Source organism: Protopterus annectens, chromosome 9.part0 (genome assembly GCF_019279795.1).
Source record: "Protopterus annectens isolate FY-2018-M chromosome 9.part0, PAN1.0, whole genome shotgun sequence".
Lineage (NCBI taxonomy): Eukaryota > Metazoa > Chordata > Ceratodontiformes > Protopteridae > Protopterus > Protopterus annectens.
Window position 1 is genome coordinate 644778667 of NC_056743.1, and position 288358 is coordinate 645067024.

The following is a 288358-nucleotide window of genomic DNA, read 5'->3' on the forward strand; positions in this document are numbered from 1 at the left end:
TAACCCAGAGGCTCCCTTCACTCTGGAATAAAATCCCAGTCCAGGTTAGGCAGAGTCCCTCATTGACTCTCTTCAAGAGGAATCTTGATGATTGGATGGGAGATCGTAAGTTTACCCCGGGTATCACTTCTGTGTCACTGTTAGACAAAGGCACAGTATACTAACCTCGAAAAAGGGCATAGCAAAATTAATTTAAAATGGGTGGCGAAAGCCAAACACACTCCGGCTAGGCTTACAAATGCCCTAGGGCAGATAACCTAGTATGAACCTATGAACCTATGAACTAAAAATCTGAATTTTCTGTAAAACTGGCCAGTTGAGAGGTATGTGGACCCCGAGTTACTTGAGATTTGTCCCTGATTGGTTGAGAGCTATAAGACTGAAAACTGTTTGGATGTGGATCAGCTCTGCCTTATACCCTAGCTCTCAACATCTTTTCCCAAGAACCTGGGACAAAGGCCTAAAATCAGGACAGTTTTTAAATATTAGCATAATTCACTTAAAAAATAATGAAAGAAGAGGCTTTGCATCAACAATCATTATTTGAATAAAAAATATGAAGTTCTAATGTCTGGGGTTATTGACTGACTGTAGTCATCAGTGATTCACCAGAAAATCATACATACTTTGAAGGACGGGAAAAATAATAGGCAAAATCAGGGACAGTTGAGAACTATGCTTATACATCATACTTTTATACACTTCTACATTAATTGATGTAGTGGACGCAGTATTGTTATACTTATTCAGTACACTATATATTAATTTAGTGCACTATATGTTTAATTATTTCTGTTACTTACTTCATACACACTTTATAGCAGAAGTGGCTATTCTAGCTAACTGGCTATTAATTTAATGTTGCCAGTCACTAGAGACATTATATAAAGTTATGCATTTTATGCATTAACTGGTGAGGATCAATGTATGTGAGGAGTGCTGCTGCCTCCTCATTCCCTGTTACAGTGTTAACTACATATACATTTTATTTTGTTTATTTATCCTTTGTTGATCAAGTTAGGCCCACTAGGCTAGTGGTCTGTTTTTAGAGGAGTCCTGAGATGATATTTCTACAATTAGGGAAAATATGATCAGGGCACCAGTGAGGTTTTCCTATTCCTTTCAGTATGTGCAGTGGGATCTTTTACATCCACCTAAGCTACCATCATCTCAAGCAGATAGGACCTCAGTGTGATGCCTCATCCAAACGATGACATGCTCAGGAGTCCAGCATCCCCAAATGCTGTACTGTAGTGTCACCACTCCAGTCATCTGGAGTGGGGATAGAATCCACAACCTTCTGGTCTTCTAGCACCAAAGATGAATATATTATCTGTTGTGGCAGTGACACTGCATACTAACTCTAATGTATATGCTAGAATTCCAAGTGCTGAAAAGCTGGAAAAAAATAAACAAACAAACAAAAAAAAAACAAACAAAAGAGCAAATCTCGAAAACTGATCTTCTCCTTAAAACTTCTTTTTGCAGATGTGCAAGCCCTCCCACTGTACCCTCCATGTGGGGGGCAACCCTCCATCCCCATGAACTTATATATACCAACTGTTTGTCATCGCCATACCTCAGAAAAAAGCAATATGCAGAAAAATGGCACCTCAGACAATGTATGTAAGTCCATACTTTCTGCTATTCAGTCTCTGCGTTTCGGGGCTCGTCCTGACATTTCAAATGCCTACCAAAGAGAACATTGCTTAGTTATGCTTTACTGTAATTAGCAATATAAGGAATACTGAAATGTAAAGGTAGTATTAAAAGAGGCAAGTTGGCAATTCAATATGTACTTATTTTGCCTGAATTTTTATGTCATTATAATTCATATTCAGAGAACACACCTATATTACAGCAGGTGACTAGACTCTAATAAATAAATCCAAACAATAAGTAAAATCACAAGCTAATCTTGAAAGGAAAATAAACATTTTGTAACTGACAATTGAGTCAATCGAGATTTTTTTTCTTTGGGGAAAGACTGTCTTCTTAGTGTTCACTTTTCTAATTCCCAATCTCTGCATTCCCCATCTTTGACCTTAAACTCTTTACTAAAAAAATAAAAGAGCTTAACAGCTGACTTTCCCATTAGCTCTGCATTACTCAACTTTTTACAGCTGAACATAACTGACTCCAAAAGGCTACTAGTGTCCATCTGTTGTTATATATATATATATATATATATATATATATATATATATATATATATATATACCGAATGTTTAAAATAGCGAAAGTTATTCGAATTCACAGTTATGGCCTTTCGCTATGTGATTCCCGGGATTGTGTTTATGGTGCAGGGTGCTGTGTGTGGATCTAGGTGTTTTGTCAGGTAAGTGAATGTTTTGTGTTTGAGTGTGCTGATATGTTTGATGTGCGTGTGTGGGGGACTGGAGAATGTGAGTGTGTGAGTTTGCTTTTGTTTCCTGTTTGTGTGATCTCGGAGTTAATATATATAAGTAGGGGGGTGTGGGAGGTTATGTGTGTATGGGTTGTGCATGTGTGAAATTTTAGTTTGCTTATGTTGTGATATGGGTGTTGTGGTGTATGTATGGTGTAGTGTATGTGGTTTGTTCGGTGTTTTGAATTTCGTGGTTTTGTAGTTTTGGTGTTTTGTGGATTCGGTTTCATAGTTTCGAGATACTGAAATTCGATGTTTCAGTATTTTGAGATTATGAAGTGAATCCATATAGTTATATATATATATATATATATATATATATGTGTGTGTGTGTGTGTGTGTGTGTATGTATATATTATTTTATTTTGCTGCCTGTGGAGAAAAACTCCATATTTAATGCCAGTTTTGACATATAGATAAAATACACTCACATGATATCAGAAGGAATAGAAAACATAGGTTCATTTACAAACGTGAGAAAAAGCACTTAACAATAGTAAACATAAACTTAGAAACAGAGCATATACATAGCTTGCATGGGCATATACAGTACTGAACATTCATTAGAAATAGACACAGGCTTGTGTATAGTGCAATGAGTGAGGTAACATTGCAAAAGATACTGTAATATTACCTGTGATTTCACCTGTCTACTTGCTGCATGATAACTTGCCATGTCCTAGTTGTAAGCCTTTCAGCTACCCTTCTTATCAAGAGTACATCGATACCTAGTTGTTATAATTTTTTGATCAGTGTGTTTTGTATAACCCTATCTGATGCTAAAATTAAATCTATATAAATGACATCACAGCACAATTTTCATTCATTATACATTAGCATAGCTTTCAGTTTGGAATAATTATGTAGCAAGAAATTAACCTCGCTGGTAGGCTTTTTTACAGTCTGAAGCAATTGTTGTTCCTGAACATATGTTGCCAATAATTTCCTTACTAATGTTATTGAATCAATATTATTCTAATCAGTTTCTGGTACATTTAAGTTCCCAGCCACTATTATTCGTGTTTCCTGTGTTTCATGCAAGAAATATATCTAGGTCATTAGCACTTGAGTTTGGTGGTTTATACACTCCAACAATTGTTATATGTTCCAGGATTGTCTTTATTGGTACAGTTACACAATTTATAGTATTGGTGTTATCACTGAACATGTAATAATCACAGGTCTTATAGTTGTCTTTAATACCTATCATAACACCTGCACCTGATTTATTGTTCAAACATCTGTTATAGTAAAACATTTATACCCTGACAGAACCGGTTTCCAGTAAGTGCTTATGTCTGCTCCTATGTGTTGTTGGGACTCTCCTTGGTGCAAATGAGTTCCACAATGAATAGTGAATCTGTGATGTAAAAAATAATGTTCTTAATGTATTTGTAAATGTATCAAGTAAGGTTTTATTATTATCTTATAAATGTAGGAAGAGTTATGCTAGGATCTGTTAACTTTATAGTTTAGTAATGTATTTAGGTAGTTTAAACTTATTTAGTTTAGCTATGCAGGATGCTGCTTGCTGTTCTGTATTTATTTTACTTTTTCTCAATGTAGATTTTTTTTTTTTACAAAGTACTGGTACTGTTACTACGATGAACTGCAACTCCCCCCCAGGATTATATTATCTAGGATGGCTGGGTCTGTCCAATTCAATAGCTCACAACACCAATGTACTGAACTAAATAGAGTGTTGTGACACCCAGACAAAGTTATGACATTCCCTATCACTCTGTGGTAATGAATCTCTTACCTATTCTGAGCATACTAACCAAGCTGCCTGAGGATTCAGCAGGGCCATCAAGTACAGCCAAAGTTCACGAGCACAGCAAATGCATCTGTATGTTGGACTTGTTATTGTAGGCATGGAGCCTGTCTGCAGTAGGTCAGACAAACAGGTGGAGTTGCAATGCCACAAGGCCAACAGCTCCATCTGCAGGGCAGACAGGTGAATTTAGGCATGATGGCCATATGTTCACCATGTCCAAGAAGATGGGTGGAAATGTGGGGCCACTAGAAATTTCAGTCTATTTAAGAAAAAAAAACTAAAATGTGCCATCCAACAAAGTTTGGGGGATGGTGTACATAGCTCCTAACTTTCTGTCTACAAAATGTGGAACACTACCTCTCTTAGTGTTTGACAAATGGTCAAAATGTAGAACGCTTACAGACTGCTAAAAATGTTGACTAAAATGTCTACTCGTTGGTTGAAATGTGTTACTTTATGCTTATAAAAAGTTATATTAATGTGATTATTATTTACCATGGATACCAGTTAAAAAAATCTTAACACTGAATGTGTAGCTTGGATAAGGTGATCCTTTCAATAGAACAAAGTGCGTTAGGATTACCTGATTTTAAGGAATAGTTTAGAGTGACACATTTAAGGCTCATATAGACAATGCAAGCAGAAAGCTGTAATTCAAAGTGGAAAGGGATGATGATGAAGTAGGGTGAAAATTCAAGAAGAGACTGGGATTTTGGATACAGATGGTGCTGCGGTAGCGTTGTCGCTTCACAGTAAGATGCTGTCCGGTTTGATTCTCAGCTAGAGCGTCTTCTGTGTGGAGACATGCATGAATGGGCATACCTTCATTGAAAGTTGTGTGCCAAGGCTGGTAACTTGGCACGTAAAAATCAACTACCAATCATTAGCGGACCGGAGTTCTGCTGTGGCGACCCCTAACCGGGCAAAGCCGAAAGACTCAACATCCTTAAGAAGAATAACAGCAGCCATACAGAATACACATAAAGCAGCAGAAGGTATTCTTTTTTTTCAACAAGAAACATCTTTATTAAATTATCATGTATGACATAGATAATCTTACATTTATATAAATGAAAATAAATCATAAAGACTCAATCTCAGTTGCAAACATTTTACATTACAAACCATGCCGATACAACTGTAGCTGCAAACATTATACATCACTTATAATATATCCAGTCACTGGCAGTCAGCCATTACATATCTGATTCGAGTCCTGCCTTCTTTTAAACCTCATTCCTCCTATGCATGTATTGATGCCACACTTACCATTTTTTTATGTAATTTGCTCCCACTCTTTTCTAAAGATCCTAAGTCCAGTTGTTTTATCTGTGTTACTATCTTTACTTCTAGTAAATTTGGTCTAGACTTTGATTTTCATTTTCTGTTAATTGCTTTTTTGGCAGCCATCATAATTAGACTCAGCGAGGCCTTACTTTGTCTAGACAATTCCTATTCTGTATCATAGCTCAAAAAAATAATTCCCTTAGTTACACCAATTTTCTCACCCAGCATCTCTGACAGAACAGTCTGCAGGGAATCTTTAAAGTATGCCAACTCATTACACTTCCAAACAAACATGTTCCCAGTTACCTCTTTCTTCCCCCTCACACCTCCAGCATTTGCTACCTACCTGAGGAAAAATTCTTTGGAGTCTACTTGAGATATAAAAATAGCTATGTAAACACTTCAAAGCAAAGATCCTAGATCTTCTACACTTTGTTGCATATTTGGGAGACATACATATATCCCACATTGTTTCTTTGTGAATTGCTTATCCAATCTCTCTTCCCAACTCTTTTTCAACATCCTCTGATTGATTATTTGAGTTATCATTCAATATTTTATATATACTCTACTAATTATTTTTTTCTTAACAGTAACATGTTCTAGATTCTACTAAAAACTCTACCAGTGCTGGTCTTTCTTTTAGGACCCCCTTATTTCTTTCCCTTTGCTATACTCTGATATCAATCCTTGATAGGGAGTGCAGTCTTTAACATGTAGTCCAAATACCTTCTTGGAGTCTTCCCAGTATATTACCTTTCCCTTTCTAGTTATTTGGCCCCAGTACCTTGGTACCCTTTGCCAGTTATCTCCAATAAATTCCAGCCCCCTCTTGCCTATTGTCTGTAGCCTTAATTGCAGTCATCCCTATCAGCAGAATCTCCTTCTCCATTCCTGTGTTGGTATAGTTCTTAGAATACTTTCTGCTACTTTATGAATATAATATTCTGTATGATTATTGTTATTCTCCTTAAAGGTCTGCATCCAAAATCCCAGTCTCTCCTTGTTTCTTGACCCCCCCCCCGGTTTCATCATAATATCTTTCCACTTTGAGTTATAGTTTTATGCTTTTGCTATGTGTAGGAGCCTTAACTGTGTTGCTCTGAAATACCCCTTCAAATTGGGTAATCCCAATCCACCTTGTTCTATTGGAAGAATAAGCTTATTTCACTTGACTCTTGTCATCTTCCTCTCTCAGATAAAATCCTACAGCTCTTTATTAATTGCTATCCACAATTTCACCTCTGGTTAATAAAAATATTCCACAGCAGAAGGTATTCTAAGAAGTAAACCAACATGGGAATGGAAAAAGGAGATTCAGTCAAAAAGGGTGATTGCAATTAAGAGTCCAGAGAATAGATAAGAGGAGGATGGAATTTACTGGCAAAAACTGGCAAAGGAACCATGGTCTTGGAAGCAAATAATTAGAGAGGGAAAAGTAATAGAGTGGGAAGAGGCCAAAAAGACATGTAGGCTGGAGATTGCCTTCCCCTATTAGGGATTGATATCATAGTATAGACAAAGAGAAAGGGATAGAGGAATCCTAAATAAAAGACCTGCTCTGGTAGGGTATTTAGCTGACTCTAGAACAGAAGCTGCTGTTATAAAAAGGATAATTAGTAGGGCACATAAAAGATCACGTAATACCTATAGGAATCAATCAGAGGAGGTTAGAAAAGTTTGGGAAGAGAGATTTGATAAGCAATAAACAAGGAAACAATGGAAGCACATATGAATGGCTCCCAAATATGCCCAGCGACTAGAAGATTTAGGATTTGGGCTTGGAAGTGTTTACACAGGTATTTCATACTCCAAGTAGACTCCAAAGAAATTTTCCTCAGGTAGATGCCAAATGTTGGATGCATAATAGGGAAGAAAGAGACAACTGGTAAGATATGTTTTGGGAGTGTGATGAGTCATCAGACTTACCAAAGAAGAAGAAAAGGGTAGGAGCAAATGACATCAAAAATGAAAATTGTGAGAACAACACATGCAGAATAATATTTTGGAGGAGGAGTGAGGTATTTTGGGAAGGTAGGAACTGAGCAATTCATGTAATGTTGGATTGATGATAATTGTATAAAAGAATGTTTGTGATGTATAATGTTGGTAACTGTGAACATGTTATCATGGTTTGTTTCCTTTTAGATAAATGTATGTTTGCCTATGTCTTAAATGATAATTCAATGAAGGTGAATATATGTTATCATAAAATTGCCAAGTTTGCAAACAACTCCACCTTTAGAACCCACCATTGCCAGGGTCTAAGAGAACTGCAATGGCTGGAACTTCCCCAACTACTAACCTATCGCCAATTAGTCATTGCATACACTGTGGTAACACATCCAGAAAAAAACCCTGCACTGGGCCAACTTCTCACCCACTATAATACAAATCGTCCTCTCCGATCTTCCGACAAACCCTTCCTCTGTATCTCTAGGGCTAACAATAATGCAGGAAATTCACTGTTCTCCCACTCCATAGCTAGAACCTGGAATAATCTCCCTCCTGCTCTGATTTCTGCCCCTATCTCTTCTCACTTTAAAAACTCACTTAGAACACACTTAAAGAATAAGTGGCTATGCCCATGCATTACATAAGTCCTCAAATTATTCTACTTATATACCTCTCTTCCTAATATACCTACTGTAATATATATTACAGTCTAGGTCTTCTCCTAATGCTGACTGAATTTGTATACTTATTCTGTTATTAACCATGTGTAACTATTTTTTCCTGTATATATAGGTCTTGTTATGTCTTCTGCTGTATACTGTATTTTAACATATTGTTCGAAAAATTTCTGTATACTGTATTTTAACATATTGTGTAAAATTTTACTTACTGTGGAGCTTTTCTCCCCAGGCTTCCACTAAAAATGGACCTGTGTCCAGTCGGACCATCCTGGTTAACAAATGCAAAATAAAATAAAATAAATAAATAAAAATAAATACTGAATGTGTGACAGTCCCTTTGTGGAACTGAAAGGATAGTGGACATTTTAAGACTCAAAATGGGGAACATTCCTTGCAATGTGGTATACTTGACAGGCATGGATATGAACTGCATCATAACCGTGCATGGTCCCAGGCAGACCCTCACAGCTCCCAAAGCTTTCAACACAGTTCCAAATTATTTTAGCAAAGGAAGCCCAATTCCCCTTATGGAATAAAGATGTAGAGCACTAGTGATCCCCATTAGCATATGCCAAATGGGGACTGGCAGATTCCTATATTTTGGACAAATGTGTAAAGTAACATGATCAGTTTGATACTGCTGAGTCCTTTTAGAATCCATCCTTTTGTATATGTGGTGTGTATAGGACTTTTTCTTTGCTAGATTAACTGGGGTAGGAAGGGCTTCTAAAGTACAACTCTGACTGGTCAGAGAGCTTATGACCTCTGCAGTGTCTTGATTAGTCAAAGACTTGTATAGGGCTGGATTCTAAAAGACTCAGGGTAGTGTAGTGGAGAACCTCTCTCAGCCAGTTATGTTACACTGATTTCTAATTTCAACTCTGTCCTGAGGAATGACATCATAGCAGGGGTGGGATACACGCTAATCTTTCCTTGCAATGTCAGAGCTGCAGCTTAGTGTAGCTTTTCAGTAATAAAGAATCTGTAGTGATATCCACCCTTTCACCTTAACTAATGGCTGTGTATAATTCCTTTACATCAGTGCTGACTAAAATAAGTCTCATACTTGACATCTTTAAATTTGGCCAAAATGCCATGAAAAGATAGGCAAGATTAACAGAGAAAACTGCACTTCCCTTGTGAATTTTGTCCACAGTGTAGGCTCCTTAATGATAGACTATATGTTTTTTGACATCCTATAACAGAACCATTGGCTGTAAACAGCACTATACCTTTAATTATATTAATGTTGTTTATCTGGTCATTTGTGGTAGATGCAAGGTATTTTATGTAGATAAGATGTCCCTCAGACTGTCACATAGGTTCATAGGTTCATACTAGGCTATCTGCCCTAGGGCATTTATAAGCCTAGCCAGAGTGTGTTTGGCTTTCGCCACCCATTTTTAATTTTGCTATGCCCTTTTTCGAGGTTAGTATACTGTGCCTCTGTCTAACAGTGACACAGAAGTGATACCCGGGGTAAACCTATGATCTCCCATCCACTCATCAAGATTCCTCTTGAAGAGAGTCAATGGGGGACTCTGCTTAACCTGGACTGGGAGTTTATTCCAGAGTGAAGGGAGCCTCTGGGTTATGAATCTGTCCCTCCAGCATGTCCTATTTATTTCAGTGCTGAGGTTCAAATCTCTCGAGCGCGTAGCTTGATGGGATTTGGATTTTCTGAGGTGCAGCATGTCCATTAATTCCGGGTTGGACATGGCTTTATACGTCAGGCACAGATCGCCTCTGAGCAGGCGGTATGCCACTGAGTAGAGCTGGAGTTTCTTTAACCGGGCAGCATATGGTATCTGTTTGAGCCCTTTGATCCTCTTGGTGAGGTACTTTTGGGGTCTTTCCAGTTGCTGCAGGTGTCTGGTAAGGTACATCCCAAAAGGGGCATTGTACTCAATTATGGGCCTGATGAGGGATGAGTAAAGAGGCACGATGACCTCCCCTGATCTAGATGTGAATCCCTTCATGATTAGGTGGGCTATATAAAATGTTTTTCTAACCACTTTGGCCATGTGGTTGTCAAATGAGAGATTGCTATCAACTTGGGTCCACAGGTCCCTAATTACTTCTTCTGTACTTAATGGATTACCACCTATGTGGTAATTTGTGGGCACTTTGTTTTTGCCAAAGGGGATGACTATACACTTTTTGGCATTTAGCTTGAGGCCATGGCTCTGGCACCAGTTGTCTGTTTCTATGAGGCCCTTTTGGAGGATGCTTGTGTTGGCTGGAGAGTCGATTATGGCACCCAGTTTGCAGTCATCTGCGAACTTGGTCAGCCACAGTCCTTCCGTGTTGGCCTGTACCTCCGAGAAATATATACCGAAGAAGAGAGGTCCCAGGACTGAGCCTTGTGGGATGCCACTTGTAACTGGTTTGGAGTCTGACATGGCTCCAGCAATTCTAACCATGTGGGTTCTGCCATGAGCCAGTTTGTAACCCATCTAGTGACATAGGGGTTTATATTTAAGCTGGTGAGCTTTTATATAATGCCCGAGTGGGGTATTGCATCGAAGGCTTTTGCGAGGTCCAGGTAGGCTGTGTGCACCACCTTCCCCTCGTCAATGGCCTTGGTGACTGTTTCAAAGAAATCAACCACGTTTAAGAGGCAGGATCTGCCCTTAACAAAGCCAAACTGGGTAGGATACAGTGTCTGTAGGTCCCCAATATCTTTATTTATGAGGTCCATGATGATCCTTTCCATAGTTTTACAGACCAAGCTAGTCAGGCTTATGGGGTGATAGTTTCCAGGATCCGTTGAGGCACCACCTTTGTGGAGAGGGACCACTGTTGCTGTATGCCACTCTTTGGGTACATATCCTGTAGTAAGGCTGAGATTGAACAGTAGTTTTATGTTTGGGTTTAGCTCTTCTTGGAGTTTATGTAGGACGCAGCCCAGGACACCGTCTGGTCCCATTGATGCTGTGTTTTTTGCTTTGGAGAGGGCGGCTCTTACCTGAGCATCTGAGATGTCAGGGGGACAGCACTCTGCTGGGATAGATATTTGCCCTTTTGGTGGGGGAGTTTGCTGAACCTGTCAGCTAGGATGTTGGCAATGTCTGTGGGTTCGGTGTATTTTTTGTCATTTTGGACTAATTCTGAGCATATCTGGGAATTCCCACCCAGGTTCCTAACATAACTAAAGAAAGCCTTGTGATTATCTTTAGTGTCCTCTGCAATTTATCTCTCCAAGCTGGCCTTAGATGATTTTATGAGTGCCCGTAGTTTTTTGCTAATACTGATCAGAGATGCCTTCCCTTTTTGGGATTTTGCTCTTATCATGTAGTAGCTTCCTCCTTCTATTGTATAGTTTGTTTATGGCTGGGGTCCACCAGACAGGACGTCTGCCTTTGGAGGATTGGGTCTTGGTTTTATTTGGGATTGCATGATCCATGCATTCCTGAAGGTGTTCATAGAATGTGTTTATAAAGGATTCTGTGGTCTGGGCCGTATTTTCCACAGGCTCGGGGGCTTTGAAGGATTCCACCTTGGTTTTCAGAAGTGTAAAATTTGCTTTAGAGAAGTTTTTCACTGTGGTTTTCTGGGCAGGGGGGTGGGGTCGGGATGTGAATATCCAGTGAGATTAGTTTATGGTCTGATCTTACCAGTGAGGGATACACTTCTGGTCTGGAGCATAGAGTCCCCATGTTGGTGATGATCAGGTCCAGTATGTTTTCCCCTCTTGTGGGAGTGGTAACAAGTTGTTCCATAGCATTTGAGTTTATAAATTCTAGGAACCTTTGGGCTAGGGTGTTGGAGCTAGAGTAATGCTCCCAGTCTATGTTTGGGTAGTTGAAGTCGTCCAATATAATGGTGTTTGGAAAGACCTTCATATTTTCCAGTGTTCTCAGGAAGGCCGAGTGGGGTTCCTGGGTTTGGGAGGGTGGTCTGTAGCAGGCTATAAACTGGAAGACAGTTTTACCCACTGTTAGTTGCACATGGATAGTCTCTGATGCTTCATGCTGTGCTACCAACCTGGAGATGTGGGTATCTTTGACGAATATTGATACCCCCCTCCTTTTGTGGTTCGGTCCAAGTTTTGGGGCCGAAAAGCATGGTATGAGGTATAACCTGGTAGCGCTGGGGTGCTCTCGGGAGCCTTAAACCAGGTTTCTGTTACTGCACAGATATCAATGTTCCCCATGCTAAGGAGGGTTTCGAGTGCATGCATCTTGAGGTTTAGACTTCTGGCGTTGAATAGCATTACTCTTAGTTTCTTATCCCTTGTGATACCTATGGAGGTGGGTTTGTCTTTTGAGCCTTGCCTAAAAAAGGCACTATGGGGGTAGCAAGAGCCTTTGCCAATATCCAAAAGCCCAGGGGTGACAGGTGCAAGCCGTCCCTAGCGAAGCATCATGGCTTGTCGAGCATGTCATCCCAGGCTGACAGGCATTGGATCCCCTTTGAATGACACCAATACTTAAACCAATTGTTGAAATTGATCATCTTATCTTTATATTGTGGCATAATTCTTGGTAAGGGTAAGATGCTACTCAAGGTCAGGGTCATACCGGCCTGGGCTACATGCTCAGAGAGCTCTTCTATGTCTCTTTTCATGTAGTCCAGGGAGGTATGTCTCAGGTCATTCACACCAGCATGGACAATGACTGAGTCATATTTGTACTTGCCTTGGAGTGACCTGAGTGCTTGTGTTATGTGGCGGATCCTAGCGCCCGACAGGCAGCTCACCATGACCTTCTCCTTGTTCATCCTGGTGAGCGGGACGTCAGTGTGCCTGATGATAGAGTCACCTATTACAAGTGTATCAGGTGTGTTCTTTAGCCTTAAGGGCTGTGACTGTTTGGCACACTGGCTTTGTGAGCTATGTGTTGCATGTGTTTTGTTTTGGGGTAGCGGTTGCTTGGGTGTCTGCTTTGGAGGTCTCTGCTGCTTAGGCAGATTTTTATTTAGAGCCTCCGAGTATGTTTTTGTGTGATTATGTGTTTGGTTTGCTGCCGTGGTAGGTCTATGTGAGACTGGAATTGTAGTGAGTGTGGTTTCCTTCTCCTCCTGATTGGTTGCGCCAGTACTGAGTTGAGAGAGCTTAGCCTCCAGTTTGGCTATATGGTTGCATCTCTCACATGTGTTGGAATTTGTTGGGAGGAGGAGAGGGTTGTCTGTGTACATGAGGCAGTTGTAACATTGCCTCAAGATTCCCATATTCACCAGCTGGACCGGAGAGGAGATTGACAACTGACCTTTGGACATACTAGAATAATATTGGGAATTCCTTTATAATTGAAAACAAGGGCCAATGGGGAGCGAGCGAGGGTGTAGTGCTTTTAATTTTAGTGCCGACTTATAATTGCTTTAGTGAGCAAGTGCCAGGTAACAAATGCAATGTGTTACAGGTAACTTAAATGCAAAAATGACAAACAGTAACTTTCTTTCAAGTGAAGCAAGGAAATAAGTACAGTAAGCAATGCAGATATCACTAGGGATCCACAGAAGCGCTGAGAAGCCGCATTTTAGGTGGAATTAGCATTCCAGGGAAATAACAAGCATACAAAACAAAGCTAGATTCAGCAGGCCTGGATCTAGTCTATGCTACAGCAAACAAGGTGTACCAATTTCAGTAAGATACAGTTCAAATATTCAGGCACTATAAACCTCTAACCAGAAATTCCCAGCTCAGAAGGGCAGAGTCCAGCCTCTCCTCCCACAAGAGTGCAGACCATGAACCTTCTTAATGTAAAATAACTGGCCTGAAGCCCAAGTGCTTAAACCAGAGCTAATACACTTTAAGAATAACAGACACTGAGCTCTCAATCAGCAGTTCCCAACTTAGAAGGATGAAAGCTACCTGTCCTGCCACCACAGTGCATGCCACAAACCTTCCTAATGTAGAACAACTGGTCTGAAGCCCAAGTGCTTAATTCAAAAGACTTAGAATGATAGCTATACTTTAACCAAGTTACTACCAAGCAGTAATAAATACAACTGAATACTTTAAATAATGCCTGGATTAGTGCTCAAGTTATACAAACAAAGCTAGATTCAGCAGGCCTGGATCTAGTCTATGCTACAGCAAACAAGGTGTACCAATTTCAGTAAGAAGAAATTCAGATATGCATGCACTATAAGCCTTCAACCAGAAATTCCCAGCTCAGAAGGGCAGAGTCCAGCCTCTCCTCCCACAAGAGTGCAGACCACGAAACCCTCTTAATGTAAAATAACTGGCCTGAAAGCCCAAGTGCTTAAACCAGAATTAATATACTTTTAGAATAACAGACACTGAGCCCTCAATCAGCAGTTCCCAACTTAGAGGGATGTAAGCTACCTGTTCTGCCACTACAGTGCAGACCACAAACCCTCTCAATGTAAAACAACATGAATTCTGTGAAGACATGATATTCTGTGAAGTGAACCACAAGATAAACACAAGTTTCAATCGCAAAGAGTCATCATATGAATAAACATAGTAATATTATAAATTGCTAGTAAAAGAACATCAGAATTCCAAAACAGGAGAGAGAGACTGTGACACAACAGACCTAGGGCAAAATAAATGCCATATATGAATGTAATTTAGAATTAACCTACATTCTGCAAAAATGGTATGCATTACTGAAGTAAGTATATTGTAACACTGTTATAACACAATGATTTTTGTTCAACAGCAGGAGACCGTTATCCTGCCTAATCTGCCCTTTATACATATTTAACATTATGGATGAAATTCTAAAAACGTTACAGTAGCGGAGAAGAGAATCTCCATCATTCTGCTGTCACCACTGGAAGATGACTTATCTATCTCTCCCCTAGGATGACTTCATACCAAGAGTACGTTTTTTCCCCATTCAGTACTTTTTACTATTGAGGTATTCAATGGAGGGGAGTCTTGCTACACTTAGATCAAATATTGAGATTCCATAATGTGCTATGCTTTTGAATCTTATTACCTATATCTAGCATAGTGCATATTTACCCAAAGACTCAGCAGGTACCGAGTCCTGCCAAAGATGTTTTGCTCTGCATTGCTGCCTGTACAGTAGGTGTGGTACTGATGGCAAGAAACATGCCTGCTCTACGAGGTCTGCCATACCAGTGAAGTTGCATTGCCATGAGCCTGGCTTGCACAACAGCTCCAGCTGTTGGATGGGTGTCTGAAAGTAGGCATAACAGCTGGCATTGCTGCCATGCTGACATTCTCCCCATCCATGCTCCTAAAGCATTTTTTATACAGGTAAAGCACTCTTAAACAAAAGAAAGTACTTCTTTCACCTAAATTCTCTTGAGTACCCATTTCCCTATAGATCCTTTCTGACTCAGTTACACAGCAATCTTTTTCACTATTCCAGCATGTCGAAGGGTCAGTTGCTGGCATCCTCTCTTGTTCAGCTGGTGAATCTGGGAATCTTGAGGCAATGTTACAATTGCCTCATGTACACAGACAACCCTCTCCTCCTCCCAACAAATACAAATATATGCGAGAGATGCAACTTTATAGCCAAACTGGAGGCTGAGCTCTCTCAATTCAGTACTGGCAAGACCAGGCAGAAGGAGAAGGTAACCACGCACACCACAAACCCAGTCTCACATAGAACTATCACAACTGCAAACCAAACACATAAACACACAAAAACATACTCGGAGGCGCTGATTAAAAATCTACCAAAACAACAGAGGCCTCCAAAGCAGACACCCAAGCAACTGCCACCTCAAGACATAGCACATGCAACACATAGTTCACAAAGTCAGTGTGCTAAACAGTCACAGCCCTTAAGGCCAAACAACATGCCAGACACACTTGTAATAGGTGACTCCATAGTCAGACACACTGACGTCCGCTCACCAGACTGAACAAGGATAAGGTCACAGTAAGCTGCCTGTCAGGAGCTAGAATCCGCCACATAACACAAGCACTCAGGTCACTCCACAGCAAGTACAAATATGACTCAGTCATTGTACATGCCTGTGTGAACGACCTGAGACGCACCTCCTGGACTACATGAAAAGAGACATAGAGGAGCTCTCTGATTATGTAGCCCAGGCCAGTATGACCCTGACCCTGAGCAGCATCTTACCCTCACCAAGAATGATGCCACAGTACAAAGACAAAATGATCAGTTTTAACAATTGGCTTAATTACTGGTGTCATTCAAAGGGGATCCAATGCCTGTCTGCTTGGGATGACATGCTCGACAAGCCACACTGCTTCGCAAGGGATGGTTTGCACCTGTCACCCCTGGGCTTCCGGATATTGGCCAAGGCTCTTGCCACCCCCATAGTGCCTTTTTAGGCAAGGCTCAAATGACAAACCTACCTCCCTAGAAAACACAAGTGGAAAAAAATAAGGGTAATGCTGCTCAATGCCAGAAGTCTAAACCTCAAGATGCACGCCCTCAAAGCCCTCCTCAGTATGGAGAACATCGATGTCTGTGCAGTGACTGAAACCTGGTTCAAGGCTCCTGAGAGCACCCCAGCACTATCAGGTTTTACCTCATATCATGCTTTCCAGCCCCAAAACTTGGACCGAACCACAAAAGGAGGGGGAGTATCCATATTCATCAAAGATACCCACACCTCCAGGTTAGTGGCAATGCATGAAGCATTGGAGACCATCCAGGTGCAACTAACCATAGGCAAAACTGCCTTACAATTTGTAGCATGCTAGAGACCACCCTCTCAAACTTAGGAAACTCACACAGCCTTCCTGAAGACACTGGAGAGTATGAATGTCTCTCCAAATACCATCATATTGGGAGACTTCAACTACCCAAACATAGACTGGGAACATTACTCAAGCCCAAACACCCTAGCCCAAAGGTTCCTAGAATTCATAAACTCAAATGCGATGGAACAACTAGTCACCATTCCCACAAGAGGAGACAATATACTAGACCTGATCATCACAAACATGGGGACAAAATGCTCCACACCGGAAGTATATCCTTCATTGGTAAGATCAGACCATAAATTAATCTCACTGGAAATCCACATCCCGCCCCCACCGCCTGCACAAAAGACCACAGTGAAGAACTTCTCAAAAGCCAACTTCACACTTCTTAAGACTGAAGTGGTATCCTTCAAGGTCCCTGGGCCAGTGGAAACCACAACCCACACTGCTGAATCCTTTGCAAATGCCTTCTATGGGCACCTTCAAGAATGCATGGATCATGCAATCCCAAATAAAACCAAGACCCATTCCCTCAAAGGCAGGCGCCCGGTCTGGTGGACCCCAGCCATAAACAAACTTTACAACTGAAGGAGGAAGCTACTACATGACAGAGCAAAATCCCTAAATGGGAAGGCATCTCTGATCAGTACTAGCAAAAAACTACAATCACTCATAAAATCATCCAAGGCCAACTTTGAGAGAAAAATCGCAAAAGACACAAAAGACAATCATAAGGCCTTCTTTAGCTATGTTAGAAACCTGGGTGGAAACTCCCAGATATGCTCAGAGTTATTCCAAAATGACAATAAATACACTGAACCCACTGACATTGCCAACATTCTGGCAGATAGGTTCAGTGCAAATTTCTCCTCCCCCCCAAAAGGAGAAATAACTATCCCAGCAGAGTGTAGCCTCCCTAACATCTCAGATGCCCAGGTGAGAGCCGCCCTCTCTAAAGCTAAAAACACAGCATCAATGGGACCGGATGGTGCCCCGGGCTGTGTGCTACATGAACTCCAAGAGGAACTAAACCCAAACATAAGGCTGCTGTTTAATCTTAGCCTTACTACAGGGTATGTACCCAAAGAGTGGCGTACGGCAACAGTGGTCCCACTTCACAAAGGCGGTGCTTCTACGGACCCTGGAAATTACCGCCCCATAAGCTTGACGAGCCTGGTCTGCAAAGCTATGGAGAGGATCATTATGGAACTCATAAACAAAGACATTGGGGACCTGCAGACATTGGATCCTACCCAGTTTGGCTTTGTCAAGGGCAGATCCTGCCTTTTGAACTTGGTCAACTTTTTTGAAACCATCACTAAGGCCATTGATGAAGGTAAGGCAGTTCACACAGCCTACCTTGACCTTGCAAAAGCCTTTGACACAATACCACACTCGGGCATCATAGACAAACTCACCAGCTTAAATGTAAACCCATATGTCACGAGATGGGTTGCAAACTGGCTCAATGACAGAACCCACAGGGTCAGAGTTGCTGGAGCTATGTCAGACTCTAAGCCAGTAACAAGCGGTGTCCCACAGGGCTCAGTCCTGGGACCCCTCTTGTTTGGCATTTATTTTTCCGAGGTACAGGCAAACATAGGAGGATTGTGGCTGACAAAGTTCGCAGATGACTGCAAACTGGGTGCCATAATTGATACTCCAGCGGACACAAACATCCTTCAGAGAGGACTCATAGAAACGGATAATTGGTGCCAGAGCCATGGCCTTAAGCTTAACACCAAAAAATGTATAGTCATACCCTTTGGGAAAAACAAGGTACCCACAAATTACCACATAGGTGGTAATCCATTAAGTACGGAAGAGGTAATCAGGGACCTAGGGACCCAGGTTGACAGTAACCTCTCATTTGACACTCACATTGCCAAAGTGGTTAGGAAGACCTTCTATATTGCCCACCTTATCATGAAGGGTTTCACATCTAGATCAAGAGAGGTCATTGTGCCACTGTACTCATCTCTTATTAGGCCAATGATTTAGTACAATGCCCCATTTGGGATGTATCTTACCCGACACCTGCAGCAGTTGGAAAGACCCCAAAAGTCCCTCTATTCAGTCGCATACCACCTACTCAGAGGTGACCTGTGCCTAACGTACAAGGCCATGTCCAATCCTGAATTAATGGACATGCTCCACCTCAAAAAATCCAAATCCATCAGAGCCACGAGAGCAAGAGACTTAAACCTCAACACAGAAATAAATAGGATGTGCTGGAGAGACAGATTCATAACCCAGAGGCTCCCTACACTCTGGAACAGAATCCCAATCCATGTTAGGCAGAGCCCCTCACTAACTCTATTCAAGAGAAGGGCTGACGAGTGGATGGGAGATCGTAGGTTTACCCCGGGGGTCATCTCTGTGTCACTACTAGACAGAGGCACAGTAAACTAAACCCTAAATGGGCGTAGTATTCTCATCCTAAAGGGGTGGTGAAAGCCACACCCACTCTGGCTAGGCTTATAAATGCCCTAGGGCAGATAGCCTAGTACGAACCTATGAACCTATATAGGAAGTATAGCCTACAGGGAAAATACTTCTGGTTTTAATGATTAGACACTGTGAGTTCTCAAAGGATTCCACGGGATGGGTTGTGTAACATATATTTGCACATGCACACAGTCTCAGACTACCAATTCTCTGACTCTCAACACCTTCAGTACAGCTCCACCTGTATGTGGAACTAGGTAAGGTAGGCAGTCTGGCTTCCCCACCAGGAAGTAACAGTCAGCATTAATGGATACTTCACACAATTTACAAGGTGCCATAGATATACTTAGTTCTTTTCATGCCACTCTGTCTATTGCATCATTTCTATGAGGCTTCAATAGATCATGCCTTTTATTCACCCAGCAGCCTCTTATCACTAACATGCTGTTCTAATCCCAAACCTTCCCGTATCTTTCTCTACCCTCCCCCACATTATATCCCAGCCTCCTACCTACAGCCCCCATATGCATACTACTTGTTCTTTCTCATTCTCTTTTCCTTTAGTTTACCTGCTGCTTTTCATTCTCTGCAAATGTTTTGACACACCTCTACTTCCCCTTTCTCTCTAACCTCAAGTCCTCTCTTTGTTGCTCTCCATCCTTTTAAATAATTCTTCTGATCTCCATTTTCCTCCTTCTATTCATCCCTCCTGCTATTTCTCAGCACTTTTCCCTACTAATCCACAAAAATCCATATCCTATTTATGACACTATAAATTCACTTTACACACTCCATTTGTCATCATATATGCATGGCATATTATTGTAGCACATGGAGCATACTTATCAAGATCAAAAATCAGCAAAAACATAAGCTTGTTAGGTAGTTTTCTGACATCAGAAGAAAAGATGCTCTGCATCTTGCAGAAACCTTATGCTTTTGTTACAGTACAGCTTAAATGGCAGTCATCATACAACAGTGTTGAAAAACGTTGATAGCTTTAAAAAACTTTGATAGCTTTAAAAAGATGTAATTCACTTCTTGTTGCCGCACACACACACACACACACACACACACACACACACACACACACACACACACACACACACACACACACACACACACACGTGCATGCTCGCACATCTATACAAGCACATAGGCAAGCACTTGCAGACTTATACATGCACACTTGCACACCAGAGTGTGGAGACACACACACACATGTACACATATGCTCACATGTTCACACACCTATACTAGCACATGTGCACACCTGAGCATGCAGGTGTGTGCATATGCTGGTATGTGCAGAGCTGAGCGTGCAGACACACACACACACACACACACACACACACACACACACACACACACACACACACACACACACACACACACACACACACACACAAATGTGTGCACAGTGAATGTTTATAGCAGCTTTCTGTCAGGAGTGGCCTTAGGTCAACTGGTGCCCTAGGCAAAATGGCTCCATGATGCCCCCCTCACACCACCTGGTGTCCCCATCCTGGTCTACCTACACCAAATAAATACTGGAAAAGTGCCCCTGCTAGAGCAGTGTCCTAGGCGGCCACCTAGTTGTCCTATGCCTAAGGCCGGCTATGCTTTCTGTGTTGTAGTAGAAAGTTTTTAAAGCTTTTAAAGCTGTAAACACTTAGGCTCCTATACTGCATTTCTTAGTTCTCTCTCTCTCTCTCTCTCTTTGTAATTGGTAGTATAGCAGGATAGTTAAAGCTCCATGTGCTACAAAGAATTATAATTGTGAGAAGTCATTGGTCCAGTTGTTAAAATTTGTAATATTTATCCTAATCTCAAAATGTATTGTAAATAGTTAACTCGAGTGTTTAAGTGTTTTTGAGCGAAGAGCAATATTAAATGAAACTTGAGATTAAGACTTAGTAAAATAGTTGTTTGTGATATATGGATTTACATGCTTTAAAATCACAAGTTATTGGAAGTTAAAAGTACGCACTGATTTACATGAGACTAGTTTATTAGTATTATATAAACATATAACTATAAAATAGTTGTACCAGCAATCTATGCCAACACTACAGTTACATCATGCAGAGAGATTGCACAGTATGCTAAAATGAAAATGTGGTAACAAAGTGATGCTGTAAAAATGATTGTGTTTATCCAGTTTCTCCAATTATAATCAACTAAGTTATATGTTCTCAGAACAGATGTCAGGATTCACCTTTTAAACTCAGTTTTGCTCTGCTCTCAAGTTGAATTTCATGATATTCATTTCTCAAGCATATAGTAAGCTGGCTTTGATTGGAAGCCTGATTATAACCCTCTGTTATAAATTAATTCTGATTGTTGTACTCACACATTATGAACCTACTGTTTTAGTTTATCTTGTGTGTGTTATATAATTGAATTTTAAGGCTGTATTTTTACACTGCATTATATCTGACACTCTGTTGTTGAGTAGTATATCATTATATAATCGTTACATTTGTTTACAACCTGAAGATTTTTTCCCCAAGACCTTTATTGAGAATGTGCCCTGTCCAGTTGGACCACCTGATAAGCAACAATAAACAAACAAGCAACTAAATAACAACATCTCTTAAGAGTACAGTGCACAAAGGTCAGCAGCAACCATGGTCCATTGAAACTGTGCATGGCTATCGGTTAAACTGGTCAGGAAGTTCACCCGATGCAAGGCTAGTTGGCAGGTCCAAATGTTGGGAGCACATAATATTCCTATCTGCATACTTATCCCAGAAGGAATATCTAAACATCCCACATCTGGTGAGTTGTTGCTCCACTGGACAGACAGAATGGTGCTGCATCACTGTACAGCCACAATGGACCAGCAACACATTAATATGACATGCCGCTGCTGAAACCCTGTCAGTTGTTATACTTGATGAATGCTGTACAGGATAAGAACTCACATGTCACCCCATCCCCACAATGTAGACATGCAGCATTGAAAGTTACATTTAGAGCAGTCTGCGCCCAGTAGTACAGCTAGTATCTTGCCATGTGAATTGTGTAAAGGAAGCACAATGATGGCTGGTCTATGTCACTATCAAAATATACCCAAGTTGAAACCCTACTTCTTTTGTATATGTAGGCAGCACTTGTCATACTAATGGTGCAGCATACAAAATATTCATCTTCACATAGTACTTGTTAAACAAAGATGCGTTATACAACATTGTAATATGTTCATGAAGTGTGGGATATATTCCTACAGCATGTACAGTAATAAGCTGTGCAACGTGTGCATCGCCACTGTCCTGAATAGGTGCAAAGTACTATGATGTACATTACGCAACATGTAACCCAACAAAAGATACAAAAAAATAAATAAAACAAAAAGCACATAACCGAATGCACACCACCGACACACAGAATATGCAAACATATTATCCAGCAACACATAGGACTAACACTACACACATGAACTGAAACACAGACTTCAGTGCTCCAGATCACACTATGTTTTATATAAATGCACAAGTTCATATAGCATGTTATACCATGTATAAAAAATGTGCACACACATGGAAGGTACCATATACATCCAAAACAATGTCAGTGTATTCATATCTGGTTACAACAGTGTGATCAAATTTAAAGCTAAGTTCACCAATAGTGGCATAAGAATACAGAAACAATGCTAGGCAAACAAACACATGGACCAAAAGATACATTTTTAAGTAGACATACTTAAAAGTTCTTGCCACCCTTTTCAAACATTTAATAGCTGTCACCTCCCGAATCAAGCAGTGCTGTACATGATAAGACTGGTGTAAATTTATCTCTGTTTACCCACTCATCAAGGCTAGCCTTATAGATAGCCAAAACGTACAGTTTTGTACCTACCATAAATGTAGATGTTTGAGTGCTAATACAGCTGCAGTCATAACAGATGGGTTCTCCTGCAGTCAGGCGGGTCCTCGGTCGGCCGAATTCCAATGTCTAGGTCCGACGTCGGTTGTAGTCGCTTCTTCCCTGACGTCAGTGCGACAGGGGTATAAAAGAACCAGCTGATGCCATTTTCTTCAGTTTTTCTTGCCCCAGATGTCAGGTGCCCCCAGAAGGAAGGCAATACATAAATTTGTGTAATAAAGCAATGCAATATAATCAAAATACAGTAGTTGCAAGCAAATACACCATAAATGAATACCCCAATCAGGTTGTATGAGGAGGTGTTAGCCAATAGGCCTGTCCCAAGAGGGGAAGGAGGGAGGGAAACCTGGACTGCAGCTGTATTAGCACTCGAACATCTACATTTATGGTAGGTACAAAACTGTACTATGTTCATCGTGCATACAGCTGCAGTCATAACAGATGGGTAGAATCCCAAAGCTAAGAAAGGGGTGGTAGGCACTAGGTGGAACTAGGAGGAGCCAGGATGCCCTGCAAGACTGCAGTGGCAAAGCCTGCTCTAGTTTTGGAGTATAATGGTAGGTGGTAGTGCTTGGAGAAGGTATGCACAGAACTCCAAGTGGCTGCTTCCAAAATATCTTTGGTAGGAACTCCTCTGAGGAAAGCTACAGAGGTAGCTGTGGCCCTTGTGGAGTGAGATCTGATGCCTGTAGGTACAGTTTTGCCATGAAAAGAATAGCAAAAGCGTATGCAGTGGGATATCCATTTTGAGATTGTCTGTTTGGAAACTGGCTTTCCTTGAGCTCCTATAGCATAGGACACAAAGAGCTGTTCTGATTTTCTGAAAGGCTTTGTTCTGTCCAAATAATAACGCAGTTGTCTGTGGATGTCCAAGGAATGTAGTAATCTCTCCCCTTTGTTTTGAGGATTAGGATAAAAGGTAGGTAAGTGTATGGCCTGATTCAAAGCTACCCTGGATACCACTTTTGGCATAAAGGACGGGTTGGTTTGTAAGGAAACTCTGTCCTGATGGAAGATGATAAAAGGCTGCACAGCCATGAGAGCTTGTAGTTCTGAAACTCTACGAGCTGAGGCAATAGCCAGAAGGAAAGCTGTCTTCCAGGACAAATATTGCAAATCTGATGAGGCCGCTGGCTCAAAAGGAGGCAAGGTCAGTTTTTCCAGAATGAAATTGAGATCCCAAGCAGGTATTGGTTGTTTCCTTGGGGGTTTTAGATTCTGAGCCCCTCTGAGGAACTGTCTTAAGAGGGGGTGAGAGAATAAGGGTGGATCAGTGTTGTATTCTGCAGAAATGGCTGAGGTATGGATTTTGATGGAGGAGAATGAAAGTCCACTGCTTAGCAGCTCAGCTAGATACTGTAGTATTTGAGGTAAATTCAGTTTTCCAGGATCCTGGCCCTTTTTCTCATTCCAGACACAAAACTGTTTCCATTTTGTGGAGTAAACTTTTCTAGTTGACTGCCTTCTGGCCTCCAAAATGACATCCTGCACCTCCTTGGAGAGTAGGGTCTGTTGTGATGCTAAGGAATCTTCCATGCGGCTAGATTGAGTGTTTTTAGCTGGCTGTGAAGAGTTTTGAAGCTGTGCTGAGTCAGGAGAAGAGGCATTAGAGGCAGGGTCCATGGTGGGGAATGCGTCAGACTCCTCAGGAGTGGGTACCAGTGTTGTCTTGGCCAGTCTGGAGCAATGAGAATCATCTTTGGTCTGTCTGCTCTGGTTTTCAATAGAACTTTGGGCAGCAGAGGAAGAGGTGGGAAGGCACAAACTGTCATTGATGTCCAACTGAAAGAGAGAGTGTCCACTCTCCAGGCCTTTGGATGGAAAATCCTTGAGCAGAATTTTGTCAATTGGTGATTTTTGTGGGAGGCAAAGAGATCTATGTCTGGCCTTCCCCATGCTTGGGTTATCTCTGTAAAAACTTTTGGATGCAACTTCCATTCGTGTGGATCTGTCATATTTCTGCTTAGGTTGTCTACCAGCGTGTTTTCCTTGCCTGGCAAGTACTGTGCTTGTAGTTCGATTTGTAAGTCCATGGCCATGTTCCAAAGTGACATGGCCAGTCTGCATAGGGGGTATGAATGTGTTCCTCCATGTTTCTTTATGTACCACATAACTGTGGTGTTGTCCGTTCTTATCAATAGTTGACCTAGTTGCAGAAGGTCTTTGAAAGCTATAATAGCATTTATTACTGTTAGCATTTCCTTTTGATTGATGTGAAGGTGCTTTTCTTTTTGGGACCATTTGCCCTGAATGCACCGACTTGTCATGTGCGCCCCCCAGGCATAGTCCGAGGCGTCTGTTGTGATGACTTGATTTGCTTGAGGCTTGCTGAATGGAAGACCTGTGTTTGTTTGGCATGCTTGAGCCCACCACAGAAATTCCTTTTGAAGACATGGAATTAGTGGTATTATTGTTTCCAAACTGTGGCTGTGTTGAGACGATAGGTTTTTCAGGTACCATTGAAGTTTCCTCATATGCAGCTTTGCACATGGGATTAGTAAGATGCAAGATGCCATGAATCCCAGAGCCTGCAGGATTTTCCTTGCAGTCAGCCTGGTGCAGTTTGCTAGTGCTCTGAAGTATTGAGTTAGTTGCCCCTGCTTCTCTGGCGTGAGGTAGGCCATCTGGGTGTTTGTGTCCAAGTTGGCACCCAGGAAAATTATTTTCCGAGAGGGTATTAGCCTTGATTTCTTTTTGTTGACTGTGTATCCCAGAGAGTTCAACAACATTATTACATAAGCCAGATGTTTCAGAAGAATGTGCTTGCTGTCCGCTTGGATCAGGCAGTCCTCCAAATAGGGGTATATTTGTATCCCTTGAAGTCTGCAGTAGGCAATTACTGATGCCAGGCATTTTGTGAATACTCTGGGCGCAGTAGATAAGCCAAAGGGCAATGCAGAGAATTGATAATGGGTTGAACCTGCAAGAAATCTGAGGTATCTTCTGCAATTTTGTCTGATTGGGACATGCAGGTATGCCTTCATGAGGTCCAGTGTTACCAGCCAAGACTCCTTGCCCAGCATGGGAAGAAGCTGCTGTAGAGTGAGCATCTTGAATTTTGGTACGAGTAGAAATGTGTTTAGGATGGATAGGTCCAAAATAGGTCTCCAATCTTTTCCCTTCCTTGGTACCAGGAATATTCTGGAATAAAAACCTTGACCTTGTTCGTGCGTAGGTACCTCTTGAATAGCTTTCATGTCTATGAGATCTGTAATTTGCCTTTGTGCCTCTGCCCTTTGATTGTGTGGCAGGTTTGGCATGCCTCTCATTTTTGGAAGGGTGTGAAAATGGAATTTGTAGCCTCTGTTTATAATGTCCAGGATCCATTTGTCTTTTGTGACAATATGCCAATTTTTTGAAAATAATGCCAGTTTTCCTCCTAAGGGTGCTGCCATTTGAGTCTTGCTTGCATGCAAAGGGGAAAGTCATTGGGCTTGCTTTCTGAATGGTTGCGAGTTATCCTCACCACCTCTTTGTGTAGGAGCTTGCCATTGTCTGCCTCTAAACGATCCTTGGGATTGTCCTCTGCCCCTCGGGTGCCTGTATCTACCTCCTTTGGGGTCTGTCCGTGCCTGGAAAGGACCAATTTTTTGAAGGCCAATTTATACTGAAACATGGGGGTTGTACCTGTAGAAAATCTTTCACAGTTTGCATTGATTTAGCCTTTTCCTCCATTTTCCTTAATACCTCCTCAGCATTAGCACCAAATAATACATCCTTTTGTAGAGGAGCATCTAGTAATTTAGCTTTGACATGATCTGACAAGGTTTGTTCCTTGAGCCAGGCATGTCTACGTATGACTGATCCTGTAACAGCAGCTCTACATGAGGCCTCTAGAGCATCAAAACCACATTGTAAGGTATGCTTACCCACTTGTTCTGCACTATGCATCAAATCCTGCAACTCCTTCAAATCTGGTTGTTCAGGTTGTGACATTTTACTTTTCAATTGTGATAACAAAAACTGTTGGTATTTTAGCATATGGAACTGACAGTTTAAGGCCCTCATGGTTAAGGTAGCCGAGGTATATACCTTTTTTCCCCACCTTTCTAAGGATCTGGAATCTCTCTCGGAAGGTAATGGGTTTTTAGCAGTGGAGGCCTTAATTCCCTTGGGGCCCTGTGAGATGGTTTCTGGGTCAGCAGCATGGCTTTTGTATAGAAATTGGTGTGAGTCAGGAACCCTGTAGTACCTGTCAGGCTTGACTGGGGCTGGAGGTAGAGAATCCAGGTTAAGGCAGGCCTCCGAGTAAACATCATCTAGTATGTCCAAGACAGGAGATATAGCCAGAGGCCTGTGCTGAGGTAGCAAGAGAAATTCCCTGAGCCTTTTCTTGGAATCTGAATAATCTTGGCCTTCCCAGTGGAAGTGTTCCCTTAAGGTATGCAAAGTTTCCCCAAATGAGTAATCCTTTGGGGGGGATACAGAGGGGATGGACTCCTCTGCATCAGAGTCTTCAAAAGGGGAGTAAGAATGTTCCTGATCATCCGAGTGCTCTGAAATAATGGAGCCCTGATCAGAGGAGGGGGATTCTTCCTCCACTCTGGGCCTTTTGTCTGGGGGGAGTTGAGAACCCCTGATAAGAGTAATTAAATCCTCAGCCATTTTAAGCATCTGTTTTTTAGGCATGGGGCCTGGAGATGGGCCCTGTGTAGCTTGTCTCTTAGAATGCATGGCTGCTTTAGACTTAGTGAAAGCCTTGATGGAAAAAGAAGAGGAAGGTCTGAAGACACCTTGAGAGGAGGTAGACCTGTCCACATTTTGAGATTCAACACCAAAAGTGGCTTTGGTATCTGTACTCGGGGTGTGGGCCGAGGAGCCTGCGACCTCGGGCAGAGGAGACACTGCCAATGAAGTGTCGTCGGTAGTAAGGGGCTGCGTAGGCACCTCGCTGAGAACCGGACCACATGTAGTCGGCTTTGGTGTGGTGTCGGTAGAGGCTGCAGACCTCGTGTGTCGGTCCTTATCTTTGTGCTTTTTAGACAAAACTGGAGTCAGAGTATCCGACGACATAATATAGTTAAATGTTTTGCCAAAATAATGCTGGGTGAACTCTGCCTGTCCCTTAATGGTGCGTTTGTTGAATGTAGCACAAAAGCAACAGACCGAGACGTCGTGATCTGGGCCTAAACAAGGAATACAGAGGGAATGGAAATCCTTATGCGGTATTTGCTTCCCACAAGAAATACAATTATTAACTTTGTCTGACATTGGTCTGAGGCAAGAAAAGTTTCCTCAATGGGGTACTTAGCTTTCAAGAAGACTTCGGTTTCAAAATTTTCATAATTTCAGGAGCTGGCCGACCGGCACTTGCGAACTGCTTCTGCTTCGGGCACCGTGCGGCAAGAAAGACTAAAGAAAATGGCTTCGGCTGGTTCCTTTATACCCCTGTCGCACTGACGTCAGGGAAGAAGCAATGACAACCGACGCCGGACCTAGACTTTGGAATTCGGCCACCCGAGGACCCGCCTGACGGCAGGAGAACCCATCTGTTATGACTGCAGCTGTATGCACGATGAACATCAGTACTTTACTTGAACTGTAGAGGTAACGTCCACAGGATGGGAATACTTTAAGTTAGGAATCTATCACTCCAGCGAGTCAATTTTAATAGTGCATATTTAGGCCCCTAATTCTGCTGTGGCCACTGGCTTTGCAAAGAAGTAGGAGGTCAACTAGGATTGGCTCTTTCATGGCTCAAAAAGTGGACACAGGTCACCTCAGAGCAGCTGGAATGGTATTGAGTATAAGGAGAGCCAAGCTAATCTGTTGAGCTAGTTAAAGGCTTTAAGACCTTTCATTTTATTATTAGAACTCTTTGTGGCCTTTCCAGTTGAACAATATGCTTGGATTTGTACATACCAAAGGTCTGATAAGGGAAGAATACAGTGATAGGATTATGTCTTTAGATCTTGAAGCTATTTCCTTGGAAATTAACTGGGCCAGATAGAAGGATTTCCTAACTGTGGTGAAAACACAATGGCAGAATGAGGGAGAGTTATCTACTTAAGTATCTACTTAAGTATCCAGATCTCTTATGAACATGTCCGGCAGGAAGCGAGAGCCATTTATAACATATATGGTAGAAGCTGCTTTTTTGCCACATGTTGTTACTCTGTACTATTTTACAGTTAGCTTAAGACTGATTTTGATAAACTAGGCATGTGCATATGGATGTGCTGATGTAGATGCAAAGAATAATGGAATTTAGTGCATCTTAACAATTTGCACATGTACAGGCAACAGTTGTGTGACCTTGCAACACACACACTTCAACACACAGTTCTTCAAATACCAGTGCAGCTACAGTATAGAATTGATCGATGCAATTTGTCAAGCCACCTACAGTAAATTTAAGCATACTCTTAACATTGATCATCAAATGCCTGTCACAATAACATGTCCCTAATGATGCTGAAAATAACTATGGGACATGTTTCTCAAACATTCACTGGATGATGTTGTGTCTTTAATGACTTACTCAGAGATACATGACCAATGTAAGTGACATGTCCCAAAACTACCTAAGGAAGAGTGGTTAGACCTAAGGAAGAGTGGTTAGACAGACACAGACATGCAGACACACAGATACACACACAGACTCACACTCACACTGAGACACACAGAGAGACATGGTACCTAACAGTTGAACAGAGTACAATATTTCAGACATTATAGATGTTTCACTGACTGTGACACAACAGCCCCACAAGAATGCATGGATATGCAAACACTATTTAATGTGTCAATATGCACCACATATATCATCCTGCTATAAAACAGTATATGTTCTTCTATGACAGAGAGTGCATATGTGTGTGCATTTGTGGGCCTACACAAGCCTAGCCATAACAATTCCCTGGATATTTCTTCCCACAATATTTCTCTGGACCCCTGTCTAGCAGGGCGACTGACGTGATTCCCGGGGGGAATTTCCTATCTCACATCCAATCGTCAAGGTTCCTTTTGAACAGGGCCAAGGAGGTGCTCTGCTTGACATGTATGGGCAGTCTAGTCCAGAGTATTGGTAGTCTCTGGGTCAGGAACCTATCCCTCCAGCATGTTTTGTTCATTGTGGTGAAAATGTTTAGATCCCTGGAGCGTGTGGCTCTGAAGGATTGGGATTTCTTTAAGTGGAGTATGTCCAACAGCTCAGGGTTTGACATGGCCTTGTATGTTAAGTAGAGATCACCTTGGAGTAGACGATATGCCACACAGTATATTTTTTAGATGGTCAGCATGGGGCATCTGCTTTAGGCCTGTGATTCTTTTAGTGAGGTATTTCTGTGGCCTTTCCAGCTGTTGCAGATGTCTTGTGAGGTACATACCAAATGGGGCATTGTACTCTATAATGGATCTAATGTGGGATGAGTACAGTGGGACAATGACCTCCTTTTTTCTGGATGAAAAGCCCTTAGTGATGAGGTGTGCCACACAGAAGGATTTCCTGACTGTTGTGGTGATGTGGTTATCAAAGGTGAGACCACTGTCCACCTGTGTCCTTAGGTCTTGCATTACACTTTTGGTGTTTAGTGTACTGCCACCTATGTGGTAATTCATGTGTATATGGTTTTGCCCAAAGGGGGTAACTATACATTTCTTGGAATTAAGCTGGAACCCATGGCTCTGACACCAAGCATCTGTTTCTGTAAGGCTCTTTTGTAGACTATCCACATCAGTTGGGGATTCAATAATGGCTCCCAGTTTGCAGTCATCTGTGAACTTTGTTAGCCAGAGTCCATTAGTGTTGGCCTGTACTTCAGAGAAGTAGATGCCTAACAAGTGCAGTCCCAGGACTGAACATTGAGGTACTCCACTTGTCACTTGTCTGGAGCTGGATTTGGAGTCGGCTACTTTTACAGTCTGCATTATGTCAGTAAGCCAGTTGGCAACCCATCAAGTGATGTAGGGATTTATGCCCAGCTTAGTAAGTTTATCTATGATTCCAGAGTGGGGGATGGTGTAGAAGGCCTTGGCGAGGTCCAGATAGGCTTTGTGAACCACCTTACCCTCGTCCACAGCTCTGGAGACTGATTCAAAGAAATCAATCAGGTTCAGGAGACAAGATCGGCCCTTCATGAACCCAAGCTGGGTGGGGTCCAGTGTTTGAAGGTTGCCAATGTCTTTGTTTATAAGTTCCATGATAATGTGTTCCATGCCCTTGCAGATCAGGCTTGTCAGACTGATGGGACAGTAGTTCCCAGGATCCAAGGTGGATTTCCCCCCTTGTGGAGTGGGATAACTGTAGCTGTGCACCACTCAGTGGGCATGATACCTGAGGTGAGGCTATGATTAAACATGACACTTAGGTGAGGTGCCAGTTCATTTTGTAGTTCATGTAATACACAGCCCGGGATGTCATCTGGTCCCATGGATCCTGTATTCCTAGCTTTGGAGAGTGCAGTTAATACCTGTGTGGTCATGATTACCATAATTTGGCAATCTTTAGGTATTGAGATGGGCCCTTTAGGGGATGAGAGGGGGGTGAAGTTGGCACTAAGTCGATCTGCCAGGATATTGGCAATATCCTTGTGATCAGTATATTTAATGCCATTCTGTTGTAGCTCAGAACATATATGAGCATTGCCATTTAGATTCTTGGCATAACTATAGAATGCCTTGTGGTTGTCTTTGGAATATTTGGCAATTTTATTTTTGTAACTAGCTTTGGATGATTTTATGAGAGATCTCAGCTTCTTACTGATGCTGGTAAGGGAGTTTTTTGCACCCTGGGATTTTCCTCTTTTCTGCAAAAGTTTCTTTCTTCTGTTGTATAGTTTGTTTATGACAGGGGACCACCAGATTGGCTTCCTTTTTTTGGAGGAGAGTGTCTTGGTTCTATTCGGGATGGCACGATTCATGCACGAGTGGATGTGCTCATACTGTGCCTTAGTGTAGGATTCAGCAGTCAAACTTTCAGCTCCCATTTGCATGTATGTCATGAAGTTTGCCACTTCTGACTTGAGTAGCATGAAGTTGGCTTGGAGAAGTTTTTTACAGAGGTTTCCTTACTGGGGGTGGGGGGTGGGATGTGGATGTCAAGGGTGATTTGCTTATGGTCAGACCTGACCAATGAGGAGGTGACCACTGGTGTGGAGCATCTATCTCCCATGCTTAAAAACCTCAGCTTTGGCCGGCTAAGAACTTGGTTATATTCAACTGGACGTATAAGAGAATTTAAGTACCTTTATCTGCACTTTTTTAAAAAAAAAATACAGTATTTAATTTGATTTAAACTGTGTTGAAGGAATATTTAACTGAAGTGGCAGTTATTTTGCTCTTCAGTAACTTGAACTGAAGCTAGTGTTGCTGAATTTTGTTATTTGCTAGTAATTACAGGTGTGGGGGTAGCCACATTCTTTGATTTCCTGTCCTTGCCTATTTAAATGGTGCATTGTAAAATATTTTCTGCTTAAAAACCTCAGCTTTGGCCGGCTAAGAACTTGGTTATTTTCAACTGGACGTATAAGAGAATTTAAGTACCTTTATCTGCACTTTTTAAAAAAAAAATACAGTATTTAATTTGATTTAAACTGTGTTGAAGGAATATTTAACTGAAGTGGCAGTTATTCTGCTCTTCAGTAACTTGAACTGAAGCTAGTGTTGCTGAATTTTGTTATTTGCTAGTAATTACAGGTGTGGGGGTAGCCACATTCTTTGATTTCCTGTCCTTGCCTATTTAAATGGTGCATTGTGAAATATTTTCTGCTTAAAAACCTCAGCTTTGGCCGGCTAAGAACTTGGTTATATTCAACTGGACGTATAAGAGAATTTAAGTACCTTTATCTGCACTTTTTTTAAAAAAAAAATACAGTATTTAATTTGATTTAAACTGTGTTGAAGGAATATTTAACTGAAGTGGCAGTTAGTGGCCTTGAAACTGCCCGCCCCCCAGCCTGCCTCTGGGCCCATCTCATTTGCTCACTCAACTGAGTGCAGTGAGATCATATTCTGATTTCAGGCACTCCTACTGTGTACAAAGAGAGCATCTGGGAAACAGACAAAAAAAAATTAAGCTTATTTCCTGCCTTTCCTGTTAAGTGGTATAGACTATTTGTAGGCTTCTGAGCCCCCAAGCCCTTCTGTGTTTGAGGGAAGCCTTCTAGCTTGTTTTTTTTTCTTATAACTAGCCAGTTTTCTAGTTTCAGCACTCAAATCTGTTTCTTTGATCTCAGCACTTGTTCAGATAAAAAAAAAAAAAAAAAAAAAATTCATCTGCTTTTACTGTACTTGTGTTTCTACCTACTTCATTTTACTTTTGCATCATCTTAAAAATACTCAATTGTATTTATTACTGCTTGGTGTAACTCATTCTAAGCCTTTTGGTTTAAACACTTGGGCTTCGGACCAGTTGTTTTGCACTGAGAGGGTTTGTGGTCTGCACTGTTGTGGCAGAACAGGTAGCTTACATCCTTCTAGGTTGGGAACTGCTGATTGAGGGCTCAGTGTCTGTTATTCTAAAAGTGTATTAATTCTGGTTTAAGCACTTGGGCTTTCAGGCCAGTTATTTTACATTAAGAGGGTTCGTGGTCTGCACTCTTGTGGGAGGAGAGGCTGGACTCTGCCCTTCTGAGCTGGGAATTTCTGGTTAAAGGCTTATAGTGCATGCATATCTGAACTGCTTCTTATTGAAGTTGGTGTGCCTTGTTTGCTGTGGCATAGACTGGATTCGGGCCTGCTGGATCTAGCTTTGTTTGTGTAACTTGAGCACTAATCCAGACATTCTCTAAAGTATTCAATTGTATTTATTACTGCTTGGTAGTAACTTGATTAAAGTGTAGCTATCATTCTAAGTCTTTTGGATTAAGCACTTGGGCTTCAGACCAGTTGTTTTACATTAGGAAGGTTTGTGGCAAGCACTGTGGTGGCAGGACAGGTAGCTTTCATCCTTCTAAGTTGGGAACTGCTGATTGAGAGCCCAGTGTCCAAGTGTATTAGTTCTGGTTTAGGCACTTGGGCTTCAGGCCAGTTATTTTACATTAAGAAGGTTCATGGTCTGCACTCTTGTGGGAGAAGAGGCTGGACTCTGCCCTTCTGAGCTTGGAATTTCTGGTTAAAGGTTTATAGTGCCTGAATATTTGAACTGTATCTTACTGAAATTGGTACACCTTGTTTGCTCTAGCATAGACTAGATCCAGGCCTGCTGAATCTAGCTTTGTTTATATGCTTGTTGTTTGTCTGCTTGTTATTTCCCTGGAAGCTAATTCCACCTAATACGCAGCTTCTCAGTGCTTCTGTGGATCACTAGTGATATCTGCATTGCTTACTGTACTTATTTCCTTGTTTCACTTGAAAGAAAGTTACTGTTTGTCATTTTAGCATTTAGTTACTTGTAACACATTGCACTCAAGTTACCTGGCACTTGCTCACTAAAGCAATTATATAAGTCAGCACTAAAAATTAAAAGCACTACACCCTCACTCCCTACTGGCCCTTGTTTTCAATTATTAAGGAATTCCCAATATTATTCTAGCATGTCCAAAGGTCAGTTGTCAATCTCCTCTCTGGTCCAGCTGGTGAATCTGGGAATCTTGAGGCAATGTTATAACTGCCTCATGTACACAGACAACCCTCTCCTCCTCCCACATAACACAAATACTTGCAAGAGATGCAGCTATTTAGCCAAACTGGAGGCTGAGCTCTCTCAACTCAGGACTAGCAAGACCAGACAGGAGGAGAAGGCAACTACACACACCACAAAACCAGCCTCACACAATGCTACCACACCACTGAATCAAACACATAAACACACAAAGACATACTCGGAGGCTCTGAGTAAAATTTACCTAAACAGCAGAGGCCTCCAAAGCAGACACCCAAACAACTGCTACCTCAAGACACCCCACAAGCAACACATAAACCACAAAAGCAGTGTGCAAAGCAGTCACAGCCCTTAAGGCCAAATACAACACCAAACATACTTGTCATAGGTGACTCCATAGTCAGACACACTGACTTCCCACTCACCAGGCTGAACAAGGAGAGGGTCACAGTAAGCTGCCTATCGGGCGCTAGAATCCACCACATAACACAAGCACTCAGGTCACTCCACGGCAAGTACAAATATGACACAGTCATTGTCCATGCTGGTGTGAACAACCTGAGATGTACCTCCCTGGACTACATGAAAAGAGACATAGAGGAGCTCTCTGATTATGTAGCCCAGGCAGGTATGACCCTGACCAGTATCCTTCCTTCACCAAGAATGATGCCACAATATAGAGACAAGATGATCAGCTTTAACAATTGGCTTAATGTCTGGTGTCATTCAAAGGGGATCCAGTGTCTGTCTGCCTGGGATGACATGCTTGACAAGCCACGCTGCTTCGCGAGGGACGGCTTGCACCTGTCACCCCTGGGATTCCGGATATTGGCTAAGGCTCTTGCCACCCCTATAGTGCCTTTTTTAGGCAAGGCTCAAATTCTAAACCTACCACCCTAGAAAACAAAAATGGGAAGAAACTGAGGGTAATGCTGCTCAATGCCAGAAGTCTAAATCTCAAAATGCACGCACTCGAGGCCCTTCTCAGTATGGAGAACATCTATGTCTGTGCTGTAACTTAAACCTGGTTCAAGGCTCCTGAGAGCACCCTGGCACTATTAGGTTTTACCTCATATCATGTGTTCCAGCCCCAAAACCCGGACCACACCACAAAAGGAGGGGGTGTATCCATATTCATAAACGATACCCACACCTCCAGGTTGGTGGCAACGCATGAAGCTTTGGAAACCATCCAGGTGTAACTAACCATAGGCAAAACTGCTCTACAAATTGTAGCATGCTACAGGCCACCCTCTCAAACTCAGGAACCCCACACAGCCTTCCTGAAGACACTGGAGGTTATAAATGTATCTCCAAACACCATCATATTGGGTGACTTCAACTACCCAAATATAGACTGGGAACATTACTCAAGCCCTAACTTTCTAGCCCAACGGTTCCTGGAGTTCATAAATTCAAATGCCATGGAACAGCTAGTCACTGTTCCCATGAGAGGAGAAAATATACTAGATCTCATTATCACAAACATGGGGACAAAATGCTCCACACGGAAGTATATCCCTCATTGGTGAGATCTGATCATAAACTAATCTCACTGGAAATCCACATCCCGCCCCCACCCCAAACAAAAAAACCACAGTGAAGAACTTCTCTAAAGCAAACTTCACACTACTCAAGACTGGTGTGGTATCCTTCAAGGCCCCTGAGCCAGTGGAAACCACAACCCAAGCTGCGGAAGCCCTTACAAATGCCTTCTATGAACACCTCCAGGACTGCATGGATCAGGCAATCCCAAATAAAACCAAGACTCTTTCCACAAAGGGCAAACGTCCAGTCTGGTGGACCCCAGCCATTAACAAACTTTAGAATAAGAGGAGAAAGCTATTACATGATAGAACAAAATCCATAAAAGGGAAGTCACCCTGATCATTATTAGTAAAAAAATATGAGCACTCACAAAATCAACTAAGGCCAATTTTGAGAGAAAAATTGCCATGGATTCAAAGGACAATCATAAGGCCTTTTTCAGCTATGTTAGGAACCTGGGTGGAAACTCCCAGATATGCTCAGAATTAGTCCAAAATGATACAAAAATCACTGAACCCACAGACATTGCCAACATACTGGCAGACAGGTTCAGTGCAAACTTCACCCCTCTCCCCTAAAGGAGAGATAACTATCCCAGTGGAGTGTAGCCTCCCAGACATCTCAAATGCAGGTGAAAGCTGCTCTCTCTAAAGCTAAAAACACAGCATCAATGGGACTGGATGGTGTCCCCGGCTGTGTGCTACATGAGCTAAATGAGGAATTAAACCCGCACATAAGGCAGCTGTTTAATCTCAGCCTTACCACAGGATACGTGCCCAAGGAGTGGCGTACGGCAACTGTGGTCCCACTCCACAAAGGCGGTGCCTCTACGGACCCTGGTAATTACCGCCCCATAAGCTTAACAAGTCTAGTCTGCAAAGCTATGGAGAGGATCATAATGGAGCTCATAAACAAAGATATAGGGGACTTGCAGACATTGGACCCGACCCAGTTTGGCTTCGTCAAGGGAAGATCATGCCTATTGAACTTGGTTGACTTCTTCGAAACAGTCACCAAGGCCATTGATGAGGGAAAGGCAGTCCATACAGCCTACCTTGACCTTGCAAAGGCTTTCAACACAATACCCCACTCGGGTATTGTAGAAAAACTTACCAGCTTAAATGTAAACCCATATGTCACAAGATGGGTTGCAAACTGGCTTAAGGACAGAACCCACAGGGTTAGAGTTGCTGGCGCTATGTCAGACTCCAAGCTGGTCACAAGTGGTGTCTCACAGGGCTCGGTCCTTGGCACCCTATTGTTCGGCATCTACTTCTCAGAAGTACAGGCTAACATGGGAGGACTTTGGCTGACAAAGTTTGCAGGCGACTGCAAACTGGGCCATAGTGGAAAGTGCATCGGACACGGATATCCTTCAGAAGGGACTCACGGAAACAGATAGCTGGTGCCAGAGCCATGGCCTGAAGTTAAACGCCAAAAATGTATAGTCATACCCTTCGGGAAAAACAAGGTAACCCCAAGCTACCATATAGGTGGCAATCCACTAAGCACAGAAGAGGTTATCAGGGACCTGGGGACCCAGGTTGACAGTGGCCTTTCTTTTGACACTCACGTTGCTAAAGTGGTTAGAAAGACCTTCTACATTGCCCACCTGATCATGAAGGGATTCACATACAGATCTAGTGAGGTCATTGTTCCCCTGTACTCTTCACTTATCAGACCAATGATCGAGTACAATGCCCCATTCGGGATGTATCTCACCCGACATCTGCAGCAATTGGAGAGACCCCAAAAGTTCCTCACCAAAAGGATAAAGGGACTCCAAAATCTGTCATATGCTGCCAGATTGAAGAAACTCCAGCTCTATTCAGTCGCATACCGTCTGCTCAGAGGTGACATTTGCCTGACATACAAGGCCATGTCCAACCCAGAATTAATGGACATGCTCCACCTCAAAAATCCAAATCCACCAAAACCACTAGAGCAAACGACTTAAACCTTAGCATGGACATAAATAGGATGTGCTGGAGGGATAGATTTATCACTCAGAGACTCCTATGCTGTGGAATAAAATCCCGGTCCATGTGAGGAAGAGCACCTCGCTGGCTCTGTTCAAGAGAAATCTTGACCTGTGGATGGGAGATCGTAGATTTACCCCGGGAATCATCTCTGTGTCACTGCTGGACAGAGGCACAACAAACTAATGGGCACAGTATTTTTTCATATAAGGGGTGGCGTAAGCCACAAAAATTTGGGCTAGGCTTATAAATGCCTTAGGGCAGATAGCCTAGTATAAACCTATGAACCTATGAACCTATGTTGGTAATGACCAGGTCTAGGATACTGGAGCCCCTGGTGGGACAATGGATTAGTTGATGCAGGGTGTTGGAATTTATGAATTCCAAGAACCATTGGGAAAAGGTGTTAGTACCCGAGTAATTTTCCCAGTTAATGGTAAGGTAGTTGAAATCACCCAGTATAAGGGTGTTTGATTGTATCTTAATATTTTCCAGTATGTTTAGAAAGGTGTAGTGAGAATCTTGGGGCATGGTGGGGGATCTGTAGCAAGCTACAGTTTGGATTGCAGTCTTACCTAGTGTTAGTTGCACCTGGAGAATTTCAGATGCATTGTGTTGGGCAACTAGCCTGGAGATGTGAATATCCTTGGTGAATATGGACACTCCTCCACCTTTAGTGTTTTGGTCTTGGTTTGGTGGCCGAAAAGTGTGGTAAGAGTTCTAGCCTGGTATCGTAGGGGTGTTCTCTGGAGCCTTGAACCAGGTCTCAGTTACTGCACAGATATCGATGTTCTCTATTTTTAGGGGTACCTCGAGAGAGTGCATTTTGAGGTTTAAACTTCTAGCACTGAGTAGCATTACCTTCAGATTTTGCATGCTTGTATCTGTTATGGTGGTGGTTTTGTCCTTTGAACCTTGCCTAAAAAAGGCACTATAGGGGTGGCAAGAGCTTTAGCCAGTAACCTGAATCCCAGGGGTGACAGGTGCAGACCATCTCTGGCAAAGCATCGTGGTTTGTCGATCATGTCATCCCAGGCAGACAGATACTGGATCCCCTTTGAATGACACCAGAAGCTTAGCCAATTATTGAATTCAATCCTTTTGTCCTTATACTGTGGTATCATTCTGGGCATAGGCAGGATGCTATTCAGGGCTAGGGTCATACCTTCCTGGGCCACATGATCTGAGAGCACTTCCATGTCTCTTTTCATGTAGTCCAGGGAGGTACATCTCAAGTCATTCACTCCAACATGGACAATGACAGAGTCATATTTGTACTTGCTGTGGAGTGACCTGAGTGCATGCATTATGTGACCGATCCTGGCACCCGACAGGCAGCTGATTGTAATTTTCTCCTTGTTCAGCCTGGTGAGTGAGACATCAGTGTGCCTGACTATAAAGTCACCTATGACTAAAGTGTTGGGTACGTTGTTTTGCCTTAGGGGCTGTTGTTAGGTTGCACACTCGTGTTGTGAGCTATGTGTCACTTTGGTTGTGAGTGGCGTTTGTTTGCGTTTCAGCTTCAGAGGTCCTTGTTGCTTGGGCAGGTTAATGTTAAGGGCCTCCACATATGTGGGTTTAGTGTTGCTATGTGTGGGTGTTGATGGTGTGGGTTTTGACGGGTTATGTGTTGCTTGAGGTGTAGTGCAAGTGTTAACCTTCTCCTCTTGACTGTCTAGCACAATCTTGGCTGGAGAAAGCTTTGCTTCCAGTTTGGCTATGTAAGTGCATCTCTCGCAGGTTGTAGTGTTGGGTGGTAGGAGGAGAGGGTTGTCTGTGTACATGAGGCAGTTGCTGCATTGCCCCAGTATGCCCAGATTCACCAGGTGGACAGGAGAAATCACCGGAAGCTGACCCTTGGACATGCCTATTTAGGTGCTTTTTGTAAAGTACAAGAGCTGTTTTCCCTTACCTTTGCAAGGTACTTTGCAATTATAGACTGTTTAGTGCCTATGATTAATTTCTCCTTATTAACAAGGAGAGTTGAGTGCTTGTATCAGTTTAAGGCTTCCTAGTGCTTTCCAGCAGGTTCTAGAGCAAGTGCTAGTCACAGGGGTTCCGATTTTAGTGTTACTACTGAGAAACCAGCTAGTTCTAAGGGAAAATTTGAAGAACAGACATTCTGGCACCTGGAATAGTTTAACTGTGTGTGTGTGCAGGTGCATGTGAGTGTACATTTTACCATTTGGCAAACAGTAAGTCATGGAATGCATTCTTCTGATCCCAACTCCTCAAAATGAGCAGTCGTTGAATGTTTTTACATTTATCCTATGACACTGAAGTAATGTCAATGCTTTTTTCACTTTTGCACAATGTTTCTCTTTTCCCCATGGATGTTCAACCATGGAGTTAGTGCATTTAACCAAGGAGGCGTGCGTGCGTGCGTGTGTGTGCGTGCGTGCGTGCGTGTGTGTGCGTGCATGTGTGTGTGTGTGTGTGTGTGTGTGTGTGTGTGTGTGTGTGTGTGTGTGTGTGTGTGTGCACTTGCATGTGCGTGTATGAGCATATGTTTGTTCAAATGCAAACTCTTAGCAGTGGTTACCCAATTTATTTAGCAAGCTTTCTGTTGATGTTTTGATTGAGAGGCTTTTAATGAGGGTCAAAAGAAACAATAATAATTTTAGGAGCATATGTTTCCCCTCCAGCTAGACTGATGCCACAAGTTCTATTAAATTTTATTTGGGTTAAGATGCTCTGAGAAAAGAAAGAAGCCTACATGCCTCACAAAGATGTGCGTTTTTTAATGTATATTCTAACTACTGTTTTGGAGTGATGACATTCTGATATGATTTTGTCTAAAAGGATTAAAATAAACTACACTGATTGGGTGACTGTAATTTTTGCACTGACCAAACATACAGAGAAAAATAATGGTGCATGGAAACTGTGTATTGCATGAGCGTTTTATGAAAAAAAGCCTTTAAACTGTAGTGACTTTGTTGGGTTCCACAAAGCACCATGCTATGGTAAACATCTTTGATTTTTGTGGGTGTTGGCTGCTGATACACACAGATTAGAGCTAACAAGACTTTGCAACAGAATAATTACATTCTCTTTAAAGGCTTGACAGTTGAGTAGAAGATGTAGAAGTGTGAGAGCTTCATAATATTTTGAGAAAGTGGTGCACATTTCAAAGATAATTACTAATACATATATAAGATGCCAAGAAAGTGATTAGCAATAGGGTTTGACTGGTGAACAGATTGATTATAACAGCTACAATGAATATGCTGGCCCCAGCAGCCCTGCAGCAGGTGTTGTCACTGCCATAGTACACCGGAAGCATCAAGGTCAATACAGAACATGCTGTGCATTTGTTTAAGCAAGCAAGAGCAAACTGGACTGGTATAGAATAACTGGCACTACTCTGAGATGGTTATGAGAGGAATACAGGGAAAGAAACATTCCAGAGGGCTGATGGGGACACTACAGGAATCCACAAAGCCCCTGCAATGAAGATTCTTCATCACTTTCTTAACATCATGATGCAACATTCCCAGGAGCAGACTTATATCTGGATCATCCATGCTGAATGGACATCAGGGATGATGTAACAGAGGCCACTGGTTACACCGACATTAACATTCATGTATATAGCAGAGATAATGTACCTGAGTCCCACCTGTAGAAATCACTATGGATTCCACTACATAATTAAGTAGATTGCCTGTGGCCAATACAGACAGGATACAGGATTGTTGTGCACAGAAACTATCTAGGCAGATGTTATAACACTCATCTGTGACATGCATTATATCCATAGCATGTCATAGATACTGATTATATCCCACATGTACACCTTTTAGGTAATACAGGATGCCCATTGAAGCCATAGGTACTAACACCTATTCAAGACTGTACAACATATGAGGAGGATGCATAGAATAGATCCCCGTGTGACACATGGATAATTAATATGCATGTTCTTGTAAACCCTACAATGCATTTTCATTCTCTCAGTAATTTCTGTGGTGCACTTCAGTACAGTTCTGAGAAAATCTGCTATACTGCATACTCTAGAACAAAGCTATACTGTCCTTTGTAAACATGCCAGCAAATCAAGAAGGCAAACTTTGGTAATACCAGTTTCAATTACCACCACAATAACAACCAGACCTGCTGTAGTGGAAGCTACACAACTACAGGCCAAGACAATGTGTGAATAAACATCTTTGGCTGACAATATTGTGGAAAATAGCAGACTCACATGTAAAATTGCCACACATCAGATAAGGTGTGATCATAATTTCCACAACATACTACCAGGACAGCCTTCATAATATTGCACAACTATCATTAACACTTTACATAGAACATGTCAGCTCTGTGCATTATGAGCATGATGCTCCAAATGTCCTGTGGCTGAGATGCAGTGACAGCCATACATTCAGTAATGTAATGTCACACTCGAGTCACTGGCTGAGGAAACAATACTGTCATGTGATGTGCACACAAAACTGGTTGGAGTGCACAATGCTCCACCCTTACTGCATGGAGAAAATCTCATTACACTGTGTGATTCCTTCTATGGTCATGCAAGTTGTGTGACCTGCAAAAGGTGATGTATGCACTGAGGCAAAGAACTGCACTGTGGGTGCTGCATCATCTTCCATGGCATGCATAAGTATGAGGCCAATGGGGCTCACTGCAACAGCCTTATGGTCAAAATCATGTGTCAAACTGACAAAGCAATACATATCATGGCACAAATTCATTGTAGCAGTCATCTTCCTCCACATCTTGTTGATCACAACCATCTGTGTTGATACATATGGCCATCCATTGCAACATGTGGTCATACAAAGTCCAGTATATAACTACCACTGTATCCCTATAGAGCAGCCACAGTCCAAGACTGTGCTGCCACAGTGTTCTTTATAATGTTGGCATGTTGTACCAGGATCTCAACAACAACCATGGTTGCATCATCCACAATAATATGCTTTTCCTACTCTAATGATACTACAGCAACAGGCACATATGAACTGGAGCATCATTAACTACATTCACTGGGAGGGGATACCACCAAGACAGGAGGCCTGCTACCCATGTGTGACAACAGCATTCACCAACATCTCTGCAGGTTGCTGGACAATGTCTCTGGCACTGACACTTTTGCTTGTCAATTATGCAGTGTCACAGCACTTGTTATGATACGCAAAAGTGATACTGTCAGAACCATGCATGCCAGTTGTACTGGCCCGATGAATGAAGAGATGGCACCAGCAAAACATGCCACAAACCCAGCCTGTTTCACCTCATCTGTAAAGCTTATCTCCCTGAAGCATCTGGATGCAGCTAGCTGTAAGAGCTGTTCATTTCCTAGACAGATGATATAAATACAAACAACTTCCAGTTTTACTACTCCAGCGATATTCGTGCTTTGTTATATGTGCTATGAAGTCTGTAAAAGATAAGCAAATACTAGAATTAAAGGGATCTAACTAGGTTTTGGTATGCATGTATATGTAATGTACAATTCGCCATAGCTGTTGCCTTTGAATTGTGGACCCCATCTTTGTATATAGATGAGACATAGACATATCACTGGAAATGCTGGGCACCAAGCAGTCCCTACTGACTGCTGTAGTCCACTATGACATTTGTCTTACGATGCTGGGTGCCTTGCAGCTAACACATATTTGTGAACCTGTGTCCACTGTTCTGTAGTTCCAACAGATGCATTGCCGGTAATGGTGGTTAGCATGCAGGCAGAAAATACCCAGGCACTCACTAAGCTGTGGTCTGCATATACGGACATCAAGCAGGCACTACCATATGTGAATTAGATGTCTGTTTCCATCATGCTGAAGTCCATATGGGCACCCTGATAAAGGTGTTGGCATGTTTGAGCCACTACATATGTATATGCCCATGCCCACTATATTAATATCTCTATAAACACATCACTGACAATGTTGAATGCCATGCAGGCAGTAGACATCTGGATAGTGATGTTCAGCATACTATAGTCCCCACAGGCACTCGACTGGCAATAATGGATGCCCTGTTGGTATCAAATGTGTAGATACATGCACCTTCCACACTTTAGTCCACATGGGCATGATACTAATGACAGTGGGCACCATGAAGACTTAGATGAACCACCAGTGACACTGAATACCATGTAGACAGTATATGCATGTAATGCATAAATACCATACGTGAGGTATCTGACTATGGATGTGCTTATTCCATTCCAGTCACAGTGTCACTTTAATGTGTGCCTTCTGTGCCATTAACATTTTTTGTCACAACATTCATTTGGTATGACACGTACTGTTCTCTGTCAGCTAGGCTTATATAGTATGATAATGCTGGCATATTACAGCATATCAATCCACTGTGGCATCACCTCTGTTCTCTAGGGGTGTTAATATTCATATTGCTGTCTGACAGCATTCACATTCTGTGTACACAACTGCAGTATGGCCTCACTGCATATGTTAGCTCTTCAAATGCTTTCTGCTACTTTAGGAATATAATATTCTCTATGACTGTTGTTATTCTCCTTAAGGATTTGCATTCAAAATCCCATTCTTTCCTTATTTCTTAAATTCCCCCTTGATTTATCATCATCCTTTTCTACTTTGAATTATAGCTTTCTGCCTGTGTTATGTATATGAGCCTTAACTGTGTAGCTCTAAAGTATCCCGTCAAATCAGGTAATCCTAAACAACCTTGTTCTATTGGAAGGATCAGCTTATCCCACTTGCCCCTTGCCTTCTTCCCTCCTGATAAATTCCTTTTTCGTTTTATTAATTATTGTCCAAAACTCTCTCTCTCTCTGGTTGATAAAAATATTCTTGACCTGTATATAAAAGTAAAGGGACTAAAAACATTTTCACTGACTGTATCTCGCTATCCACATCCATAAACAAGAGCTTCTAGTTTCTTAGTTTTTGTATTATTTTTTGTTTAGTCTCTTCCTACATATCCTTAACTGTCATAACAGAATCCTTTTAATCCATACTCCTAAATACTTCATTTTATCGTGTCCCCATAAATATGGGTATTGCTAGACTAATTCATGTGTGGGTACTTAGTTTACAGCTGCAGCCTTTGTTTAATCTTCATTACTTATATAGGTTCATAGGTTCATAGGTAAGTACTAGGCTATCTGCCCGAGGGCATCTATAAGCCTAGCCAGAATGTGTTGGCTTTTGCCACCTCCTTAGATTAGTTCCCTGTGCCTTGGTCCAGTAGAGCCATTAGTTCCCTGTGCCTCTGTCCAGCAGAGCCACTGTAGTGATTCCTGGGGTAATTTTCTGCTTCCCATCCACTTGTCAAGGTTTCTCTTGAAGAGTGTTAGTGTGGGGCTCTGCCTAAGGTAGATTGGAATCCTGTTCCAAAGCATGGGGAGTCTCTAGGACAGGAATCTATCCCTCCAGCATGTCCTATTTATTGTTGTGGTGAGGTTTAGATCCCTAGAGCGTGTGGCTCTTGGGGATTTGCTTTTTTTTTTAGGTGGAGCATGTCCATCAATTCTGGGTTGGACATGGCCTTGTATGTCAGGCAGAGATCACCTCAGAGTAAGCGGTATGCAACCGAGTACAGCTGTAGTTTCTTCAGTCGGGCTGCATAGGACATATGTTTGAGGCCAGTAATCCTCTTGGTGAGGTACTTCTGTGGTCTTTCCAGCTGTTGCAGGTGTCTTGTAAGGTACATCCCAAATGGGGCGTTGTACTCTATGATGGGTCTGATGAGTAATGAGTAGAGGGGCACAATAACCTCTTTTGTTCTAGATGCGAACCCTTTTGTGATTAGGTGGGCCACATAGAAGGATTTTCTAACCACCTTGGCAATATGATTATCAAAGGAGAGATTACTATCTACTTGGGCCCGCAGATCCCTTATTACATTTTCTGTATTTAGGGGACTACCATGTATGTGGTAGTTCGCGGGTACTTTGTTTTTTCCATAGGGGATGACTATGCACTTTTTGGCATTTAGCTTGAGGCCATGATTTTGACACCAGGTATCCGTCTCGGTGAGACTCTTCTGGAGGATGTCTGTATCAGCTGGAGAGTCAATTATGGCCCCCAGTTTGCAGTCGTCTGTGAACTTGGTCAGCCATAGTCCTCCTGTGTTTGCTTGTACCTCTGAGAAGTATATACCGAACAGGAGGGGTCCCAGGACTGACCCCTGGGGGACACCACTTGTAACTGGTTTAGAGTCTGACCTAGAGACTGCAACTCTCACCATGTGGGTTCTATCCGTGAGCCAACTGGCAACCCATCTCGTGACATAGGGGTTTATGATCAGGCTGGTGAGCTTGTCTATAATACCAGAATGGGGAATGGTGTCAAAAGCCTTTGCGAGGTCTAGGTAGGTTGTGTGGACCTCCTTTCCCTCGTCTAAATCCTTAGTAACTGTCTCAAAGAAGTCCACCAGGTTTAGGAGGCATGATCTACCCTTAACAAAGCCAAACTGGGTAGGGTCCAATGTTTGAAGGTTCCCAATGTCTCTGTTAATGAATTCCATGATGATGTGCTCCATAGCCTTGCAGACCAGGCTAGTCAGGCTTATAGGGTGATAGTTCCTGGGGTCTGTTGTGGCTACACCTTTGTGGAGCAGGATAACTGTTGCTGTGCGCCATTCTATGGGTACATAGCCTGAAGAGAAGTTGAGTTTGAACAGTGTGTTTAGGTGAGGGGTTAGTTCATTTTGGAGCTCATGTAAGACACAGCCTGGGACACTGTCTGGTCCCATTGAAGCTGTATTTCTGGCTTTGGATAGGGCTGTTTTAACCTGTGTGTCAGTGATTGCCGGGGCACTACATTCTTCTGGTATGGTTATGGGCCCTTTAGGGGGGTGAAGTTTGCACTAAATCTGTCTGCCAGAATGTTGGCAATATCAGTCGGTTCAGTGTATTTTGTGCCATTCTGCACTAACACAGAGCAGATCTGAGAGTTTCCACTTAGGTTCTTGACATAGCTAAAGAACACTTTGTGGTTATCTTTGGAGTCCTTGACAATATTTCTTTCGAAGGTAGCCTTGGATGATTTTATGAGGGATCGTAGTTTCTTAGTAATACTGATCAGGGATGTCTTTCCTTCTTGGGATTTTACTATTTTCTGTACTAGTTTCCTCCTTCTATTGTATAGCTTGTTTATGGCAGGGGTCCACCAGACTGGTTTCCTTTTCTTGGAGCAGTGAGTCTTGGTCTTGCTTGGGATAGCACAATCCATGCATTCTTGCAGGTGCTCATAGAGTGACTTCATAAGGGATTCAGCAGCTTGGACAGTGTTGTCATTTAGCATGGGGGCTGTGAACCTTTCCACCTCGGTCTCAAGTACCAAGAAGTTTGCTTTTGAAACGTTTTTTTCATGGTGGTTTCCTTGATTGGGGGTGGGGGCAGAATGTGGATATCCAGAGTGATTAGTCTATGGTCTGATCTAACCAGTGAGGGTTTGACCTCCGGTGGAGAACACTGGTCGCCCATGTTGGTGATGACCAGGTCCAATATGTTGTCACCTCTGGTGGGGGTGTTGACCAGTTGATCCAGGGAGTTTGAGTTTATAAATTCTAGGAAGCATTGGGTAAGGGAGTTAGTACTTCAGGAGTTCTCCCAGTTAATGTTTGGGTAATTGAAATCACCCAATATTAGGGCATTTTGGTAAGACCTTCATATTTTCCAGTGTCTCCAGAAATGCGGAATGAGGGTCCTGGGTCATAGTGGGTGATCTGTAGCAGGCTACAATTTGAATTGCAGTTTTGCCCGTTGTTAGTTGCACATGGATGATCTCTGATGCATATATCCCGAAAAGACTTGAAACTTCCAAAACATATTCTACAACACTAAGATGTCCTTTTCTGTTTTTTATCAAGCACAAAATAATATTGTCTGCAAGTAAAGCTAACTTTTCTTGATTACCATACCAATTATATCCTTGAATTTTTGAGTCCCTTATTATGCGTTGACAGTAGCTCTAAATATAAAACAAATAACAAAGGGGAAAGAAGATACCCCTGCCTGATTACTTTGTTTAGGCACAACTTATCAGAGAGGAACCCTACCACTTTAATTTTCCCTGTGATCCTTCATATATACTCCTAATTCACATTATTACTGTTATCAGGGAATGTAAATACTTCTATTGCCTTACTCATAAAATTCCAGCTTACTCTGTCGAATGTTTTCTCTGCGTTATGACCCACCAGCAACAGTGGTATTTTCTCATGTGTTGCTTTCTTCTGGATCTTATTAATGTTGTCAAATGTTTGCCTCCCCTACACAAAACTACATTGATCCATATGCATCACCTTAGTGCAGATGTTGAGCATGTATACATTGCCATGTATTATGCATTTGTGCAGAAATTGACATATGATCATCTGTTTGGCTATAGAACAGTGGTCTGATTTTGAATATGTGCTGCCTGTTTTGGATGTTGTGTGAGTCTCAACTACCTATCCTAATTGGATGTTGTGTGAGTCTCCATTACCTGTCCTAATCATAAAGTTGTGTCTCCCACTATTTTTGCCCATCACATCACTAGAAGGCAGAGGTGGTTGTCCTTTGGCTGGAGTTTAGTGCAGATGTTCAGCAGCTCATCTGGCCCTTCAGGAAGAGTCCCCTTTTACTTAATATAACATTCTCCAAAGTTGCAAAAACTTGGGGGAAATTTTCAAGCTTCATCAAAACAGCCTGTTGATGCAGCAGAATTCCACAGGCAATGCATTTTTCTTTGCACTTAAGCTAGTCACTATGGTTGACTGCCGAACTATTTTGGAAATCAGGAGCAAGTCTAAATCCTTGCTAAGCTGAGTTTTGTTGAAGTAGTTTGTATGAGCCATATGTTTGCCCCACCAAGGTATTCACCTAGCTTTGGGATATTATGCTATTCTATTTTATTTCATTTTTAACCTTCTCTGGTGCCTGCCCTTGAAGATCTGGAACGTAAATGCAATTTTATCAGTTTAATCTGATTCCAGTCATTTACCTAGTTTATTCCGTTATCACCAAAAAACTCGAAGATGAATGCAGAAAACCATGGAATTGAACTATGGATGAACCAAGAAAAAGCTTTTGTCTCACCATACACTTGAAGAAGTCTCATGTTAGAAAGTGCAATGGTCAGGCAAAAGCAATAACTGATTACATTTTTTTTAATTTCTTTTCAGCAGTGGTTCATCCATTGTTGTTTTCTGTTTTTCTGCAGTCATTGGCAAGTTTTTGCACTGCATTTTCATTTTCTGAAGATCTGCAGACATTTGTTGCAGCTAGTTTTATTTTATTATCTTCAGTTCATTATGTTTTGTTCTTGTTCAGGTTATTCGTTTGGCCCTTTTCCATGGCATAAAGTGTGCAAAGAACATTTTCCATGGCCTACTTTGACTTTCTCACACTATCTTTGGGGATTCATTTCAACTCTTTTAATTAATTATTAAACTTCTGGTCTCCTGCTGCCAGGTGAATGTTCAATCTCCCACTGGTCAGTTCTGCCTCTGTTGTATCAGGAATTCGGTCAATTTACAATTGGTAAAACTCACTGATCAATTCTAATGTAATGGTTAGGTGCCTTTTGTTATGGTAATTGTGCTTTTAGTTTAAATTTAGCCTTTTTCTGCTTTGTATTTTTATCTGAATAATTCTGAGAATATGGATGAAGACACTAACCTTCTGTTGTGGAATTAAAGGCTGCACATTTGCTCATCCACCTTTCTTGGACATGTGTTTTGTTTTTAAAATATTGACGAATGCTCACAAGCATATGTATTCTACAATTGCTTATTTCATTCTTTCAGAGCTGTGTTATAGTCTAGTCAAATCACTGGTGTATATACTGATTGTGCCTGTGAATACCACTGATGGCTGGGTTTTCATTAGCAAATGTGTCTGCAGAAAGGGTATCTATCATGCCATGAATGTTGACCAGCGGAAAGCTAATTCCCTGATCACAGTTTTCAAAATACAAAAGTCCTGGAATGTTTTTGTGTTAAATGCGTGCACTACAAAATTTTATTTTATTTGACATTTGTTTACTAGGAAAGTCCAACTGGGCATAAACCCATTTTCAGCAAAGACCCAGGAAGAAAAGCTCCACAAATAAAAGCAGAATTGCAAACACATAAATTAAAATAGAGCGACATTACATGAATATAAAGTAAAGAAAAACACAGAAGCATAGCAATATACTTAGATACAAAAATACTAAAATATTTTCAGTGCAAACAAGATACCTCATTGATGTTCATAGTTAAACAATGAATCGACATTTGGAATTGCAGTTGTTAGTGTATCTCACTTTAAAATGTACCTGAGGAATAGAGTGAACAAGGATGATCTAGGAGAGATACTAACACAGGAGAGAAAGAAAGAGAGAGAAAGAGGTGTATGGTAGATAGGAATTACAGGGGAACTAGGTGAGTGTAGAGAAAAGGAAGAGTAGAGATGAGGTAGAATAATAGGTGTTAGGAGTTAAGAGTAAGAAGTTTAGAAGGTTGGGGTGAGCAGATATTACTATGGTAGCAGTATTAGGATAGAAAAATGGAAACAAGTAATGTGAGCTAGCCAGGGGTAGAGCATGGGAACAGCCACTTGTTCAATAAATGGCTTTTGAGTATTTTCTTAAAGTGGGCAAGGTTAATTGTGGTTCTAATAGTTAGAGGGAGTACAGTCCAGATTTTGGCTATTTGATATGAGTAAAGATAGTTGCCAGCACTGTTATTAGATATGGATATTTGAAGGCGAGATTTATTAGAGATCATAACACACGGTTATTGGAATAAAGTGGTAGAATGTTTTGGAGAGCAGGCATTTTTCAGGATGGTATATTAGTCTATGAGCCATTGTGAGCTGGGTATAAGATAAGAAATTATGTAGTTCTAACCAGGTGAGTTGTTTTAGAGCTAAACAGTGATAGGCTATGTATGGAGAGTTCGTTGCAAATTTGGCTATTTTGTTGTAGCAAGCTTCGAGTTTTCCTAGATTTGTTTTCTTTAAATTGATAAATATCGGTGAGGCATAAAAAAGTGTTGAGAGCAGGTGGGTTGTAGCAATTGCCACTTTTGTAGAGCTTGTTAGGAATGCTTTGCTTCTACATAGGGGACCTAATTTTATATGTACTTTCTTTATAGCGTGGGAAATATGAATGTCAAATTTCATGTTGTTGTCAATTATGACACCTAGGAGTTTTGTTTGGGATACTGTAGTTATAATGGTGTTATTTATGGAATTGATATAAAAATCAGGAGGAGGATCTATGGTTTTGGTGGGTTGAAAGAGCACAAGTTTGGTTTTGGATGGATTAAGAGTTAATAATGAATCAGAGAGCCAAGATTCCACTGCAGACAAAGAGTGTTGTGTTATATTTTTAAGTTATTGTAGGTTGGGAGCAGCACAGATAAGAGTAGAATAATCTGCATACTGGACAAGGGAGGCAAGGTGAGTAGCAGTGTGAAGGTTATTAGTAAAGACACTGAAGAGAAGGGGACCTAGGACAGATCCCTGTGGGACCCCCAAGTTAACATGCAGTAGAAGAGAGAGGTTTTCCTGCTATTTAACAGCTTGCTGTCAACCAGTTAGATAGCTATGGAACCAAGCAAAGAAAGGGTGGATAAGTTTTAGGTGAAAGAGCACTATTAGTAATTTCTGGTGAGAGACAGTGGCAAAAGCTTTAGACAGATTGATGTAGACAGAAGATACTAGTTTACCTTCATTTCTACATTGATTGATGGTATTGGTAAGTCTTAGGAGTGCAGCAGTGGTGCTATGGTTGGGTCAAAGTCCATGCTGGGAGTCAGCTAGTAGGTTATTGGATAACAGATAGTGTAAAAGCTGTGAGTGAATGCATTTTTCTAATATTTTGGATAGTGGAGATAAAGTAGCTATAGGCCTATAATTAGAGAGCTCAGCTGAGTTATCCTTTGTATATTGGGATTATGTATGAGATTTTCCAAATAAGTGGAACTTGGTGTTCTGAAATTGAGTGATTAATGAGAATGGAAATAGGGTAGGAGATGGCATCAGCTGCAATTTTATGATATTCTGTTGGTAAGCTGCCGGCTGCTATGGTTGTAGGTTTAAGGTTTCTAAACAATTTTTTATGGTATTGGAGCAGGATTAAAGCATGCGGTGTTGTTATAGTCATTGGATGTTAAATGAATGGTTAGAGGAGTGGACCAGTTGTTTTTGGAGAGTGATAGTATGGTTTCTGTCAATTATTTGTTAAATTGTGTTGCAGTATTATCTAGATTATTAGGGGAAGATGAGGTCGGTGACAATTCTTGCTCAGAGTGGAGGAGTTTTTTAATTGCTGACCAGAATTTTTGTGGGTTGTTCTGATGTTTTAGATGAATGTCAGTGTAGTAGTTATTTTGTCTTGTTTAATTTGCTCTTTGGCTAAGTTTCTAAGTAGTTGGAATGATTCACAGTTTATTTGGTATCTGTTTGTATGCCATTGATCCCAGGCTTTATCCCTGAGTTTAAGAGGCACTCTTGTTTCATTAGTTAGCCATGGGGCATAATTTGACTTTATTCTTATTGTTCTAGGTGGTGCTAGCTTGTTTGGTATGTTGGGAAATGTGGAGTTTAAATGGTCTGTGGCTACATCTAGGGGTAAGGTCTTTAGATGGGTCCAGTTACAGAGTTGGAGGGTAGGCATGAAGGTTTGGATATTAAAGTTTTTTTGTTTTGGACTTGTCTATAGATAGTATGTTTGAGTGGGTCAATACGTCATTGAGGATGTCAGAGAGGCAGTCAGACGTTTGAGAGTTTGTTAGTTAGGGTCTAGTTTAGGATAGTCTGCCTTTTGGAGGTTTTGTCTACTCTGGTTGCTGTTTGAATAAGTTGGGTGAAGCCATGAAGGTTGATGAAGTTAGTAGGGTTTTTCAAATTACAGGTAAACCAGTCAGTGTTGAAGTCCCCCATTATAATAGTTTCGTAAGGAAGAGTTAAGAATGTCCAGTGAAGGATGTCTTTAATTGTGGCAAGGATATTTCCTGGAGGAATATAGGTATCTATAATTATTAAATATTTATTGGAGTTGATTTTGAGTTTACTAAATAGTATCTCAGATTTATTGAAATCTAGGTTCTTTTGTTTTAGACTTTCTAGTATGTGGTTGTTTTTAAATATAATGGCTATTCCGCTGTCACGTTTGTTTTTCTAACTTATGTATGTTGCAGCCTGGGAGAATTATGTCATTATATTTTTTTATTTCTGGCCTCAGCCAGGTTTCTGTTAACATAACAACATCAGGTGAGTAGAGTGAGAGAGTGGCATGGAGATCATGAACTTTGCTGACTACACTTCTGAGATTCATGTTTAAGAGAACTAGATTAGATCCTTTCTGGGCTACATTTAATATACTCTGGGGCTGTACTGTTGATGGGTTAGGGGTTCTATAAGGTTGATTTTAGGGCCAGGGTTTGGATGAATATCACTACTAAGTTTAAGTTGAGATGTTATGTGTATAAATGAGTTAAAGAGCTTAGTTATGAATTTATCATACTTGAGAGAGATGTGAGGTGTAGTGTCTCTAGGGAGGAGAGTGTATGTTACCTGATCTCGGTATGCAGTATTGTAAAGTTCGGGTGATATCACGAGGTTAATGGGTTTTGTTTGTAGTAGATAGGGGAATGGGATACTAAAGGAAAAAAAAGAAATTGTTATTTGAGTATGATAGGAAGTTAAAAGGGCAGCTAGTTAAAGAATTATGAGAGAAGTTGTGTATAACAGCAGCATTTTGTGTTTGAGGTTTGGGGAAGATGCAATAGCAATTATTATTAGGAAGTGAGAAGCTATATGTAGAGGAAATAGCTTACTTTACTTATCTTCTGTGTAATTCAGAAACACTATGTGGTGTAGTGGTGGATAACGGATGTTATATAATGGGAGAGGAGGGTGCAGTGGAAGGATCTGAGAATAGTGAGTGGGCAGGTAGCGGTTGGATATATTTGACAGTGAATAGTGAAGTACTGGCTTTTGACTGGTTGTAGTTAAGTAGTGGGAGACGCTAGCTAGAAATAAGTTTAGTTATATTGGGGGTAGAGTACGTGAGCAGAGTGAGCCCAAGTGGAGCAAGAGTGAACAGAGCAGGTAGACCCTGGCCACACCAAATAGCAAAAAACTATCTGAAAACAGGTAAGTGCCAGAAATTCACCAAAATCAAATGCACTCTGCTGCACTATTTAAAGGACTGTTATACAGTATTGTTTTAAACATGGCATGTATAAACAGAAATATAGGTATTAAGTATGTTGTGGAGAGCAGAATGGAATATAACTGATTTATTCAGCTTACTTTGCACACTTTAAAAGGGAATCTAGCAACTAATGTCTCTGTGAGTATGCACGCCACTTCCAAATTTAAAATTAATGCAGAGAATAAATGTACATTAAGAGCAGGGTTTCCATAACAAATATGACCTACATTTCACTGCTAGGGTGCTCTATCCCTTAATATGTGTCTTGTGGGTCCTGTAGATGCACGCAGAGGGAGATTTCAGCAAGTTTTAACTCCAGCTTGAGGGAGGGGAACACTCACAAAGTGCATCTAGCTGTTAAGGGAAATTTCACTGCTTGGATGCTCTGTCATTTAATATTTGTCTTATGATTTGATTCCACTTGTGTGAGCCAACTGCATACGTTTATAGGTTCATAGGTACTTACAAGGCTATTGATTTGTGAGTATGTTTAGAAGCATAGCCATATATTTCTATAAAGTTTTTAGCCCTTATATTTTCAGAATGAATAACCCAGAGATGAGTAGAACATTTATATTGCAGGGTGTTTCTCTTTCTTTCCAGTTGTGCAAATGTGGAATTAATATATATAAGTAACAATGAGATTAAAAGGGTTTGGCCCCTGCAAACAATACGCTGTTGATGATGTCAGTCAGAGGTTCAGTATATATGCTTGTCGTGTGATGAGTTTGACTTATCCAGTTTGCTGCTGAAGAGTTTTGTAATGACCTCCCAGAGTGGACCTATGTGGACCAAGAAAGCCAACAAGTCTGGTTGTGGGGTTGGCCTATACTGACATACTCAGTTGTTCAGCCCAGGCAAAGATTACATTTTTTTATTTTTTTACCCCACCTCAATAATATTGTAGGAAAACATAGGACTGCACTTATGAATGAGACACTGGTCTTCTTGACTTTTTATGAATAATAATCTTTCTTAGCTGTGTAGCGAACATCAGCATTCTTCTGCAAATTAGTGTAAATCAGATTTAAATTGCTTGAAATGTTCATTAAAATACTGGTAATAGATATTAAACATACACACACACACACACACACACACACACACACACACACACACACACACACACACACACACACACACACACACACACACACACACACACACACACACACACACACACACACATTTATTTTTATATTTACCAAATTGTGTCAAATAAATAGATGTCGAATTTATCCTAAATTGACTGTCAGTGGGTTTTATATATATATATATATATATATATATATATCGAGTTTATAAATAGACGTATATTGTATTTCTGTATGACAGAGCATATCATCATTTTCTGCATTTATATATAGTTATACTACATGTCTCCTCTTGTAAATTACCACCTGTATATAATGAACGTTTGCCTTTGTATATTGTGTATATTGTGTTTATATGTAATATCTTGCCTGTTTGTCTCGGGTTGTAACTGAAAAGGGTTATTGCACCAGCCCACCTACCCAGTTAACAAATTAAAATAAGTAAATAAAATATGCTGGGATATTTTGATATGAATCTTTATTATTGTTAAGTGCCATGGTATTTTTTCATGATGGGGAGAGAATAGTTTGTAACAGATGGGCTAAGGAGGGACCTTTTTCAAGTTTTGTCCTGGGATGTAAATTTCTTAGACATGGCCCTGTTCAGTATAGTTGTGTAAGGCTATTAACCGCACAGTTTAAAGTTGTCTGTTACATTTTCATTGTTTTATCTCTTGCATCATGTTAATTTCCCTTCTTGTTTTTGTTACACTCTGACAGCCTCCTTCCTTCCTTCATGTTGTTGGCACACACCGTAACTTCCCTTTTTTAAATGGAGTTCATGTACATTACAGCTTGTTACATACTAATGAAAATGGTTTGTTTTTTTATACTTAGGACTAATCACGATAGTGCTGTCCCATGATAGTGCACAGAAAGGTAAGACTTTATGGACGTATTACTCACCTTTTTAACTAGATAAAAAAATTAACTGTAAATGTCTCTGCTTGCTAAAATCCATTTCCTTTTTTCCTTAACTGAAAATGTCTTCACATATTTGATTATATAGCAGATCTTGAGAAAGCTGAGGACTGCTGAATAGATTTGTTGATAGTATGTTTCACTTTTGTACATTGGCCTTAATTTTCTAAAGCAGTGCCTAATTTGTGTGCATAGTTTACTGCTTCTAGAATAAATTATGGATTTACTTTGCCGTTCACATGACACAGAAAAAGTCTTGAAATAACGCCTCACTTTTCATCTGACTTGCTTTTCTTCTCTGAGTGTTTAGTTCTGAGTGCCACAAATCCAAGCCATATTGTTATCTGATATGATTGTTTAGGATGTAACATGTTAAAACAGATGACAATTAAGCATGATATCTGCACAATGCTGCTTTCCCCACAGGTTATTTTTAACTCAGTACCTGCATACTGATTTCATACCTGCCCAGTCCATGTCAAAATTAAATATTTCCTCCTGCTGCCAGTACATAAATTAGAAAGTGCTGTTGAAAAATGGTCTAAGTACAGACTTTCACAAGAAAGTGAAGATGTAGAAAGCTTGAAGTCTGTAAGGCAATAAACAAGAGGCAGTGTAACTTCACAGTACAAATATGTCAGATAATTCTAACAGAATGCCACACGTCGTAGAGGGGGAATGGGCTGTGAATGTTGTTTATTATGGTGACATATCGCTGTTTGATGTGAACAATTCATATATTATACATGCTTGGGGGGATATTCTTTGTTCGAGGTTCCGCATCTCTGTGGAAAACATAAATTACTCACACCCACCTATGGTATATAGCTATTATGCAATTACCATTACTTTTTATTTTTGTTCTTGCTATTTTTTTATAATTTTGTTTTATGTAGTAGTATTAGTTAAATGCATTTGTCTGCTGGTTTATGACCTAACAACATTTATAAACTTAAATATGATTTTAGCTTCTGAACTACACTGGCAGGAATTTCTATAGTCAAGGAACTTATGAGCCACTCCCCGCCGCAATGGAAACTTCTAGGTGCTTGTGAGGAACTAATTCCAAGATGACTACCAAGTAGGAGTTGCCTTGAGTTGCTGTTCAGTGGATTATCAGGGAAATGTAAAAATAACTGAAAAAGCAAGCAGTCCACTTCCACATTACTCTTTGAAGGATTATTAACAAGATTTAACAAAAGAAAAAAAATAGTACCAGTGGAAAGTTTGTTACTGATTTTCCATGTATAATCGATAATTGTGACTGCATTTTCCTGTAATTACAGCACTTTTAATCTTTGCTGTATTTGATGCACTATAAATAAAACCTGTACTGCTCTACTGCTGCCCTAAGTACTTATTACACTGCATCAGACACTTGTTGTTATTTCTAAATTATGTGGTCTTACACTCGGGCTCCAAATCAGCCATTTTACATTGAGAAGGCTTTTTTCTGCACTCTTGTGGCAGAAGTGTGCTGATGTAAACCTTTCTGAGTTGAGGATTGTTGAGTTATTGTGTGCTTTCCTGACTGGTAGTTAGCTTAAAACCTGTTCCTTTTTGCCTGTATATAAGCCTAGCCTTTGCATGGGTTTCAGCTTAATTGCTCAGAACTGCTTGTTGTTTGGTGACTATTCCAGAGAGCTTCAGTGAATCTCCTTACAGCTAAGGTAATCTTCTGCTAAAAAGATGAAAATATGTATTATTTTGCACTTCTATTGATAATTGTGATTGCATTTCATTAGTTTCCTGTGATATTTGCTGTACTTACTGCACTTTAAAAAAATGTACTGTTCTAATGCTGCTTTCAGTACTTACTGCACTGCATCAGATAGTCAGGGCTGTTGCATGTAGATTGTGTGGTCTTCTTACATTTGGGGTCCAAACAAGCCACTTTATATTAAGAAAGTTTTTTTCTGCACTCTTGTGGCAGAAGTGTGCTGATCTAAACTTAACTGAGTTGGCAATTGCTGGTGGAAGGCTTATCGTGTGCTTTCCTGACTGGTAGTTAGCTTAAAACCTATTCCTTTATGCCTGTATGTAAGCCTCACATTTGCACAAAACAGAGGTATTCACTAGCAAGTTAACAGAAACTCACAGGCCTCCCAGTTGGTGCCGTCAGAAACCACATATACACACAACAAAGCAAATAACGACCACAACACATAATAATACACACAGGGGAGGGACTGGCATAATGGTTAAGGTCTTTACCTTTCATATAGAAATTACAGGGTTTGATTCTGACTGGGGTAGGAATTATTTGCTAGGCTTGTAATAGTCTGCAGATTGATAGCCTACAGTAGAATTTACCTTTGAACTAGTGTCTCAACAAACAAGCCAATAAGATAAAACACCACAAAACCTAACATACTGGTCATAGAAGACTCCATAGTGAGATACATGGATGTCTTCCCCACCAGGCTGGATAAGGGGAAAGTTATGGTTAGCTGCCTGTCAGGTGCCAGGATCCTTCGGATCACACAAGCACTCAAGTCACTCAGCCACAAGTACCCGTATGACTCTGTCGTAGTTCAAGTGGGTGTGAATGATCTGATACATACCTCCCTAGACTATGTGAAGAGATACATGACTGAGCTGTCAGATTATGTGTCACAGGCAGGTATGAGCCTAGCCTTAAGCAGCATTCTGCGTTCACCAAGGATGATGCCACAATCCAAACAAAAAATGATGGAATTTAACAACTAGCTTAACTTTTGGTATCAGTCCAAGGGGATTCAATATTTTTCAGCCTGAGAGGACATGATCGACAGGCCACACTGTTTTGCCAGAGATGTTCTGCACCTGTCTCCTCTAGTCTTTCGGATATAGGCAAAGGCTTTAGTCAACCCTATAGTGTCTTTTTTAGGCATTGTCAAAGTAACCAACCTCCCAGTGTAACAAAATCTTCTCTTGATAAGCTCAAGGTATTGCTGCTCAATGCTAAACAAGAAAATGCACTCCCTAGAAGCACTCCTTACCTTGGAAAATGTTTATGTCTGTGCAGTCACTGAAACATGGTTCAAAGCCATGGAAACCACTCCGGCCATGCAAGGCTACAACACCTTCCATATATTCAGACCACCAACTGAACAAGAAAGAACCAAAGGAGGAAGTGTATCCATCTTCATAAAGGATAAGTACACCTTAAGACTGGTCAAACAGTACAACTCTCTTGAGCTGCTCCATGTCCAACTAACCACAGGTAAAATCCCCTACCACATCATCGCTAGATGTATGGAACCCCACCGTGAACCTGGAAAAACATATCGCATACATAGACTTACTGCAGTCACGCACTATTCAGCCCAATACCTTACTCATGGGCTATTTTTAACTATCCTACCATTAAATAGGAAACACAACCTACTATCATGCAGGCTCAGAGGTTCTTGGACTTTAATGCAAATGATCTGGAACAGCTGGTCAGCACACCCACAAGGGAATCAAATCTCCTGGACATAGTACTTTACCAATAACATGTCGGAGCATTGCCCCCCCCCCCATGTATTGTCCTGTTTGGTAAGGTCAGACCTCAAAGGGATCTCCCCTGAAATAAATATAATTGATTTATCCCATCAAGCTCAAAATCACTAAATAATTTCTCCAAGACAATTTATCTCCTACTAAGCAATGGCACAAATTTCAAAGCACCCCTCATGCAGTTGTATAGAATCAGCGGTACCAGATCGGATTAAACCCAGGTCTTGCCAGAAAATCAAGCCTCCCTGATGGACCCCTGGTGCAAACAGGTTATACAACAAAAGAAAGAAAGTAATGTCCAAAAAGTGGGAATGGTCTCAGCAGAAGAAGAAATCCCTCACTAGTCTAAACAAACAAATTAGAGATCTGGTCAAGACCTTAAAAGCAAATTTTGAAGCAAAAATAGCCTCCCTAACCAAGGAAAATCACAAAGCACTTTTTAACTACATCCGAAGCCTTAATGGGAATACCCAGATGTGTCCTGAGCTGGTTGTGGATGGCACCGCTCATACTCAACTGGAGGAAATAGTCAAGCTGCTATCTGACAGATTTCGATTAAACTTCACTCCCCTTCTCCCCACCTGTCAATCCTCAAAGTATTCCTGCACCATCCCACAGCCGATTATCTCAAAACAGCAGAACATCTATGTGCTCTCTAAGGCTAAAAACATGGCATCAATGGGCCCTGACAACATCCCAGGTTGCCTTTTAAATAACTTAAAACATGAGCTAGCAGACTCACTTGGATCCCTATTTAATCACAGCCTACAGACTGACTATGTTCCAACAGAATGGAGGTCAGCAATAGTTATCCCTTCTGCACAAGAGGGGACCATCAACCAATCCATGATAGACCCAAAAGCCTGACTAGCCCATTCTGTAAGGCCATGGAAGGAATCATCATGGACGTTATCAACAAGGGCATAGATAACCTGCAGACTGTGGACCTAATCCAGTTTGCATTTGTTAAGGGTAGATCATGTCTGTTAAATCTGGTTGAGAAGGTCACCAAGGTCATGGATGAGGGAAAGAATGTGCATAACACCTACCTTGACCTGGCCAAGGCATTTGGCACAAGTCCTCACTCAGATAGTCTAGAGAAGCTCTCTCAACTGAACATAGACTCCTGCATCACTAGGTGGGTAGCCAAATGGTTCACCAAATGGGCACATACTGCCAAAGGGGGTGAATTCACCTCTAGCAAGAGACCATTCAATAGCGGCGTGCCACAGGGTTCTGTACTAGGCCCTGTCCTGTTCAGCATTTATCACCCAGAAGTCAAGACAAATGTAGATGGCCTTTGGCTGACCAAGATTGCAGTTGACTGCCACCTGGGGCCAATTACCGAATCCACAAATGATACTGACATACTGCAGAAAGGATTAACACAGACAAATACGTAAGTGGTGCCATTTCTATGGATTGAAACTAAATCCAAAAAAATACAGTTATTCCTTTTGGAAAGCAAATACCGCAGCTAATTACAATATAGACAGCAGCCCCCTAAGGTGCAGTGGTAAATGATCTGGATACTCAGGTTGATAGTAATCTGAACTTTGACCACCATGTGTCGACAGTGGTGAGAAAGTCCTTCTATTTGGCAAATCTCATAAGTAAGAGAATGGCATCCAGATCAAAGAACATTATAATTCCATTATATTTGACCCTCATTAGAATAATAATCAAGTACAATGCACCCTTTTGCATATACCTCACCAGACATCTGCAACAGCTAGAGCAACTCCAAATGTTTCTCACTAGGAAGATACAGAGTATAAAAAACAAGTCCTACACAGAAAGACTGAAAGTCCTATCACTGTATTCTGTCTCCTGCAGACTACTAAGGGGAGATCTGTGTCTGGCCTACAGGGCAGTCTCTGATCTAGGCCTGATGGAAATGTTACACATTCATAAATCAAACTGCATGAGGGTGACTCATTCCAGGGATCTTAACCTAGTCTCTGACATAAATAAATCATGTTGGAGAGATAGATACGTCTCTCAGAGACTACTCCTTCTCTGGAACAAACTTCCCATTCTTGTGAAGCAAAGCCCTTCCCTGACCCTCTTTAAGAGCTATCTAGATCAATGGATGAGTAATCGTAAATTGGCGCTCATGTCCATCCATCATGGACAGAGGTAACTGTTACTAGATACCATAGCATAGGCTCATACCTATGTGAATTTTGTTCACCTAGGGATTTGAAAAATGAGAATTTTGGGTTAAATATGGCTAAGCTTGTAAGGGCTCTTGGGTCATTAGCCTAGTAATCTCCTACGAACCTATGAACCTATATGCCAGCAGCACTGTCTAATAAAAATTAATATTTCCAAGTTTACAAGCTATCTAGATGAAAAAATTTCAACAAATTAATTCCACTTTACAGGAATTAACAGTGAAGATGGAAGGTTTTAGTAATAAACTGGACTTTACTTAAGAGGACATGAAATACTAAATATATGGAGGGCAATTATATAATCAACTTTTCTAAAGCACTAGACTTGCAAGATGGACTTTCATTAGGTATAGTAGGTATAGAAAGGGTTCTTCAGTCATTGGGCAAACCCCCTACAAATTCAAATTATTCTTCCAGATCCATCATTGTAAAACTTATATCTTTTGTTTACAGAGAGTCGGTGTTAAATTTTTATGTTGCAAACCACCTATGAAGACTGGAAATAATGCCGTCAAACTTAACAATGACTATTCGATCAAAACTGATGAAAAAAAGAAAACCATGTTTACTACTGGCCTCCTTTAAAAAAGAATTACTCCAAAAGTCGCCTTCTGTTTCCTGCAAGACTGAAAATATTTTATACCAGAAGAAACTCTGATAATTGACACTTGAAGGAGGTCTTTCTTACATATAGAAAAATATAATTGCTAATACAAAACAATGTAAATAGAACCCTACAGCTCTCAGATGACATGGAGACAAATGTTTGGAAAAATGTGATTGTTCTTAAAAAGACAAAGGAAGGATGATCTGTATATTGTATGTTATAATTACAGACTAGGAAGGTAATGCTCTTATGTGAAGGACCTTTGTTCTCAAACTTAGCTGAGGGAAAAAGAGAACATATATATAAATTAGAAAAAATATCTTAATTTTAAGTGTTTAAAGTTTCTTAAGATGGCAATGTAATATGCTTTCTTAAAGAAAAATAAGATATTCTTTTATTATTCATTTTAATAATGTACATACAAGGATAAGTGTTTATCGTACCTGTGTTTATTTGCAATTGTTCAAATAGGATTGTTGTAGTGTAGTCTTAAGTAAATTCCATGCATACATTAGTATGCCAGTTTAGGACAGAACAGTGTTTTGCCTACAAGTGTAAACATGTCTTAGTTGACCTGTGCTGCATGGAAGCAAGTTAGTAAATGAAGTTGTAATTGGTGTGATGGAAGGGATTCACTTCCTGAAATGCCCAAATGCAAGAGAAAACAGAAAAGTAAATTAATATAATCAAACAAATGCAAGATAATAAACATCATACAAAACAGCAATAACGGTGTCTAGCATCAACGCAGCAATGTTTGCAGTGTGCCCTTGTGGTGCTTTCAGTACTGCTCATAGCTCTGTAGCAGAAATATTATGTGGTAAAGTTAAAAGCACAAAGGCATGTCTAAATTTAACTGAACACTTGCAGTTGCAAGGCTTCTATGTGCTTAAGATAACATTACTGGTCTGAGATAGCTAATGGATGAACTGTTTTGTAAGTAGTTGGTTGGCTGTGACTTCCTCTTTTAGTACCGCATAAAGCATGGATGTGTTTATATGTATATAAATATACGGATGTATTAGAAAATATTGTTATATGAATGTGTATGTATATCTGGCTATGTGACTGTATGACTAATTTTGTGTGTGTGTGTGTGTGTGTGTGTGTGTGTATACATATAGACACACTCACACACATACATATATATATATATATATATATATATATATATATATATATATATATAATATGTATGAGTTCCCTTCAGATGATCGAAGTTGCAAAACTTTGAAAATCATATGCCCGAGGACCAGGTGATTGAAGTTTTAAAACTTCTAACATTCTGAATGGTGATCACTGTACAACGCAGAATGGAACATTCACCATTCCCCTCGTTGTAGTGCAAACTCGGAGTTTGTATATTTAATTAGCAGGGGGTGTGAGGGGAGCAGGGGGGCTTCCCCCTGCAAAAACGTAAAAGAAAGCTTTTTTTGTTTTTATTTATTTATTTTTTTATTTGATGTGCAAAGTTTCAAAATAGCAGTGCATGTATTAACAGAAAGCAAGTATGTGTTAGTAGTAAATGTGAGCGGGAAATAATAACAAGAGCAGAATTATAATGAGGCTTGCAATATCTGAAATACCTCTTGTAGTCAAGGAATAAAGTGCACCTACTAATGAACGTCACATGATGCACAAGTATAAATACAATACCTTGCACTACCAAAATAAGGTGTTGGCAGCATGAACCTTAGTCAAGGAATAAAGTGCCCCTACTAATGAAAGTCACATGATGCAGAAGTATAAATACAATACCTTGCACTACCAAAATAAGGTGTGGGCAGCATGAACCTTAGTCAAGGAATAAAGTGCACCTACTAATGAAAGTCACATGATGCAGAAGTATAAATACAATACCTTGCACTACCAAAGTAAGGTGTGGGTAGCATGAACCTTAGTCAAGGAATAAAGTGCACCTACTAATGAAAGTCACATGATGCAGAAGTATAAATACAATACCTTGCACTACCAAAATAAGGTGTGGGCAGCATGAACCTTAGTCAAGGAATAAAGTGCACCTACTAATGAAAGTCACATGATGCAGAAGTATAAATACAATACCTTGCACTACCAAAGTAAGGTGTGGGCAGCATGAACCTTAGTCAAGGAATAAAGTGCACCTACTAATGAAAGTCACATGATGCAGAAGTATAAATACAATACCTTGCACTACCAAAGTAAGGTGTGGGTAGCATGAACCTTAGTCAAGGAATAAAGTGCACCTAACTAATGAAAGTCACATGATGCAGAAGTATAAATACAATACCTTGCACTACCAAAGTAAGGTGTGGGCAGCATGAACCTTAGTCAAGGAATAAAGTGCACCTACTAATGAAAGTCACATGATGCAGAAGTATAAATACCCATACCTTGCACTACCAAAGTCAGGTGTGAGCAGCATGAACCTTAGTCAAGGAATAAAGTGCACCTACTAATGAAAGTCACATGATGCAGAAGTATAAATACAATACCTTGCACTACCAAAATAAGGTGTGGGCAGCATGAACCTTAGTCAAGGAATAAAGTGCACTTACTAATGAAAGTCACATGATGCAGAAGTATAAATACAATACCTTGCACTACCAAAATAAGGTGTGGGCAGCATGAACCTTAGTCAAGGAATAAAGTGCACCTACTAATGAAAGTCACATGATGCAGAAGTATAAATACAATACCTTGCACTACCAAAATAAGGTGTGGGCAGCATGAACCTCATTGCCTGTAAAGTTCTGTATTTTCTTAACCTCAAATAAATATGTATTTGTAAAACATGAACGTTTCTTGCCTGTTTTAATATGATGGCAAGCAATTCCAGAGATTTGCTACCCTTTCAGAGAACATTTTTCTGTACTTTCTAATAGTTCTTAATAGTGTAGCCAAAATTCTGATATCTCTCTTTCTTAAACCCAGACATTCTCTACTTGCCTTGAAGGCCAGGATAAAATACTCCCAGCATGTCTGTAAGATACAGAAAAGAGATCACTATCCTTAAATCTATTTTCATAAGATTTTTCTAAGGTTAGAAATAGTATAGTAACCTTTTTTGAACACTTTCAAGTCTAGAAATCTAAGATTTCTTTTAATGGGAACTAGTGGCATTGTCAAAATTCTACTTTGGGTCTAACAAAAAACAAACAGAAACAGTTTTCCTGACCCCCAAACTCCTTGACTTAATATATTTTTGACACAACCTACTAACTAATTGCAGTCTTTTCCACTTTGCTGTATATGGTATTCAAAGGTCAGTTTTGTGCCTACCTATGCCCCCAATTCCTTAAACATCTTCCTCTCCTGAATCACCTGACCCTTGATTAAATAGTCATACTTCTGTTTACACTGCCCCTAAACTCGTAACTTTGGTTTTCCAACATTAAAGTTCATATTATTTTCTAACATTAGTGCTCATAGTATTGCTATTGTTGGCTCATATGCCTAAGTTTTATTTTTATTATTTTATTGTTCTCAAATAAAGAGAGTAAATGACATTCTAATGATACAGCCTTTTAGCATATAACATTACAGTTCTTTGCATCAATACATTTTAACATACTATAGTAATGCACTGCATCAGGTCTTTTCTTCTTCCATCCTAAGAACTATCAGTGCTCCCCAAATGTATTCACACCCCCTTTCCCCAGTATACCCCCTCACACATTTCATGTTAAATTAGAATCGGTTGTTCTTCTCAGGGCCTCAGTAGTCCTTTTCCTCATTTTGATTCATACTTTTGCTTGTACCTGACTAGCCCTTGTCAGTTCAGTCCTCCATTCCCCCAAGCTTACAATAACATATATTCCTTTTCATTCTACGATCACTACAGTATCCTCTTTTCCCCTCATCACCCTTATCCTCAAATCTCATCTTATCCTCGGCCTCCTCCCCTGTGTTTCCTTCATAAATAGCCTTTGTGCCTTTGCCATAATCTTTGCATCGATGTCATCGTGCCCCACTCCAGGTATTCTTCCATCCCCTCTTCTTTCCAGGCTTTTGCAGGAATTCTCCTTACCTCTCCAGTTAGCAGTTGTACCTCTAATCTCTTTTCTTCTCCATTCACTCCCATTCAGTAAACCTAGTAAGCAAAGCTCATGCCCTTCCAGTATCTCCTTTTCCAGCAATTTCTCACATATTGTTCTGGTTTTATTCCAAAGGGGTATCACCTCCCTATACGTCCACCACATATATATCTGGTCTTCCTTTTCCTCCCCACATCTCCAACAGGCAGTAAATGGGTGCCAGCCTTTTCAAAATACTTAACCAGAGTTCTATAACACCTATGCATCATTCTCTTATAGATATTTCCTATGTGCCCCAGTGTACCTAGTAGTTTATTCATTTTTAACACTCCTTTCCACAGCCATTCCTACTTCCAGTTCTTATCCTCTCTCCTCCAGAGTTCCATTAACTTACTAAATGCTTGTTCTTGCAGGAGTTTTCCTAAGAGCCTGTATGTTCATTATATTCATCTCTTCTTCTCTCGCTTTCATTCTAAACTGCACTGCTCTCTTCCTCTTGTCCTCTGTCCTTTCTCTGCCACCTAGCCTGGCCACCTGCTTTTTTGCATTGCTACATCAACCAGTCACCTTTTTCTCTACTTTGGCAATATGATTGTTAAAGGAGAGATTACTATCTACCTGGGTCCTCAGATCTCTTATTACCTCTTCTGTATTAAGGGGGCTGCCACCTATGTGGTAATTTCTGGGTGTTTTGTTTTTCCCAAACGGGATGACTATGCATTTTTTGGCATGTAGCTTGAGGCCATGACTTTGACATCAGGTGTCCGTCTCAGTAAGGCCCTTTTGGAGGATGTCCATGTCAGCCGGACAGTCAATTATGGCTCCCAGTTTGCAGTCATTGGTGAACTTGGTTAGCCATAGTCCTCCTGTGTTTACCCTTACTTCTGAGAAGTATATGCTGAATAGTAGGGATCCTAGAACCGAGCCTTATGGGACACCACTTGTGACTGGTCTAGAGTCGGACCTGGAGCCTGCTATTCTTACCGTGTGAGTTCTGTCTGTAAGCCAGTTGGCAACCCATCTCGTGACGTAGGGTTTATTTTCAGGCTGGCGAGGTTTTCTGTAATACCCGAGTGGGGAATGGTGTCTAAAGCCTTGGCGAGGTCAAGGTATGCTGTGTGAACCACCTTTCCCTCATCTATGGCCTTGGTGACTGTCTTGAAGAAGTCAACCAGGTTTAGTAGGCATGATCTGCCCTTAACTAAGCCAAACTGGGTCGGGTCAAGTGTTTGGAGGTTCCCAATGTCTTTGTTAATGAGTTCCATGATGATGCTCTCCATAGCCTTGCAGACCAGGCTAGTCAGGCTTATAGGGTAATAGTTACCAGGGTCAGTTGTGGTCCCTCCTTTGTGGAGAGGAATAACCATTGCTGTGTGCCATTCTATGGGCACATAGCCTGTGGAGAGGCTGAGGTTGAACAGCGTGTTTAGGTGGGGGTTAGTTCGTTCTGTAGTTCGTGCAAGATGCAGCCTAGGACACCATCTGGTCCCACTGATGCTATGTTTTTGGCTTTTGAAAGGGCTGTTTTCACCTGTGCATCTGTGATTTTTGGGACACTACACTTTTCCAGTATTATTGTGGGCCCTTTTGGAGGTGAGGGGGGGGGGTGAAATTTTCACTGAATCTATCTGCCAGGATGTTGGCAATATCAGTAGGTTCAGTATATTTTGTACTATTTTGCACTAGTTCAGTGCATATCTGCGATTCACCACTTAGATTCTTAACATAGCTAAAGGCGGCTTTGTGGTTATCTTTTGAATCCTTGGCTATTTTTCTTTCGAAGTTAGCCTTGGATGATTTCATAAGGGACCTCAGTTTCTTACTGATAGTGATCAGGGATGTCTTTCCTTCTTGGGATTTGCTTTTTTCTGAACTACTTTCCTCCCTCTATTGTATAGCCTGTTTATTGCAGGGGTCCACTAAACTGGTTTCCTTCTCTTAGAGGAGTGAGTCTTGGTTTTGCTAGGGATGGCATGATCCATGCATTCTTGTAGGTGCTCATAGAGTGCATTTGTAAAGGTTTCTGCATCTTGGGCAGTGTTATCCTTTAGCATTGGGGCTGTGAAACTTACCACCTAAGTACGGTGAAGTTTGCTTTAAAAAAGTTTTTTACTGTGGTTTCCTTAGTTGGGGGTGGTGGTGGGGTGTGGACATCCAGAGTTATTAGTTTATGGTCTGATCTAACCAGTGACGGGTTGACCTCTGGTGTGGAACACCTGTCGTCCATGTTGGTGATGACCAGGTTCAATATGCTTTCACCTCTGGTAGGGGAGTTTATCAGCTGATCCAGGGCATTTGAGTTGATGAATTCCAGGAAGTGCTGGGCCTGGGAATTTGTACTCGAGTAGTTTTCCCAGTGAATGGTAGGGTCATTGAAATCCCCCAATATCAGAGTGTTTGGTAGGACCTTCATGTTTTCCAGTGTCTCCAGAAAGGTGGAGTGGTGGTCCAGGGTCATGGAGGGTGATCTGTAGCAGGCCACAATTTGCATTGCAGATTTGCCTGATGTTAGTTGCACATGGATGATCGCAGAGGTATCATGCTGCACCACTAACCTGGAGGTGTAGGTATCCTTGATGAATATGGATACACCCCCTCCTTTTGTGTTTCAGTCCATGTTCTGTGGCCGAAACATGCTGTATGTGTTGTAGCCCGGTAATGCTGGGGTGATCTTTGGAGCCTTGAACCAGGTTTCAGTTATTGCACAGATGTCAATGTTCTCCATACTGAGGAGTGCTTCGAGTGCATGCATTTTAACTCCTGGCGTTGAGTAGCATAACCCTCAGTTTTTTGCTAATTGTGCTGTTTATGGAGGTGGGTTTGACTTTTGTGCCTTGCCTAAAAAAGGCACTATGGGGGCAGCCTTGGCCAGTATTCAAAAGCCTAGGGGTGACAGGTGCATGCCATCTCTTGCGAAGCAACGTGGCTTGCCAAGCATGTCGTCCTAGGCTGACAGACACTGGATCCCCTTTGAATGACACCAGAAGCTTAGCCAATTGTTGAAATTGATATTTTTTTCTTTATACTGAGGTATCATTCTTGGTGAGGCCAGAATGCTACTCAGGGTTGGGGTCATAACAGCCTGGGCTACATGATCAGAGAGCTCTTCCATGTGTCTTTTCATGTAGTCCAGGAATGTACGTCTCAGGTCATTCACAACAACATGAACAATGACAGAGTCATATTTGTACTTGTTCTGGAGTGACCTAAGTGCTTGTGTTATGTGGCGGATTCTGGCTCCTGACAGGCAGCTAACAGTAACCTTCTGCTTGTCCAGCCTAGTGAGTGGGACGTCAGCGTGCCTGACTATACAGTCACTTATTACTAGTGTGTTAGGTATGTTATTTCGCCTTAAGGGCTGTGACTGTGCGGCACACTGATTTTGTGTTTTATGTGATGGGCAATCAGTGTCAGGGTATTAGTGCTTGCTATTAGGTCTGAGCAAGTGCTGGGCTGTAAGATGCTTTTTGAGTTCTTAGGTTGAGAGTCAGACTAGTTTCAAGGGAAAAATTGAAGAGGAGACTTAGTGGAGCCAGGAATAATTTAACCGTAGCTAACCAGCACTGCCCGGTGTGCAAAACTGTGCAAATGTGTTTTTTATAGTAGGGAAACGAAAGAGATAGAAATTAGCCCAAAATGGCCAATAAACTACTAACGTCTGGGCTGGAACCACTCCTCCAGGGACAGATAGGTTGCTCAAAGCTCCCCTCTCTCACAGGTGAACATTGAAACTTCCTTCTATCCAAGTAAGGTATGGGCAACTTAGAAACTAGTATCACAGCCCTGAATTCAACACTAGCCTGAAAACTGGACTATATTATCTTAGAAAGGAGGCAAACAAGGATTTTTTGTTTTTGAAAAGATAAGGCAAAAACAGTAAACAATACACTTAAAACAGCTTTAAATGACTACAAACGATCAGAAAAGGCTATCACACTTTAGTGTGTAGTCTACAACAGTTAAACAAATTATTTAAACAAAAAACAACTTTTTAAAAGTGCAGGCAGTCAAATAAGTGCAAGCTTTTAAATCACAATAAACACTGGAAAATCTGCATTTAGGCAGAAAACAGTTAAGTACAGCAAGTAAGTACAGAAAACTGATACTTAATCACTCCAAAGTATCTCTCCTAAGCTAGAAGGCTTGTATCAGTTTAAGGCTTTCTAGTGCTACCCAGTAGGTTAGTTACAGGAAAGATGGGAAACAAGCCCAGATGTGGTCTTTTAAACCAGAAAGTTGAAAGAGATGGACAAACTCTCCATATGGTCAATAAACTACAATTTCTGGGCCAAGAACCTCTCCTCTCATGGTAGACAGGCTACTTAGTGCTTACCACTCCCACTGATAAGCCAGAAGGCTTTCCTCCAACACAGAAAGGCATGCGGGGCTCAGAAGCTTACCAACAGTCCTGGATGCAGCAACTCTGTGTCTGGACTAGGCTAGTTACAGGAAAGGTGGGAAACAAGTGCAAGTGTGGCTTTTAAACCAGAATGTTGAAAGAAATGGAAAAAAAATGCTCAAACGGCCAGTAGGTGCAATTTCTGGGCCAGGAACCACTCCTCTTGTGGTAGATAGGCTACCTAATGCTTACCACTCCCACTGATAAGCCAGAAGGCTTCCCTCCAACACAGAAAGGCTTGGTTGGCTCAGAAGCTTATTACAGGAAAGGCTGGGAACAAGTACAAATGTGGGCTTTTAAGCCAGCAAGTTGAAAGAGATGGAAAACTGCCCAAACGGCCAAATAAACTACAATTTCTGGGCCAAAACTCACTCTTCCCATGGGGGATAGGCTACCTAGTGCTTATCACTCCCACTGATAAACTAGAAGGCTTTCCTCCAACACAGAAAGGATTGGTGGCTCAGAAGCTTACTAACAATTCTGGATACAGCGTCTCTGTAACTGGACTAGCTAGTTATAGGAAAGGCAGGAAACAGGCACAAGTGCGGCTTTCAAACCAGAAAGTTGAAAGAGATGGAAAAAAACTGCTCAAACAGCCAATAGATACAATTTTGGGGCCAGGGGCTACTCCTCTTGTGGTAGATAGACTACCTGATGCTTACCACTCCCACTGATAAGCTAGAAGGATTTCCTCCAACACGGAAAGGCTTGGGGGGGCTCAGAAGCTTACAAAAAGTCCTGGATACAGCAAATCTGTACCTGGACTAGACTAGTAACAGGAAAGGCAGGAAACAAGCGCAAACACAGGCTTTTAAATCAGAAGGTTGAAAGAGAAGGAAAAGCTTCCCAAACGGCCAATAAACTATAATTTCTAGGCCAGAAACCACTCCTCCTGTGGTCGATAGGTTACCTAGTGCTTACCACTCCCACTGATAAGCTAGAAGGCTTTTCTCCAACACAGAAGGGCTTGGGGAGCTTAGAAGCTTACCAACAGTCCTGGATACAGCAAATCTGTACCTAGATTACACTAGTTTTAGCAAAGGCGGGGACCAAACGCAAAACAGGCTTTTAACCAGAAAGTAGAAAGAGATAGAAAAACTGCCTAAACAGCCAATAAACTACAATTTCTTTGTGAAAACCCACTCTTCCCATGGTAGATAGGCTACCCAGTGCTTACCACTCCCACTGATAAGCTAGAAGGCTTCCCTCCAACACAGAAAGGCTTGGGAGGCTCAGAAGCTTACCAACAGTTCTGGATACAACAAGTCTATATCTGGACTTGACTAGTTACAGGAAAGGCAGGAAACAAGCTTAGAATTTTTTTTTTTTTTTTTACAGAACCTTTCTCAACCTTTCTAATGCCCTTCTCCTTCCAGAATAATATTTCTCCTTTTAGTTCTTTTGGTATATTTTGCCACAATTCCAAGATTGCCCTAATCACCCTCGATAATAAACTGCATCTCATATTCTTAATACTTACAAACCAATCTGTCAACCCAAACTCAACATTCACTTTATTCAGTAGCTTACTCTTTCCCATTTTCTTTCTTTTTCCCACAAAGTCCCAGTCCAAGACCTCATTCACTGTACTTCATCATTTGAGACAGACTGATCTCTGTAACATATTATGTAAAATCTGTCATTCCCCATCCTCCATTCCTTTTACTTGCTACCTCCTCTGGCAATTCTCTTCCTTCTACCTCTCCTCATGAATCTGTCACATACTAATTGGACATCCCCCACTATCTTACTTGAAGGAGTAAACTGAACATGAGTTCTTTTATATATACCATGGAGAGGCATCAAGTTCAGAAGACCTCTATTCTGCCTTTCAATGTGTTGAACCTCCCTGGCCCTGCTTCCAGGTTTCTATTTGGTGTCTCCATTCATTCCAGTTCTTACTTCTTATTTCATTGACTGAAGTATATAATTTGAGTTCCAGGTATTTTTCCAACAACTGAAGTAGCAACTGTAACTCTCAGCTTTTCCGTCTCTTCTTTTCTTTATTATAATTACCATCAATTTTTGTAGATGCTGTCACAAAACTGGCTGTCTCCCAAACCGGCTAAATAGCTCCAGTATCACTGGAAGTTGGCTGGATATGTCCTCTATCAGTAACATGCAGTTGTTTGCAAATACACTTCTCCTTCTCATTTTGTCCTGTTTCAGCCAATGTTTCCTTGCTTTGTGTACTAAACACACTATAACCATTAGAAAATGTCCAGGTGATAGAGGGCATTCCTGATGTGTGCCTCGTCACAGCACTGTCTCTTCTATGAGGCCTCCCACTTATGTATAAGCCTCATTTTTGGTGCATTGTAAGAGGCCTTTAGCCCCCCAACCATTTCCTATCCCAGCGGCCTTGGTTAGTACTCTTTCCGTGAAGTTCCATGATACACAATTGATGGCATTCTGAATATCCATAAGAACAATGTTTGCTTTTTTCTGGCCATTCTGATCAACCCACTTGACAAAATTCAGTGAAATGTGCAAATGATCTGTGGGGACTCTACCACTGACATACTCCCCCTTGCTTATCCCCAACCAATTTAAAGACTAGGCTGTAGCCTTGCTGTTAAAATGCAGGTGAAAATGTTTATGTCTGCATTACATAGTGAGATAGGTCAGCATTTCTTCATACCCAACTCTTTCCATTTCTGTTTAAATAGAAGAATCACTGCGGCCTCTTTCATAGATTTTCTCACTCTCCTCTTCTCCATGATATCATTAAACCATTGAGTTATTATACCCCCTGGTTAAAATACCACTCTAAGACTACTTTCCTTCCCCCTTCCAAATGATTGATGGCCTCTATAGCCTCAACTTTACCAACTTGTCTATTCAAGGCCTCTTTCTGTCTTTTACTGAGTATGTACACATTGCAACTGGTAACAAAAGGACTCAGAGACCCTTCCCTTTTATAAAGATTACTATAAAAAAGTTTGAACTATTCCCTTATTCACTCATTTGTCAAATTCTCCCCTTTCATCCTCTACTGAACTAATCCATGCCTTCATTCATTGATCTCTGATCCTCCGCATCAGCATCCATATTTTTGTTTCCCCTTTTAGCCATTGTTTTGCTCCCATTTTAGACATGTCTGCTTTGATTGCTGATTTCTCATATTCACTTAACTTTTCCTTAATTGTTTTTCCCTATTACCCACCACTTTCCCCCCTACATTATGATCTATTTGCTACAGTTCTCTTAACCTATCTTCCAGTATCTGCATCTTCTGGGTTTTTCTTTTTCTCATCCTTCCTCTTTTCCACAATATATTCCCTCACCAGGCAGAGTTCACACATCCCACTCCTGCACTCCAAGTGATCATTCTTCATTTCTGTTCAGTTCTGTTGTTTTTCTACCCACATTCTATGTCCATTTAATGCTCCCTGTCTTAAGTCAGTGTCCCAGATTCCATTTCCAGCCCTCAGCTATCTGACTCCCTCCTTCTCAACTAATTTTAAAAGCTGCATAATCAGATAGAGTTCTCTCTGTACTATACATACTGTAGCTGAACTCTCCTCTTGGTTACATTGTCTGCCCACATTATTGCCATTACTGGATGGTGCAGTGGTGCAGCGGTTGCACTGTCACTTCACAGCAAAAGGTTCTTTGGTTTGATTCTTAGCTGGGGTGTCTTCTGTGCAGAATCTGCATGTCCTCCCTGCATTCATGTGGGTTTCTTTCTGGTGCTCCAGTTTCCTCCCACATTACAAAGACATGCATTTGGAGCATTTCTCCACAGACCACCACTGAAAATTGGCTTTGTTCCAAGTCGGACTTTCTCGGTAAACAAATGTTAAATAATAAATAAATAAACATTATGTATAACCTGCTCAACTGTTTTAGCTAGAATAAGTGAAGCCTACCTCTTCTTGTTTCATCTTTTGCCAAACATTCAAAAGCCTTGCCTGCTTCATTACATTTGCTAAGCCTTTTTGAAATTCAGTCTATGAAACTCGACTGCTTCCAGTTCCAACCTATATTAAGGGTCAAGGCATAAAAAGAAAGAACAGACACATGTCCATAAAGGGATTATAAAAAACAATCATCTTTCTATGGCCATCATTGCACTGTGGGTGATAAGAGACCAATGGTGATCTATATCCAAAGTGAAATGGCAGTTCATGGCCTAATAGCATAACTGAAGAAAAATCCTTGGGAAATTCTTGGGATGCACTAATTGGTCACACAAATTAGGTAAATATCGCTGTACATACCAGTCTAAAATAAAGGATAAAATACAGTTAACGCTTTTATTATACATCATTCATTGGCTTAGTGTTGGCATGCAATTATTTCTACTGGGCAAATGCACTGGTGGGGGGTTTCAAATCACCTAGAGGTTGTATGTTGTTTTACAATGTTAGGTTTGCAGTTATGCATATGTGGTACATTTCCCTGATATGTCCATTTTATGACCGCTTTTACTATGACCACAGCAGTGGCCCCTCTTACCATGAAACTGTAGATATACTGGCATGTGGACTGCAATGACAGATGGACTCCCCTGACATTATCATATTTTCCTTTTTTAATGACCTTTATAATATAGTACAGGCCTACTGCTCACATGCTGATATTATCAGGACTGGTGCAGGTCAATATATCATGATAGTGTTAAGGTTTAACCATAATATAATAAACTTCAATCATTGGTAGATTAAAATATAATTAACAAAAAGAGATAGCACACACGTGTGGGAGACATTACTCAGGAAGTCATGTCTCCCCAAACAAAAGAATTCATAATCTTTTTATAGGAAAACTCTAACAAAGTAGTAAACTTTGTCAATCATACCACTGCTAACAGCCAATAAAAATGCTAACTAATACAGTCCATAATGCAGTTTATTCTTCGGACCTTTACTAAATACCTAATAGAAATATGTCAAGTTTAGTAAAAATAGATTTGCATCTTGTTATCTACATTTCTAGCGTAGTACGGAATACGTTTCTTTTTACCATGTGATTTAGAAAGAATCTAGCGTAGTACGGAATAAGTTTCTTTTTATCATGTGATTTAGAAAGAACAGCAAAGAAAAAACGTCGCTGGGAACTGCTGCCGTGCAAATAAGTATAAAATATTTATTAAAACACAGAAGAAAACAGAGTTAGCGCTTTCGGGCCAAAACCCTTCATCAGACAAAGTACTCAAACAAACAGTACATTTTAAATTATTTAACAACCAATCAGTGTTCTGTAAAAAGCCCGCCTACTTCTGAGGGTTGGCTTTAGAGGTACCATATCATTGAGCCCTGGGTTAATATGGGATGTTAAATCTAGAATCCATCTGGATTCAATAGCTTCTGTTTTTAACTTAATATCACCACCTCTCCTGTTGAGAAACACATTGACAATCACCCTAAATCTAAACTGATGTGTTGGGTTATCCTTAATATGATTATATAGGGCATTATGTTCGTCACAATTCCTGATGGACGAAAGGTGCTGCAGAATCCTAACCTTGAGCATATTATTAGTTTTGCCAACATAATATCCAGAACATGATGTACAGTTTGCCAAATACACCACATTGGTAGTCCTACAGGTAGCCTTACCCTTGAATGAAAAACTCTTTCCTGTGGAGGGATGTATAAAGATTGTCTTCCTGTTGATGTAGCTACAAGCCTTACAACTCCCACAGGGAACTGTACCTATGGATCTTGGTAGGCATGTGACGTCATTGTTACCTCTGTCATAACAAAGTATGTCTTTGAGGTTCTTATTCCTCTTGTAACAGAACTGTGGAACATCCCCTACTATGTCCTTCAAGTTACTGTCACTTGTAATGATGTTCCAATTTCTCCTAATGATGTCACACACCCCTCTAATGTTGCTACCATAGGTTAACAACACTCTAGGTTTGTTACCCCTCCCCCTGTCATTATTATTTTTATTTTTATCTTGATTATTATTACTGCCCCCCAATGTTGTGGGGACATTGAGCCATGGCTTATATTTGCCCTGTCTATTCTCGCTACCTCTTTCTACTGCTGCTTCCACCAAAGCAGCAATGACGTCACGTGCCTACCAAGGTCCATAGGTACAGTTCCCTGTGGGAGTTGTAAGGCTTGTAGCTACATCAACAGGGAGACAATCTTTATACATCCCTCCACAGGAAAGAGTTTTTCATTCAAGGGTAAGGCTACCTGTAGGACTACCAATGTGGTGTATTTGGCAAACTGTACATCATGTTCTGGATATTATGTTGGCAAAACTAATAATATGCTCAAGGTTAGGATTCTGCAGCACCTTTCATCCATCAGGAATTGTGACGAACATAATGCCCTATATAATCATATTAAGGATAACCCAACACATCAGTTTAGATTTAGGGTGATTGTCAATGTGTTTCTCAACAGGAGAGGTGGTGATATTAAGTTAAAAACAGAAGCTATTGAATCCAGATGGATTCTAGATTTAACATCCCATATTAACCCAGGGCTCAATGATATGGTACCTCTAAAGCCAACCCTCAGAAGTACGCGGGCTTTTTACTGAACACTGATTGGTTGTTAAATAATTTAAAATGTACTGTTTGTTTGAGTACTTTGCCTGATGAAGGGTTTTGGCCCAAAAGCGCTAACTCTGTTTTCTTCTGTGTTTCAATAAATATTTTATACTTATTTGCACAGCAGCAGTTCCCAGTGACGTTTTTTCTTTGCTGTTTTACTTGTTTTACAGAACTGGGATTTGGCATAGCACGAGCTTATTTGGTTTTGATTTAGAAAGAATACTGCCTCAGGCTCAGGAAATGACACTTAACATTCTATACTTTTCCATGTTTCCGCGTATGCTGTTGCAACACATACACTAATCTTCTAGAACGCATGCAATTTCATTTTAACCCTTTACAATACTTTATTGTATGGCAGCTTCCTGTGTGGATTTCTCATTATTCTGCAGTCATGTATTGTATCACCTTCTCCGTTCTGCTTTTCTGACATGCTTTCTTAAGCACATGTATTTGCATTTATTATGTCCATTTCTGAGAATTCTGTTACTATGTCTATAATACAACCTGTACTGCACCCACAGCCATCAGTCCTAATTTTGCTTTCATAGCACATTGATATATATATATATATATATATATATCCATGTATAGGATTGATGTACATCAACATTGTTAACCCGTGCAAGCATGCACACAATGATTACTAAGGTGTTTGTGTATTTTCAATGTTTACTTCCGCTGCTCATGTCTAACTCAGTTCACTATCTGATCTAACATAATGTATCTGCAGAACTGTGCTGCAGCCGTGACAAGAAGCTGCTTGTTCAACACAATGACTTGGTTGCATGCCTGTGTGATATAGCATTGCTTCTTTTTGCACACACATTGCGAACAGTGGTGGCTTGGATTTGGTCATGGACACAGTGTTTATGAACCCCCAGGACACAGAAGATAAGTGGTGAAATGAATCACATTAAGTGGTCAAATATGGGAGATGATCATACATCAGACTTTGAGTAAAGTATACTAGAAACAATATTGCAACAAAATGTGAAATCAACAACTGCTCTTAAGAAAAATAATAGCTTTCCTGGATGGTGAAGTATAAAGCTAATTAAGATTTGTAAACAAAAGAGGAGAGCACATAGAATGTATATTGAATATTCAATCAGGAGAAATAAGTCAGAATTAAACAGAGTAACAAAAGAGTTTCAAACCTTAATTTAGGTTCAGAAACCATTATATGAAATTTGGATAATATCGAAATATGAACATATATTCAGTCAAAAATATGTGACTGGAGAGAATAAATAGGATTTGGATGTGGCATCAATGTGATCTGATAATGCCCCTATCATGCAATAGTTGTTTTGTTATAGTATGAATGTATAATGCAAAGTGAGAGCTCAAACTTTGGAAGGCTTTACTTTTAACAAAATTTTCTGAACTGTTCTGATTAGAATATTTGTAACTGAATACCTGATGATACAGTGCTAAATATTTTACAATTATTATTACAGCATTATTTATGTACATATGCTTGATTTAATGTGATGTTTAATTTTGGGGACGCAAGTTTTGTATAATACTGTTTTAAGGTGAACTCCTTGTGATATATGAATGTGATAATCATTAATGTTATGAGAAGAGTAATGGCATGGAAATGGATGCATGTTATGATATTAATACAGTAAAGAGGATGCTATAAGCAAATTTGCATGTAACTTTATAATGTAGTTCAGCAAGCTGAAGATGGTTGGAAACAACTAGTAATAAGGTTGTAACAAGAATGAAGACATATAGGGCCTGGTGGGTGAATGAAGATGGGCATATGCCAGCTGTGTTTAATGTGTTTTAGTTATCAAGATCAGAAAAGAAAGATAACATTGAAATTACATTTGGTTTGACAAAGATGGTGTTTCAACAATGGAGAATAAAGACATTGAATGAGACCTAGCTATGCTGTTTTAAAACTGATCATTTTTGATGGCCCCTCTCCACTCACACAACTGGCCCATTCATTCCAGGATGAGTGTGACAGGCATCTGTGGTTTAGGCAAGAGCCCTAAGGCCCGATTGCTTTTTGCTTAGGCCCTATCACCCCATCCATTCCTAGTTGCAAGGGTCAGGTGGTAAGACACATCAGTTTGCTGGTCCTGTGGAGTGGCCTATCCATCTCACAGTTGAGCTTCACCCTCCCTTGTGGTGGTTCCATGAGCTGTACTGCATGGTACTTGCTGTAGGGATAATGTCTCCATATGCTGGCAGCAGGTGTTTCTGCTAGATATCTCCCACATGGTGAGCCAGAGTTGCTTCCCACTCTCTCCACAGGGTAATTGTACCATAGTGATCAGTCATTCCCACCCCCAATAGCTCCATCAGACACCTGAGCTGCTAATTAAACTCAGTTTGCCTGGGCTGCAGAGTTTTATCCCTGTACACCACCCTTGCTGGATGCTAGACAAAATGTTGGATCACAGCAATGGCATGATTAACTGGTAGGTTGGACTTACTGGATTTGTCTGACAATGAAAGATGGAAGGAGAGGTGCTGACATATCAGTGTTACACTGTATATGGTTTCCCGATGACAATCACTTGCAGCAGGTAATGTAGACAATGCATGTTAGAAGGAGGATACTACCATCAATATTAAAAGAATTAATTTAGTTCAAGGAAGAGGCACAAAGGGGAGAGGGGAATGTATTTGTAGCACTATATTGTCGCAGGGCAGCAGCTTAGATATGATTACCTGTACAATGATAAATGACCGATGATGGTAGATAAAAACATCTGACATAAATAAGCATCACAATATGCTAGTCTGTTGATTAAAGAAAATCAGAATTAAAATATATAACAATATGCACATGGCAGAGTAGTTTGGAAATAATGAATAGATGGGGCAAATAAGTTATTTTTAGGATAAAAAAGAGTTAAAGGCATGAGGGCGTGAGTCTGTGATTGCTGTATTTTAATGGAAATGTCCTGCTGAAGAGAGATAGTAACAGTGTACCTAAATCAGAAATTTACCAAATAGTGGGCAGGCTAAGAGACTGATCCATTTCTAGTGTAGTAATTTCCAAACTTATTTGGAAGATAAGAAACTGAGATTGTTCATGTGTGTGTGTGTCTGTGCTTTGTTGAAGTCTCTGAGAATTAGTCTTTAACAACTCGATAATAACGAGAATATTGAATTCCTGTAGGAATCTACTCACATTGCCTTATAGATGATACTTGTAGAATGTTCCGGCTATAAGGCCACCCTTAAAGTAATCTCCACCTCTACACTATATTTATCTAATTCTTAACCTAAATCTAAAGCAAGAAGCAATTCTGCCTCCAAGTCTGATTCTGTCTAGGACAGGAAGCAACCAAATAATCATCAGGAAATGTAACTTACACATAACAGTCACAATCAAGTCACGCTCTACTGAGAATGCCAATGTCAAACTTGACTCGTTAGGTTCAAGATTCTTTGCTATTTTGTTGCATATTGAATACACATTATAAAACATCACCATGGAAGGAATGTTGGACACATGTTTTACATGTTCATTTGGAGGCACCATGGAAAACAGGAGTGTCTGGGAAAGACAAGGAGCCTAAATTCCTAGAAGAACTTAAGTTATGCAATTGGTCAATTCTAAAATAACTACCACTAAAGTATACCCCTCACTGGTGAGATCAGATCATAAACTAATCTCGCTGGAGGTCCTCATCCCGCCCCCACCTGAAACAAAAAAGACCACAGTGAAAAACTTCTCAAAAGCCGATTTCACACTTCTAAAATCTAGTGTGGTCTCCTTTAAGGCCCCTGAGCCAGTGGTAAACATTACTCAAACCGCTGAATCACTTACAAATGCCTTCTACCAGCACCTACAGGACTGCATGGATCAGGCAATCCCAAACAAAACTCAGACTCTCTGTACCAAAGGCAAGCGTCCAGTCTGGTGGACCCCAGCCATAAACAAGCTCTACAACAAAAGGAGGAAGCTACTACAAGATAGAGCAAAATCCTTGAAAGGTAAGACACCTTTGATCATTATAAGTAATAAACTAAGAGCTCTCATAAAATCATCCAAGGCAAATTTTGAGAGAAAAATCGCCAAGGACTCTAAAGACAATCATAAGGCCTTCTTTAGCTATGTTAGAAACCTAGGAGGAAACTCCCAGATATGCTCAGAATTAGTTCAAAATGATGTGAAAATTACTGAACCTACACACATTGCTAACATACTGGCTGACAGGTTCAGTGCAAACTTCTCCCCCCCAAAAGGAGAGATATCTATTCCAGAGGATTGTAGCCCCCCAAACATCTCCAACGCCCAGGTGAGAACTGCCCTCACTAAGGCAAAAACACAGCATCCATGGGACCGGATGGTGTCCCCGGCTGTGTGCTTCATGAACTCAACGAGGAATTAAACCCACAGTTAGGACAGCTGTTTAATCTTAGCCTCACCTCAGGATACGTACCCAAGGAGTGGCACACGGCGACTGTGGTCCCACTTCATAAGGGCGGTGCCTCCACAGACCCTGGAAATTACCGCCCATTAGCTTGACAAGCCTTATCTGCAAAGCCATGGAGAGGATCATAATGGAACTCATAAATAAAGACATAGGAACTTGCAGACTTTGGATCCAACCCAGTTTGGCTTTGTCAAAGGCAGATCCTGCCTCTTAAACTTGGTTGACTTTTTCGAGACAGTCACCAAGGCCATTGATGAGGAAAGGCAGTCCATACAGCCTACCTCGACCTGGCAAAGGCCTTCGACACAATACCCCACTCAGGTATCATCGAAAAACTCATCAGCTTGAATGTAAACCCATACATCACAAGATGGGTTGCAAACTGGCTAAGCGACAGAACCCACAGGGTCAGAGTTGCTGGAGCCATGTCAGACTCAAAGCCTGTCACAAGTGGTGTCCCACAGGGCTCAGTCCTGGGTCCACTCTTGTTCGGCATCTACTTTTCTGAAGTACAAGCAAACACAGGAGGGTTATGGCTGACAAAGTTTGCAGATGACTACAAACTGGGCGCTAGTCGAAAACACATCTGACACAGATATCCTCCAGAAGGGCCTCACAGAAACGGATAACTGGTGCCAGAGCCATGGCCTGAAGTTAAACGCCAAAAATGCATAGTCATACCCTTCGGGAAAAACAAGGTTACCCCTAGCTACCATATAGGTGACAATCCACTGAGCACAGAAAAAGTCATCAGGGCTCTGGGGACCCAAGTTGACAGTAGTCTTCGCTTGACACTCATGTTGCTAAAGTAGTTAGGAAAACCTTCTATATCGCCCACCTGATCATGAAGGGATTCACATCTAGATCAAGGGAGGTCATCGTCCCCTGTACTCATCACTCATTAGACCTATGATTGAGTACAATGCCCGTTCGAATGTATGTGACCAGACACCTGATGCAGCTTGAAAGGCCCCAAAAGTTCCTCACCAAAAGGATAAAGGGTCTCAAAAATATGTCTTATGCTGCCCGACTGAAAGAACTCCAGCTTTATTCAGTCTCATACCGCTTGCTCAGAGGTGACCTGTGCCTGACATATAAGGCCATGTCAAACCCAGATTTGATGAATATGCTTCACCTCAAAAAATCTAGATCCCTCAGAACCACATGGGCGGGAGACTTAAACCTTGACACGGTTATAAATAGAACGTGCTGGAGGGACAGATTCATCATCCAGAGACTCCCTATGCTGTGGAACAAAATCCCGGTACATGTGAGGCAGAGCACCTCGCTGGCCTTGTTCAAGAGGAATCTTGACCAATGGATGGGAGATCGCAGATATACCCCAGGGATTACTTCAGTGTCACTGCTTGACAGAGGCACAGAAAAATGATAGGCATAGTTTTTATTCAAACTAAAGGGGTGGCGAAAGCCACATAACTATGGGCTAGGCTTATAAATGCCCTTGGGCAGATAGCCTAGTATGAACCTATGAACCTATGAACCTATGAACTAGATGAGGCAGTAACACACTTTAATAACACATTCCTGGCCATCCTTGACAACCATGCATGCTCTATTAGAATTAAAACAAAAGTTGCCCCCTGGCTCACTAAAGAAACCAAACTAAAGATCATCCAAAGAAATAATGCCTGGAACACCTGGTGCACCTCTAAAGCCCTACAGGATCAACTCAAATTTCGACAATGTAGGAATGATACAAAAAAAATCCATATTACTAGACAAAATAAGCTATTTCTGCCATCTACAGCAGAAACACCACAACAAGCCACAGATGTTCTGGGCAGGTATTAACAAACTTCTCCACCCAGGGCAGTCCACTACTCCAACCCCTTCAGCCCCTACCCAAAAATCACCAGAGTCCATTGCCAACACCTTCAACAGTTTCTTTATAGAAACCATCCAGGCCCTTGCTAGCAAACTTAAACCCACTTGTCCTAAAGCTGAAACCCTTAAACCCAGTGACAACCTCTCCTTTAGCTTCTAAAAAGTTCTGACTTCACTCATTAGAGCCCTAATTAAAAAACACAAACCAACCACCCTTTCATCTGACCTCCTCCCTGCAGACTACCTGAAAAAAGCTGTTGATGTCATAGCATACCCTGTCACTATTTTGATAAACAGAACCATAACTGAAGCCTCTATCTGGAAAATATCCCATGTCATACCACTCCATAAAGGTGACAGCTCCATTGAACTGTCAAACTATAGACCAATAGCTATCCTTTCCCCTCTGGCTAAAATTATGGAAAAGTGTATCCATAAACAACTCTTACACTACCTTATTCAAAATAATCTTCTGGCCAGCTCCCAGCATGGATTTAGACCACAGCACAGTAGCACCACAGCCCTCCTCTCCTTTTCTAATGTCATAAATTCCAACCGTAACAACAACAAACTATCTTCTGCCCTGTTTCTCGCTCTCTTCCAAGGCCTTTGACATGGTTAACCACCAGCTACTCTTACTTACCCTAAATAAAATATCCCTAAACAAACATGCTATACAATGGTTTCAATCTTATCTTAGAGGGTGACAGCAGGCTGTCCTTTGGCAGGACAAACTCTCCACCCTTCTCCCCATTACCCTTGGTGTCCCTCAAGGCTCCATATCAGGTCCCCTTGTTTTTTCCCTCTTTATCAGTGACCTCCATACTGTAATCCCAGATGCAACCTGTATACAATATGCCGATGACTCCACCCTGATCTGCTCAGCCTCTACCCCTACAGATCTCCTTAGTTTAACCCAGAAAACCTTTAATACAGTGGAAAACTGGATCTCTAATCAACAGCTGATATTAAACCCTAATAAAACAAAGCTATTGCTCTTCTCGTCTACTCGCAAATCCTCTCAACCTTTGTTTACTATAACATCTAACAATGGGACCATAAGCTCACCAAATATGTATACCAAACTCCTAGGAGTTATACAACCTCAAATATGATATGCACGTAAACCAAACTATTAAACCGTTAATAAAAAACTTGGCTCCCCATACAAAAACAAACCTTTTCTCACCCTTCTAGCTAGGACTGCCATTGCCCACACCCATCTGCTTTCAACTCTACTCTGTGCCTCACCAATACTCACTAACCTGAACAAAACTGATCTCAGCAAACTCTCTAGCTACTACAATCAAATTGCCAGGTTTGCCACAGGAACTCCCTACAGGACACACCATTGTCAAAACCTACACCTTTTAGGTTGGCTAGAACTCCCCAGGCTAATTCAATTTATTCAACTTACTACTGCATTCAAGGTTATTAACCATCCAGAAAAAACGCCCTCCCTTAAAAACATTATCCATCCCTACAAAAACACTAGGCCTCTTCGTTCCACTACAAAAACTTTTGGTTCAGTCTGTTAAAGCTAACAACCTATCTGGAGAATCTTTGTTTGCAAATTCAGTAGGCAAAACCTGGAATTCACTCCCATCTGACCTTACTCTGAACCCCTCCCTTAATCAGTTAAAAAAAATCTAACACAGCATTTTAAAACTCACTGGTCATGTCCTTGCTCTAACCCTGACTAAAGCCTCATCTACTTCCATATCCCTGCAATTTCTTATTCATAGCACATAACCTCTTACTCTAAAAGATTTGAAAAGAGAAAATGTAATATCTTTGCAGGTAGTCTGTATATAAGCTGCACCTATAGGTTTGATAAGAGAAACTGTAATATATTTGTATATATTTCTGTATATAAACTGTATTCTTCATAAGCTTGCAATGTGAATCTGTAACTTGTATGTTAAGACAATATGTTTGCGCATACACTGCAGCTTGCTTGTCTTTATCTGTTTGCTAGTTTGGAGCTTTATCCCCGGGCCTCCGGTGAAAATGGACATGTATCCAGTTGGACTATCCCGGTCAACAAATGTAAAATATAATAAATAATCAATAAATAATGGTATCTTAACCTAGTCAGCACAGAAGGAGAACTGTTCTGCTGGCTGTATATTCTTCTCAACTTTGGGAAGAAGATAAATCATATTTGGCTCTGTATCTGCATGGCAAGACCAGTGGTACTGTGACTTTTGACACTTTGAAAATTATATTTCAGCACAAAAAATATGAATTCTGGGACTCCCTTTCTCTCTGTTATACCTTTAAAGTATTCTTGGAGGGTCTTCAATCCCTACACTACCCAGCATGACACCCAGTACTACTTACGCATATTAATTCCAAGATTACTGTACTTAAGAGAAAAGTGAACACTGTAAGCCTCTGCAGTTACAAGATCAGTATATATTCTCCTTAATCACACTTATATTTTCACTGTTCCAGGGATTGCATTTAAGATCCTTTGACAGGCACTCATCTTTGATTATGCTATCCATGTGAAGCCCCTCAGAAATACTTTGTGATTTGCATTTTTATAGATGCCATCAGAGAAATGGGATAACAGAAATGACAAAGGTCACTCAGATAACATAAGTACTAATCAAATGCCAGCTCTAAAGGATGACAAAATTTAAATATTATACAAACAAATACAGTGAAATATACTTTTTTTTAATCTGCTGAAACCATATTACTTGCTTATGCTGACTGTTATCTGCAAAGGGTCACAACTTCTATTGCAAAATGTACACAGCTACCCAAAAGTAAAATAGCTGTGGTATCTAAATGTGAACTACATTTCAAAAAAGAGGACATCAATTCAAAATACCTTTGCCACTGGAACAGTTGAATTTGCTGTCATAATATCTATAGCAGGGAAATGTAACATTAGAGACTGTGTACTGACTCCTTTTACTGCACCAGTACATCTATCCTGTGTATTAGTTAGAAACACATGCGCGTGCACACACACACACACACACACACACACACACACACACACACACACACACACACACACACACACACACACTCACACATTTCTAGCCATGTTGTTGAAGTGGTTACAGCAAACAGCTGGTGGAAATATATAGGAAAGTGCTGAAAAGCAAAGATTGAAAAGGGGAATAAGAGATGCCTGAGTTGGCTGGGTTATATGGTACAGAGGTCATGGATAAATGATAAGGTGGAAAGAGTCTAAGTGAGGCATTAAGATATTATGGGTTATAGCAGCATGCATACCAAGTGGAGGGCTTGGGTGTACTGATATTAGCATGGTAGGGGTTCTGTCAGTCATTGTGAATATAGGGAGATAGGATAGGTATCTCTATGTTATGGAAAGAGTTGGGATAACAGGAAGAACAAGAGGAAAGGTCTCAAGTAGGTCATGTGGAAGTGAATTGTGGGAGAGTAGCAGGAAAGGAGGTCATAAAGAATGCTTTGCATTTATATGATATGATATGTTTGCAGACAATCTTGTGTAGCTTTATTTCAATTTGTTTTTGCTTTCTGACTAATTTTCCTCTGTCTTTTTAAAGTTTGGCTCATGGGTAATTTTTTGAGTTCTCAAAACTCAATGGCTATGTCCTTGTACTAATCCTGACTGAAATTATTCCTTAACTACTCCCAACTTCCCCCCTTTATTTTTTCCCAACTTTCCCACTATAAAACTAATTTTTACTGTAGACAGATTTATCTTTGACATTGTCTTAAACAGTTTTTTTTCTCTTTTTCTCTAGCACATCTTGAATTTTGTTTAATATCTAACTGTAAAATGTTGCTTACCTTGTGATTTATATTGTTAACCAACTATTTTTCTGAAAGATTATGGTTCTGCTTTTTTGGTTTATTTGTGTTTTCGCTAAATTCATACAAATGTCCACCTTTGTACTTATTGTATGATGCTTATTATGATTTATTGTTAATTATTGTTTTACTTCTTGTAATTGGAGCTTTTCTCCCCGGGCCTCTACTGAAAACGGATAATTGTCCAGCTAGACTAGCCCGGTCACCAAATGTAAAATAAATAATAAATAAATAAAATTTTTCTAAAAATATTTCATTGAAAATCTTTAGGTAAGGTCCTCACAACCCCTGTGCACCTATACAAACAGCAAACTCAGACATCATGTATGACTGCACAGCACTGATGCAGTAACAATACAGCTACCCTTAAGGCCTCCCCATAATATCTAGATGTATCAGTGTTCCTCCTGAGATGAGTTGGGGTTAAGTGAGTTTCATTTTAAGTGATTTTTTGCTTTTCTGAGTTTCTATGTGTGGGAACTGAATATTAGATGCAAAGATATGACAGGGAATGACAGAAAGATGAAGGTTTAGTAGTTAAGATAATGAGTATTGAATAACAAGGTTTAAGATTCAGTAGTAGGATATTATATTCATGCAAGCAGAAAATAGTGTCCTTTAGAATCCAAATAGATGCATAGTGAGGGGATTGTGTATAAGGCTATTCTGCTTAGTGTAGATGTTGAAAATAGTTCATACACAGATGAGAAGGTCCTAAACAACTTATAAAACTTTGATGAACAAAAAGTGCATGCCGCTGGATTCTCAAAATTTTGAGGCTAAAGGAAAATCGTATAATACCTCTGACTACTAATGTCATCAAATCTTGTATGAAGAAAGTGTAGCATCCAAGAAGAAGAGAAGGAAAATAAGTTCCATCTTACAAGTGGAAGGAAAACAGTGGCAGGAAACTACAGAAATGAACTGATATTCACGGGGCCTTTACTGAGAAGATATTGAGATCAAATAGGGAGGGAGGATTAAAACAAAACATGCATAGTTAGTGTAGGAGGAATGTACGCTATTAATAAACTGTGATCAACAGTTAATCTAATCATCAGAAATATGGGCAAACTATGTGGACCAAACAAGCATGGCCTACTGAATTTTTGTTAAGTGATATAAACTTATGTGTGCCATCTGTTATTTTCCATGTAACTTATATGATTATTTTTCATGTTTGTTGTCTGTCTTCAGTGAATTAAGACAGGCATACAAATGATGATTCTGTGTACCATGGCTAGTCTAATCACTTTCTCCAAAGATACTGTTTCTTCCCAAAATCCTGATTTTCAACAGGCTGTGCTCAGCTGGGTATCCACCACAGGAGTCAGAGGTTGGTGAAGGAATGTAAAGGCAAAAACAGCAATTAAAATTCTTTTCCTTCAGTTAGTTTAACAGTAGGTCACCAAAGCAATGGACAAGGGTAAAATGGTGCACACTGTCTACCATGATTTGGCCAAGGCATTCAGCACACCACACTCGGGCGTTGTAGACAAACTCACAGAATTAGGTATAATAAACCCCTATGTCACCTGCTAGATAGCCAGCTGGCTCACTAGTAGGACCCAAAAAATATGAATAGGGGAGTCCACCTGCACAAAGAGGCTGGTCAGTAGCAGAGTCACTCAAGTTCCATGCTGGGTCTGCTGCTTCTTGGCATCTACATTTCTGAAACCATGGCCAATGTCAAGAGCCTCTAGCTTACCAAGTTTGCAGATGACTGCAAACTAGGTGGAGTCATAGAATCCCTCAAGCAGAGCTGGATACAACACTCAGCAACCTAGACAGTCATCTAGGGCCCCCTGTCTGGTAGGGTCCTGCTGACCAGGGGGCCTGCCACAACATTTAATTTTTAATAAAAAATATTAAATTTCTTCTTTAAGGGTGTTCATTCTTCTTTAAGAGACCAAATGCATTTTGGCCTTTGCTTCAATGCACATACCTCCTGCTATTGCTTTTTCTTTAAAGGTGTTCATTCTTCTGTAATAGAATGAGCACCCTTTGGACTTTGTGTTCCTGCATGTAACGATGCACACATTTCCTGCTATTGCTTTTCTGTGTCTGTGCATGAGGAATTTTAAGCAACATAACAGACAGACACTCCTGCCCCTTGAGATTGATTAAGGTAAGTTCATAGGTTGGTACTAGGCTATCAGCCCTAGGGCCTATACAAGCCTAGCCATAACAATTCCCTGGCTATTTAAGTGTGAGTTGTGTGTGTGTGTGTGTGTGTGTGTGTGTGTGTGTGTGTGTGTGTGTGTCTGTGTAATGCCCTAGTTAGGAATGGCAGGTTAGTTCATTTTCTCAGGCTTAAACCCTGTATCTTAGTTATAGGAGACAAGAGCCTAAATCTTCTACACCAATTACCAGAGCACTCAAAGTGCATTTTCAATGGATTGAGTTTCAGTGCTTTTTCAAGGAATTGTGAGCCTCAGTGCATGTTCAAGGAATTGTGAACTTCGGTGTATTTTCAATGAATTGTGAGCTTCAGTGCATTTTCAAGAAATTATGAGCTTTAGTGCCTTTCCAAGAAATTATGAGCTTCAGTGCATTTTGAAGGAATTGTGAGCTTTAAGGGAAGAGAAGTTTATTGCTGCTCATGCTAAGTCTGTTTTCAATGTGCAACTGTTTTGTTTAGTAGATGGTCTTCACTGTTTGTGCTACAGAATTTGAAAGCAGTGTTACTAGTACAACAGGTAGCATGCTTGTCTTTTGATGTTGAAGGCTAGGGGTTCTACTACCACACCATATAGACAGATTGCTGAAATGCCTAGTAAAGATGAATCTGTTGTCAGTTTGCCACCCATTCCCTATTTCTGTGGATTTTCAAGGAATGTTGACTTTCTGTATATTTTCAAGGAATGTGAGTTTTAAGGGAAGAGAAGTTTACTGTTGCTCATGCTAAGTCTTTTTTCAATGTGTAACTGATTTTTTTAGCAAGTAGCCATCATCATTGTTTGTGCATTAAATTTTAAAAACAGTATTAGTAACACAACAGGTAGCACACTAGCTTTTGGTGCAGAAGGCCGTGGGTTCTACTCCTACTCCATGTACATGGAGTGCTGATATTGCAGTGTTTCCTTTATGGGGGGGGTATGGGTACTGCACTCCTGAGCGTGTCCTACTTTGAATGAGATGCCAAGTAACTATTAACCAGTTGCAGGTTTGACAGCCATCCCTACTGCAATATTAGCAGCTTACCATTTTGTTTTACATGTAACACGGGTAGTTTATTCTTCAAGGGCAGCAGGCACTGAATTTATATTTGAAACACTTAAATGTAAAGTTGTTTGCCAGCAGTAACCTCTTCATTAGTTATAGATCTCTTTAATGTGGAATTATTCAGATGACTTTTACTTCTGCAGAGATTGTGTATATTGACTGATATTGGTGGATTGTAATGACAGAAGTTTAACTGGCCTTTTGTGGTTGAAATGTTCTGTAATGGGTGATTTTGTCCTTATTGGTTCATACATTTTGTTTCATTGCTTACTGGAAAAATATTCAAACCTACAAATTTAAAGCACACTGTAACAAGTGGTGCTGTATTATATATGGAACATAATACAATCAGGATGGTGCATAAAAGAATACATACATGAATGTATGTTCAAAAAATGTGTGCAAGGAGCCTGTGGTTTGAACACAGTCCAAAAGTAAACCTAATCCACAACTGGCCAGATGCATTTTCTTTGAATGTGGGTTTCAATGCCATTTCAATTAATGTGAGTCTCAAAAGCAGGGAAGTTTACTGTTCATGCTAAGTCTGTTTTCATTGTGAGAGTGTATAGTTTTGTTTAGCAAATGCCTATCAGTGTTTGTGTTATAAAATTTTAAATATCTTCAATCATTGTAGAAGTAAAGAAGAAAATAGTATGTACACTGACAGGTTTGAACAGCATTTATGTTAACTGGGGAGAAATATCCAAGTAATGGGGCACAGGAATGGCTAGGGGGTGCTTTGGGGAGCTGCTTTGGGGGGCCCTGATCTATTACACTGCCTAGGGCCTCACTTGACCATGCTCTGGGTCTGCCCCAAGATGCTAACATCTTCTAAGAAGGCCTAAAACAGGCAAATATCTGGTGCCAGAGAAGTGGTTTAAAACTTAATGCCAGGAAATGTGTAATAGTAACCTTTGGGAAGTCAGCTACCCCTAGAAACTACCACATTGATAACAAACCCTTAAGTGTCAATCCAATAGTCAGAGATTTGGCGATGCATGTAGACAGAAACCTAGCCTATAACCACCATGTATCTACAGTAGTAAGAAAATCATTCTATGTTGTGCAATTTATAAGCAACGGTATGTTATGTAGGGCAAAGGAACTCATCGTTCCACTGTACTCCACCCTCATCAGACCAATCATTGAGTACAGTGCCCTCTTTGGTATATACCTGACCAGGTACATGCAAGAAGTGAAATGTCCACAGAAGTTCTTCACAGAAAGAATACAGGGTATAAACATGTCATATGCAGATTGCCTCAAAGCCCTAGCCTCCTATACTATGTCTCCTACAGACTGTTGTGGGGTGAACCATGCCTTGTGTACAAGACATCCTCGGATCCATCTCTGATGGACCTTCTGCATATCTGCCAAGCAAATAACATCAGAATTACCCAATTTAGGGACCTTAACCTTGTCTGTGACATAAATAGGACATGCTAGATGGACAGGATCGTGTCTCATAGACTTCCCCTTCTGTGGAAGAGACTTCCCATCTATGTGAAGCAGAGTTCTTCCCTAACCCAGTTCAGGCATAACTTGGACCAGTGGATGGAGAATTATAAATTCACCACTGGTCTGGCACCTATGTTTCTAATAAACAGAGGAAACCTAAAAATTCATGTCCACCCATGCCCTAGCTACATATACCTCTTAAAATAATCTTAGGGGTGTAAAACTTGTCAAATACATTTGGTAAGCATGGCTGTACTTAAAAAGGCCCCTGTGGTTGTTAGTCTTTTATACATCTATGGACTTAATGAATATATGAACCTACATGACAGACTGTACAGGTCTAACTCAGAAAATCCATTTCCTACTTTTCTTTCTTTCTTTCTTTCTTTTTCTCCGTTTTAAGCTGAATGACATTTCTTTCAGATGAAGTAATTTTTTATTTTTCAAAATTCATGACAAAAGTATAGTTTTATTTTGTGCGCTCCTTTTCCCTACAGATCTGAAAATTGAAGTAGCATTGGGAACAAAAGTGGTACTGCCTTGCAATCTAAGTCACCCTTTAATTGATTGGCTGTGGAAACCATTAACCTGCGATGACATCAGTGTACCAGTTACCATCTTTACCATGACTGCTGTGAGAGATGATCAAATAAAGTATGAGAGATTCAAATACCGTCTTACTGTGGAATGGGATAAAGCACACGGTAATAAAAATCTTATATTATCATCAGCTCAATTGGAAGATTCTGGAGAATATAGCTGTACACATCATGGAAAAAAGAACATAACAACTATACTAATTGTGAAAGAAGGTAAAGCAGTGACAAAAATGCAAAACTAGAACATTTGAACTGCTCTGCATTACATTTTAAAAGTTGGGCTATTTCTGAATATTCTGCAGATTGTCAGCCATAAATTTGTTAAAGAATCTGTAGTGTGTATGTGTTTATGTGTGTGTGTGTGTGTGTGTGTGTGTGTGTGTGTGTGTGTGTGTGTGTGTGTGTTTGAGACAGATTCCATTTGTCACTTGACATTGAGAAAATAATTATATGTCCTCACTTCAGTTTAGAGACTAACATTTTAATCTGTGTTGCACACTGTAAAGTCTTTGAGCTTTTCCCGGTTAGGGGTCGCAACAGCGGAACTCCGGTCTGCAAATGATTGGCAGTGGATTTTTATGGTGCCGAGTTGCCAGCCCGATGCCCAACAAAGAAGGCACACCCATTCACGCTCACACCTACCTGCATGTCTTTAACGTCACTCAACTGTGGGGAGGACTGCAGACTCCACAGAGAAGGCGCTCCAGCCGAGAATCGAATGGGAGAACCTCTTGCTGTGAGGCGACAATGCTAACCGCTGCACCACTGCAGCACTATATACCTAAACTTAAATAACAATGAAAAATGTAGAAATCTGCCATGTCCAGCTTGTAATTTCTGGGCAACTTTTCAACTAAAAAGATCACAACATGGTTGTTGAAAAGTAACTTCCTTCCTTCCTTCCTTCCTTCCTTTATTTATTTATTTATTTATTTATTTATTTATTTATTTATTTATTTATTAGTGTTTGTTCAATGGAAAGTTCCTAGTGGACATAACCTACTTGGACCAGTGGCCTAGAAACACATTTTCTAAGAAATGATGTATAAATAAAATTGTGTATAAGCAATATGAATTTATTGAGAAACTATAGATGAATGAAGATGTATACAGTGGCTACATAATCTGCAAGTGCACAGTATATACACTGAATAAAATATAAGCAATTCTGTAAAGCAGACTTTAAATATGAATTATGTCGAAATTACATTATGAGTCAATAGAACATGATACATAAAGGTACACAATGAAGTCCACATCACCATTTGGTGACGGATGCATTTAAGGTGCAGGTGGGATTACATCAAGGATCAGCTCTGAGCCCTTTCTTATTTGCAATGGTGATGGACAGGTTGACAGGCGAGATCAGACAGGAGTCCCCGTGGACTACAATATTTACGGATGACATTGTAATCTGTAGTAAGAGTAGGAAACAGGTTGAAGAGACCCTGGAGAGGTGGAGATACTCACAGCTGTCCCTAGCAATAGCATATTAGCAGATATCATGGTTGAATACATCAGTAACCAGAACCTACATCTATTGTTTGGTGCCATACAAAAATTCAGAGCCTGCAAAGGTTTTGCTGCTCCAGAAATTTGAGAAAGCATTGCTGAATGCTTTATTCAGGTTTTGCTGCCTGTAAATTGGAAAAAAAACATCACCAGCTGTCCAGTTGCCACTTGATGTTGTTAATTATTTCAATGTGATGTTTTGAATGTTTTTAACACCATGACTTCTTGTGCAAAGGGCATATTAAACTTCAAAACCTGCTTGGGATCACATCCCAGATCAAGTCATAGATGTATCATATAGAATATCTATGATCTATTCTGAAGTAAGTGAAAGATGACCTCATCAAATCTCATGAACTTTATAACCAAGTGAAAATGCTAATTCTTACAAATAAAAGGACCTTCTGTCCAGAGCACATTGTTAAAATCTAGCGTCAAAATGCATTCTGGAATAATGTAGAAAAACTATAAATTAAACTTTGGTAAAATCCTGCTGCTTTACAGTTTCCTCACCTCAGTAACATTGAGAACATTTGTAGCATTTTTGCATGATACTACAGAAGGCACTGACAGCTAGTTAAAGGACTAACTGTCATAGTTTTCCACAGTGTCTGTTTCACCTTTAAGCTGCAAACAGTCACATTAGGTTTATTGTTCAAATGTTTACATAAATTGAATCCTGAATCAGCTTTGGTTGACAAACCCAGCTCCAAATTCTGAAAAAAATCTCTGCAACAACTACCGCTCACTCATTTTCAATAATAATTACCATATGCAGCAAAGTGGGCCTTGTTCCTTATATTTAAAAAAACATACTTATTGTATCCAACATAAAGGACAAACCTTAGTTACATTATATAATTATCACAGCATAGTTCACTTATCCTCTTTATTATAAATTCTAGGAAAAAATGTATGTAAATACAACCTAATCTCAAATTCACAACCTTGTTTCAGGTCTAACCATCATTGATACTGCTTTACTGGATATTGTAGATTATATCTGTAATGAATGAGATGAAGGCCACGTTGTTAAAGCTTCATTGCTAAGTCCTCAGGTTTCAGCTTGACAAGAACGCAACTCACTGCGTTCAGCTTATCAGAAACTCAATTTATGAAAAATGACCCATTTGTAGGCATCTCCCCAAACTTATATATCTTGTCGAAAAAATAATCAGTCAAACTGAATTGTGCCAGTTCTACAACTATACCTTTATCACTTGCAGTAATTCATGGCTTGTTACCTGGACATTCCTTTTTACTTTCCTTGTGAATGACTTGGTTTATCATTGTGGAGAGGCAAAAAGGATCCAGTATACCAATGAATGTACAATTCTTCTTGCAGATATTGCAGTCACTATAGTCAGTGTCAAACTGCATTATAGATTTCCTTCACTGTTGCTGTGGCTTAAAATTGTGAGATTTCATCTTAACAGTATTAGGACCAAACTTATGCTCCTTTCAAATAACAACCCAAATCATTACCATTCTGACATCACTATCCTTTCCAAAAACAAGTTGAATATGTCTAGGTCCATCAAAAGGCTGTCTTGCCTTAACCTATCTAAACAAGTCAACAACTGAAGAAGTAATCATAACAAAATTGCTTGGCCGGATCATTAATAGTCAGTTATGGTTTACACTATAAATACACACACACACACACACACACACACACACACACACACACACACACACACACACACACACACACACACACACACACACACACACGCGCGCGAGCGAACGTATGCACACACACACACGATTTCTCTCCTATGTTAATATTTACTCACTCCTTTTACTTCTGCATTCTGCACATCTGCTACCTAACTAATCTGTAATCAACACTATTTCATATCTTTGAGATGGCTTACAATAGGGTAGTAAAATTTGCTGAAGGACATAAGTATAGAATGCAAAACTGTTCAGCCTTTTTGGAGTTTAACTAGCAAATGCCCCTTAATTTAGCTATCATTTGCTCGTAAATTCCTGCACATTCCTGTCATTCTTTGGCTAATAATTAAATGTGGTGCAGTGTGAACAGAATATTTAGAGCTTCTGCTGAACAGCTAGTATAAATTCCCAAAAAGAAGAAATATATGTGCAAATTGTCACTCTCCGTTGTGTATGTTGTCAAACTGTGGAACAAGCTATCCTGTACTTTTAGATATATTCATGAAACAAAGCCCTTTGAGATACCTTTGTAAAAGTGCATGCAGGTACAATTAATTGCCATTGTACTGCAACTTAGTACTTTATCACTTGGCACTTAAAACTCTGTTCCAGGCACATTTATTATCTGCATTCCAACCTTCAGATAACATGTTAGGTTCTTGTTATTTACCTTTATTGTTTCGCAGTTCTTTGTCAGTCCTCTGTAGAGCTATCAGGTTTATGAACTATTGGTGTCAGTCATGTTTATATGTGATACCATCTCAGAAAAGCTATTTCTGCAATCAGTGTTCATATCTGCAATCATTAACTCACTGCAAAGCGATGGAGTAGTTTCTTAATTCAGCTGCTTGCCATAGTTATGTGCTGGGGTAGTTTTTTCTGAGATTTTTGTCATCTGATGCTTTTAAATAACTGTTGCAACAGAAATTTTAGCAAATTAGCACTTACTCTGCATATATGATGTCTCTAATTGTCTCTAATCACATTGTTCTGAATCATAATTTAATATGCTGCCTCATAATCTCGCAAAGATTTTCTTGATTTGTATTGACTTTATGTACTTTAATGTTCCTGGCGCCTTTCTCCTTGGGGCAAAATCAAAAGTTGGGACTTCCCAGGTGGACATTCAGTCAACAAAATTAAGTAGATAAATAAAACATCTCATGAGTATGACTATACTGCAATGCTCTTATTTTCCATGTACAATGATTATAAAGAACAGCGGGCTAAACATAAAGTCCAGCAATAAAACACAAGTGACTGGATGAAAGGGGGATGGAAGATGGCACATTCCCATTTGATAGATGCCTGCCTCTGAAGTAGCTACTGAGACACTGTACATAACTTTTGTACAGTCAAGTACCTGCAAGCCAGTCTAACAGTAGATGATGGCTAATTCAGGAACAGTGTACTGCTGGCATTATCCAGATTCAGTTTAGTTTATAGACATTCTGTAACTCTGAATAGTGCTGTGTCTGTAGCATGGCCTGTACTGAATCCATGCCGAGGCTCAGAGAAAATGATATTGGTAGTCATGAACTGAAGACACTGAGAATCTATGAATTTAATAAGTTATATGGAAATAGAGTAGAACATGGGTATATGTTTAAAAAACTGTTAGTGATAAAATATGAGTCATCATTACCCAGTGGGATTAAGATGGCAGAGCTTCAAAGACATGATCTGTTTCTCGGTAGTCATAATGATTAATCTGGGTTGAATTTGGACAGCATGTTAAGGATCCTGCAAGCTGTATGAACTGCAGAGGTAGATTATCTGCCAAGGAACATGGTGTAATCTTCAGTATCAGTTTCCAAAGTCTGTGGAGACTTGTAAGAGATCTAGTACATGATTTGAAGTAGGTGGTGCTGGGCAAGAAATGTTATGGAAAATTGTAGTTCAGAGTTTAGGATAATGTGTTTAAACAGTCTTCTGAATAACAAAATCACTCTATGTTTGGGAGCTGAAGATAAGATTTGGGTTATGTGGTTTTGTTGCAATTTTCATTTATTTATTTATTGTTGACTGGGTTAACCTTACTGGGCCAGGCCCATTTTCAGAAGGGTATTGTGTACAGGAGGGCTAGAAGCATTACTGATATGTTAGTACACGGGAGGTTTATACCTCCTGTGGAACCGGTTAGGTGATTTGTACAACAACTAGGCACTACCCCATGTGGTAAGTGCTGTAGCTGCAAATATGTAGTGAAATGTTTTAGTGATATAAATGGTAAAAAATATGAGGCTAAAAGTAACTTCAGTTGTAACTTAGAAGGAATAATTTATGCCCTAAAATGTCCATGTAATAAATTTTACACTGGGGAAAGTAAGAGGGCTTTTAAAGTATGACTTCAGGAACAATTCAGGGACATAAAGAAAGCTAGGATGGAGAGCCCTGTTGCTGCACATTTCTGTAGTTACCATCATACTGGACAGCACAGTGGTGCAGCGGTAGCATTGTCACCTCACAGCAAGAGGTTTTCTGGTTCAATTCTCAGCTGGAGTGCTTTCTGTGCAGAGTCTGCATGTCCTCCCTGTGTTTGTGTGGGTTTCCTCTGGGCACTCAGGTTTCTTTCCACGTTCAAAGACATATATCTGGAGCATTTCTCCCTAGGCCTCCACTGAAAATTGTCTATGTTCCAAGTCGGACTTTCCTAATTAACAAATGTAAAATAAAATAAACAAATAAATAAATATGGATGAAGGGGGTCTCCAAGCTACTGTATTAGATCAAATTTGTTGTAGGGAATTTGATAATATGAATATCAAAAATAGATTGTTATATAAATAAACAATTTTTATACTCAAGTATGACACTTTGGTCACTAAGGGTCTCATTTAGAGTGTAGCTGGAAGGTTTTTATTTAATTATTATATAATTGTGTAATTAATTTATATTGAAGTGGTTAATTGGTTGTATAATTATGTTTTAATTCCTGCTGTGTGTGTGTGTGTATATATATATATATATATATATATATATATATATATATATATATATATATATGTATATATATATATATATATATATATATATATATATATATATATATATATATATATATAGAGAGAGAGAGAGAGAGAGAGTTTTTTTTTACTTATTATTCTACTCTGTAAAGGCTGGTGTGCCGAGGCACTAAGATATTTAGTTTGGACTTCTTTAATAAATATCTTGCTTTTTGGATTTTATGGCCATTTGTTCCTGTCGTTTTGCCATTTTCAGAAGAGACCTGGGGGTAGGTGGCAATCTTCACATTTATACATGTGGTATACAAATTTAGACATTTGTTGGTAGTGACATTATAGTTAATATAGCATTGATGATAGGCTTTCAAGTAGAAGACAGTTGGGTAGTTCAGGTAGATATCAAAGATATGCTGAGAGGTCGGTATAATGGTTAAGGGTTTACTTTACAAATACATATCTTCCTCATTAGTATAGTGTTATCTCTGCCTATCATGTGGGGGACCAGTGTTTGATTCCCTGATGGGGATGTTCATAGATCGTTAAAACTTCCACTGCACGTCAATCAGCATAACACCCTTGTCACCTGTAAGGTCAACCTAGATAACTGGATGGTCAGCCTCAACTTTTCCCTTGGTTTAGCTTGTCTTGCCCTCCTTGAAGCTAGCAGTAACTTTTGAATTGGGACTTTTGCTAGGCTTGTAATGGTATGTAGACAACTGATTGCCTAGTACTTGCCTATGAACTTATTACAGAGAAGGGGTTCTTTATTTGAGACCCCAACTAATGCGCACACACATATGCATGTGCATGAAAAATCATATTGGTCTTCTAGTAATATTCATAAAATGGCACATATTGTTCTATACAGAGCAGGATAGGGCAATTTACCTGTCCTGGGCAAATTACCCCTAGTATAAATACCACCTTAAGTCTCCCCTGCAAAATGCTACATCTAGTAAGGTTAATTTACTCCAGCCCTGTTACACCACCAGACCACAATGCTCCAGCCACAAAAATCAATTACAGGCAACCAGAGCCAACAACTTTGCTGGAGAATCACTCTTCTCCAGCTCAATAGCCAAGTTATGGAACAACCCCCCCCCCCACACAATAACCTCTGTACCATCATGCACTCACTTCAAAGCTGTACTTAAATCTCACCTAAAAATGCTGGTTAAGCCCTTGTAACACTCCTCACTAGCATCCCCTACTCCATCCACCCTCAACCTCTCTTCCACCCCACTAACTGTCTTTGATTACAGCCGACTCTGATGCTTGATAGCTTACTATTATATCACTGCTGTAATTTTTGTTTTACTGTTTGTTTGTTTGTTTGTCTTTCGGCTTTTCCAGGTTAGGGGTCGCCACAGAGGAACTCCAGTCCGCTGATGATTGGCAGTTTGTTTTTTATGGTGTTGAGTTGCCAGCCCGACTCCCAACCTTCAACGAAGGCATGCCCATTCAATGCATATCTTTCGAATGCCCACTCGACCGCGGGGAGGACATGCAGACTCCACACAGAAGGCACTCCCAATCCAAGCTGAGAATTGAACTGGAGAATCTCTTGCTGTCAGGCAACAATGCAACCGCTGCACCACAGTGGAAGTCTGTAATAATGTGAATATTTGCTATTTAATTATTAGAATACATGCCATCTAACATGGCACAGATGTTATGTGTGTACTCTATGTACTCAACTGTCCATCTAATTATGTTATTTATCATCAACTATGATCATATTACTGTCATTTTTATACACACAACTACATCTACTTCTTGTAATCTTGTACTTAAATTCATCTTTATTGTGGAGCTTTTCTCCCCTGGCCTCCACTGAAAAAGGACCTGTGCCCAGTCGGATTTTCCCGGTCAACAAATGTAAATAAATAAATAAACAAATAAATAAATAATCACATCAACAAAAATAAAGCAAATAAAGATCCGAATTTTGATCTGCAATTAAAAACAGACATTGTGAAGATGAACCAGAAGCCAGTGTACTGTATATGGTAAAATCATTTATAATCAACCAGATCCACCTAACAGTAACAAGATTCTTCTTGCTTCCTTTTCATCTGTATGCCTTGCACATTTATAGAAATATCAGTAGAACCTCAATGCATTGGTTTAATTATAACACCTGTACAATTAGCATTAGGCTAACCATTGAGAAATCATCAGTATAAAGTACTGAATATTATCAAGTGACCTGAGAGTCAACAATACCTAGCCTATGCTGGGTCACAAGACTTCATTACTCAGTCAACTTTGTACCTGATTTGGCTCAGACATTGCAGTGGGATACATGTCCACTCCTACTGCATTCCTCCAATTCCTGCCTCTTACAAATGCTCACATTTAAGAACATATTCAGAGATGCAGCTTTCTCCTTTTGGCAAAAACATCTGCATATATAGTGAAGACATTGCAGATTAATTTCTACAAAACAAGATCTATAATTCACATTTATGGTACAGCAGCTATGTTACATTTATATGCTATTACATCTTTCTTTTAGTATATTATAATTTGTAAACTTCTGTGTGCTGCAATTGTTACCCTTTTCTTTTTAGCATACTATAATCTGCAAACTTCTATGTGCTGCAATTATGCAAGTACAATAACTCTGATTTGCTTTTTTTGCTTATACTCAACTACCAATATATAATTTTTATTTTGGTATTATGTAATCTGAGTGACTTCTGTGTTTTACAGTTCTATAGTTTCTGCAACTTGCCTTATTTTCTTTTGGCCTATATACTCAACTTGCAAATTTGTCCTGAATCGTGGCTGAAAAGGGTCCTTGGACTAGCCTGCTAACCTGGTTAGCAAACCAATCAATAAATAAGTTAATAAACTGTACAATCAGTTGTAAGTAGAATACCTCCAAACTAGCATTAAGGCATGGCATAGTAAAATATTTTATTGATAATTAAATTTGCAACTGTGGCAGTATTAATTTTTATCCCATTTCCTTTTTTGGTATGATGGATTAAATGTACTCTCTTACATCATCTGAACCATCATGACTCCTAAGGCCTGTTTGACTAATGCTGCTCTATCGCTCTGTTATCTGTCTTTCTTGTACCTCCATCTTCTTCTCACTCACATACCAACAAAACCTCGCCAACCCCTACAACCAGAACACTGCTGTCAGCTGTGAACATCTTGTAAGATCATAGCACCCACACTAATGTTACACGAATGCTTATACAAAGAACGTGAAATGCCTGTTCAAAGGATTCAAGCAGGGCTCACAATAGCTAAAGGGAAGACTGTTATTTTTTTATTCCTTAAGGCTTACTGGATTAGAAGGTTGTAAGCATGACCTTTATGTATAAAGGTTCTGTAGCTGCTCACGCATATTAAGTTGGCTCTCTGTTCTGTGTGTCTGATGGCTTCTACTTGAGTTTTTGCTGTTTGGTTTAATATAGTTCTGTAAAACCACAATACAATGCTGCAGCTAGAATTGATGAACTTACTGTGGAAAAAAAACAGTTCATGTTCTTGTAGAACTTATTGTGGGCACCTGTAAATAAATGTCACTTTAGAAGACAGCAACTTTGTTGCATTTTGGATAATTCCCATCAATATTGGCCATGGTCAAGTGTAAAGTGTTTTCTTTATTTTAATATTTTCAGAGAAAAGGTCATGGGCCAACTTTGTGCAGTCATTTCACTTATTTCCTATAGGCCATTTTCAGGTCACACAGTCAGTGTGCCCCTGCAAGTTTTCCAAAATGCCTCGTATAACCTGCCTTGCTCTCCCCCTCACCTTTCTTCTTGCTCTTTCATTCTTTCGAGTTTTGTTAAACTCTCTTACATTCTTCTTCTCTTTCAGCTGTTCCTGTTAGGGGTCACCACAGCAGATCACCTGTTTCCATTTCTTCCTGTCCTCTGCATATTGCTCTGTCACACTAATCGCCTGCATGTCCTCTCTCACCACATCCATAAACCTTATCTTAGGCCTTCCTCTTTTCCTCTTACCTGGCAGCTGCATTCTTAGCATCCTTTTCCCAATATACCCAGCATCCCTCCTCAGCACATGTCCAAACCAACGCAATCTCGCCTCTCTGACTTTGTCTCCAAATTGTCCAACCTGAGCTGACCCTCTAATATACTGATTCCTAAACTGCCTTATGTTAGTACCTTGAAATTGTTCCAGGCTGTTTTTGTTGTGTCTATTGCAAATACCTTGTAGGTTACATGTTATAGAAATTGTGTTATTTTTGAATTTTATGTCACACATCTATGTCTAATCTTAGATGTTATCTGCCATTGAAATATCCTACAGTATGTTCTTCAGATAAGCTGTTAAACAAATGTCCCATCTCCCTGAATTGGTATTAGCTTAGGTGGATGTAAAAAAATCCCATAGCACTTATTAAAAAGAATAGGGTTTTATTATTATTATTTACAAGTTCACATATCTGCATGCACATTTCATTATCTTCTATTTTCATATTTCAGTAAACAATAAACATGAATCTTTTCATCAGTACTTTCTTTAAGCCTTTATCCTCCCAAAACTCTTATTTCCACAACCGTTTTCTGATCTTATTTATAATGTCTGATATCACCCACTGTTTTATTAAACATCTCTTCCATTCTTGATTTCCATATTTTTTACAATATTCCAAACATTTTCACATAGTTTTGTAATATATTTGCATGTCTTTGTAGTAGCCATGTAAAATAGTGTTATATCCATATTTACATGGCATAAACCACATAGAATGTTTTAAAAAATCCATTCCCATTTTTTTTAATCCTTCCATATTTCACAAATGCATGTTCTGATGTTTCTAAATCCTTACAATAATGACACAGTGCTCCTAATATTACCTTATATACCAACTGACTCTTAACTGGAAGTCTTTCCAAGATCAGCCTCTACAAAAACTCCTGACCTGGTAAAATTCATTCAGCCATTGTATTCTTTCTTTTATAGGTCTCTTTATCTCATCTTCCAAATTCTTCCATGACTCTACATATTATTTTATTCATATTGTCATTAAAATTCTGTGTATGTTCACTTACTATTGTCGGTGTGTACATTTACTAATCTGTTTATGTATATATTTTTTTGATTAACTGTCATATTACTAGTCTATATATGTATGCCGATTATGTAACTTTTGTATAACGACCTTCTACTCATTCTGTAACATGACGCATTTGTCCCTGGGCCCCACTAAAAATGGGACTTGTGCCCAGTCAAAATTTTCTGATAAACAAAATCAGTCAATAAATAAATACATGCATGAATAAATGTTTTCACACCATTTCCTACATTTTTTCTTCTATTGCCCTTTCCACTTTTCACAACATTACCTTGCATCGACACTATCCCATTTCCTTATCCTCTGTTTTTGTCATTCCCTTTCATTGTTTCATTCTATCTCAGAAGCTGTTATATTTTTCCACAAATAACTCTTGCTACACATTCTGTAATTGTTCACTCATTTCTTTAACATCAGAGAATAAGTTGAAAATACCTTATGCACAATTGGATTAGTCAACCCTTACCCTTCTATGGTAAGATCTTACACGGCTTTACTTTTTTCTTTTAAAGGTGGGCAACGGCCTTATTTTAGGACTTTGAAAATTAATGTGCTTAAGAGAATGGTTGCCCTATTTGTCACAGAGAGCCATTTGGAGTAAAAGATAAGTTTATAGAGTTTGTTTTTTACTATTTGTATTTTGTTGATATTGTAAGTTGAATGTAAGGCTAGAAAAGGGAGCCCATTTTTAAGTTTGTGATCAGTACATTTTTGGTGTTTGCTAGGCAGGCATTTGGTGGAAAAGGTGGAAAATTTTATAACAGATTTTAGGTGGCATTAATACCTTGTTGGTTATAAATTCTGTTGTTGTTGTTTGTCTTTCGGCTTTTCCCGGTTAGGGGTCGCCACAGTAGTACTCCAGTCCGCTTATGATTGGCAGTTGGTTTTTATGGTGTTGAGTTGCCAGCCCGACGCCCAATCTTCAACGAAGGCATGCCCATTCAACGCATGTCTTTCGAACGCCCACTCGACTGCGGGGAGGACATGCAGACTCCACACAGAAGGCACTCCCAACCCAAGCCGAGAATCGAAAGGGAGAACATCTTGCTGTGAGGCAACAACGCCACCGTGGCTATATTGGTTATATATTCTGTATGTGCTATAAATGTGAGAATTGGGTGCAGGATTATTTTTCATTTTACATTTGTTAATCGGGGGTGTTTGACTGAGCCAAAAAGGCCCTTTTTCAGCAGAGGACCAGGGAGAAAAACTCCAAAAGAAAAATTACAGATACATTTAGTTATTTAGACATGATCAGTACACACAAATTACAAAAGACATGTTTTTACAGTGGTATGTGGCACATCAGCAGTTACAGTGGAGAGAACAAACAAAAAAATATTAATTTAAAAATAAAGGTAATTAATAGATTTGTGGTGTACAGCTGAAATTTGGAACATAGGTAGAATACATACATAGTACACAGGTACAGTACATACATTGTAGATTAGCCAGTGTTTGTGAGTAAGATTGAAAATTATTATCAAGTACTCTAGATTTAGTATGTATACCTTATCCACTTTCACTAGCCTGGGGAGCAATCATGACACTGCCAACTTTGCTTGAGATGTTGCCTGATGAGGTCTTTAAAGGAGGCTTTGGATGATGTATTTTGAATGCTAATGGGGACAGAGTTCCATTTTTTAGCCACTGAACTACTATATAGTGCATCTCCAAAGCTATTGTAGCTGTTGGTGACTTCTAGTAGTAGTTTGCTTGATGATCTAAGAGGCCTTTTGGTTGAGTGATGTTGTACTAGGTTTTTGAGGGCAGGACACTTATTGGGGAGGTAATAGATAGAATAACAGAGGCAGAGCTGATTGTAGGTTAGGAGGTTGGGCAGTTCAAGCCAGTGGAGCTGTCTCAAAGCAGTACAGTGATGAGTTCTATACGAGCAATTTGCAGCAAAGCGGGCAATTCTGTTATAGCAGGCTTCCATTTTGCTTAGTTCAGTTTTGTTGAGATTAGTCAGAATGGGAGATGCATAGAGTAGGGTGGATAGAAGTTGGGAGCGAGCAATGGCTGATCTTGTGTTGTTGGTAAGAAATAGTTTGATACGGTAGAGTGATACGAGTTTGGCATGTACTTTTTAATAGTTAAGTTAAGATGACTATCAAATTTTAGGTGGGAGTCTATGGTTATTCCCAATAGCTTAGCCTGTGCCACTGGAGAGATTGGAGTAGCATTTGTGGAGTAGATAGTGAATTGACTGTTATCAGTGTTTTTCTTAGAACTGGTCATAATCATAAGCTGAGTTTTCTTTGGATTGAGGATAAGTTGGGCTTTGGTAAGGTAGTTTTCAACGTCAGAGAATACTAGTTGAGTTGTTTGCAGGAGGGTGGGAATGTTTTGTGCAGCACAGATTAAGGTAGTGTCATCTGCATACTGACTGATAGATGCATGCTGTGTGGAGGTATGGAGGTCATTTGTAAAGACTGTGAATAGTAGTGGTCCTAAGATAGAACCTTGTGGGACTCCTATAGTTATGGGCAGCTGAGGAGAGAGATAATTTTCCCATTGCACAGCTTGGTACCTGTCAGTTAAGTAGCTTTGGAACCAGGTAAGAGCAGAATTTGATAGGTGATATTGGTTTAGTTTGTTTAGCAGGATTTGGTGTGAGACTGTGTCAAATGCTTTGGACATATCCAAAAAAAGAGTTGACACCTGTAGGTCTTTATTTTTGAGATGGTTTACTGTGTCTGTGAAGCAGAGAAGGGCTGTAGTGGTACTATGGGCAGGTCTGAAACCATGCTGAGTAGGTGACAGGATGTTGCTGTCTAGGAGATAGCATCTGGGTATGGATGCATTTTTCTAGGATTTTGGCCAGGGGGGAGAGTAAAGCAATGGATTTGTAGTTATTAAGTTCAGTGGAGGTCCCGCCTTTATGTAGAGTTGTAACATAGGATATTTTCCAGAGTCTGGGCACATAGTTTTCAACAATTGATCTGTTTATGAGAGTGGAGACTGGGATAGCAATAGCATCTGCTGTGGGTTTCAAGAAATAGCTGTGGAGTAGGTCGGCTGCTGTTGATGAGGTTTTTAGTTTGGAGAGCATGCTTTTGATTGAAGTGGTGGAAACTGTTTTGAGGGTAAAGTTTGTATTAGTGTTATTTGTGTTGGGGGGGATAGTGAGGAAGGAACTGTCCTGTGATACTAAGGATAGAATTGAGTTCACAAAGTGGGAGTTGAATTGTGTTTCGATGGGAACGTTAGTGTCGGGGTGGTTGGTTTGGGGGTAGCCTTTTGGGTGGATTTTAGTAGGTGGTTTACATTTTTCCAAAATTTTTGGGGGTTGTGTTGGTATTTAGTTTGTAATGTTGTGTAGTAGGATTTTTTGTCCAGCTTAATGCATTTTTTGCATGGTTGTGCAGTTCTTGGTACTTAGTTAGACTTTGCTTTTCTTTGTTTTTTTGATAGTAAAGCCAGACAGTGTCTCTGGACTTGAGGATTTGTTTGGTTACTTTACTGAGCCAGGGGTTTGTAGAGGTTCTAACCTTGATTTTGCACAATGGAGCGACAGTGTCTAGGTGTTGTAGAAATGTTTTGTTGAAATATGCTACAGCCTGGTCAACTGGGAGGGTTTTTGTGGGGGGGGGGTCAAGTCACAGTTACAGAGTAAAGTGTTGAGGACCTCAGGAGAGAATTTTTTTGTGTTTCTAATGGATATATAGTTAGTGGTTTTGCATTTGCTTGTTTTACTATGTATAAAGTATATTATGTTGTGGTCACTTAAGGTGTCTGGGAGACTGCCTGTGTGAGGGTACAAGGTGGGGCTGTTAGTTAGGACCTAGTCAAGGATGGATTCCCTTTTAGTTTTTTTATCACAACTAGTTGGAATTTGGACTAGCTGCTGGTAGCCATGGAAATTTATTAGATTACTTGGTGGTTCTGATATACAGGTGAACCAATGTAGGTTGAAGTCCTCCAGAATAAGGGTTTCTTGTGAGTATGTGGAAAACACCAGGATAAGAAGTCTTCAAGGCTAGCAGGTGTATTACCAGGTGGAATATAGATGACAATTGTGGTGATGACCTTTTGTGGGTGAAGTTGAAGTTGTGAGATAAGTATGTCCCAATTATTGGGGGAGGGGTAAGAGTTTGGTAATTGACGGACAGTTACATTGGACTTGTACAGTAAGGCAGTTCCACCCCCTTTACGAAGTGGTTTGTCTTGTCTAATGATATTGCAGCCGGTAGGGAGAACTTCTGAGTTAGCTATGTTTTTATTTAGCCAGGTTTCTGTTAAAGCAACTATGTCTGGGGAGTACTGTGCTATTGCGGCCTGGAGTTCAGGTATTTTATTTTTGATACTACTAATATTAATATTTAGCATTAAAAGATGGTTGGTTTTGCTGCTGTTGTTCATTTGCCCAGGGATGAAGAAAGTGGGGGTGTTTTGTTCTGACATTTGTGTTGGAGCAGTTTGTGTTGGACGGGATGGATTTGGGCCTGGGTTGGGGTGGATATCCCCACTTATGGTGAGCCTGGTGTTAAAATGGTGATACAGATGTTGAAGTTTGGTGAGGAGTGTGAGAAAATATTGTGGGTTTTTTTGAGTAGGAATGAGAGCATACGTGTTTAATTCTGAATTGGTCCATTATGTAGTTCTTGAACAATTGTGGGCAGATATTATTATAATGTGTGGTGTCTGTATATGAGAGTGCATAATGTTGTGTTGTGCTACTAAGTTTAGGGATATTGCTAGAGTGATAACTTGTGGTGTTGTAAAGAATTATGAGATAACAGACTTAGTCTCCCACCAGGACACAAGTGCTCTTCAGCAATTACATTCTGCTTGCTGGTAAGCTATTAGACTTAGTTGTGTGATAGTCATGGTTATAAAGTTTAAGTTGGTTCTAGGTGGGGGGTCTGAATAGGAATTATAGGGTTGCACTATATGTGGATGGGGAAGTAGTGTGGGTGATGTAAAAAATGCCCAGTGGGAATGAGAGTGATTGGGAGTATTTTGTGTGGAGCAAGTTGGTGTGGTATAATGTGACATGACTTGAGGAGCTGTGATTGGTGGAGGTGATGTGAAGGTGAGCTGTGGGTGTGGCTGTGATTACTATAAATGTAGAGTTAGTGGGGGCGGGAGGGAATAGGGGGTAGGGCAGGGGAGCAGAGAGAGCCCAAGCATTAGCGAGGGAAAACGAAGCGGGGCAGAGCCCACCAAGACAAGAGAAAAAAGAAAGTATTACTTTACAAATCTGAACACTTTAAACAAATTCCTGAGGTCTAATGCCTTACCAGCAAGCAGAATGTAATTGCTGAAGAGCACTTGTGTCCTGGTGGGAGACTAGAAATTTAAAGATGGCTCCATGCTCATCAGGATTCTAATATAGACTTAGTATTGGGGAGGGAGATAGCACAAGAGGTGTAGACCAGGTGGAATGCAAAGAAACCAGAGAGGCAATCAGTGGAAATCAGTGAAGGCCTCAGAGGGGTAAGTAATAATTCAAACTACCTGTAAAGTGAAGGAGAGAAGAGACAGCAATGTTTATTAAGGTTGGGAGTGTGTCTTCACATTGACTTGCTGACTAGTAACCAGTTTGTGCACATATTAGAGTAGGGAGATACATTAGCAATGAAGGGGAATATATAGAGATGCAAATAAACAGGTGGGCCTCCAAGTGATACAAACTAAGGCAGAAAGCACTGAGAGGGCTGCTTGATGGTTAATTTGGTCACAGGGATCTAAATTAAATGTATACTGTCTATTGGACAGTTAGGATTACTGTACTAGTTGGAGGGGAGGACACAAGGCTGCAACAGTCAGTTTTATTAGCTAGCTGAAAACTACTAAGAAATACTGCTAATTTAATAGCTTCACTCTCATAAAACATACAAGTAGAATGCCTGGGTGGACTGACCCTGCTCTTGAGGCTCAAAATGTATATCCTTGTTTAGTTTGCAGTAGTGATTCCTTCTTATACTGTATGGGTGGAGTGGTAGCCACAGACTGCAGATATGCTTGAGTGTGCTCCAGCTCTTGAGGCTCAAAATGTATATCCTTGTTTAGTTTGCAGTAGTGATTCCTTGTTATAATGTATGGGTGGAGTGGTAGCCGCAGACTGCAGATTTGCTTTAGTGTGCTCCTGCTCTTGAGGCTCAAAATGTATATCCTTGTTTAGTTTGCAGTAGTGATTCCTTCTTATACTGTATGGGTGGAGTGGTAGCCGCAGATTGCAGATTTGCTTGAGTGTGCTCTTGCTCTTGAGGCTCAAAATGTATATCCTTGTTTAGTTTGCAGTAGTGATTCCTTCTTATACTGTATGGGTGGAGTGGTAGCCACACACTGCAGATTTGCTTGAGTGTGCTCCACAAGCAGAATGTAATTGCTGAAGAGCACTTGTGTCCTGGTGGGAGACTAGACATTTAAAGAAGTTCTAGGTATTTTTGTTCAGTAGTGTTGGAAATAGTGTTACCTTTACGATCAGCTGTATGAATGGGGGATATTGGGTAGCTTTTTAAAAGATGAGAAGATCATTACTTTAGTTTTCTTGTGGCTGATTAGTAATCTGTTGGAATAGGACCAATGGTTCAACTTAGTGAAGTATTTTTGGAGTTTGTTTTGTAGTTCTGAATGGTTACTGTAAGAGAAGTATATTGTCTGCATACATAACCAGTTTTAGATTAGGAATCTTTCTTGTTAAGTAAGAAAGTAGTGATGGTTCTAGAACTAAGCCTTGTGGGACTTTTGTGTTTAAAAGACCCATGGAGGAAAGAGAGTTACTGTAACATACTTGAAAAGATGTATTCTATAGATAACTCAAACCAATAAATTGTACTGGTGCCAAGGTTATGTTTGGTCAGCTTGTTAAGAAGTGGGGCACGACTCACAGTTCCAAAGGATCTGGTCATATCTAAGAACAGATCAGCTGTGAGGTTTCTGCTATTCGTTTTGCAATACATGGTATCTGTGTCCAATATGAGGGCTATGAATGTGCTGAAAGCTTTGCAAAAACAATGCTGTGCATCACAAAGTAAATCATGTCTGTTAATTTGCTTTAGTAGCTGGTTTTATAGTTGTTTTTTTTAATATTTTTTTAATTGGGCAGATATAAGATATGGGCCTTGTGATGACCCACCACTGGACCAGTAATCAAGGAGCCTCAAACCTCACTGCTGGCACCTGTGGGGGTCATTCACTGGGCAGATAACAGGTACACACACAGTATTTCCAGATACTGCTCTCTGTATCAAGTGCAATTTCCCTTACATGCACACAGAGACCACAGTCAGTCTGGGGCTGGTTTCTCCCTCTTTCTCCAGATCCACAGTAAGACCCCCACTGGCACAGCTATAGCACTGAGATCTCAGCTGAGTGTCCAAGCCAAGGCCTCCAGCACCCTCTCTGTCCAACCAGTGCTTCGTGTCCCTGTCTAAGTAGTTGACACACATACTCTTTGAGACTTGATTTACACACACACACACACACACACACACACACACACACACACACACACACACACACACACACACACACACACAGACACACACACACCTGGGAAAGGTTGGCACAGGTTTACTACCTATGCCCCCTTCTTTCCAGACTATAAGGTAGTTATGACTGCCACCAGACACTCCTGCCAGCTACCTTAAGGCTGTTCCAAGGGTACCCAACCCAATATACTGAGTGAAATTAATATTAATACAAATGGTAGTTTGACCAAGAGCAAGGCTATTAGGAGTGGCCCACACAATGTCAAGAAATAAATACGCAAGTACTATCAGAACTTAAATATCTCTACAAAGATCAGCCACAATGAAAGGTTTAAATATATTTAATAATAAATAATAAAAGAAAAGCAAATACTAAGTATATATTCACAGTGACATCAGAGTTCAAAACAGGAAATATTTAAAATAACATTGCAGGACAGGCTCAGACAAATAAAGAAAAACAATATCTAAACTAAGCTTTGCTATATTCCTGACTGTATCTAACAGAGTTACTATACCCTAATAACTTACGTAATAGAGCAAGGCAGATGATGTGGTGAGTAGTCCTTCTTGTTGTTGTCAGATCCAAGACAAAATACAGAATGCTCAGTCTCTCTCTAGGAAACTTCTCAAAATAATATCTAAAATATTACTGCTGGGATAGCTTGCAGAATGACATCACTTCTTGTCTTCTGACTTCTAGTTTCCATGCAAAACTCCCATTGCTGGAAGCTGGCAAGGCTTAGCACCTACCTATAAAAATACACACACAAGGCTTTGCTCAGATATGTTGACCTTCTGGAGGTCATAAAACAGTTAAACACTTCCAGTCTTCCCGAGTAGCAATTAGGTCACCCCAAAGACAGTACAGAAATCTTCCTAGCACAGACTTTGTGTCGCTGGCTTCCTTGAAACCTGTGAGATAGCATCTTTATGGCCTAGCCTATAAAGTAATTTCATTTCAGATATTTTTTTAAAGTTTAATGGACTGAGGTTAAAATGTCGCAGTGGTGCAGAGGTTAGCATTGTTGCCTCACAGCAAGAGGTTCTCCCATTCGATTCTCGGCTGGAGCGCCTTCTGTGTGGAGTCTGCATGTTCTCCCCGTGGTCGAGTGACATTAAAGACATGCAAGTAGATGCGAGCATGAATGGGTGTGCCTTCTTTGAAGGTTGGGCATTGGACTGGCAACTCAGCACTGTAAAAATCCACTGCCAATCATTAGCGGACCAGAGTTCCACTGTGGCGACCCCTAACTGTGAAAAGCCGAAAGACAAAGACTGGACTGAGGTTAACCCTGCAGTTTCCTCTGTTAAAACATATACATTTAAACAATTACAATAATGCGTGTACATTTCTGTTCTCTCCTGAAAGGCACACTGTGTATACATTTCAAACACAAGCACTTTACAAATACCCTTTTAACACAAACATCTGTACAAATCAGTTTGATATACACATGACATCCAGTTCTAATACATTTGTAACACCAACATCTTGTATGAATCAGTTTGATATTCACAAATGACATATAATTATTTACAAAAGTCCAGCTAGCTATGCTGGCAGTACCTCCTTTTGTCACAGGCTTGTCACTCCTTTCTTTGGGAGAAGAGACTTTTGGTAGTGAAATAATGAATGAGTGCTTGAATGCAGTATAGACAGATGTGAATATTAAGGAAAGGTTGAAGACATGAGCGAGTGGTTTAGTTCTCTTGTCAGCAGCAATTCTTAGGAAATCAGGGTGGAGCTTGAAGACATTGGCACCTGAACTGTTGAGTTTCTTAAGTAGGGTTTTGGCTTTATTGGCTGTTTGAGAAAATTGGAACGTTGCTGCATAGGAGGCAAGAGGATATAGCTCAGTGGTAGAGAAGTAGTCTTGTTTATGTGTGGGACAATCATGAGGAGGATTTGTAATGTTATCTGTAGATGGTGCACAGATGTTAGAAAAGGAGATAGGATTGCTAGTGAGTGAATCACTTATGTACTGGGAATTAGATAATATTCCTGTCAATTGTTTTATTTCTTTACAATTTTTTAGGCCTAGACCAGTTTTGTTCTTGTTTTTGTCTCAGGTATGTGGCTTTGGCTGTGGTGGTGGCAACTCTCATTGCTTTTCTAAGGGTTAAAATGGCTGCCTAAGCTGGGTGTTTTGTGGTCCAGTTTCCATGCCTTCTAGGATACATCTCTTACTCTCATTTTATTATTGATCTCAGACATTAGCCGGGCAGACCTGTGCTCTTAACCTTCTTCTAGTTAGTAGGACTAATAAATCCTGTATTGGAGTGAGTATTATTACATAGATGGCACCAGTCAACAGTGCTAAGTAGCATGTTGAGTTGGGGGAGCTTAGTGCTTTAGAAAAAAATGTCCCATAACTATTTGAATATATTCCTAGGTTCATAAGTAAGTACTAGGCCATCTGCCATTGTGGACAATTTAAGCCTAACCAATTTCCCTTTCAAAGGTGAGAATCAAACTCTGTAGCTTGTGTCTATGAGTTAAGCACCTTACTAACCTCCAACGTAAAACTACTGTATTCAACTACATCACACAAATTTCAAAGAGTTTTGTGTAAATACTAGGCTATCAATCCGCAGACTATTACAAGCCTAGCCAATAAACAGAGGTCAGAATCAAACCCTGTACTCTGTGAGATAAAGACCTTAAACCATTATGCCAACAACACCCCATTTGGGGAGGATTTCTAGGGGGTTTGAAAGGACCAATAGGATTTTATTAGTGAATGGTCACAAGGGAGTTTGAAAGTATTTGAAGTTTGAGTGTATTTTGCTGTGAAAACATCTCTGTGTATATTGGTTAAGATTAGGTCAAGATTTGAATTATTGCCTGCCTTTGTATCCATCCTAGTAGGTAAATTTATTAACTGGACTAGGTTAAACTGTTGCAACATTTTATTAATGAGAGTTGCATCTTTGTCAGCAGCATTGACAGTGAAATGACTTAGGATGATAATTTTATTGTTGATACCTGTTAGGAATTGATTTGCAAGTTATTGTGGAGTAGTATCACTGAGGAGAGGAGGGGGGTGTAGACAGATCCTATCCAAAGGTGAGTGTGCCCACCTAAGGTGATACATAAAAAGACCCAATTGAGGCTTGTATTTAGTTTGAGATTTAGTTACCTGAGTTATTCTTAAGCAACCTCCACAATTTCTCAAACCAGCTCTTTTATCATTATGGATATAAAAATTAACTGTTTCAGAAATACACATGATCTGTGGGTTTCACTAATAACAAAGCTTTCTAAATTAGACCAGTTATTATTTGGACTGCATGCATTTACTGTCACAGTAAGTTATTTGTTTCTAGGTGAATTAAAGGGAGTATGAAGGTTTGAGTGTATTGTTGAGATAGCCCTGGGTTAGTCTGGATATCACCAGATTGCTTTAGTTTTCAGAAAAGACAACAGCATTTAGTTAGGACATCTTTAATCAAAGTATGAAAGTTTATTATATTTTTAAGAGGAGAATTGTTATACCTTTTTGGTCAAAGTGTGTAGGGCCAGGGTTGCAGTTTTTTTAGTTTAGTAGCAAAGTCTAATAATATTTATAGTATATGTACAGATGTTTAGGGGAACTAGAATAGTTATAATAGAAGCTGACATTCTTGTTAGTGGAAATAAGTCTGGCATTACTGTGGAAGTAACTGAGATTGTTATTGGAGTGAGTTCTTGGATGAGTGAGGAGGGAAAATAGCTTAGACTTAAAGAGGAGTACAAGATGGTGAATGGAAAAAAATGACCAAGAGACTATGTGAGGAAGCAGTTTGATTTAGTAATGAGTGACATAAACTGTGAGTTAGTGAGAGAGGTGGGCCCTGGCATAGCTAGCAGCTAGGACAGGAGACTACTGGGATAAAGAGTCGTTGTTAGCTGGAAGGGAGGAAGCGTGAGCAGTCTTATTTTCAACTTAAGACTGTTAGGAAGGAGGGAAAGAAATGAGGGAGAACAGGCTCTCTGCCACTCACACTGTATAGTGGGAAAGATGGCGGTTAGTGAGAAATTCACTGTAAGTGCCTTCTAGACTAACAGGCATTGGGCGCTAAGGGTAGTAGTGGAAAATGGTAGTAGAAAGAAATAAGAATGTAGTCAGTCTGCCTAACAGACTGAAAGTAGTTGAGAGGAAGGAGGTGGGAGCAGCCTGTCTGCCACCAATACTCTCAGGAAGGAATGAATGAAAAGAGTGAGAACAGTCTATGTGCCACCTGGATTGGAGGAAGGAGGTGGGAGCAGCCTGTCTGCCACCAATACTCTCAGGAAAGAATGAATGAAAAGAGTGAGAACAGTCTATGTGCCACCTGGATTGAATAGGGGAAGTGAAAGAAATGAGTGAAAAATCCACTCTGTCACACAGACTGACAGTAACTGAGAGTTAAAGTCACAGTAGAAGAAACAAAGGTGACTTCTGCCTTGACAGATAAGTTAAGTATTGGAGTGGGAAAAAGTCATTGTCTTAAAGGGATTTGATTAGATCCCTTGTAGCATTTTAGATGACAATGTTCATATACGTCTGATATTCATAAAGCTAATTTACATGACAAGAGAGAAAGGATGGGGTTACTGGGTCAACATACAGGATACAAAAGGTTTTTATAGTATACCACAGACAGTGCAGATTAAGGTTTGCTTCAACAATGGTAGAGATATTTTGTAAAGGTTGTGTAGTGGGAGCATCCCTTGAGTACTGTTGGCAAGAAGTTCCATATCTGAAGACATTTTGGGCTAAAAGCATGGGAAGGTCCTAGGCATTACCTTTGTAAACTAATGCTGATACCTTGCCATACTGACTGGCATATGCCAGTGACAAAGGTTTTTGATTGGTGTATGGCAGTACCTGCATGGTACATGGAGTACAAGGCACACTTGTACACAAGTAGGGCCAACCATAGTTCAAATGGAGCCCCAGGCAAAGGTTGAGGTGGGTCTTCCAATGCCCTTCACAGCCTATATTTAAGCCATATTCAAGAATATTCTCTGTGTCCTCTGCTTCTAAAACTGTCCATCCCAGTACTACTTTTCCATTCAGAAACGGAAAACTTTTTAAAGAAGTACTCAACTCAATGGGCTGGATTCATGAATGCCTACACTAAGTGTACACAGTCAGCATTCAAGAGCATTCCTACCACATTCTTTGTGCTGTCTATTCACTCAGAAAGATTACACTAAGGGTAGATGTAGTCTACATTTTGTGGTAGCCTTTATGAAGCCCCCTCGATATTTAAGGCTGCAAAAAATCAGTAGAAAATCTAAAATTAGGAGGAAGAAGGTGGAAGTTATGCTTGTGTTGTCTATTCACACAGAATGGTGTACACTTAGTGTAGGTGTTTATGAATCTTGCCTACTTTTTTCTTTCCAAAAAGTGTTTTTCCTTGTAGTCAATGTAATATTAACAGTGTCCTATATAAAGAAAGCATTCTTAAACATCACTTCTTCTGTTTTACACTTTGACTTCTTCTGTTTTACACTTTTTGTGAAATATTACATTTTATTTCTTGCATTTGTGCCATCATTTATTAGCTCACGTATGAAAGGAGGAGTAGACGACTGTATTACCATAGGAAAATGGAGTAGGTAAGTTTAGTGGTTCTGGGTAAACTGAGGACTGAAGTGAACAAATGCGATTCCACTTCCTGAAAACTGAATAGAGGCAAAAGTAGACAGTTACAGAAAATATAGTATATTCAAAGTAACAGTGAAATTATGAAGATAATAATAAAAGGTTGCAAAACTCATTAATAAAAAATTAAAATATAATTTTACCAAAACAGGAACATTTTTAGTATTTACTCTCATACCTCTCAACTGTACAGATTTTTTGCCTCATATTTTTGGCCCATTTTTCATAAAATTGTGGGTTTCTGGCAAGTTAGTGGCAAATCATTAAAGACTGAAGTTAAAAAATGATGACAGACGATTTTCAGACTTTAAAGTTTACATCCTTCAGAAAATTCATACTAATAACAAACCTGTTATTCTATCAACTTTCTAAGTTTGTAAGAGCAGTATTTAACAATTGTCCTAATTTGTGGCCCTTTGTCCCACTTTTATTTAGGCTTTGTCCAGATTTCTTGCTCTAGGTGGTTGAGAGGTATGCTCCTCACTCACATTACAAAACAATAAAATCTTGGCCTTCATACAAAAGCTGAAGTATGTTAATTAATTACCATAAATTCCTGCTGTTTTAATTTACGTATTGGTAAAGCCAGATTTAGTATTTATACTAGGTGGTTTTTGACTTCTAATTTGCACTGTCAGCTTGCCTTTGTTATTAAAAGAATATTAGCATATCCCCTTCCAACACTCATAAACAGTCCTTCCAAGCACTGACATTTAACATGCCATTTGCATTATTGGTTTAGCTGTTCTCTCATTATCCAGACCTTTATTGGACTTCTGAATGATTAGGTAGACATCATTTCTTTTACTGGGTTTGTTGTATGATGATCTGTTTCACACAAAAGAACACTGTACAAGTCAGCTAACATTTAATTGATCATTGGTTGGTATTCAATGTAACAAAAATGGCTGCATATTAAATGCCTGACATTAAGTGGCCTCACAATGAGGAAAAGAGAGTTCAGGAAGTCTGATGAGTTTCCCTTGCTACAGTTTACCTCTTTGGCCACAGTGGCATAGAGATGCTAGATGTGTCTTTAAAGGGTCATTTTCTTTTCTCCCAGTTGCTGACTTTACCTGCCACAACTCTTCATTAGGTAGGTCCTATCTTCATATAAAACAATAAGTGCACTGCATTACAATTCAAAAGAAGGCAACCAGGAAGTCCTAGAGGCAGATAACTGGTAGTACTCATGCTGAGGATGGCAGAGATATAATCCCTTGGGTTCAGTATGTCCTGGCTCTGACACCCTTTGTAGGTGATCAGATCAGTGCTACTATGAATTGTTGCGTAACATCTCCTTAGTGATCCAGCCAGGTGAATTAAGCTGGTTGAAAGTGCATGTGGACAAAATAAACAATTAAACGTATTTTTGCAGACCATTTGCCTCCCTCCCACCCGCATCGTGATTGCATAACTGTGAAGAAAATTGAAAATCCCCAACTCTTGATAAATGCTGCTGGTTCAATATTAGAAACTGCAATAGCAGTAATTCAGAATATAAAACCACTATCAGTAAGTTGCAAGTCATAAAATTTTACTTGGCAGTTTTAAACCTCATCCAGCTACCACTTGAACAAAGGTGGGAAAGCAGACCAAACCACTCAACTGATTTTGTCAGGCTGGTGGATGCTTGTTGTACAGCTTGAGCACTGAGTTGTCTAGATGGGCAGAGCAATTTACAGTGGATAACCTGGGGAAAGATTTTAGCATTGCACCAGAAGTTAACGAGAGTAGCATTTGGGAAAGTACTGTGAAATGATTTTGTGTAGTATAGGTCTCCATGTAGTCAGACTCTCTAGTCTAGTTTTCTTTGACTATGCATTAATAATGCACAAATTGTAATGCTGTGTTTAGTGTGTAATTTGCTTCATACTGTTTTTAGTCAGGCAGAACAGCTGCTAGTGTCATTCTCCTACAGGAATCAGTTTGTCTGTATTTATTCATTTATTTGCATTTGTTAATCAGCTAGCCCCTCTGAGCACTGTAGACTTCCATTTTATGGAGGATCCTGACGTTTACAGTTCTAGCAAGAAGGCTAGATACCAGAGCAGCAAGTGATTACTATATTTATAAATTAAGTGTTATACTATAGGCTGTATGGCAGTGTCAAGAATGACCACAGATTGCCAAGAATTGAATACTAACTGGATGGTGTGTTTGGTTTGAAGCACATTTGCTGTATGGGGCTAGCTGTGGAGGATGGGAGTGAGTGGTTGATGCTGGATAACCCATCGGGTGATGATCTAACTCACTGCATTGGTCACACCTACCAAAAGGTTTGTAATCACCTGCAGCGTGAGTCTTGCGGGCCCATACTGCAAAGCAGTGTGCCATTTATCCAGGCAACATCTGCAGTAATGAATATACATTGTCTGTGAGGCAGCATTATCTGCAGCCTGCAAGCTATTGGTGGGGAAATGAGCTAGGGAAGCCTGTAAGATTGACTAGACTGGACCAGTCCCTATTACCTGACTCTCACCTGGGGCGGGAGGCAAATGAAGGGACTGACAGCATCTCTGCTGATGAAATAAGTGAACTTTCTACTGCTCCACTCTCTGTTGTGCTTTATACCTGACTCACCCCGCACTCCCACATCATTCCTTCCTTCCCTCCCTCTCTGTCTGTGTCTCTAGCAGGGTGCAAGGGAGCTACAGGGTAAGTGATAAAAGACAATCAAATGTCTGAAGTTTATGTTGTACTTACTTTACCATTTGATCTAACTGGTGCTTTCTAGACATTGTTGCTGAACCTAATTTCTAGCTGTAAATGTACATTCTACTATGACTTGTAACCATTGTCTGTACTTTAATTGATTTGTATAAGCAATTTTTGTAATGGTGCCCAATACTTATCATAATTCTACTGTGTTTCATAAGGACTGAATGCTTATTTTATTAGCATGACTCTTTATATCTAGTGTTAAACATGCTAGAAAGGCAATCTAAACTGTAGAGATCTCATAGCATTATCAAGTTCTTTCATTGCCAAAAAAGAGTTTGTTGTAATGTAAGGTAAAGTAAGTGCTTGTTAAAACTTCTGTTCAATTTAAAGTACTTGTGAGGTTTGAAGCTATTTTTTGCAGATGTTCCTGCCTTATGCTTAATTTTTCAGTGTTTCTTCATTGTTCTGGTGCTAAAAAGCTGCTTTTTGAAAGATTAATGTCCTTAATTTGCAAGGGTATTAACAAAATAGTACTGTTTGTTTCCTTCTGAGGATGCATTGTTTAAAGTGGTAAGCCAAGTGCCCCTGTCACAGCAACTGTATTACAGAAATTAATTTTTACTTATTAAGAAACTGCTTACAGTTTCAGTGCATTTACTGGTGGCAGTGTTCTGTTGCATACAGTTCATCCGATAGTAATTTAATTGGATTTCTACTGAACCCTGAATGCATTTTTTCCTCTTTTTTAAACAGAGTCAGTGGAATCATCCCTAAAGCCTACATACAGCAGGCTCATTCAGTTGACAGTCTAAGTCCACTATCTCCACCCACTATTTGTTTAGGACAAACTGAGTATCACCTCTGCTCTTGTGCTTTAAGTAAGTGTTAGGGATATCCAGTCTTCTGTGTGTATTTTAGCCTGTATAGTAACTAGTCTGAAGGCAAGTGCTTCCGTGTCCTAGTTGTAAGCAATAGCCTTATAGTCTATAAACTCTGCTCCACTGACAATCTGATGTTCAGCTTTTACACTCTAATTCCTAAGAGACATTGAGATTTACTCATACTGCTCTTACTCAAACTATTTCATTCTCTTATATTTTCTTCACTTCTTCTACACTTGCTACTCTCATTATTTGTAAACTCCTGTCTTTCTTCTGGGGAACTGCATGCCTTCAAGGTCACTCTTGATCTAACCCCTTCCTTTCTTATTTCTCCTTGCCCGAGACAGTTATTAAACTACTTTCAGCTCTGAGCAAGTATTTGTGCACAGTCAACACTGACTCAGTCCATTCAATTGTCTCTTTAGTGTGTTTTTATTTTTCTATAGAAGTGTCTCTGCAAGCAGATAAATATGTATGTAACAGTAAAATTTGCAGTTTAAACACCAGTCTGTGGGCTATATTTTATGTAAATTATAAATATTATGGCAGCCTAAAACAAAAAAAAAATTGTCCACTATAATAGCTCCATTTTATTAGATCACAGCAGTCCCAGTGGTACTTTCTGCTTTAACTGTGCTCCAGTTATTGTTTTTATCAGTCTGTTGTCTCTATTCCTTAAGTTTATTTCTCTTCTTGTGTAATCACTTTAATTTCTGAGCCAGTATTTTTCCAGAGTTGCACTCCTGCATTCTGGCTTACTTTTTCTCATTGATTTGCTGATCTGTGGGGTTTGGGTAGCCTTTGGACTTTGCATTTCAAAGTCCATAGAAACCTCCTAACATTATACAGTTCTTCAAACAGTCAAGTCAGTTGTTTGCTGTTATCACCATTAGTCAGGTCAAAGTCTCCTACTAAAACTGTGTGCTAGAGCAACAAAATCAAGACTGTCATCTACTAGCACATAGGCCTTTTAAACTGCATTGTTCCTTTTACTTATCTCCCTCAGCAAATTTGTGTCTGTTTAAGTTCAGTCACTAATTGTTTTTTCTCTCTCTCTGTGTCAAATTTTCAACCTGCTTTGGCACACTCCACTTCCCTACCCTACCGCCAATTCCCAACCACCCCCTCTTATTCTATATTTATACTTTCATAGCACCACCCACATATTCTCAAACCAATACCATTAGTTGCCTCCAGAAGGAAAACAATCAATATTACTCCCAATAGTAATACACACTCTAGTTTACCACCCAAGACTCTCTCTCAAACTGTTTTAATCCTTGCCCCTTCTAACTATCTAATTACATCTCTCCAACCAACCTTGTACCCTCCTAACATTTTCTAACCCTAATTTACAAGAAAGATAAAACCCAAGTTAAATAAAATGCCCCTAACTCAAGTTATTTTACTATTCCTCCTCACTCTATCAGGCTTTGTCACCAATTATCAAATCTACCCCCTTCAAATACTTAGGACTTCAACCAATCCTCACAAAGAATATCAACATCTACCCAGCCTGTCCTTCTCCATAACATCCTACAGTATCTCTACAAACAAACCACATCTATTTTATTTATCTATAAAAATCTCAAAGGTATCCAAATTTGTGATCAAATATCAAAACCAAGACCAAAATATAACTGGCCGCACTCTTCCCTCTGTAAAATATCAGTTAAAAAATAGTGGCAGTACTCACTCCAACTCAGGTTCCACTGTTCATAAAACCATCAGTTTCAACCCCAAAATAAAAAAACAGACCCCAAACTCACCTTACTAAATATGAACCTAAGTATGTGCAATAAAATCAATGACATACATGCCTACCTTGCCACACACACTTGTGATGTAGTCATAACTACTGAAACCTGGTTAAAAAAAAGAAATGAAGGCTAATGAGATCCCACAGCACACAATATATGCAAGCATGACAAACAAAACAAGCATGCAGGTGCTGTAGCAATCATCTATAAAAGTTCCCTAACCATCACCTTACTTTCACAGGAAATACCCAAATTTAAAGATGCTGAACTTTTAATAACACTCCTAAAATTCAAAAGTAGGAGAATTATATGTTTAATAGCAATTTGTATGCACCAGAGAAAAACACTGATGCTGCTGACAAATCCTGTATTGGATATCCCAACAAATTAACCATGAAACTATAATACTTTGAGACTTAAATATAGACTAACAACTCATAAATTCTACTACCCCCACTGAATCTATAAACTTGTACAACTTCAGACAATTAATAACCATACCTAGTAAAAATCAATAAAACGTCAGGGAGACACTCAAAATTAGACTGGACTCTTATACATAAATCAAACAAACTGACAAAAGTAGGCTGCATCTCAGACAGCATAAATGGCCACATACCAACATATGCCATTAGATTTCACCATAACTTAGATAAACATATTATCTATAATAAAATACGGAATACAAGCAATTTCAATAAAGATATTTTCAATGAAATACTAAAACAATATAACTGGAATATACTTAGAACAATGCCTCTAGATACTGCTGTAGAAGACTTTAATAACATATTCTTACAAACCTTAAATAATCTAGCACCAGTATGTAATAAAAGAGGAAAGTCCAACCTCACACTATGGCTAACAAAAGAAACAAAAAAAAATGATAAAAAGGGATAAAGCCTGGAAAAATTGGTATAAAAATAGGACTCAAAAGACCTTTGGCAATGTAGACATCTTAGAAGTCTTGCAAAACTCCACATAAAACATGATAAGCAAACATGCTATACCAACCTACTTAAAAACAACCCAAAACTTTTTTGGTCATCACTAAACAAACTACTCCTGACAGCCACAGTGGTGCAGCAGTTAGTGTTGCGGCCTCACAGAAAGAGGTTCTCTGGTTCAATCCTCGGCTGGGGTGCTTTTGTGCAGAGTCTGCATGTGGTCGCATGGGTTTGCTTCGGGTGCTCCGGTTTCCTCCCACATCCCAAAGACATGCTGTAGGTGGATTGGACAGTTTAAACTGACCCTAGGTGTGAGTGCATGCATGTATGTGCCTTCTGTGGACAATTGGGCACCAGGCTGGCAACTCGACACCGTAAAACTCCACTGCCAATCATTAGCGGACAGGTGATCCACTATGGCGACTCCAACCTGGAAAAGCTGAAAGAAGAAGACTAAATAAACTACTCCACCATGGCATGACCACCACTCCCTCTCCAAAAACAGACAATACAACAGACTCTATCCCCACACAGTTTAATTCCTACTTTATACAATCAATATTATCTCTCTTAGATGGTAATACATCTACCCCCATCTGTCTACCTCTGTCCAATCAAAACCACCCCAACATTTCAATTTTAGTCCGGTACCTACCTTTCTCATAAGGAAGTTGCTCCTTAAACTAAAAAACTACTTCTGTAGATTTAGATTACCTACCATCAGACTACCTAAAAATGGCCAGAGAAGTCAAAGCCTTTCCTGTGTTCATACTAATTAATAGGTCCATAGCACAATGATAACGTCCCATCACTGTGGAAAAAATCCTACATCATACCACTACACAGAGGCAGCACATCTACAAAGTTTAATAACTAGAGACCAAAAGCAATTCTCTCCTCATCTCCAAAATATTAGAGAGAAATGCATCCATATGCAGCTGATGCAATACTTAATCTGAAATAACCTGCTGTCAGAAACACAACATGGGTTTAGGCCTCAGCACAGCACCACTACTGCTCTACTACAATTTACCAATATACTAAACCAACATAGAAACAATGGTTTGCTTGTGTCCACCATGTTCTTAGACTTGTCAAAGACATTTGATACTGTCTTGCACCAGGAACTACTCATTCAACTCTCCTCAATAGCACTTTCATAATACTTCTTGTTGTGGTTTCTTAATAACCTATCTAGATGGTGACAAGCCATTAAATGGCAACAAACCTACTCATCCTTTCAACCAGTTACTACAGGTGTACTTCAGGGCTTTATCCTGGGTCCTCTCTTATTTAATATATTTATTAATGACCTCCACTCACCATGTAGACAACTCAGCATTAATATGTGCAGACTCAACAATAAATAAGCCCCAAGACATTACCCAAAAGTCTTTCTCCTCTATAGAAACCTGGCTGAAAAAAATTAAGCCTCCTGCTTAACCTCAAAAAGTTGCCAAAATGAAAAGCAATCTTTTACTATAAAGTCAGCAAATATTACTGTCATTGAAATTGTAACTCACAGCAAACTTCTAGGCATTATATTAGATGACAGTCTTAAATATGACCACCATGTATTGCACACCATTAAATCTACACACCAGAAACAAGGCTCCCTGTATAGGATCATGGATTCCTTACAAATACTGCAAGAAAAAGTCTAGCCACCACTTTCTTACTGCCTAGTCTTTTATATGATGGTCCTATCATAATAAATGTAAACCTTACTCAAAGAAAGAAACTTGCTTCTGGTACAATAAAAATAAATAAGTTTGCTAAAAAAAATTGAAGAAAATTTATATAAAGATATTCAACATAATAAGAAACAAGACTAAAGCTATGTAAGATGTGTTAGGAGTAAAAACATTCAAATTGATAAAGTGTGTATAGAGTCTAAAATGTATTCTCAAACAGAAGATATTATAGCTGTATTTACAAAATTGTATGCAAAATATTGGGCTCTACAAAAGTGGTGATAAATTGTACCAGTAACGTTTAGTAAACTTCAGATACTGAAATTAAATTGCATTACATTAAAAACGAATTATTCAAACTGGACCCAAACAAGCACAGGGAGGAAATGGAGTTAGTAATAATGACCAGAGAACACTTCAGCATGAGCTAACAGTACTATTATATCTGTTATTCACTAGGCCATTTAAATATGGAGAGATTTTTCAAGATAAGTTAAATAACTTACTCAGAGTCACATAGAAGGCAAATGGTGGTGGAAAGAATTAAACTCTGTAACTTGGTTACATGAAGCTGCTCATTATGGGTCAACAGATATTGCATCTGAATATAAATGATAAAGTAAAACAAAATCTTTTTTTTTTTTTTCAAATATAGCAATGAATCAGAAATGCTTATAAATAAATGTTATAACCATTTCTATTTTAATTGTTATAAACATTTCTATTTTAATAACTTGTATAAAATTGTTATGATATTTATTTTGTATGTTAAAAACAATAAACCTGTTTTAAAAAAAAAGAAATGCTTATAAATTGGTTAAGAGAGTCATTTGGCTTGTGAGAAGTTGGATATGGTGAAACATATTTACAATGCACAAGCAAGTAAATGTGTATAAGACTGGGTGCACAGTCATGGAGCCAAATACTGTATAGGGCCATTCCAGTGACATCTTGTGTGACTGTGCTGAATTATTTACATGTCTAGATAGTTTGCAAGGAGACTATCATGGCAAATAAGTCCAGATGCTGTAGCTCTTCAGAGTAGTACCAATCAGGAATTAAAGTAAAGAAACAGTGCAGATGTCATTAAGAAGTATGGGGAAATAGTATAATATTGTTGTGAAGTATTGCAAGGTTTTCATTTCTTTTGATCTGTGAAATCTGAATAAAGTGACTAAAAGAAAGCACACTTATTGCTTATAGTACAGGGCAGTCATTAGCTATGCCAAATGTTAAGTTCCTTTCTGTATTGGATGCAAAACACATTCCCACAAATAAGGCTAGATACAGAAAGTCCCAAATCCAAATTTTGTGCATTTAATATGACAATAGGAAGATATAATTTCTTTGCTCTTTGGTTTGACATCTCATCTGCATGAGAAGTATTTTAAAGAACTGCTGCACAAGTGACTGAAAGCTGAGGAGGTATTGTAAACATAGCATAATATATAACAAATCTAATGATGGCAATATGTTAGAGTGGAGTGACACACAAGAACATATAAATAAATTGATAATAGTTACCGAACAAACTGAGAATACAATTTTAAGTAAATAACAGCAAGTATTGGAAAAGCATGACAAAGTGTAAACTACATGGGTCACATTCTAATATCAGATTGACCAAAGACAGACTCTGTGAATGTCAGAGTAGTAGTACAAATTCTAAAGCCAGAAGATAAAAAGACATTAATGAGATACTTTGGCAATACTGCATTGTCTTGGAAAGTTCATAACTAACATGCCTGATAACTACGTCTCTGAAACAAGCTGCTGCAGTAAGGCATAGCCTGAGAATGGAGTCTGTTAAGGAAAAAAATATATATTTTGCGATAGAACTAACAGAAGCATTTACACTAAAATATCTTGATACAAATAAGACAATATTGTTGAAAGTGGATCTGGATTAACATAGTATAGGAGTTGTGATCTTATGTAGAAACAGATCAAACAGCCTGTGTATCAAGAACATTTGTAGATGCCCAAAGGAAATGTACTCAAATTATGAAATAGTAGTTAGCAATAGCCTAAGAATGTGATACGTTCCACAAATAAATGTATGGTAAAATATAAACTGAAATGGACTATAAACCACTGCAGAGCATATGTTTAAAGTTAATTACAGAGGGTGTTTCTTCATTTTCTGAAGTACAATCTAAAGCAAAGCACAGTCCAGACAAGGAACTACTTATAAGGGATATGTTAATTAGAGTATATTTACCAGAACAGAAAGAAGATTTGCTGGGCAAAGAACTAGAAGTGATTTAACTGATACTATAATTACCAATAACAGACGAAAGAGTGAAAGAATTCCTGAGATGTACAATGACTTAGAGATGCAGGTATTGAAAGAAGTGTGAGCAAGATATTTGCCAAAGCAAAATAATCGGTCAGAAAGAACATACAATGTTAGTTACTGTACCTTCAAGTTTGAAATAAGTTGTACTCAAGGCTTAACGGTCAAAGCTGCTAAGATTATGTTATCTAGTCAGTCAAAGAAAAAGATACTTGAGAGAATATATGAGTCACAACATGGAACAGTGAAGTGCAAGAAAAGACCAAGAGTGTAACACACATAATATATGGGCCAGAAATGTTAACACAGAGCAAATGTTTCAAATACTTTGTGTGTAATATGTACCATTACAACAGTTCAGAAGAAAAGATGTTACCTTATGAGTACTGACTCATCTATGGAGTTCAGTGAACACAAACTTGTTTAAGTTCAAATAAGTCTTGTACTTAATGTGTGTAGGGTATTAGAAGTATCCTGACATGATTAAATTAACAGATACTACAAGCAGTGGTGTGATAAGTACTTTGAAGTCTATCTTCTAACAGTGTAATTTCTCCAGATCTTTTGGGTTTCTAATACTATGGTGGAAATGGACCCATTCGTAAGTTAGGGCATAATTAAAGTTTATGAAATTAGTATGGCTTCAATGTTTGAGCTTAGCCAAAAGTGCTCTTCTAAACACCCACAATGTGCCTGAAATTGATTTCTTCTTCAATTCACATGGAGTTGCATGTAATGGTAGCATATCTAAATACGACTGTAGATTCTTTTTTTATTAGACTCATTGCTCTTACTACTGTTGTAACTGTCTGTGTCTCTTTCCTCCACATTGCTGTAGTTTCTGCCTGTGTCTCTTTGTACATAAGACACTGTAATTATTAGGTGTAGCAATTTCAACGATACTTTTGTCATATTTTTCATGGACTACTATATCTGGTTTTCCTGCAATTATTTTTTGAATTGTTGGAAATGGGTGATCCCATGTGACGTACACTTCATCTTATGGTATAATGTTGTGTGATTCATGTTTCTAATGCTTCTCAGCTACTTCTATATTGTCATGTTTGCACAATCCCTAATGCAACAATCTTGCCACATTATTGTTCCTTTCAGTGCATAGGTCCTCTGCCATGACTATATCCAGCAAAAAGATGTGTGACTGTTTCTAGTTCTTTTTTCAAAACCTACATTTATTTGTCGCTCCCACATGTTCAATGGACGTTGTAAACTATGTGTATGTAGTCCACTCTCTTGGGCTGCCATTACTAGGTCTATATTAGGAAACCAAAAACCCGTTTGAGCGAATTGGAATTGAGCGGCACGTATAGTGTGAACTATGGTAACGGCATACGTTCAAAACCGTGAAACACGAAAAGTCAAATTGTCATGGTTGGCCCGTCTGTGGTATAGCTCCGTAAGGTAAGTGTGCGATAGTTACGGACCTTAGGGTTAGGGTGCGGGTTAAGGTAAGTGCATAGATAGGTAATGTATTTAAAGTTTAGTGTAGGGTTAGAGGTAGGGTTCTGTTAAGTGTATGTGTGTGGATTATTTGTTTTGTGTGGGTATATGTCTGTAGGGTAAGTGTGTGATAGTTACGGACCTTAGGGTTAGGGTGTGGGTTAAGGTAAGTGCATAGATAGGTAATGTATGTAAAGTTTAGTGCAGGGTTAGAGGTAGGGTTCTGTTAAGTGTATGTGTGTGGATTATTTGTTTTGTGTGGGTATATGTCTGTAGGGTAAGTGTGTGATAGTTACAGACCTTGGGGTTAGGGTGCGGGTTAAGGTAACTGCATAGATAGTAATGTATGTAAGGTTTAGTGTAGGGTTAGATGTAGGGTTTGGTTAGTGCATGTATGTGCTTTATTTATTATGTTTGGGTATGTAGTATGTAGCATGCGGTGGTGTTGGCCGACTATGATAATTTAAGATTTGAAATTTTTCGCAATTTAGAGGGTTCGGCGTATTTGCAGTTCGGGCTATGTGTGTCGGTGTTGTGGCGTTCGCTCAAATGGGTTTTCAGTTTCGTAATATAGACCTGCATTATTAGCCTTTCATCCTTTGGTATCAGCTCACCTCTTTTTAACCATTCTTGATCAACACGGGATTGTTCCAGGAGCATTCTATACATGCCATTATACTTATGCCTTTTCCACATTTCTTTCCTTCTCATCTGATACTTCTCCTCATATTCTTTTTTTTTTTTTTTTTTTTTTTTGGCACATTCATTTGCTGTCTGATTTTTTCTTTGTCTCCTTCTGGTGTGATTTCCATTCCTGCTTGCCACCTGAATGTTTCTGCAAGACTAAGCAGAGAAGTTATTGTAGGCTTCCCCTTCTCATGTTGTAAAACTTTCATTATGTTTGGATCTGATGAGTTCAGCAGATAAGTATGCAGTCCTACGAGTTCTGATCACATGTAATCAATTTCAAGGAAGCCCATACCTCCTTCAGAGTGTGGCATACACAATCTTGCTATTCACAGATTTATATGTATCATTTGATAAGTGTGAAACAAATTTTCTTGTTTTTCTGTCAGCTGATCCAGTACCTTTTGGGACCAGTCAGTCACACCAAAACTGTAAGTTAAAACAGGAAGAGCTAAGTGGTTTATAGCTTACACTTTATTCCTAGATGTCAAGGCTGTTTTCAATATTAGTTTTAGTCTGAAGTGCTCCTTACTGTGTTATCTTCACATGTATTCATGTTTTATTGTTCATAGGTTCATAGGTAGGTACTAGGCTATCAGCCCTGGGGCCTATACAAGCCCAGCCAAAAGGGTACCCTGGCTTTTGCCACCCAAGAAAATTATTTTCCTGTGCCACTGTCGAGCAGAGCCACGGAGGTAATCCCTGGGGTGAATTTCCTATTTCCCATCCAATCATCAAGATTTTTCTTGAAGAGTGTTAATGAGGAGCTTTGTTTGATATAGATAGGTAGTTTATTCCAGAATGTGGGAAGTCTCTGGGACAGGAATATATCCCTCCGGCATGTTCTGTGTATTGTGGTAACAAGGTTTAGGTTCCTAGAGCGTGTAGCTCGGAGGGATTGGGATTTCTTTAAGTGGAGCATGTCCAACAGCTCTGGGTTTGACATAGCTTTGTATGTTAGGCAGAGATCACCTCTGAGTAGGCAATATGCAACAGAGTAAAGCTGGAGTTTTTTGAGACGGTCTGCGTAGAACATCTGTTTGAGGCCGGTAATCCTCTTTGTGAGGTATTTCTGTGGCCTTTTCAGTTGTTGTAGATGTCTTGTGAGGTACATGCCAAAAGGGGTGTTGTACTCTATAATGGGTCTAATGAGTGATGAGTAGAGGGAAACAATGACCTCTTTTTTTCTGGATGAGAAACTTTTGTGATGAGGTGTGCCATGTAGAAGGATTTCCTGACTACTGTGGTGATGTGATTATCAAAGGAGAGACTACTGTCCACCTGTGTCCCAAGGTCTCTTATCACACTTTCGGTGTTAAGTATACTACCGCCTATGTTGTAGTTCATGGGTACAGAGTTTTTACCAAAGGGGATGACAATGCACTTTTTGGCATTGAGCATGAGGCCATGGCTTTGACACCAGGTATCTGTCTCAGTGAGGCCCTTTTGTAGGATGTTCACATCATTAGGAGTTTCAATTATGGCTCCTAGTTTGCAGTCATCTGCAAACTTCATTAGCCAAAGACCTTCTGTGTTAGCCTGTACTTCAGAGAAGTAGATACCAAACAGGAGAGGACCCAGTACTGAACCCTGTGGTACTCCACTTGTCACTGGTCTGAAGTTGGATTTGGAGTCTGCTACTTTCACAGTGTGGGTTCTGTCAGTGAGCCAGTTGGCAACCCATCTTGTGACATAGGGATTTATACCTAGTTTAGTGGGTTTATCTATAATTCCAGAGTGGGGGATGGTGTCGAAAGCCTTGGCAAGATCTAGATAGGCTGTGTGAACCACCTTACCCTTGTCTACGGCTTTGGTGACTGCTTCAAAGAAGTCTATCAGGTTTAGGAGACATGATCTGCCTTTTACAAACCCTAACTGGGTGGGATCCAGAGTTTGGAGATTACCAATGTCTTTGTTTATAAGTTCCATGATGATACGTTCCATGGCCTTGCAGACCAGGCTCGTCAGGCTAATGGGGCGGTAGTTCCCGAGGTCCATGGTGGCTCCCCCCTTGTGGAGTGGGATAACCATTGCTGTGCTCCATTCAGCAGGCACAAAGCCTGAGGTGAGGCTATGATTGAACATGGTACTTAGGTGGGGTGCCAGTTCATTCTGTAGTTCATGTAGAACGCAGCCTGAGATGTCTGGTCCCATGGATGCTGTGTTCTTGGCTTTGGAGAGTGTGGTTTTTACCTGTGCAGCTGTGATTACAGGAACTTTGCATTTTTCCAGTATGGAGATGGGCTCTTTAGGGGGTGAGAGGGGGGTAAAGTTAGCACTGAACCTATCTGCCAGGATGTTGGCAATATCAATTGGGTCTGTATATTTAGTGCCATTGTGCTGTAACTCAGAGCAGATCTGAGTGTTGCCATTGAGATTCTTGACATAGCTATTGAATGCTTTGTGGTTGTCTTTAGAATCAGTGGCGATTTTGTTTTCATAACTAGCTTTGGAGGATTTTATCAGGGATCGCAGCTTCTTACTGAGGCTGACCAGGGAGCTCCTCCACTCGTGGGATTTTACTCTCTTCTGCAAGACTTTCTTCCTTCTGTTGTACAGTTTGTTTATGGCAGGGCGCCACCAGATTGGCTTCCTTTTTTTGGAGGATAGCATCTTGGTTCTGTTTGGGATAGCACGATCCATGCACTCATGGAAGTGCTTATAAAATGCAATTGTGTAGGATTCAGTAGAAGTAACTGTATTGTCCATCTGCATGGGTGTCATGAAGTTCACTACTTCTGTCTTAAGAAGCATGAAGTTGGCTTTGGAGAAATTTTTTACCATGGTTTCCTTAATGGGGGGTGGAGGCAGGATGTGGATATCTAGGGTAATTAGCTTATGGTCGGATCGGACCAATGAGGCGTTGACTTCAGGTGTGGAACACCGGTCACTCATATTGGTAATGACTAGATCTAGGATATATTGTTTCCCCTGGTGGGGGTGTGGATAAGTTGATCCAGGGCATTGGAGTTTATGAATTCCAGAAAGCGTTGAATGAAGGAGTTGGTACATGAGTAGTTTTCCCAGTTAATGGTGGGGTAGTTGAAATCACCCATTATTAGGGTGTTTGGTTGAACCCTAATATTTTCTAGTACATCAAGAAAAGAGGAGTAGGAATCTTGGGGCATGGTGGGTGATCTGTGGCAAGCTACAATTTGGATTGCAGTTTTGCCCAGAGTTAGTTGCACTTGGATAACCTCGGCTGCATTATGCTGAGCAACTAGCCTGGAGGTGTGGATATCCTTAATGAATATGGACACACCTCTGTCTTTGGAGTCCCAGTCTAGGTTACATGGCTGAAATAGTGTGGTACGAGTTATAGTCTGGTAGTGCAGGGGTGCTCTCTGGAGCCTTGAACCAGGTCTCAGTCACTGCACAGATATCGATGTTCTCCATTTTAAGGAGTGCCTTGAGTGAGTGCATTTTGAGATTTAGAATTCTAGCACTGAGTAGCATCACCCTCAGTTTTTGTTTGCCTGTTCCTGTTATGGTGGTGAATTTGTCATTTGAACCTTGCCTAAAAAAGGCACTATAGGGGCGGCAAGAACCTTAGCCAGTATCCGGAATCCCAGGGGTGACAGTTGCAGGCCATCTCTGGCAAAGCATCGTGGTCTGTCGACCATGTCATCCCAGGCACACAGATACTGGATCCCTTTAGAATGGCACCAGAAGCTTAGCCAATTGTTGAAGTCAATCATTTTGCCCTTGTACTGCGGCATCATTCTGGGTGATGGCAGAATGGTACTCAGGGCTAGGGTCATACCTGCCTGGGCTACAAGATCGGAGAGCTCTTCCATGTCTCTTTTCATGTAGTCCAGGGAGGTAAGTCTCAGGTCGTTCACACCAACATGGACAATGACAGAGTCATATTTGCACTTGTTGTGGAGTGACCTGAGTGCGTGGGTTATGTGGCAGATCGTGGCACCCGACAGGTAGCTGACAGTAACCTTCTCCTTGTTTAGCCTGGTGAGTGGGACATCAGTGTGCCTGACTATAGAGTCACCTATGACTATTGTGTTGGGTACGTTGTTTTGCCTTATTGGCTGTGGTTGAGTGGCACACTGAGTCTGTGGGCTATGTGTCATTTGGGTTGTGTTGGGGGGTAGATGTTGCTTGCATTTCTGCTGTGGAGGTCTCTGTTGCTTGAGCAGATTATTATTGACAGCCATCGCGAAAGTTTTTGTGTTTTTATGTGTGGATTTTGGTGGTGTAGATTTAGTGAGACTATGTGATGAGTGTGGTGTGGTGCAAGTGTTTACCTTCTCCTCTTGACTGTCAAGTTCAGTCTCGATTGGTGAGAGCTTTACCTCCAGTTTGGCTAGATAAGTGCATCTCTCACAGGTTGTAGTGTTGGGTGGTAGGAGGAGAGGGTCGTCTGTGTTGATCCTTCATAAATCCCCAAATATGTACCCAATCCTTCCTGCTCAAGTTCCTTTACATGACATTCATGTCCTAGATTGATATTTTCTTGGAAATGCAACTTTCCTGCTTTAAATGTTGCTTTTGCACATTTATGAAGACCAAATGCCATTCGTATCCTGAGAATGTTTTAACCACTTACAGTTATTCTTTCAACTCCTCTTCTGATGAATTATATACTTTTAGGTCATCCACAAAAAAGATGATGAGAAATATTTAGGCCAGTTTGTTTTCTGAGAGCAAAATTGTAAGCAAGACCTAATCTGTTAAGTAAACAGTTTAATGGATTAAGGGCAAGACAAAACAATGCCGCTGACAAAGAATCACCCTGGAATACCCCCTTTTGAATTTTTATCCATGGGATAATAAATTGCCCTTTGCCATGGCTTAATTGTAATGTGGTTTGCCACTGTTTTATGGTCAATGTAATGCAATTGATCAATGCAGAATATATCTTATACATTTCTAAGCACTCCTTTATCCATGAATGTGAGATGCTTAAATGCTTTTTTTGTAATCTATTTATGCCATACTTAGATTCTTCCCCTTTTTACAATTCTCTGTTATGGCTTTATTTAGCAGCCATGATTGATTTTTCTGCTAAATGACTAAAACCTCTCCTTGCATCAATTCCAATATACAGTTTGTACATCATCGGAAGGTAAGTTACTAGTTTAGTTTTCAGGATGGCTTACAGGTTCACTCTTAACTGAAGGAGGAGTATCATTTTTCCTGTTGTCAACCAGGTTGGTGTCCATTTAGGATGCTCATATAAGTAGTTCTTATCAGGGCTAAATCTTTGTTAAAGATCTTAATTCTTTTAGCTAGGATTTAGGTACTGCATCTGGGCTTGAGTTTTCCAGTTAAGAACTTTTCTTATTTTTTTTATTTCAGTTTCTTTGACTGTTACTTCATTCCATTTCATATCCTGTACATTTGAATTCCTTAATGTTTCTTTTCATTTTTCTGTGCATTCAGCATCTTTGTTATGTTCCACAGGCTTCAAAATATTTTTCCAAAATGTGTCTATTTCTTCTTTTTTGGTTTGTCAGTTCTCTATAAAACTTTTTTGGGTCATCAGTGAATTGCTTATTTTGTACTCTTCCTTTATATTTATCTGCAAATCTAAGTTTTTCTGCCTGTACCTTTAATTTACTATTTGCAATATTATATTATAGATCCTGATCTGTTCAGAGACTTGCATTGCTTTTATCACATCTGTCTTTCTAAATATTTTTGTTGGTCTGTTCCATCACCTATATTCTTTTAAAACTGGCACTTTTTGCCTTAACTGCTTTATAGTTTTCTCTGATGCTTCCATGATGACATTTTATCTCTTCCCTTCCTTTCTATTATTGCTCTGTATTTTTGTGGTAAGATTTTATATAAATTTAGCTGCACAGTAATATATCCAACTTCTGTTATATCTCATGAATTTCTGTTCATATTCTTGAGTAGTGGGTTCTGTTTTATCACACTTCTAAAATGTGGGTCTTATCTACTTTTTGTAATCTGTTTCTTTCATTGATCTTAATATGTCTATCCTCCTCTATTAAAGCAAGCAGCTCTTCCCATAGACTATATTCTTTTAAACTCAAGGCATATTCTTTGCTCTCTGTTTCCTGCAGGCAATTTACAGAATGTTCCACATCATTCTGTGACATATTCTCTTCAGTTGCATCCAGCTTCAACCGCTGATTCTTCCTATGAGAACTCATCGGTCCATCACTCTGCATTACTTGCAGCAAAGTTGCCACTGTTTCTTGCTCCTTCCGTTGCTGTGTAACTCGAACTGAACTTTAGTAATGGGTTCCTATTTAAGGCTTCAGAGCATCATCATGTGGCAAGTGATCAGATCTTCTTGTTCCACCTGTTTCTTTTTAATTGAGGACTCATTGTTCCATCATGCTGAGACATTACCTGAGCTGGATTTTTTACACCAAATCCTTCACTTTGCAACTAATCCATAACTTCAGTTTCTAGTTCTTTAACTTCTTCATTACTAATCCTCTTTTCTACTTTCTCTTTTTGTTTTATTTATTTTTTTTGTATTGTGAAATGTTCCATATCTGGATGCCTCTGCCTATATTTCTCTTCAAATATCTTCGGAGATGTTTTTTTTTTTTGTATGGGTTAGTTTTGATTTCTCCTTTGCATAAATACTGCACCATATCAAATCTGTTTTTCTTTCCCATGTTCATATTTCTTCTTCTAATGTTTCCCGCTCCACCTGTTTCTCCTTAATTTAGAGAGTAGTTGTTCCACTATGCTGTGACATAACCTGTGTTATACTTTCTGTACTCAATCATTCACTTTACAGACATTCCATAACTTCAGTTTCAATTTTTTTTAATTCTGCCTTACTAATTTTCTGTTCTACATTCCCCTTTTGTGTTCTTTTTGTATTGTAAAATGTATCTTTTCTGGGTGCTTTGCCTGTTTCTCTCTTCAAATATCTTTGGAGCTGCTTTTTTGTATTGATACATTTGGCTTTCTCCAGTGCATAAATATTACAGTATATCAGACCTCTTTTTTTTCACTTGTCAATATTTCTTTTTTAATACCTTTCAAAAATTTTGGGGTTTTGTTCCTTATATTTTTACACTTCCTCTGTCACTTCTTTATCCAGGCGGCCCAAAGTTTTTTTTTGTCTATGTATTGCTTTTCATGGATCTGTTATACTAATAAATAATTTTTATTTGAAGTTTTTAACAATTTTTCTTGTGCAAAATTATTTCTTTCCTTTAATTTCTTTCTTAATAGTGTTGAAATTCTGGGCTTCTTGCATAATAGTAACAATGCATAATTTCTTCCTTATCCTCAATAGTCCACTCTGTCAACTTTACTGGCTTTGTTTTGGCCTGCCAGTTTTTGTGGATTACTACTTTCTACAATGGAGGGGGGGGCATCCTCCCCCCCCTGAAGATAGCCAAACCTCATTGTTGGAATGCTTCCACGTCTCACGGATTCTGCATTGCCATTTGCTCCAGTCCTGGCACCAGTGTGCACACCAGGATTGGATACTTTTTTCCTGAGACTTCTGCACCCAGCTGTCCTTTTTATTTTTGAACCTACCTCTCTCCGTCATACGTGCTATATAAAATACAGTCCATATATCAGTGTCATCTTGGTGAGATGTAAATACAGGGTCTTCCAAGTGAAGGTACTCACCAAGACTTGAGGATGGCTTCAGTTCCAACAATACTACTCTCCATTTTTTGCTGATTTTGTCATCCCTCCATTTGAACCCTCTATATTCTGACGATGAGGCGTGTCTGATATCCTCATAACTGCTAATGATTTATAATTTATGAGTATGGAATTTAAGAGATTTGAACAACAATGGGAGTTCAAGCACGTGACTATGTAAATGAAAGATGGACAGAGACAGAACTCCAGACTGTGAAAAATGATGAAATAGATTACTAGTAGTTGCCGAGGGCATGGCTGGTCTTATTCACAGAGGACTTAGGTGGGTGCTTAGGGCATAATTTGACCAGGGGTACGTCTCTGACTTCTCAATCACTTTTTAATAAGACTAAAATGATGCCCATCTTCAAAGTAGACACAACTGCAGCTCCCTACACATACATAGAGTACAGCATACTTATTAATTTCCTTGGTTTTCTGGTCAGTCCAACCCATGATCTATACAATAACTCCTGCAGCCTGAAAAACTCAGGTTCCATGACTGAATGTCTAAATCACAGTGGGTGGGACTGAGCAGAAAACAGAAAAAAGTTGAATGATGGTAGGTAATGGTAGCAACAGTATTGAGAGGTTGCAGCTTGTGGTACTATGATTATCTTCTGATGATCTGAAAAAGAATGCAGTGGTTTTGTTGCATCTATGCAGAAGAGTGTGGTTTGTAGCTGATATTTTTTAACCCTAGCTTGCAACTAGACTTTCATACTTATCAACTGTCCCTGGCTTTGCAGAACATTCTTGGTTTTGTCTCATATTTTTGGCTGTTTCTCATAATATATATGGTTTCTAGTAAATCACTGAGTGTAGCAGTGATTAAATAATGACAGAAAATTTAATTTCATACTTTGTATCATTCAGAAAATACATGCTAATTTATTTATTTATTTGCTATTTATTTACCGGGAAAGTCCGACTGGGTCAAAAAGAGCCCCTTTTCAGTGGAGGTCCTGGGAGAAAAGCTCCACATTACAAAATGTAAATATAGAATAAACAAAACATAAGGTGCACATGTAATAATTACAATTATAGTAAAACTTAAGAGGAAGGCAGTACAGTACAGTAAAGCAGTTACAGTAAGATGTGAGTAGCAGATAATTCAATATATACTTTTAAGGTACAAAAGGTATTACAGTACAGTTTTAATGATGTAGTACAGAGAGTACAAACATAGTCAGTTTCATCTCTGATAAGAACAGGAACATATCCATGATTTGCTAAAGTATTCTTTTAGTAAGGATTTGAAGGAAGAAAGGAAGAAAGATTAGTTACCATTCTGATATTAACAGGTAGGGAGTTCCAAGCCTTTGCAACAGAGTAGGAGTACAGACTTTGGCCATAAGATGTAGAAAGTTTGGAGACAGTAAGGAGCTGTTTGTCTCTGGACCCGAGATTTCTGTTTGGGATGTGCAGGTTAAATAAATATCTGATGGCTGGACAGTATAGAGGCTTGTGAATAATATTATGTGCAGTTATTAGTTGGATGTAGGAGAGAAGGTTGTAGCAAAACATGTTATTCTATTAAACTGACAATTTTCTAAGTATTTAAGGACAGCATTTAAAATTTGTTCCTGATACTTGGCCTTTGTCCCTGGTTCTTGCACTTAGAGGTTGACAGTTATCTGAGCACTTTACTGTGTCACTCTTATTTTATTTATTTTTATGTGAGTCAATCATCTGAGATGTACACAGACAAAATAGGTATAATTGCTAGGGTTGTCTGTGGAGAAGAGTGACAAACTGGTTGCTGTTATTTGCTCATTATTCTTATTTGCAGAACTAATGTGATTTGTGTGCAGCAACTTGGAGTAATTTAATGTGTTGATACTGTTTGTGTGAAACAGCTGAAATACATTACACGGTAACCATTTTATATCACAGTCAAATGTCTGAAGTATACACAGACGTGACTATGATTGGTAGGTGGGGGTACAGGATGGAGGCTATCTATGGATGAAAATAAATGACAAATCTGTTGATAACTCAGTTTAAACAGTCACTAATTTGGTTTTACTATTGTAATTATTGTGAGTTTGTTTGAAACGAATTGTGGAGATCAGCATTGTCATTATTTTTGTCACAATCAGATATATGAATTCTACAAAGTTATTAAAATGTCTGTAATTGATGAGTAAAGAGGTTGTCGAGGATTAAAGGTGACTTACCCTGCTGTTGTATAATTAACATTAAATAACAGTCACTGATCTGATGTGGCAGGAGTAGTGTCACAAAATGTATTGCATTTTCTGAAATTAGTGTAAAATGTGTATTTCTATGGCTTATGCCTACTTATGTGGGGGTTGCAGTGTAGGAAAGAGTAACAAGTTGACCATAATAATTTGTTTTACTTTTCATCACAAACATTAGCATTGTGCATGAATAGTAGCTATCTTTGGTGGTTTGGCAGAAGCAGGAAGTGAGTGAAAACTATTCATAGGCATAATGAGTCACAGAGATATTTCACAGCACTTAGCTCTAGTTGGGCTTTTGGATGTGGCTTCTTATAAGTGGAGTGTGCATGCCCTATCTGTCTCTGTGTTTATCCATGTGTTCTGTTTTACTTAACACCCTAAATACATGATGTAGGAGAAATGACATTCCTTCAATTTGCCTAAAGGTAAGCATGCAGCATGTTTGTGTGTTTGTGCAACTTATGATAATCCTATCTTGAAATGGACAGTGTCAGTATTTGTTTACTGATTTTTATCTGTGGATGTAATCAGTTTTGCTGGCTGCATACATACCTCTTCTGGGTAGCAGAAAGAACCCCACCACTGGTGGTGAGAGCTACTGTAAACTGTGATTTAGGGACATGTTAGCCACAATGAGGAAAGACCTCATTAGTTTTTAGTTTGCATATCTATGAATTGCTCTTAACTACTGATGCAAATCAGCACTTTCATGTAGTAATTTCCAATGGCAGCCCATGCATCACACTGCACAGGCACCCCCAAATGTACTCTCACACACTTAAGCATATATTCAAAGGTACACACACACACACACACGCACACACACACACACACACACACACACACACACACACACACACACACACACACACACACACACACACACACACACACACGTATATTTTACTGTCCCTGAGATGACAGAACGTCCTTGATGTCTCTTATTTTTGTCTCTGTGCTCATAAATCATGTATCCTTACAGTCAGTCAATAATGCCAGATATCAGCGTTTAATTCTTCTTACTGATTGCAAAGTGCACTGTAATGCTAGAGCTGTTGCTCTCTTCATTTTTTTAATTGAATCCAAGCAAATAGTTTAAAAATTCTGCCTGATGTCATATAGTATTCCTTATGGCTTTGTCCCAAAGCCTCCATTCACAAAGACACACTGTCATCCCTTTCAACTCTTCCTTGATGTCACTGAACACTCCTAATGTGCCCTGTTACTTGTAACATCTGTAATACCCCTGCACTGGCCCACTAATCAAGGAGCCTCAGTCCTCACCACTAATCAGTGAGGGATGTGCACATTGGGAAGATGACAAGTCCACACACAGTAAAATGCAATTTTCCTTAAGAGCACACAGAGTACAGTCAGTCTGGGGCTGGTTTCTCCCTCTCTTTCCAAATCCGCAATAAGACTCCCCACTGGCACAGATAGAGGGTTAAGATCTCAGCTGAGTGGTCAAGCCAAAACCTCCAGCACCCTCTCTGTCCAACCAGTGCTTCGTGTCCCTGCCCAAGTAGCTGACACACACACACACACACACACACACACACACACACACACACACACACACACACACACACACACACACACACACACACACTTTAAGATTTGATTTATATACAAACATACAGACAGTCCTGGGGAAGACTGGCACAGGTTTACTAGCTATGCCCTCTTCTTCCCAGACTATAAGGTAGTTATCACTACCACCAACCACTACTTATCAGCTACCATAAAGGCCCTTATGAAAGGGTGCCCTGTCTTACTGTGTAATGTTACTATTATCCAAATGGTAAGTGTGACCAAGAGCAAGGCTATTCAAGAGTGGCATGTACAGTGTTACCAAATACATGCAAGTACGCTAAGAGCTTAACTATCTCTAACAAAACCAGCCAAGGTTAAAATGTTTAAATATATTTAATAATAAATAATAAAAGCACAAGACAATACTCATTTCAGAATCACAGGAAATATTTTAAAACAATATTGCAGGGCAATCTCACATAAATACAGAAACCATTTAAGCTAATCTTACTATATTCTTATCTATCTCTAAGAAAAATCATGCAATCTAAGTCTTACTTACAGAGCAAAGGCAAATGCTGGTGAGAGATTGTTTACAATCTTACTATATTCCTATATATCTCTAAGAGAAACCACTGCCATCTAAGTCTTACTTACAGAGCAAGGAGAAGTGCTGGTGAAAGGATGTTTACATGTCCAGATCAAGATACAAAATGCTCTGACTTTCTCTCTGAGAGAGTTCTTAAATTAATAATACACATTACTGCTGGGTTAGCTAGATGACATCACTATTTGACACTTGCCTCTAGTTCCCAGGCTAAACAGATACCAACATAATTAAGCATGTCTCTTTGAAAAATACTTCTCTCTTAGAAGCTGACACTTATCTCTTAGAAGCTTGCCTGAAACTGGAAAATCTCCTGCTCCTGCTAGGATATGCTCTACCAGCCTCTGGAAAGTTGCTGGGGCATTTTTCATTCCAAAGGGTATCTTTGTGAACTCATACAATCCAAAGGGAGTCACAAAGGTTGACTTTTCTCTAGCACTGGGAGTCAAGGGCACCTGCCAGTAACCATTGGCAAGATCAATTGTGGTAAGATACTTAGTCCCACCCAGCTGCTCTAGGGCTTCATCTGTCCTAGGTTTAGGGTAAGCATCTGACTATGTGTGACTATTTAATTTCCTGTAGTCCACACAGAACCTGATGTTGCCATCCTTCTTTGGTACCAGCACCACTGGAGAGGCCCAGGGACTGCTGGACTCCTAAATTACCACTAGTTTCAACATTTCCTATATCTACTCCCACAGAGGCTGTTTGACTCTCTCAGGCACCATATAAGGGGCATGATTAATGGGTCTCTGCACTCCTGTATCCACATGTTGCTGCACCAGGTGGGTGCACCGTGGTTTCCCAGTGAACCTGTCCCCAAACTCCTGTAACACTGCTCAGATTTCTCGAACCTGGGTAGGAGATAGCTGCTGGGACATTGCTGCCCCTTCCACTGAGGTGCCAATCTGAGCCTCACTGAGGAGATCAGTCACCAGATCCCCCTCAGACTCTTCCTGCAATCCACTGCAAATACTCAGCACAAGGGCCTCCCTATCATGGTAAGGTTTCATCATGTTAACATGGTACAATTCATAGGTTCATAAGTTGGTACTAGGCAATCAGCCCTAGGGTCCATACAAGCCTATCAATAACAATTCCCTGGCTATTTCTTCCCACAGTATTTACTTCCCTGGACCCCTGTCTAGCAGGCTGACTGACATGATCCCTTGGGTGAATTTCCTATCTCCCATTCCATTGTGCCCCTGCCTTCTACCTAGCAGTTCTGCCATGTAGCTAACATCACTGATCATCCTTACCAGCTTGTAGGGTCCCTCCCATCCTGCCTGCAGCTTGTAGTGTCTGAAAGGAATGAGAACTATTACCTGCTGCCCTATGATATACTCTCTAGCTTGAGCATTCCTGTCATAACAGACCTTTTTCTGCTGTTGGGCTTCTGCCAGTTTCTCCTGGGCCAAGCCCATGAGCTCCCTGAGCCTTGTCCTAATGTTTAGGACATATGCCAAAAAAGACTCCTTGTGGGATTCACACTCACCATCCCACTCATCTCATATTAAATCTAGAGATCCCCTCACCCTATGCCCATACAACTGAAAGGGTGAAAAACCTGTGTATTCCTGAGGTACAAAACAACAGCAACCAACAGATGGGACAGATATGTGTCCCAGTCCCTCTTAAACTTGTCTGCAAATGCCTGCAGCATGGTCTTGAGTGTAGAGTTTAACCTCTCAACCAGATCATTAGTCTGTGCATGGTAGGGGGTGGTCTTTAGGTGCTTCACACCACAGTACTTCCACAGACAAGCCAGCAGGTCTGACATGGAATTGGCACCTCTGTCAGTCAGTATTTGTTTTGGGAAACCTACCATGCTGAAAATCTCTAAGAAAGCATTTGCCACCTTTTCTGCCTCAATGGAGGACAGAGCCACTGCCTCAGGGTATCTTGAAGCATAATCTACTAGGACTAGGATATACTTTTTCCCTGTGGAACTTGAGGTACTCAGAGGCCTCACAATATCCATAGCTAGCCTCTGAAATGGATCCTCAAAACACAGGCAAAGGCATCAAAGGAGCTTTCACCTTGTCTCCTGCCCTGCCTACCTTTTGGCACTCCTCACAGGTCCTGCAGTACCCTGTTACATCTCTGGAAATTCCAGGCCAATAGAAGTTCTGCATAATACGTCTCTTTGTAAGTTTTATGCCCATATGACCTGCAAAGGGAATATCATGGACTCTGGCTAGAAGTGCCAGATGGTAGGCTCAAGACACTACCAACTGCTGTATCCTCTTACCTGCTAGTCATCCCTCAGGGGTCCCCTCTCTATACAGTAACCCTTTGTCCCAGTATACAGATTCCCCCTTCCGATGAGAATCAGGTGCCTCACAGAATTTAACATGTCTCTATGAAAAATACTTCTCTCTTAGAAGCTGATACTTATCTCTTAGAAACTTGCCTGAAATTGGAAGTCGTAAAACAATGAACACTTTTACATTTTAAACCTAGTAATTATTTCTGTCTTAAGACAATAGAAAGAAACTCTCACTGTAGACATTCTGTCTTCTAGTTGTGGTAAACACAATCGCCAAACTCTTTACTTATTTTCTCAAAATTTGCAAGTTAACTCTGTATGTCCCAATTTCTACTATGAAAACATACATTTGCACAGGCATATAGTCCATACACATTTCTGCTCTTTTCCAGCAGGGTGCACTGTTGTTACATTTTTGAAGATCAGCACATAACACATAAGTTACTTACATTTGTAGACAAGCCTATGGATCATATTAATATTTACAATGACATAGAATTATTTACAAAATTCTAGCTAGCTGGGCTGGCAGCGTTCACAACATCTGTACCGCTGTGATCACTGAATAATGACAGACATTAGAATTTCATACTTATTATGTAAAAAAATGCCCTGCTGCAATAACTTATCAGCTATAGTAGAGGGTTAGGGCTTCTACTTTCTGTGTCAACAGTACAGTATTCAAAGCTCCCTTCCCCCCAGTTAATTTTTTTCCCAAAGACTCAAGAGATATGTAAAGACTACCCTGGTGTCTAGTGGTGGTTGCTGAGAACTAACTCACTTCCAAAGAGCAGCATGTAAGCACCAACTGTACATGATTTGAATTTTTGTAAATTCCTTTAAGGCACAATATAAATATTTAACCCAAGTGTCCAGTGCTGTCCCCTCATCTCATGTCTCTAGTACTGCATAATGCTGTTCATTGTCTTCTGTAAGTGACACAACAATACAAAACCAAAAGCAGCAAGCTTAAAAGTCTAAAAACACAGAAGAAAGGTCTGATGAAGTCTCATGTGGACTTGGTGAGAGACGAAAGTGCTAACAATATTTCAGTGTGGCTATTAAAGTGGTTGTCTTGAGCCTTGCTTCTGCTTTTCTTCTGAGTCTTCTGTAAGTGCCTTTAAGACTCAGTATAAAGAGTCATCCATGGTGTCTGGTGTTTTCCATCTCTCAGTATTGCAGGATTTGCTTATTAGTCTATGGAAGTGTGAAGACACACACACACACACACACACACACACACACACACACACACACACACACACACACACACACACACACACACACACCCTACTTATTCCGTAATTAACCCCCTACTGCAAACACCCAGGCAGACAATCACACACACACACACACACACACACACACACACACACACACACACACACACACACACACACACACACACACACACACACACACACACACACACACACACACACACACACACACACACACACACACACACACACACACACACACACACACACACATCCTACCACCCCCACACACACAAACACCCTAGTTGTCCCTTAACTAATCCCCTTACTATAAACAGACACAGACACACACACACACACACACACACACACACACACACACACACACACACACATACACACAAGTGCACCCTACACTACTATACTTCTGCATGCACTCACACATGCAGCAACACACATAGACACAAACATATCCCCTATACCAAGCTGCTAAATTCTCCAGCACTTAACATCTAACATGATTGGGTGAGTGTCAGCTTTTGGCAGTGTTCATTAACATGGATGATGAGAGAGTTTCTGAATTGCTCAGTTGCATAAATGTTTTACTACAGGCATTTCTAGTAGGAGGGCACTTGGCTTATTAATATAACCCATTAACCCATTCCTCCAGAATGCCTCATTAACATTTGCAGTAGGCCACAGACACAGCCCTATCACAGAGCTGCACCACAAATTTGTGCATCACTTCAGTAGGGTTGTTACTGAATTGTAAAATGTTACTGCAAGGTACACAACAGCCTTATACAGTATGATAAACATTCTGAATTGGGCCCATTGTCTTTCAAAAACAAGGCATAAAATGCATTGCAAAACATCCAGTCCCCTATAGCTTCTAGCAGCCTGGTGGCCCCACACCCCACGCTGTTTAGATAGATTTTGATATGAGATTAATGGTGGCCAGTGCCCCAAAATCTACCTGCTCAGAGGTGTGCAGCAAATGTTGCTGTAGATTTGAAGAGGACTGGGGATGATGATGTCATTAGTTTTTCAATTTTCTTCAGAATCAAACCACAGAATTATGCAAAGAACGTTGCTATAGCTTGTGTGGGGGCTGGGAACAATGAGACAATTATTTCTGTAACTTTCATTACTAATCTTAGAGGTGTGCACAGAATGTCACTATAACTTGTGCTCAGATGTGTAGCCAGTTATTCTTCCACCTGGTGCCATCCCCCAGTCAAGCTGCCTGCCACATTTTATGCCACATATGGTCAGCTACAGCTCTACAGTACTTCAGTTCTAACTACAATACCAGCATTCATTTCTTAATGCCGGTAATGCATGGAAGACACAGCACTTCAGTTCTGACCACATATATATGCCTAGAAGACCAATTGGGATCTGTCGATTGCTCCCTTTTACACTTTGCACTTAGGGACGCTGCCTTCTTAGCCTCTCACTAACTGCACTTCTGCTTCTGCTGAGGCTGGAGATGGTGTTGTCATTACTTTTTTAACTCTTCTCAGAATCCTCAGTGGTGTGCGCAGAAGTTCACTATAGCTTGTTTAAGGTCAGTATACTGTCAAGCAAAAACAAGACTGAACACTTTAGTGTGGTCATTATTTTTTATGTTCTTCACAATCAAACATTAAATGTGTATGCAAGTGGCTATCTTTTGGGAGTATGGATAGGAAGCATGATTATATACATCTGACAGAAAGAGGTTGAAATATGCCACTGTGTTTAATTTGCTCTTTCAATTTTGTCCCAGTCTGCCATCAAAGGGGAACACACAAGGTGGATGTCTTTTGGGGATATGGGTGATGGGATGTGTTGTGTATATGTTTCACAGCAGCCTCTTGAAATATATAACTGTGGCCATTTGTATATTCACTTTTATCCCAATCTATCACCAGAGGGATACCCAAAAGGGGAATATCTTGTTTTTGGTGGGCGGTAGGAAAGCTAGCATTATTCCTAAATATAATTTATGTATCCTTGCAAACAGTTTTTACTTAGCTTGTTGTAAATTATTATTTTGTCAGCTTTGAGCATTAAGCTTTAGACAAAACTTATTTTTTTTCCTTGAGAGAAAAAAATAAGACCGAATTTCTCTCCTTATTTGTGATTTTTGTTCAAGCCACCATTTGATCAACAGGTTGTAAAATGCTGTATGATGCACCTTAGAGCATCTATAAATCCATGGCTTCTGGCTTTAATTATTTCCTCTATAGTTACTATAATGGAGTTTTGGTCAGTCAGAGTGTGTTGAAAAGAAAGAAGGAAGGAATACAAAGTTAAAGAGTAAGACTGAATTTCTTTCCTTAGTCATGATTTTAGTTCAGGCCATCATTGAAAGCTCTAATAGTATCCAAAAGCATCTGGTGCCTCCTGTAGTCTGGTGGTCTGGTAGCCCTCAGATGTCTGACATAATTCATCTATTTCTTCCACTGTTATTACACTGCAGTTTTGGCCAGTTAGAGTAAGCTGAAAATATGCAGGAAAGATCTAAAGATCAAGACAAAATATGTAAAAAGGAAGAAAAAATAATAATCTGGATGGCATGGTGAGACTAGGATGGGGGAAACCTGGGAGGGGGGTACTGGGGATGTGTATAGACCCCTATGAGCAAAGTACTATTTCACCTAAGGCTGGCCCTAGCTATAGGGATTACCAATTTGCCTTTCTGGAATTTATGTATCCTCTATTGCAGATTCTCAGTCTCTCGCTAGCTCAGTTACTAATAAGTAGAAGATTACAAAGCAAATTACTAATGTCTACAACTTTACTAATGCATAAGAATCAAGCCAAAATAAAACAGATATTAGAAAGAAATCAACAAAGATAGTGATGTTACTATGACATGCACCCCAGAAGACTCCGAGAACTTCTAAAGACAAAGTGAGAATACAACAATCTTGGTAAGATCAGGATCCTGAAGCTGTAGTAACTGACTGTGCAGATAAACCAAGCTCCTAGGTGGTTTAAGGAGAGGATGGACAGTTATACAGAAGAAACCAGAGACATCTCTTTAAGGCAGGAGTAGTTAGTCTATAGAGTCAGGCAGAAGTTGTGAAAGCACAAAACTACAAAAATGTACTACAGACGTAAGAAAGCAGTATTAGATGAGGAAGATACTTTTAATGTATTTTCTTCAGTATCGGAGCAGTCAGAACTGTACCAAAAAAGAGGAGCAGAGTTAAATGGAGAACAGTTCTATTACAGATTCAAGATTTGGAAAGCCAATCATGAAACAGAAAACAATTGTGTATGTATATATATATATATATATATATATATATATATATATATATATATATATATATGGACAGTTTGAATGATCTGCTGAAAATATGGCAGAAGTCATAGTTAAGAGAGCTGTGATGAGTCTGGAGGGATTTTCTGTGAAATAAGGCATACCAAGACTGGAGGAGTCAACTCCAAGATAGCGTTTATTTACTGAAAGTTTGGAACCACTAATGGAAGACCTGGTGGTTGGGATTCAGAACCATATTTTCCTCAGAGGAGTGATGAGCCAGAGATATTGGTTTACATAACGATCAGTTTTTTACTTAACAGATTTTTATTTGTGTCCTTTTACTTATCTATGAGAGACTTTAGCAGTGTGTTAAAGACTTTATTTTGTGTTTCAGAGAGTTTGGATTTACATATACAAGGCACTGGTTAGATAGACATTCTCACCTTTGTGCTTAGACTACTCAGTATTTTTTCAGATAGCATGAAGTGAAAGAACTATTACCACTCATCAATGAGAGACTAGGACAGAGAGAGAGAGAGAGAGAGAGAGAGAGAGAGAGAGACGTTTAGTTAACTGTTGTGCTTTGTCTTCTTTAAGATCTGTTAATTGAGAATTGGTTTGAAGGTGCTGTCAAACCTGCCAGTTTTAAGGTTGTAACCCATCCTGCGAGACACTCATGGGTTGAGCTACCTCATACCGCTGCCCGCTGTGTAAAACAGTGGGACTTTAAAAGTCCCACTTTTCAGTAATGCTGAATCACCATGGAAGAACCACAAACACTTCTGTTTTTTCCACGGCAATTCAGTTACATCACGAACGGTGACAAACCTGGACCTGTAGCCAGAATTTTCCCTGTTAGGTCCAGGTGTTGTAAATCATGGATCAATTGGCTGCAACCCATGAAGGGGGTGGAGATTCACCCAAGAAGAGCCCTAATCTTTGTAGGACTCTTCCTGGCTGAATCCAAACTCCCCACTAACAAACTAAGAAACAAGCAAGCAAGCAAAAAAAAAACATTCTTGTGATGCTGTGGAGCTCTTTGCTACAATTACTAACACTCACTCACTCACTCACACACACACACACACACACACACACACACACACACACACACACACACACACACACACAGACACATACACACACACACACACACACACACACACACACACACACACACACACACACACACACACACACACACAAAGTCCTTTAAGCAGCTGCACACTGTGAGATACCATCCACTGCTGCTTAGGTAACTGCCTGTACTGCACCTGCACTCAGTCTGCTACTCAAATGCACTGCCAGTTGATCCCCTAACAGCTTGAACCCAGCACAGCTGCCTCCTTTACCCCACACCACATGTGGTACCGATGATTAACACTGCATTAACTTTGGAAGTATTGGTTTTGAGTTTGCTGCTGTAAAACAAATTCCAAATATTTTAGTCCCTCTATAGATTTTTTCTGTAGCATATGTTGTGATCTGTGTAGTAGAAATGGTGATGCTTTTGGCATTGCAGTTAATGCCATCATCATTGCAATTAAGGTGTGGCAGATAGCTCTGAACTCTCCAGAGTTCACAGAATGTCCAGATTTTTTTTTGCCTTGTATTATTTGGTCTATTCATCATAACATTTGTGTTTTTTCTGGCAAGTCATTGGGAAGATCTGAGGACTGAAGACACTAAATACTAACATGCTTGTGAGTTTCAGACTTCAAATCCTTCAGAAAATGTATGTTAACACAAATCTTGTTACTCCACCAACTTTCTAGGTTTATAAGAGCAATATTTAAAATATGTCCCTATTTTTCAGGGATGGGAGCATGTTTACTAAGTACCCTTAACTGCTGTGGTGATGTCATATTGGCCACACCCCCATGTCCCACTTTGACCCGCTTAAAAGGTGGCAACCCTAGCCAGTTTTATTTGTGTTATCACCTTTGTAGCATAGTGACTCAGGAGTGGCTGTTAAGACCAAAAGTGTTGCTGCATAATAGAACTTGTATAGAGTGAAGTATTTAGATTTTCCACCAGTCATTGCATTTTCAGTTCCACTTTGGGCAAACGTATTTTCATGTGTGTTTTAGTAAAAGCGCGTTTCTAAAGAAAATGGTGGTATTTACTGCCCCCACCTAAAACAAAGCACTTTTCTGAAGAAAACTGTGGTGTTTGCTGCCTCCGCCTACTACAAGTGGTGGATGTAAATGGTTACCTGAAGTTCACCTAGCAAACAAATTTCTAATTCCACCTCTTACTGCAACGTAGGTGACTGTTAATTCCCCACAGCAAACAGCAAAATGGTTCTGTTAGATTGTTATTGCGTATTGAGTGGTTGAACAGCTGAAGGATTAATACCCTGGAGCAGCTACTTCAAACTGTTTCTCCACCTCCTTTGAAGTCTCTCAGCTGTGATGATCACCTTAAGACATATCCAGAGAATTTTGAAAGGATTGCCAGCCAGGAGGGTGGGGACATTTTCACCTGAACTGACATCTTAGCAACACATCTCTAAGGAAAACCCCTCTGTGCATATATGGACATTTCCAATGCAGAGTCTTGCAGCTTCATCAAATAAGAAGACCTAATCCCACAAGTTTCATAAATTGTCCTCTTCGAACTGTAAAATGGTAACAGGTGCGGCCTTAGGTCAACTGGTGCCCTAGGCAAAAGGGATCCATGGTGCCTCCACTACATCACCCGCTGCCCCCATCCTGGTCTACCTACACCAAATAAATACTGGAAAAGTGCCCCTAGAAGAGCGGTGCCCTAGGCAGTCGCCTAGTTAGCATATGCCTAAGGCCAGTTATGAATGGTAAGATGACAACTGTCTGAGATGAAATACATAGCAAAATTCTAGTTAGGCCCCAAGGAGCTTAATAGCAAGGAAACTATGTTACAGACTTTAATAATAGACAGAGTCAAGAGAGTTTGTCAGCTACCTGTTAAATGTTGGTATTACAAGCAGACCCACAAAATACAGACAGTTTGGTGACACTTGTAGAGGATGTTATGATATGAGAACGTATTTAAAGAGATGTCTAATAAGTTAACTGACAAAGCTGTGACTAAACAAAAATGAATCATGTCTTCTGTCCTATGGTTAAAGTGTGGAAAACAGGAGCATATTGCAAAATATTACAGAGAAGATAAACTGGCTACCTCCATTTAATCTAATAACGATATGTGTGTGTGTGTGTGGGGGGGGGGGGGGGTTGATGAGGCCACTGAATGCTACTAAGCCACCTTTAGGCTCATTGAGACCATGCTTCATTATTGTGCTGCTCCACAACTAATGAAGTACTCTCAGGTATTTATATGCTATGCAGGCACAGAGACCTACCACAGGGCTCAGTCTAGTTAAGTGACTCGCTTACAGTTGCACAGAAGCAGACAAAAAGGTTTTTGAAAATCAAACCTTTGGCTACAGGAAGCAGTACACTAGCTGTATGCTAACTTCCAGTCCTTGAACCCACAGCCAATTTGACATTGTGTACAGAAAGTGAGAGTGCTACCTGTTGAACCACTGACAATATTTGATTAAAAAAATGACAAGTAATAATTCCAGAGGCTCTCTGACTCTAGTAGCATGATTACCCAAGTATAAGCCAATTACAGTTTCAAGAAAAATATCTTCTATCTGAGGTTTGCAAAATTTCTACCTGGTCACCTATAAGGAAATGCAGACTCATTTAGGGAAGATTCTTCATTCAATAACTTATCTTAACCAGTGTGATCAGAGGGAAGGAAATCTTCTTTAAGGATCTATGGAGACAGTGGGAGAGGAATAACTACAAGAGATCTTATACCACCTTGACCAAAGAGGTGGGCCAAGGCATCTCACTGGTTTACAGGACACATGCACCATCAATACTACTATACATTGAAGTTTTATTGATCCCACTCTCATGGTGGTGGGTTTTAAGAAAAACATAGTATGAAAGGATTTATTCAGGAAGACAGAAACCCAGTGTGCCTGCATAGTAGACAGCCCCCACTAAGATAAGGAAAGTCAAGTAGTCAAGGAAGAAGCAAGTCCTAGAAACCCAAGGTTGGAAGGAAAATACAAGTAAAAGTTGAGGAACGTGAGGAAGTCTAGAAACCTGAGGAGGGGAAAATACGGAAGAGTTAAGAAAAAGAATAACCCACAAAGAGTAAAGGACACTTCAAGCCAAAAGGAATTTTGGGAAGGATTTTGGAGCACTGATGTCAGTTACCCTTCCTCTGAGTGGGACACAAATACTCTATGAAGGCTGCCAGCCTAGCTAGATAGAATTTTATAGATAATTCTGCCATCTGTAAATATTAATGTACATCACAAGGCGTGTTGTCTTAAATGGAAAAATGCTGCTGCAAAAATGTAACAACAGTGCACTCTGCTGTAAGGAAGCTAAATCAAGCATTGTATGACAGTCTTTGATATTTAAAGTCAGTTCTGGCCAGTCTAGATGAAGACATCCTTTCTATAGTTTTAACCAAGAGGTAAATTGCTAGATTTAAACATGCAAATGTATTTTTATTGCTCTGCTTCCTGACCAGCTGCAAGATAACAAAAGGAGATGTTAAGAATGTAAATGTAGTTTCTGTTAGGTAGTGTAAAGAATGATATAATGGGAACCAGGAATGTGATTTTAAAAACAGAGAGAATCAGAGAGAATTGAGCATTTTTGTGTTGACCATCCAACTCACCAGCACTGCCTGTGTTCTATATGTAAATTTATCTTAGATTTGTGGAACCTAGAAATATTAGACTAAGTGTTTTTCTGTGATGTCAGAACTGTACTACTGAATTATTTTAATTACTTCTCTTTGATCTCTGAACTCTTGACTAGCACTGTGTAGTAAGAAGTATTGTCCTGACTCTTCGCCAGAGTCATGGAGGTAATGGGGAAGGGAGTAACTGAACCCCAGAAGCACAACAGGTCAGTAAATTTCTTCCGCAGTTTAAAGAGGGGCATAATTTTGATAGTTTCATTCATATGTTTAAGAGGGTATGAAAACAGCATAGTATTGACCAAAGGCTCTGGGTACGGTTCCTGACCGCCTTACTCCACGGTAAAGCTGTAACTGTTTTGTCAAAAATGTCTGATGTTGCATGTTTTGATTATACTACTGTTAAAAAGCATTTTTAGAATTGTTTAGGCTAACACCTGAAACATATAGGAAAAAATTTTGTGAGCACAGAAGCAAGGCAGATGAAAGTGTGTGTAAATATGTTGCTGAACTGAGCATTTATTTCCATAGGTGGGTGAGTGGATGTCAGTTCACCACTTTTTAAGGGCTGGCAGACATTTTGGTGAGGGAACAAGCCCTTAGCACTTTGCCTGAGGACATAAGGATGTGGTTAGCTGATAGATAATGTGCTACTTCAGATGAGTTGGGGAAGAAGGGAGACCTATACCTGGCAAGCAAGGTAGCCCTGCACAGGAAAGGGACCCCCAATACTGCTCATGGGTCTAAAGGAACCCGTGGTGGGCAGCACAGACTGCCTCAAAAGAATATGCCAGTAGCAGGGGAAGCCACTATTCCAGGTACACATCCAGGAGCTAGGGTTAAATGTTTTGAATGCAACCAGTGGGGCCATGTGGCATACAGATGTCCACTGAGGCAAGGTGGGGAACAAAAGGTGAGGGAACCAGTAAGTGGGGAAGACAAAATGCCAATAGCAGGTTGTCTTGAGACAACAGGGGTACCAAACTACCATCCTATAGATGTCATGATAGGGAAGGATTTGGATGAGGCAGTACCATGTGCTTATGCAGTTACACACAGTCAGGCTAGGAGACAAGCATGTGGGTGTGGTAGACTGGGGGAGACCCAGACAGACTGCATACTTGCAGCCAAGACTGGTGATGTGGTTACTTCAGGGAGTGAGCTACTCTGTAGCAGTGAGACTGAATGTGAGCCACAGCTGCTTGTGGGTACTGATGTTCCCTTGGCAGAGTGACTGCAAAGGTAGAGGTGAGTAGTAGTACCCAGGCTGACAGTGAGGCACCACTGTCGGAGGATGCCAGACTTCCTATGGAAGGGGAACTGGGAAGGGTTACAAGGAGAAAGTTGAGACAGGCTCAGCTCTCAGACCCTACATTGCAAGGCCTGAGGCAGGTAGCTAGGGAGGCACCTGATTCTCAAGGAAAGGGGGAATCTGTATATTGGGACAAAGGGTTTCTATATATAGAGTGGGCCCCTGAGGGAGGGATAGAAGGTGAGAGAGTACAGCAGTTGGTACTGCCTAGAGCCTACCATCTGTGCTTCTAGCCATAGCCCATGATATTCCCTCTGCAGGTCATATGGGCATAAAACGTACAAAGAGGCATATTATGCAGAACTTCTATTGGCCTGGAATTTCCAGAGATGTAACAGGGTACTGCAGGACCTGTGAGCAGTGCAAAAGGTAGGCAAGGCAGGAGACAAAGTGAGAGCTCCTTTGATGCCTTTGCCAGTGACCAAGGAGACATTTCAGAGGGTAACTATGGATACTGTGGGTCCTCTGAGTACCTCAGGTTCCACAAGGAAAAAGTATATCCTAGTGGCAGTGGACTATGCTACATGATACCCAGAGGCAGTGGCTTTGTCCTCCATTGAGGCAGAGAAGATGGCAAATGCTCTGTTAGAGATTTTCAGCAGGGTAGGTTTCCCAAAAGAAATACTGACTGACAGAGGTGCCAATTTCATGTCAGGCTTGCTGGCTTGTCTGTGGAAGTCCTGTTGGGTAAAACACATGAAAACCACCCTTACTATCCCAGACTAATGGTCTTGTTGAGAGATTAAACTCTACAATCAAGTCCATGCTACAGGCATTTGCAGATCAGTTTAAGAGGGAGTGGGACAAATATTTGCCCCATCTGTTGTTTGCTTACAGAGAGGTTCTCCAGGAATCCACAGGTTTTTCACCCTTTGAGTTGCTGTATGGGCGTAGGGTGAGGGGACCTCTAGAGTCTGTTGTGGCATATGTCCTAAACCTCAGGTCAAAGCTCAGGGAACTCATGGGCTTGGCCCAGGAGAATCTGGCAGAAGCCCAACAACAGAAAAAGGTGTGGTATGACAGGAATGCTCGAGCTAGAGAGTATGCTGTGAGGCAGCAGGTAATGGTTCTCATTCCTGTCAGACACAACAAGCTGCAAGCAGCTTGGGAGGGACCCTACACGGTGGTAAGAAAGGTAAGTGATGTTAACTACATGGTGGAACTGCTAGGCAGACGGCAGGGGCATAAATTGTACCATGTTAACATGATGAAACCTTACCATGATAGGGAGGCCCTTGTGCTGAGCATTTGCAGTGGATTGCAGGAGGAGTCTGAGGGAGATCTGAGGACTGATCTCCTCAATGAGGCTCGGGCTGACACCTTAGTAGAAGGGGTAGCAATGTCCCAGCAGCTATCTCCTACCCAGGTTCAAGAAATCCAAGCAGTGTTGCAGGAATTTGGGGACATGTTCACTGGGAAACCAGGGTGCACCCCCCTGAGGCAGCACCAGGTGGAAACAGGACCCCAAAGGCCTATTAGGCAGGCCCCTTATAGAGTGTCTGAGAGAGTCAAACAGACTCTGAGGGAGGAGGTACAGGAGATGTTGGAACTAGGGGTGATTCAAGAGTCCAACAGTCCCTGGGCCTCCCCAGTGGCACTGGTGCCAAATAAGGATGGCAGCACCAGGTCCTGTGTGGGTTACAGGAAATTAAATACTCACACAGAGTCAGATACTTACCCCATGCTTAGGACAGATGAGGCTCTAGAGCAGCTGGATGGGGCTAAGTATCTTACAACCATTGATCTTACCAAGGGTTACTGGCAGGTGCCTTTGACTCCAAGTGCTAGAGAGAAGTCAGCCGTTGTGACTCTGTTTGGCTTGTATGAGTTCACAAAGATGCCCTTTGGGATGAAGAATGCCCCAGCAATTTTCTAGAGACTGGTAGATCATATCCTAGCAGGAGCAGGAGGGTTTGCCCTTGCTTAACTAGATGATATTGCCATCTACAGCCATTCATGACCAGAGCACCTTCAGCATGTCAGGGAGGTGCTGGGTAAACTACAGAGGACAGGTTTGACCATTAAGCTGAGCAAATGTCAGGTGGGTATAGCAGAGGTCGCCTACCTAGGACATAGAGTGGAGAGTAGTAAGATAAGGTCAGAATCTGCCAAAGTGGAAGCCATTCAGGCATGGCCTGAACCTGTTACTAAAAAGGAAAAAATGTCCAATGCTAAGAGTAAGAACACTTTAATTCCTAAAAACAGATAAAAACAAATAAAAACAGGTAAGTGCTTTCACTATTGCTCGCTTCTTCAGACCTTAACAAACAGTATGAAAAAACAGGCCTTTAAATGCAAAAAGCTTCCAGTTAATTAAAAACAATTAAAATTGTTGGGTGTTAGCACTTAGTGAACTAAGCCTCTCTTCTTTAGGAGAGGCTTTAAAGCAACAGCACTATTCAAACCAGGTGGCACATATGCTTTAAAGTTGACAATTCATTTTAACTCAGCAAGTCCAGTCTCATTACTCAAATCCCCTTCCCTTAAGCATTTAATTTCTGTAGTACCAAGAACTTAAAGTTGTCACAACTTTAAGTTCTTGGTACTACAGAAATTAAATGAAAGTTTAAGGGAAAGGAGGCTTAGTTCACTGATAAGTGTTAACACCCAACAGTTTTAATTGTTTTTAATTAACTGGAAGCTTTTTTTATTTAAAGGCCTGTTTTTTCATACTGTTTGTTAAGGTCTGAAGAAGCCAGCAATTGTAAAAGTGCTTACCTGTTTTTATTTGCTTTTATCTGTTTTTAGGAATTAAAGTGTGCTTACTCTCAGCATTGGGCATCTTTTCGTTTGCTGAACTTTGTTTTTGGATATCCTAGATTCCACTACGTTCTCTTGCTGCTGTTACAAAAAAGCAGGTGAAGGCATTTTTAGGGACAGCAAGGTACTACATAAAGTTCATCCCCTGTTATAGTACCATAGCTGCTCCCCTCACAGACCTGACAAGGAAGAACAGGCCAGATAAGGTAGTGTGGACCCCAGCATGTGAGCAGGCATTCCAGAAGCTTAAAGAAGCTTTGGGAGGACCCCCTGTGTTAGACAGGCCAGATTACAGCAAATAATTTGTTGTGCAGGTGGATGCTTTGAACCATGGGGTGGGGCTGTACTTAGCCAGATTTCTTCAGAGGGAGAAGAGCACCCAGTGGTTTATCTCAGTCATAGGCTCCAACCCAGTGAAAAATGCTATGCAGCTGTGGAAAAGGAATGTCTAGCCATAGTGTGGGCACTGCAGAAACTCCAGCCTTATCTGTATGGAAGGAAATTCACTGTTATGACAGATTATGACTGTCATGACAGATCACAACCCCCTAACATGATTAAACAGAGCCAGCCAGCAAAATGCCACGTTGCTAAGATGGAGCCTAGGGTCGCAAGCATATGATATGTCAGTGCAGCACCACAGTGGGATTAGCAATGCCAATGCAGATGGGCTCTCAAGACAGGGAATGGGGTAAGGTATACTCAGATAGACCTAACCCTCTCAAGCAGCAGGGGAGGGGAATGTGAAGGCTGCCAGCCTATCTAGATAGAATTTTATAGATAATTCTGCCATCTGTAAATATTAATGTACACCACAAGGCTTGTTGTCTTAAATGGAAAAAATGATGTTGCAAAAATGTAACAACAGTGCACTCTGCTGTAAGGAAGCCAAATCACGCATTTTATGACAGTCTTTGATATTTAAAGTTGGCTCCAGATGGTCTGGATGAAGACATTTTTTATTGTTTTAACCAAGAGTTAAATTGTTGATTTAAACATGCAAATTTATTTTATTGCTCTACTTCCTGACCAGCTGCATGATAACAAAAGGAGATGTTAACAATGCAAATGTAGTTTCTGTTAGCCTGGGAACCCAGGGAAGTGTGAAGAATGATGTAATGCGAACCAGGAATGTGATTTTAAAAACAGAGAGAATCAGAGAGAATTAAGCATTTTTGTCTTGACCATCCAACTCAGCAGCACTGCCTATGTTCTATATGTAAGTTTATCTTAGATTTGTGGTTTCTCTTAGAAATAGCTAGAAACTAGAAAGAGTAGACTGTGTTTTTCTGTGATGTCAGAACTGTACTACTGAATTATTTTTAAGTATTTCTCTGTGATCTCTGAACTCTTGACTAGCACTGTGTAGTAAGAAGTATTGTCTTGTGTTTTTATTATTTATTATTAAATATTTTAAAACCTTTCTACTGTGGCTGTTTTGTGTAGAGATAATTTAAGCTCTTAAGAGTACTTGCATGCCTTTGGTAAAATTGTACAAAGCCACTCCTATAGCTTTAGCCCTGGGCAATACTACCAATTGGATAATAATATTGCACAGTAATAATTGGACACCCTTTTAAGGGCCTTTGAGTAGCTGATAAATATTAGCTGGGTGGTGGCAATGATTTCTACTATATAGTCTGGGTATAATGGGCACAGCTGGAGAACCTGTGCCAGCCTTCCCCAGAAGTGTCTGTGTGGTTGTATAAATGCTTATCTCAAAGTGTGTGTGTGTGTGTGTGTGTGTGTGTGTGTGTGTGTGTGTGTGTGTGTGTGTGTGTGTGTGTGTGAGCTACTTGGGTATGGGCATGAAGCACTGGTTGGACAGAGAGGGTGCTGGAGGTTTTAGCTTGCCCAGCTGGCTGATATCTGATCCCTATAGCTGTGCCAGTGGGGAGTCTTATTGGGGACCTGGAGAGCAAGGGAGCGACCAGCCCTGGACTGACTGTGATCTCTGTGTGCTCTTAAGGGAAATTGCACTTTACTGTGTGTATTTGTTATCCTTTCCTCCTATATGAAATGCCCCTCACTGGTGTTAGTGGTGAGGATTGAGGCTCCTTGATTGCTGGGCCAGGGCATGGGCGTCACATACTCCTCTGTCTGTCTTAGTGTAGGAAGAGAAAGCATTTTCTATCTCTCAAGATGTAACTAATGAAGGTGATCATAGTCTATCTGAACTCCCACTAAGTCACATGAAGTTTAATAGAAACTAATGATAGGATAAGACCCTATATTTTGGCAAGGAAAGTGTATCCTAAGCTGTGAGGGAGAATTTCACAGTGAGACCATCATGAGCCTACCAGTACTTTGAACTACAAAATAAACTGTTATATAGGATAGTGAAAGAAATGGATAAAATTTCATGACAGTTGTTAGCATCCAATCCCTAGAGAACAACAGTAATAAAGAAAGCCCACTGCTGTGTGTGGGGTGGGTCATTTAGTTACGGACAAGACAAAAACAAGGATCCTGATCACATTCTTTTGGTCTGGCATAATGAAAGAGATTTAAAACTGCTGTGCTAGCTATCATAAATGTCAGAAGACAGCCTTGAATCTTAAGATTTAAAAAATATCTTAATTATGATACCATTAACTGAGGAGCCATTTACTGGTGAGCAGATTAGGTCTAGTAATGGAAACTGACATATATTGGTGACTTTGGATCTTGCCACTAAATTTCATTAGGTCATACCTCCTCATTACCATTATTTCTGGGGGAAAGGCAGCTCTATGGCCATTCCAAAAGAATGAGTGTCATTATTCTCATGGATATCTACACCTAAGGAAATCTTGATAGATCAAGAAACCCAATTTATGTCACAGATTACATGACAGCTTTACCGGAGCTTTCAGGTGAAACAACTAAGAATGTCTGTTTACCACCCGAAAAGAGATGGCCTGGTATTATGTTTCAGCATAACCCTAAAATCCATTCAATGAAAAGTTGCAGAGACAGACGATATACCTTGGGACCAGTTGATCCTTTAGTTGATGTCCTCTATGAGACAGGTACTCTAAGCCTCCACAGGATTTAGTCCCTTTGAACTATTATATGGCAGACACCATAGCAGACTGTTGAAGGTAGTAAAGGAAACCTGAGAAGAAGAAGAAGATGGAGAAGAAGAAGAAACCCCTTATAAAACTGTACTCTAATACTGTGATAGTCCACATGAAAGAAGACTGATAATGCCCATTATGCAGGAGCACCTGGAAAGGGCACAAGCTAGTTCCCAAGGGGCATATAACACAAATACCTAGAGCAGAGAGTCCCAAGTCAGTGATCATGTCTTGATTCTGATCTCTGCCAATGAGAATCTTCTTAAGTGTCAGGGACCTTATGATGTCATCAAGTAGTTAAATGAGGTAAACTATAAGGTGCAGTTTATAGGAGAATGATGCCTTGAGAAGGCCTATCACATTAACATGCTAAAACGCTGGAATGAAACTCATGTTAATATAGTCACTGCTGAATTTCAATTAAAGCCAGCTGATACCAAAGACTGAAAAGTTATACTCACTGAGATGTCCATATAATATGAATAAAATTTTGATTTGATATAAAACCCAAAACCTGCCTAGTGTAGAGTTAAAATAATTTAGAAGTGATAAGTTTACAGTACTGTACAAAACCTTATAGAATATTTTGTGAAATATTATATTTTATGACTGCAAGAAACGCGAGTGCAGTATACCAAGCTATGTATCTTTTAATACTAGAGAGCCCACAGAGTGGAAATACATGTCATACTACACCTGTCTCGCTCTCTCAGGAAGGCAGTCATAATAAAGACCTCACGGAGGCTGGTCATACATCCAATCTGACTAGTCCTCACTAGGCATTGTAACAAACAATACAAATGTTATAAACTGCATGTTTCTTGTGCTTTTATTTTTTCCTGAAATATGGAAAATTGCTAGAATCATACATCGCATCATACCATCAATAAGCAGGGACCTAATTCCAAGACAGATTCATACAAGCTAGCTGCACTTATTTTGCCACTGACAAAAAAAATCCTTGAGAAGGCAGTAGCTGTGCAATTAATAGCTCACACTCAGTGGCTATCAACATGGCTTCAGAAAGTGACACTGAACAATAACTGTATTAAATAATATTCAGTGCCATTCTTCCTAAGGTACTTGTTTTGTCCAGTCCTGTCCCTTATTCATACCCACCCTGCCATTTTTAATTCAGCGGTCTGCCTATTCCTTTGTTATACGTGGTCATGTTAATTAACCATCAGTGTCAGGAATTCATCCAACCCTGTGTTACAGCACTCATGTTAAACAACCCTCAGTTTGGTTTACCTTTGTGAGCCTAGATAATTCTGTGTTACCATCGTCATGCTGTATTAAGTCTAAGTACCATCCCCACAAGGGACAGGTCCATCCCTACAGTATGTATACTTCCATTGTATAGCTCTCTAAGCACTTTCATATGTTTTTCAAGTTAATATCATTTGCACTCTGTTATTCACAGTGGCAGTATTCCTCATGAATGAGTAATGACGCTTCACACCAACCTGCTTAATGAGCTGCTAATATAGCTGGATGTGTCAAACACACTTACGATAAAATGTAGAACGCTCATTAGCCGGAAGATGTTTATGATTTTTAAAGTGTATTTTACTGAGGCTTGCCCATATGTATACTGTATGTACTTCAGGCTGTTTATTTATTACCACTTTTTAGACAGCGGTGAACTTATTAAACCATTAATTCTATTCATAGTGCAGTCAGGATAACATATGCTCTTGGATGCCAAGCTGATGCTTCCAGTGGTAATGGGAACCTTCATATCTCCTCATGTTAAAGTTACAGCTGTAGTTTCCTAGTGGGAAATGTGACATTCTTCAGTGCAGATGTCTATGAGTTTGCTCTTCATTTCTGACTATATGTGGCTGCTGTTGCTGACTAGTTGCATTTGTTAGTGATGCAAACTGCTGCTGATGGTGATGCTGACGATGAGCAGTTGGTGATGCAAATTATGCACAGTTGTCAGTGATACTGACTCTCTGCAGTTGCACATGCTGTTATCTGTGTTAATTATCTGCAGTTGTTGGTGATGCTGACAATGAGCAGTTGGTGATGCCGATTATGCACAGTTGTCAGTGATACTGACTCTCTGCATTGTACATGCTGTTGTTATTAATGTTAATTATCTGCAGTTGTTGGTGATACTGACAATGTCCATTTGCTGATGCTGACAATGGGCGATTGACGATGTTGATTATCTGCACTTTTGGTGATGCTAAATTTACAGTTTTGTTGACGCTCACAATGAGCAGTCGCTGATGATGATTATGTGTTAGTCATGTTGATTATGCACAGTTGTTGGTGGTACTATGTGCAGTTTTTGATAAAGTACTTAATCCTTGAGAGAACAATGGCATGTTTAGAATGATCATAACTTCAACACTCTGCAAGCTACTGATTCTCTTACAGACATATTACACTCTGACATCAGCTGTACAATGTACTGTCATTTATGATTACTGCAAATAGAAACGTCTATGTCAGTTGTATTAGACTGATAAGCTAGAATTTACATGAATTGTGTAAGAATAAATGATTGTCTAAGTTTTCTTTTTATACACTGTCTTAATTCCTAGCTCTCCCCTAAATATTGTCCATAATAACAGAAAACATTTATTGCTCTATAGAGCAAATAAGATAGAAATAGCAATCAGTGTTATGTGCATTAGACTTGTATACAGTAAAAATGATGGTGTTGTAGTCACAGACAAATACAATAATGTGTTTAACACAAAGTTACAAAAAGCAGGTACTTGTCTAGTTCACAACATGTAAAAGTTTTTCTTTTGGTTTATAATGTCATGTCTGGATATGTATGCAGCTTTTGATTTGTATGTGTACTTACAACCCTTGTTATCTCTTATTGCAGAATGCATTATTATATCCGCTTCTGAAGAAGCAAATACAGTACAGCTATCATGTTTCAGTAACTGCAGCGGTTCAACTAACGCTGATCTACATTGGAGCCTAAATGGAAAACCTCCAGACATAGTACAAACAAGAAGCAAAACTAAACGACTAGAACTCTGTAATACTAAAAATCATGGTTCATGGAGATGCTCATTGAAAGACAATAACAAGTATGCAGAATATTGTATTGGGATGTCAAGGAATGGTGCAGGAGACCTCCCTTCAAGCCATTGTACAAGCAAAGGTAGGAGTACTGCACAAACTGTTGTGCTCATCTTTTATTTCTTCCTTTTACATTTCAGGAGTTTTATATCATTAAACAAGTTCCGTCACTGTAGAAGCAAAGTTGAAAGTTGTCATTTTCAACTGTTGATTTCAGCAAAAAGTGCCTTTTTTAATCTGTAGGGCTTGGTGATATAATGTACTTTGGTTCTGGGGGTACAGGTTATTACATAAATGAGGGGCAGAAATGTATCTTCTGAATGGTAAAACCCTTCATTTAGGTATGAAGGCTCAAGTGGTACAGAGGTGCCATGGTTCGCATTGCTTGGTTTTCTGATTTAATTTCTTGTCTGGGTGCAGTCTTTGTGGAATTTGTGAATTGTCCTTGTACCCTGTGTCTATGTGGGATTTTGTTGGGTGTCCCTGTTTCCACCACATCCTAAAATCCATGCTGTAGGATAACTGATAATGACTGTGTGTGTGTGTGTGTGTGTATATATATATATATATATATATATATATATATATATATATATATATATATATATATATATATATGGTTCTACTGCTTTTCATCGAATATCACGTATTCGAAAAGAGCAGTAGACCGCTCAGTTACATGAAAGTGCACTTATTCGAAAGTGCACTTCCGCGAACTGAGCTTCTGCGAACGGATCGCACCACAGTGGAGGACAGCAGGAAAACATGCTATGTCCTCCACTGTGGTGCAGTAGTTATGGACCTTAGGGTTAGGGCACGGGTCATGGTAAGGGGATAGCTAGTAGGGCTATCCCCTTACCATGACCTGCGTCCTAACCCTAAGGTCTGTGACTACTGCACCACGGTGGAGGATAGCCTGTCCAGAACAGCTACCCTTAACATCTATTAATCTCCCTGCAACACATCTGTTAAGTTGCAAGCAGTTTGCTCAAACTATCCATTTATATGGTTGATATAATCAGAATATTTCTGGTATACATATTATTTAAATATGCTGTTTGTAAGCAAGCTGTATCAGGGTATGACTGTGCAATAAAATTAGATATCCTATGTTTCTTTATGAAGCCTGCAAGCCTATTTTTATTTCCATGAAGAAACTTCCATTTAGTACACAAGCGCCAAGATTATACTCAGATACTGGGAAAATATAAACTTGTTGATATCTTCCCTCGCACAAGACCCAATCATAACATCGCTTGGGAGATGCTTAACAATTTGCTAAGCATCCCCTAAGCACTATTACAATCAGGTCTCATGTTACTGACAGCTAAGATGGGGAAAGGACACCAGCAGAAGGTAAAGCAGCTTCGTTTTTGCCTACTGTCCATGTCTCCCTACAGTCCTGAGTTTGTTCAAAGCTGTTAAACGATTCAAACTTCTACAATTTTTTGTCCCTGTAACTCATATTACATGGAGCAGATAAATCTCAGTTCTCTACAAAGTGTTATTATCAGGTCAGTAATTATGTCTTTTATTATGCATACTAGGCTATCTGCCCGAAGGCATTTATAAGCCTAGCCAGAATGTGTTGGCTTTCGCTGCCCCCTTAGATTAGTTCCCTGTGCCTCTGTCCAGCAGAGCCACTGAAGTGATCCCGGGGTAAACTTTCTGTTTCCCATCCACTCGTCAAGGTTTCTCTTGAAGAGTGTTAGTGAGGAGCTCTGCCTAATGTAGATTGGGATCTTGTTCCAAAGCAACAGAAGTCTCTGGGACAGGAATCTATCCCTCCAGCACGTCCTATTTATTGCTGTGGTGAGGTTTATGTGGCTCAAGGGGTTATGATTTTCTTTAGGTGGAGCATGTCCATCAATTCTGGGTTGGACATGGCCTTAGTATGTCAGGCAGAGATCACCTCTGAGTAGGCGGTATGCAACCGAGTACAGCTGGAGTTTCTTCAATCGAGCTACATAGGGCATCTGTTTGAGGCCAGTGATCCTCTTGGTGAGGTACTTCTGTGGTCTTTCCAGCTGTTGCAGGTATCTTGTAAGGTACATCCCAAATGGGGTGTTTTACTCTATGATGGGTCTGATGAGTGATGAGTAGAGGGGCACAATGACCTCTTTTGATTTGGATGCAAACCCTTTTGTGATTAGGTGGGCCACACAGAAGGATTTTCTAACCCCTTTGGCAATGTGATTGTCTCATATTTTTGCTCTGTCCTTTTTAATGTTTTTGATTTTCTGGTAAAGCACTGAGGATTACAGTTGGTGAATATTTATTTTATTTATTTATTTTACATATGTTGACCGGGAAAGTCCGGCTGGACACATGTCCATTTTCAGCGGTGGCCCGGGAAAAAAAGCTCTATTTACATACAATATACTATCATTCTATAACAGACTAGTAACTATTTACAGTACAGAGATAACACACTTCTAGTACATTATGGTACATAGTAGACTAATACATTTTGTCATGCATTTCTTTAGAATTTATAACTACAATACTCGGTGTGAGACTTTAGTCTGTGGCTATGTAAATAGTTGTTGAATAATGCCTGATATTGGAGTTTCACACTTCTTATTTTTCATAAAATGCATACTGGTACAAAAAAACTGTTGCCCTAGTAATTTCTTAAGTGATTAAGAGCACTATTTAAAAACTGTCCAAGATATTTTGATCCTTTGTTCCCCCTCACCCATTATTTTTGTTTTGATCCAGAATTGTTAAGCAAAAAATTTTATAGGTATGCTTCTGTCTGTTTGACAATATTTACTGCTTTACCGGCTTTCAAAGCTGTTAAACGATTCATACTCCTACAATTTTTTGTCCCTGTAACTCATACTACATGGAGCAGATAAATCTCAGTTCTCCACAAAGTGTTATTATCGGGTCAGTAATTATGACTTTTATTATGTATTCCAAACAAGGACGCCAAAATTCACTTCCTGAGTCTAGAGGCATAGCTGGCTCAATCATCACCCTGTGCTGTGCAATTCCACAAGCTAGTGCCCCATCCCAAGAGCAAAAAACACAAAAACAAAGACATCCACTCCCTCCAGCTAGCTCTTCCATTGAAGAACAAAAAAAGAAAGGTTCACTTTACATTGTAGTCTTTGAGTTATTACAGTTAGTACATCCACGCCCTCCACAGGTAGCTTTTCCACTGAAGAGCAACCCCCCCAAAAAAGCACTTTCTAGTAATAACCTGATCAGTACACTGTAATGATCATATTATTACAGTTGCATCCATGCCCCCCAGCTAACCCTTCTATTGAACAGCAAAAAGAAGGTTCAGTATAATAATTCAATGTATTATTACTTTTAAATCCATGTTCACTCCCAGCTAGCTCTTCAACTGAAGAGCAATAAATAAATAAATAAATAAATAAAAACAACAGAAGATTATGAAAGGCTGATTGTGCCCTCCGAACACTTTGTGCCTGGGATGATATTGCCCATCTCACCCCACCCTAGCTATGCTTCTGCTTTAGTTTTACTCTTGAGGTGAATTTCTTGGTATCCATGTTTTGAACAAATAATAAGCCAGTTATGATTAGAGACCCAGACATAATCTTCTGTGTCAGTAATGCTTTAATTAGAAAATAGAATGGGGGCATGGCCAGTACTGGTAATTAAGTAATTTAGAGCAGCAACTGGTAAAAGCTCTGTGACTGAAAACTTGTCTCTGACAAGAAAATACAATCAAAAAATTAAAATTTGTAGACACGTTTTAGCTAATTTTATTCACTAATAGTTAGAAAAAATGATTGATTGCTTCATGTTCTTTAAAAGCTGTAATTTTTCTGTCAGAATTTCAACTGCTTGGTTAAGACAAGAGACTTCAATATAAGTCACTCAATAAATGGGATTCTTGTGTTTAAAAAGATATGCAGTCATTAATATCTAGTATGCAGGATGTACTACTTCAAATAGACAAACGGGATACTAAACTAGAAAGATTAAAAAAAGATACCAGAAAGAAGATGGAACATTTAGAAATTCCTATGAAACAACAAAGTGCACAAATCAGCAGTAGGGAGGAAACTTTAAATGATTATGAAGGACGAATAACTGAAGGTGAGCCTCAGACTGAATTTCTTTTGGGTTCCTATCATATGACTGAAGTCTTACAACATCGAATCATTAAAGAACAAACTTTAATGATAGAAGTTGTAAAACCTTGAAGCATATAACGGAGATTGCCATAAAGTGTGGAAAGGGAAGATTTCCCTTTACTGCACTGTAGTGCGATCTCGGAGTTGGTATATTTAAGTAGCAGGGGGGCTTGCCCCCCTGCATAGTGGTTTTTTTTTTTTTTTTTTTTTTACTGTTACTTTTTTTTAATGTGTGTTCAAAGTTCCAAGACTTCGGTCATTAAAGTTCATCCTTTAATGATTCACAGTTTTGGAACTTTGATCATATGATATAGACCCATTTCTTTTAAAACAAAATAACTGGCTTATAGAAAAACCTGATGATTTAGAAAACAGATTGTGACAAAATAGCATTAGAATTTATGGTATATCTGAAAAGTATGAGGAAGGCAATATAATAAACTTCTTAACAACCTGGCTACATAAAATTTAAATGTACCTGAAACTTTATCTTTTGGAATTGAAAGGGCACATAAATCTCTGAGAACACCTTCGAAGGATGAAAACTTACCACCATGTTCAATTAGTTAAGTTCATGTCTAGCTTAAAAAAAATCAACTATTAAAAACAGCATGGTCTAGCCCACCAGTTGAAATAGGTGAGCATGTAGTCAGATTTGACAATAATTATTCCAGTAAATTAATGAGTAAAAGAAAATCCTGTTAACTGCTGATCAAGGAACTTAAAAAGAATAAAATTAAAGCTGCTTTGGTGTTTCCTGCAAAGATTAAATTATTCATTCTGAAGAAACCAAAATATTTAACATGCTGAAGGAGGCATCCACTTTTGTTAACAGCAATAAAGACCTTAATAATACTTAAGAAATGGAGTGGAACACTATATCCATGAAGATACACAGAGAGCGGTGTTCCTGGAAAACTGCTTCTAAAATTAAAAAGCCTAAAAACAAGTGATTTCCATTGTCCGATTCCACAACTGTTTGCTTTCTGAAAATTTGTAATGGCCTTTAAGCTTCAAAGCATAAACTAAAACATCTTTCATGATGAGGAATATAAATTGTTAGTTTTACTGTTTTACTATATTTGCAGTGAAAGACTTAATGTATTTAATTTAACTAAACCTGTATGTGTATTTCTAAATGTTAAACAATTACTTTCTGTAAGAGAATCTCATTAAATTATTAGCAATAGAATTGGTAACTTTAAGTCTATAAAATAATTTTACTTAATTTGCTCAACTTTGCTTAGTATGTGCATTACTGGGTTAACTGAATGTCAGACCTAGGTAATATCCTGATTAGGAGTGTTAAAGTGCTGGGGATTTGTTTTCGTTGTTCCTGTGTAACACATTCCTATAAAAGGTCATGTGTGAAATAAGTAACACTTAAAGAAAGCTTGAGAACAAAAGACTGTTCCATTTCTTTCAGGATGCTGTCTTCTTCCTGCCTTGAACTGTCCTGAAGAAAATCTAGATTAAGGTTCATTACTGATGTCCATGAAAACAGAAAGGAACTTTCTTTTTCTTTCTTTTTTAAGCATATATGTGAGAAATCTACTCAAAATAACACATTTTTAAGTGAAGAATTGATAAGACAAAAGCTATAGTATTGCTTTTATACTGAGATGTAGTTGACATATAATTTATTTACATTTTGCATGATAATAGCTTATATTGTAGTGTTATTAACTTTAACTGTAAATATTAACTGTACACATTTATTGAAAGAAGTAAATTTAGATGTTTGTTACTGATTAGAACAGTTTAAAAGAACTAAGAAGTATGAGAAACTTACAGAGCAAATTAGCAGCTGCTGTGTGCAGTGAGTTGTCATTTTCACATGCTGTAGTCAAATCCTGATGCCAGGATATAAAGCTTAGATCAGAAAAGCAGTTCACAATGGCCAAAGACACACATTCATATTAAACAAACTGGAATTCTTTTATATAGTCAAGATTGCTTGTAATTCAAGAATTAATAAGAAGAGTAAACATCTTATGAATAATAAGCAAATGCACAAGGAATGAAATATTTAATATTTAAGATTAATAAAAGAGCAGTATCAGTAAGACATATATGCACATACTACAATCTTTAATAGAAAGCTGATGATTAAATAGCTTTTTGACAGGAGATTTAATAAATACAAGCTACATAGAATAAAGTAGAATAATAGTGGGAAAATAAGACATTAAACAAATTGCTTTTAAGAAAGATGTCTGTTACATACGCTTCTATGTTCGGCCACTGAATAAAAATTTCACCAAACTACTAATCATTGAATATTAAACACTTAACGTGGAACTTATAGAACAATCTTATCTTTGAAAATAATACCATCAAATGGTTGCCCAACATCCCAAATTTTTGAAGATAAGCTTCTTTGGTAATTTCCATGTTCTTTGTTTTAACATTCAATGATTAGCCATTCGCTGACATGTTAATTTCATGGACAAACATAGACCTGTCACATACACCTGCATATGGCAAAAAGGTGAATGTACAGGAGCTCATATAATGTACATAGAAAAGCATATAAAGATATTTGAAAATAATCCAAAAGCTGAAATTTGAAGCTTGGTCATATGAACCTTGAAGCTTTTTACATGTTGTATGTTATTAGATTCACTAAGACTACATGAAATACCTAATTTCATATGCCAGTGCTGAAATCTGAATGTTTTATTGCATCCATTTTGATAGAAAGTAAAGTAGATTTTTCAATATGTTTGAATCTGAGAAGGGAGAATGGAATTTGAATTGAAGGCATTGTAACTTCTGAATACAATGTAGACTGCAAATATTTTTTGATGCAATAGAAATAGCAAGACATTCTCTTTAACCTCAGTAACTTACATCTTTTTATGAAGTAGTTTGATAAGCTAAAGGATTTTTAAATATTTTGATATTTGTCATGTTAAGAGTGTTGCACAATTTTGAGATATAGGCACTTATACTTTAAAAATTAATTCAGAGCTTTAGTTAGATCTATAAAACATGTGTTTATCTTTTAGCCTGATAGATATATCTGTGCATTGCTTTCCCTTTTATATTTTAGTTTAGTATGATAAGATTCCCTCTCACCTATAAGTTTACAGATGTCTTTATTATTTCGGGTCCCATTTTGCTTTTACTTATTTATTTAGATATTTGTAATAATGCTGAATAAGTGAATATTTTTAGGAATACTTAATGGGTAATTTATGCTACTAATACATAAATAGGTATATGGTACACCCTTTGTTGGATTATTTAATATTTGTGATTAATAGAAGAGGACTGGCTATGGTGGTGCCGCAGCTAGCATTGTTGCCTCACAGCAAGAGGTTTTCCAGTTTGATTCCTGGCTTGGGTGCCTTCTGTGCAGAGTCTGCATGTCCTCCCTGTGGTCACAAGGATTTCCTCTGGATGCACTGATTTACTCCCACATTCCAAAGACATGCACTAGGTGGATTGGACACTCTAAATTGGCCATATGTGAGAATGTGTGCATGAGTGGTACAAATGAACTGCCATGGCAGAGCTAGCCACTTGGTGTTATAAACCTTGGCTCGAGATGATTATCACTGCAGAAGTGACACCCTGACCCCATGTGCAAAAGTGGGAAGACGGGTTTCAGGATGGATGGATTAATAGAACAGGATTATTAAACTTTTATGTGGTAATGGTGGAATAGTTTGAAATGGCAAAAATATATAACTAAATTAATAGTCTCTTATTATTTTTGACCTATATATATAATATTATATTAATTATTTGTAGGCCATGGCAGCTTTTGGCTAGTTTTTTAATGAATTTTTAGGTACCAATAGGTAGAGAGATAGTATAGTAGTTTGTCTATTTGATAGGCAATCTAGGAACTTTGCTATGCATGGTAAGTTGTGTTTTTATGAGTTTTAGTAGTTTACTTTGTAGAAAGGAAGAATTAAAAATGTGGAATGTTAAGTTAGTGTTTGAGGAATGCATAAGAATCTTATATATATAATTAAATTAATATGGTGGATAAATCTTTCATATTATCATTTAAAACAAATCTTGTTAAATACACAGTATGTATAATTTTAATCTATTACCTATCAGTGTAAATAGATTAAACAATGGCAACAAAGGAAATCATTAACAAGATATCTAAAATTAGAGGAGACATTATATTCTTGCAGAGACTCACTTGACAGATAAAGATATACAATATTTAAAAAAACTTAGGTTATGACATGTTATCCTCTGCTTCTTTTAACAAAAAGAGGACAGGAACTGCTATACTTTGTAGAAAATCTACTGTAATGTCTAAGGACACAAACTAGAATTCGTAGGATTTGTGCCTCTGTAGATTTACTTAATAAGGTTAATTACTTAAAAACTATTCCCTGTCCTTTATCTGATCATAATGCACTAACTATTAATATATCAATGGATATAGGGAAATTTCAGATGATTTATAGAATCCCAATATATATGATGAAATTAAAAGCATTTATGAATTATCTTAAGGAACACATTGATAAGTTTTTTTATCTTTGGATAATTATGATCAAGTTAGTAAAGTCATACAATGGGACTCCTTAAAATGCATATTAGAGACAGAATGGGAAGATGGGCTAGTCAAAAATGAAAGAGTGGGATACAGACTTGTTAGACATACAAGATAAAATACACAAAACGAGGTTTGAACAACAAACAAAGAAATTAGATAATATTGAAGTCATTAAAAAATTAATGACAGAGTAACTAACAGTTTTAATGTATAAAGAGGAAATAGCTTTAGAAAAAATAAAATTGCACAATTATGCGATGAATTCAAAAATCTACATAGATTAGTTAATGGAAGTAAGATGTTAAGCAAAAAGGCAGCAATCAATAATATCCAAAATCCTCACACTAATAAGCTTACTTCAGGCATACAGTAAATGCTTAATATTTGTAAAAAAATCCATGAGGATCTTAAAGGTAAAAATAATAATCCTGAAGACTGCAAAATTGACAAGTATTTTAAAAAAACTTTACTAATAAACTTAATGGCCAACAAATATCTCTGCTGAATAAGCCTATTACCCTGTTATAAGTTAAAGAAGCTTTAACAAAAAGAAAAAAATGGTAAAGCTCCAGGCTTAGATGGTTTAAGTATGGAATTATATAGAATTCATCCATTAAATATTTTAGAATTACTGAGTGATGTTTTCAGGATAATTCAGAGTGACAAAATAATTCCTCCATCATGGAAATTTGCTGTAATCTCACATATACTTAAACAATGAAAGGATAATAAGTTAGTTTCCTCATATAGATCCATTTCAGTATTAAATGAGACTATAAAGTATTTACTTCCTGTGATGAAAGGAGGTACTGCCAGCACAGGTAGCTGGAATTTTGTAAATAATTATATGTCATTGGTGAATATTGAAATGATTTATACAAGATGCTTGTGCTACAAATGTATTAGAACCGTATGTCATGTGTGTATCAAAACTGCTTTGTAAAGATGTTTGTGTTGAAAAGGTATTTGTAAAGTGCTGTATTTGAAATGTAACCATAGTGTGCCTACTGCAGAGAGCAGAAATGTCCATACACAATTGTAACTGTTTAAATGTATGTTTTAACAGAAGAAGCTGGAGGGTTAACCTCAGTCCAGCAAACTTTAGAAAAATATCTGAAATTAAATCACTTTATAGCTAGGCCATAGAGAGACTATCTCATAGATTTCAAGGCAGCCAGAGACACAAAGTCTGTACTAGGAAGCTTTCTGTATTGTCTTTGGGGATAACTAATCACTACTGTGAAAGCATGGTGAATACAATTGTTTTACGACTTCCAACACCAGCCAAAGATCTGAGCAAAAGCCCTTGTATGTGAATTTTTACAGGTAGGTGCTAAGTCTTGCCATGGGGATTTTGCCTGGGAACTAGAAGTCAGATCACTAGAAATTATGTCATTCTGCAAGCTATGCAGCAATAATATTTTAGATATTAGTTTGAGAAGTCTCTTAGAGTGAGACAGAGCATTCTGTCTTGGACCTGACAACTGCAAGAAGAACCAATCACCACATCATCTGCCTTGCTCTAATTAAGTAAGTTACTAGGCAATAGTATAATTCTCTTAGATTCAGTCAGGAACATAGTGAATCTGAGTTTAGATATTATTTTTCTGTATTTGTTTGAGACTGTCCTCCAATACTGTTTTAAATATTTCCTGTGATTTTGAACTCTGATGTCACTGTGAATATATATTTAATATTGTCTTGTTCTTTTATTATTTATTATTAAATATATTTAAACCTTTCCTTGTGGCTGATCTTTGTAGAGATATTTAAGCTTTGAGAGTACTTGCATATTTATGTGGTGACACTATGTGGTCCACTCCTAACAGCCTTGCTCTTGGTCAAACTACCATTTTTATTAATATTAATTTCACTCAGTATATTGGGTACCCTTCGAAGAGCCTTAAGGTAGCTGGCAGAAGGGTTCTGGTGGGAGTGAAAACTATCTTATAGTCTGAGCAAGAGGGGGCACAGCTAGTAAACCTATACCAGCCTTTCCCAGGTGTGTGTGTGTGTGTGTGTGTGTGTGTGTGTGTGTGTGTGTGTGTGTGTGTGTGTGTGTGTGTGTGTTTGTGTGTGTGTAAATCAAAATTTCAAAGACTGTGTGTGTGTGGGCAGGGACACGAAGCACTAGTTGGACAGAGAGGGTGTTGGAAGACTTGGCTTGGAACCCTAGCTAAGGACTCAACTCTATAGCTACGCCAGTGGGAAGTCTTATTGGGGATCTGGAGAAAGAAGGAGAAACCAGCCCCGGATTGACTGTGGTCTCTGTGTGCTCTTAATGGAAATTGCACTTGATGCAGAGAGCTGCATCTGGAAATACTGTGTGTGTACCTGTTATCCTCCCAGTGAACATCCCCCCACAGGTTCCAGTGGTGAGGATTACGGCTCCTTGATTACTGGCCCAGAGGTGTGATATCCACATCACATACTGGTTGGCAGTGGTGGATCATCACAATTTCATTTTTTGCTACAAGATTAAGAGATATATTAGATAACTTAATAAAGATCAAACATGATATATAGTCAATAGATTAATGTGCAATAATATAAAAAGGGTAATAACTATATTAGATTTAGCAAAAGGATTGAACAATAAATTGACCCTAATTAGCTTAGATATGGAGAGAGCTTTTGATTCTATAGATTGGAACTACTTGTTTAAAACATTAGAAGCATTTACATTTTCAGAACAGTTTATTAGAAGATTAAAAAAAGTATATTCAAAGCATATGTTAAAATTAGATCTTACATTTTTTGAGGATTCACTTTAAATAAAGCACAAAGCAAGGGTGTCCCTTGTCCCCTCTACTATTTGCATTCATTATTGAGCCATTAGCTAGTAGTAGAAGAAGCAGTGAAAAAAATGATAGTTCTCAACAGAGACTGTCAACCTAAAATACAGCTTTTTTGCAGACGATAGTTTACTAATTATAGAAGATTTAAATTGTTTAATCGAAGAACTAGATGAGGAAACTGAAAAGTTTCACAAAGTATTGCTGCTGAAATTTAGTAATAATAAAAATTAAACATTAGTGTTAAGTCAATTACTAGATAGTAAGTATAAAGATAAATATAAATATAATTGGGAAGAAAAATAACTAAAATATTTAGGAATAAAAATCTATAAAGATATGATTAAGTTTATTAATAATAATTTTGAAAAATAAAGTGTTACTTCTTATTAAAAATTTTTTTGAGGCTAGGTTAGTACTTATTAAAATTATTATATTACCCAAAATTATATATATTGCATTCAATAGCTTTAATACCTGACAAAAAAACTTTTAAAGAAAATCAAAAAAAATGCTAACTTCATTCTTATGGTATCCTTTAGAAATCATGTACGATTATGGGATTAATGTGGTATTAGATTCCCAGATGTAGAAACTTATTCTGCTGTTGTAGATTTAAACTCTATTATACCATGGATAGACTCAGCTTACACTAGTCAATGGAAAACTATCCATGAACAGATTATATTAAATTCTTATAAGTTTATTAAATGTGATAAATTAGAAATATGTAATAATCCTTTCATCTGTTTCAGAAAATTGACCTAGAAGGAAAATCATTTCAGTCTTTAGACTCTGCATATAAGAAATACAGTCTTAAAACAGTTAAATATGTTTTTAAAACCCCATTAATCTTCTTGTCAATATCAAAAAGGAAATTTTTGTGCTTTCCCATTGGACACACCTCTAGATTTAAGGACACTCAAATCAATGTTAAAATGAATTTACTAAAAATAAATGGATTAGTATTAAGATCTTATTGCTTTGAAAAAAGAAAAGCTAAGTCCTCAAAGTATTTAATGAAATAATATAAGTTGGATGACTCTGCTAACTAGTTAATATTATCCATCAGAAAGAAATCAAGCAAATTTGTAGATAGTATGAGTGAAGAAGTACAGAACACTATTTCCTCCTTAAATGAATATATGAATGCTATTATCAAAGGTAGATTGACCTACAAAGGAAGCTTGTCCATGTTATATAAGTTAATTATAAATAATAATAGCAATTTTGATACACAGTTGTGGAATTCCTTTGGATAGTAGTGGATTGACTGACTCAATAGATGATAAGAATAAAACTTGGTTACTTAATAACAGTTTGTCAAACTTCTTCAAATTTATAATGGAAAGCTTTTTTATGTGGAAACATGTACATAGAATGTTTGTCACTCCCTATAAAATCTCTAAGTTAAGTAAAATGACTTATTCAGGTTGTTGGAGATGTGAAGATGTAAAAGCTGATTGGATAGACATGTTTATGGATTGTGAAAAATTAAATGTACATTGGGAAGAGATAAGTATGTTTTTAAGGGGTTATGGTCTGATAATTGTTCTTTAACTAGATCAATAATACTAATGAATGTTCCATTTCCTGTATCTGTAAAAGCCAAATAGCTAAAAACATGTTTTGGGCTCTGTTAACAGTTCCTAGAAAAGTTATTTAAAAAACTGGAAATTTTATTTGCTTCCTGTTTAACAGCAATACTATGTAAAACTGAAAGTGCAGCGATCAGTATATGATCTATAAACCATACTAAGCCTTTTAGAGAATGGGATAGCCTTGAAATGTTGCTATTGAAATACTATGTTAATTGTATAAGAATACCTTGGTGATTCAATACATGTAGTGTGCTTTGCTATAACTATGGGATCACTGTTTTGCCCTGTTGCCCTCTATATAGTTTTTTCTCTGTGTTGTAAAGTTTTGTTGCATTATGAAACATTGACTGCTAACAGAATATAAAAAAATATTTTAATAGCCTGTGGTTCTTTGTTTACAAGGCAATATCTTAAAAGGAATATGTGTTGATTTACAAAAATAGACAATTTTCTAAACGTAGGTGATGAATGCCATCCTTTCAAAAATCAACATACCAAGGAATGAACAAAAACAATTAATATTTTTTTCTGTTTGTTTAACCAAAACCCTCCCTGTAATTTCAGGCATACATTGAATACTAACAATGGCAAGGAAAGAGTTTTTTGAAGGCAATGTGTAGGTTTGAGGTTAGAAGCAGTGTTACAAGTTTGAATGCTTTAAAAAGGATGGCCAGGTCTCCATAAAGGCATATGGAGTGATATGGAGTGACACTGTTGGTATTTTCAAAACTGCTCATACCAAGTTGGGAGTGATTTGTCCTTGGTAAATGCCTGAAATATGAAATTCTTGATTATGTTTGTTTAATCTGAGTAACAACAATTGCACTGACCTTTTTGGGGTTTTGATTACTGCTATCAGAGGAAGGTATGTGGGATGGGTTTCAAATAAATGTCTGAGATATCTGTTTATTGATGAAGTATATGCAGAACTCTGTACAGACGAGTGTAGGTGCAGTGGCCTTCTTGCCATTTTCAGCACTGCTGTCACATTTATGTTACTCTGCTACAATGTAAAGCATTGCTTAGCAAAGCTTGAAGTTGTCTGACCAAGTGTTCTTGGTGCTTTTTTCCGAGTGCTTGTTTGCACCCTCCAGCATGGCTGTTGATGGGTGAACCAGCATTACTGTCTCACTACCCTGTCCCTGCCTGCTGGTCTAGCTTTCAGTTCACTAAGCATTCATAGGTTATCTGGGTTGCATTCAGGACTTTTACCAGCACAACAGAGATGACTCAGAAATGGATGTCCTCATGTATATATCCTGCATTAGACTACTTATAATTTGCAGCATGCATTTCAAGTAATGTAATACATGGTTCTAGCAGCTCTTAGCATGAAAGGGTTTAAAGTTCTGCAAACACGATTATTACTTTATTTCCTGTGTGCAACATGTACTTTATTATTATGCTTACAATCTGGGTGTATAATTATAACAAAAGAACATGATTTAGATGAAGTGTCACGCAATAAGGTTTTTATATTTACCACTGAAAGCTCAGCATTTTATGGTCTGTGTTAGTGTCGTATTGCACTTACCTTCTACACTGCATTTTTCAGACTTCTTTTTGAAGAAAATAATAAAATACATCTTGATATTCAGAACTAGAAGACAGGCCTTTTAGACCCTGTACACCTTATTTTAAATGCATGGTAGATATATATGTGTGTATGTATAGCCATATACTGAAAATGCCAACATATCAAATGGCAACTCATCTGGCACACTGGTTCATCAGCAACCTAATGAAAAGTAAGACAAAAAAAGGCAAAACTTTGTGTGTGTGTGTGTGTGTGTGTGTGTGTGTGTGTGTGTGTGTGTGTGTGTGTGTGTGTGTGCAGGTAGCCACCGTGTACCTCCCACACCCCTGCTAATTATTTTTACAGACTCTGAACTCGCACTACAGTGGGGAAAGGGCAAATTCCCTGATCCCCACTGTACTGCAATTTTGTACAAGAAAAAAATCAGCTGTACCGTTTTTTTTTTCAGTTTGACAAGTTACTTTTTCAACAACTTGTATGTATTCCACACACACACACACACACACACACACACACACACACACACACACACACACACACACACACACACACAGACACACACACACACATATATATATCTATATATGGATTCACTTCAGAAGCTCGAATTAACAAAATCTCGAACTGCAAATAACCAAAACCAAAAGATCGAGTTTCGGAAACTCGAACTTCTGAAGCGAAACCAACAAAAAAAAAAAAAAACTTCGCTGTGCCCCCCCCTCCACTTAAATATACCAACTCCAAGATCACGCTACAGTGGGGAAATGGGAAATCTCCCGTCTTGCGCTGTATGCGGAAGCGCAAAATGGGAGATTTCTCATTTCCTGTCAACACCGCAAAAAAAATAAAACATTACGTTCACACAGAGCATACAAGAATCTTTGCCTCTATGTGCACGCACTGTATTAAGGTAAGTAAACTCTTATTTTTAAACACTACACATATTCGATTTACTGAAATCTCGATCATATGGTCTCGACCATATGAAATTCGAGATTTCAGTAATTCGATTATGTGAAGTGTTCCCATATATATATATATATATATATATATATATATATATATATATATATATATATACTATTCATAAGGATGAATGTTCATATGAACAAACTTTTTGACTGTTTTAATAAGCCAAGACTTAGGGAAGCAAAAGTTTACTTTTACTTATATTTCAGCCTGCTAGCTGCTTTTTGTGTGAGACTGCATTGCAGCAGGGCTGGGCATTTCCCCTTAACCACTATTGTGTGATCTCAGAGTTGGTATATATAATCAGTACAGGATTGCCCCCAGCAAAAAATATTTTTTCTCATTTTCAATCATTTTAAATGTGTTCTAAAATGTTTGCCGTTTTTTTTGATTACTGTTTGTAGTGAAAATGCATATATCTATACATCTATGCATGTATATATATATATATATATATATATATATATATATATATATAGGTTTACTGTCATATGTTCATTTTAAATAATGGTGAAAGTACATATGTGCGACTGTAAAGTGTGAAAATCAAGATGTTGACAGGGCACAATGTCGAAAGGTAGCATTGTGAATGCTGAATTTGATTTTTTTCAAACTGCAACATCAGGAAAAGTATATTTCCAGAATAACATAATGCAGTAATGTACCGATGACTTTTTATGTACATTTACCATACGTAACATGCATTTTGAGTAATCCTGTAGATAAGAAACATTCCTGAATGACTTAAATGTTTACTCCGTAAATGAAAATGATCAGCCTTGTAAATTCTTAATGCTGTGACAGTCCATTTTTCCAATGCTACATCCAAAGTGGTGTACTTTACACCAGTGCAAATAATAACAACATGTAGCGTGTGCAATAGAATATATGCAATATAGATACAGACCTTGGAAAACACCATTCTTTAAATTGTCAAATACCAACATACCTAATAAATGCTATAGCAACCACATTCCCCATATGCCAGGCTAAAATGAGCAATGTTTAGCAACAAGCTCAGTGAATCACCTGCAGGTAAAGGTATCATGTTTTTCCAAAAGCCTGGTAAAAGCTTATTCCTTGTGTTGTAAACGTCTACATTAGGTGACGCTGGTGCACATACCTGTACCCATGATAGCAAGTCCTCCAAATGGTTCTGCTCTAGCTGGATAGCATGCAGAACATCAACAATATATAACTTCTTCCTCCCTTCAACAGTGTTTTGGGATCATGGAAATCCCTGAATACAAGTATCATGTTGATTCCAAAAAAGGAATATCAGAGAGAGGAGGAATCCTGGCTGAAGTAGGCCCTCTCATACCATATCGTCTTAGCTTTCCTGTTATATAATTTTCTCTGAAAAAGGTACAAAGTGGTTGTGCAGCTTCAGGCATGTCATTTGATATACTGTCAAACGTAGGAATAACATTCTCAGGATTAAGAAAAGCAAGTGCTGGTATTTGTTTACATAATGAAGAAAAAACCCTATATCTACTGAATTCACCAGCCAAATGTAATCTCTGTATTTGCCTCCAAATTATCTGGCATAGATGAAACCAGCATCCTTTTGGATTCGTATTTGGTAAATGTTGCTCTACTGAATTAACAGCACCCTTCTCAAAATCACTTAGAATCATTTTTGGTGACAGTGTTAAAGAATATTTTTGACATAAGCATTTAACATTTCCCCAAAACATGTCATATGTCGCTTCTCATTTACTTGACAGTAAACCATAGACTACTGGAATAATCTTGCGATACTCAACATCAGGAAGAAGACAATGTACACTGTAGATTTGTTTACAGTCACTGGTGTTTATTGAGAACATTCCATTTACCATTACATATTCTGCATCACATAAGATCTGTAGATTTTTCATTGTGGTTATTATAACAATATTATTGCATAATTGCCCATCCCCATCATGTTTAATTAAGAAGTTGCCATTTTTTATCGGTAGCATATCCGCAGTAAGTTCCTTCAAATTGGTAAATCCCTTAAATGTGTTTCCTTTAATTTTATTTCTAGTTCTAATAAATGACTGCTTCAGAGCATTCATATTTGGCAGCTCTGTCGAAATATCAGTGGATGTACTTGCCAATACCTCTGACACAACTCTGCAGGGATCTTCTACAGACTGCTCAGCTCTCCGTTTATGGCTGCTCTGACTTTACAAACTTCAGGTTTCCTAGGGTCTGGGGCATGGAAATGTGCAGTACTTTTTTAAATATTTGTCTATCAACACCCCCATCAGTGATACACCTACCCTTACACCTTTCCCTATTCTTCAGTAAACAACACCAATAGTTTCTATTACCTGACACCTTCTCCAGATAATATTAATAACTATCAACTACCAGCATTTTTCGTCCTTTTTGTGTATTTATAGTTGGATACACCTCATTGATTGTTCCTGGTAAAAATGTGTATCTGTTATTTCATTTGCCTGTAAATATAAAAATAACTTTAGAATTTACCTAACTTGATCCTCTCTACAACTATTTCATAATTATCTGGTAACAGAACATTAAAATCATTGTTTCACATACCTTAGATACGTTTGCCATCAGTACGATCTTGGCAGTATTTATGTTTCCTTAGCATATTGCAGTTTACATTTCAGTCAGTTTGGTTTGACTTTAAGCCTAAGACTTCCTGTAGCAGCCATACATATTGAATTGTGAGACAATCCGATTGGTCGGTCATTATATGACAGAATTCAGCTTGTGCGATTGCACAGTCCTGTTCGCTATTTTGATATTCATTTATATATGGTTCGTTATTGTGAGTCATTGTTATACATTTCGTTATTATGGCATTCGCTCTATTTGAACTTGTACATTTTATAGTAAACCATATATATATATATATATATATATATATATATATATATATGTGTATATATATATATATATATATATATATATACATATTTTTTTTAAACAATTGATGTCCGTGATTTGTACACTACCATTCCCCAGGAGCTTGGTTGTGAATGGGTCAGGGATTTTTTGTTAGAACAGCATTTGGATGGTGCTTCTATAGATTTAATTATTTATTTGTTGGAATTAGTTTTGAGCAATAATTATTTTTTAAATAAAAAATAAAATCCACTGCTCAGCAAGTAAACGCTGTAGTTCCGTAGAGTAAATATAATATAAATCACAAAGAAAACGGAGTACAGCAGAAGTAAGAACAAAACTCCAAATTTAATTCCAAGAATGTGCACCTAAAACATACGGATGAGCGCTTTCACCATTACAGCTTCTTCAGATCCTTGTAAAGAAATCATAATAGACCTCCCCTCATATAAGCAGCTCAATTAATCAATTAAAACAATTAAAACAATTAGAACAATGTTAAAAAATTTAAAGAACTCTCCCATATTTAAACATGCTAATGTAAAATGAGACAGAATATAAAAACATACATAATGACCTAAAAACATGTAAATAAACATGCTAATAAGTGAATATTAATAAAATATTGAATATATAATCAAAGACATATACAAATACATTGTAATTCATTTTATATTCTCGTTGTCTCAACTTGGGTTTTATAGAAGCTCTATCATTCAACCCATGCCCCCTATCAGCTTTCAAACGGATGATCCAGTCAGTCTCCTTAGATTCCGTAAGATTCATAATATCACCACCCCTCTTGTTGACAACAATTATCTCTAAAACCCGGAACAAAAAAGTATGATCATTATCATTGGAAGTTATATGTTTTGCTAAGGCATTGTGTAAAGTGCCCTTCCTCATGTGGTAAATATGCTCTCTCATTCTATCCCTTAATGGCCGATTAGTTTTACCAACATAAAAACTCGGGCATGCCTGGCAAGTAGCTAGGGAAAGTTGTAGTCTTGGACATGTCATTTTATACAGGGGCCATGTTTTCCATGCTACAGGATAGGTTCTACGAACCTATTTCCATGGAACAGGTCCATTCTGTTGTTAGATATATTCAAAACACACTTTATGACATTTTTAGAAGTAATTTAATAAACAAGGAGTTATATGGATACCTCATGATTTATACACCTACTATACCGATTATACAAGGTCTCCCTAAGGTACACAAAAATATGGAGAACCCACCCATGAGACCCATAGTCTCTGGCCGTGGTTGGGTAACTGAACATCTTTCAGTTTTTGTGGAGAAACATCTGAGATGTGTATTGAATGACAATGTCACAGTCTTGAAGGATTCCAAGCAATTTTTGATTGATCTGTATGAATGTATTGGACACCAGGGTAGAATCTCTGATTGTACTTTTGTGACTTTTGATATTCAATCTCTATTTACTGTAATACCCAATGATATAGGACTTGATTATGTGTCGAATTATCTGAAAGCACACAGTACTTATACAGCAGTATTGATAGATCTTATAGTTCATTTTCTAGAACTGGTCTTAGAGAACAATCTATTCATGTTCCAAGACCAGATTTATAAACAACGTGATGGCGTAGCTAAGGGCACTCCATGTGCAAATAGCTATGCCAACATGTTACTTGCACATTGGGAGGAACATGTTCTATTCAAGAATGCACTTTTCTGTGAACATGTGGTGTTCTATAGAAGGTTTGTCGATGACCTTTTTGTTCTTTGGAATGGAACATCAGAACAGCTGGAATCAATGTTATCCATTATGAATGACTTAACTGCATTCCTTACTTTTACCATGAACCATTCCACACATAGAATTGACTTCTTAGATCTATATATTGAGAGATTAACGGATGACATGATAAACACGGGGGTCTACCGCAAGGCATGTTACTGCAATTCCTTGTTATTGAGGTCTAGCATGCACCCACAATTTGTTTTTAAGAATATAATGAAAGGACAGGCCATTAGAGCCTCGAGATTGAACCCCACTGAACAGGGCTTCATCTCAGAATTAGATAGTCTGAGAAATAGATTACTGGCCCGGGGATACAAAGATGGTGAGATTATACCATACATGGAGGAAGCGTGCATGTCACGCACCACCTCAGGTGCACCATACTTTGGACCCAGGACCCAAGATCAAATCGCTGGAGATCATATGGTAAATAGACCTATTAAATTTTCCACTTTGTACACTTCTGATCAACATCAGTTAAAGGAAATTATTAGCAAGTATTGGGACATTCTCCTTGTTGATGATGACTTGAAACGCATTGTGGGGGAGACACCTAGTTTTCTATTTCGGAATAAGAGCAACCTAATGCGATTGCTTTGTCACCCCAGACATGATAGGGTTATGAGGAACATTGGTCACACTAAACCCTGTGGTCACTGCAATTTTTGTTCATTCATTGATAGCAGTGAGGTGTTTATACACCCAGATTTACACACTACTTTTTCCATCAAGGCAGATGCAGACTGTATGACACCCAATGTGGTGTATCTAGCTACTTGCCAGGCATGCCCGAGTTTTTATGTTGGTAAAACTAATCGGCCGTTAAGGGATAGAATGAGAGAGCATATTTACCACATGAGGAAGGGCACTTTACACAATGCCTTAGCAAAACATATAACTTCCAATGATAATGATCATACTTTTTTGTTCTGGGTTTTAGAGATAATTGTTGTCAACAAGAGGGGTGGTGATATTATGAATCTTACGGAATCTAAGGAGACTGACTGGATCATCCGTTTGAAAGCTGATAGGGGGCATGGGTTGAATGATAGAGCTTCTATAAAACCCAAGTTGAGACAACGCAGGAATATAAAATGAATTACAATTTATTTGTATATGTCTTTGATTATATATTCAATATTTTATTAATATTCACTTATTAGCATGTTTATTTACATGTTTTTAGGTCATTATGTATGTTTTTATATTCTGTCTCATTTTACATTAGCATGTTTAAATATGGGAGAGTTCTTTAAATTTTCTAACATTGTTCTAATTGTTTTAATTGTTTTAATTGATTAATTGAGCTGCTTATATGAGAGGAGGTCTATTATGATTTCTTTACAAGGATCTGAAGAAGCTGTAATGGTGAAAGCGCTCATCCGTATGTTATAGGTGCACATTCTTGGAATTCAATTTGGAGTTTTGTTCTTACTTCTGCTGTACTCTGTTTTCTTTGTGATTTATATAATAATTATTTTTTGTTCAACAGAAAATTTTACTTAAAGAAAACTGGTGTAGCCATGGGGTCTCCATGTGGTGGTACCTTTGCCAATACAGTGATGGCCCACTGGGAAAAACAATTCCTATTTAGGGATCATATCTTCCAAGTTTTGCATGGTACACCCGTTATTTAGATGATATTTTTATCCTTTGGAGAGGTAGTAGGAATTCTGCTGCAGCATTTCTTGAACATATTTCTAAATACACGAATTTCCTTGAATTTACCTGGGAATTCAGTACTGAACGAATTTGCTTCCTTGATGTTGAATTGATTAAACGTCCTTCATTGGACAGGGTTATTTCTAAAATTTTTAGAAAATCAACATACTCGAATGCATTCCTTCATTTTTCCAGTTGCCACCCTTTCCACCAGAAAAGGGGAGTTGTTAAGGGTCAACTGGTACGGGCTGCAAGAATGGTGACCTTAGAGAATGATTTTTTAGATGAATGCAGGTTTTTGAAGGAAATGTTCAGTAAACGTGGCTACCCCATCAATTTAGTGGATGACCTCATAGATGAAGTCTCCTCTAAAAGAGTTTGTGGTATTTTTAAACCATTATTGAGTGTCAAGGATAGTAATATCTTCACTAATTTGGGCTCTTGTAGTCCGGATAATTCGTTGGACAATTTGAATGTTACTTGTAATACATCAGAAATTGACTGGGACCGTAGGGATTTTGTCCCCAAACAACCATCAGGGTCCTCAGATGTTGATTTAGCAAGGTTGAGCTTTATAACTACATTTTCTATAGATGCTCCATTTTTGAGATCAATTATTTTCAAAAATCGGTCCTTTTTATTAGATGATAATTTGACTAGACAACATGTAGGAGAGGCTCCCTTTGTAGTATTTAGGAAAGCCAGGAATTTAAAAACACTTTTGGAAAATAGTACTTTAAAATGTCATCCCCCACATTGTGGGATATTTAAATGTGAGGCCTGCCGTTGGTGCAAATATATAGATGTGGTAACCTTTTTTACAATAAATGGCAAAAAATATCACATCAATGATAAATTCAATTGTAACACCAGAGGGGTTGTTTACTTGAGCTCATGTAAAAATTGCCCCGTTTTTTACGTGGGCAAAACTGAAAGACCCCTCAAGAATAGAATTTATGAGCACTTGTATGCCATTGACAAAAAGAATTTGAACAATGCACTTGCAAGGCATATCAATTTGCGTCCCAAACATGAATTCAAGTTCTTAGTTATTGAAAAAATTCCGGATAATTTTTGGGGTGAACCAATGGATTTGAAATTAGAGGAGAAGAAACTGATTTGGCAGTTGAAATTAAATGCCTTAGTTCCGCCAGGTTTAAATGACTTTGTTTCTATTAACAGCATCTTGAAATTAAAAGCGTTAGTTAGATAGATTTATGTTTATATATTTTTAATGCTTTTTACTGTATATTTATTAAATTATACAAATGTATTGTTACATGTAATTTTTGGAAGTATTTGTAAGGATTTTTATTATTTATTTTTTGATATATGTTTTATATAGGAGTTTGGCACTTTAAAATGAGGCTGTTTTTCCAAAGGAAATGATGTTTTTCTAAAGGAAATGATGTTTTTCTAAAGGAAGTGATGTTTTTCTAAAGGAAATTATGTCATGATAAGTATTGTATTTAAGTGTACTTGTGTGTCTTAAAATTCTCTGAAGAAGTTTACTTATTTTAGTAAACAAAAGCACTTATTTGAACTGTTTTGAGTATCCGGTGTGGTTCTTTTTTTCCTTCATTTTGTTGCAGTTTGTTAGTTTTCTCTGAGTTTATCTAAACCCATAACATCGAACATTCACTCACACACCTACCTGCATGTCTTTAAATGTCGCTTGACTGCGGGGAGGACATGCAGACTCCACACAGAAGACGCTCCAGCCAAGAATTGAACCGGAAAACCTCTTGCTGTGAGGCAGCAGCGCTAAGTACACCTGCACCACCGTAGCTACTGATACCACAAAAATAACAGATTAAACTATAACATTTACATGTTTCATGATACCCTAGTCCATATTATACATTTTTATGTTATGGGTTTTAGATGTTGTGGTCTCAATGTTTTGAATTTAGATGTTATGCATTTTAGATATCTTGAAGTAAGTGTGTGTGTGTGTGTGTGTGTGTGTGTGTGTGTGTGTGTGTGCATATATATATATATATATATATATATATATATATACATATATATATATATATATATATATATATATATATATACACACACACATACATATATTTATTTGTGTGTTTGTGTTTAAGTATTTATACATGCAGTCTTTTTGTGTGACCCATCTTCTGTCTGTTTACAAACTTAGCAAATCTGATGGGCATTATCTCTACTCATACAAGGTTGCTAAGGCCTGGGACTCCTTACCTGTATCCATCAGGTCTATACTCTCTCTCCCATCTTTCAAAACCTCTCCGAAAGACTTCCTAGCTAAAATCTGGCTCTGTTCTTGCTTGAAATCAGGATAAACTATATCCCTGCCCTATGTGCTCTGAGCCTGGGAATTTTTACACACATGTATCTTCACACTTGTTTTTTCTTTGAGCTTGTCTTGGTACCAACCTCTGTGGGTTATTAACTTTATTTTTTTCTCAAATACTTCCTAGACTCGCACATAGTTGCTACATTCTAATTACACTTCTGCCCTTAGCAGCATAATTCTTTCTTGAGTTTGGATAACAACCATATTCCTCCCCTGTAGCATCACAGTATTTCACACAGAAGTGAATCCCCCTGACATCTGTTTTATTATTTACTGTAATACAGTTTACATTATTTGCCACTATACCCATCACAATGATTAACAGCCAGATACACAGTGGTTTTATGTTTACTTAGAAAGAGTAAACAGCACCAATCACAATAAAAATGCAAACTAGGTATATACCACTGTTCCAGTCACTGTCACTGAATGTGATCTGTTTATGTGCTCTTGGATTATTGCCTTTGTTGTAATTTACCTGGCTTTTCATATGGAAAATTGAAAAGTACATATTGCTTGCTACTTATATGAATAACTTAGATCTGAAGAAACTTTCACAAGAGTGAAAGTGCTCATCTTTTGTTTTCACTTATTAAACCATGGGTTAAACACGCACTCCCAGCTTGAATCCTGTTTTCTTCTTTTTAATAAGAATGCAAAGTGATCTTTAACATGGATCTTACATTAGTATTTATGACAATAGGCTATTTCAGCATGTCATATGCTGATATTGTTCGTTTAGGGTCTATATTACATCGTCAAACTCACAGGATTTCGAACAATGTAATATCGAACCCAAAAAGTACGAAAACACAGAACAGCGATTTTTTTCCCAGGGAAAAAAATCACTGTTCCGGTACAAAAAAAAAAAAAAAAAACACGTACACTTTAAACTTAAACTAATGGATCTTACATTAGTATTTATGACAATAGGCTATTTCAGCATGTCATATGCTGATATTGTTCGTTTAGGGTCTATATTACATCGTCAAACTCACAGGATTTCGAACAATGTAATATTGAACCCAAAAAGTACGAAAACACAGAACAGCGATTTTTTTCCCAGGGAAAAAAATCACTGTTCCGGTACAAAAAAAAAAAAAAAAAAACACGTACACTTTAAACTTAAACTAATGTGGGGGGCTGTGCCCCCCCACACCCCCTTCTTAAATATACAACTCCAAGATCACGCCACAGTGGAGGAAATAGCAAACCCATGAAAACGGCCCACCGATTTTTTTCCCTGGGAAAAAAATTGGTGGTCTGTGGCTTCACTATTTTTGCATTTTTAACACATGGGTTCGATATTACAACGTTCAGACTCCTGTGATTTTGACATAATATAGACCCGTTCCTTTACACTTAGTTTTCCCTTTTTCTTGGTTTGCTCTTCCTTAACTAAAGTGTTTACTACCCTTAAGGTCAGAAAGGTTTGCCCTTCCTTAACTAAAGTGTTTACTACCCTTAAGGCCAGAAAACTACATTTCCTTGGTACTTGGTTTCGTTCTCTATATATGCATACATGCATGTATATATACATTTAAGTAGCTGATTTTTTTTCAATATACAATTCTTGTTATATAAAACCATGAAATTAAATATTTATATAGGAACTATAACACAATGTGTTAGACTGATAAAAATAACAATTATAGAGCAGTGCAACCTGTGCTATGCAGCCTAGATCTAACAAGGACTTGACTGCATAATGTTAGATGCCCATTAAATTTAATGGAAACAGCTGTTATATATTCTGAATGGGCTCATTGATCAGGAAGTGTCTTGTTGTATTGCACAAACAGTACCTGCACACTCCTCTACCTCTCAGTGTAGTGTTTCCTTATCAACAAAATCTAAGTCCAACATTTTCTGCAGAGGGGCTTAGCAAAGGTAACCACCACTTCCCAACCATTATAAATATAAAATGTTATTTTTTTTCTCTCCAAGAGTCCCCTTCTACTTTATGTTCCTACTAAATGTGCATGTAAATGCTAATTGTTGTGGGGAATTCCCATCTAGTCTCGCATTCCCCAAGTTACGTAGACTGTAGAACTTTTAGTGTTGTACTGATTTATCCTGGTGCACAGTGCTTCAGTGGTGTCCACCAGAGTGATTTATGAAAAAAAAAATAGTTTATGCAGTTTACATTCTGCTGGGTCATCTTGGTAAGTTCCCACCTGCAATGTGATACATAGCAGTAAACTAGTGATAGGATTACACAGCACATCAATTCGGGGATTGGCACGGTGCTGTGAATTATCAGTAGATACACAGGACACCTCCAAATACAAAACAGCCCCCTAATATGATCGGTCATAAGAATAACTACCTGCTCAACAAGTGACAGATGAACAAAAAGAGGATATTGGTCATGAAGATGGTTCATTATAACAGCTGCACGCTTCAGAGATGGCAAGGAAATTAAGATGTTTTATAAAATAAAATTCAGGAATTGGTACCCATTTGAAGATCAAGATGTGGTTCTACAGAGGGAGAATGAGCAGGAAACACAAATCAAAGAAAAAAAAAACATTCACAAGAAGGGAGTGAAGTTTTGATGTATAGATATAAAATTAATATGTGTAACAGAAAGTGAATGGTATAAAATGAACTAATGCAATGCATTACTGTGAAGCTGAACTCATAGCATAACCTAGAAAACAGGCCATAATAAAGAAAACGGAGGAAAAAGAGAATACCACACTGGAAACACTCATTACAGAAAATAAATGTAAAACGATTAAGAAAATAAGTATCACTATTACAGGAACAGTGAAAATAAAATTAGGTTATTTAAAATATTTTGAAAGGCAAATGTCTGTACTGGCTAAAAAGCCTTGGGAAATACGCAGAGAAATATTTATGTATTGGCATTTCTTTACTGCGTTAGTTTGACTAGGTCTTAGAGGCACTTTCTTCAACAGTGGCCCATGGAGAAAAGCTGCAGTAGAAACATATAATTTACAATTGATGATTACACTTATTAGGTGTTATAAAACAGTATAGAGTCAATAAAAGATAACAGTACAAAGTGTAAAGGAGAGAAAGATGTACAAAAGGCACATTATATAATACAAAGGAATAATACAAAACAAGCAATGCAGGGATGATCTGGTGGTCAGTTTGTATAAGGAAGTAGAATAAAAACTGCAGCAATTGTGACACCATCGAAAAGAAAATATTAATAAATTCTGGGGCAATATCCATGAAGACTCTGTTGGACACAACAAGGATGCTGACTGGATTTAAATAAACATAAAAGAAATATTGTGGCTATGGAATGGAATCAAACTGCCTGTGAGACAGAGACAAGGTTATGAAAGACTCAACTGGAAAATACTGGATACAGGTGTTATACCTGGGAGTGGAGCTAGAAGTTGTTATGACATTTTTAAATGATATAAGAATGACATCTTGTCATAACAAATATGCAAAGGTAACATTTATAGCAAGAAAACAGAAATATCAAGAAAATAACTGTCTGGGAGTGGAATCTGATATAAAAGAGCTGGAATACAGGAAAAAAATGAAGCGTGAGACACCGGCTTCAGGGGTAGCCGGTGTTGATCACGGATCTGCTCTGTTCATAAATTCGTTCTGCGAAATGGGATTAACATGGCTCGGCTTGTAAAGACTCTAGGGCTGCTAGCCTAGTAACACCCTATGAACCTGTGGACAAGGCAGAGTATACATGTTTCAATATAGATGAAGGGTCAATGATATGGAATGAACAAACAACAAATATCTTAGTTGACTGAAAGTAATACGAAAAGCTACATTGACTTCTAGGAATACAGTTCATGAAGATTGTCTTCACAGTTCTAGCTTGCAACATTAGCATGATCAACTAACTAACCCTCCAAAAATGGATCGATTAGGGAGGAAACGAGAAAAGTGTTTCATATATATATATATATATATATATATATATATATATATATATATATATATATATGTGTGTGTGTGTGTGTGTGTGTGTGTGTGTGCATTTATAAACAGTGTACTGCAATCATTTTTATTTATTTATTTTTATTTATTGATTTTTTTTTTTTTTACTGGGGAAAGTTCACCTGGGTGGCACAGGACCCATTTTCGACATAGGCTGGGGGGAGAGGCTACAATAGATTCAGAGGTAAGTAATAGGCAGTTGCTTTTGCCTAAGCCATTCAAATGCAGTTTGGAGCCATGGATGACAAATTGCAAATTTACCCCAGACTTGTCAAGTGTGGCCCTTATGGATGGGGCAGTTTGTAGATGCACTAAGGCACAAACATATACCAAAGCCATTCTAGTCTGTGGACATTGATAATTGGGAAAATTGGGTCATGAATGGCTATCCTTAAAAAAGGCTCTAGGGCCATTAGCCTAGTAATGTCTTGTGATCCTATGATCCTATGAAGCTGTGCAATACAGAAAGACTTTCTTACAACAATAGATACATGTTCATCAACAATTAGGTCACTGTCCACATAAGTTCCCAAATCCCAAACAACTAGGTCAGCTCTTAGGAGCATATTGTCAATGTGGTAGTCCCCTGAGGTAGATAACATCCCAAAGGATACAATAATGCATTTTTGGGTATTTAGTTTCAGACCATGATTTTGACACCAGTTATTTGAGACAAACATTCCTGCAGGATGGCCACATCATTTGGGGATTCAATGACTGCTCCAAGTTTGAAGCCATCTGCAAAACTAGTCAGCCAGAGCCCTTTGGTATTGACTTGTACTTCACAGAAGTAGATGCCAAATAAGAAAGGTCCCAGCACAGAACCCTGAGGGACTCCACTAAAGGTAACTGGAGGTGATCCAGCTGACAGTCTAGTGGGTGACAGAGGGGTTTATTCCCAGTTTATTTAGCTTTTCTGCTATGCCTGAGTGGGGTATTGTGTCAAAAGCTTTGGCCATGTCAAGATATGAGACTGTGTACCATTTTGTCTTCATCCATTGCTTTGCTGTGGTGACCTTTTCAAACAAATCTACCAGGGTGAGTAAGCATGACCTGCCCTTGATGAATCCAAACTGAGATGGGTCCAGTGCTTGGAGGTTCCCTATGTCCTGATTGATTAATTAATTGATACATTTTTCCATGGTTTTGCTTATGAGGCTGGTCAGACGTATGGGTTGGTAATTGCCTGGGTCTGTGGAAGGTCCTTCCTTATGCAGGGGAATAACTGTAGCTGTTCTCCATTCACTTGGTACAAAACTGGTATATAGGCTAAGACTGAACAATGTTGTTAGTGGTGTGACTAAATCATGCTTCATGCTATTTAAGATACATTCTGGAATATTGCCTTGTGATTGTCTTTTGCTTGGGTAAACTGTTTTAGCCTCAGACTTGGCTTTGGTGGATTTTATCAAGCTCCTGAGTTGTTTATTTATTTCAGTGACAAGGGCTCTGACATTTTGGGAATTACTCTTCTTACTTTTGGTCAAAATTCTTTTCCTTTTATTGTAAAAGCTTGTTGATATTATATTTATATTTTCCTTTGCTTGTTTCATTATGTCGGTAGGCTTATCAGGTTGGAATTCCCTAAAAAAGGTGCATTGGGGTTGGACAATGTCTTTGCAAATAATTGGAACCCTAGAGGGGCAGATGTAGGCCATCCCTAGTGAAGCAGCATGGTCTGCTGATCATATCCTCCCAGGCCGACAAATATCAGACCCCTTTGAATGACACCAAAAGCTAAGCCAGTTATTGAAGTCAATTCGTTTTTGTTATATCTTGGCAGTGATAGGCTCGTACCTGCCTTGGGCACATGATTTGACAGCTCCATCATGTCTCTCTTCATATAATCTAGGGAAGTACACCTCAAGTTATTGACACTAGTATGAACTATGACAAATTCATACTGGTACTTGTTGTTTAGGGACCTGAGTGCACGTGTGACCTGATGGATCCTGGCACCAGACAAGCAACTGACTTTCACTCTTTCCTTGCTCAGCCTTTTAAGAGCACAGCTGTATGTCTTACAGTGGAGTGACCTATAACAAGAATGTTTGAATGAGTTGATGCCTGCCTTATGGGTTCAGCGTCTGTGACTCTGGGGCTCCTTGTGCTATGTGAGGAAGTAGGCTTAATACGCTGAGTGTGATTTGTGCTTGTGTTGTGCATTGGAGGTCTTTGAGGTTTAGGCAAGTTAATCTTTAGAACCTCAGCATATGATGGATTATGCATATGGTGATGGCCTTAGAGAAGTGTGATGTGTGGTGTACTGCTGCTGATTTTGGTATCTGGGTTTACTGTGTGTGAGTTTTTTGCCTCCAAGGATATTATATGTGTAAATCTCTTACATACTGTGTTATGCTGTTTGAGCAATAGTTGATCATCAGCACGAAACACTTCTTACACTGTCACAAGGTACCCATCTCAACTGAACTGGCTAGAGAAGTTGTGGGGAAGGGCTGTCCCATGATACTGACAGGAATGACTCTAGGGCAGGGGCAACAATAATTGCATGGAGTTCAGTTTTAGAATAATGTTTGGGTGAACTTGCTATTGAGAATTTAAATTTCAATACAAAACAACTAGCCTGGAAACCTTTTTTCACTACCAGCAAGAGCCAGTAAACCAGCGATCTCTAACCTTTTTTGCACCACGGACCAGTTTCATGCAAGACAATTTTCCACGGGCTGGCCATCGCTTGTGAGCATAATAAGCAAGCAATAACACCCCTGGAAGAGTGTTAATTATACATTAACACTCACCCTGGAGGGCATTATTGCGCTTGGACTGGAGAATGGACTGTCTGTAAAATTGTTGTGTTGTACTTATTTATTTATTTTAATTATTATATTTTTTTTTTATATTTTTTGATGTAAAATAGTTCTTCCACCTAATGTTTCAAACTTGCTGTAATATATGTTCATGGTGTTGGAGGAAGCATTTCAGATCCAAAATATAACACTTTAAAATACCCAGGCATTTGCTTTTGTTTTTGGTCCCTTACTCCTAAGATATTTCGTTTGTTGCCAGTCATTGGAGATTGAAGTTACTAAATAATGGCATACATTTGAGTTTAAGACTATTGTTTCCTTCAGAAAATTCACATTAACACAAACCCTTTTATTTAAGCAAGTTTGCAATTTTATAAGAGCAGTAATTAAAATCTGTTCTTTTTTTTGAGCCTTTGTTCCCTCTTTATTTTAGAGTTTATCCAGATTTCTTCAGCTGAAAGGTCCAGAGGTATGCTAACCTCTTTACTGTCGCTCTCACTCAGTCTCTCATATACACCTCTGTTTCAGAAAATGTATGCTAACACAAATCGTAATAATCAAGTAAAATATGTTCCTATTTTGAGCCTTGGCCCTCCGTTTATTTTAGGTTTATCCAGATATCTTGAGCTAAGAGTCAACAGAGCATATCTTTCAACTGTCCAGATTTTTGGCTCGTATGTTTGGTTCCATCCTTATAAAATGTGTAGTTTTCTGGCAAATGACTGGGGATTGAAGTCATTAATGACAGGCATTTCAGTTTCAGATTTCATATCATTCAGAATAGATCAGCTTTTAACCTACATTTTAATACCATGTAGTTGTCTTACTGATTTACTGGCAACCTTTGAAACTGTTACAAATGTTAGTAATAAGATGATGTCTTATTGGCTGTTCACAGACCTCCTTTGAATCTGTGACAAACTTCTTTTGCACATTATTAATTGCACCTGTTTAACATCTGTACCTTTTCGGTCGCCACAGTGGTGCAGTGGTTAGCATTGCTGCCTCACAGCAAGAGGTTCTCTGGTTCGATTCTCGGCTGAGGTGCCTTCTGTGCAGAGTCTGCATGTCCTCCCTGTGGTCGTGTGGGTTTCCTCCGGGTGCTCCGGTTTCCTCCCACATCCCAAAGGCATGATTTAGGTGGATTGCACACACTAAATTGGCCCTAGGCATGAGTGTGTGCCTTCTGTGGAAGATTGGGCTGGCAACTCAACACCGTAAAACTCCACTGCCAATCATGAGCGGACAGGTGATCCGCTGTGGTGACCCCTAACTGGGAAAAGCCGAAAGAAGAAGAAGAACATCTGTATCTTTTCACCATGGGATTCCAAAGAAAAGCAGCTATCAGCTCAGTCAGACTATCCCAGTCAATAAATACAATTAAACAAATAAATAAATGTATTCATTCCCTCGCTCCCAGAAAATGCATTATGGAGGCTGATTTACATTTCTGCAACCCTTTCAACAATAATTACTTTTGTAAGTTTCAAAGTCTCTGCTTTCAAATTTGATACTGGGAGTAGTTGCTCCTGATTTTTTCCTTATTAAGTAATGTAGAAAGAGGAACTTTTATTCATCACTTGTGATACACTTAATATCTTGCGTATCCACCTTTTCCAACAAGGCACATACTTTTTTCATGATCCTTCTGGGGTAAACAGTGCTGCACTCATACTTCAGAAGTTAATACCTTTCTCTAACGATCACTTCTTCCTCCCTTGTCTTATCCCATTACTAGATCACATCATCATTATTTAGGAGTGGCATAGCTAGAGAGGTCCACCTTGGGCAGCACTTGCTGAGCACAAGTACATCACTTCTCAGATGTCCTTTCCATGCATGCAAATTTCAAACTGATCTCTTCTTTTAACTGCTTTGCATCTTAGAACTGGAGCTGCTTTACCATTGTTTACTACAGTAAGTGCTCTGTGTGTGTACTACCATCGTTGTTTTCTTTTAACAGAACTGGTTTAACATCGTTAACTATAGTAAGTACTGCTGCCGATCACATTCATAGGTGTGTGTGTGTGTGTGTGTGTGTGTGTGTGTGTGTGTGTGTGTGTGTAATGTCTCAGTTAGGGATACCTGGTGGTTAGGATAAACTAGGCTCAAACCCTGTACCTTAGGTACAAGAGCCTAAATTTTCTACCCCTACCACCACTTGTGATTCAAGAAGTTGCCTTAGCTCTCTTACAATTTGTGGTTTTCTGCCAAATCAGTGAGGACTGAATTCATTAAATAATGACAGCCATTTAAATTTCAGTCTTCCTGTCTTTTTCAAGAAATGCAAGGTAACACAAAACATTTTATTGTAGCAACTTTCTAAGATTATACAAACAATGTTTAAAATTTGTCCCTGGTTTTGGGCCTTTGCCCCAATAAGTTTTGGCGTTTTCCAGATTTCTTGTGCTGCAAAGTTGAGAGAGATAGTTGTATGTCAAGTGCATTTTACAAGGATCTGAAAGCTTCAGGGGAAGAGAAGTTTAGTGCTGCTTATGCTAAGTCTTATTGCTAAGTGCAGCTGTTGTCTAGCAAATGATAATGTCTTTAAAAGCATTGTTAGTAGCACAACAGGTAGTATACTTGCTTTTGATGCAGAAGGCTGTGGGTTCTACTCCCACAGTAGGTAGATGAATTGCTGATAACTATACTGTGTTGTACTTTAAAGGGAGTGGATGCTGCAGTCCTGAGAATGTCCTCCTTTGGAGGAGATACCTCATAACTATGAACCAGTAATTAGTTTGCCATTCATTCCATATTGCAATATTACCAGCTTATCATTTTTTAACTCATTACATCCGAATGACGCCTCCAGATGCATTTGCAGTTATCTCCTCCTGATCCCTCTAGGTATCAAATATTGCTTGTTCATATTTGCATCAATAGTTCCAAAATAATGCTATATACAAGGTTTTAAAAGATTTCATCTTAAAGCTTACACAGTGGCAAACTGAACTTCATTAATATATGATCTCTGTCTAATGCAGGTAAAGAGGTATTAACTGTTGTTTTATGATATTAACTTATATAGATATAATGTTCACATTTTACTAAATATCTCAACAACCAAGTAACAGACAGAACTCCTTAGCCACATAGGAAAACTCTCAGGTAGATGAATAAAATGCTGCTGACAGTATGTGTGTAACTTGACTTGAGTGGTTGCTGAAATATTGTAAGATGTTTATAAAATATTACAAACGTAATAGTGACTGTTTACTGTGACTTACAAAATTCAGTTTAAGACCTAGACCCTAAGGAATACTACCACTATAAAAATAGTTTGTGCTGAAGGATTAGCCATTTATACTTCTTTCATAATCCCTATGGTTCGAGATATCTGAACATTTATTTGAAATGTGAGGACATAATTTGATTCTGTCAAAAGGCTCAGGCTCTGCCTATTGGAAGTTACAGTGCAAACATCATGAGCTCCATTGGTGTGAATGAGTTAATGTAACATAGGCAATTTATTCTTCAAGGGCAACAGGCACTTTATTTGTAAATGAAACAATGAAATATAAAGTTGTTTGCTAGTGGCAACCTCTTCATTAGTTACAAATCTCTTTAATGTGGAATTATTTGGTTGACTTTTACATTTGCAGAGATTGTGTATATTTACTGATATTGGTGGATTTTAATGACAGAAGTTTGAGTAGACTTTTATAATGGAAATGTTCTGAATTGGGCAGTTTTGTCATTATTGGTTCATATATTGTTTCATTGCTAAATGGAAAAATGTTCAAAGCAATAAATTTAAAACATGCTCTAACAGGTATACTGTATTATACAAGGAATATAACTTAATACAGTCAGGAAGGTGAATCAAAGAATAAATGCATGCTTGCATGGATTTAAATGTGTGTGCAAGGGGTCTATGATTTGAAAACAGCCCAAAGGTGAACTTTATCTGCCCCTGGCCAGATGCATTTTCTTTGAATGTAGGTTTCAATGCTGTTTCAATTAATGTGAGTTTCAAGGACAGAGAAGTTTTAATGCTAACTCTGTTTTCATTGTGAAACTGTATTGCTTTGTTTAGCAGATGTCTATTAGTGTTCATGCTATAAAATGTAACATAAAATTTTTAAATTAAATCCAAATAATCATTGTAGAAATAAAGCATAAAAAATATGCACATTACAGTGGTATGGTAAATGGGGATAAATAGCCAAGTAATGAGACACTGGAATCGCTGCATGGGGGGAGGGCTGAGTATGGGAGAGGCATTTGACTATGATTTTATGAGGCTGAGGGGCAGCATATTCAAAGATGCCCCAGGCGGCACAAACTCTAGCTATGCCACTGACTCTGTTGCTGCAGCTTTACACCCTAGAGGCAAAATGTAGTTCAATCATTATAAAAGTGAAGACTGGTACGTAGCCTGGAACTCAGCTAAGCTGTTTCATGCACTGTGGTACCTAGAAACACACACACATGATTTAAGTCCAGAGTGTTAACAGGCAGCACTTTTACCAAGTACTTTCTCCAACAGCAGACATCGCAGGCACAAAATAATAACAAGTTTAAGCTTCTGCACACATTAAACACGAACTTCATCACAAATCTTTGATTTCAGCATATCCTGCTTGCTTGTTTCTGTATCATTCTTCTCTTTGGCTACCTCCTACCCATCTATGTCTCTTCAGTATGGCAAAGTATGACCTGCTTCTAGCTCATACTCTCCTTATTTACAGTGAGCAATTATGTAGACACGTGCTGTCCAAAATGTCTTCTCCCACCCCCCTACCCCCGAAAAAATTGTTACATTCAGTTATGGCTGCCACATTTTCCGATGCCAAAAGCAGGACATTTCTTTATGAAGTCATAGATTTTGCAGGACAATCCACATACTCAGCCAGTACAGAAGACTTATTTTCACTTTATAAAAATACAGACAGCCCTTGTTGTATAATTTTATGTCTTCCTATTATCTTGTAAAACTTCAGATAATACATGCTAATGGAAACCATGTTCTAGCAACCTAAGTTTATAAGAGCAATATTTAAAATCTGTCCTTATTTTTGGTTGTTTGCCTCCAGTTATTTAAGCCTCTGTCCAGATTTCCTGTGCGGAGAGGTTGAGAGGTATAATCAAGAGGTACAGAAACCTCTTAATTGATGCTGCTGCTGCCATGGATTGCTCAATCTTCACTCTCTCTCCTCTCTCTCTCTCTCTCTCTCTCTCACACACACACACACACACACACACACACACACACACACACACACACACACACACACACACACACACACACTTGCACGTGCACACAGACACGCACTTTTTTGGGTTAATTTATTTTTATTTTACATTCGCTAAACAGCAAAAGAGCTGCCTAGCGAGTGTAAAATAACGACTTGATTGATATCACTGTTTCTCTCTCATACACACATGCACATTCTGCTTTCATGCACACTTTCACTCATGCATGCAGACAGAAACATGAACACACTCATGCACACACATACACTTTTTTGAACAGTAGGGTGCCCAACATAAGTTTTTTTTATTCTTTCTCTGTGGCCCGGTACCAAATGGTCTGCAGCCTGGTGGTTGGGTACCGCTGTCGTAAACTAATTATAGTAAAAAAAAATCACTAATTTGATACTAAAATCCATGCAAGCAGTATCAGTAGACTCAAATTGAGGAATTTTATTAAACGTCTTTTAGCCTGATGAGTAGTTTATGGGGAGAGACTTTGTAAAATGATAATTGTCAACAGTCAATAAATGGGGAGAGAGGGAGTTATGTTGTTAAATTATCATAAGGGTCAAGCAACAACAGATATACTAGGTTTAAGAACACAACTACAACAGGGACAGTGGATGGGAAAAACAATTAGATCCTTAGCTCTGAGATGACTGGCCTGGAACTGCTCCAATACAAAAACAAGTCCTGAACTAGCCTGACATACACTCGGTACACAAGAATGAAACCAGGGCTTAGTAAAGACAGTTAGACCACTTTCAACAGCAAAAATGCAATGCAGTTATGAAATGGAATTATTAATATAGGCTTAAAGACCTTAGCTAAAGCAGATATAGACTGTTAAAATGACCTTAAAATCATATCAAGATGTGAAAGCATGTATCTGTCTTTCACTGTCTTCTGGAACTATTAAAATTATAATTATTCTAACTATATTATTACTATAACTATTACAATTATTAATATTTTTTTTTCTGGGAGTGATTATCTGACTGCTAACTTCAGGGTCCTTCTTGCCTTTATGCCACATGATTTCAACCACCTGACTTCCCACGTTAGTTATGTGAATCCTGAAGTGCTACTTCTCTGTATATGTGCCTCTCTCCAAGGGAGATTGGCTTTTTCAGTACTGAGGTTTACAATGACCCAGCACCAAGGAGGGAATCTGGCAGTGGTGGAGTATTTGTGTGATGCCTGCCCCACCTGCACTGGGAATGTAAAAGTGCAGTGTGACTAACGTTTATGCATGCATACCTCTACGCAGGTACAGCCAGGTATCGCTATCCTTATAAAAGGTAGTCTTCCTACACTGGGAATGTAAAAGTGCAGTGTGACTAATGTTTATGCATGCACACCTCTACTCAGGTACAGCCAGGTATCTGCTGTCCTTATAAAAGGTAGTCCTCCTACACTGGGAATGTAAATGTGCAGTGTGACTAACGTTTATGTATGCACACCTCTTCTCAGGTACAGCCAGGTATCTGCTGTCCTTATAAAAGGTAGTCCTCATACACTGGGAATGTAAAAGTGCAGTGTGACTAATGTTTATGCATGCACACCTCTACTCAGGTATAGCCAGGTATCTGCCTGTTCTTATAAACGTTAGTCCCCATTAAACACCTTCATGACCTCCAACAGGGAGTAATACAGGAACATTTCAACCCTTGGTCCTCATTTTGAGATAGATGGGCTGGTATATGACCACTCATGCTAGTTCCCTGTACTTCACCCTCTTGAAATTCAGCTCACCAGCTGAATCACTCAGGACACTAGTTGAAAGTAGGTCAGCGGCACCACAGACAGATGTTTTTCTTCAGCAAGGTAGCCAGCATTTCAAAGAGTTTTCATGATGGCTAGTATATAGGAGCAATGAAAAGATGTACACATGAACAGTTGTGACTTCTGTGGAGAAGTACTATTGAAACATCAGAAGATCAGCAGAAAATATGGCACATTAAAGGGATGTCTGCTAAGTTACTGGAGGAAGTTTTGGGGTGGCAGTTCCAATTCAGAAATAACCCTTCAGTACTGAAATGCCATTGCAGAACAGGATGGGATATTCTGGGATAACTGAGTATTCTCTGAAAGGAGGACTGGGCATGAGCACAACAATCATTTTCATACACAGCCCACAGCCACACTTTTCATCTAATGCTAACACCGTGAGGAAGCCACATAGCAGGCACATTAAGAGCACACAGGGAGTGCAGATATGAATCAGTGGAAATCACTGGGAGAAAAGCAGGAACAAAATGCTGGCCCTGGAGAAAGACTTACATGATGGACAAACTAATCTACCAGCATCAGGTTTCTTTAGTCTGAAACTCAAATGTTTTTTTCATTAATTAGTGAATTCAATCCTAAACAATTTTCCAGAAAACCACAAATTTTATAAGGAATAGCCCAAAACTATGAGGCAAAAATCCAGACATTCTCTTAAAATCTGGGCAGTTAAAAGGTATATTTTGAATGTTGATTTTAAGGGAGTCTGTATTTTTTTCAAGATCCCTTTATATCGTTTGGTTTCTGTGGCAATCAGTAAGCATTCCAGCTTGGAAATCAAGTGATTTTATCAAGAAACATTTGGTAAAATGACTGGATTTAGACACTTGACTAAAATGTTTTTTCAGGAGGATGAAATTGCTGCAAGAGGTTATTGTTCTTTAGCCCAAGGTTTCAGTGACCTTAGAGATGAATATAAGTAGTCAGAATAGGTGCACAGCTTGTCCACTAAACCAAAGCAATGTTTGTCATTGTTCCAAACAGAATTTCCATCACTTGTTTCTTTCCAATGTCTGTTTTGTCCAGTGTGCCGTGATCAGACTACTTTAAGATTTAACAAACTTAACTGTTAAAATATCTCTGTCTGCAAAAGTCGCCTAATAATGGAGACATTGGCTCACAGTATTTATACAATGACTGGCCATTAATATTCAAAAACAAGCACGCTGATTGGACAGCCCAACCAGCATGCCCATTGTAAATTGAGCATATACCAATAGAAAAAAAGCCTGGTTGCTAAAGTATCATTGAGTGGCCAGACTATTTTTCTATTGTTATATGGTAGACAGACATTAGTGTAAAGCAAAGAAAGTCTGAAACTGAAAAGCATTTCATAATTTAGTGACCTCATTACTCATAAAATTTGTGATTTTCTGACAAATCACTGAGGAACAAAGTCATTAAATAATTACACGTATTCCAGTTTCAAACTTTCTTTCCTTCACACAATGGACACTCATTCCCCCAGATTTCTAACGTTATAAGAGCAACATTAACAGTTGTTTCCCCTCCTTTATTTTTGCTTTGTCCACATTTCTTGAAATAAAAGGTTGAGAGTTATATATGAGAGCAAAGAAAATACAAGGAAAATCAGGTATGTTTTGCAAGACTAAAGAAACATACCTGATTTTCTTTGTATCCCCCCCTCCCCATACCTCTAAACTTTCCGGAAAGTTACAGTTTTTTTCCTTGAAAAAAAAAAGTAGCAACAGAAATCATCCTTTCTCCATTGCTTGCTTTCTACAGCACTGATGTACTGTGTAAGCATGGGAACATAAGTCCCATACGCATGCAGAATCCCGAAACAATGCAGAACACCACGGCATTATTACACAATGACATTATTTAAGAAAAGTAAGTAACTTTTTTCTTAAATAATGTCATTGTATAATAGCTTTGCCCTAGTGACCAAACCACTCCAACCATGGGTAAATCCAGCATTACCCACACCCAGTCATGGGTTAGTGCTATAATATTCCTAGCATGAAACCCACTGCATAACAAGGCGCTGCCATATTCTGTAGATGCCTATTGTTTTGGCAAAACACATTACATTTTTAATGTGCAGTAATGATATTAGTATAAGCATATAAAAAATCATTGAATACAAAATATTTTTTTTTTTTTTTTTAAAAGCTTAGATTGTTAAGCATGTTAACAACATCTTAAGCAGTTTCCATTCTGGGACGTATATAATAGCTTAATCACCAAAGGAAGATGTGTCTGATATATAAGCGACAGCCTGTATAATTCTGTTGTTGTTTCCTTGGTTATTTCAGCGTGCAGAGAAACTAGTTTTTCTTCATTCTAGATGAACTCTGTACATAAATACATTTATCTAAAGGTGATTTTGTGTTCTTTATGGGCAGAATTAGAAACAACTGTATCTCCAGCTACACCTGCTCCAAATGCAATTCGGTGGGAACTGAAGCTGCTTGTGTTGCTTGCTCTGATTCTCCCTGCTGCTCTCGCTGTGTGGTACTACATCAGTACAAGACTCAAGAAAAGGTATTTGATAGTAAGCACTGATATAAAGATTGATACTCTTTGGCATTATAATGCTGTTATATAATATCTGTGAGTTTTCCATTGATGAGAAATCTGTAATTGGTTATATAATTTTATTGAATGACAAACACAACAACATTTTTCAGGATTAAATGCTTCAGTGTATAACTACAGTTAATTGTATTGCTGACATAAAGGTGATAGCTGTTTTTTTAATTTTATTTATTAACAATGTCAGAAAGAATTGCTATGCTATAAAAATAACTTCAAACAGCTTGGTCTGACACGTTATAACATAACAGAATATCATATTATCACACAACAGACTAGGAGCCTTCCACATAGAAAACTTCTCGATACCTCACAGTTTCAAGCATATTCATGAAACAGCAGTACTATCTAACTATACACTCCACAATCACACTGATAATAGAGTCAGATTGCTTATATCAACATATCTGTAAGCTATTTAATAGAAAACAGTTATATCTATCTGCAGCATCACTGTAAGAAACTCTTCTTTATAATTTAGCTCTCCAGCTTATCCCTACTAACAGACATGCAATATCTGACCCGGTGCTCCTGTCATCCACTCCTTTGCATCCACCTCATTAACATCTTCTGATCATGATGCATTGATTATCTGTAATAAACTTACCCTTGCATCCCTAGCAATCTGCCTTAATTTAAACTTAAAATTCAAAATGTCAGTTTCCTGTAATACAACATTGAACTGTCATATATTACCCCATCTCAGCCTTCTACCCAAAGTTCTAACAACACATCAGTGTATTCAGTATATGTTCAATTACCTTAATAACATCTTTATCTGACATATGTCCACTAGCTCCCCGTAGAATCATTTCTCCATAAACACACTCTTGGCTGTCACTATTTACTAACCTTACTCTATGAAACTACTTAAGAAACAAAGAAATGTCTTCCATTAAGAATTATTATCATCAATAACCATAAAATCGCTCTCCATGTTCTAAATCACTAACATTCTATATTCAGTAATCAGAGACCATTTAGCGTTCTCAGTTCAACTTTTGTAAGACTAGTAGTGGAAAAGGAAGCAAATGACGGTTAGAACACAGCATGCAATTCAAGTAACTCCTCTTTGTTCTTTCTTATTCATCTGTTAGCATAAAGAAGTCCATATTTACATCCTTTTGTAATAACAAAGTTCCAAATAATTTCAAATAAATTCAGTCAGAACATTTAAAATCATTCAGATTTCTGCCAGAGACGCTTGTTTTTTTCACCTTACAGCCAATACATTCTTAAGATGTGTAGCAGGTTATGTGGTATTAACTACTGATACCACAGCTGGATAATTATCATACAAGAAATTCCAGTAAGAAAATACTGTCACTTCCCTTTTGGTTCTCCATAAAGGAAAGTGTGATATACAGTATAGCTGCATACTGTTTAAAAGGCAGATCTTACTAGGTTCTGATCTTAGGCAGAGTATTACACGTTTAATGATAGTACATATTAGAATGTTTTCTGGCCTGTTTGATCAGCTTCCTTCATTAAAATAACAGGTTATGAACCCAGTGAGAACACAGCATTCAACCCCTATTCAGCGCATTTATGTCTACGATGCAGAATGGCTGGAATCAGTATAAGCCTTTCTGCTAGCGATGCAAGCATATGTAAAGTCATATGTAACAGAATTAAAAAAAATGTAGCGAACTGGTGAAAATATAAACTAAAAACCAAGACGTTCACCAGCAGGACTAGTAGACACAAAATTTATGGAAATATATTTTGTGTCTGCTCGTCCTGCTGGTGAACGTGTTGGTTTATATGTAACAGAATTAAAAATTCACATGGATGTGAAGTGTTCTATAAAGTTGGGTAAACTGCCCAAGACATGGCAATGTAAACTGAAAGCAAATAGGATATAAAATGAAAGTACAGTGTAGATGTCTGTGGCAAGGCAGGGCACTTTTTAAACTCAAAATCAGCAAAGGAACTAAACAATTGATAGAATAAACATTGTTGAAAATGTTATAAGGTGAGGGAGGTGGAAAACTCTTTTTGTTAATTAGTACTGGTTGATTATCCATAGGAAAAGAAGCTAAACAATTAGGTCAGCCAAGCTGTATGTATACACTTCAGTGGATGCATTTCTCTGTTTCTCTTCTAAATCTATTCCATGCCCTACAAATCTACTTTGTATATGCTAAGAAGTATTTAAAACTCTTTGCAACTGACTGTAAGAGCCTTGCCCTATCTCTGTGCACTCATTATTGAAATCTTAGGGGAAACATATCTAACGTTCATGCATCTTTTATCATTCATGTCACTTTTTTATTAATTGCTCCCATCCAAACACTAAATAATATAAATAATAGACAATCACATTGTCATTTGTACCATATACAGCAAGCTAATGGCATGTAATAGCAAGGAATTCAGAGAAGAGTAAACTGTACAGACAATATGTAATACAATGCAGTAGTATAAGTCATATACCGAAACACACAAAGTATAAGTCATACAAAAACAAAAACAAACTCAGAAAAAATGTACTTACCACAACTTTCTATGCTAAATGTATAGTTTCAGTACATGTGCTTGGCTAAAAATCAGGTGATGGTAGAAGATACAGTCTTATTTATAAAAAACAAAATGATTTATTAGTTTTCACAAATGCAGGTTCAGTGGTACAGAAAGTCTTCAGGGCCGCATGCAATTTACTGTAAGGACATGTGTAGTAGCTTTATTTACAGGTCTGCCTACAGTTACCTGGTACACCGTGTACAGTTTTCAAAAAACAGGAAGATGGCATGGGGGCTATCAACTGATGCTCATTGTTTGATTTTAATGTACTGTACAATCAATTGTTGATTTTTATTTCATGTATTCATGATTCAAACCATGAGTTAAGGCCAATGTTCCCTTTAAAATGAGCATTAACAATGTATGACTTATTTGCAGCAGATTGATCCACAAGGAACAGATATGTTTTAGAAAACGAACGCTGTGGAATAATGAGTTAATTTCACTTTATGCTTCATAATACACCTAAAACATGCATCTTCATGTAGATCTCATGTTATGGACTGTATTTTGTATTATTAATTTTCCTTATGTTTAGATGTTTCTAATTTTTGTGTTTTTGCCATTATAATATTGTTTAAATATTTAGAAAGAAGTGCATCTCTCAAACGGATATTCAGAAAGTAAATGGTAAGGACTTTTTTAAAATGAATAACAAACATGTTGCCATAATCTGTCTATCTATTAACATATATAACATATATCTTTGTATATATATGTGAGTGTGTGTGCGTGTGGTCCACACATACACACACACCAAAGTATATGTACATTTTTAAATTTAGGACATAAACATGTATCACACACTTGTACGTGCCTGTTGTGAATATGATGTCTAATACCTTTTCTAATTGTTAATCAAAATGTAAATTGTATAGTAAACAAAACTGAAATAAGTATGACCTGGTGTTTAAACATGTCATAACTACTATTTAAAATGTATAGTTCACTGGTAACATATAGGACCAGGGCACAATTTGGAGTTTGCTTATATTTCTTTTTCATTTCAGTTTGTTTTAATTTCTTAGAAGTGAACAGCACTATGCCATTATGACTGTCTTGCAATATAAAATGAAGCATTACAATTGCTACCACTTTTCAGCATGAACAAATATGCCATAGCAAAATGTGCCGGTGTTTAGTATGGAGCAGACCTATGGCTGGAGGATAATCCATTTTCCAGACACCAGCACCCCTGTACAGAACACTGAAGTGTCCTAAATAGTGGTGCAGAGAACAGCAACCCCAACCCCAACACGCACACACACACACACACACACACACACACACACACACACACACACACACACACACACACACACACACACACACACACACACACACACACACACACACACACACACACACACACACACACACACACACACACACACACACACACACACACACACACACTGCATAACCCAAACATGTACACACACACACACACACACACACACACACACACACACACACACACACACACACACACACACACACACTGTATACCCCAAACACATACATGCTTACCAATGAATATGAAGCTGGCTCCAAAGAGAGACAGATTTCATGCACTAATGTTCATACACTAATGTTCCTTACAAAGATAGTCCACTTTGGGTGATAAAGCACAATTAAAGCAGTCCATATGAACTAGTAGTGGGAAAAATTACTCTAACATGATGGATACTGGTTATATAGATACAATGCTTATGAGCTAGCAATGGGTGATTTCAATCTTATGCAGCACAGGCTCTAGTTAGTTCAGTTTTAATACACTCATTGAGGCTTGGTCACATTTTCAGTTTCTCTGTTTTGTTTAGTATTTGGTCTGATATTATATGGTGTCAAAGCTGGGGAAATATTTGCCAGAACTTAAGGCATATATCTGCAGATGTGAAGAAATATATTTGCTTTCAAGAATCCATACATTTGGAAGTACTGAATCATCTTCAAAATAGAAATATCATTCATCTGCATCCCCTGCATGAAATTTAGCATAAAACTGAATAATTTTGAATCGAATATTCAGTTTATTTTTCAATATGTATGACAAGAGTGAGTGTGCCAATGATCCTAAAAGGTACAATATACAGCATTACTGCATGTCACAGGAGAAAAAAACTCTTAGGGTATTTAACTCATTCACTTTGAAGAGGTGAAAAAAAATAACAGCACTTAGAGAAAAAGTTCAATAATTATGACCATAGAAAGAATTTGCTATTTATTTATCATTCTTTTTTTAAAAAAAATGCATAAGTCCTGTAGAGACAATAAATGCTTATGCTACTAAGCTAAATAATAGAGCTAGGCACTGGGAATTTGGACAGACAAATGATTCAGCAATAAGATACAGAATAGTTTGGAGCACACAGCATGATGGAAAATGGAGTGGGAGTTTAAGAGAAACAAACCTGATTTATCAAAATCACTGAATGTATGCAAAGCAAGCAAAATTATTAGTACACAGTTAAGAGTTTATCTGAGGAAAAATATGTGTAAGATAAAGCATGAATGAAAAAGCAAAATGAGAATAAATGGAGGATGTATTACAGAAGTAATGGATTTGAAAATGAAAGTAGTCGTGTTTGAATCCAGAACAGTGTCCAGAGAAAAGGTTTTATACTTTTAATTGAAGTCTTATGCAGTAGTGTAGCTATGTTAAATTTTGAACTAGACACAGGTGAGCTGGAGAATGTAATATTTTTTTGATGATAACCTTATACATTATCCTTGTTAGGTACTGAAAAGAAAACTTTGGGCACATTGTTATCACAATCTAGCCTTCTTCTTCTTTTGGCTGCTCCCATTATGGGTCACCAAAGCGGATCATCTGTTTCCATTTCTTCCTGTCCTCTGCATCTTGCTCTGTCACACCAACCACCTGCATGTCCTCTCTCACCACATCCACAAACCTTATCTTAGGCCTTCCTCTTTTCCTGTTACCTGGCAGCTTCATCCTTAACATCTTTTTCCAAATATACTCTGCATCCCAACTCAGCACGTCCAAACCAATGTAATCTTGCCTCTCTGGTTTTGTCTCCAAACCTTCCAACCTGGGCTGACCCTCTAATATACTTATTCCTAATGCTGTCCACCCTCATCACACCCAGTGCAAATCTTAACATCTTTAACTCTGCCACACCCAGGTCTGACTCCTGCCTTTTTGTCAATGCCACTGTTTCCAACCCATATAACATAGCTGGTCTCACTACCCTCTTGTGGACCTTTCCTTTCACTCTTACTGGTACTCGTCTGTCACAAATCACTCCTGACACACTTCTCCACCCATTCCACCCTGCCTGTACTCTCTTCTTCACCTCTCTTCCACACTCACCATTACTCTGAACTGTTGATCCCAAGTATTTAAACTCATCCACCTTTGCCACCTCTACTCCCTGCATCCTCACCATTCTTCTATCCTCCCTCTCATTCACACACACATATTCTGTCTTAGTCCTGCTGACCTTCATTCCTCTTCTCTCTAGAGCATTTCTCCACCTCTGTAGGGTCTCCTCCACCTATTCCCTACTCTCACTACAGATCACAATGTCATCTGCAAACATCATAGTCCATGGGGACTCCTGTCTGATCTCAATCTAGCCTAATGTATGCATATTGCCATCTCATTTGGCTGGACTCATGTGGACATACTTTGCTAACTTGTGAATATAAAAAGAAACAAATATAAAACTCTTTCCAAAGGCAGCAGTAAAATAATATAATACTCCCAATAATCTGTATTGTTTTTGCTTCTGAGAAACTAAGAACATCAAAACAAATTCAAAGTGAAAAAAAAAAACAAAGAGTGGACGTGTGTGATATCTTGCATGACTCAAATGAGTTACATACAGTTTTAGGAGGCTTGCAAGGAGAATATTACACACAAATAAAACCTAATGCTATTGTACCAGTAGCTCTTGGGAGTAGAATAGAGCATAGCAGAAATTAAAACAAACAAAAGGCTTATATGTTATTAGGGAGCAGTTAGAGCCAACAGAATGGATGGATAGCATGGTCACTGCAGTAAATAAAGATAAGGGTTGTACCTCTACTGTTCGAGTGATTAAAAGTGTTAAGCTCTCTCTTCAGTACAGAGATTCAGTCATCTATGAAGCAACCCACAGACTTATGTACATTTGATAAATCATTACAAATATACAGATTTCTTAGGGAAACCAGACAGGAAGATAATGACTTAAAGAGCGGCAATCAGTAGTGCAATCGGTAAACTGCAATTACTATTACTTTTATATTAAGTACAAGACTGCGGTATCTCAGAAAATTTCCCTTATTCCACATCAAATCCTGGAGACAAACAGGTATTATAGAGATTGCTGGGGTGACTTCCCCCTTCCTAACACCTAAAATTCAGCTTAGGCCAGAGGAGGTGCCAACTGGTCAAGTTCAATTCCATGCAACTGAACTCCTTGATCACTGTTTTCTATTGGGAATCACTGCTGGTGTGGTTTCCAAGTATGTGTTGACAATGGTTCATTTTTATAGCTTTCCCCTTCTTCATGTTTGTTGTGACTACTGAGTTGGGGAGTGGGTATATGTAAGCTACCGGAGCATGCAGTGTTTGTTCCTCACATGCAGGAATACAGTGGAGGCATGTTTTATATTTTGCCACAATTAAGTTACAACTGGTTAAGTTCCTCCATTTGTAACTTTATCCAGATATAATACAATGAGACATAGTAGAAGCAGCCAGGCTTGATGCAGTATCTTCCAAAATTTGTACTTAATATGTCTGAAATATCCCTGCATTCAAGAAAGCCACTAAAGAATGATGCAGTTTAGACATGGAGCTATGAACAGGAAAACTATTTTGAAATGCACAAGAACTTATTTGCATGTGCATCAATTCTAAAATACTGTGATGCGAATAAGCCAGTTGTGTTGCAAATAGATGTAAGTGAGAATGATATAACTGCAATAACCTTACAAGAGAAGAGGCATGTTGCCTATGAATCAAAAGCATTTACTGATGCTTAAAACAGATATACTTAGATAAAACAGAACACATATGTCTCAGATATATGTATGGATGTCGGAATTCCTATTAATATGAGTAGAGCAAACACATTCAGATGGCAGTAGTTTACAAATCCTTGTAAAGTATATTCAAAACATTCTTGTAAAAGGCACCTCCAGGATTGCAGAAAATGGTATGGAAACTTCAGAAATATAATCTGAAAGTGAGAACAGGCAAAGAACTATGTAAAGCAGTTACATTAAATAATGCATATTTATGAGGGAAAACATGAACAGCTTTTAGAAAAAGAAATGGAAATTATTTGAGTAGTCGTGCACTGATTAACAATGGAAGTAAAATTACTTCAGGGCCGGCCACAGTGGTGCAGCGGTTAGCGTTGCCACCTCACAGCAAGAGGTCCTTCGGTTTGATCCTCAGCTGGGATGCCTTCTGTGGGGAGTCTGCATATCCTCCCTGTGGTCACGTGGGGTTCCTCAGGGTGCTCCGGTTTCCTCCCACATCCCAAAGACATGCTTTAGGTGGATTGGACACTCTAAATTGGCTCTAGGTGTGAGTGTGTGCATGTGTGTGCCTTCTGTGGAAGGTTTGGTGCCGGGCCGGCAACTCAACACCATAAAACTCCACTGCCAATCATGAGCGGACAGGTGATCCACTGTGGCAATCCTTAAAAGTGAAAGAAGAAGTAAAATTACTTCAGTAGTGTACTGACTTTGATTTAGAAATGAAGTTACTGAAAGCCATTATAATGAAAGGCTGACATAAACAAAAATCATTAGTAATGCTAGAAATTCACTTTTATTTTTTCAAGGAGTAAGTAAGTTGGATCAGGAGCTTAGTGCTCAAAGTTGATAAAGTATTACTTTCCGAAAACTGCAAAGACAAATATTTGATACAAAGCATGAACCATGTATAGAAATAGTAAAGTGCAAAGAAGCAGCAGGACATGCACTGTATGGGCCATGAATTTTCAGTCATTTAGAACAAGTATTGCAGAATGCAACCCACCATAGCAATAAGTCAGTCCCAGATTGTATGCGAGTCAGGTAGGCACCAATATGATCCAATTCAAAGAAGCTATGCATCTTGTCTTATGGTTATTATTCCAAGTTCTTAAAATAATAAAACTGACAAATACAACAAATGCATGGAAATGTTAATAGTCTGAAGCTTAAAGTGTACTGGTCATGTTCTTAAGCAAGTGTAAGTAACAAACATTTGAAGATGGATATTACTTCCTTACCATATGCAGCTGGTGCAGAAAATGCATTGTTTTTGCATTTTATTTTGTTGATAAGGCTGTCCCCCTTGGATTGTTTTCTGAGAGATGAAAATGTCTGCCATGACATCATGAAAGACCAAACCCACAATGCCTCATTTCCTAAATTAATGTATTAACTACTTTATTTTCACACTAAATGTATCAGTAGTAGTTTCTTACTTCCTTGAAAGTCACTTTGTCAACTAGTTATTGCAGATGGAACACATCATATTGAAACTTAACAGGGATTATGTAGTAGTCAAACCACAATGTAAGTGGTGCCAAAGTCACGGGGTAAAACTCAATGCAAAAAAATGCATTATCATCACCTTCAGCAAGGGTGATGTCCCTGCAGATTACCACATTAATAATGGCACCTTAAGCATGCAATAGGTTGTGAGAGATTTGGGTACACAGGTTGAAAGCAATCTTTCCTTTGAACACCACATCTCCAAAGTAGTAAGATAGGCTTTCTGCATTGCCCACCACATAAGTAAGGGCATTGCATCCAGAACAAAAAAGGTTATAACCCCTTGTATTCCTCACTCATTGGGCCAATAATAGAGTACAGTGCTACCTTTGGTACGTACCTGCAGGAACTGGAAAGACTTCAAATGTTTTTTACAAAGAAAATTCAGGGTCTTCAGCATATGTCATACCCTGACATACTGAAATCACTGTCACTATACACTGTGTCTTACAGACTACTCAGAGCAGATGGGCTGGAAGCTGTTGAAGACTGGGGGATGGCGGAGGGTGAGAGGGGCACTTAGTGATCTAAAAAGGGCAATTTTTTAAAACTATTTACTACCACAACATAGGTTCACTTGGAGGACATTTTAAGCTAAGCCAGTTTCCATTTTGGTGCTTGAATTAACATTTCCTGATTGGTCTTACCTATCCCATGGCTAATAATTGTATATTAGCCCTAGTGAGAATAAATGTGATCATACTATAGCAAATTTGAGGGGACCCATGTAAGGGATGCAGTATTTGGGAACTGTCTCTATCCATTAGTGGCATGAGGGCAATCCTGGAGTACATTCTCTATTACCCACTCTTAGATCCAAGTTGCATTTGAATATGGACAGGGATGAGCTTTGTTTCACTTGAATGGATAGTCTGCTCTGGAACAGTGGTAGCCTCTGTGATATATATCCATCTCTCCACAACATTCAGTTTAGATACCTGGACTGAGTATTTCTGATGTCATTTGACTTGGTGATGTTCAGTAGGTCCATCTGTATTAGGTCGGAGGATGCCTTGTATGCCAGACATGTCACCTCTAAGCACTCTGTAGGATACTGAGTATAGTGATAAATCCTTGAGGTGGTCCATGCAAGACCTACTGTTTAGGACTTGTACCCTTTTATAAGGTATCTTTGTGGGTATTCCAGTTGTTGCATGGGTCTGGACAGATAAATGCCAAAGTAGGCATTATACAAAGTGAGTGACCTAATGAGGGCTTTGTAAAGGGGACAATAGCATCTCTAGAGCTAGTCAAAATCATTTTTTTTATAAGCTGTGCAATATAGAAAGACTTTCTTATGGCTCTGGGCACATGTTGGTCAAAAGTTAGGTCACTGTACATACAAGTTCCCAAATGCCAAATAACTGGGTCATTTCCTAGGGGGCATTGTCAGTTTGGCACTTCCCTAGAGTAGATGACTTCTCAAAGGATATGATAATGTATTTCTTGGAGTTTAGTTTCAATTCATGATTCTGGCACTAGTTATTGTTTGGGACAAACCTTCCTGCATGATGGCCAAGTCATGTGGGGATTCAATAACTACTAGCTTGCAGTCATCTCAAACTTAGTCGGCCAAAGCCCTGTCATATTTCCTTCTACTTTTGAGATGTATATGCCAAACAGAAAAAGTCTCTGCACCGAACCCTGGGGGACTCCATTGGTGACTTGTCTCTTCCCCTATTTTGATCTGCATCCTGTGAGCAAGCATACATGTATGCATTCTTTGAATCACCTTCCTGATTGTATTAAATTATATTCCTTGTATAATACAGCACAACTTGTTAGAAGGTGTTTTAAATCTGTAGTTTGGAACAGTCTTCTACTAAGCAATGAAACAAAATGTATGAACCAATAATGGCGAAACTACCCATTTCGGAAAATTTCAACCATAAAAGGCCACTCAAACCTCTGTCATTACAATCCACCAATGTCAGTAAATATGCATAATATCTGCAGAAGTAAGTCATCTAAATAATTCTACATTAAAGGGATCAGTAACTAATGAAGAGGTTGCTGCTAAAAAACAATGTTATATTTCTTTGTTTCATCTTCAAATAAAGTGCCTGTTTCCCTTGAAGAATAAAGTGCATATGCTACACTAAAAATGATAAGCTAGTAATTTTGCAATGGGGAATGGATGGCAAACTGATAACAGAAACATAGTTAGTAGGTAACTCCTCCAAAGGAGGACATTCATAGGACTGCAGCATCCACTCCCTTTAAAGTACAACACAGTACAGTATCAGTGATCCATCTGCATACTGTGGGAGTAGAACCCACAGCCTTCTGCATTAAAAGCAAGTATACTACCTGTTGTGCTACTAACAATGCAAGCAACTTAGCATAAGTAGCATTAAACCTCTCTCCCTCTGTAGCTCTCAGCTCCTTGTAAAATACACTTGACACAACTAAATCTCTCAACTTGGCAGCACAAGAAATCTAAAAAAGTGCCAAATTTTATTTGGGGGGGGGGGGGGGGGCAAAAGCCCAAAACCAGGGACACATTTTAAATATTACTTGTATAATGTTAGAAAGTTGCTAAAAAAACGTGTTTTGTGTTACCATGTGTTTCCAGAAAGATAGGAAGACTGAAACTTAAAGGGCTATCATTATTTAGTTAATTCAGTTCTCACTGATTTGCCAGAAAACCGCAAATTATAAGAGGAACAGACCAAAAGTATGAGCCAAATATTCTGTGAAAATCTGGACAGTTGAAGGCTATGGACTCAACTCCCTGAATCACACACACACACACACACACACACACACACACACACACACACACACACACACACACACACAGACACACACACACACACACACAGACACACACACAGACACACACACACACACACACACACACACACACACACACACACACACACACACATAACACAACACAACACAACACACACACACACACACACACACACACACACACCTGGCAGGCCCAACAGAACAGTGGCAGCATAATGCCTGTAACACAGAGCAGTAACAGAAAAAGAAGAGCTAGTTTAGTTAGTTTAACTTCTGCATGGGAATCCACATTAGCATGAAAACTCCACTTCATTAATTTTTTCCGACAGGTCTTGCAGCTGTAAAATTGGGGACCCCCTCCCCCTAGCTCTATGGTTCCAGCACCCATGACTCAGAGGCGACCTCTGCCTTGCATAAAAAGCAATCTCAGATCCTGCTTTAATGGAAATGCTGCAGATTCATAAATCAAATGGTATAAGATGCACTTGCTCTACAGAACTAAACCTAGTATGTGACATTAAAATGACTTGCTGGAGAAACAGATATGTCTCACAAGAGGATACCTCTCCTCTAGAACAAACTTCCAGTTCAGGTGAAACAGAGCCCTTTGCTGACCCTATTTAAGTGTAATTTGGATGATCAGATGGGAAACCGCAAATTCACCCCAGCAATTTCACCTGTGTCCCTCTTGCACATGGGCAGTAGTTGCTGACCTAGTTCTGCCTAATACCTTAATATTCTTGAGAACCGGGGTTGTACTCGGCTAGGCCTGTAAGGGCCCTAGGGTCATTAGCCTAGTAACCTCCTATGATCCTGTAAGTAAGTACTTACTCTTCCTATGTGGGTGGAGTGATAGAAGAACATTAGTGAACAGTAAAACTAAAAAAAAAAAAGAATCAAACGAAACACTGCTAATTTCATTTTTTTGCAAAATCACCGCGGTGGTGGTGCTGCAGTAGCATTGTCGCCTCACAGTAAGACGCTGTCCGGTTCAATTCTCAGCTAGAGCATCTTCTGCGTGGAGACATGCGTGAAAGGGCATACCTTCGTTGAAGGTTGTGCGTCAGGCCTGGCAAGCCGGTACATAAAAATCAACTGCCAATCATTAGCGGACCGGAGTTCTGCTGTGGCGACCCTTAACCGGGAAAAGCTGAAAGACACAAACAAACCTGCAACTATAAGATGAGGGGATATAATGGGAAATTAAAGTAGTTGTAAAACAAATATGATTTTGACAGTGACCAATACACTTTAAGTAGTTTGTAATGCAGCCAGATGAATGTCCTCTGTTATTCTTGGTGAAGATGGAAAGCTGTTGTGAAGAAACTGCAAACATTTGTTTAAGACAATTATGTCAAAGTCCATATTGCACTCACTCCTGGAATTGAGTGATGCACTTTTCTGGGGGGGGTGCTACTTTTCTGGATGTTTTTAATGGGCACTACTCTACACCCTAAGGATGGTAAGCAGCTCAATACCATTAGCGCGAAAGGACAGTCTGTCTTTCTGCATCAGAAGTTTCCTTTCAGCAATCCAAAAGACTGTTTCAAGATTCTAACAGAACAAATGAAACCACACTGATCCTGCAAGCAGCTTCAGTAGCAGGTCCAAAAGCAGCATCAGTCTAGCAGTCCATAGACCTCTGCTAGACCTGGGGCCAGGGCTGATGCCACTGTGTTTGATAACGAGGTCCGCAGTGAAACCAGAGAGGCAGAGGAATACATTTCTAGGAGTCTTCGCAATATTTCTGACTTCCAGTCCTCCTACAGAGGCAGTCAAGGTAAGAATCCCCCTCCATCCTACTTCTGCTTTAACTTCATACTTTTAAACACCCAAGCATAGCCATTTTACAAATACATACACATTTAAAACTGCAAGCGGTAATAAAAGACACCATTAATGCCAATGAATAAAAACAAGGCATGAAATTGCAGTTAAATAATGATAATAATGCAGACAGTGTATTCAACTATGTTTGTGTCTTTCGGCTTTTCCCGGTTAGGGGTCGCCACAGCGGAACTCTGGTCCACTAATGATTGGCAGTTGATTTTTACATACCAGCTTGCCAGGCCTGATGCACAACCTTCAACGAAGGTACACACATTCACACATGTCTCCATGTAGAAGATGCTCTAGCTGAGAATCGAACCGGACAGCGTCTTACTGTGAGGCGACAACGCTACCGCAGCACCACCACCGCGGATAGACAGTGTATTCAACTATAGTAGCCATAAATGTAATGAAATGAATAGACAGATAAAATACACTCACATCTAATTGTGTTATTTATTTAGTATTTGTTAAACAGGGTACAGCACTGATCCCCAAAGACCTTTTTACATTCACTGTAGCATTGTCTGGTTAAGGGACTTGCTCAGAGGCACACAAACGGATATATGTTAGCTTAGGGAATCAAACCTGCATCACAGGAAGTAACTCATTAACAGTTTATATCCTTAATCCACTGTACAAACTACTTTCAATCAGTATAATAAACATCAGCATTTCAACCAAAAAGAACAGACATAGAAGCATGTTTTAAACCAACCAAGTTCATATTCTTATACAAAAAATTCCATACTGTCTAAATATATGCATGGCTAAAATTAGGCTTGTTTGCTATACTCATTTTCACTTTTTAAATAGGCCATTTTTAAATGTAGGCATCTACCCAAAATATTTTCATTTATGCTGGCCTGACTCTTCTTCCTCTAGTGTGATTTGTGAAAAATACACCTTGTGCAGTCTATATTATCTAAGAGTGATGTAGATTTCCTAGTAAAAGTCAAGAGTGTGATAATTTAAACCAACACAAATAAACAGTTTCATACTTCCTTATGTTAAGGCATTTTAAGGCCCTACTCATATGCTAAAGTTTACACTTAATCAATGTACATTATACTCTCTGCAGATGTGAGTACCAGTTCATTTAATAGTTGAAATTTTGATTACTTCTATATCATTCTGACCAGAGCTGAAGAATCTCCCACATCAAATTCAGTAAGGTCTGTCCTTTCAATTGCTACAAGAGAATAATTGTCATCACTAGTAGTCTTATTAATCTCACTGTTTTGACCTCCTACATCACTTCCATCTATCCATCCATCCTCAACCCCTTTTCCCATTTTTCACATGGGGTCATGCTGTCACTTCAGCAATAACAATCATCTTGAGCCAAGGTTTATACCCCTGGGTGTCTAGCCCTGCTGGATTAGTTCATTTGTACTCACTCACACATACATTCTCACCTACAGTGAATTTAGAGTGTCCAATCCACCTACTGCATGTCTTTTGAATGCGGAGGAAACTGAAGCACCCAGAAGGAGCCCATGTGACTGCAGGGAGGACATGCAGACTCTGCAGAGAAGATACTCCAGCTGAGAATCGAACTGAAGAACCTCTTGCTGTGAGGTGACAACACTAACCACTGCACCACTGCAGCTGCCCTACATCACTTGGATACATAAACTCCTCATCATATTGTCTTTGCACTTCTGTAGCTTGAGCTATGTTGTGTCAACTTCAGCCTTTCTCTTTTTTCTTACAGTAATGTTTTTTAATTCTTCCAAGTTCAATTTAGATTTCTTTCTTTTAGCCTGCCCCTTGCCTCTTTTTCTACCTTCTTTTGTTGGAAAAATGATATCATTTTCTGTAGACTGAATTTTTGTGACTGAACAATGCCATCATTCCCTGTAATCTGAGTATGACACATCAAAGTGGTGTCCTATTGCTTGGTATATTTAATCTTTAAATTATAAACATTATCAAATTTCTTTTTCTTCCTAATTATTTGTTGTGAACCTCTCCCTTTCTTTCATTTTTTTTCTTCTTCTACATGCTCTGAATCCTCAGATTACTCTATACTTCCATTCTGATTTCCAAAGTGGTCATCTACAGTATCATGTTTAATAGGGGTTGAATGATCTTTACTAGCCGAGGACACTTCCTTTCCTAAATGTGTTCTATTTGTATTTAGCCCAATATTATTTATATTACTATACACGCCATTAATTTATGTAACAACAGTTTTCCAAGCTGTGCCAGCTGCACAGCTACAATTATCTTTGGGAAGTCTAGATTTGCTAAGAATAATAGCATGCAAATCATTCAGCTTTTTACATGGAAAACATAAGTCTCCAATATTGCCATGTGTGTTCGTTGCATGTATGTAGCATTTTTGTTAAAATTGCATACCATTAGATTTGTTTTCACTCTCTCTCTCTCTCTCCCCATTTCTGTCTGTCTTTTTCTATCTTACGAATCACAGCCAACTCCTAGAGTGACCCCATGCACAGCCACTGTTATCAACAGAGTTTTCAAGAAAAAGGGGGGATGGAAGCCAGCTGCCAGGTCTTTCTTCCATATCACAGATGCATGCCTTCACACATTCAGACAATTTAGAGTCTCCAATACACTTACTCCATGTCTTTAGATTGTGGGAGGAAATGAGTGCACCTGGGAAAAACACCTCAGGATATGTGGACTCTGCACAGAAGAACCTTATATGAGATCATCTTGCTGTGAGGTGACTGCTAAAAATAAGTCTTCTGTTGTCCTTTACATTTTTGTAAAGCAGTCTTTAGTTGCTGTTTACCAAAGTCATAATACCAAATGTACTTTTATATGCATACCAAGATACACTTGTCAGATGTCAAATCTGTAAATTAGTCTTGATATCAGAATATTGTCATTTGCACATGTATTAATTGCATCAATGGGCTTAGTATAAAAAAGAGCATATCTGAAACCATCCAGTGTTTTATGATTTGTTGTATAACTTCTTGGTAGGAGAAGCTTTATTTACATTTTATTTTTTATCTCTGATTTTTACAGTTTTTTTAAAGAAAGGGATAGACTGTAGACAGGCACACTCCAGTCCTCCCAAAGGACCTAGCTAGCTATAACAAGCTGTGACTATGAGCAATAGTGATCATTTTAGTGAGACTGGCACAATAGGTCAGAATTACTAATGTATTAAAGAATTTCAAACAGAGCTTTATAGACCACAGCACAATGAGGATTGTAACAAACACACAAGTGATAAAAGAAGATATGGTCTGACTTAATCATTTTTATTTTTTGAAGGTGAACATGAAGCATCATTACCTGACCAGATCTCTCCAGGTACAAAAGGACCAGAAACAAAGACAGTAAGTTACCAGTTAAAAGATTAGATTATGTTTAATCAAGGTAGTGTTACTGCATGAATACATATGGGGATAGTGGAAATCTTTGCTGGCAGTAATACAAAATAGTCACATACATACTCAGCTGAGTCAAACCATCAGTCTGCCGAACGGGAATGTAGGTGTTCAATAAACATGCTTTTAATCAGAATAGGATTGACTGATCATGTTTAGCTTAATCTCAGTGTCATCAAGTAGCAGCTAATGTGAGTGAGACTACAAAACTTTAGGGATAGGGAAGTTTCCTTTTACTACAAGGTTATACAATCTCAGCGTCAGAGTTAGTGCATTTTAATGTGTGGGCTTGCCTGTTTGCAACAATACTTGTGAGTGGCTTATTGACCCTTTTAAAGTTAATGTTGTTGTCTGTTGTTGACTTATTTCCCATGTATTACTGGTGAGATGCAACTTCATTCAACAAGTTATTAGAAATACTAATGCAGTCAAACTTGAATTCAGCATTTTCACCCAACAAAAATAAAATCTACTTTTATTTTTAGAATACAGCAAATATATCTTTGGCAATGAAAACTACCTAGATAGTCTGTTCTGGGAAAGAAAGTTATAATTTTATGACAAAATTATCAACACAGTGATTTAGCAAACTCTGCAGCACCTGCCTACATGATAAGCAATGTACCAAAAAAGAACTGGGCATGCCTAAATTCGCTACCTGCTTTTTGACTTTTATCAAAATAACACCAAACCCTTACCTACTGATACTTAGCATATTGCCTTCTTGTGGAGATGCTTTAAAACTGAGTTAACTAAGCCAGCTTTTGCAGGTCAGTAATATTTTAATTTATTTTTGAAATGGCCAATTTACTTATGGCTACCTCTGCCATCTGTTTTTAATGCCTCTTGTCTTCTTTTCCTTTACCAAGTCTGTTGATCTCTGGGTCACACCTCTTAACCTGCAGGCATTGAAAAAAAGGTGTAAATGTCACCGAAAAGCAGGTACATCCATCCAAAAAATCTGGATATCTAATTAGCATAACATTTGAATGCCAAATAGCACATAACTCTTCCCATTTCCATTAGGAATGTATAATAGTACTCAAAAACAGATGTTTAAAAAACAACAGTAACTAAAATAATGGGAAAATATAACCACAACATCAAAGAGATAATGTAAAATCTGTAGACTTTAATGAACTGTATTAAAAAATTATACCATACAATGTCATTTATTTTGATTGTGAAAAAGGGAGTTGTAAGATATGTATCCTGTTTCTTTAAGTTATCGGTGCCACTATAATATGTTTTTCAAAATTATGGTTTTCTGTGTATTAGACATTTTCAAAAATCATGTGCAATGAGAGATTCAGAAAATTGTGCAAACGGGTATATCAAGCCTAAAAATTGGTACATCATGTGGAGGGGTAAATCAGACCTGAAATTAGGTGCATCTCTACAAAACAGGGACAGTTGAGAAGCCTGCTCTGGTTAAGCTGGAATGTAGATTGCAGTTAAGTTGGTGATATGAGAATATATTTGCTGACAGTATGTTTTTCAAGATGCCTTGTGGTGTGTTTGTAAAGCAGAGAATCACTCCTGAGGCCAAACCACAATACAAGCTACATAACATAACATATTCTGTGCAAGAAAGAAGGGTAAAATTTACCTTCAATGGTTCTTGAAATAACTGATAGATACACAGTCAGAAAAAACAGATTGTTAAAATATATGGAGATAGGGTGTAAGACAAGCATACTATAAGGAGGTTGGTAGTTAAGTGGGTGGAAAGCAAATGTGGAAATCTATGTATGGAAAATGCACAAATGTACAGATGTAGAATAAGTTATATAACATGTACATATGACTAATAATCATGTTCTCTCTGTAGGACACAGAATATATGCATTATGCCTCATTACAGCATGCTCCAGAGCAAAAAACGAGCTCTAAATGTGAGGACATGCCAACAGTGTATTCTTCAGTGATGACTAAGTAGAAATCATTCAACATTTACTCTACAAACACTGGTTGTTTTTGGTCATTGTTCTAATGTTACACACAAAAAAAATGACGGTAATGTAATGAGATGAAGACGGTACCTGCAATTGTTTTCAAGCAATCACCCCACCCAGGGCTGGCATTAACAACTGCAGAGCCCAATTTGGTACGTTTGTTGGGTTCTCAAGCCTCACCCAGCCCCACTGTCTTCATCTTCAATAATTTCCCAGAAAACCTCAAATGTTATGAATGAAATACCAAAATCTGTGGTGAAAGTCGGGATATTCTGCAAAATTCTGGACAGTTTTGAGATGTGGTACTTAATGCCAATACTGCATTTATGGTATACCTCTGAACTTTTATTCAAGAATTGTGGACAAAGGGAAGATAATGTGGAACAAATGCCTAGAATCAGGGATAATTTTAAAATATTGCATTAATTAATTTAAAAAATCTAGCAGGATAATAGGATTTGCATCAACATGCACTTTTTGAACAATATGAAATATGAAACTCTAAAGTATGGTATTATAGACTGTCTCTAATTCACAGTAATTGTGTAGAAAATTGAAAATTCTGTGAGGGATAGGGCAAAAATATAAGACAAAGTCATTCAGGGACATTTTGTGCCTTCCACTGACCTCTTGAAGGACAGCTGATTTGTTTTTGTGACATTGATGTGCCCAGAGTTTAACTTCATGGTTTGTTGTTCAACTTTTTCAAAGTGGTCTGCAGAAATGTGGTTTTACAGTCAAAAGTATTAAGATTTGTTCTTTATTTTTTGTTGTATACAGCAAGATTACTTCCCAACAGCTCACTTTTGTTAATGATTTGTAGCATAAATATACTTAACTTATATTTCAGTATATTTTACAAGAACATAGAAACAGTAAGAACTGTTTGAACCAAGGATTCTGCAAACTGGATACCAGTTTTAATAGCTATAAATTAGTTGCTACGATGAACATGGAATACTGTCCCCAATTTATCTCATTGTTTATACTACTGTCTGTTGAATTTGTTTTTTTTTTTTAATATTCAGTTACTTTATGTGGATCATGTCTCCTTGGTTCTCAACTGAAAATGGGTGATTTAAATCATTACAAAAATAAATAAAAAAATCTTTGTTGACTGTCACTATGGAGTCTCCTGTGCTCATTGATAGATGTCTTATATCTGTCTCATACCTTCTTCAAGGGATTAGAGATATTTTCATGTCATCTATGTTTTATGCTCAAGTTCGGTTCTGTTTATGCTTGAAATGTTAAAGGTGTAATTGAATTTGATATAAAAAAGTGTATCTTTTGACATTTTGTTTTTGCTTGTCTGCTTGTTGTTACTTTATGATCACACCACAAAATGATTCTATTTAATGTTTCAGAAACAGGTTTACAGATGTCAGCAAGATAAATGCAAGTTTCTCCCTAAAACAAGTAGTTATTTACTTATATTTGGTTTAGTAGTACATCATCAAGTGTTCATTTTCAAAGTAAGGTGCTCTTCCTGCTCGTTGAAGTTAGTGCTTCCTATTGTTTTATAACTTGGAAATATAATCTCTGCACTAATTACTAATTACGATAGTGAATTATTGTGGGTTCACCATTTAATGGTGTCACAACAGCTGCAAGAAAAATGTTGGAAAGCCTTTTTTGCAAATAAGTTAAAATGGTAAATAACTTTTGTATCAAAAGTATTGTAGGGTGGGAATGTGGCTGAGGATTAGGAGTTAAGGATACAAGATATTAAGGAGCTGCTTCCTGTAGTACTGGATTTAGTTCTCCAAGCCTACTATGTGATCATGAGTATATTACTTAACCAAACAATCTTGTGGGACAACTTGGAAATTGAGCTAGGCTTCTCAATGGTCTCCCTGACCATATTCCTAGTAGCTACCTCTCTACATGGTAAAGAAATTAAACTCATGAAATTCAAAAGTTCATCAATACATTTTAAATTTCAGTGTGCTTTTTTAGTTTACTATCTCGACAGCCACATAACCACAACTCCTGTCTGAAAAATGCACTGTCACTTATGTTATCCTATGTTTATACCTTTACCTATGCCTATAACTTTATTTATGCATCTGTATTTCTGTCCACCTGCCTACCTATTCATCTCTCATTTATTTCTCATTCTATATCTGAGAAAACTAAAAAAAAAAAAATGGCACGAGCACACCATTGGGAGAAAACTAACTGACTTTTATTACAGATTGGGGAAAAAGCAAAGAACATATAATTTCAAAATGTCCATAACAAAAGTGACTTACAAATAAAGAACTAAAAATGGTGGTAAGGACATACTATTAAACTACAACCAATATGAGCACCCATAGGAGACGGATCAGCTATGGTTCTAAATTTACCAGAAAGGGCATCTGAAAAATAGACAATCACATTAAAGGGGAAAATGACTAACCAGTAGCTACCCATCCAATGGGAAAAAAACAGCTATTCTAACTGAGCCAATGAGCTTCTAAGCCAATTTTCTACTCGGCAAACTGTGGCTATGAAAGTGATTCATAGATTAATTCATAGATTAGTACTAGGCTAACTGCCCATGTGGGCTATTATAAGCCTAGCCAATTACCCCATGTCAGAATCAAACCCTGCACCTTGTATCTATAAGGTAAACATTTTAACCATTATGCCAACCTCCCACCCTAATGAATGGAAAACGGTCATTGGGGAACTGGGCTGACAGACTGGGAACCAATAGTCAGTCTGACTGTGAATCACCTAACTGTGCTAATGCTCAGGCCAGGTGAGACCTGCCACTGGGGAAAATAATCTCTGGGTGGAACCTTTTCCATAGAGTGGAAAAAGGTCCAACCACTCTGGTTGTGCAAGAGTCACCAGGGTAGCCTGAGAGTAATACGATTGAGGTTAAAGTAGGGATTTGCTTGAATAGGGAATGGAAGGCAGGGTGTGTCATGAGATGGCAAAAAAATGGTGATTAGAATGAGTGAAGGAGAAGTGAGCGAATGCCAGTTTGTACAAGTAGCTATAATGCTGAAATGAAGTTTTATTTGGTTTTATTCAGTTAGTATATTTAAATTTGGGGGTTTAAGGGGCTTGTCCCCCACATAGGGATGTGAGGGGCATGCCCCCTTGCAAAAAGAGTTCTTCTTATTTTGTTGTTTGTTGTTTTACTGCTCAGCCATATGACCAACAGCTTCTTATTAGTTCACTCTTTTTTTTCAATATTTTTGTTGGGTATTTTAGCCATTCATTCACACATGATATAAATTAGTCTGAAGATGTCTGGAGGACAGATGAAAGTACTCACTATGCAAAAAATGTTGTACTAAAAGAAGTAATTTTGCATTCACTGGTGTGCTTTTTTTTAGTTATTCCTATTTTTTTCTTGAGCACTGGGGCACTACATTTATACCTATTTTCTTGTTTTATGTATGTCTCATTCTGCTTTTTCTTCAATGGAAGAGATTTTACAAGAAGTGTCTCATTCTATGTTCTAGCAATGTTGTGTGTAGAACTGTGAGTGTTTGTGTGTGTGTGTGTGTGTGTGTGTGGTACTTCATGAAGGTCTCACTAAATGCCTGTATACTGGAAAACTACCTTCTTTAATAGCACCTTTCAAAGTACATTCCATAATCTTCTGGGCTTCCTGGTATCTCTTCTCCCATTTCCTTGGCAACGTTTTGGTTACCACACATGTATGCCTAGGACCCATGTTGTTCCACTGTATGTCTGATTCCTAGATCCTTCACTGAATGTAATCTGCTCTTCTTCTGATTATGACTGCAGCATTGTCAGATCCCTTCACATTCGTTCTGCTCTGTCTTTATGTATTATCCATGTTTAAGATTTCCATGTCATTTACAAAGAAGCATAATTTTCTATCTAATCCCTCTAAAATATCACACAAATAAAGAAGACTATTCTCAGAAAAGAATTGCACTTTATTTCACTAATAATTTACTTTATTCAGAGTTCACTGCTTTTTGTTTAACTGCACCTTCTTTTACTAGCTAGATTTTTATCCAGTCAAGAATCCTGAAACACTTCCCTAAGACAACTACATTAGTAATTATTTCTGTTCTTACTTATGTATTCACATACTTGGCTGTTTTGACAATATATTATCTGATCCCCTAATGTAGTAGTAGTAGTGGTAGGTTATGCCCACAGTGTCCACAGAGACATATAATGAACTACAGAGGGGCAGCGCAGTGGTGCAGTGGTTAACATTGTCGCCTCACAGCAAGAGGTTCTCCGGTTCAATTCTCGGCTGGGGTGCCTTCTGTGTGGAGTTTGCATGTTCTCCCTGTGTTCGCATGGGTTACCTCTGGGTACTCCAGTTTCCTCCCACATTCCAAAGACATGCATCTGGAGCATTTCTCCCTGGGCCTCCACTGAAAACAGGCTCTGTGGAACCTAGTTGGACTTTCCCAGTCAACAAATGATAAATAAATAAATAAAAATACAGTTAGTCCAACTGAACTTCATTGATTGCACAACAGCCAGAATACAGTTTTAAAATGAAAACAACATTTTCAGTCACATCTCAAATTTAATTTTTTTCTGAACCTTCAATAAGGGTCCACAACTCATGCAATTCTATTAACATAATTATCCCAGTGATAGTTGCATCCTTATAGGGGAAAAGCAGAAAAAATAGCCAGTCTTCTGTAAATTTAAGAAAAAGGTCTTTATATATGGTGGAGCAGTGCATTTCTTTGTGCCAGTCTCAAGCCCGGATAAATGGGGAGGGTTGCATCAGGAAGGGCATCCGGCATAAAACTTTGCCAAATCATTCATGCAGACAGCAGTAAATATTTACATATTGGATCGGTCGAGGCCCGGGTTAACAATGACCTCCACCAGTACTGTTAGCCAACAGGGTGCTTGCGGAAATTGGGCTACTGTTGGCCAAAGGAGGAGAGGGGGGGAAGGCATGGCTGAAGGCAGGAAGAGAGGAGAAAGGCTAGGACTGTGGTAGTGAGGGTTGGAACTTTGAATGTTGGCAGTATGATTGGTATAGGGAGAGAGTTAGCCGATATGATGGGCAGAAGGAAGGTTGGTTTATTGTGTGTGCAAAAGACCAAATGGAAGGGGAGTAAGGCTAGATGTATCAGAGGTGGGTTCAAATTGTTTTATCATGGTGTGGATGGGAGGAGAAATGGCACAGGAGTTATCCTGAAGGAACAGTATGTTAAGAATGTTTTGGAGGTGGAAAGAGTGTTGGATAGTGATGTTTATGAAGCTGGAAATTGATGGTGTAATGATGAATGTTGTTAATGCATATGCTCCACAAGTTGGGTGTGCGATGGATGAGAAAAAAAAATTTTGGAGTGAGTTGGATGAAGTGGTGATGACTGTACCCAAGGGTGGGAGAGTGGTGATTGGAGCAGATTTCAGTGGGCATGTTGGTGAAGGGAACAGAGGGGATGATGAAGTGATGGGTAGGTATGGTGTTAAAAAAAGGAATGCAGAAGGTCAGATGGTAGTGGATTTTGTGAAAAGGCTGGACATGGCTGTGGTGAATACGTATTTTAACAAGAGGGAGGAGCATAGGGTGACATATAAGAGTGGAGGAAGATGCACACAGGTGGATTATATCTTGTGTAGAAGGGCCAGTTTGAAGGAGATTGGAGACTGTAAAGTGGTGACTGGGGAACGTGTAGTTAGGCAGCATAGGATGGTGGTTTGTAGGATGACGTTGGTGATCAAGAAGAGGAGAAGGAGTGTGAGGGCAGCACCAAGGATCAAATGGTGAAAATTGAAAAAGGGTAATTGTGAGATGGAGTTTAGGGAAGAGTTAAGACAGGCACTGGGTGGCAGTGAAGAGTTACCAAATAGCTGGGTGACTACAGCAGAGCTAGTAAGGGAGACAGCTAGAAATGTGCTTGGTATGACATATGGACAGAAGGCCAGAGGACAAGGAGACATGGTAGTGGAATGAGGAAGTACAGGAGAGTATACAGGGAAAGAGGTTGGCAAAGAAGAAGTGGGATTGTCAGAGAGATAAAGAAAGTAGACAGGAGTATAAGGAGATGAGGTGCATGGCAAAGAGAGAGGTGGCAAAGGCTAAGGATAAGGCATATGAAGAGTTGTATGAAAGGTTGGACACTAAGGAGGGAGAAAAGGACCTGTACCGATTGGCTAGACAGAGGGACCGAGCTAGGAAAGATGTGCAGCAGGTAAGGGTGATAAAGGATAATGAGGGAAACGTACTCACAAGCGGGGAGAGTGTGTTGAGCAGATGGAAAGAGTACTTTGAGAGGTTGATGAATGAAGAGAATGAGAGAGAGAGAGAGAGAGAAGGTTGGATGATGTGGGGATAGTGAATCAAGAAGTGAAACAGATTAGCAAGGAGGAAGTAAGGATAGCTATAAAGAGGATGAAGAATGGAAAGGCTGTTGGTCCAGATGACATACCTGTGGAAGCATGGAGGTGTTTAGGTGAAATGGCAGTGGAGTTTTTAACCAGATTGTTTAATGAAATTTTGGAAAGTGAGAGGATGCCTAAGGTATGGAGAAAAAGTGTTTTTGGTACCGATTTTTTAAGAATAAGGGTGATGTGCAGAGCTGTAGTAACTACAGAGGGATTAAATCGATCAGTGACAGCATGAAGTTATGGGAAAGAGTAGTGGAAGCTACGTTAAGAAGGGATGTGATGATTAGTGATCAGCAGTATGGTTTCATGCCGGGAAAGAGCACTACAGATGCAATGTTTGCTCTGAGAGTGTTGATGGAGAAGTACAGAGAAGGTCAGAAGGAGTTGCATTGTGTTTTTGTGGACTTAGAGAAAGCATATGACAGGGTGCCTAGAGAGTTGTGGTATTGTATGAGGAAGTCGGGAGTGTCAGAGAAGTATGTAAGAGTGGTACAGGATATGTACAAGGGTAGTGTGACAGTGGTGAGGTCTGCGGTGGGAGTGACTGATGCGTTTAAGGTGGAGGTGGGATTACATCAAGGATCAGCTCTGAGCCCTTTCTTATTCGCAATGGTGATGGACAGGTTGACAGATGAGATCAGACAGGAGTCCTTGTGGACTATGATGTTTGCAGATGACATTGTGATCTGTAGTGAGAGTAGGGAGCAGGTGGAGGAGACTCTGGAGAGATTGAGATATGCTCTAGAGAGAAGAGGAATGAAGGTCAGTAGGACTAAGACAGAATATATGTGTGTGAATGGGATGGAGGATAGAAGAATGGTGAGGATGCAAGGAGTAGAGGTGGTGAAGGTGGATGAGTTGAAATACTTGGGATCAGTAGTTCAGAGTAATGGTGAGTGTGGAAGAGAGGTAAAGAAGAGAGTACAGGCAGGATGGAGTAGGTGGAGAAGAGTGTCAGGAGTGATTTGTGACAGATGAGTACCAGTAAGAGTGAAAGGGAAGGTCTACAAGAGGGTAGTGAGACCAGCTATGTTATATGGGTTGGAGGCAGTGGCAGTGACAAAAAGGCAGGAGTTAGAGCTGGATGTAGCAGAGTTAAAGATGCTAAGATTTGCACTGGGTGTGACGAGGGTGGGCAGGATTAGGAATAAGTATATTAGAGGGTCAGCCCAGGTTGGAAGGTTTGGAGACAAAGCCAGAGAGGCAAGATTAAGTTGGTTTGGACATGTGCTGAGGAGGGATGCTGAGTATATTGGGAAAAGATGCTAAGGATGAAGCTACCAGGTAACAGGAAAAGAGGAAGGCCTAAGATAAGGTTTAAGGATGTGGTGAGAGAGGACATGCAGGTGGTTGGTGTGACACAGCAAGATGCAGAGGACAGGAAGAAATGGAAACAGATGAACCGCTGTGGCGACCCCTAACCGGAACAGCCGAAAGAAGATGATGATATGGTGGAACAGTGTTTTCCCCAAAGTTGTGCAAACCGAGTTTGATAAAACCATCTTCACACTGACAGCTTTGATGAATTGCTCTTTTCAGTCCTTATTCTGTGGTCTACATTTCAGACATCTAGTGAAAAAATGTGATAGATTTACAAGACTTTACATTTATTAATCAGAGCTGTGTTGTACTGGTCCAAAGTTAAGATTCAGAGAGCTTCAGTCTGCCCATGATAATTGGCCAACATGAGTTGATAAATTAGCACGCCGGAGAGAATCTGATTCAGAGACATGGCAAAAATGTATAAGGAAACACCTCTTTAACTGATCACTGCCATGTCTCTGAATAGAATACTGTGCTGTCAGACCTGAGTACACTATTGTTCTGCCTACCAGCACATGCGTTGCTTGAAATGGCATAGGAGTCTACACACACACACACACACACACACACACACACACACACACACACACACACACACATACACACACACACACACACACACACACACACACACACACACACACACACACACACACACACACGCACACACACACACGCACACACACACACACACACACACACGCATATCCCCTTGCACCATCACACTGAGGACAAATTTATAAGAAAAGAATGATATTTGATATTTACTGTTCTACATTTTTAATCTTTTTTTCACACTACTGACATTTCAACAGGGCGCCTTTCAAAGACTCCCTTATTCACACCTGCTTGTAAAATTTCAGTAAAGCTGTAAATCAGGATGCCTTTAGCTGTTTTCATTGTTTATTTTAAAATACTTCCATAATTTCTGGGTAATCAGAGAATGAAGTTTTATAAAATCCTACAATTTTGCAGCAGCAAAGGGCTGTTTGGTCTTCATGCTTCCGCATTTTTCTACCCACTAGATATATGTTGCAGATGCCACTGCATTAACATTTGTTTCTTCCCACTCCTCACAAAAACTGGCCTTAAGAAGGATGAACACAGGATAGCAGCAGATTTCTTCAGCTCCACCAATTTCATTACATTGACAGGAATTAATTACTTAAAAAATTAATTCTTGAAGTAATTTTCTTTCTAAATATGTTTGTTTTATATAGTTCTTGAACTATATCTAAAAAATAAAGGAAATCTTAATAATATTCCTGTCAGAAATTACTTTGGAAATTTTCCTGTCAGTTTATCAGTCTGAAATGAGTTCCAGTAAGACAAATTCTCAAGACTCCAGCATCAAGAAAGAACTTCAGTCTCTGATAATTATAGTCCAGCAACTTACTGCTAAGATGGATAAAATGGATACTAAAATAGACACTTTCATAGAAAAAACTACAAAACAAATAGACTTGTTACATATGGACCTGCAACAACAGAAGATCCAGATGACAGGCATAGAAGAAGCTGTGAATGACATGGAAAATAAAATACAAGAACAGGAAATCAACATTGAGTTTCTGCTGAAACAAAATACACATTTACAAACAAAGCTGGATGACCTGGAAAATAGAGCTAGGCAATAACATTAGGATTTTTGGACTGCCAGAAAATATTGAAGGTAACAATATTATTTCTACTTCTTTTTAACAACATGGCTCCCTAAAACTTTAGATTTACCAGAAGCATTCTCTTTTGGTATCGAAGAGCACATAGATCTATAGCTAATACTAACTCTAACAAAAACTATCCTAGATCAGTTAAAGTTAGATTTCTATCATCTTTTGATAAAGAGATGGTTCTTAAATCTGCTTGGGCTAAAGCTCCTGTTAAGTGTAATGAGACAACTGTGCGTTTTGACAATGACTATTCTTCCATGGTAATTGCTAAAAGAAAAGTTTTTCTGCCACTAATAAGGGAGCTTAAAAAGCACAGTTTAAAACATACCTTCTGTTTCCTGCCAAGCTTAAAATCTTCCTTCCTGATGGTCCTAAGGTCTTCGATGATTTAGATTCTGCTTTACTGTTTGTCAAAGAAAAGAGGATTTTGGATAAAATAGAAGAAATGGAATGGGCTAGTTCTTCATTAAAGAGATTGGCAACTGAAGCTTCCTGGAAGACTTCAGAGAAGAAGAAGAGACTAAAAACAAATGATTTGTTATATGTTTTTTCTCTCTCATCATTTTAGTTCATTATTAATCTTTTTGAATATAGTTCCTGCATTTCCAGAAAGCCACAAATATTTTGGAAAAGATTTAATCAAAGTTATTCTCTATGTGCAAAGAAATGTTTTGTTTCATAACCAGTCAAAATGCCTGAGGATTTAATGGCAGGCTGTGACTCGATTTGTTTTCTTTCTGAAAAAGTAAGGTTAGTAATTTGATACATTTTTATCTTTACCTTTTTTTTCCTTCTTCTTTTATTATTTTCTTTGTTTAAACAATGACATTCTATTTAGATTATGTAGTGGGTAAAGGGTGGGGGAGGGCAGGGAGAGAACAGTAATGAAAATTTCATTAATAGAATAATAACATATTTATTTCTTGTAAAAGTTTATAAGTTCTTCAAATGCTATTTCTAATTATACTTTCTTGATTATACTGCTTATGCTTGTTTGTAAATAATCTGTCATGCTTTAACTAATAATAATCAGAACTAAACAAGAGTAAATAATATGTTTTATTTTTAACTCTATTAATATAAACAGTAAGTAACATTCCATTGTATATACTTCTTACAGCTTTTTTATTTCTGCCTCACTCCCTTTTATTTTCTACTCTCTTTTCTTTTCTTTATTAATATATAGAAATGCTTTTGACTGTGTGGGCACAGTGAATAATAGGATTTGTATGAAAATTGAGTTGGGAGAAGAATGCTGAGTTTTATTACTTGTTGGTAATTTTGAGTTTAATTTCACTTGCATAGAGGCTGTGATGATCTGTGGAATACATTGTGGAGGTTCTGTCATGTTTAGATGCATTTACACTGCTAAATGAATGTTTGTCACTAGTTTTTAATAAGTTTCCCCAAAATGTTAAGAGAGACAATCTGGGATGTGGGCTGTCTTATGCACAATGTCCTTGAGTTACCTCAGAATCTTCAAATCACAGAATTCTCACAGAGAAACTGAAAGCAGTTAGTATAAACATTGACAAGGTTATCACACTGACACACCACAGATTCAGGAAAAATACTCTGTTCATAAAATATGTCAGTTATAATGAGTTTAAATGATGTAGTTTCTTGTAGTAAGTAAATGTCTTATTTTAGAAGGCATAAAAATGAAACATTTATTTAAATGTTTTTGAAAATCTACTTAACAGCAGCATAATAATCTGTGTTAAAATTTGTGTTCCAAACATATACTTTACTATAACTCATTTAATTCATCTGATTGACAAACATAAATAATCTTATAACTCTATTCTGGAAGAAATGTCATGTGATATATTTTAAAGCAGTAGGTTAGCATGATTGTAAAATCTGGTTACCAATATGTGTTTGCTGTGCATTATTTTGTATAAAGCAGACAGATTTATTCTAGGGACAGCAAGTAGGATAGTGCTCTACTAACACACAACTCAGTGAGATCATATATATATATATATATATGTGTGTGTGTGTGTGTGTGTGTGTGTGTGTGTGTGTGTGTGTGTGTGTGTCTGTGTGTATGTATGTGTGTGTGTGTGTGTGTGTGTGTGAGTGTGATGGCTTTTTTTTCTGAGAATCTGCATAACTATCCAATATGATTTATAATAATTTCTATGAATACAATATTTTACTCTATTGACAAAATGAATGTTTGCCACAAGTTTTAATAAGTTTCCCGCCAAAATGTTAAGGGAGACAATCTGGGATGTGGGCTGTCTCATGCATAGTGTCCATGAGTTTACTCAGAAGCTTCACTCACAGAATTTTCACAGAGAAACTGAAAGCAGTTAGTATAAACATTGACAAGGTTATCACACTGACACACCACAGATTCAGGAAAAATACTCTATTCATAAAATATGTCAGTTATGATGAGTTTAGATGATGTAGTTTCTTGTAGCAAGTAAATATCTTATTTTAGAAGGCATAGAAAATGAAACATTTATTTAAATGTTTTTGAAAATCTACTTAACAGTAGCATAATAGTCTGTGTTAAAAACTTGTGTCCCAAACATATACTTTACTATAACTCATTTAATTCATCTGATTGACAAGCATAAATAATCTTATAACTCTATTCTGGAAGAAATGTCATGTGATATATTTTAAAGCAGTAGGTTAGCATGATTGTAAAATCTGGTTACTAATATGTGTTTGCTGTGCATTATTTTGTATAAAGCAGACAGATTTATTCTAGGGACAGCAAATAGGATTGTGCTCTACAGAGACACAACTCAGTGAGATCAGATATATATATATATATATATATATATATATATATATATATATATATGTGTGTGTGTGTGTGTGTGTATGTATGTATATATGTGTATGTGTATATGTATGTGTGTGTGTGTGTGTGTGTGTGTGTGTGTGTGTGTGTGTATATGTGTGTGTGTATGTATGTGTGTGTGTCTGTGTTTGTGTGTGATGGCTTTTTTTTTTTTTTAGGTAATAACGGTGTTTCTGAGAATCTGCATAACTATGCAATATGATTTATAATAATTTTATGAATACAATATTTTACTCTATTGACAATAATGAGTTTAAGTAAATGCTCATATACAAACAATTCAAGATTTTTGGAAGCTGTTGATAGAATTCACATGACAGAAAATAGATGCATCTTAATGCATGTAATGTCTGAATCATATTAGCCAAAGTTTTGATTTAAATGAATGTTAGAACATAATTTTCTCTCCTCTTGATTTCTAACATTAAGATTATTTGAATGCTATTAGAATACAAGTGTTATATATTACATAGATCTATATAATAGTATGAACAGTTTTTAAAAAAAAAAAAAAAAAAAAAAGTTTATTTTAGTTTATATGATGCTGTTTTACCAAATGTGTAGTTTTGTCTTGATAGATAATTGAATTGAAAACTGTTAACCTCAGTTAAATATAACTAGCATTAAATTGATAAGGTGGTAGCTGAGGTACTGGTGCTTAGGGTAGGGGTTAACTTGAGTAGTAAATACTGCTCTAAGTTGGAGTTTTCAACTCCAGGCGGATGCAAGGTTTAATCCTTACATTATTTTCACTTGTTCATTGTTATATGTATATAGTTTTGACATCCACAATATATTTTGTACACTCATTGTCACTACAAACAAAATTGAATCCTATACAAAATCCCATAAGAGATTTAATAAATACAGCTATATTTAAAGGTACACCTAAAAGAGGAGATGTAACATTATTTATCTTGTTATTTGTTATTTGATCATAAGATTCTTGAGTTTTAAAAATGCCAAATGACATCTTTAAAGGAATTTCTTTAAACATTAATGGATTGAATAATCCGTGTAAAAGGGCAAGCCTAATAAGATACATCAATCTACACAAGGCCAATCTAGTCTTCCTGCAAGAAACCCATCTCTTGAAAAAAGATATTGATAAACTAGCCACTAATAAGTATACAGTATTGGTTAGTTCAGAGCACACTCAGAAAAAAGAGGTGGCTATTTTATGGAATAAAAGTATGCCCATTCCTAAAACCATTAAGTCTTATCAGGATGACAAAGGAATGTTTTGTATGGTTGCAATACAAATTAATGGGAAGACTTACACTTTAATTAATGTATATTGGATACCTGGAATTGGTATTAATACAGTGAAACATCATATTGATAAGATCATATCATTCTCTATAGGGATATTATTTTAGCTGGTGATTTTAATTGTATACTACATGAAAGTGATACTACCACTATAAAGAAAAGAAGAATTACATCTAATGCAAAACATTTAAATGATTTTGCTAATTCTTATCATTTGAATGATATTAATAATCAGATAGAGTCAAAATCATTACCATACACCTTTTTTTCTAACAGATACAAAACTTATTCAAAAATAGATAGGGTCTTTATTTCTAACCAGATGGTAACAGATTTAATTAATTCCAAAATCATTTCATGTCCTATATCTGATCATAACTCAATTGTTTTGAATTCATGATAAAATACTCATAATGTTCAGATCAAAAGGATACCAGCATACTTAACTCAGCTAAAAGACTATAAAGAATATATACTTTCAGAAGTACAATTTCTAGACATAAATAATACTCCTGAAGTCTCCATTGTCTATGTTTGGGATGCCTTAAAATCATATCTATATGGACAAAGTATCAGATGGTATAATAACAAAAGGAAATCTTGGGATAAGGAATTGTTAGATATTCAAAGTAAACTGGACTCTTATAAACATAATAATAAAGAAAATATTATGGACAAGAAAGTTATTGAAGAAATAAACAAACTAAATGAGAAATACAAAGAAATTCTAACTCATAAAGTTAAAATAACTTTAGAAATACAAGTTTTGTCTTATTCAATAAGCCCCAAATACTTACATAGACAAAATAAAACAAAAGATTGAATAAACAAAACCATATCAAAGAAATCTTTTCTCTAAGGGAAAAGAAGAATGTTTCTAGTATACCAGAAATACTGGACGAATTTAGAAATCACTTTCACAAGATTAACCATAACAACATTAACATGGAACCTAAAGATAAAATAAAGGAGTTTATAACCACAAACATGAATAAAAAGCTTAATAAACAACAGATTAAACTATTGGACAAGAGTATTTCATATACAGAAGTTATTACACAAATAAATAAGCTTAAATCAAACAAAGCACCGGGTAATGATGGTATTATACCAGAGATATATAAAATCCTTTCTAAAACTACATATTCATTAATATATAAGGTTTTTATTCTGGCCCAAACTGAGTTAATAACCCCATCTTGGCAATAAACATTTATTTCACCAATTTTAAAACCTAATAAAGATCCAACTAGATGTTCTTCATATCGACCCATCTCATTACTTAATGTTGATTATAAAATGTTTATGAGTATTTTGCTGATAGATTGAAGACAATTATCCCGGCATTATAGACATAGATCAGACGGGCTTCATTGTAAATAGAAATACTTTTGATAATATAAGAAGAACTTTAACATTAATTGATTTTGCAAATAGGAAAAAGAAAGATTTAACACTTATTAGTCTTGATATAGGTTCAGCATTTGATTCAGTAAGTTGGGACTATCTGTTTACCTTACTGAAATGCACAAATTTCTCTGATGCATTTGTAAATTTAATTGAGCATTTATACAAAGGAGCTGGCTTATATTAAGGTAGGAACATATGTTTCACAAAAATACCCATTCTTAAAGGTACAAAGCAAGGATGTCCACTTTCTCCACTATTATTCACTTTAGTAATGGAGCCTTGGGCTAATTTGATTAGAAACAGTACTGACATAGAGGGTTTTGAAATAGAAGAAAATACAACATCAAAATTCAACTTTTGCAGATGATGTTCTAATTACATCAGCAGGATCTAATTCTTCTATGCAGTCTTTATTTGATAAAATGATGAATTTTAAAAGTATTTCTGGTTTAATATTCAATGAAGAAAAACTAAAATACTACCTATATATACACGAAAAATACTCTCATTAGTGATTTTACTAAATATGTAGCCAACTCAGGTCAGATAACTTATTTAGGTATAATACTATCTAAAGATATTAAATCTATTATATATAATAACTATAATACCTGTTTTCTTAAAATACAAAATCTTTTTAATAACTGGAATAATATTTTTTTTTGTATGGAGGAGAGACTTACAATTATTAAAATGATAATATTCTCCAAGATTTTATACTTAATACAATCAATAATACTTTCACCTACAAAATAACTATCAAGAAACTGAATACACTAATGTTAAATTTCTTATGGGCACCTAATAGACCTAGGATTGCATTTAAAGAAACATACTAATAGCTGGTCTCAAGGGGTATTTCTTTTCAGACTTTAATTTATATATTATCTGTTCTATTATAAAAGTTATTACTTTATTAATAGATCGGTCATATGTCATAAAATGGAAAGATTATTGGGAGCTAATTAGTATGCACTCATGAAAATCTCCTTAACACATAAAAATACGATTATAAATAACTCCATGTTGTGGTTGCTAAAAGGAATTTTGTACTTCACCTATTACACCTAAACATATGGTCTGTTACCCATTAAATATTATTATTAGTTATCGTATTTTATATTCATGCACCCTAAGTATAGGGAATGGAATTTTATTGTATTCCTATAATTTATACTCAGGGTATGCTTATGTCATCTACTTCTGAAGGAGCATTTAGCTATATAGATAAATCTCTAAAGTACTGGTATCAGCTGATATCTGATAATAAAGTTAAAAATCTAGATTTCTTAAAACAAGAATTTGATCTAAGAGAAACTTGCTGGTTAGAGGTTCAGATCTTTAGACAACATCTCATTGATAGAATAGATCTAATGTCTATAACAGTTAAAGAATCTATTCCAAAACTGATTGATTACTTGATAATAAATTTACAGCATAAAGTTTCTGATAAAGGTAAACTTTCATATATACATAAAATTATCAGACAAGAAACTTTTTACAATGTAGATTCATACTGGAATTATTTCACCTCTATTAATGGGGACCCACCAACTCAACAAGATAAACAATATATATTGGAATCTGCTTATAGAACTACATCTTCCATTGTCTGGAGACTTTATACATGGAAATTTTACATAGATCTTTTTATACACCTTTGATGATGAATAAAATTAATAATAAAGATAATCTATGTAAGAGATGTAATGTAGAAATTAATGCTGACTGGGCTCATATGTTTTATGACTGTATGAAGTTGAAAGAATACTTGAAGTCAATTAATGAATTTTTGCAGGCTCTTTTTACAGATAATTTCATTATTTCTAAGTCTCTTATATTATTCAACACACCTGTACCTCAATGTGTTAAAAGATTAAGCTTCCCTTGTTATGGTCTATCCTAGCAGTGGCTAGGAAAATAATAACTAGAAATTGGATTTCAGATACACCTCCTTCGTTCAATGAATTTAAAAATGTTATGAATATAATGTGTCATATGGAAATAAGCACAATTAGAATGAGAACAACTAGAAAAACATCACATTTTATTGTATGGGATAATTTACAAAATTTGTTAAAAAAATTCTAATTTCAATAGCACAGTATTTTAGTTTAATTAATTGATCTGATTGTAGTGGATGTCTTTGTAAATACTTTAGTTGTTTTGTTGAATATTATAATAATACCTATTTTTAATTATTTGTATAAAATTGTTATGATATTTCTCTTATATGTTAAAACAATAAACTTGTTTTGAAAAAAAAAAACTGGCCTTAAATCTGTTCTACACACCAGTAAGCTTCTTTTCAATTTTGCTTTCATAGTCCCCTCAAGAAGATTGTTTCACACATACACTAGCCTATTTGTAGAAAAAAAAGCTTTACATTGACTTTCAGATAGCTACAATCTGTATTCAAAGTGCATCCTTATGTCCATGGACATTTTTTTTTGTTGAAATATTCCTTCAAGGTGTTTAAAATTAAGAGGTTAGTGTCTGATTAACAACTGAATGGGCAAATGATGCTTTCAGTTAAAATAAAATGAGTCTTGCTGACCATCACCTTTGGCCAGTGAAGTAAGTGATGGTCACTGGGAGGCAACCAGAAGGTAAAAAATAATATAAAGTAAAATGAGTAATGCTGAAAGTTCTTTCTTCTCCAAGATGCAACAATGTTAGAGATAATTCTATGAAACAGGAAGGGGAGATGTACATGGGGAAACCCATGTCACTGGCAGTGTGACTTTGTCCTCAAAAGAAAAGCCACTTCGACATTTCACTTTGTTTACCTTGTTTTGATGAAGTTACATAAAAACTTCCCACATTCCTTTACTAATATATGCTAACCTCATGGTCATACAACCACGACTGAAGGGAAATCACCACTATTATGCTGACTGAAAGAGAGTAGACTATAGCACACCTCAACAACAATATTTGTGATGTAATGTACTACCTGTGCAGCCTACAGATAAGCTCTGCAGTTGGCAAAACAGATTGGAACTGTCTGAACAGAGGCCTACCATTCTATTTTCTGCAGCTGAAGTTTCTTCTTTTGTGTTCCTCTGTATTTTCAAGCCTTTTTTTTTATTTTCTCATGGTGCCTCCTTACTTTTAGTTCATCTGATATGACCTTCAAAGACCAATGTCTGTTTGTATTGTTTCTACTACTTATACCCATCTCTGCTTTTATTAGTGACATTATAACTCCCAGAAAAAAATGTATCTTCTCTGGAAGCTGTGGAAATACAATCTGCAAAGAAAATCACTGCTCAGTCCTTAAGAAAGCCAAGTGGCTTCTTGTGAAAGAGAGAACAGACCAAATATTGTGAAAGAGAGAACAGACCAAATATTGTGAAAGAGAACAGACTTCCTCCACCTTTCCATTTGCTGAAACTACTAAAATTAGAAACTATCCCCTTATGAATGGTAAATTGCCACTTTGACTTACAACCTCAGATTCCATTTGAACAATGACATTCCTCTAAGATGTCCACAAAATAAACTTAGCAAAAGTCACTATTTCTACTCAGTTCTTAGCCCCAACATTTTGGGCTGTCCTCCCTATCTCCTTCCAAAGTCTAGTTTGATAAGAAGGGATTCAGAATTTAGCTCCTTCATTTCTCACAAGACAGGTCCAGATACTTCTGTTTTGCTAGTACTAGAATCATTTATTCACTTAATATAAAATAATCTGCCAAATTGAAGGGTCCATCACCACATCTTTGTAGTCCATCTGTACAGATATTTATTTATAGACTTTGCATTTTACCAGGATTATTTTATACAATGTTTAATTACAGTCCCCACAAAATGTAGCCACAGTTTACTGATGCATTAAATACTTCACTCATTGTCATTGTACTGACAAACATACTATTTGTGTTACTTGATTTATTTATTATATGTTAAATAACTGTGCATTGTACATGAATAGTGTCTGAATTAAATTATTCCTGCATATATCAGAGCATTATCCTGGTTGTCAAATATTAAATAAAATAAATAAAATTAAGTAAATCGGTTGTCATGTGCATTACTTTGTCCTTGTCTGCATTATGCCTAAGTTAATATATTATGGGCTATTCACCTGAACTTTAGAAGACCTTTCCTATGCAGCCACCCTAACTATTGTACTTTGGCCAGTTATTTTTTGCAGAGGCCCAGTGGAAAGTCTTGGTGTACTTACAGTATACTGCAAGATTATTAAGGACATAACAGATGTTTTTGATAAAGTGCAGAATTATTTCAGGCTGTGACACCTACATAGCAGGAGTGACAGCTGATAGCATCCTACATCTGTGATCCTCCAGTGATTGTTTTTGTTGTTCTTTCCATTTACTTGTTATGTTTACAGTACTTAGGCTATATAATATCCATAGTCACAATGGAAATTAATTTTTTACAAATATACATTATCAAGTTAAGTACAATTTGCTTCATGAATAAAAAAGGCAGCTCTTAAAATTGCTTAGCAAAAGAAGCTACAATTTCTCTTATAACTGATAACTGGGAGTCAGATGCAATGCCTGGCTAACCTGAGGATACAACATTGTACCACTATTTCTAAATGCAAAATGCAAAGGCTGCCTGTTCAAGCTAGAGTAGCCCTTTCACTAAACGCCCCTTTACAAACTAACTCTTCTGACCACCCCTAAAAAACAACGGACTTGCTCCCTAATAAACAGCAGCACAATACTTCTTGAGTGACCCCCTCCACCAACAATCAAACTAAATTGCATTGAAGCAGCATTCTCAGAAATAGCTCCCACAGAACAGAATGCTCTACTTCCTGATATCAGGGAAGCAAAACAACATAAAATTCTTTAAAGCCTTACTCAAATCACATCTAAGGGAAATGAACAATTGTCATTGCTTTCAAGATGATGGCTGATACAGTTTTATCTACTCCTATGCATGTAGCCCTCACTGTTAGCTGCTTAAATTGGTCACTATAGTATTTTTGCTGATCTTAGTACTATACAGCACCCAACTAACTGTCACTCTAGACTTGTCAAGAGTATAATACTGAACAAGATGTATTAGCCTTCCCCAGAATGGGTAATTTAAGCTACAATACAATAAGTGACATAATCAAGAAAATATTTAACAGTAGCTGCCACTTGGGATGAAAAAGCCTATAAAACTCAAAATCCTGCATAAATATGGTCTTGCCTCTATCTTACATACTATATATTATGATATATTATAGATATTTTATCCTTAACATAGGTACTACAAAGCAGTCAGTGCACTGATGGTTTGAACTTAACAAACCACTTAATTAATAAACAAATTTCCAAAAAAATATGTTGCAAAAAGAAACAAAGGCCAAGAACCAATGGAAACCTTTAATCAAATAATTTATCACATTTCAGCTAGATGTTTTTGTTCAACTAACTGGGACTTCAGAGCTGGACCAGCTCAAAGAAGTAGAAACCCTAGGATTTTATTAATCCACACACATAAAGGAGAAGAAAACAAAACAGTTTAGTGATTTCATCCTTTATAACATGCAAGACTTCATCAGAACCATATAACTACCTTTTCAACCATTACTATTGAAAATTCCCATACAAATATATTGGTACTTGAAATGACTGTCTTCTAAAGTATATGGTTACATAAATAATGTCATCATGAAAATGCTGCTGCCTGAAATGTCTGCCTTGTAAAAGAACATGTTTTCTCATGTAATTATGAAATGCCTGTTTTATAAAAGAACAAATTTATGTAAACACTTTCTAACTCAAAAATGTAATGGTTGCTCTGTAAAGAATATATTAAATTGTTTCTGTCATAAATTGTGGTAGCTTACCTATATAGCACTACTATAGTGGTCACTTACACTGAGAGCAAGTCTTTTGAAATCTAGCTCACAAATATCTAAGCTCTTACTACATTTAGCTAGCTTAGAATTTCGGCTGCAAGAATAATTATTCTAGCAGAACGTGTATTCACAAATATGTAAGTTATTTCTAAAGTTATATAGCTTATCAGAGTTTCAGATTCAAAACTACTTCTCCCAGCTAACTGTGCACTAATTCCTTAACATTACGACTTTTCAACTTTTAAAGTGATTTGAGACAGTCTGTTTTGCTATATTTTGCATCACCAAATCTGAAGATACTTGTTTTTTTTTTTTTTCAGTTAACTGGATGTCTTAATGGAGATTGCCATGCTCTTCCCTACACTTATTTCATATATGTCATAACTTTAATGTGAATTTTTATAAGCAAAAATAATGCTATAGATCTATATTTGCCTAAAGAAAAAACATGCAGAGTGTTTTATAAAAACTGAAGCTTTCTTTTTAAATAAAAAATAGGCAAAACAATATTAGAGGGCTGAAGACACTATATGCTGTGATACAGGTAAGGTCTTCTGTAAATCACTTTAAATAACAGAGTGAGAAGAAAGGCCAAGTTTGGTTTCAGCAAAGTACAAGGCTAAGATTTAGAATATGAACAAGAAATATGGACTGCTAAGGACAATTAAAATTTGAATTGACTAACACAACTCCAAAGGCAAATATCTCAATTATAAACCAAGTAATTTCTAAGGCAAGTCTAGCTTACAAACAGCAACCAAGCTTACAAGAGTTTCAGCTTCAAATGCCCTTCACCCAATCTAACCTGTGTTAACTGATGAAAAATATTATTTTGATATATGCAAATTTGCTGAGGTCCTTCCCTGACAACAGTCACATCAGCACCTTAGAAATGACATTTAACTGATACGAACATCTGGATCACACTATAAAACAAAACCACCACCATGAAATCTGGGCCTATGTTTTTATCTTTTTTATTCTTTTTATTTTATTCATTTGCTAACTAAGTAAACCCATTAGCCACATGCCTATTTTCAGGGGCAGCCTTTCTAAGTTAATTATTCAGTCGCACAGTAGGTACGTGGAGGTTGACAGAAATCAACCCAGGACTACAGGGTGTAGCTCATTTGCAGGTCATACTCTAACTCCCCTGTGCTGTCTGTTTCATTTTTCTTGTGTATGGTTTATGTTGCTGCCACACTAAGTAGAGTTCACTGTTCTTGTTTTTAGTTTTAGGGAAAGCCACCGTAGTCTAGAGTTGCTGCATTCTCTGGTATGTCACAGTCTTAAACTTGATGATAAATAATGAATTTAGGGCTCAAAGCCTGCAATGGTGGATTGTGGGAGCTGGAGTACCAAGAGAAATCTGAGTGATTTGTTTTTTTTTTCTTTTGCTTTGTTAACAATTGACATGGTGGTGGTTTTGTTTTATAGTGTGATCCAGATGTTCGTATCAGTTAAATGTCATTTCTAAGGTGCTGATGTGACTGTTGTCAGGGAAGGACCTCAGCAAATTTGCATATATCAAAATAATATTTTTCATAAGTTAACACAGGTTAGATTGGGTGAAGGGCATTTGAAGCTGAAACTTGTAAACTTGGTTGCTGTTTGTAAACTAGACTTGCCTTAGAAATTACTTGGTTTATAATTGAGATATTTGTCTTTGGAGTTGTGTTAGTCAATTCAAATTTTAATTGTCCTTAGCAGTCCATATTTCTTGTTCATATTCTAAATCTTAGCCTTGTACTTTGCTGAAACCAAACTTGGCCTTTCTTCTCACTCTGTTATTTAAAATGATTTACAGAAGACCTTACCTGTATCATAGCATATAGTGTCTTCAGCCCTCTAATATTGTTTTGCCTATTTTTTATTTAAAAAGAAAGCTTCAGTTTTTATAAAACGCTCTGCATGTTTTTTTCTTTAGGCAAATATAGATCTATAGCATTATTTTTGCTTATAAAAATTCACATTAAAGTTATGACATATATGAAATAAGTGTAGGGAAGAGCATGGCAATCTCCATTAAGACATCCAGTTAACTGAAAAAAAAACAAGTATCTTCAGATTTGGTGATGCAAAATATAGCAAAACAGACTGTCTCAAATCACTTTAAAAGTTGAAAAGTAGTAATGTTAAGGAATTAGTGCACAGTTAGCTGGGATAAGTAGTTTTGAAGCTGGAACTCTGATAAGCTATATAACTTTAGAAATAACTTACATATTTGTGAGTACACATTCTGCTAGAAGAATTATTCTTGCAGCTGAAATTCTGATAAGCTAGCTAAATGTGGTAAGAGCTTAGATATTTGTGAGCTAGACTTCAAAAAAAGTTACTTTCTGGTTTATAATAAAGATTTCTACTTATCTTTAGAGTTGCTTTTGTAGATTAAAGTCAGTGTTTGCTATGTTGTAAAATCTAGTTGGACATAGTTGTCATTCTGCTGAATGCAAGTGTAAGCATAATTCCATATTCTGCTATATAAATAGCAAAGTACTTAATTTTAGCAGTTAACAGAGGTTCCAGTGGGAGATGTGAAAGGTGCGTGGAGCTAAACGTCTGGAAAGCTAATTGCATCAATGGCATAGAGGAATAAATCTTATTCTATGGCCCATGCAACACAAGTTTATTTTTGGCTGAAGTGCTTGGTGACATGGGCATGGAGGATGGGCATGCCCATTCTGTGGGGGAAGTGAGAGGGGCATGCAATGGGGCATGCTAGTGTTTCAATCTCTGTGGAGGAGACTGAGGAGACAGCAGCACTTAGTGATCCATGGGGATGAGCAGGGGCCCTGTTGATGTTAAGCTCCTTATGGAACTGATGTTAAGCCCATTACAGACGTGAGTGGCCAGGCAGCACTGACACACACTACATGTCCCACCATGAGCTGTTTCTGATGTGTGCAAAAGGTGGGGCATTCAACAATGAAACACTCACAGGAAGAAATATGATACTGTACAAGGTGTCATGATCTCCGTGGTAGCCCCAATCAAGTAGAGAGCAGAGACAAGGGAGGTCCAGGCAGTGGGAGGCAGATATAAGTGGAAAGAGATGCTAAAGATTGTATGAACCAGATAGAATGCATGGAGAGTTAAAGGGGTGTGATGAGGGGATCTCAGCAGAATAAACATTGTAAGGAGCCTTACTGTAGCTGGAATCACAAGGTGTGACTATTAAATAGAGGTATTATAGAGTCAGGAAATTGGTGCCTGGGTAGACTCATCACATCTTGGTTATAGGGGCTCCTATCATTATCACCAAGAAAATTAGATGGATGGCAAAGAGGGAATGAGATAGCTTAATGGTGATAAAAATAGTGCTAAGGTTGACACTAGATAAGGCAGACAAAGTAGTGGCTAAAATGTTTGTGAGTAGAAGAGGGTGTTCTTTTTTGTGGTCTGTGTGGGCTTAGATGACTTTGAGAGACCAGTAATTGATGAAGCAGTCAGTAGAATTACCAAACTTACCAAAATCTGCTTGGAGGTTTAGAGTTTAGTGAATCAGTAGGCTTCTGAGTGTTGGAGTGGAAAAGGAATGGCAATGAACAATGGGAAGATGGAACAGGAATATATTAGCTTTTTAAACAAGATAGTTTCTACTTCTGCTCAAAAGGAGCAACACTGCTGAAGTCCAGTTTTGAAAGGCACATCAGGATAATGATGATATTTTTAAAATGAGGAGGTGGGTTGGAAGTCATCATAATTGGGAGTGTTAGGAAAGGTATACCATGAGCTGAGGAAAGTGGAAAGTTAAAAACAGGAGACAACAGAAGAAGCTTGCAGAGGAAGGGGATTTGAGTAAATTATGTGCTTGGGAGAGTGTATATTGCTATCCCATAAAGAAAGGAATCTAAAGCGGGCATATGGGGATTTACATGTATTAATCAAAAAAGGAACAGCAGAAATGATGGGTATTATTGCGACATGAATGAATAAAGAAAGGAATAGGGACATGATGAATGGATTACTGTTGTTTATATAACACAGAGTGGGAAATAAGTGAGAAATAGAGAGGCAATGTATAGGATGGAAGGGATAAAGGCTGAATTAATTTGAGACTGGGGCATGAGGAGAAGGTGAAGGATTGGGTAAGATTAAAGAAAGGAGGAGACAACCAAAAAGAGAACATTGCATATGGGTACAATATACTGATGAATGCAACAGAAAAGGCAGGCAGTAGATTCATGTAAATCATAATTACACCTTGCGAATTCTGAAAGATATGACAATAATGGGAAACTTTAATTTGATCAAGTAGACAGGAGCATTCTGACATCAAAGTGATGAATGTGTCTACGTGAAAGGAGAAACTGCTGGACATGTCACTATACAAAAGTGAAAAAGAAGGAGCTATTAGTAATGGAAAAATAAACCAACAGTGACAAGGCAACAGCAGAAAAACATCAAAACAAAGACCCTTGCATGAGACCACAAAAAGTTGAGAGGACAACTAAAATAGGACCAAGGTCTGAGAAAGGACTTTGTGGACAGAAGAGTTATGGAAAAGGCAAAAAAAGCTCTGTTTATGATGCATATGGATACCAAGAGGAAAATGAAGAACAGATGAAGGAATGAAGGAAGCAAGCAAGCATGACTAGAACAAGTACAGTTGACAGGGGAAAGGTAGTTCCTATGGGAAATGGAAGGAGATGAGTGGAAAGGCTACACGGGAATATTATGAAGAAAGGATATGGATACAAAGGATTTAAGAAAGGCCAAAACAAAGAAAGGGAGTTGGCAAAGGGATTGCTGAAGATCTTTGGGTTCATCTTCAAGAGGAAGAAAGTCCCACAAGAATTAGTCAAACTGATAAAAGAAGGGAATGGGAAGAAAACAGTAAGGGGATCTATAAATTTCTTGCATAAACTATGTGAATCATTTTAACAAACAGAAGGAAGATAGAATGCTAATGAAAAAGGGTCTGGGCAAGAAAGGAGAAAACTCCATGGATGGGCTGACATGAGTAGACTAGTGTACTGAGGAAGGATAAAGAACAGAACCCATGACATCCCCAGAAGGATACTAACGAGGCTTCAGTCCTGCCAACAGGGTTATATATCAGGCCTCTGGAAGAAGAAAAATATACCCAATAATATAAGTCTGGACCAAGGATGGACCTAGACAACTACAAACCACTTAGTCTAACATAAATTGTAGGAAAGTCATTAAGTAAATATTCAGGAAGGTTATGTCAGTTTTTACGACAGAACATTTTTTATTATGGTCAACATGGATTTGCAGCAAGAAGTTCATGCTACACCAGTCTAATAGCTAAAGTAGATGATAATCTGTTTAGCCTTCAACACAACACCCCCCTAACAGGAAATTAAATGTGAAATATAGCTGTTAAAACCTTTAACTTTTCATTACTGTTTTGCTACTTATTTGTATACATTTTTACTTTTTATTGTTAATTGTGGGAGCTTTTCTCCCCGGGTCTCCAATGAAAATGGGTCCCCAGCCCAGTGGACTTTCCCGGTTAACAAATGTCAATAAAATACATAAATAGGAAGAAATCATTACAGGACAAAAAGAGTAAAATAAATTGACAAGGAGCTAAATGAAAGGAAGAAGAGGGTAATGGTCAGGGAAAAGTGGTCAGCATGCTAGTGGAATTCCACAAAGTAGCTTCCACTATGTAAGATCAAAAATCAAATACATGGGGGTGGGGGCATGGCCAAGATGGCAAGCAGTTAGCAGCACAGGAATTTTCCTCTGTATCTCCTATTCATTTTTGACAGGATTAAATTATTTGCATCAAAAATCATTCAAGTAAGCTGGAATATTGTGTTGGAAACATCTTGTTACATTTTAGTGGAAAAAATAATTTACATTTCAAATATTTTCCTGTCAAAACTTCAAGATAAAGATTTACCAAACAAAGATGAACCACTCTAAAGTAGTTTCACAAGAAAATTCAGTGATGAAAGAGTTACAGTCTATTCTTTGCAGTATACAAGAACTACCCTTAAAATTAGGTAAACTGGACTCCAAAGTGGACAAAATAAAAGAAGAGTGTACAAAGCAGATTGAAATAATCAAGGAACTAGTGAAACAACAGAAATTCCAGACATCTGCTATGAAGGATTCTGTCACTGACATAGACCTACAGAAGGAAAACATAACATTGATTTTGTTCAACAAAACAAGAAGTTCTTGGAAAAAATGATGACCTAGAGAAGAGGGCGAGGAGGAACATCTGGATTTATGGACTCCCTGAGCAACTAGAAGTAGATAATATGGTAAACTTCTTATACATTTGGATCCCTAAAACATTAAACCTTCCTGAATCCCTGTCATTTGGCATAGAGAGGGCTCAAAGATTTTTGCCTGTCGTGAAACAAAGCAAAAACTTTCAAATCCAAGATCTATAATAGTCAAATTTATATCTAGTCAAGACAAGAATCTAGTTTTGAAAACAGTCTGGTCTGCTTCACCCATAAAACTCAGTGATTCCTTCATGAGATTTGACAATGACTATTCCTCTCTGGTGGTTTTGAAAAGAAAAGCTTGTATTCCCCTGTTAAAATTACTGAAGAAAGCTGGAATAAAAACTCATCTAATCTACCCTGCAAAACTGAGATTATTCTTGTCAGAGGGGAAGAAAACTTTTGATTCCTTAGAAGATGTAGCTTCCTTCATCCAGAAAAATAATTTACATAATTCTATTGATGATATGGACCCGAGCGTATCTTTAAAAAGACAGGCTGCAAGGAAGGTCAGTTAAAGAGACTAAAAAGAAGCACAGACACAAATATTGTATTTTATTTCTATTAAAATAGGCTGTTTCTGAAACATCTTTTAAATGAAATCACCCAAAAGTAATACTTTTCTATTTTCATTTCATTAAATTTTGTTTACATTAGTCTCCCTGTTACTGTAATATTGCAGTTTTCCACTAGAGGGAGTAAAGCATATAGTAATAAACTGATTTTAACTAAACTATTATGAATCTAAAGTGAAATACCATAGTCAAAACAGTTTTATTTTTTATTTTTTATTAATTTTCCTTTCTTTTCTGTCTTCTCACGCTTTCCTTTTCAATTATAATTTAGTAACCAGTTAACTTTAATAGAATGAGTCTGATTTGGGGGCTGGTCTGACTTTTGGGAAATATATGTGTGCTGAAGGGAATGTTAAAACTCTTTAGTGTTTTAATTTTTAATATTTAACACAGTATTTACATGTAGTATTACTGACAGTGGGGGATATAGTTAAAAAGGTGTGTGCTGATGTATTTTTAATCCCCTTTTCTTTCTAGTGATGTTATTAAGGTTGTATAACTTTCCCCTGCTTATTTGAAGTTTTAAAAAAAAGTATTTCCATTAAACTGTGGCTTGTAGAATGTGTCCACCCACCTTCTGTGTTTGAAGACATTCTCTTAAGTCTATTTTCCCACCAAATTACTTCAGAAGAGTTTACAGAATGTTTTCAGCTTGCCTTGAGCCTCTGTGTGTTTCTGTTTCACTCTGAATCCTTCCTGAACAATTCCTGAGCATAATGCTTAATGCACTAAATCATTTTTCAAGTAGTTTCTATACTTATTGTTCCAATAGATGCCTACATATAAATGCTTTTCAGTAAGTATACATGGGTTATATAACCCTTTAAAGAGGGGTAGTTTAAATGGGTATTTAACTTTACATAAAACAGACATTGTTTTATACAGAAAATCATTTATTGACTAAAGATTTAAATATATTGTTGTTAAAAGATTATTCAGTTTTAATTGGCTCTCAGTTTGGTTCAAAAAGAAGAGGTATCCTTATTCTATGTAAAAAAATGTCAGGTCTACCTAGAATAGTGTATTCCCATTCTGACAAAAATGGTATGCTGGATTGGTGGTAATAGAAATTGATAAAATATACTATACCTTTATAAATACCTATTGGATCCCTGGGATTGGTTCTAAAACAGTTAATAAATACTTAGATATTGTAACACTATACTCTAAAGGAGAAATGTTGATAGCTGGTGATTTTAACTGCACCCTATCAGACAAAGACACTACAGATGTTAAACAAATCATGCTATCTTCAGTATTGAAGCATTTAAATCATTATATTAATACAGTGTACATGAGAGATATATCAGATTTAAAAGTAGATGGTTCTTTAAAATATACTCACTATTTTTTTAGATTTGGGACTCAAATCAATATTGATAAAGTATTGGTATTCAATGCATTATAGTCCAAAATAGAGGGGGTACTAATAGTTTCATGTTCCTTATCTGACCACAGTGCTATCACATTTAAATTAACTTTAAATTCAAACAATTTAATGTTTTGCCAAAGACTCCCGGCATATATAACTATAATAAAAGGCTTTAATGAATGGTTATTAAAAGACATAAATCAGTTTATGGAATTTAACAATAATGGTGAGGTCAGTGATGTCATACTATGGGACACGTTAAAAGCTTACTTATATACTAAAGTAAAGAACTGGTAAATTTGTAAAAAAAAAGATTGGGATAAGCAGTTAAATTCTGTCCAAGCTGAAATTGATAAATTAAAATTAAACCTTAAACCCAATAATCTAGCTTAGTAAAGGCGAAAAAAGAGATATTTTTTTTTTTTTTTCAGTAAATGCTATAAATGCTATCACAGCCTACAAACAAATTATACTTAAATCAGGTAAAAATTAAGCTTTTTCTAGCTCTCTTGTATCAGGGGCTGAAAGAAAGCTAGAACTGGCCAAACGACGACCAATAAACTACAAGCTGGCTGCGAGGATCTGTGCTGGTAGGAACAAGCCAAAAAACGCCTTAGCTTTTTTTATATCCCACGAGGATCTGTGCTGAGTAGGTACAAAGCAAAAAAGCGCGGTTTAGTTTTTTATATCATCAGAGAAAAAACCAGAGATATTTTTTTTTTTTTTTATATTTTTTTTTTTTTTTTTTTTCCTAGGAACTGGCCCAAAGCGACCAATAAACACAAGTTAATTTTTTTTTAATAAAGCTGGAAGCACACAGATGAAAAATATAAATCAGAAATATATAGAAATCTTACATCATAAGATTTCCATTAATCTAAAAAAAAATTAAATTACAGTCATATTCAATAAACCCCAAAAGCCTTTACAGAATAGCTATTAGATCGAAAAACATGAATAAAATAAACCATATCCAGGAGATCGTTTATAAAGAATGGAAAAAGCTATGGATCTGGAAAATATATTAAAATGTTTTAGCAAATATTATAAAGAAATTAATAAAACAAAGCCAAACGTGAGTAACAGCAACATATTGGATAGTTTTTTTAAAATGAAAGCATACATATAGTTTATCAAAAGAATAAAAAAAAACATACCAAAAGAAGAGAAAAGCAAGCTTGATAAATCTTTTTCCTTTAAGGAATTAAAAGGCCAAATTAAAAATCTTAAAACTAAGAAAGCATCAGGTATGAATGGAGCAATTCCTGAGCTATATAAACTTTTTACCTGATAATATTTTTAAAATTTTATTAAATGCTTTTGAAGAAGTTAAGAGTACATCAAATATTCCTCCATCACGGAGATATTTCCTTACTGTACCCATTTTAAAATCAATCATATATATCCTTCTTATATCACTTTTAAATGTTGACTACAAGATTTTCATGTCTATATTAGCAAAAAGATTAAATCAAATGCTCATTGGTTTAGTAAATGAAGATCAGAGAGGGCATCTAGTTAATATGAAAGTTCAAGATAATATAATAAGACTGTTTTTCTTTGATTGATGTTGCAAACAAAAATAAAAAAAAGTTATCTGTAATAAGCTTAGATATGGATAAAGCCCTTGACTCTGTGAATTGGTCATACTTATTCAGAGTACTAAATGAATATAACTTTTCCACTGATTTCATAAATTTAATTAAAAAACTTTATGATAACTGAATTTTTTTGCCAAAATAGGCTCCTTTATATCTAGCCCCTCTGATATTTTAAAAGGCAACAAAGAGGGATGCCCTTTATCTCCTTTGCTATTTCCACTTATTATAGAGCTGTCTGCTAACTATATAAGATCTAATATAAACATTAACATTTTTAAAATAAATGAAAAAATTCTAGAATTCAACTTTTTTGCTGATGACATTCTGCTTACTAGTTGTAATACTGAACTCTCATTGGATCATACTGTTAGCTCTATGAACTATTTTGAAAAGATTTCAGTTCTGAAATTTAATTACAATAAAACAAAAAAACTTGCTTATAAAACAAAGGGATAATCACTAAGTTAAACTCTTACAATAAATTGGCTGGGACAATTTGCAGTTAAAATACTTAGGAATTACTATTGAGACTAATAATAAAAAAAGCTACTTTAGTTAACTGCCAAAACTTAATTGATACAATATCTAAGTTAACAGACAATTGGAATAAATTATTTTTCACATTTGATGATAGGCTTATGTTGATCAAAATTATAATCTTACCAAAAATCTTATTCTTTAGTCAGTGATTAATTATTCCCCTTCTAAAAAGTTTTAAAATCTATTTTACTAAAGTTCTTATGGTATCCCCCCCCCCAAAAAAAACAGTAATTTCCTTAGGCTGGCACATCAAAAGTTGGGAGGAAGGAGGCATTGGTTTCCCCAATACTGACTTATATTCTAAATCTGTAATTATTAAAGTAATACTCCAGTGGCTTGACTCCTCTTATGCTTCCTGTTGGAAATCAATACATGAACATATACTAATAGATAATAACAAATATGTAATATAAACTTCTACAATTTTAGACATCAATACATTTTTGGGTTTTGAAAGACTATTTATTAAAGGAAAAACATAAGTTTACTCTCTACCCTTTCATAAATCAAATTCTAATATTCAAGAGATTTATGAATTTGAATGATCTAATCAAAGATTATTTTCTGTAGCTTTCACAAATTGATGCTTAATATATTTTGATACAAGGAAATGTTTGACTTGAAGAATAGTAATTTAATTTACTGGCATCAGTTTTTGAATGGTACTAAAATATACTCAGCTGATAATCTGATTGCTAAATAGAGTCTGAAAAATAGTAGATGGTTAGATATACAAACATAAAAGGAATATATTCAAGACAAAATTAAAATAACAATAGACATAGAAACTAAATCTATTTCAAAATCCTAGACTTATTTTCTAATATAAATAATAAACCATCTAAAGTTAAGGCATACTTGTCAATCATATATAAGATTATTAGAATTGAATTTGTTCAACCTGAATTGTCATATTGGAATTACTCAACAAAAATAAACAAAGAAGAATTTTCTGAGAAAAGTAAGAAACTGTCCTTAAAATCTGCAATAAAATCAATGTTTTCTCTATACTGGAAAATTTATACATGGAAAATTTTACAGAGTTTTTCTAACACCCCACAAAATTGCTGTTATATATAAATCAGAAAAAATAAAATGCTGGAGATACAATGAAGCTCTTGATGCAGATCAGGTTCATATGATCATAGAATGCAACATAGTGTCATCATTCTGGACTGATTTTAGAAAGTTTTGCCAAGTATCGTGGTCAAATAATTGTACTATTACAGATTCCTTGATTTTGTTCAATGCCCCAACCCCAGACATTATTCCAATATTGCAAATACCTCTTATTTGGTCTGTCCTAGCTACTGACAGGATAGTTATAACTAAAAGCTGGAAATACAAAACTACTCTCTCTTTTACTATTGAATTTATCTGTCTAGCTAAATCTGTTTGTAAAAATGAATTATTGACTATAAAAATGAGAACTAGAAATGTAACTCATCAATACATAGCCTGGAAGAAATGTAATGATCTATTAGAAAAGTGCTAATGCTTTGTGTATACAATTCATGTTATGGGCTTTTGTATATAGTTTTGTTTTGTTTCAAGTTGTTGAATTACTGTTGGAATATGTAAAATCAAATAGAAACTTAAAAATACAGACTCAAATCCATAATTTCAGACTCATGGCTGCCCAAGATTTATATATAGCATGTTCTATAATAATACCAATTGAGAAAGCATTTTATGTGCATGGGGGAAGCCACATCACTAACCCCAAAATATTTATATATCAAATACATGATTTCACAACATTGAGGAAAGGAGAAATATATCAAAATAGTGCATCACTTTATCAGGTAATCATTGCTTTGACTAATTAACTTCTGAGAGTTTGTCCTCTAAGCAAACACAGGATAACCCCAAATGTATAATATTAGATCCATTGTGGTTCAACATTTTTGCAAACAGCACAATAATGGGGACAAGAGTAGAACAGAGGGGTCAACTTCAATATGGACCTTTGGAAATTAACTGTCATCATAAACAAGGCAGCTGAGGTTCAATTGTAAGGACTTTTAAAAAAATGCAGCTAGACAATGACAACCAGGAAACAGATATACCATAGATGAAATGGTACAGATGAGATCAGAAGGAGGACCTGGGATGGATCAAAATGGCAGTTATGAGCCATGATGCCTTCTATGAGAATTCATCCATCAAAGTGATTAGAATGTTCATGTACATCCACTGGGAAGTAAGCATGAAGGACAGAGGGGTGTCAAAACCACTGGACAAGGCATTTTTAAGCTGTAGCTGGAGTACTTCGGAGAGTTTTGCAAACTGTACAAGCAGAGGTCATCTGACTATTCTGCCAAAGAAAGCTATCAGGCTGATCAGAGAAGCAGACAACAGGTGGATGGTTACAGAATAGAAGAGCTTGGGTTTTACTCCCTAGAGGTAGGAAGAAACAGAGAGGACATAGTCTGGGTCTGCAAACTGCTGAGGAAGTATTGTCAGGGTTAGGCCTGAAGAAGAAGGACCTGAAAAGTGACAAATGGGCATAGTACTCTTTAAGTGGAATAGGAAGTGAATCCATAGAGCAGTCTCAAATACCTCAAGCATGGAGACATTCAAAATAAGGTGGGATATGAAGGGGCTGGTGGTGAAACTACAAAAACAGTCAATCCCTACCTTCCATAGTAAGGCACAGCAGATCAACAAACTTTCTCTTAACTGTATATAAATACTTAACTAATCTCAGTTTATTATTGTGATCTTCAGAAAAATATATAATGAAAATGAATTGCATTGAACCATTCACTTCTCTGAAATTTCAGGGAAACAGACAAAATCCCTATTTCTCAAAGTCAACAATTCAGGCTCTAAATCCAGCAATTTTCATCTGCATTCCTAAGGCTTGCAGCTGAAAAAAATTGCTAAACCCTTTACTCATATCTTTAACCTCTCTCTCACCTCAGGCACTGCCCCACCAACATTTAAACATATAGTATAATCTCTCTACCTAAAGTCACTTCTCAAAATGGGTTGACAGATTATAGACTTACTGTTCCCTGTGCCCTGTTACCAAAACATTTGAAAAAAACTTTGTATAAGCAACTACTTAAGCACATTAACAGCTATGGCCTTTTATGTAATAAACAGTATGGCTTTTGCAATAACTTTGGTACCTTTACTGCCATTGTAAGGGTCACTGAGACATTTACTGCAACCTGAATGAGGGACTTATTACTGCAGGTCTCTGTTGACATAACAAGGTCTTCTGAAACAGGCAGCCATACCATTCTTCTCAACAAACTCAAAAGGCACAACTTTGGATATAACATTATCTATTGATATGGCAGTTATCTAAAAGACAGAACTTTTCAAGTCCATAGCAATGTCTCATCCTCTTCTGCTGGTAAACTTAATATGAGTGTACCACAAGGGTCTGTGCTAGGTACTTTTCTCTCTCTGTTTGTTAATGATCCCTCCCAGAATTACCAAATCTTAAATTAATTATGTATGCAGAAGATATGCAGCTCCTGCAATGCAGTATGAGCCACTCTGACCTGCAAAAACCAAGTTACAGGACAGTTTCACTCAGTTATATACCTGGTCCACTACTAACAAACTACTAACTAACCCCGAGAAAAATCAATGTCATGGTCTTTGCCTCAAACAAAAAAATGATCCACTATTCCTCCTGTTCTCTTAACAGATCTTAATGGGAATAGAATACCTAATGTCACTGAACTGAGGTACCTAGGCCTAATATGGCCTTCCTTTTCTCATTATGCATTCAGCCCATAATGCTCACAGAATACAGAGTGCTGAAAATAAAATCTGCAGAGTTATTCTATTAGCAGACTGCCAGATACATTACTCCAGTTTACTAAAAAAATTCCAAATGGCTGTCAGTGCCTCTTAGGGTCACTTTTCTGCTAATTACTCTGATTTACAATGTTTTAAAACACAGTCACTTCCCTCCATTAAGAGCTGAACTAGCTTTACAAGACAACCATTATGTCCTCAGAAAGCACACAGGACAACAATTTCTCTCTAGTACAACCTCCATTTAAACTTGCTGTAGGTGAGAAAACCTTCTCTAGACTGGGACCTACTACCTGGAACCACCTGCCTATGGACATCAAAAATCTAGAAACTATTAAAAGCTTCAAAGATACACTTAAAGAGCATCTTTTTACTGAATCTACCTGAATCTAGAGAAGTCATTGTACTAGTATAGTCAGCCCTCATCAGAGCCATCATTGAGTATAGTGCTCCCTTCGGTATGTACCTGGCCAGAGACATGCAGCAACTGCAATGTCCTCAAAGGTTCCTTACAAAAAGAATACAGGACAAAAAGACAATACCCTATGCAGATCACCTCAAAGTCCTGTCACTCTACTCAGTCTCGCACAGACTACTGAGAGCTGATCTCTGGCTACCATACAAGGCTTCAGTGGACCACACCCCGATGAACATTTTGCACATTCGCAAAGCAAACAGCATCAGCACTACTAGATTTAAAAACCTAAATTTTGCTTGTAATGTAAATAGGACATTTTTGGGAGATGGATATGTATCTCAGAGAATTCCCTGTCTCTGGAACAGGCTCCCTATACATGTGAAGAAAGTCCCTCCTGAACCCTATTTAAGCATAACTTGGACCACTGGATGGGAAATCAAAAATTCATCACTGGTCTGTGACATGCATCTCTGATGGACAGAAGCAGTCAGCAAATCATGTCATAGCCAGCAATCACCCCCCCCCCCCATATAAACATTTAAAACATATGATTTGTGATGCACATTTGAGCTGCTCAGCTAGGTTTATTGCGGCCCTAGTAGTCATTAGGCTAGTATATGAACGTATGAACCTCCAAATGCTACCATGGTAATGGTTAAGTAACTTACCATCACATATCATTAAAAATAGAAGCTTTTCACAGCCTGTTAATATGACATCTTATATGCAAATATTTCACATGTATATACAAGTTTATGTATTATATGCATGTATGATTGCACTGTATTTTTTGCACGTTATCTTGCATTTTGTTTATGTACTTTTTTTCTCAATGCACTCTGATTGGGTCTTTTAATGTTACCCGATCTGAATTAATCTTACTATGTACTGAATTGTCCTATGATCTCATTTTGTATGTATAAAATTATTGATTGAAAGACCATGATGTAGTTTCTCTTCTTTCAGCCCATGTTGTGGCTGAAAAGGGTAAATAGACTATTCCACTTACACAATGGAAAATAGTAAATAAATAAATCAGAGTAATCCAGACATAGAACATAGAATTAGCATAAATTATATTTACTAAAATTTACTTTTAAAATAACTATTCAAAATAAAATTGCTTAAATGTTAATGCTTTAACTCTAACAATGAAATGCAATGCAGTCATACTAAAGATAAACTAACATAAATGATGTCTACAAAAAGTGTACTTTGTAAATTAAGTTAAAACCATGAAGTTTAACTGAAGAGATGGAGTAAAATAAAACATTTCAACAGCTGAAAACATAAAAACAATGAATGTTTTGAAAGTCATTACATTTATTTTTGAAAAATGATAATGTACATAAAATTATACATGTCATATATGTTTCCTTCAATGATAGTAGCCCTGTTTAGTGAAGACAAATGTAGTATACTCAAGAATTTCATTTACCCTTAAAGTAATGTTGAAGATGCAGCAGAGATGAAAATGAGTAGTCTGCAGGGACTTTGCTGAACACTTATACATCTGACAAAATTCTCAATCACACATGCAGGCTACAAAGTTCAGCACTAGTGAAGTCTCACTTCCCATAAAGATTGAACTGGAAATCAACCTCACATCTACTGATCTCAGAAAGTCCATTCCTTGCTAGGAAATGCACACCACTGAGATGACCAAAATGTTGTGTAATGTCTTTAGTAGTGAGTATAAATAATGAATGAATGAAATCAGGCCACACCATCTGATGCTAAATAACTTCTGCTTCTAAATGCTTATCAGGTCGAAAACCAAAGCTATTTGATATGGGTGAGAAGAATGTTAAGAACAGGCCATATTTGTCAGAAAGTTTAATAATGCAGATTAATAATTTATTGATGAGAGTATAAAAGCCTCCGATAGACCACTGACAGATTGGCTTATTGGTTGAAATGGAATCAACAAGGGACATCTGGTGTGGTGCAAAGCTGAAAAGGCATGTTAGTCCTCTGTCCTGTATCTACAAGAAAAACAGTTAAAGTCTCTCCTTAGGTAGTTAACATTAATTTTTGTGAGTATTGAACTGGCTTCAAAGTTTTCCAATGACTAAAGGAAGGAAAATATCCTAATGACTTCCTGGATGATGGCTTCCTTAAGGACTGTCTCTTCCCTCAGTAAAAATAGGTGCAGTCATAGTAGGAGAGGGCTTGATGGCCTGCAAAACAGAGTATTAAAAAGGACACAAGAATCTACTGTTTAAATGGGATACAAGGGGAACTAAACCATGACTCCACTCCAGAATACAGACACAGAAAGAATCTAGCAATAGCTTGCATACTGTGTAATGAATTTAGATGAATTAAGTTGCCATATTATACACTCACATTAAAATTTCCTTCCTGAGAAGTACAGAAATACATTTGTTATGATTTCTGTTCTATAATTCATATGTTCATTGTAAATATATGGCTTTTTTGTGTCAATGATGTGAAATCACTGAGAGTCTCACTATTGCAGTGAGCAGAAAAGATGTAGTTGCCTGCAGACTAATTAAGAAGGTGAGGCACTATGATTTTAACAAATGTTTCTTCTAATCCAAGACAGGAATAGTATTGAGAAATGGAAGACAGAGGGGAATGAAAAGCAAGGACAATGAGGACTAGGAAACAATAGAGAATGATTGGCTAGTAGGACAAACGCAGAGCAAAAAGGTCATTGCAATGATGGCTGGGTGCAAGCAATGGCATGGAACATTAATAGGTTAGTGGGAGAAGGAAATCAGGCAATGTGTTAACTTATGTTAGCAAGTATGCATACCAGATACTGAAGCTATAAGAAATGCTTCTAAATGGAATAGAATAGTAATGATTAATAAGGAAAAGTAGTATACAGTGCCCAGCTTGTGGAGGAAAGAATAAGGGGTGCTGATTTAGCTGAGGAAAAATATGAATATAATTATAGGGGAAGAGAAGAGTGATTTGTAATGCTGAGGGTTTATTGGTGGAATAGAAGGATTGCTTTAGGAAATGTTTATAAATTATCAAAAATAAAGATTGGAGAAGTGAAAGGATTGCGGACAGAAATAATCAGTTTCTGTCATGGGATTTTAATTATATGGGGGATTGGAGTTTGATATACATCAGTGAGGATTTGTTTGGATGAATGAGTGGATATATGGCAGCAAGGGAATCTAGGCTGTTGGACAGGTATAGCAGATGTGATTAGAAAATTGGGCTAGATGGCATAGGTTTTACATGACACTGTATCATCATCAATGCATATAAACTATAGAAATGATCCCATAAATTTGTTATAACATGCACTGATAGTGCTGAAGATTCAGATATTAGCTCAGCAGAGAGGGACAGGAAAATGGTGCTTCCCTACCCATCTGATGAGAACAGGGGAATTTCAAGCATGGGTGACAAAATGATTTACAGAGTTGGCGGTGCAATTATATTTAAAGTTAGAAAAAGTGTGATCACAATGGTATATACTGAACGTTGAAAGGATGTTGTAAAGAGAAGAGATAGGAATGAATGAGGAAAAAGATATAAGAGCTATGAAGAAGTACTGGTAAAGGTTAAAGAGCTGCAGAGAAAGATGGTGACTATTACAGACCAGGAACAAGAGCAATTGGAACAAGCCAAGGGGCAAATAGAAAGGCATCTACATGTTTTTTTGATGTAAACCCAAAGAGTACCAAACTTCTGGTCCAGATATTAATGATGCAAAAAGTACAAAGAAAAGTAGTTAAGTGACCTGCAATTAGAATCTTTGGAAAAAGAGGGAGAGAAGATTCTGGAATTATCTAGACAGTAGTATGAGAGATTATAAAGGGAGGAAGGAGGTGAAAGGTTTTATACAGACCATAAAAGAGTTTCTTGAAGGAATTCGTTTGGAGTGATTTCAGAATTAGAAGGGATGATCCTAGTATAATAAATAACAAGAAAAAATATCAGGATGGCCATCGGACCATGAAAAAATCCCCAGGAACAGATAGGATACCAGTAAAGGTTTGGAAATTGGGTGGGCAGAAAATCACAACTACATGGTATAGTTTATTTAATAATGTTTTGAAGTGGGAAGAGATTCTGCAGTCTTGGAAGAACACTGTAATCTTGAAGGATGTGAAGGATATGGCAGACCCTGTCTCATATTGGCCCATTTCAATACTTAACCATGATTATAACATTTTCATGACCATATTAGCAAACAGACTGGCAGAAAATGCTGGTAATAATAAGTGAGGATCAGTGTGTTTTTTGTGGAGGGGAGACAAACATTTGATAATATCAATAAAACATTAATTATTCAAAAACACACCAAGCAAAGTAGAGAACAACTCATATTAATTGGGTTAGATGCAGTGAAGGCATTTGATAGGGTGAGGTGGAAATTTTTAGAATGGGTTATGGTAAAGTATAGGTTGTTAGAGCAGTGGGCAAAGGTGGTCAGCAGAATATTTGCAAATGCTGAGGCATATATGAAGGTTGTTGGTCATTTATCAAGAAGATTTGGACTGAAAAACAAGGGGTGCCCTCTCTCATCCTTACTATTTCCTTTGTATATAGAAGCCCTGGCAGATAAAATAAGGAACTCTATAATTCAGAGATATGGATGGTATGGGAGGCGTGAAGAGGTGGCCATATTTGCAGATGATGTGATCCTCTACCTAACTAATCCAGAATGAGTTGTACCAATTTTGCTGGAACTGTTGAGAGTGTATAGTAGTATATCAGGGTATGAAGTAAATAAAAGAAAAATGAAGGCTATATCATTAAATTATATGCCAAGATTTGAAGAGGTGCAAAATTACACCCTTTCCTGGGGTCATGAAATGAAATATTTAGGAATCCAGATAATAAAACAAATGTGACTGGTGACAGGGGACATGTGGAGGAAAATAAAGAAGGTGGTGGGAAATGTAGGCAGTGGGAAATGATGAGTATAAGAATTTAGCCATGAACATTTTTCTTGCCCCCCCCCCCAACACTTTATATTAAGCAAGCCTATATAAATGCCTGGGGGAGGATATGTGGGGGAGAATAAACAAGGAGATTAAGAAATTTATGTAGAATATTAAAAGACCAAGAATTGGCTGGGATAAACTTATCTTACTAGTGGAGCAAGCTGGGATGGGTATGCCACATCGTAAATTGTACTATCAGACAAGAAGCCTATGGCTGCTTTATTTGCTTCAGATGAGAGAATATAGTGACAAATGGAAGAACATAATGGAGGAGCAGCAGGTGGAGTGAACAAATAAAGTGTGGTTAGGAGTATGGACAAAATGTGAGAATAGAGAAGAAGAAGGTTATGTCGAGCAAGCTGTGGTTAAAAGGTTAAAGAAAATTGTAAAGATTGAAACAAGAGAGATTAAACTGATGCATCATATGCCGATAGGAATTGGTTTGTGAAAAGATAGAAGGATTAGAAAAAGTGCTGGGAATAGATGGAAAAACACAGGAATAAATCCTTTATATTGGGACCATATTGTGCAGAAATAGGGGATAAAAGAATGGAATCAATCAAAAGAAGAGTTTAGGTTACTCAGCATATATGGAGGTTGATAACACAATTTAGGAGGAACACTAGACAGATGACAAGTGAGTGGTAGACTGTGGCATGGTTGAATGTAGTAGCAGAAGCAAAAAGAGAGATCAGTACAAGACAAAGGTTGATATCTAGTGTGTATTATAGCAATAACCCATGCCTGGGTGTGGGTAATGCGGGATTTAACCATGGTTGGTGTGGTTTGGTCCCGAGGGCAAAGCCCGATGGACCAAACAAAGACAACCGTGGTTAAATCCCGCATTACCCACACCCAGAAGTGGGTTATTGCTATTATACTATGACATTATTTAAGAAAAGAAACAATTACTTTTCTTAAATAATGGCATTGTATAATGCCTCTTTGCTGCCCTTCCGCAGCTGTCTGGCATCCGTGGCAGTTCTGATGTACTGCGCATGCCTACACAGTACATCAGAGCTGTGGCCAAAAGCAACGGAGAAAGCAAGATCTCCGTTGCTTTTTTACTGTTTCGCTATGTTAAATGGGTTTAACATAGAGAGACAGGTTTTAAAAAAAAAGCAATGGAGAAAGCAAGATCTCCGTTGCTTTTTACACACTGTGTTGCTATGTTAAAGGAGTTTAACATAGCGAGACAGCTTTAAAAAAAGCAACGGAGATCTCTGTTGCTTTTTTTAAACCTGTGGCGCTATGTTAAACTCTTTTAACATAGCGAGACAGTGTTTTAAAAAAAGACTTATACTAATGGAAAAAGTCCGGGCAACCGGACCTTTTTCCATGAGTATAAGTCAATTTACAACGTGCAAGATGGCCAATCAGCATGCACGTTTTGGAATATTAATAGGGGGTCATGGTATAAATTGCATTAGATGATAATTATAATGGACATAGTAAGAGACTGAAGCAGAACTGGTCTTGACAGGTTTAGGAAACATTAGAAGAATGAACAGTACTGAGAAATTTGTTTAGCTGCGATGTACGCAACAAAATCCTAAAAATTCAGGATATTCACTGGGAATCTTAGCAAGAGTATTCAGTCTCACTTCAATAATTAATAACCCTGATAATCCAAGGCATGGAAAAGGCAATCACACATAAGGTGAAACAGAAAAATAGCCCCATCTGAAGGGAGATAGTAAATATTATGAAGGAGACTGAAACAGGGAAGAACTTAGGCTAAAGTAAGAAAGTGGGGAAAAGGATTAAAGAAAAATGGTAGTTGTGGTATCACATAAGTGAAGACTTATAAGTGCAGATGGATGGGACCAGTAAGCAGGGGCTTGGACAAGGGCCATTTAATTCTAAGGGTAAATGAAAATATAGAAAGAGGATCAGGAGGAGAGGAAAAACAAAGAGGGTAAAAAGGGTTCAGGGAAGACTGGATGATTAATATTTGCTTATGAAATCTACATAATAGTGAGTAAAGGGAGAATATATGGTGTGTAAATAGTGGAGAATCATCGTAACTAGTTAGTGATATGTATGCTAAAATAAAGGCAATGTTGGATAACAAGCATATTAAGATAAAATAATCTAATTTTGATGTAGCACTGGACTAGTGAGGAATAAGTATTATTTGATGAAATATAGTTGAAACACTGTCTGATTTCATCATAAAATTTAGTATAATGTATAAGTGGGGGGATACTGACGATGTAAAGGCAGTGCAGTGTCAAAGTTTTTCAGGGTGCCATGCATGAGGATTGCACAAAGTGGAAACGTGAAACGGTTATTTGATGAAATATACATAGGGCTAGATTTAATAAACCTTACACGGCTCGCTAAAATCATGTGCAAATTGCAGAGCTATACGCACATGATAACACAGCAACATGTATTTAATAAGCATCTCTACATATTGTTTAGAGCTGTGCAAACCCAGTAAACATCATGGCATGCTAAGTACTACATAAGTAGCTGAACTCTATGCTAATCAACCAATCCAAGATGGCAGAGCTATTCAACAAACTCTAAAACAATTGTGTACATCTACTATATGTAGGTTTTGGCCAAAACCTATTAAAATACAGCCACAGAAACTACACTACACAAAAATAATGTTTGGGGCTGCTGCTGCTCTTCTGCATGTGTATGTGTAACAACTCAGTGCTGCTGCTGCTACTAATAGACCTCAGCCAAGGAGGAGAAAGATGTTTACACCCCGTTTAACTTTTCATGGTCTGCATGAGGTGGAAATGATAGACTACTACAGGGTGGATAGAGACACACACCAGGAACTCTGCAACCTCTGTCATCCTCAACTGAGAGCAAGAGCAAACTGAGGGGAACCAATATATGTGGAGACTAAGGTATGTCTAGGACTCAGACTTTTAGCTACAGGAACCTTCCAGAGATCAACAGGGGACATGCTGGGAGTGTCACAGACTTCATCATCCATGATACTACATTAATTCCTGAATACTGTGCTGCAGCATGCCAGTGACTATATATATTTTCCCCAAATGTCCGAGGACAGAGCCACAACTATGCAGTATTTCTAGCCCATAGCACTCTTCCCCAATGTCTTGGGTGCCATAGACTGCATGCACATTGAGACCAAAGTACCACCCAGGAAACAGGGAAAGGTCTACATAAACAGAAAGGGATTCCACTCCATTAACTGCCGTGTCATGTGTATAGCTAAGGGAATCATCCTAAATGCGTGTGTTGGCAACCCATTGCAGTTACTGTGACTACCATATCTGGCACAACTCACAGCTCTGCCAGTGATTTTCCAGGGAGGAATATCTCACAAGGCCATTCACTGGGTGATGAGAGGTATGTACTCGAACCATGGCTGATGATGCTCAACAGAAATACACACACACACACACACACACACACACACACACACACACACACACACACACACACACACACACACACACCCATGAAGGAATACTTTGAGGCACCTCAAACAAGAAATATCATAGAGCATGTGGTTGGGTTGCTGAAGTCATGGTTTCACTGCCTAGATACATTGGGGGAGGGGGCCTGCAGTACGATCCCAGTACTTGCTTGTTTATTTATTATTTATCTGACATTTGTTGACTGGGTTGGTCCAACTGAGCCAGTGGCCCATTTTCAATGGAGACCCGAGTAGAAAAGCTCCAATACATAGAAATACAGTATGATACGCATCTTTTAAATATGTTTAAATAATTGTGCTGAAATTATCACTGTCTGTGCTATCTTGCACAATATTATCATGAGAAAACAACTGCAACAGGAACACCAAGGGGAAGGGGCATGAATTCCACTACCACTGGCAAGGTCACCACAGCCACATGCAGGTAAGGACTCAGAGGGGAACCACCAGCCACTGTGGATGTAGGTAGACATAAAAGACAAAAAAACAGAGAAGTCTTTGCAGTGAGTTGAGGCAATTTATTATTAAGTGCTTATCATTTGCAGGATCTGCAAACTTCTTCAGATAAAAAAACATCTCTTGATACTTGTTTTTTATCTGAAGAAGTTTGCAGATTCTGCAAACGAAAAGCCCTTAATAATAAATTGATTCAACTCACTGCAAGGACTTCTCCATTTTTTTGTCTTTCTAGTTTGTTTTTGTGATATTTTTTACTCAATTGATGTAGGCAGACATAGACATGTACAATAATGGATGCTCATTGCCAAAAGGCTATAACATTCCTCCTATGTATGTATGTATGTATGTATGTCAATATATATATATATGTATATATATCAAAATTGATGCCAGGCAATGTTCACAACATTTACTTACCCATGTAATAGCTGTGTACTGCTAGCATCACACAGACAAAGTCCCAAATTATAAGAGTTGCAACTGCAAGACTATCAAGGTAAGTGTTGAATCTGGAACAGGAAAATAAATGGGAATGAACACAAATGAATGGCAGATACTTGCATACTGCTACTTGAAAATGTACCTAAGTAGAATGCATGTGAGTTGTCTGGCAATGACATCAGTATGTGGCAGGACTTACTTATGTTGATAGATTTCTGATGTTTATTGGCTACTAGACCTCATGCATCGAAAACAGACAATACAAAAAGCAGCCCAAAGTCTCTAATTAACTCTATCTTCTCACAACTGGAACAATACGCCTCACTGATGTATCAATAATTTCAAGATAGTGATCACAACAGTAAAAATGCTGTAAGAAAGCAGTACACATTTCAAAATAGCATCACCAGCACATATATATTAACACTCAGTTAGTTATGCATCCTGTGCATCAGAAAAAATACATACATATCCATGAATCCAAAAGATAGAAACAAGGTAATCACACACATAACATCATTTGCACAGGGTGTTGTTGGGGAGGGGGCAGGAGGCCAAGGCTGATACAAAAGTAGTCAGTGTAAGAAAGATGGGCAGGCAGAAATGTAGCTAATTATCAAATGTTTACTGAGACAGAATGACCTAAGCCGTGGTGGTGCAGCGGTAGCATTTTTGCCTCACAGCAAGAGGTTCTCCAGTTCGATACTCAGCTGGAGCGCCTTCTGTGTGGACTCTGCATCTCCTCCCCATGGTCAAGTGGCATTCGAAAGACATGCAGAGAATGGGTGTGCCTTCATTGAAGGTTGCGCATTGAGCTGGCACCCATAAAATATCTACTGCCAATCATTAGCAGACCGGAGTTCTGCTGTGGCGACCCCTAACCAAGAAAAGCTGAAAGAAAAACAACAACTGAGACAGAATGACCTGCAAGCTTCATTGTGTGTGTGTCTGTATGGACACTGGATGTGAAATGTGTGTGTGAGTGTCTTCATGAACACAACCAAGCTCTGTGCTAGTTCTATGTCCTGGCATGTCAGGCAGGTGGGAACCATGCATGGTAGAAGTATCACTTCATCATCATCACCCCTGACCATGAGAACTGGTTCTGGGAGGAGTTGCACTGGCACATCCATGTCCATGATCAGATGTGCTGGTGCTACCTGAATGAGAGCAATGTCTCCTGGATGAGCTCTTCTCACGACTATGCCCAAGTCCATGACCCTGTGGCCTACCACATCTGGGTGTGGATAACTCAACCACTGATGGAGCAGTAGAAGTAGTGCCACTATGGCAGCAGAATCGTGCGTGGACATGTTGGCTACAGAATATGATGCTGCTGAACTACAGCCATGTGGATGCTGTTCCCCTCCCAGCAGATGTTCCATCACAGACACTGCCCGTTCCATCGTGTCATTCATCCGATCTATTGAATTGGCCACACAGCAGAGGCAGTCAAGCATATCAGCCTGTGCCACATCTAGAACCCTAAGCATGTATGTGGAGGCCCTAGAGGAACATGCCTGTACCTCCATGATGGCCCTAAACATACATTGAGTGTTACATAATGATAGAGATAATGACCAGGTGAAGGGTGGACAACAGACCTGCTCGGAGCACCCCTACCAACCCTCCTGGGTGGCACCTTGCCCACACTTGGATTATTGCCAGAGTCAACTGGCACTGTAGCTACAATAACCACACTACCCTGATCAAGTGTGTCACCCTCAACCAGTCCAATGTCTGAGACCTCAGTGGAATGTGTATGTATAAGCATACTGACTGTGATGGAAATACAGGGGATGGGTCAATCACACCCTCAGTGCCAGATTCAACATCTGCACCCCCAACTGTGCCTCCATTTGGCCATCATCATCATCACAGCCTACTGTTACTTTGACATCAGGTGGTAGGAGTTCTACACTTCCAGTGTCAGGATCACCTGTGATAATAAGCAGCAAATACAAAAATTAAATTACTACTACATTAAATATTAAACCAATTTATATGACAAGAAAGTAACACTGGTCACACTATTGAAAATGGCAATACAATACAGACACTCATTACACCCTCCTCACACATACAGATAATTTACAGTGGATATAAAAAGTGTACACACCCCTGTTAAAATGCCAGGTTTTTGTGATATAAAAAAATGAGACCACAATAAATCATTTCAAAACTTTTCTCACCTTTAATGTGGCCTATACAATTCAATTGAAAAACAAACAAATCTGTTAGGGGAAAATATAAAAAAATAAAAAAAGTACAATAAGCTGGTTGCATGTCTGTACACCCTTAAATATGTTGAAGCACCTTTTGCTTTAATTACAGCATTCAGTCTTCTTGGGTACACACCTGCCATCAATTAAAGAGACTGTGATTAACCCCAAATAAAGTTCAGCTGTCCTAGTAGGATTTTCTTGACATTTACTCAGTTGCCTGCTACAGCAAAAGCCATGGTTCACAGAGAGTTTACTAAGCATCAAAGGGATCTCATTGTTGAAAGGTATCAGTCAGGAGAAGGGTACAAAAAAATTTCCACAGCATTGGATATACCATGGAACACAGTGAAGATAGTCATTAAAAAGTGTAGAAAATATGGGACAACAATGACGTTCAAAGAACTGGACATCCCTCCAAAAGTGATGAAAAGACAAGACAAAAACTGGTCAGGGAGACTGCCAAGAGACCTACAGCAACACTGAAGGAGCTGCAGGAATTTTGGGCAAGTACTGTTTGTGTACTACATGTGACAACAATCTCCCGTATTCTCCATATGTCTGGTCTATGAGGTAGGGTTGCAAGACAGAAGCCTTTTCTTACACAGGAAAACATCCAGGCCTGGCTAAAATTTGCAAAACAATACATCAAGTCTCCCAATAGCATGTGGGAAAATGTGCTATGGTCTGATGAGACCAAGGTTGAACTTTTTGGCCACAATTCCAAAAGGTATATTTGGAGCAAAAACAACACTTTGCTTCACCAAAAGAACACTATCACCACAGTGAAGCATGGTGGTGGCAGTATCATGCTTTGGGTTTGGTTTTCTTCAGTTGGAACTGGGGCTTTAGTCAAGGTGGAGGGAATTATGAACAGTTACAAATACCAGTCTCTTTGGCCCAAAACCTTCAGGCATCTACTAGAAAGCTGAAGATGAAGAGGAATTTCACCTTTCAACATGACAATGACACCAAGCATACATCCAAATCAACAAAATAATGGCTTCACCAGAAGAAAATTAAAGTTTTGGAATGGCCCAGCCAGAGCCCAGACCTAAATCCAATAGAAAATCTGTCGGGTGACCTGAAGAGGTCTGTGCCCAAGAGATGCCCTCACAATCTGACAGATTTGGAGTGTTTTTGCAAGGAAGAGTGGGCAAATATTGCCAAGTCAAGATGTGCCATGCTGATAGACTCCTACCCAAGAAGACTGAATGCTGTAATTAAATCAAAAGGTGTTTCAACAGAGCATTAGTTTAATTGTGTGCACACTTATGCAACCAGCTTATTGTATGTTTTTTATTATTTATACTTTTCCCCTAACAGATTTGTTTATTTTTCAACTGAATTGTATAGGTTATATGTCACATTAAAGGTGGGAAAAGTTTTGAAATGATTTATTGTGGTCTCATTTTTTTACATCACAAAAACCTTGCATTTTAACAGGGTGTGCACACTTTCTATATCCACTGTATATATGTAAAGAATGGTCATTAATAATCAGATTAACATTTGCTTACCATGTGCAGATGTCTCTGTAGGGAGGATGGTATTGAATGAAATGAAACAAGAAAAGGATGGCAATTAACCCTCACAATGGGAATAACACAGGGAGATAGGGAATGCACACTTGCTATACGTCTAATAAGAAATAGCTGAAACTGAAACTTGCCTGTCATGTCCACCCACACCCATGTGTACTGAACAACTGTGTTATGTAACTCTTATTAACTTACCAACAGGTACAGAAATAAAATAATTTACCTGAAGTATTATTCAAATTATATATGTTGTGGCACTGTAAATAGTTTGGGCCTCAGGTAGTAGTGTGCCGGTGGAGGAGATTGGAGTGATCAGAGAAGAACGGATGGGGACTTTTGGAACATTTGTTGGAGTTGGCAACAGTGTGGGTGGTGGTGGATGGTAGGATGACTGGTTACTAACATTTTTAGTTGCAGCTTTGATCGCTTGAACTCTGTTCTTGCTGTGGTGTGGTTGCTGTTGTTGTTATGTGTTTGTTTTTAACTGTACATTTAAAAAAACGTTTTTGCACATGAGCTTTGAGAAACATAATTTCTTTCAGCTGTACACTTGCTGTATGGTCTGAATAACAATAAAATTCTACTTGACTTGACTATATAAAGCTTGCCCATATGTAAGCTTACCTGGAAGCTGTTCCTAGGACACACTTGCCCTCCCAGCCATATCAGAGCCAACATCAAGCACATGGTGTGCAGTTTCCCCCTGAGCTGTCTGGATCTCTGACAGTGGACAGGAACTCTTCATTTGGTGTCAGTGGAGGCTCAGTAGCAACCCCCATCCCTGTAGCCAGCTGTTCTTGGGCTGATGAAATCATATCTGTGGCCCAGTGATGCACCTGATCATAATTCTTGCTGCGACCTCCTACTACATTGACATTATTGACTAACTGATTCTAAATGTCCATTCTGGCAATCATATCCCCATGTCCTCTCTCAAGCAAAAAGGCTGCATAGCACCTCAAATCCTGTATTATCACTTCATTTTCAGAGTCACTGAAAAGGGGGGTATGTTGATTTGTAGGCTTGGGTGCTATAATCCTATGTGGCACAAAACAGATAAGGATAAAACACATAAATATCACATAATTAATTTCTTGCTTATGTACACATTTGTCAACATTAAGCAAACACTTCATTTAGTAAAACCAAAGGTTATGTGGTTGTTCCACCTTCCCTTCACACACACAAACCAAGATTTGTACAAACTAAGGAATACCACTTAAATAATGTATTATGTTTCTCAATGAAATATCAGGATGCCTACACATTTTTAACAGAAAAGCACTTGAAACACATTTTTATTCTTGCACTCCCAAAACAGCAAACAAATAAAGGTTCATACAAATCAAGGAATACCACAGAATTATTTGTATATATGCTTTCCACACAGTTATTAGGATGTACACGTATTTATAACAGAAAAGTCAATTTATGAATGCCATTCACTTTTCACTGTGCCCACCACTCCCATGGAGGTGGCCTTGGGCCATCTCAGAAGCATAACACCTGTGTCAGTGAGATTTGCATTTCTCAGCAATAACACAGAATATTGTAAAATCAAATTTTATAAATAATAGTTGTGCTGAAAGTATAACCTGTCTCAGAAATGTAAATGTCTGCCAACAATGCCTATGCTAACAGTGAAGTATGAAAAGTGCATACAGATAAACTTTCAATTTTCTGCTGGATATATAAATTAATCTGTAACATTTTATAAAATGTAGAATGTACTTGAATAATACAAGCATGCCTTAGATTATAAGCCTTCCCTACCGATAAATCTCCTTCAATCTATACCAAACATCTGTTGTGTCTAAATACACAAGTCTCCACAACTTTAAGCTCTCTAGCTATATGTTTTTTTTTACAGTGTAGATTCAGCCCACTGAGGACTGTGAAGATGCAAATGAGGTGTGAATTCATTAGAATTGCTGAATACTAAAATTTTGAGTTTGTATAGCAGGCATAAACAGTGTAGGCGCTACACTAGTGTTAGTTGTTAATGGTTTGCAACTGTGAATGATTAGTGTGACAGAGAATAAAAACACAACAGCAGTTCAGACAACCTTCCCTGTAGTAGGTGTGTCAGTGATGATACACTTTCAAAGTGTGGAACTAACTTCAGCAAGCTTTTAAAGGAAATAAAACAGCACACATTTTATTATTTTTTGCTCACTAGTAGCCAAACTCTTCTGCCTTTGTTGAAAAATGTTTTTCACTGTCATTATTTTTATCTCACGTTTAAAGGACAATGATACAGAATGCACTATGGACTGTGTGTATGAGATTACAGCACAGATAAGGGAAAATGTTCACAATACAAAGAGAAGACAGAGCTGCATTTCTGCAAACATATTCATAAATGGTTGTATGATCACTTATTGCACTGAATATGTAAGCCACACATGTACAAATGTATGTTCTGTTAATACTGTAGATGAAATGTGAATTGCTTGTATGCACATGATTTGATTGCTGTTGCAAAGTTGTGTCTGTGGCAAAGAGAGATAACACACTCCAACTGAACTGTGTTCTGTAATTTCATTAGTCGGATACTTCAAATCCAGAGCTGTGTAATTCTTTAACATGTGTTTAACTGTTTTTTTTTTCTCTTATTAACATGTGTGCAGCACTTGGCTTAGTGCAAACATGGTCAAATGCATAAATATTTAAAAATTTTATGTCAGTTGCCCTAGGAAGCACAATCATACTAAGTGGCATTGCACAGAGTTCAGCACCTTGGATGATAATGACAACAAAAATTACACTTGTGAACTGTGTGTAGCATACCTTGTAAAGACACACAATACATAAGATAGGTAGACTGTGGTTTGAGTTCCACATTATGTTTTAATGCTAAATGATCATATTAATTCTGAACAAAAATAATGTATATTCACTTTTGCCTGTCTCATTTGCATGTTGTTCAAAAAAAGCAAAAAAAGAAACATTGTTATTTGCAAAAAAGAAATATTGTTATATGTTTTGCCTTCCTTTATGCAAACAGGCTAAGCGGTGCTGTGCAGGCTGTCAGCACTCTGGACCATACTGATTAAAAAAAAAACACATGCTGCCCATCTTTCCCTGTGGCACCAGGTATAAGTTCATGGCCAGAATACAGGTGAACCAGGGCTTCAATCTACCACACTCCAATTTTTATTAATGTTGTTCTACTATAATTTATATAAAAAATAACAATATAAAGATAAGTATACATGACAATAACTATGTATATCAGGTTAATTGAATATGCACATTGTATCATATGTATTATATGTGTAACTGGGGGTATCATGACAATTACAGGTCTGTAATTAAAATGCTATTTTCTGACCTGGGATGGACTTCATAGTTTACTGACAGTCATCTACACATCTCACATAATATAAGTATAGCTGTAAACAGAATGTATTGTGTAGACTGACCCAGAAGTCAAAAATCTACTCTGAAACTAACAGAGGTATATGCATTTCAAGTTTATTGTCAGGCATTACTCTTGCATCACACCTGAGAATGAATAACCTAGGACCTTGTCAGGTCACACATGTACATGGTTAATTCAAGTATAGCACCACTCAGTCTTTAATGTATATATTATTAATGACCATGTTTGGCAAACACTTCTTTTATGGTAATCAGCAAAAAACACCTATGTGGAAATATATGCAGTCTCTACTTTATATACGTTTGAATCCCACAATATACAAATTACTTTTATCAGAGTGTACAGCCCCACGGAAAATGTGTCAAGTCATAAAATTGCCCCCCTCCCACCCAAATTTAGGTCTTAAAACCCAAGTCTTTTAACATATCAGTATTGATCACTGGACAAAGTCTTGTCATGAATAGCAGCATACATGCCATAAAATAATGCCAACTGTCACATTACCCATCCCATTTCCTAAACTGTTCTGATGTCATACTTTTCTGCCAACTGCTGTGGCTCACCCTGCTAACCCTCCACCGTCTGCCACCGTCTGCCACAACAACTCCCAGCACATCTGGGATGCAACCTGGCAGTATTGCCTCTGCAGCCCCTGCACTAACTGGGCCATCAACATCAGATAGCATTGCCCTGCACCTGGTGCATTGGTACTCTCTGTGAGTATTGGTGGAAATGGGGATTACATCACCCACCAGGAGCTGCCAGGGATAATGCATGAGGTACTAGAATGTAGCATTGGTGCATGCCTCTGCCATCTGGAGAAGTTGCTCATTGGAATGAAGAAAAAACCCAAACATCAAGCAATACCACAGGGAGCCAAGGAGGGGGACAGTGATGACAGTTCTGAGGGTGAGGACCAGATTTTCACTGTCCCCATGCTTGACTGTCATCTACCTCTGATGCCCCCCTACCTACCTCCAGTCATGGTGTCCCCCAAACATTTGTGTCTATTACTATCCCTGTGTCTGTCTTGTTTGTCTTGCTTGTCTGCACCTGCTTCATCACATACCCTACATAACAGTCCTACATCCTGTCTTTTTTAAATTAAAAAAAAAAAAAAAAAAAAAAAACATGGGCACCTGTCAAACAAAAAAAAAATGTTATCCCATACAAAGCTATTCACTTCGAATATGTGTCTTCTCGACAGCCTTGATTTGGTCCAGTTGGGTATACAACATGGTTGTGTTATCACCTCTCAGTGTTGGACTGACAATCCAAATTCATCATTTTCTGTCCATGTTCACTTTACACTGTTAAAGAAGTGGATAGCTATGGTTCTTTCCTAATTCCCTTCTGCAAATTCCTATATTGGTTCACCTTTGTTCTTCCCCTTTCTTGTCCCCATTTCACCACTTTCCTATCTACCCCATTTTCACACATTTATTCTGGTCACAAAAATAGAATCATGCACCACATACACAACAGAAATGGCCCCTGGTAAAGCCTTCACTTTTTGTCTTCTACATTTCTGTGGAGTTTGGCATCACACACCAATGTTGAGTGATGATGATTGGCCACAATAGTCTCATTATCCTTACACAATGATGTTTAAACTCACTGCACTAAAGGGACACAGAATTAAAGCAGAGTAAAGGCAGTACTTTGAAACATTTCCTCTGACAGTTATTTCGACTGCTGAATGTAACAAAATGCAACTACTAATGTACTGCCCACGAATGAGTATCTGAAGTGACATCCATCCCCACTGCTATCAGATATTTAGCTAACATTGTTCCACAATTTTTATCATTAATTCCCTCTATACAGACTATTGTCCCTCTCCTATGCCTACTCTACCCTTATGTCACTCACTTCATGCTACACAGCAAGTAATGGTAATAATGACAGACCAAAAACATGACCATTATTGTACCATTAAATAAACATTGCTAGGTGTATGTTCATCTCTCCTTGTATTCATCCCATCCATCCAAATACTCAGTATGTGTGTGTATCTATTAGGTTGAAGGATGGTGTCTGCAGACTGACCTGACTGTGCTGATGGATAATACAAACATGTTACTTTAATTCAATGCTTTAGCATTGATCATGTGCTGTGGAATTTTTAAAAATCATCTGTAGAATTCTGTTAGTGACATGTTTAGGAGATGATGGATGAAATCTTCATCCAATGTTAGGTACAAACTATCCTTACTGTGACAAAGCATGTATCACACACTTTTCAGGATATGTGGCCATACACAAATAGTTAGCATATCTGCTAAGTCAAAAATAATCATTTCAAAACATGTACCACCCCTTGTCATTTCTAGGAAGCTGTAAATACAATTAAATTGTCATTTGCAGTGAGGCCTACAAAACAGCTAATAGTTGTACAACTGTATAGTGGTAGGCATTAATGATAAAAATTGTGGAAGACACACACATACTTCACTGTAGTCATTGCTTGTCACATTTGCAGCAGTTATAACATTTACTTATGCAATGCCATCCAGACATCATCTTTAAAAAATTTGAAAGAGCTGGATTTGAACCCTGTGTTATTCGTGCTATGAACATGAGCTCACTGCTCTTACACCTGCTGCCACAGGGAAAGCTAGGCAGCATGTGTATTTTTTGCACTCAGTACTGTCCAAAGTGCTGACGGATGTGCATCACAGCTTAGTGTGTTTGCTCAAATGAAGGTAAACCAATAGAAATATTACTCGTTTCCCATTTAAACCGCGTTTGCTCATCACTTAACTCAGCACAAACAGGGAAGGCAATAACAACAGTTCTTCATGTCCTAAAAGTTATGATACAACATTTCCAGTATTATCTACAGTATGAACAGCGTAGCATATGTCTGCTGTTTCTCGCATATATTCATAACTACTTTTCAAGTTCAAGTTGTATTCCTTAAATGTAAATCTTGCATCCACAAACACTTTGCCATCATTTTTACAAATCAGTTTCTTTTGATGCGCTATATAAAGATGTGTTTGGCATGTATTACTATGCTTATTGCCCAGTTATTGTTCATCCCATCAAAGGCATTTAAAAACACAACAAAAGGGAAGGGACTTGTTATTCACTGAACACATATTTACTCATACTCATGTGCCTAGCACCAATGCAATTGAAAATGATATCTCAGTAATACGTCTAATGTTAAATACGAGATAGAAATAAAAAGTACAACTACATTGTTAAAGCTTTATACAACACCTGACATTGAGAATGTGTGATACATGTATTGCTGTGGACATCAATTCATCAGAATATGAGCACTCATACATCAACACTTGCATTCATGCTGTTTACAAAATTGTGTGTGTGTGTGTGTGTGTGTGTGTGTGTGTGTGTGTGTGTGTGTGTGTGTGTGTGTGTGTGTGTGTGTTGTGTACACCACATAATTGGGAAACAGGTGCATATATGTCTTAGTTCAGCAACATGCATTCATGTCTTTTTGGATATAGGTTAAGAAGCAGTCTTTTAAAGTATTTGTACACATTGCCAGCACAAAAGAAAATCTAAAGTCCACACTTTGCATACAAGTCTCATACCAGTATATGTTACCTACAACATACTGATGTTCTCATCGTCTATAAAGACCACTATTAGAAGGAAAAAGAAGACGTCAGTGATAACGCAAATATTAACTACTGCGTGCTGCATCTGGAATAAATAGGTAGGGGTTCAAATAGCACAACAGACAAATTGTGTGTACCTATATATGCAACTGTGTATGTGCATAGTCAGAAGAGCATGAGTCTGTGTCCTAATGTCAGCACTCAATTCTCATGGAGAACAAAGTTTTACAGTTATACATGACTACAGAGCAATTTCATACAGTACTCCCAGCACCTTTTTCATAACATACACCAGTGATGCCATCTGCTATAAAGTGTTCTGTGAAAGTATAAAAGTCAGACTTGTGCCGTAGTGCTTGTGTTAACTCATTCCTTTCAGTACAGATCTTTTGAGTGTGTGTGAACAAACAAAATAACCAAGAAGTCCAACGTCCAGAATTTAATATAAATACACATAGTAAAAAACAGCAGAGCTTTCGAGTTCAACACTCTTTCTCAACGCATGATATACAATGTGTAAAGCAGCTCTTAAATACAAAAACACCAGACAATAAAAAATAAGGAAACAATCATGTGAAGAAGTCATAAGATCCAAAAGCACAGAACTATAAACAACATTATAAGGAACATTAAAAAAGGCATTATAAAAATACTAAATCACAAAACATCACAATTAATTTTTGAAAGTGGTTTTAAACTGTTGCTAGAATTGAAACCATGTGATTTATCAGCCCTAAAATAGTTAATCCATTTATACTTAAAGTACTCAGTTCTAGTTATCACATCACCCTCCCCCCACAGGCCTTGAGGCACATTCTGCAGAATCCTAAACTTAAATTTATGTTGCTCTCCATGGGTAGAAACATGCTTTGCTAGAGCATTAGTTGCAATGCCCCCTACAGATATTGGACAAATGGGCTCCAATCCTCTTTTTAAACTTCATATATATTGGTTTTCCCTATATAGAAACTATTGCAACAAAAACAGTTTGCAAAATAAACCGCATAAGAGGTATTACATGTTCCTGAAGCTCTAAATATAAATAGCTTTTGACTTAATGGATGCTTAAATTGGAGTCCTGTATTAATTTCTTTACAAAATATACAATTATAACATGGAATTTTTTTATTATTCTTTGAGCAAAATTTCTAATGATGTTAAAATCTTTATTGCAAAGTAATTGCTTCAAATTCCTTTCTTTGCTGTAAACATATCTTGGATTGGTACCAACAAGGTTTAATATCTCAGAATTAGTACTTAAAATAGTCCAATTGTTCTCAATAACTCTTTTCACAGAGTGAGTTATGTCTATTATTTCTTATTATATAACTTAGACTATAGTCATTTTTCTTGATTCTGGTAGAGGTCTCATGGGCCCCGAGTATGCAGATAAGGTTGAGTTGTATTAAATCTTTCTTTTTCAACTAATAATTTAGTATTTTTAACCAATGTATGTCTGTAATGTCTATCCAAAAAGTCATTTTCCATATTATTAGCCTCAGAGGAAAAGCTTTCTTCAGTTGCACATATCCCACTTTATTTTATTACGCTTTTTATTTCACCTTTATACACGTCTCGGGTGCATACTTTCTGAGTACACATATTTAACACTTGGACATTCTTCCTATATATCATAGTATCAAAGTATATATTATTATTAATAACTACTAAATCTAAAAAAATTAATTCTTTCACATGACCAATGTACATCAAAAGACAAAAACATTTGTATTGTTGTGTAAAGATGTAATAAAACAGTTTAGACTGTCAGCATAACCTTGCCAAAATAAAATACATCATCAACAGAATGTTTAAAAAAGACTAAGTGTTTAGTTCTAAAAGTATTATTACTATCAAAGATAAACTCTTCTTCCCATCTACTCAATACAAGATTGGCATGTGTGTTTGCCACTGGGGTGCCCATTGCAACACCCAGTTTCTGATGACAGAACATACCATCATATAGAAATACATTGTTACTTAACACAATATCCAACATAGAACATAATAATTGAATTTTCAAAGTAGGAAAGCTACTATGTTTATATAAAGATCCTCTAACAGAATCTAAACCATTGTCATTTGGAATGACAGTAAATAATGATTTTATGTCTAAGGTGGCCAACATTAAATTACTATCCTTTTTGACACATGGTCAGTCTCTCAAGCTAGTCAAAAAGTCCTTGGTGTCTCTAATGTAACATTTGTTCGTGTTAAGTAGTGGTGAAAGCTGCTTATCCAAATATTTGGATAAAGCCTTGGTAATCCATTTTCCACCTGAGTGTGTACCTTTAACTCCCAATGGGTGTGGCTTAAGCCTTTAAAAAATGAAGTAGTTACCTTACAGTTCAAACAAATATTCATATATCTGGAAACATAAGTGTTGAAAGAAAACTGTAAATGGCAAACATTTCAGGATAAATTAATCTTTACATTAAAGATCAAACTGAATGAATACCACTAAACTGGATTTTACAAGCCAAAATAAAGGCAGTAAATATTAATTTTGTAATGTTGCATAAAAAGATTATGATATCTTAATAACCATTCAAGCAAAACATATACTGCCATCAGGATTCCTTCATATAGCTGTGAGCTTTCATATGAGGCTATGCAGTTCTGTCTCTGTTGCTTGAATGTTGAGATATTTAGAGAAATATTAAATGTATTACAAGACAAATAAACAGTAAACAAATAATAGTCAATATCTCTTTAGCTGCATTAGATAGAGATCAACTATTAATGCAATTCTGTTTGCCATCATGTATACTTCAAGATGAAATATTTTGATACCATGTATATAACATGGTTTTGGAATTATTAATGCAAATATGAACAGCCAATATTTGACACCTAGAGCCACAGTAGGAGTTAACTGCAGAAATGCCCAGAGGCACAAACAGCTTTAATGAGTTAAGTACACTTCTCTAGTTGCGTAACTAGTTAAGTAGGGGTTCTAATCTCAGTGCAGTCGACTTGTGTGTGTGTGTATGTGTATGTAGCATACCATGAGTCTGTGCCCTACTTTCATCACTCAAGTCTTATGGAGAGCAAAGTTTTATAGTTGTATATGACTACACAGCAATTTCATACAGCATACAGCCCTCCCATCATCTTCTTCACAACATACACTGATGATGTCATCTGCTGTAAAGTGTTGTCTGACACTATGAGAGCCAGACTTGTGCTGTGGCACTAGTATTTTGTACTGTGTTCTGTAGCTAGTGTACAATTGCTAGGTAGAGAGACCATTTTACAGCACCATGTGAGACACTCCTGCTAACATCTTCTTCTCACCAAACACTGCTGATGATGTCATCTGCTATAATGTGTTATTGGACACTATGAAAATTAAACTTGTCCTATTGTGCTAGCATTATGTACTGTGTTCTGTAACTAGTATAGGTAGGTAGCCTTGAATTATAATGTCACTGCAGTCAACTTGTGTGTGTGTTTGTGCTCAGTTAGCTGTCATTCTGTAGACCATTTTAGAGCAGCATGTGAGACACCCCTACATCCTACTAACATCTTCTTCTCACCAGACACTGAAGATTTCATCTGCTATAAAGTGTTGTCTGACATTATGAAAGTCAGAGTTGTGCTGTGGTGCTTGTGTTAAGTAGTGTTTTCTGTAGCTAGTGTACATATGTAGGTAGGGGTTCTAATCTCACTGCAATCAACTTGTGTGTGTGTGTTTGTGTTTCTGCTCAGTTGGCTGTTATTCTGGAGACCATTTTAGAGTAGTGTGTGAGACACTCATACTAACATCATCTTCTCACCAGACACTGATGATGTAATCTGCGATAAATTGTTGTCTGACACTATGAAAGTCAGACTTGTGTCATGGTGCTAGTGTTAAGTAATGTGTTCTGTAGATAAGTAGGGGTTCTAATCACACTGCAGCCAGCTTGTGTGTGTATATTAATTCTACTATCATTCTGGAGATGATTTTAAAACTGTATGTGAAACTAGAACTATGTCATCACTCCTGTCCACTTCTTATTATCAACATGCACTTATGATGTGATCCCCTCTAAGGTTCACTCTGATAGTATTACTGTCAGATGTCTGTATTGGCATGAGCATTAACTATTTTCTTGCTTGTATAGCTAGATAGTTTGTGGTTCTAATCTCACAGCAGGCAATGTGCATTCATTCTAATATGAGTAGGTAGATAATTTTACATCAAGTTGTAAATCAACATTTATATAATATTCACCTCCCAACAGCTTCTTCTCAGCATACAATGATGCTGTAATCCTCTATAAAGTGCACTGTGACAGTGTAAAGTCATACATCTCTGGTGGTGCTACTGTTGTGCTGTATGAAATGCAATTTGTATACCTACACAGACCTAATGTTCATATCTGACCTCATTCAACTGCTGTGTGTGTGTGTGTGTGTGTGTGTGTGGTTGGTGGTACATTAATGCTAGTATATGAACTTTTGAATCTCTTTTCATTTGAATCCCACTCAGGAGAATCTTTAACATAGTCCTTTGAATCTGTGATCCCCTAATTCCCTCTGCCAACATAACATGTTTACTGCAGAACCCTGGATGATGTCATCATCTTAAAGATGTGTACATACATTGCGGAACACAGCCCTTCTGTGATCCTTTGCAAGCCATCTACAGACCACTGGATGTGTGATTGCTAATTCTGTCATAGGGTGGTGCACATCACATATGGACAGAGGCAGTAGGTAATAGAAGTGAACACATACACATATATGCATGTAGTCCTACTATATTCCATCATACAGATATACTGATTATAATAATAGCTAGAATGTAATGTGATGGTGGCCATTAGCCTAGTAATGTCCTATGATGCTATGGACATTGCACATGTCAATGTTGCTGTCATCCACATGCACTGCATTGAGGTGGGAATGCACAGTAGCTCTACAACAGTATATTCCAATCTGTGACTTGAGGTAATGTATTGATGGCCAGTGCTGCCATTTGATTACATGTTAATTCTATAACATTTGTAGTAATATGCCTCTCAAGGACTGTTGACATGGGATGATGCTATGTATATTGTTGCCTTAGTAAGGCATGTGTTTTTGTAGTGGAGTATATTAACATTCTACATATTTCTCATTTAACCAGCAGAGTGACACTTGCAGTATGGCACATGTGTGCATGTGTATATCTACCATCATGAAATGCTATGTGACTTACAGCAGTATTACATCATATTGATTACATGGGCACATGCACCTTGTTTCATCCACATATTGTAATGCTAGCATGTACACAAACATATAACCATTTCAGATTCATTTGGAACCTTAGGGAATTCATTGTATGCACAATTGTGTTGCTCTTCACAATGATTATACAGGTGTTACCCAGCAGCATTGTGGTACTGTCAGCATTTATGTCATTAACTCTTTTGCATGCACCACAGCCACCTAATTTGTAATGTGCCAATATATGGTAGCTGAGTCCTCACACAAACCTTTCCAATGATAGACATAAAGGCATATGATGTGCAAGTGATGTAATGATGTGAAATAGGTAGAGCTGTACAACTGTTTTAACAGTTCCACTGTAAGTCATGCAATGCATACCCAAGGTTGTACTTGGGGCTGTTGTCACAAATCTTTTTTTTTAAGTAAGTGCAAAATTTTAATGAGAATGCACAGCTATGCACACAGATGGCTATGGATGGCACTACCAATACTCAACTGGAGGCAATAAACATCCTGCTAGTGGACAGATTTGGATCAAATTTCACCTCCCTGTCCCTTTTGCTTGTCATCCTAGGTATACATGCAGACATTACTCAGCATATTTTCTCTAGGGAACAGCTTATCTGTGCACTCTTTAAGGCTAAAAACACAGCATCAATGAGCCTTGACAACACCCCAGGTTGTCTTATCAATAAATTAAAACATGATCTGGCAACACAGTTGGATCCCTATTTAACTACAGCCTCCAAACAGGCTATTTTCTGTCAGAATGGTGCACAGCAACAGTGATCATTGTGAACAACAGGGGAGGGGGCATCACCCAACACAGGTAATTATAGACCCATAACCCTGACTAGTCTCATCTATAAGTCAACAGAAAGAATCACTATGGACCTTATCAACAAAGACTTAGTTAATCTTGTGTCTGTGTACCCAAACCATGTTTCATTTGTTAAGGCTAGATCATGTCTGTTAAATCTGGCTGACTTCTTCGAGAAGGTCACCAAAGCCATGGATGAGGGAAAGAATGTGCATATCATCTAACGTGATCTGGCCCAGACACCTGACACAATCCCACACTCGGGTATTACAGAGAAATTGTCTCAAATGGCCATAAACCACTATGTCACCAAGTGAGTATCACAACAGATCACCAACAGGACACATACTGTCAAAGTGTATGAATTCCCTTTCCTGTTTGGTAATTAATTCACAGACGTCAAGGCAAACTTAGACAGCCTTTGTCCATCTAGCTTTGTGGATAACTGCAAATTGTGGACAATCCTTGAATCCAGTAATGATATTGACATACTGCAGAAAAGATTAACTCACTCAAATGATTGGTTCCAGAGCAATGGAGACGCACTAAATGTCTGAACAGGCATAATTATTCCCTTCTGTAAAGCAAATAACCAAGTTAATTACATTATAGACAGCACACTCCAATGAGTGGACCCAGTGGTACATGATCTGGGTACTCAGGTAGATAGTAATTGGAAGTTTGACCACCATGTGTCCACAGTGGTGACAAACCCCTTCTATGTGGTACAATTTATAAGTATGGACATGTCATCCAGATCAAAGGACATTATAATTCCATTGTACTCGTCCCTCATCACAGCAATAATTGACAACAGTGCACCCTTTTGCATGTAACTCAACACACATCTGCAACAGCTGGAGTAACACCAGAAAATGTGCAGAAGGAGGATCAGGGTGTAAAAGACAAGTCCTATGTGGAAAGATTGAAAGCCATATTACTGTATTCTGTCCCCTACAGACTACTAAGTGCCAATTTGTGTCTGGTCTACAGGGCATTATACAATCTGGCTCTCATGAAAATGTTACACATTGTTAAAGCAAACTGCATGAGGATCACTCATTCCAAGGATGTTAACCTAGTCTCTGACATAATATACCATATGGGAGAAACAGAATGTCACTCAGACACTACTCCTTCTCTGGAATAAGCTTCCCATTCACATAAAGCAAAGGCCTTTCCTGACCCTATTCAAGTGCAACCAACATCAATGGATGGTTAATGGTAATTGTACTCACTGTGTTACGCCCATGTCCCTCATGGATGGAGGCAGTTTACATAACATAGCATAGGCTCATAACCATGTGCACTTTGTTCACATAGCTATTAAGATTGTAAAACTCATGTAAATATGGCTAGGCTTTTATATCATCTTGGAAAATTAGCCTAGTACTTTCCTATTAACTCAGTTGTATCTTAGGTACAGCTATAGTGTGACAGTACAGCATCACAGATATAGCAGAACATCACATCAGTATTACCAGTTGACAGTTGGCATGAACACATAAGTATGCATGTCAGGATTTCATGCCAGTATAACATTTTCACTGGCAATTTCAGGGGACACTGATCATGTAGCACGTCTTGAGATTTGACATGTGCTTATTTAGTGTGACAGCTTCCTCGCTAATTGCCACTAGACTTTGCACTGCTGTAGTTTCTATGCCAAGGGCATAGTTGATACATTGCCATCAGTCTCACATACTGCTGTAACATTCATTATTACACACCACTTCTTAATTTACTTATCAGTTGCAGATGCTTCAGACAATATCCATTGCTATTACATGTGGCAGATGCATGCAATATACACCTGTGTGTAGGGAATCCACTCATAATAGTGAGTTGTTTATAAGTGTGGTTATCCTTAGGGTCAATACCTATGTCAGCCAAGGATGCTTTACTCAAGTGTATCACATTTGGCACAGTGAGCTTGCACAGATCATGTTGCCCATACAGAACTATTCTTTGGCATGTCTACCTAAGAGAAACAGACAGTGCAGACTTCCATTCAAGTTGTTATACAAGATACATGTGTGATACGTATTTCTGTGTTGCACCCGGTAAATACAGAGATATTTGACAACGTTGTTAGCATGAGTTTGATTCTTGCACATGTGTGGCTTGTGGCATATGTGTCATGACAACCTCTCAAATGGCCAGGATTGCCGCTGTATTCAACTCCAGGTTTTACACTGTCCCACTTAACCCCTCCAAAGACAGTTTACTTTTGGAAAAGGGGTGGAGACTTCTCCTTATAGAATACTGGCAATCATTATAGTTGTAGAAGTCTGTTCCTGCAGAATACGTATAATAATTTAAACTCACAAATTATGGAAATGTCACAGATTAATGTTGTTAATATTTTAAAATTGTTTCTGATTGTGCCTCCTTTTGTCAGCAACTGTCCATGGGTCTGTTGCTATGTCTCCATCATTGTTTATGATGTATGCTGACATTTCAGTCATATTCAAGCAAGTCATTTTGCAGATCTTCACAATATGCATATACCCCCTATTGTATATACCATCCTTGCTAAATTTCCTCTCCAGTGAGCATGTCGGTGGTGTTTACAGCATGACCATTCAGCTCCATCGACATGTAACCTTGTGTGACAGTCCCATGTCTAGTATCATATGTGATGATATAAATATATTTACACAGAAAGGAGTAAACAGCAGTACGTACCATGCTATCTACATATATGCTTACTGTTATGCTACTGACTTGTCTTGGAAGTGTACATTCTTTGACTTAACCTAACTTGCGCACATTGCCATATTTTACATGTCCTCTTTATTCATTCCTATCATTCATGTCTGTGGACATTTTAAACAGCCTACTTTCCCTGCCTAGTGTATTTATGTTGCATTGTATTTGCCCTTGTTGATCACCTCAACATCCATTAATTCAGTCTGCAAAAGCTTGTTGTAGTGTACATTGCACTGAGTACACTTTTGTATAATGTGTTAATTCTGCAGCAATTGCAGTATATTCACTGTTGATATTCATTGTGGCTGTCCACATAATCTTGCAGAGCATGTTTGCCCATAGACAACATGTATGCATGTTCTTTTTGCGTTCATGCTACTCTGCAGTTTCCTGGCTGGCAACACTGTTGCTGGCCACGAAACCTCTCTTGTACCTGCGTAAGTGTGATGTGCGGCATGCATATGCAATTAGTGCTGTTGCTCTTTGCACTAACATGTAAGGCTTAGTGTGGAGTCTACATGGAGTTTATTGAATCCCCACGTAAGCTATTAAAAAGTTTATTCTTATCTGTTGTTTTGACTTACATACTTACTGAGATGGTATAGCTCAAACGTAATATCAGGGTGGTCCTTATGTTAAAGACCAAAATAAAAACAGCGGAATTTTTGGCATCATATGTTGTCAATAACTTTTTACCAATTATCCGTGCTTAGTATTTGACGTGTTGAAATGTGGCAAAATCTCTTTCAGGAAAAGTGATTTAGGCATCTACAATAACAAAGTGACAGAAGAGCATAGTCTGAAGGTAGTGTGTGTGTGTGTGTGTGTGTGTGTGTGTGTGTGTGTGTGTGTGTGTGTGTGTGGGTGTGTGTACCTGTGCCTGTTAAAGGAAGATAAAAAAGTTAAATGAAATAAGTGTTGGTCCACTAACAGAAAATACAAGGACACTAGAACACAGATGTGAGGTAATACATTGGACAAATGTAGGATTTGCAATTATATGACAGCTCAAGATACCTGAGTAATTGCAAAACCTTTGCTGGTCCAGTAAAGGATATTATATCATATCTATCTTCCAATGTATTTGTATAACTGACAATGTGAGGATTGTTTTGATAGACTTAGTAGTGAAAACCTGTATGGAATCCATGCAGAAAGAGTGTGACTAGAAATAACAGAACTCATAAATGCACAGATTATTTTGTAAGGGATAAGTTTATGTAGATTGAAAGTCAACTTGAACTGAAATTTAATGATACAGGTAAGGAGAAGGTTCAACTGATTGTTTAGGTAGCATTATGTTGCTGTTAGAGTATTTTTTTTACTTTCATTGTTTCAAGTTAAAAAAGGCTGGATAAAGAGCATGATTAAAGCTATGGCCTTCTAAAAAATCCAAAGAAATGCAAAACAAAGCTTCTATCTACGTCTACAGCACAGTCCTGAAACCTGATAGATCTCAGATGAGCTAAACTGATATATGTTTTTAGTTGTATAACAGTCTAAAACATAATAAATGACTAGTTTAGATTAATTTTGCAAGTAACACATCAAGATGTTATTGGGTAATGTTTAGTGACCTGATAGCGATTTATTTCAGGGCAACAGCTGCTATCTGACAGCCTTAAGACAGGTTAACTATGCAGTTAACCCTAATGATGATCTGTAATTTCCAAAAAGATATTTAATTTTGCTTTATTTATTTACTTCTGATTTGTTAATGGAATAATTTAGTAATCCAAGATGGACACATTTCAGATACAGCCAGGATGCAGATAGCTTTTTACAGATAATAATGATAGGCTATAATACAGAAGAATATACTCTGAAAGTCATATATTAAAGATAGCAAGATATCTCACATACAGGATATTGCATGCATTGATATATGTCACAGTTACATAATATTTTTC

At 38.3% G+C, this 288358-nt stretch overlaps 1 protein-coding gene across 1 annotated transcript; it reads left to right on the top strand.

Moving 5' to 3' along the window:
• The first annotated feature begins 56141 nt into the window (after window positions 1–56141).
• On the top strand, window positions 56142–223660 carry LOC122811398. The gene is made up of 7 exons (XM_044083222.1): window positions 56142–56271; window positions 92772–93086; window positions 162951–163235; window positions 203405–203543; window positions 206707–206747; window positions 220467–220531; window positions 222414–223660. The coding sequence occupies exons 2-7, from the start codon at window positions 92900–92902 to the stop codon at window positions 222519–222521; spliced, it is 825 nt and encodes a 274-aa protein (XP_043939157.1). The 5' UTR covers window positions 56142–56271; window positions 92772–92899; the 3' UTR covers window positions 222522–223660.
• Window positions 223661–288358: the final 64698 nt, after the last annotated feature.

What these genes read in the sequence shown, in the direction of transcription:
- LOC122811398 (XM_044083222.1), top strand. Translation starts at nt 92,900, where the DNA reads ATGACTGCTGTGAGAGATGATCAAATAAAGTATGAGAGATTCAAATAC. An exon ending in TATACTAATTGTGAAAGAAG is followed by an intron (nt 93,087 to 162,950) that starts GTAAAGCAGTGA and finishes CTCTTATTGCAG; the next exon opens with AATGCATTATTATATCCGCT. An exon ending in AAGCCATTGTACAAGCAAAG is followed by an intron (nt 163,236 to 203,404) that starts GTAGGAGTACTG and finishes CTTTATGGGCAG; the next exon opens with AATTAGAAACAACTGTATCT.